The sequence below is a fragment of the Leuciscus leuciscus genome (assembly GCF_965113295.1).
Source record: "Leuciscus leuciscus genome assembly, chromosome: 23".
Taxonomy (NCBI): domain Eukaryota; kingdom Metazoa; phylum Chordata; class Actinopteri; order Cypriniformes; family Leuciscidae; genus Leuciscus; species Leuciscus leuciscus.
Window position 1 is genome coordinate 11,305,744 of NC_138747.1, and position 243,793 is coordinate 11,549,536.

Below are 243,793 nucleotides of genomic sequence, written 5' to 3' on the forward strand. Positions count from 1 at the left end.
CACTACCACAAAATGCATCATTTGCTCACCCTCATGTTGTTCCAAACAGTGGAGAACAAAAGGAGAATTGAATTATAGTAAACACCAAGACTGTCCAGCATAAAAGTGATCCTTGCACTATATTTCAGTCCTTTTGAACACATCCAATAGGTTTATGTGAGAAAAAAAACAAAATTAAGTCATTATTCACTGATAATTTGCCCACTGCCAAAGCTCTACAATAGGGCTGCTCGATATTGAAAAAATGACATTACAATATACATTGGGATTGTGTGAAAATAAAATAAAAATAATAATTATTCTAATTTGGAAAAAAAATAATCATGGGTTTATTACGTGGGTTATATAGAAAAGAGAAAACGATAAATATTTAAGTGAGATTTTTTAAATAGAAAAATGAATATTAATCATATTATACTGTAAAATAAAACTAAGTATTTAATGAAAATGAATCATTTAATTTTATAGTTCAACTGTCAAATTAAAATACTAATTTACATTTTCATTTTTAAATTATACCATCATTTTATTTTGCCAGAAAACCGCAAAATGACCTTAAACTTGTTGGCATCAGGTTTAAACACTTTACAAATTACAATTCTGGTGAAATTAGTGGTTCCAAATGCATTTTCTAAGTGTTTTAGTGTTTTTAGCCAGCTCAAAAACTTGAGTGCTTTGACAGCACAGCGGTTTTTCTTTTTTCTTTTTTTTTTCAGTTTGACCCGTTGGTTGCTATGATACAGAATGTCCGTGGAAGTGTTACTTGTATCTGATGGTTTGTTTTTATAAAAAAGGCGATAAAATGTAAGGTATTTGCTCTGGCTCTTGTTTTAAATGATTTTGTTCCGTTGTTGTGCTTGTTGTTGTTGTCGTCTGTTACCAATGTATAAGCAGGATGTGGCAGTTGGTCGGTGTGGTATTTGTCCCGCCCCTCCTCCACTGTGATTGGACTGCTGGGTAAAAAGTGACAGTGATTAAAGAAAATGTTTCAACTCTTTCGGCGCCCAGAACAAAAGCTCAGCGCCTCATCATGCTGATGGAGTTTTTAAATACACTGCGCTCCCATTGAAAACAATTGACAAAATAGAAAAAACCGCCACAGCCTTAGTGATTAAAACTCACAGCACATGCAGAGGTGTGTTCGTGTGTATGAATATATTGCCACATTTCACTCTGAAACATGCAGAGCATGTATTTATGGAATTAATTAAGCCATATTGCAATATTATTTTAAAATTTCTTCTAGCATGCTCTGAAATTTATGGAAGCTTGTTTCCGCCACTGAATAAAAATAAAACCAGTAATTACAACTTTTTATCTCACAATTCTGAGAATTTTTTTTTTCTCAGAATTGCACGGTATAAACTCGCAATTGCGTGTTATAAAGTTAGAATTGTGAGATTTAAAATAGTTTTTCCCCTCAGAATTGGACTTTATAACTCGCAATTGACCCTTTGCAGGGAGTTTGATTGACAGGTGATCTGACATAATCCTCCCATTCATTTCTTTAAAATATGACCAAATTTGTCAGAAAAAAAAAAGGTCAGAATTGCAAGATAAAAAGTCAGAATTGCGAGTTTATATCTTGCAATTCTGACTTATTTTCTCACAATTCTGACTTCAGGATAAAAAGTCGCAATTTTCTTTTAAATTGTATTATTCCTTGGTGAAAACAAGCTTCCATATAAATCTCATTTGCATTCAGAGTACAAAATATTGTGTTGACGCATCACCGTTTTTAGTTGTATAAAAATATATTTCATACAGTAAGTTTTTCTGTAGTGTTCCATGGAGGACAATAAGGTATACGGGTTTGAAACGACAAGAAGCTGAGTAAATAATGCCAGAATTCCTTTTTAAAATGGGTGTGGTGGGTATATGGGCTTTGAATAGCATGTTGTGCTTCTGGGGTGTGTCTTTGATCAATGTTTGCTTATGAAAAGCTCTTCAAATGAAGCTGCTGTTTTGCAGCTCAATTAGTCCTTGAAGCTAATCTTAGGCTAGCTTTGAGTTCTTGCCAGCTTTTTGGACTTTTTTTTATTTATTTATTTTTTTTACTTTTGGAGCATTTGTTTGGTTATAGGAGTTATGTAACTCTAGAACCTGCTCTGCGGTGATAACAGAAAGCTTATGCCAGCCAGGGCAGAAACTCAAAGGGTTTTAATCCCATGACATTACCGATTATCATTGGTTAGCAGGGTTCGCTGAGGAGAACAGCTTCTTTGTCTTGGTTGTGACATGTAAACCAAATGGCTTTGACGTGACATTGCAGGATTTTTTTTTACCCATGAAATGCAGAGTCATTAATATTAGCAGGCTTTTGTGCATCATGGGGAAATTATCTGCTTAAAGTGCCAATGTATAAGAACATTCATTATGTTGATTTATTTATAATTTAGCTTTGTATACTGTGCCGATGACAAAAGAAAGCACACAAAATAAAATGACTGGTTGTAATTAATAATTCAGTCTTCATAAATTGGGGTGATAAAACCGTGGTGGGATTTTGATAAATTTGATTCATTGGTTTGCTGCCATGCCGACAAATTAGAGTGAGATATTGCGTAAATATAAATTTAATGTCATAAGTTTAGCAATTCCAAATAGCTGATTAACTGGATGAGGGACCTTGGTGTCTCTGATTGAAATTCAATTGAAGTTTTGTTCAATCAACAGAATCCATTTTAAGCAAAATACTGAATGCATGCATTCCATTTAACTGATTAAAGAGCATGTGTTGCCTCCTGTGAATGTTAATACTCGCATTTAAGCTCGACTAGCCAAGTTTCAGAATTCAAAAAGTAAAACATGATATTCAAAGCATGCCTGGCTCGGTTATCCAGCAAACATCTGGTCTTTTAATCTCATGTAATATTGACATGGGCGCATTGGGCGGTATGATGTAATTCTCAAAAAAAAAAAAAAAAAAAAATCCATAAACTAAAAAAATATATATAACTTTGATTTGATAACTTGAATACTTACAGCAAATTTTGGATTGGTGGAACTAACTGAATCTTACCAGGTGTCCGGGATGGCACAGATGCCGTTAAACCGCTGTACCTCTTTCCTTCAATCTTCTGGTCTCTCAGAGGCAGTTGTGGTGAACATGACATCTAATTGTACTGACAGTAAGCCTCTCATACACCTTCATTAGATTTCATTAATAGTCCGGAGAAGATTATTACTCATTGCAAATGGAAATTAACCCTTGGCCATGCAGTAATGATTAGGCAGAGCGATTCTCCTGTAATCTACAATACCGCCATCCTTTTGCGACATCATATAAAGATTTCTAAATGTTCTGCATATATTACCCAAATGTCACCTGACTGGCTGCACAGCATAGAGAGACAGATGTTATTTCCTGGTTGGATGCTACCTGCTTTTCATAGGATTGTGTCCTCAGCGCTTTAGATTATCTTGTGCAGTGATATGAGGATTATACAACTCTACAGGAAGAGATGTAATCTGCTCCCTTTTAATTAATCATGGAGTCTTAAAATGGCTTAGTTTAGAAAAAACTGCTTGTTTCATTCCTTGTTTTGTTTTTTGGAAAGAAAGACTATGGCTGGATGATATAGCTAATAATATCTCACAATTGTTTAGCCATCTGATGATGGTCGTTAAATGTACTTGTGTTTTTGTTCAGTATTTGCTCTGAAATGGCTTAATATGATACATTTTCCATTCAGATGAAGCATAATTTCAACCAAATATTAAACAAATTGGTTAAAATTGTAATGTAGCAACTAAATCACAAAAATCTATTACAATTATTTAATACAAGAACTAGAACACAGTGAAAATCTAGTCAAGGCATGTTTTATGAACACTTGAACCATCAAATAAAAAGTGTGTTAAATGATTGAGCTATTCACAGTGTTGCTTAATTTTAGCACTGGCAAAACAAATATGAATATACTGTGAATATTTATTCAACCAGCCCTAAGAAGGACTAACTTAATGTTCTCATCCATGTTGGATAAGCACAGGATTTTGCTTTTAATCTCAACAGACTTTATTTATTGTAGAGTTGACGACGAATGTTCAAATGGCAGGATGCTTTTGAATTAAGGAAGCATGCCATGATTTTAGACTATTTATGTCCTATCCTCTTATTGGCTGGTTTTCCCAGTATCATTGTCCCTAATTCTTAGATTTCCTTAGTTTTCAAGGTGAAGGACATGTCATTTTGTTTTGTTTTTTCTTGGTGGGATGAATCAGAGTGGTGAAGAGTTGTAATGAATTTAGCACTCTAGCTGATTATGTAAGCACATTTGTCTTTTTCGTTTCATTATTCTTTATCTTGTAATGTAAATGTAATGTAAATCTGTGGTGAAAAATGGAATTACAGCGCACTCTAATTTAGAGCCATGGGGGCAGATTTCAGGCTGCCCTGCTTATCTTCACGTTGCCTTACGTAAACCTTGCTCCAGACCAAGATGATATCAATCCGCTTTAGCTATGTGTTTTCTGCATCAGGTCAGTAACTGTGTGGAGTAGCGTATCAAATTAATGAAAGTATACATCCTTTAGTTAACGTGCTCATGTGAATAGCCTTTATATAGTTCTGTTGTTTTATTTCTGAGAATAGGCATAACTTTCTTTTCCTCACTGGAGATCCTCTACAACTCGTAATGTTCTAAAACAACATTCCGAGGCTATAAATACTACATTAAGGCAATTAGATATGATTGTACTTAAAGCCTGTCAATCAACATTAGAGTGCCGTCCTCAGGCTGAATAACGTGAGTGAGTTACAGTGAGTTACAAAGGCCTTCCATTCAGTCAGAAGAGGATTTGAAGGTCCTTGAAACATTCATCGTTCTGCATAGCCTAATGAAGGATGGAAACCCACTGTGACTGAATTCAGTGAGTGTGTTTATGTGTATGACGAAACGCTGATAACTATCAAAATCCAGATCTTATAACCTGACAATGCAAGACAACTGTGTTCACATGAGATTTGAAATTGTCAGCCTTTTTTGAGGTTTAGATGCCAGATATACACACACTGAATATGCTTACAGTGTGTATTGGTGCAATGAACATAAATACAGGTAGGGCAATCATGTTTTGGTTAAACCATTAAAACCAGTGAGGATGTCCCGCTGGCTTGGAGTAGTGTCAGAGAGTTAAAAGACAGCACTGTGTTGCCACTGAAAATGTTTATGTTCATTGATCTTGTACATCTATTTTTATGCCTTGAAAACTTATATGTTACATTTTTGCTCCAAATTCTGCTGATTCATCACCAATATAATGTTATCCAGCTGGCTAACACAGATGAAGTTTTGCTGAAATAACAAAAAGGACTTGTGAAAGTCTTGAAAGAATCAGTAAGAATGTTCAAAACTATGAGCCAGTCTGTAATATTTTACATTGTATGCCACTGTTTTCCAGCATAAGTGGAATTATCCATTAGTTATAGGAACTAGCCACCAGGGTGGTTCCCTGAGAACTAAAGGTTCCCCTAGAGCCATTTTCCTGGTTGCATTCGCACCGCCAGTTGGAACTCTGAAGTGACGAAAGCCGCGCTTGTTGTTGTGACTTTTATTTTGACGGCGCTGAGAAAGCCATTGCATCTGTCATACAAAGAAAGTAGACCGTATATGAAAAAGTATAAGCGTTTGCCATGTGGTTGATGTCCAATCTTGCTAGCTGAGCAGAAATGCATAATCTTGTTTTGCTTGATCCCCTCAAAGTTGCGTTGGATTTTCTCCTTAGCAGGTTGAGAGGTCAATGTATCAGTTTCCATGTTCATATAGTTAGTTTGTGGAGTAAATATATAGGTTGTAATCTGTGTACATGTCTTTTTTTTTTTTTTAAATGGCGGGTGCTGGTGTTTTGCGTGCGTTAAACACGCAATTGCGTTGCCTATTGTGCTGGGTTAGACCCTTCTCTGAAGCAGGAGCTAATTTAGTTCCCCTAAAAGGAGTTCCTAGATCTAAAATCGTTCTAGTTCTTGCAGAGCAAACAAACCAAAAACTGAGTATTTTCACCATTAGTTTTAAGAACTATTAAAAGGTTCCTCCGGTGTTAAGTCCCCTATTGTTGAGTTCATTTTGTTATTGTACAACTTTAGAAGATATCTAGCTATAGCACACGTCTTATAGACTTATTTTGTGATAACTATAAAAAAAATTGTAGCACTAATTTCTGTTCATTGTAATTGCTTAGAAAAGAGTACCTATATGTTTTTCAGAATTTCTCCTGTTTTACGAAAGAAAAAGTCATATTGTTTTGGAATGACATGCGAGTGAGTAAACGATGACTGTTCATTTTTGAATGAATCTCATAAACCATAATTGGTTTGATTGTGCATGTACACAGCGTGTTTCCATCATTCCAATTCAGCACATTTCATTTTTAAGTACATTCCAGACTGTATCACGGCTTGCCTGTGATTTGTTCCCTGTCGACTGTGATCTGTTTGAAGCATGACCGAACATCAAGAACCTCTTGTAAGCTGAACATGTCTTTCTCTTTCTTTTCCTTTTGAAGACGGCACGCTTCTTTGCCCCTCGATGTCACAGATAACCCTGGCAACTTTATTGTGCCGCTGTGTCGAAGAAGTTACCCCTGTCGCAAATGGAAGTCTGCATCTCTTGGGTAAATGGAAGGGTTTAATATTCACTTGCTTAAGATGCTAATATCTCAGAGCTGCTGCATGGACTAACTGTCTTATTCTCCACACATATTTGTGGCTTGGTGTCAGGTAATGCAAATTGTCATGCTCCCATCATAGTGCTGTACGACTGATTGCTCAAAAATACGAATCCATGTTCATTTAATAGATGTGTCTGCCATGGCTGGGCCACAGTAGTGCTGTAATGCTCCTTCTTTGTGGCTTCTGTGGAAGCGGACCTCCTGTGTCTGATGGTGCACTCAGATGGAAAATGAAGAAACACAGATTCATCCCGCTGCGTAGCAGTAGGATGCCATGTCGCTGATTGTGTGACATGTCGTATGGTGCAGGGTTTTACCGCGCTAGTTTGGATGGACGGCTTAAAGTATAAAATTTGAATGACGTCTTATTTCTTTTTAAATACCACATCATTCAGTTTCTGTCCACTGTCCATGAATGACAGTTCTGACTGAACTGTACTGTGGATGTCTAATGCCAGAGTCCAAAAATGAATAATTGCCATGTTCCCTTTGTAAAATAAACAAAATATTTTTAAATATATGTAAGTATAAAAAGAGGATAATTTTAAGTAAATATAAAAATATACATATAACAGTTATTTAATTATTTATTTAACGTTTTATATAAAAATGAATTTAAATACATTTATAATAAAAATAATGCTAAATATAATTTCATGTATGGCATGAATTATTTATGGTTGAACATTTCACTTGCTATTGGCAGGTATGGTGAAATGTTTTGGACAGCTACCCTCATAATAAGATAAGAGTCTTATTTAAATGTTTTGATCAGTGTCATTTTTTTAATCCTCAGTGTTTTAAACAGTGTATAAATTATTAGATAACTTGTCTCAGTTAGTCGCAGTGTTTCCAGCAACAAAGTTTTCTGTTCTGCACAAACTTACAGGCAGTCAGAAGATACACAATGTTAAGTACTTTTAAATCGCTCCAATAACACATTGCTACATGCTAGAAAAGTTTTCCACAATATAGTTAGTGTAGAAAAGATTGTAGTCTTTGTTTTGTGCTAGCACACCAGCATAGCCAATAGCACGTCCAGAGATCTCTCATGATTATAAGTCTCCGCTAGTTTGTATGAAAATTCATGCTAGCCTGACGTCCGTGGAGGATTGTTATTCCGTGTCCTGTTAATTAGCTGTGTTGTTTAGCCTTGTTTGATGATTTTTAATTAGCTTTGGTGATGACAGGTTCTGATAAACATTAGTGATTACCACGAGAGCTTGAGACGTGGCTGTACATTAACTGCCGTTGACCACGGATCGAGATAACATGTCAGGCTTAGAGTGCAGCTACAAATAACATCGGTCATCCCGTGGGATCTTGGGCTCAAACAGTTGGGTGGAGCGTTTAGAGATCTCTCAATCCTGGTTTCATGAGATCAGACTTTGCTTGAGCCATGCAGGGAAGGCAATGATAAAAGGATGAAATGAAAGAACATTAAAGTTGTGCGAGCATGAGCTCAGGCCTGTGAATGAAAACAAAATGTTCAGACTAGTAATGGATGCACAGTAACCATTTTTGGGATGTGTGAAAGACATCACCACCAAAAACAGAAAGGCACCACCAAAATTGAATTCATTGGAAAAAATGTGTTTTTTCATTCTACATTTTTGCAGAATGATATTACGCTGCTTGTCCAGTGAAATGTCCAGTGAGTGGCTCTAAGGCCCCGTGTCCACCAAAGTGTTTTTGGCTAGCTGAAAACGGTAGGCGCTCTGCTGAAAACGCCTAGCTGTGTGTGCTTGAGAGTGTTTTGGCAGCGCAATTTTTATTTTTTTTCAGTTAAAAAGTATTTGCTCTGGCTCTTGTTGTAAATTATTTAGTTCTGTTATTATTGTACTTGACATTGTGCAAGCAGAATAAGTTAATAATAATTGAATCATGAAATTTGTGTTAATATCCTAAGGCCCTTTGTCAACCAAAGCTTTTTCACGCGGCTGGCGTGTTTTTCCAATTGTTTTCAAAGGGAGCGCCATGTTTTTAAAACGCCAGGAGCGTAACGGGGCGCTGAGCATCTTTCTCTTTTTTATCGGTCGCCGAGAGTTGAAGAATGTTCAACTTTTGGTAAAACGCAGGACATCACTGTCACTGTTTACCTAGCTGTCCAATCACAGGCGAGGAGGGGTGGGACAAAAGCACACCGACCAACCACCCGCCACATTCTGCTTGTACGTCAACAGATGACAACAACAAGCAGAATAACAGAACAAAATCATTTAATACAAGAGCCAGAGCAAATACATTGTATCGACATTTTTATATAGAAACAACACAGAAACAAACTATCTGTGAAATATGCATTTGCCAAAGCAGCCATGCCAATTTAGTTGGTTTCTACAAGTCTTTGAGCTCTTTAATCGTGACTCTTTTTCACTGGACTCGGGATTCTCATCGCAAGTGCAATGCTGTACCAAGTGAGCTATCAAGCAAGTTTACCACAGCAAAAAAAAAAAAAAAACATACAAATGGAGTTGGTTATGTGATGCAAACGTCAAAATCACTGTTAACAACCATACACTACGGTAAAAGTGTTTTGAGGTCATGCCACAGTATTGTACAAAGAACAGTGCAAAATAAGTCATTATTAATCAATAATCTGCCTCTGTAATCATAATTTGAGTGAAAAGTAATAAAAGTTGTTGCCATTGTATTGCCTTTAGTGTTCATTTCAACTGGAATCTTGGAGTTTTGCAAAAATGCACGGTTTTCAAATGAGCCTAGGTTGAAAATTGACATGGCTTTGAAGCAATAAGGAAATGGCTATTGATCAGAAACCCAAATGCAATTCCAGAGACACAAGTTAAGACTATCATACTAGCCGTTTCTTAAAACCTGACTTCAAATAGTATTGTTTTGCTGCTCTTATATACTTCATTACCAGCTAACAAGGAAATAAACATTCTGAATCAAGACTGCAATTACATTTAAAGGCCAATGTTGATTTTAGACACAATAAAAGAAGATTCTAGCCTCTGCTACGTATTAGCATGCAAATTACAGCCTCTGAACTTCAACAAGCAGGTTCTTAATTGCAAAAGCCTCATATTAGTAATCAAGGACTCCACTCCGAGACCATGAGATCGATAGTAGTGGCTGCTGTCGGAAAAAGGCTTTCAGGTGATTGTACTCTAGGCAGACATATATCTAACAGCAGCTGCTAAGTTACCTGTTGTGTCATCCCATTGTTTGGATTTGCATACCGTCTTAATACGTACTCTGCTAATACATACTTTACGTAATACATTCTATTTATGCAGTATGTGTATTGTTTGTAGTATGCAACATTTCAGTGTGTTATATAACCTTGCATGGGATGCTGTATTCCACGGTGCAATGCACTTGCAAGTTTATTGTTGTTTATGTGTGGAATAATATCAGCTGTACTTTTTTTGACCTTCTATTTGTGTGTGCGTGTGTCCGATTATTATCGTTTTTTTTAATATTTTAATGAATTATTGTTAAATTGGACTGATTGGCCAAATCAACCAAGTTAAAAAGAATATCCTTTTCTTTTTAAATGTGTATGTGTATTTGTCATTTTTTTTAATGTCTCTTTCTTTTCTCTCTTTTAATTTTTTATTATTTAATTTTTCTGAAATTGAATTGCCAAGAGAACAAATTTTAATGAACAATGAGAAGGAAAATTGGTAAATAATCAGTTTAGATTTTCAAGATAATAACTACATTCCACTCGCTGAATAAAACGTGATATCATGAGGTCATATGACAACCGTTTAGCAGTTTATTAAAAAAACATATTTAATGGAGTATACAGTAAAAACATTCCAAACATGACCATAGAGACAATAAAGAATACATTTAGCTAATACACTCTCTGTATTATACATGCCTGGTCAATCTGTCTCCCCCCTCTGGTTCTCACATACAGGGGATCTTTGCGTATCCATTAAAGGGAGTGGCTGAGTGTGGAATTCATCAGTATGCGAGCTGGGTAGAGCAGGAGGTAGTCATATACTTGAATCCACTGGCAGACATTCGTATCCAAGCTACTTTGATCTTAACTCCTCGGCTTCTACATCCATCCCTGATATATCAGCACCTTATGTTTCTGTTCACTCATCATATTTTACATATCTACTGTGTCACACGCATTTCTGAAAGAGAGTAAATTGAGCTCTTTTAGTCTGTAGTACATACTAGATACACAATCAGTGCAATTTCCTCTAGTATGTTGGTTTTCTTGTTCTTTGTAGTGACTGTACCGTGCATAATAATTGTCATCCGCTCTAAAGAGTCTGAAGAAGTAAAGTTTGGCGGTTGGAGCTCTGGAATGCGTCTTTTCTGCTCTGCAGTGGGTCTGTTGTCAACCATGACAGTGCGTATTCTGGCCCAGTCTGTGTGATTTGTCAATATAACATCTCAACTTGTCACCACAGGAGGTAGAATTTTGACAACAGTCAAACCAGCATGCTTCACTGGAAGCTGCAAATGGACTGCAAAACAGAAGAGCATGCTCCCACAAAACTTATTTTTCCACAAAACAAACCCCCTGAAAGATGAAAAACGTGCTTCGATTCCCTAACGCACTTTGTAATGCTATTAGACTATGTAAATGTGTGCTTGAAGTGTTGGATGAGTTTCATTTGAGATACAGTGGATATAATTAGTGCTGTCAAATCGATTAATCGCGATTAAATTCATCTAAGATAAAAGTTTGTTCATATAATTGTGTGTGTGTGTGTGTGTACACTCACACAAACATGCACATTCACATTTTTATATATACAGTATATAACCAGACATTTACATCTGATGCACTTTTCTTCTAATTATTTTGACCAAGAACCACTTTGACTAGAAAATACAACATTGACTGATTAGTTAGGGAATCTAATAAAAAAAATAAAAAAATAAAAAAATGTGTTTTTACAAGCTTCACTGATTATGTGCAAGGCAAGTTAAGTTTATTTATATAGCACATTTCATACACTATGGCAATTCAAAGTGCTTTACACAGAAATGAATTAAAATAATCACAAACAGCAATGAAAATTCAAACAGTTATAAAAGGAATTAAAAGAGATATAGTAGGATATACAGTACAGTTTGTTTTTTTTTGCCGTCTTTTTTACTTGATCAAAATATCAACAGAGCTAAACAAATTAAGTCAGATGAATTTGTATTAATTGGTTAACAGTGCATGTGAATTACTGTGAAAAACATATACAGCAGAAGTATACTATCCAGTGGAATGTGTTTGTATTATGCAAGTGTGCAGCAATAACACCATAAATTCTGACCTATGCCAAAACAATCTGATACTAAAAGTCAAGAGGTGTAAGACACAGACTGTTTATTTGGCCTTCAAATCCTCGAAGGATTGGATATTGGCTTAAGTGTGTGTGTGTGTGTGTGTGCGTGTGTGTGCGCTCTCACACTTGACTGATTGCTGGTCAAGGGCACGGAACAGAGCAATTGCAATAGAGCAATGCTTCATGAAAGGACAGTGAGGGAGTTCTATAGGTCACTTTAGTTTAAAGTCCAATCCTTACTATTATCTTCTTATTAGCATGCATATTACTATAGGATATTGGTTGCTTATTAGTACTTAAAAAGTGAATATTAATGCCTTATTCTGCATGACCATATTCTACATCCCTTAATCCCTAAACTTAACAACTACCTTACTAACTATTAATAAGCAGTAATTATGAGTTTGAGGCAAAAGTCATAGTTAAAAGTTAGTTAATAATGAAAATTTGACCCTAAACTAAAGTGTGACCTTATCTTTTTTTATATATATATATTTACACTGTTCAAAAGTTTGAGGTCAGTAATATATAAATATTTTGAATTTTGAGAGAAATTAATACAGCAAGGAAGTTAATACAGCAAGTAATTCAGCAAGAACACATTAAGTTGATCAATAGTGACAGTAAATATGTTTATAATGTTACAAAAGATTTCTATTCCAAATAAATGCTGTTATTTAACATTGTCTATTAAAAAAATATACAACACAATTGTTTTCAGCATTGATAAAAATGATAAAAAATAAATGTTTCTTTAGGACCAAATCTGCATATGAGGATATTAATATCCTACAGTACTCAACATTTAAAGTGGATCAAAACCTTTCATCAAAGTTATACATTAATTTTGGACAATACCCGTTCTTGTCTTAGGACAAGTTTGTTTAACTTTTATCCACTTCAAATGTTGGCTAATGTATATTATAATCGCGTGACTCCTAGCTGCTGAAAATTCAGCTTTGACATCACAGGAATAAATTACATTTTAAAATATATTCACAAAGAAACCAGTTATTTTAAATTATAAAATTTCACAATTTTACTTTTACTGTATTTTTGATCAAATAAATGCAGCCTTAGTAAAGGAATAAAAGAATCTTACCATCCCCAAAACTTTTAAATGGTAATGTGTATATAGTTTTATTGGCTCACTTTGCAGTCTCAGAGAATATGCTGTGACAGGCTGTGTGTGAAAAGAAGCAGAAGTTACCACACTCCCCATCTGTCTTTTAAAGACCTACAGTACCATGTTTCATATCACCTCTACTGTATTGGCACGAGTGCTGTTATGTGACACTGTGGCGATAGGGAGCGCTAGTTCTCCAATTGCTAGCATTGCTACTTAGCATGGACGAAGGACAAAGCTGATGATGGGAGGGGGATGTGGAGGTGGGCGGCAGAGCTAATTCATCACTATAAACGCCTGTGGAACAGAATGTGTCCAACTCTGTGCCTGTCAAAGGACCGAGTCCTACAGGCAGTTAATTAACTTTCCGTCCGCACCGAGAGGAGGTGTAAGTGACACAGGTGCCAGCCTCCAAAAGCAACAGTGAGTGTGTGCTAGTTGTAGATTGAGTGCTCTGATGTACTCCCATTAGATTAAACAAAGTCAGCTGTGTAGCTTATCTCCTCACAGCTAATGTAGTTTTGAACAAAACTGTAAAACTTTCGGCGGGGAGGAGAGGATGTGCGCTCCTCATAACTTTATTTCTCAAATGAAGTTACACGTTTGTAATTTTGTGGTGACAGGGAGACGCTATATTGCACCCTGACCTGAGAGACTACTGAGACATGAAATCCAATTTGATTTCTAAAGGAAAGTACAATTTACTCAGAACTTGCAACCAACTGGAACATGTAATTCTGACACTAGATTTGAGATGTTGGTCTCTGAAAGATTAAAAAAAGAGACCTTAAAGGGAAAGTTCAACCAAAACTAAAAAAAATTATGTAATCTTTAATGCACCCTCATGTGAAACCTGTATGATTTGTTTTTTTGTTTTTTTTTTGCTCAGTGAAGCACAGTAGGAGTTATATAGCAGATTGTCCAAGCAACTTTTTTTTGTCATTCGGACTTCTTTTACAGTATTATACTTTTATGGTGTTTTTGGTCCTTTTTGGACATTGAGAGCTAATGGTCACCAATCATTTTTATTGTACAGAGGATGGAAATCCAAACATTTTGCAAAATATTTCAGAGAAAAACGGTAGATTGTTCATATTGTGTATACAGTAATGTGAAAATAATGTTGGGGTAAGATTTTTTTATTTATTTATTTTTATTTTTTGAAAGACAGAAAACATTGTATTCAACAAGGATGCATTAAAATGATGAAAAGTGAAGTAAAGACATTTATAATTTTACAAAAGACCTTTATTTCAAATAAATACTGTTCTTTTGAACTTTCTTTTCATCAGAGAATCCTAAAAAAAACATGGTCTCCACAAAAATATTAAGGAGCACAACTGTTTTCAACATTGATAATAATAAGAAATGTTTATTGAGCACCAAATCAGCATATTAGAATTTCTGGAGGATCATGTGACACTGAAGACTGAAGAAATTTGAGCTAAAAAAAAAAAAAAAAAAAAAAAAACATTTTTAAAAAACTTACAAACTTTTAAACTGTAGTACATGTCTGCTATGTAGTAGTTAATTTAGTCAACTTCAGGCATATAGATAATTTCAAAGCTAATACACACATTAACTAAAAGCCACACAACTCCAATTTTGATTTCATCTTTAATTGGTTCTGAAATTCAACTGGTCAAGTAGATGGGCCCTGAAGGTAATGATCTTATGTGAATGTGTGAAATGTGATTCGGGTTTTATTAAACTTTTATTATTAACTAACTATGACCTTCAGTAGTCAGATCTACTAATCTAACCATCATAATTGTACTTTAATGACATATGTGATTATATGTGATTTCATATACACACTAATCTGCCTATTTCTCTTTAATTACGGCTTGAGGGTAGAGAGGCCATATATGATGGTGTGTATAAACGCATAAAGACCTATAGCTCTCACTCTCTTGGAGAAATACTTATTTTTATGTGTGTGCGTTGTAAAACTGTATATAAGCTATTTAACCAATAATGAAAAACATGTTTTACGGTTAATTCTGGTGAAATTGACACAAGGTAGCTTTTAATTATAGCATCCTTTGGGGAAATCAGCCAAAACAAAGAAAAGAAGTTGATATGAGCTTATGTGCACATTTTAGGAATGTTTATTGGAATTTATATATATATATATATATATATATATATATATATATATATATATTTATATATTCATATTCATGTGCAATACTTATAATAAAATATATCAAAAACATTGCATATTGTACTAAAGCTGATATATACAGTGTATGTGTGTGTGTATATATATATATATATATATATATATATTATTGGATTTATATATATATATATATATATATATATATATATTCATGTGCAATACTTATAATAAAATATATCAAAAACATTGCATATTGTACTAAAGCTGATATATACAGTGTATGTGTGTGTGTATATATATATATATATATATATATATATATATATATTATTGGATTTTTATATATATATATATATATATATATATATATTCATGTGCAATACTTATAATAAAATATATCAAAAACATTGCATATTGTACTAAAGCTGATATATACAGTGTATGTGTATATATATATATATATATATATATATATATAAAGTGTAAAATAATTAAATAAATTATATATATATATATATATATATATATATATATATATAGATGTATGTGTGTATATATATATATATATACATTTTTTTTTTGCACTTTATTTTACATTGTCATTGTTACATGTACTTACCAATAAATTATGCATAATTAAATGCAATTAACCCTCAACCAAATCCTAATCCTACCTTAGCTATATTAAGTAGGCTACGTTAATTATTATTACACAGTACTTAAATATATAATTAGACTGTAACAATGACACCTTAAAATAAAGTGTAACCTATTTTTTTCCCTTTCTTTTCTTTTCTTTTTTTTTTTTTTGTTTTTTTTTTTTGCTAGCCATATATGAATAAATAGCTGTTAGCGTGTGTTCAGGACTTTCTCTGAAAAAGATGGTAACTTAAACTCTTGTGGTGAACAGGAACTAGCCTCTCTCATATTACAGCAATATGTGTTAATTATTCATAGTCAGGATCAATGCCTTGACTAAATATATCACTGAAAGTCATTTTCTCTTCTTATGCAGCAATTTTCTGGCATATGATAGTAGCAAACATATTTCATAAACTATCACATCAAACACATTTTGATCAAATGCATTAGGCAAAAACGTACAAAAACTGTCACTGCATGGGCGCTACCCTCTCAAAGGGGTATTACCCTTTCAAAATCATATTTACCCCTAAAAGGTGCATATTAGTGTGTTAAACATACATTTAAGTATCTTGGTACCTTTTGAAAGGGTACTGCCTCAGTGACAGCTTTTGTACGTTTTTCTGGGAGTGCTGTGATGTGTGGTTTGATTATTTTCATCTAACGTAGGAGCCTAAAGTATTGGTAGGTCCCCCAAGTGCACAGTGAGATAAGGGAGAATAGACTCCGAGCCCCACTCAGATAGAGCATATGTTCTGCCCTGAGATACCAATCCTTTAATTGTTACTGACAGACTGCTCGCCGCAGTCACAGTGTCACCAAGCGTTTTGTGGGGGGCATTAATGAAAAACGTATAGCGTCCGTTGTCCCTGTCCAGACTCCTTCCTCCTGTGTCTCTCCCTCTCTGTGGCCAAAGATAAATCGAGGTCTTCCTGCTAGCCTGCAGGGGCTTGAACAGGTTCAGAAGCTCTGCGTAAAATAGATCGACTCACTTGCAAAGATATGGAGTTAATATTGTGCCATAATTAAACAAACAAATCCAGCATTTTGCAAACAAACTCGATCTGCTTTGCAAAGGAAAACTCGACTCGCAAACAAACACAAAGCAATGTGCAAGTACAAAGGTCAATTTGAGCTAAAATGTAGTGGAGTTACAAATATGTATTGTGTTTTACAAATATAAATAAATGAGCCTAGATAATATTTCACAAATAAATACAAACCATCCTACAAATTAGTAAATGTATATGTAATAAAGCAACATATAATAATGGCAGCTTTCAGTTTATAGATTCCCATATCCTATAGAGAGCGAATTGCTTCTAAGTGCTAATCTGTCTAGATATGTAATAAACATTTTGCAAAAGAAAACCTCAAAAAGGTTAATTTATAGAAAAATTAAGACAGAAACACGCCTGTTCACCAGTCATTTTCCTCAGCTGTTAGGCAAAGGTAAGTTTCAAAACTAAATTTATCCTAAGTTTTTTATAAGTTTTTTTAACTAAATTAATCCTCTAGCTTAGCGCCATCTACTGTTTTAGAAGAGGTAGTTGCTCAACTGCATTTGTGAGAAAATCTGCATGGACACATTTGTGAGAAAATCGAGCCGAGAGATCTCAAAAAAAGCCAAGTGTCTCACAATCATAACAGACAGATATGCATTTGTATGCACTAGATTTGTTTTTTGTTCAAAGGTTACATGCAATTTGTAGGATGGTTTGTATTTATTTGTGAAATATTATCTAGGCTCATTTATTTATATTTGTAAAATACAATACATATTTGTTACTCCACTGCATTTTCGCTCAAATTGACCTTTGTACTTGCACATTACTTTGTGTTTGTTTGCGAGTCGAGTTTTCCTTTGCAAAGCAGATCGAGTTTGTTTGCAAAATGCTGGATTTGTTTGTTTAATTATGGCACAATATTAACTCCATACCAAAGACCTCACAGATGGAGGGGCAGCAAACTCAGAAGTCTGCCATTCTGCTGGGGGAAAAAAACTTTCGGGCTGGCATCAGTTGGAACTCCCAACATGACCAAATGTTTATGCACAAGAAGTGGACAGGACAGCTTTTATTTTGTCATTTTTAAGATTTTTTTTTAAGAACATTTAAGAAATGTTTTTTGAGCACCAAATCAGCATATTTGAATGATTTCTGAGGGATCATGTGAGACTTAAGACTTGAGTAATGATGCTGAAAACTCAGCTTTGCCATCACAGAAATAAATTACTATATAATATATATTTAAATAGTAAACTATGGAAGCTTGTTTCTGCCACTGAATAAAAAATAAAAAGGTAATTGCAACTTTTTATCTCGCATTTTTGACTTTTTTTCTCAGAATTGCGCAAGTTAGGGTTAGGGTTAAGCCTGGAACACACCAAGCCGACGCAGACGAACTAGCGCTGATGAAAGCCGACTGTGTTGTCGCCTCGCGTCGGGGTAAAAAGCTGCACTTGAACACACCGAGAGAACTACAGCCGACTGTCAGCTAGAATGCGCGTTCTACGCCTGCGTGTAAATGAGACAGCTGTCTATTTCTGCAGATATATTCGTCTATATTCGTCATTCAAAAAGGGAAACCGGCGCTGCCGGCTGCAGTTACACAAACCGTAAACAAAGCAGTGCGTGCTTACCGTTTTGAATATCAATCCTGCTAAACACTGTCTTTATTCCACTCCTCTCGTGTTAATATTGAAATATTCGCCAAGGAACACTCAGATAAGATGACATATCATTAGAACAGCTTTCTATCTGTACCGTTTTGACTTTGCTCGCTATTTTGCTATTATTCTCGTGCACTGACTCGGTCACTAAGCTGAACAGCCAATCAGAGTTCCCTCTTTCACCGACGGCCCGACGCCGATTCAACATGTCGAATCGGCCGTTACAAAGCCGACGAGGACCAATTTCAGCCGACGGTGCGGAACACACTGAGAAGATTTAGTCGGCCGACGCACGGAAACTGCCCGACGGCCGACCGTCGGCTTGGTGTGTTCCAGGCTTTAGGGTTAGAATCAGAATTGTGTGATGTATAGTCGCAGTTGTTTTCTTATAAAGTCAGAATTGTGAGATATAAATTTGCAATTTATATCTCACAATTCGGAGAAAAATTGTCAGAACTGCAGAATATAAATTGGTATTGCGAGAAAAAGTCAGATTTGCGAGATAAAGTATTTTCTTTTAAAAGCATTTATCTTTTAAATAGTTTTATTCCTTGGCGGAATACCATTTCGGAATACCATTTCAGTTTCCATAGAAAAATTTAATTGTAATAATATTTCACAATATTACTGTTTTGCCGTGTTTTTGATCAAATAAATGCAGCCTTGGTGAGCATAAGAGAATACTTTAAAAAAAAACTTTTTTTAAAGTACAACCCCAAGGTAGTGTATGTATGAATGTATGATAAGATTTTTTTTCCTCACTGGAACTATGTTCTCCAATTCTTGCACATAATTCAAACTGATATTTCTTGAGGTTGGTTTTATATGATATATATATACGTATCAAGGTTTATACTCTCTGAGAAAATTGGAAATTTGTACCATGCGTCAGTTTGCCCTTATATCAAAACTCAGTGTCAAAGTTATCATACAAATGTTACCTGCAGCTAAAGTGTACTCGCCAACCTCTCCACCTGCAGACATAAACTCATCCCCAGTTTAGTCAATCAATAAAATCCACTGTAATAATTTAGTATAGTGTGCTTTTTCTTTTGTTTGATTTATTTAACAAGCTCTATTCATAGAACAGTTTTAGCTCCTGTCAGAATCCCAACTCTTAAATTAACTGTTATTAAATATTGCATTAAATACTGACTATAATAGTTGTTGTTTTTTAGGCCAGCCAATAATGCATCTGCTAGGTTTGTATTCGGTCATGGATACTTCAGATGACTGTTGTACAGAGGATAGCTTGAGCCAGGTGGTAGCTTTAAGAAAGATTTTCATTACCAAGTTTGGAAAAGTATGCTGATACTAATAGAGCTGGGAGAAGAGGGCAAATCCAGCCACCTGTTGCACAGAGACCAGCCGAATGCTTTCGGGAGATATGTGAAGACACGTGGTGCAGACATCTAGCCCTTTCTCAACATTCTAGAATGTTCTTATATTATTTTTGGACAGTTTTGAAGCCTGTTTAATTGGTCAACCAAGTGGTTATTCAACATTCAATTTTGATATTTATAGAATTGTATATGTGTCTATAACTCTAACTGAAAAGTTTGGGGTTGCAGAGAATTTTTTTAATGTTTTTTTGAAAAACAGTAATACGGTGAAAAATTATATAATATTTTTTTTTTCTATTTTAATAAATGTTAGAATGTAATTTATTCCTGGGATGCCAAAGCTAAATTTTCAGAAGCCACTGGCCCAATACTTAGAATGTTTGTAACATTCTAAATGTCTTTACTGTCTCTTTTGATGAATAATGCATCTTTGCTGATTAAAAGTATTATTATTATTTTTAAACTAACTTACCCAAAATTTAGAACGATTGTGTGTTTTGTACCTTATTTTAATGAGAGCAAATTTCTAAAATTAATTGAACATTCATTTTATATAATATTTCACTCAAAAATAATTGTGAACAGGAAATAGTTTAGTTAATCAGCCAAGTATAGGCACATAATCTCCAATGCCAACTGTCAGACAATTAATTGGCCTGGTTGATAAATAGGTCTGCCACTGCTTTACTTTTTTGTTTTGTTCTTCATTTGTTTGTTCAGTTGTTTGTTGGTTTGCTCTGTGAATAATATAATCTCAAAAAATCCATACACCCAATCCCCATCTGTGCCTCGTCATCCGGTCGGTGAGGAAAGCTCCACTCTACCCTGTCACCAACCCTGTCCATCTTGCTGATGGAATTTGAATTAACCTCAGAATTGATACAAAACATTGCCTCTTAACGAGGCTCTTGGCTTTGTTGTCTTAATTGATGCGATGTGACTTAGATAATTGCAGTGTCACATTGTTCAGAGCTGCAGAAGGCAAATTACGTGTCGTTGCAGCGAAAGCTTAAATCCCCACTCCCGGCATCCTGCTTTGAGACGGCGGTTCTGCGTGAGCCCTTCCTAATGACAAGGGTGTGTGTTATTGTGTGAAGGCCTGTTATTTTCTGACACCGGTGCAATTTAACACATCACAGCTCATGGTGGATTAAAGCAAAACAGGTCTTTGTGAGCAAATAAAGCCCACCCTGACACCAGCTGTCTACTTAATGACCTCCTCCTTCAGAAGACTGGTCCTCTTTATGCGTCGAGGGTGTTTTGTTTGCACACACTCTTCTTGGAATGACTCCTCTGGTGTGGTACTTTTGAAAATGGTCGCCTAACATCTTTCTCTCATACTCATAGGAAGAAGCATTATTCCTCATTTTCTTTTCTGCTGGTCTTTCTTTAGCACACAGGTTCTCAAACTTCAATAAATCACATCCCTCTCAGAGGAGAGCTACAGTACTTCTGAAGGACAACGGAAATTTACGAATAGTGATAGGAAGAAGAGAGTAGGAGTGGGAAAGTGACACTGGACTTGAATTCGCATTCTTGCCACGTCCTCATCACTCTGATTAGATTTAAACAAGTTAAAGTTAGGTGCAGTTCATGTTTCATACAGTTTTAGAAGCAGTCTGTCACAAACAAAACTCTTTTCTCACGAGTCTCAGATGCTGTTCGGTGAAAAGAGTAGCCTGCAACTCTTGTCTGTGTGGAGAGCAGTCTCTGATGAAATCTCTGGCAACCAACCCAAATACATTATTGTTACAGGAAACAGCCATTAAGAGTCTTAGAATAATTGTGGAAATATAAATGTTTGATTCCTAACACGCTATGTATGTAATGTTATGCTATATATGTAATCGGTCAAGTATCAATGAAGATAGTATGTAAGTAAATCTTTTTTTATTCCCTGAGAAATGTTAACATATGTTTCTTCAACTACAGACAAGCACTATCAGAGACATTTTCCTTTTTGTTTTATGTCTTTTTTTTTTTTTTTACCATTTAGATGACTTTTTATCAAGGCAAGGCAAGTTTATTTATAATGCACATTTCATGCACTATGGCAATTCAAAGTGCTTTACATAGAAAGGAATTAAAATAATCACAAAATAAAAGCAAGGAAAATTTAAAGTTATTCAAAATGCTTTACATAGAAAGGAATAAAAAGAAAAGAAAAAGAAAAGCAAGGAAAATTAAAAGTTATTCAAAATGCTTTACATAGAAAGGAATAAAAAGAAAAGAAAAAGAAAAGCAAGAAAAATTAAAACAGTTATTCAAAAAGTTTTACATAGAAAGGAATTAAAATAAGCACACTATGGCAATTCAAAGTGCTTTGCATAGAAAATAAGCACAAAATAAAAGCAAGGGAAATTAAAACCATTATAAAAGGAATTAAAAGAGATAAATGATACAGTTATAAAATTAATTAAAGTAAAATGAATTAAAGTAGTACAAAGATGATACATAGAATAAACTTCTCATCTGGCAAAACACCGGTGTATTAAACGTTATACTGTATATTTCAGTCAAATTTTACATTAACATTAAATCACTGCTACAATCTATTTTTCAAAATTAACAGTACGAGCTGAAATATGAGACTTATTGTGTGAGGACAATTGTCCAATTTGAGAAACTCTGCTTTAGTTAATTCTCACAAATTTTTTCATGCATTTTTCTTGCATCTCTCTCTCTCTCTCTCTCTCTCTCTCTCTCTCTTTCTCTCTCTCTCTCTCTCTCTCTCTCTCTCTCTCTCTCTCTCTCTCTCTCTCTCTCTCTCTCTCTCTCTCTCTCTCTCTCGACTACTTATCATATCACAGTACTTTTTCTAATGTGGCAGTTCCCATAAAGACAAGTATAAAGGCAGCTTATTTGGCAGCTGGAGTTTGAGCTGTAATTACTCAGTGTACCTTTATGATGCTCCTGTTCGCCTGCTGACCCCTCACGAGCCTGCAGAAGAATTAATTTTCGTGCCAGTGGAACCCTAGTCCCTGTTACCTCATTAAAATCTATCCTAATAGGGTACGCATGGATTTACTACAGCATTGTGCAATAGTGTCCGTCTTATATAACAAGCCAAGCCTCGCTCTCTCACTGCTCTCTTTCTTTATTTTTTATTTTTTCCTTCTTTCTGTCTCTCTCCCTCTCCCTATCCCCACGTGTCACAATGTGCCTCTGGCTCACTCTCAGCTTGATTCATTGTGATTTGCGGTTTGTAAAGACCTCATATGAGAGGGCAGCCCTGAGTTCACGGGTTTGCAGTGTTGCTTCGCTGTTTCTCTGACAGATGTGATCTTGACAGAGTAGGATCAGACAGCTCCTGTAAAACATCTCTGTTCCCATCCCCACGTTGAACACGTGCGGTCGCGTAAGTTTCCGTATGTGACCCGCGGCTGTGAGCTGGTATGTTGATATGGTGGGGCGCATGCCGCAGCTCATGTGCCTGCTGTGCCAAGCTATCACAAGCCATCCCGTCAGTCTCTCTCCATAGGCCACCACTTGTAGCGCAGCGCCCCCAGCTTGTGGCTTCTCTGCCACTGTGCTCAGCTAGTTTGTTGTTCTGGGCGTAGCTAACGTGATTACACAGTAATTAGTGCTTTAATTGCATGCCATTGAATGGAAATTGGCGAGGCTGAAGATTCTGTTTAAAGAAACACATTCTGAAATGTTCACATAGTGGAATGATTTATTACAAACTTAAGCCATGTTTGATTTGACTCGAATGGAAATGAGAATGTAAGGGATGTAATGTACAGTATGTGCCATGAGAGAGTTGTTACATGAATTTTGAATTATAATTTTATACAGACAAGGTCAGTAAGAATTGATTTCTCTGTTGTCTCATACATATAATTTATTAGACGTCTAATGGCTATACTTATATACAATGAAAAAAATTATAAACGCAACATTTTTGTTTTTGCCCCCATTTTTCATGAGCTGAACTCAAAGATTTAAGACTTTTTCTATGTACAAAAGACGGCCTATTTCTCTCAAATATTGTTCACAAATCCGTCTAAATCTGTGTTGGTGAGCACTTTTCCTTTGCCGAGATAATCCATCCACCTCACAGGTGTGGCATATCAAGATGCTGATCAGACAGCATGATTATTGCACAGGTGTGCCTTAGGCTGGCCACAATAAAAGGCCACTCTAAAATGTGCAGTTTTACTGTATTGGGGGGGATTTTAATGAGGAAAAAGAAAGAAAAAAAGAGGTTGTTGATTGTGGCCTGTGGAATGTTGGTCCACTCCTCTTCAATGGCTGTGCGAAGTTGCTGGATATTGGCAGGACCTGGAACACGCTGTCGTATACGCCGATCCAGAGCATCCTAAACATGCTCAATGGGTGACATGTCTGGTGAGTATGCTGGCCATTCAAGAACTGAGATGTTTTCAGCTTCCAGGAATTGTGTACAGATCCTTGCAAAATGGGGCCGTGCATTATCATGCTGCAACATGAGATGATTGTCGTGGATGAATGGCACAACAATGGGCCTCAGGATCTCGTCACGGTATCTCTGTGCATTCAAAATGCCATCAATAAAATGCACCTGTGTTAGTTGTCATACGCCTGCCCTTACCATAACCCCACCGCCACCATGGGCCACTCGATCCACAACGTTGTCATCAGCAAACCCACACGACGCCATACACGCTGTCTGACATCTGCCCTGTACAGTGAAAACCGGGATTCATCCGTGAAGAGAACACCTCTCCAAAGTGCCAGACGCCATCGAATGTGAGCATTTGCCCACTCAAGTCGGTTATGACGACGAACTGCAGTCAGGTCAAGACCCCGATAAGGACGATGAGCATGCAGATGAGCTTCCCTGAGACGGTTTCTGACAGTTTGTGCAGAAATTCTTTGGTTATGCAAACCAAGTGGCTGGTCTCAGATGATCTTGGAGGTGAAGATGCTGGATGTGGAGGTCCTGGGCTGGTGTGGTTACACGTGGTCTGCGGTTGTGAGGCCGGTTGGATGTACTGCCAAATTCTCTGAAACGTCTTTGGAGACGGCTTATGGTAGAGAAATGAACATTCAATTCACGGGCAACGTGACACTTTCATTACTGTGCAAAAAAAAGTGGACATTCCTGCAGTCAGCATGAATTAATGTGTTTGGGATGCTCTGGATCGGCGTATACGACAGCGTGTTCCAGGTCCTGCCAATATCCATCAACTTCGCACAGCCATTGAAGAGCCACCGCCAGTGTGTGAGTGTGTGTGTGTGTGTTTAGGTTTTGTTTGTTCAGGAGCCTTATATTCTTTTTTTATTTTTATTTTTTATCCTGCTGACTTGGATTTGTGGGTATTTTTGGCTGTAGACTTGATTAACCCTCATCTACTCACTGAAGATTGCTTAAAGGTGCTGTATGTAAGTTTTTTACTGTACTAAAGCATAAAAATACCATAATATGTTTGCAGATATTTAGGAAACATGCAGAGTGCACATACTCGTTTCTCTGAAAAACCCTTCTACAGCAAGTTATTTTACTTTGAAATGTGCGCTCCGTGTCGGAATATCTGTTTTTGTTTTGGTCTGTGCGATACCGCACGTTACCAATTTACCCAATAGTATTTCGCCACCACAGGTTGCCAGTTGGCAGAAAACACAGCATATAACAGCCATGGAAGCCAGAAAAAACGGGGAAAAACAACTCTCTCCAATATTTAGAATTTGGACTGCAGTATCCATTTCAACCGCTAGCTGTCAATCTTACATACTGCACCTTTAAGGCAGACGCTAGGGGAATCTCTCGGTGGTCACTCTGCCGACACTGGATGCTTGTTATCTCTGCATGCGTGTTAATCACAGCGAGTGTGTCTTGCTGCGAAGTGGGGCGTGAGGGAACGTAATTGACAGATTGATATTTCATTCCTCCATTGTTTAGCCACACAGCCTCCTCACTCACACACATGGACTCCCTCTTGCCTTTCAGGTGTTGATTAAAATGTTTCCAGCTCCCTCCCCTCTTCCACTGAACACAATCATGTGCATCTGTGATAAGAGCTTTAAGGTTTCATGAAAAACGAACTCTTGGAATCCAACAGCCAAAATCTAAAATTAACACTCCCCAAGTGCCAGATGCAAGTAAAAATTGGCTTTGGTTAGTGAATTTACTCAATTTGCCGGAAACTTTCTAAGGAACTACAATTAGGGATGTCCCGAGTTGATCTCAGGGATCAGTATCGTGGCCGATTAAGCTTCTTTTTTTTCTTTTTTTATTATTCGTATCTGCTATCTTAAGCCCAATTCTTCAGCTGTCATGCAGGTGTACCACCATTAAAAGGAAGTAGCTTAATGTGAGTGCATGACGCAATGAGGTTTGTTCTAGCACACCACACACACATTCGAGCTTCCGTGTTTAGCATGAGATAGAATTAGATTGTGCACTTTTGTAACAAATCACTCAAAAGTAATTTATTTTTATCTACCATCAGACTATCTGAGACGTCGTTGTCATAACACGTCGCTTGCTGCTTCGAACTTGACTGACAGACTGGATTCTGACACCGCAAGCTTTGTGCTTTCTAAATCCACTTTTTTATTTATTTTTTTGTTGCAATTATTCTGCTTATCATGCATATAAAATATATTTTAAAATGTAATTTATTCCTGTGATGACAAAGCAGAATTTTCATCAGTAATTATTCCAGTCTTCAGTGTCACATGATTCTTCAGAATTCATTCTGATATGCAGATTTGGTGCTTATAAATATTTCTTATTATCAATGTTGAAAAAAGTTGTGCTGCTTTTTGTGTAAACTATGACAAACTTTGCTAAAGTGATTGTTTTGAATGAGTATTAACTTGGACATTATTAAAAATATATTATTTTAGCTAAAGTATTTGTATTAATATTTTGTGCCTTTTACCCCATACTGGTGAGCCTTGCCACCTCATACATTTATAAGATTTTTAAGCAAACAAACCACTTTTATAATTCATTTTCACACAAAATCTGTTGCTCCGTTAATGTTCAATAAAAACATGTATATTTTTTCTGTCATCATCTACTGGGAGTAGTGAAAAAGCAGATTTTTCTTAGGGTGTGCCTTTAGCCCCGTTGTACCCTACATGTGCAGATGTCTGTGTGAGAAGTTCAGAAAGGCTTTTTGAGGCTATACGTCAAGTGATTGTGATAAGGTAATCAACACAATCAACACTTCCCTCTTACGTCCCTCCTTACAAGTTTTGAAGTAGTAATTACAGTGCGATTTGCTCAAAAGTGATTGGTTGGAAAAAAAGAGATGGATGTCTTGGGCAATTTCACATTTCTTTCCTTTTTTAAAACTAGCACAACAAAAAGTAAAGCAAAAGATTCACAGCTGGTATGTTATTGGTGTTTTAGCTGTGTGTTTTTTATTCTCATGCTGCCACAAAAAAATAGAGTTTGGCTGTGCAATCTGGTCACTTCATTAATGCCTAAAAGAGTAATACCAGCTAAATTGTACAGTCAAAATTCACAGTGAAAATTAATTATGTTCTATAGCAATTATCTTCTGCAGTGAAACCTTTAATTACAGTACAGTCCTGGTAAATACAATTATTCCTACATGACTCCAGGCTGGCTGCATATGAACGTCATTTACATATGCAACATAAACCTTTCCTATGACCATGACTGCACACAAACATTGTGTGGACTCAAACCATATTACTCAAGGCTTTATTTTGATATTTTCTTGGATCTTGTAACAACGGACAAGCAGCTTTGATGTGTTGTGTGTTCAAATTGAATCTTGTGTATCCTCAGGGCTTGCCATCGTGAATTTGGGTGTAGTCGAAGATTTTAAAAGTTTTTATTTGCTAATGTACAAAATCGTAACAAAGAAAGAGAAGTGTGAAGGATCTTGAAACTCTTTCAAATAATGTCTTCCTCTACATTCCTGGATTTGAGTGTGTGTGTGTGTGTCCAGGGTTGTGCTTTTGAAAAAAGTATTAAATAAGCTAATTTCCTTCAGGCCAAACAAACTAAACTGATCTAACGTTCACCAAAGCAGTAGGGGTGCAAAATTAAATAGGTAATATAATGAGTTATGGTAATCGCACCAACTTCACACACTGCCGAATTTAATCAGTTAGTTTGCGCAATTATTCCACCCCAGCATTATTATGTGGAGAGAATCTTTTTTCAGAGCGCTGGCTTTTCTTTGCGGTGAAACACTTTTAAATGGCGCACATTTCGATAAGGGGGATAATATCTCATCTCGTTGTCATTCTCAAACTATAATCTTGGCTAATAAGTTTCTTTAGAACTTTTCTTTTGGTTTGGAAAAATACTAAAGTTTCAGTCTGAAAGCAATATGCAGCCGAGGTTGGTTTTATCAGTTACACAGGAATATTCTGATACAGCAGGCTTTCCTCAGGCTCATTGACGGCTTGGATTGAAAATTCAGTTTTCTCTCAGGATATGTGATAAATAAGCACACAGCTGATGTGAATCAATTTTTGACAGTCCGCTACTTTGCTTTTTCTAAAGAAATTCAGGCAATGGAAGTTCTTACTGGTTATGTAACTTTAAAAAGACTCATTCCGGCCCCAGCACTTCAGCATCCTGTACTGCGAAATAGAAATCGATTTCTTTCTTTCTTTCTTTCTTTCTTTCTTTCTTTCTTTCTTTCTTTCTTTCTTTCTTTCTTTCTTTCTTTCTTTCTTTCTTTCTTTCTTTCTTTCTTTCTTTCTTTCTTTCTTTCTTTCTTTCTTTCTTTCTTTCTTTCTTTCTTTCTTTCTTTCTTTCTTTCTTTCTTTCTTTCTTTCTTTCTTTCTTTCTTTCTTATATATAATTTTTTGTGCTGTCACTAAAAATCCCTAATTGCTAATCACGATTAATCGCATCTAACATAAAAGTTTGTGGTTATGTAATAAATGTATGTTTTATATATATATATAGATATATATATACGGGTGGATTTCAGCAGTGGCGTGTAACACAGTTATATAAACTATATAAATTATATAAACACAAACTTTTATGTTAGATTAGACAGCACTAATTACTTTATAGAAATATTATTATTCATGATTATGTGTTTGTGAGTGGTGTGTTTTAATGATTTAATTATGTGAGGTAATTTATCTATCTTTACTTGGATTATAAAAAAAAACTCAGTTGCTCTTGTGTAGCCAGTAACTATACAATACATAATATTATAACAGGAAATATTACTTAGATTTTGCTGCCGTTATCAAGTTAACTTTTCAATTTGTAGTGTGTTTCAGACGATCACAAATGAGATAGTAATTCCCTGCTTTCTTCTGAATGCTCACTTAAAGTTCTCTTTCCTTTGAAGTGTGGAGGCCGCCATAGCAATGTTCACTTTCATATGTAATTCTCACATGGATGTTGATCTATGAATGTGTCCGTAAGTGCATGGAAACGGCATCCAAAACACAACCTATGCTAGTGAGCAACTGTAATGGTTGTAAATATAGTCACACCTATGTCTAAAGATTTTGATAAAATGATGTGGCAAATCTCTTTTAAGACAACTCACTTTCTCTCATTAATCATTACTATTCTGTTCTCTCTGTCTGGTCGCTTTCTCATCCTGAGTCTAAACACGTACAGCTCGCACGACTACTGACATTCACTCTAGCCCTCTCAACCTCTCTCTTTCCTTCTCTCTCCTCTCTCTGTTTTCAGTCCCCAAGGACATCTCACACATCATATTTGTAACAAAATATTGCACCGTCTATATAATTTTTTTTAGTCTCAAATAATTGCAAAAGCTGAAGTGGAGAGGCCCTGAATGAGGTGGAAAGAATGAAACCAAGAATGGAAAAAGGTACATTGTAAGGAAATTCAATACAAGGACCGCCATGGTGCGCACGTCATGAAGCAGCGCAATTCAGGCTGAAAGGGAATGAAATATAATTTTTTCCAAAACGTTTATCTCATTACTTTGGTTTGTACCTAAAAGGTCAGCGGCGAAATTCGGCAAGAGGCCGTGAATTGCAAAGGAGGTTAAAGCTGGTTCGGACCAACCTTTTCCATCAAAGGGAAGAGCAAATTGCAAGTTGTTTTAAAGACCTCCTGACAGGCAAGTGTGGAAGTATGGAGCACAGCATTCAGTGGACCAGAGATGACAGAAAGAAAGGGATGGTAGTGAGAGAGGAAGAGGAGAGGAATGACATTAACATCATAACAAGTCTGTCTGAGAAAGAGCAAGAGGGAGCGTGACAGTCAGCCAGTTAGATGTTCCTCCTTAGACCAGACCAGTTGGTACAATATGTCAAAACTACTGGTAGGCCTACTTCATATTAAATCAATACTGAATAAAATAAATAAATAAAGATACCAAGTTAATGTTGTTGTTTTAATTCATTTTAATAAATACAGCTTAATAATAAAAAAAGTAGTAATTGTAGGATGAAGTTAATGTGATATAAAAAGATATTGTAGTTGTGAGACAGTTAATGAGATATAAAGTGACATTGTGATATTTAAATTCACGATTACAGGAAATTTAAGTTGAAATTTTGAGATCACAATTGTGACTATAAATATTCGCAAATGCCAGATTTAAAGTTGCAATTTTGGGATATAATGTCACAAATAAGAGAAAAGGTCACAAAAGTGATGTATAGTAGCAATTATGAGAAATAAAGTTGCAATTATGAGAAATTGTCGCAATTGTGAGATATTTGAAATTATGAGAAATAAAGCTGCAGTTATGAGAATAGTAGCAAATGTAAGATTTAGTTGCAATTTTGAGAAATACGTAAAGTTGCAGTTATAAGAAATAGTCATTATTGTGAGATTACCTTTTTACACTGAAGCAGAAAAGGCTATCATAATTCACATTAATATCTGTAATAATTAAAGGAGTGTGTTCAATAGCATATGCATTGCTATTGAATATTGTGATGGTATATATCGTTATTGATAATCATACAATTGACTGGCATTCACTATTGAAAATTCTTATCATGACAATCCTAGTGACAAACCCCTTTCAGCAGCCTGCCGACTTAACGTTTCCTTCCGAGAGGAAGTCGAGTGTGTGCGTGCTCATGTGAAGGATGCGTCTTTGGCATATGTGTTCTATCAGCTCCCATGGACACGTTACAGCTGCTTGACTATAGTCTCGCAAACCCGAGCTGAGGGGACAGGCGGTATCCCACTACATCAGACATCTCTCACACACACACATACACATACACACAAATCACAGCCACATCTCTGTTTCCAAGGAGACACGGGTCCTGCTAGGAGGTGAGATGCTGTAGTAAATAGCGGAGACAGAGTCTTATAGAGGTGAAGTGCTACGAAAGCATCAGAGACCTGCACAGAGCTTGAGACTCACCTTCTGTCTCGCTCTAATTAAACGCAAGCGTCAGTTATAAGGCTGCCGGTTGAGCCTGGTTTTAATTGTCCTAGCTGCAGTGGAGGACGTATGGCATAATAACAAGACTTCTGTTTCTGTGGGGACATGGTGAATTGACACAACTTTTAGAGCAATTCAACTTAGGCTTCTTTGTGGGATGTTAAAATGCGTTTTTTTGGGCCAGAGCGAGTTAGCTAGCACTTGTGTTCTGACACATTGAGCTATCTGAGGATATGAGCAAATCTGGTTTGCGACATTTTCCAATCCCATTCCTCCTTATAAAATTATGTTTTTGCCAGTATGTGCCTGAATATTTCTGTTTAATTGTTTCTTGAAGGACGTCTGGTGTTTCGTTCTGCTCTATATTTCACTATGAATCAGTAGGCCTATATTACATTTAGTTGATTGCAAAGGTCTTGATTCACTAAACATTGTGAAATTGATGACTCAATTACCTGAAATATGATTATGTGGTCACGTGTCACATTTGCTATGTCTTCTGGTCTACAGTGAATACTTGCACTGACATTGCTTTGCATTTTACAATAAATCATTGATATACTACTACATTACTATTTGCTCTTCTGTGCTCCTGTTATGCTTTTTCGGATATTACTTTTCATGTAGTGAAATAAATATAGCTGTTTGTTATTCTCTTCCAAAAGAAAGAACAGATTCTGAACTGCCTGAAACGAGTCATAGTTTTGTAAGAAATTTGCATAATGGTCTATGGTCTGGGCCATCTGACCAATCAGAGCAGAGTAGGCTCTCAGAAAGGAGGGGTTTAGAGAGGCCGAATCCTTTATTGAACTGTTTCAGACACTCTGGGAAAGAAAGAGGTAATACTGCTATGTAAATTATGAGAAAATGTACGTTTTTTTTAAATCTTGGATCCATGTAAACCTAGGAGACCTCAAAAGCAAAATTTGGAATCTTCAAAAAGGGGCACTTTAATATTTCTTTATTTTTTAAATATTTTCAACAACTTGAGAAATTGAACAAGTCATTTCTAGGTAGCTAATATTTTAGTTCTTACTACAGAGCAGATTTGAGTTGTGGACTTATTGTATAATGTGTGCAAATGCGCTGATTTGGAGCAGAGTGTGCGTTGCTTCAGTCTGCAGCAGTCCTCTACTGCAAAGACACTGGCATTGTGGGAGATTTGAGCAGATTCAGGGGTCTGGAATTGTTGCCTCAGCCTAAAGGGGTTTGATTTGAAAGATTGTGTCCATCACAGACAATCATAACACTCCCAGAGAGGGACGTGCAGAATGTGCAGTGAAGAGATTCTGCCACACTTCACTCTGAACAATGAAATCTCAGAAGACTCAGTGTTTGTGTGTGGACATCCGACTGTGTGTATGTGCAGACGGAGGCACAGAGCAAATTGAAATAATTGGCCGCTTACTCTCTTTCTGGTGACCTTTGGAGCTGATTGATCGCGGTCATTTTATAATCGATATTTAAAGAATGTATGTGTCTCTATGCATAATTGTGATCTAATTTGCATTCATTCAAAATATGCCATTCTCTGCTTTTCTTCTAGCATCAGTGAGGTTTACGCAGGTGCAGTTGTGGATCGTCTGCTGATAAAACTCACCGCCATATCCTCCTCCTCTTCTCTGTGTGAGGATAATGCTGATGTTCAAGATCGAACGTCTCAGTTGAAGCGCTCGTGTTACTGCTGTCAGAGGCAGACGTTTGTTCTGTTGAAGGTCGTTTTTGCAGTGACCTGTACAATTTGACACCCAGCTTTCCTTTAACTCTGACAGTTCCCTGTCGGCACTAGTTTTCTAGTCACAGTGATTAACTGTAATGATAATGGAAGCAATTGTGCCTTTAAATTAGCGTTATTGTAATCATCATTGGGTCGTCTTGCTGTGATTGAAGCGATGTGGTACACACTGGCAGGCTTCCTTTTGACAAGGAGAATTGGCTCCAGCTTTCCCCGCTGTGTGTCTTTTTGTAGACAACATCTGAAGATCTCTTCAGAGAGCGCTCAGTCAGTGCAGAAATTGTGTTGCCTACTCATTTCATGGCCGTCACCCCAGCTGCACCCTTGCTGCTTTTTAGTCATGGACATGGAACATACACACAATTTTTATTTCTGATGTTGTTGATGATCTGGGCATGTTTATGGTTGGCTCATAAACTTTTCAGAAATCCATATGCAGAGAAACACATGGTGTGATAGATGTGTGAAAACACTGCCCCCTACTGGTCACGTTAAATCATTTGGACTCGCATCAACCAGACAGTTATCTAATGTTAAAATGCATTAGTTCATGTATAGATTTCTAAAATCTTCAGTCAGACTTGCAATATTTACATTTATACCTTTGGCCGATGCTTTTATTCAAAGCAAGTTGCATTGCATTCAGGGTATATATTTGAAAAAATATATATATATTCCATTATTAAATGGAATATTCCATTATTTATTCCATCGTCTTTATTTGGCATTTTATTTATTGTGCGTTATTATGGCTCATGTATTTCAATCTATGTTGTTTGTTTGTTTGTTTGGACTGTTGTTGGCAGCATCCATGGCTCTCTTCCAGAGGAGGGAGACAGTGTATTAGAAGAGCCAAGCAGCTTTCGAGTTCCTCATATACAGACACAATATTACTTCTCATCCGCACACTGATCCAGGAAACAGATATTTGACACGATATTGTACAGGTCTGTCTAAACCTCTGCCGTCATCCCTTTAAAATGAGCCCTGGATCACGCAAGTTATAATTCAATTCTGTCCAAGCCCCCCCGTGTCTCAGTTGTCTGTCCCCTGCAGCGACTTCAGTTCTCTTCTTCTCTCTTTATCTTCCTCTCTTTCTTTCCCTCTGCACATCTGGGGTTTAATGTGCGTTCATTATTCATACACACAGTCTGAGTGATCCTCTGAGCGGAGAGCAGAGCTGAAGACTGAGCGTGACTCTTAAGTGAGTCGGGGAGATGTGAGGCATGCAAATAGATCTCCCATATGTTTCACTCTCATTCCCTCTTTCAGATGATGAGGTGTCAGGTGTTCTCTGCCTTGTCACCGACTCATGAGCGCGTGTGTGCACGCATATATACGGTGCACACGGTCATGGAAAGCTGTTGACGTGTATATTTCAGGCTGAATTCCTCATGATTAGCGGATTTCAACTGCAAGGATTTATGTTAGTGTGAATTTGAATTGAATTGGAACTTCCCTCCCAGGAAGTTGAACTGAAATTTCCTGGATTGTCAGAAAGAAGAATTTATGCTGTGTTCATGGCATGTCATAATAATTACAGTAGTCTCGAGATGACAATACGTGACATTCTATGTGGAGCTGTTTGCGTCCTCGGACTGGGAATTACGCGTTTATATGGCAACAATATCAACACCTAAATGAATCTGCTGCGGTCAGGTGGTTCAGAAAATTCCCATTTTACTAGCTGTAATTCCATCCATCCATCCATCCATCCATCCATCCATCCATCCATCCATCCATCCATCCATCCATCCATCCATCCATCCATCCATCCATCCATCCATCCATCCATCCATCCATCCATCCATCCATCCATCCATCCATCCATCCATCCATCCATCCATCCATCCATCCATCCATCCATCAAACTGCAGTTCTGTTTTCCACTGTACCTCGATTTAATTCGGCAAATTGAATTTAAAAAGCAATCCTCACTTCAATTTTGACAGTTGGCGCACAACTGAAGTTCAAGTTCACCTCATGAAGACTTCTTTATCAGTTCTGCCTCATGAATATGTGTACCTCAGTTCTGTCTCATGAACACTCCTGCCTCCTCTGCAAATCTCTCCAATGTATCAAGCCCCTGCCTCCCCCTGGTTTTCAACCCCTCAGCAAATCAATAAATCATTCCTCGTAATAGATGTTCAGTTGTAAGTAATCTTTTCTCCCTTGGTGCTGTATTGTTAGCGAACAGCTCAAGGCTAGCAGAGATTAGCCTGCTTCAGCTCCTCAGACAAGAGCCTCAGAGAGCAGAGGCAGAATATCGCCAAAAGAGATTCTCAGCACGGCCCTTTCAGCCAAGGCTAATTTCTGATCACAAGTAGTTGACTGAGTGAATAAGTCTGGGGGCAGGCCTCTTTGAAACCGCCTTACACGCACACTCACTCACTCGCACTTTTCAGCCATCCTCTCCAGGGGAGTGAATGAGTGCTATTTCCAGGAATCGAAGTGGGATCAGAGATAGAGCTCTTGTGAGATGTTTTGCTCCCTCTGTACTTCACCTCAGGATGTATGTTTGTGTTTACCAAGTTTGCAGTAGAGATGAGTTGGGATGGTTGATTAGTCATCCAACAATGATGTTGACTAGTTAATCTGAAATGTCACCAAGGTAATGTTATTTAGATGGCTAACATACAGTAAACAATGTTTTGTTAGATAAAAAAAAAAAAGTGTGGTAGTCTTAATACAGTTGATAATGTCAATAATAATGTGTTGAAAATTTCAAGCTTATCAGAAATATTTTGCATTAATATTTCATAGATAAGTATCATTTTGTTGCATATTCTCTTTTGGAATAATATAATAAAAAATTCACATTTTTGTATTTATCGTAATGCATATAATATATTTCATGCTTATATGCTCATAATACAGAGCCCCTAAAGGGACCTTCGCAAAAATGTAAATATACAGACTTTCACGTGCTCACGAGAAACTTTCTCGTGCGCACGCGAAATATACTATGTCATGCTAATGTACTTGTATATCAAAAGTTTGAGATCGGTAAGATATTTGAATGTCTCTTATACTCACCAAGGCTGCATTTATTTAATCAAAATTCAGTCAAAACAGTAATATTGTGAAATATTCTTAACATTTTGATTTGCTTTGATTTGCTGATCAAGAAACATTTCTTATTGTTAGCAATGTTGAGAACAGTTGTCCTGCCTAATATTTTGTGGAAACTGTGATACTTTCTTTTTTATTATTATTATTTGATAAATTGAAAGTTCAAAAGAACAGCATTTATTTGAAACAAAAATCTTTTGTAACAATTTAAACATCTTGACTAGACCAACAGAACATGAAAAAAATCATTATTGCTGAGCCCTAAAATATATATATAAAAAAAACATATATATTTTAATGATAACTTTTAAAAATGCTCACATTCTGCAATTTTGCCCAGCTGTTGTTGAATGCAAGAACGTGAATGTCCCCAAACTGCTTAGATGAACCTTGAAACCAGCCTACTGTAATAATGCAAGGATGTTTTCCACAACCCACAGACTAGTTGATTTTGAATAGTTTTGCACATCCCTGGTTTGTGGCATGTTGTTTGATTTTTGCATGCATATGTATCTGTTACTATGTCAAATTATTCAGCTCACACCTATATATATGAGAGATCCAGTAGTTGGTTTGGGCTCTGAGCGGACTGCCAATGCTTGTCCTTTTCATATCTCATACAATATGCATTAAATGTGTAATGCATTCCTCTAAATGTATATATATGAAGCTTTGTGGGTGATATCGATTTGATTTGTTTTAGGTATTTGTGAATGATCATTAACATTGCATTAGCATGCAAATTTAATGCACATCATTTTGATGTATCAGTATGTCAGCATCTCTTGAAAGCTACATCAAATCTGGTGTCCACCTCCAGCTTTCCTTCCCCACTTCTGTCCATCATCTCTGTACATGCATGAACAACACCAGTCCCAAAAGTCTCGGTCTCATGCTTGCCACCAAGGCTCCATAATGAGCGTGTTTGCGTGGAGGTGTACAGCCTCATTACTGTGCTTTTTCCTATTCCTGTAAAGATCTGATCCCACAATGCAATGCTCCTTCGGGAGATTAAATCAGCATAACAAAGGCCCCGACCTTGTTATATCAGAGGTGGAGATGTTTCCAAAGCCCCTCTCTGTGTTAAGTGCTATGTCAGCTTGTGGAGGTATTAAGGTGTGTGGGAGCCGGTTAAGTCTCCTGGTGCATGTTGAGAACGTGTTTTATCTGACAGGTATTGTTATGGTAACTGGTAATGTGCTTGTGCCATGGCATTGTTGTTACCAGGTGACAGGTACATGCAGGAGGGTCCCAGCGGGACAGGAGATGTTGTCTGCTGAGACATCCCACAAAAAAGGGTAAAACTGTCAGCTCTCAATGTGCGCTCAACCTGTAATATTAGAGATGTAGATCAAAAGTAAAAAATAATAATAATAGTGATATCACATCTAGCGGTTTTGTATTACAGACGTAGACCAACAATATATATTTTTTAATTAAAATTAATTCAGGCCCAGAGATTTTATAAAAGTTAAGATGGCACCCAACAACTTTATATTAGGGACATAGACCAACAATTAAAACATTTAAATGGCGCCAACAATTTTATGTTAGGGATGTAGACCAAAATGATAAACAAACCTAATTGGGCTAACCAATATTTATATTAGAGACGTAGACCAACAATTAAAAAAATTTAATCCCAGCTTGCAGTTTCGTAAAAAACTAAATAAATCAGGCCCAGCTATTTTATATTAGAGAGCAACAATAAAAAAAAAAAAAAAATTAAAAAAAATATATATATATATATATATAAATCACAGCTAGTTATTTTAAATTAGGGACTTAGTCCAACAATTTAAAAGTTTAAATTGGCCAAAACAATTTTATATTAGAGATGTAGACCATCATTAAAAAAAATTCAATCACAACCCGTGATTTTATATTAAAGATGTAGACACACAATTTAAAAAATATTAATCACAGCCAGAGATTTTATATTAAAGATGTAGACCAACAATTAACAAAAAAATCTAATCACAGCCAGTTTTTTTTAAATTAGGAATTTAGACCAACAATTAAAAAAGTGTAAAATGTGCCCAGGGATTTTATATAAGAATTGTTGCGCATAAATATAAAAATTAAAATGGCACCGAATAATTTATATTAGGGATGTAGACCAACAATAAAAAATATATAATCGGCCAAGCAATTTTATATTAGAGCCATAGACAAACAATAAAAAAATTCAAATCATGACCAGTGATTTTATATTAGAGACACAGACCAACAATTTAAACATTTTAATTGGGCACAGCAATTTTATATAGAGATATAGACCAACAATTAAAAACTTTAAATCACTTCCAGCGATTTTAGATTAAAGACGCTGACTGATAATTAAAACATTTCTTGAATCAAGAGGTATTTCCTCCCTCCCAGCATAATTAAGTCTTCAGCTTGCCTGTACGCATAATCTTTTGTTAGTTCTTAATGAATCCGTTTGTGTCATTGGGGATGCTCCACGTTCGTTCTGATTGGTCCAGCCTCACAAACAGAATATGTTACTATAGCAACCACTGTGCCAACTAGGTCTCTGGCTCCCTGAACCATACTACAGTCCAGGATTGAAGAGATCAGACGTAAACAAAAAACAAATCAAATGCTGGATGGGTTCAGAAGTGCCTATTGCATGATTCATTTCCAGTAATAAAATGATCACCTTTTGATCCATCACATGAAAAATGAATGTGTGAATCTCTGAATCTCATAGGAAACATCACTGATGAGATGTACGTGTGTATGTGTGTGTGTGTGTGTTTGAAATGCACATTACATCACACACTCCGTGAGGTCTGCCGCCCCGCTGAGGCTATGCTTGAATGAGTCGAGCACTTCTGCGAGTGTTTGAGAGGAAAGAGGTGTGTGTGTGAGACTGAAGCTTAGTTTGCCGCGCACAACAGACTCACAGAGACACAGCGACTTCATGGCTTGTCATCGCTACCACTTGTGAGTACATGTTTGAATTGTGCATGTGAGTGTGTGTAATCGTGCCAGGGCTCATTTGAGATAAGGGGAATATTGAGCTTTGCTTTGTTTTGATGTGAAACAACAGATATTATTAACCTCAGCATTGCATTCAGTATTGTGCGATCACATGAGCGTGATGTCAAATAAATGAGGGAGAGCGTTTTTGACAGCGCACAGATCTTGTTATTCTACCCGTATCTGTGGGGTAAGACCCCGTTTTAATTTCATACATGACAACTTGACTGCTTGACGCTTCATTTAACATTTTTAAAAAGCCATCAAAACATACGAGGAGCAAATCTTGGGTCACGCATTTTGATGTCTGGCGTAGAGAGTTAATGGACTGTTTGAGGCAGGCACGTTCAGTATGTCCTGCGAGTTTGCCGCAGGCTGTGTCTCTCTAAGCCCAGGGCAGAGGGATAAGGTTGGCTCTCTACCCTGAGATATCTCTCGCACGCAGACTGAAAACAAAGTGGACAGTGTTTGCGTAGCTCTGGTGATGTCACGGCGAGACTATTTTTAGAAACGGTATAAGACAGTCTGTATTGAGCGCACCGCTGTTTGTCAAGCGGAATGAGCATGCCCTCTCTCCGGGATACAAGATGCACTCTTGTTTTGGGTTTTTTCTTTGGCACAAACATACACTTAAATGTTCTGAAGGAATAGTTTGATATTTGTAGTTTAAATTACATCATTGATAATAAGGTCATTTTAATCTGGTTAAGGAGTCAAATATTATCTGTCTGTCTGTCTGTCTTTATTGTTAATAAACGATCAATCTTTATAGTTAATAAATGATCTATTTGTTAATATTTATATTTGTTGTTAAAAAGCTCATTTGATTGATGGCTGGATGAATGAATGAATGGATGGATGGATGGATGTCTATGTCTGTCTGTCTGTTTTCATTGTTCATTGTTTCATTGTTAATATTTATCTTTATTGTTAATAAGGTAATTTCATAGATAGATGTTTGTTTGTTCAAATTGTGATTTATCAAGTGAGTAAAAAGACTGTCAACATGCCTCATTCTCTGCTGGGATGTTGCATAATGCAATGGTCCATGTCTCCATCTGCCCCTGAGCTCTGTCCGCCTGCACATCTTCCCCTGCCGCCCGCTGTGCCTCGTCCCAGGGGGGAGGGAGGGACCAAAGGGAATTGGGACAGCCTTTCGATGTCATGTGACCCTCCCTCAAGGTCACCCTGGTCACGCGTTACTCCTCTAGAGCGGACCATGACTAATCACACTTTCTCTCTCTCTATTAGACAAGTATAGATCGTGCTTCCCAAACCACAATTAGAACTAACTAGAACTTTTTTTGTGTGTGTGTGAATGTGATTTGGATGTGTTTTTAGAGCTCGGTGGCAGTAGTCGTGTCAGTGACAGTAATGGGAGGTGGCGTAGTGCCATGCCTCTCAGGAGGAAGGCTTTCACATTAGCCTGCCAGCGAGAGCCAGACTCCAGCTCTGAGGTCAGGCGAGCAGGATTCAGCGTGGCGGCACAGCATTATTCTGTCACTCAGCGCACTGATGTGCTTCTAACCTCATTTAACTCTTAGTTTAGGTGTGACACATTTTGTGATGAAGTGTCATAGGTTGTTGAGATATATGCAAATTTTGCAACCTAATTGTTGCCATGGTTATCATAATGATAAAACATCACAATTTATAGTATTAATCCCCTGCACTTCATACACACATAACTCAAATTTATGGAATTTATTAACGCAGAATTTAACTGATAAATAAACTTGGCACATATACCAGCTATTGAGACTCGAAATGTCTATTTTATGATATTTCTTATATGAATTACATTACATAATAAAAAATAAAATGTATATATATATATATATATGATAAAACAATACATTTTGATAAAATAATAAATTGTTCATCAGCAAATCTGTGGAAAAGTACCCTTGATCCTAATAAATCATTATAAATAGATTATGAAATATTTAGATTATCTAAAACATTAAATGCTTAGTTGATAGAAGCTGTCATGTATTGTATGTGCAATCTTTAATATGATAGAAAATAGTTCATTAATTAGTCATATGATTTAAACATATGTTTAAGCATATGTTTTTCACAGCCTTAATGATGCTATGTCTCAAAACATTAGTTGCTTATTGGTGTCTTTAGCGGTTTCATAAACTCATGGGATCTTGGCTTGGCAGAAAGCTCCACAAATTTTCTCAGAATTTGAAAGGCTATGCATTGTTTATGAAATATTTTGTCTAATTTAGTCATACTTTCAGGTACCAGTAAGAGTGTGGTAGCGCTGTTTAACACGTTTTACTATATTTTTAATACAGATTTTCTCTCACAATCAGTGCAGAATGTGTGAGTAGCTCATCTCCACCTATACATTGGGTTACTCAAAATGCAGTAGCTCAGATTTAATTGCAATCATCGTCATTGTTTGTCAGAGATGGAATTTGTGCCTGCACGTACTGTCATATGATCTGAATCACTGAGGCTGTATTCTTGCTTTGAAGCTCCTGTGCTTGAGCGAGTTTATTTTTATGTTATATGTGAAATTATGGCTGCGTTCTCTAGTGGCACCAGTCAGTAAATGCTGATACAGGCGAATGAATGCATGAAAGAAGAAGCACCTGTCTTTGTATGTAACCTCACGATCAATGTTATCATCTTGGACCAGTTGCTGCTCATTGAATTTAATAGATTTAATTATGAAAATTGACTCTTTGTGTTGGCAATATTCAGATCAACACAGCATAGGCATCATTGAAATGTGTTCAGGTAACCTTTAAACAGTTATTATTGGCTTTCTGTGACTTATTGATATAGAGCAAGATCTTAAATATTTGGGAGAGAAGATGAGAATTGGATTGGGAAATGACAGAGCATGAGCATGTGTGCTAACCGTCATCAGCTAGGGCTGGGTATCTTTAAAATGTTTATATCGGTTCCTGCACGATACTTTTTCCGATACCTATCTTTTAACAAGATTACATTACATATTACCTAAAAAAACCTTTGGTTTTATTCTTTCAGTTTGTTGACTTTATTTTACAGACTCAATGACTCATAATAGGGTACTGGGAGGCAGAATATATGCCTCACACTCAAGCGCACACATAAAGCTTGCCGCAAAGTACTGGCAAAAGTAGTCTAATGATATTATGAATGTGAAACAAAAGCAAGGAGACATTTTAATTGTTTATTAATAATTTAGTGTTTTCTGAGTCAGCATTGGCTGCAAAGATGAAATTGACATTACTGACTCGTCATCTCCGCAGCATAGTGACTTTTCAGCTTTCTACAGTATATATTTCTCATGTCTGTGAGTTAATTAGCCTATCAGCGTTTCACTTCATTTATGTGACGCCCTCCAGTTCTTCTTGCAGTTGAAGACGGAGCAACTTTCTGCTCTTAAGTTTATTCCGTGCACTGTCAAGCACATCAGGTTTGTCGTGTTGCCGGTCTTGGTAGCAATTATCTTGATGCTAATATTGCATTGCGCGCTGTTAGCATTGAACCTGGTGAAATGTAGCCACACCTTTCCACATCTTTTACATATATGGGGGTTGTAACGCTTACACATCTTGCTGCATGCTTATTGCCTCACTGACGTTGATGAGATTAACCCTTTAGGTATCGAAATTTGGGACCGAATGGCAAGACATTTTTTGATATTCGGTCAGAGCCTTAAAAAGTATCGAACTCGATACCCAGCCCTACCGACAGCTCTTCTCAACCTCATGTTGTTCAGTTCCTTTAAGGAGCATTAAAAACTGGAAATAGGATGTTTTCTTCAGTTGGAATCAGACAGTAGGTGCAGCACCTTGAAGTGAAAATCCCCATGACTCCTATCTCAAACAGCAGAAAGTGAGACCAATGACCGGTTCATGTTCCCCACTATGGCTCTCAAAGGCGGATGATGAAAGCCCATCGGTTCTGACAGGGCTCTGCTGGTAGGGTCATGCTATGACCCTCAAAAATAGCCTACAGGATTTTCCCCGATAAACTCTAGGCTCCGTGTCCCTCAGGATTTTTAGTGCTTATATGAAACAAGTAGGCAAGGGCACCATGTCTGCTGTAAGAGAGATGGACACTTTGTTCTAGGTCTCAAATGGCCGACTCAATAAGCAGTAGAAAGTGAACATGTTGCCGTCTTACTCTACTTTTATTTTCTTGGCACCTGAACTGCTACTACATGAGTACATTGATAGCTATCAGAAATGAAATACTCAGTCAATCTCTCTCTCTCATAATACTCGTCATAATACAATAAGCTTCAATGAAGCGTAACAACATTCCTTCATTGCTAGTTTTAAAGTGACATTTTAGAATTAGTAATGGAGGCTTCGGCTCAACTTAAACTGTCAACTTGAGATTTGAATCTGCGGCGGAAGTAGTTCTGCACAAAAGAGGGTTTTTAAAAGACTTTTTAAGACCTTTAAAGACAAAAGGTTTTTTTTGTTGTTGTTTTATATTTACTTACACCACTTGTGCCATCGAACAGTTGTATAAAAGCAATATGAGGCTGAAGGCAATCACAGCCGAGATTAGTTAAAAAATAACAGTTAAGTTATTGCTAAGTTATTGTATGTTAAATTGCTATTTATTTTGTTTTATATTAATATGTTTTATAATATGTAGGCCAGTAAACAACCATCTATCAGTGGCTTAACCGCTTAACAACAGGATGACAGCCAAGCCAAGGCATTGGCACTACCATTTTCTTCAGAAAGTATGGAAAATGTAGTTGTCCCCTGCCATTAGATTTCAGTAATGTAGTGCTTGCACAATGCCACACTTTTGAAGAGTCAGTTTTGAAAAAAAAAAAGATGTGTGCTGAATTGCTCACTTCTACCACTCACAACTCCATTGCCGTCAACAGCTTAACTGCACAACCCAGCATGCCTCTGCTGACATTTTATTCACCTTTCATCTTTATATGGAATTATTTAATTCGCTGGCAACAGACAACCACTTCAAAGCAAAGGTTGAAACCACCAAGGCTTCCCTGTTTCATCTCGGTGTGAAGAGAGTCACATCAAACCTAAAAAAATATCATCATATCATTGGTTTCCACTTGCACTGTAAGTATGTACAGCCTTTGTCTCTTTGAGTTCTTAATTTGATTGGGAAATAGAGGAAAATGGTTATCATATACAAGAAAAAATGATAATGTGATTTTTAATAAAGAGTCGTTGATGATCTGAACTTAATGAAGCTGAGACTATAACTGTTTCATTAGTGTTGAGGGCCACTACAAATATCCATCCAACAAGCCATTTTTAGTACAGATCTGGTATTACGGGCAACATAATGAGTGAAGTTGATGAGTTTTAGTGTAATCGGTCTCCATCCCAGCCAGTGAAACTGAAATTACAATTCTTTGGTCTGTGATTGAATTAATTGGCTCATAATCTAATGCGTTCGTTAAATACTTAGACCATTAGACCTTGGTTAAATGTGTTTTAAGCGATCTGGCCCGTTTCCAAGCTCAGATGCTGCTCGTCCCTCTGTGACATAGAATAAATACGCACAATGTTTTATCTCCAATATTGAATTGAATGCGCTCACCATTTAAGTGCATTAAGTTTGCATGTACTTTCCAACACGGGAAGGCAATCAGTCATTAAAATGCTAAATTCACATCACATCTGATCTGTTGGATGCCCAGATGTCCTCATTTGCATATGCAGCCATTTGTTTCTGTGTAATTTGTGTCAGTGCACTGGGTGATCTCTTCATATGTTCATAAGAGGATCACTTTTAAGACGGTGTGTTTTGCCTCTGGCAGGAGTGCATAGAACAGGAAATGCAAATGAGTGTGTGGAATATTTATGAGGGGATGGACTGCAGGGACATTGTCTCAGTCCACTAGAGGGAGCATGGAGCTACGGTCACTTTTTCATGATGCATGAATGTGTAACAGCCTGAAGGGTGTGCAGCATTAGTTAACAAAGCTCTTAGAATTCCGGAGCTACTGACAGAAACAACTGGAGATTTTCATAAGGCAGTGTGATTATCTTGAATACGGATAAAGAATGCATGAAAAAAATGTGGAATAAATGATAATTTATTTAGTTATTTTCTTATTTTTATTAAAAACATCCATCCATTGAGTATGGTATATAATATACAAATTACTTTATTAGTTTTAATTATGTATATATATATGTATGTATATGTATGTATGTATATATATATATATATATATATATATACACACATGTATATACAATTGAAATATAATAAAAAATAAATAAGAATAAAGTTGTGAATTTTTAATACATTTATATAGCCTAGTTTACATTTTTTGATTTAAATTTTTTTATTGTTTGTTTTGTGAATGCTGATATCTTGCTTTTAATATTGCAGTAATGCTTTTAACAGAACAAACTACTGGCTGTCAAAAAGAAATGAGACGATTCAAGAAGTGTCATTATGATCCACTTTAGGGCGTATGGAACTATAAATATTTGCGATTTGATGTCATCCAGAGCTGGGTGTGAGTTTCGCACCCCGCGTTTCATTGTGCTTGAGCGATTCTCACTGGAGCTGTCCACAGGCAGCTATTGTTCCAGCTTTGATAGAAGGAAAAAAAGGGGCTTTCTGAAGACTTTTGAAAGGAAGCGATCATGATAATACCAGACTAAAAATAGACAAAGATACTCTGTTTTTCTTTTTCCTTTTTTCTCACCAGAAATATGACGAGGGTCATAAATACATTTCCCGGTGCTCCATTTAGCCTTGAATGGGCCACCAGCAGGCAATAATTCCCTCAGTTGTCGCACCGTTTTTTCCTCAGCAAATTGGAAACCATTAACATACTGCTATAAAAGACAGCCTCTACATCGGTTAGTCTGATATAAAGCACTTTTTACATTCTAGACGCTGTTTTATCCTCCCTGCAGATGGATTTCTATAGGCACTGCCTTTGTTTATTTAAAAAAGGTCCAATTATAATATCAGCCATGCACATATTGGCTTCTCTCAAGCCCGCAGGCAGTTGGGTGTCATGATGCATTGCCCTAGGCTGCTGGACACCTTCTACATCAAAGTAGCATGGCAGGATATATCGAGATAAATTAGTCTATCTGCCATAGCCCAGATAGAGCTCTTCACCATGATAGCCGTCTCAAAGAGAAGTGATATTGAGGCCACGAAAATATGGCCTACCCTCATCATCTCAGCCTAGACCCCATCTGGCCCCGCGTGCCGCGACAATAACTGCAATTACACACCCACCTACCTGCTTGAGACGGCCAAGGCCTCTCGGGGGTCTTTAAGATGGCCTGCAAGCCAAAGCCCTATATTTAGCGCTTATTGGTTTCCGCCAATCAAACCGGAGGAGCACAGATAACGCCACTTCAAGCGTTTTATCGTCAAAACGTATCTCTGACAGGATCATCACCCCATTCACCAGGGGAATTAAAAGAAGACATACAGCTCTGTCGGAAAGGATGTTAACATTTTGAAGAGAAAAGCGGGAAGTAATAAAGTTAGCAGGATGAGTACAGACAAGATGGAGTCTGGGAGTGAAGATCTCTGAGTGCCAGTAACATGATCTCACATCACCATGTTTTGCAGTATTTGTCAGTGTGATGGGTTATTCTCAACAAACAAACATGTAGTTGGAAAATCTACTCTTAAAAAATACAAAAAACATGCATTTGTATAATAAATTATTTTATATAAAACCGACTAAAGTTGTATAAAACCAATTGAATAGGCTATGTTTTAGAAGAAAATACTAGTTCAGTCTTTATACTTCAAAATTTCACGTTCAATGTGTTCAGGACCGTTCACACCAAGGACGATAACTATAATCATAATTACAACTACAAATTTTTAATTATCATTCTAATTCTATAAGTCCACACCAAAACTCTGATGATAACGACACAGAGGACAGTATCAGAATGTATTTTTGAATGATAAAAACATTGACAGGCAATCAGAATCCATTTATCATTATAGTCATATTTATAGTTATGTTGCTGTGAACAGGCAGTTATAAAAGCATCAGCGACATGGATATGTTTGCATAAGCTCTGCAATTCAGAATTCCAGTCAAGTCACGTCTGTTTATAAATATATTAGGGTAGGGGTGTGAATCGTCTTTGGTCTCACGGTTCAATTCGATTACAATTATCATGTCAACGATTCGATTATCGTAATGCATCACGCATGGCTCACTGCACGGCTACATTTTTGTCAATGAATACAAGCAGTCAGATATACAAACTCCCTTTTTATTTGATCTACTCCAAGAAAGTACACTTCCTGAATGTAGTCAAACAAAACTTAAGTCTGTACACCGCAGACAACAGGAGCATTTAGAACCAATAAACACTATAAAAACTCACTTTAAGCTGTTTCAAACACCCCAAACAAACTTCAGACCTTTTTGTTCTTCCTTTTCGTTTAAAATATCAGGGGCTTTAGCTGCTAGACTAGCTATGTTTCAAAAACCAACTTGACCACCTATATCCAACATCGTTGCTCCTCCAATCGCGTGACCAGTTTAGACCAGGTAGAAACCATGTTCTAAAAACACAGCTTCCAGCTTAAGCTGTTTTTTTTTTTTTTCCTGCAGGGAAGGCAGTGTTTATTGAATTGATATAAAGGTACCTCTAGTCTAAGCTTTTGTTTTTTTCACTGGGACATTTAATAAACCTGCTCTCTATTTCACTAGAAAATCTATCTTTGAAGAGACATCAGGTCCGGCGGATAAAACATTACAATAAAGCAAACATAGTTATATAATCCGTTCTTATGTATATCAAAACAGTCCCTAAGACCGTGAAACCAAACTGTATTTACACAGCTGGTGCCTCTGTGTGAAATAATCACTGGTGTGCTTTTTCTGCATTTTACTGTACCATATCCGAGTAATGCCCCCTATCCAACAATCACAAAGAATGAACTGTATGTTTAGATTGTATTGAGGCGTACATGGCATAAAATGTGTATATAACTTCAGAATTGTACAATTGTTTTTACTGCTACCTAACAATGCATACTTTTATGTAATTTTACAGTATTTTAATTTTATTTTTTACAGTGTTATACACATTAATATTTGTCTTAATACATCTAAAAGGTATTTTAGCTATTGTTCATCAGCTACCAATATTGTAGTATATATTGAAACTATAATCAGAGCTCAAACTTGTATTTGTAATTTAACATTTTTACTACAAATTGTGAAGTGCTCACATAATGCAGTTGTATTAATTTGTTTTAAAAAAAAATAGAAATAAAAATCCAGCTTCGCCATCACAGGAATAAATTACATTTTAAAGTTGGAAACAGCTATTTTAAATTGTAATAATATTTCACAAAATTACTGTTTTTACTGCGGTATTTGGCTATTTTGCAGCCTTGGTGAGCATAAGAGACATCCAGTTTCCTGCAAGGCTGGTGATAACATCCCTTAGAAAGAAACTGCTTTTCATGCATTTTCGTGCAATCGTGCATTACATATATAGGCTTTAATTACCACAAATCTATCAGTTTGAGATTTCCCTTGCGTTCCCTTGAGTGTCATTCATGAATATGATGCCCTGTATCGTAAAACTGGCTTTCATGTGGCTGTGCCTGTGCCTAGGGGCCATTAACTGGTGTTGAGTTCTCGCAGAGCATCGGTTCATTAATAGCAGTGTGTGGCATGTGCTCCCTCGGATGCTGACCGCTGTCATTACCTCCAGAGAGCTGTGTGGCTCATTTACTGGGGACGTGGAGCACAGCTGGGTCCTGAAAAGCCAACACCTGGTGTACAAAGACTAATGGATGGCTTTAGCCCACTCTGCCCGCTCAAGACCAATTGCACCTTCCCCCATTAAAAGCTTTGTTTCCCATTTAAGAAACTGGAGTCTTCAAGTTATATTTTTAGCCTATAAGATATATATATATATAGGATGAAGATATATAGGATATATATCAGTCTAAATGCCTCGGTCCTGTGTGGAAGAAGACAACCTCAGTCTCAGCCAACCGGATGATGGATGTATCCTCGTCTGTTTAATGGGTAAGCCCCACTCTCCCTCATCCCCCCCGAGCCCCCTTACAAAACGGGCCCCTAAACTACCCACAAGACAAAAGAGCTGTTTGCTAGGACTCATTACTGAGGAAAAAGGGACATGTGTGGCCATACTTGTGTTCTCTAATGTTTATGGGTTTTAAACAAGTAAAAGGTACATAAAATGAAATGCAATTCCGAGTTAAATTGCAGAAAGGCGGAGTGTGGATGGTTTTTAAGTGAACTGACTGTCTTGGCTGTGAGTACTAGTCATAAAACATTTGGATCACCCAAGAACTAATGAATAAAAACCCTTTTGGAAATGGTTGGAAAGATATTTGGTACAATTTAACAATGTAAGGCCTTCATATTCTTAAAAAAAAATTATATATCTAAATGATTTTGCTAAATGATGCATGTTTTTACTGTTTACCATGTGACCTTTTGTGCTTTGGCAATCAAACAGTATGAGTGCTCAACTCTATAGAGCTCTGTTTGGCTGCTAGTGTCATTAAGCATTTCTCACTTAACACTTGCACAAAGAAATCCCTGATCTGTTGTACCAATCTATAGCGAGAGGACTGTGTGTTTTGTTTAAGTGCCAGGCTGTGGATGGATTTGAGAGAGTTTAGAGGGCGTGAGAGGGAGCAGAAAGATCCGGTCCGTGTGCAGGGGCTTCAGTAGTTCGCATAATGACAAGCATCCCAAACACACACACATATGAGTATGTTGATATTCTCTAGAGAAATGAGCGCCTACAGGGTTTGGTGATTACTGGTCATGCTACCTTGAAATGGATTGCTTGAATGTGCTATCATGTGTTTAAATATACCTCTTTCAGTGCATTCAATTTCCATGACATTGTGGTCACATCTCATTTGCTTTCTCTAGATATTCAGGTTCAGAGTCGGCTCATGCACAATAATGTTGCTGTATCTTTGCTAATTTCACAGCTTCCCTCTTTTCATTGTTTTTAGTCTGTGTCAGTGTAATACTGGTTGACCAATAACCTGTCTAATGTCCTTTTTAACATCAAGATATATGATTAATATGTGTGTGGTTTTTTAATACAATTTGGTAATAATCTTTTAGCTTTTTCGCAGTTCATTTAAATTTACTGTAGTGACAAATATCTTGTTAAATGTACAAATATTCCAAAAAATCTAATCAAATAGTTTAAAAACATATTGTTTAAAACTAGGCAAAGTGTAGCATGCCACATTGCTGTTACTGCTTGAAATGTTCATGAACTTTGTCATCAAGATTTTAGGATAAAATGTATGTTTATGGGAAAGATTATTGTAGGTAGTCTTTCTTTTTCACAATTTTTAATTATCTTTTTGCTTTTTTGCAGGTCACTTATAGTGTAAGAAATAAATGTCTGTAGGTACATTTGCTCCATAAATTACTCAATTTAACTCTTCAATTAATATTTGGTCACAAAACCTGCATATATGATCATTTATTTGGGAAACAAAGACGTTTCTTAATGAAGTGCATGCCACTATATTTACCACTTGAAATTTGAAGTCAGCTACATGTAAACTTGCTTTTGCATTTTATCCAATTTACCCTGAACAAAACTAAAATCAGTGGCCTCTCTGACTTTTTGGCCATGCCCACTCTCTCACTCTCAGCCAATCAGCATCGTCTTAAGGCTTCCATTTAGCATTTTATCGCCAGTGATCCCGTATCATGGCAACGGGCATCAGCATATCAGAGTGAGGTTGTAAATCAGCCAGCTTGTGTTTGGTGAGCGTCAGTCCCTGCTGATCACCATGTGCTTCTAGTGATTAGCACTCCTCAACACACACATGGCTGGCAAAGGGAGTGCACCATCAGATAAAGCATTATTAATACGGGCCGGGCAGGGGGGTGTAAGGGGCTTTGTGGTTGCGGTGAAGCACGCTGGAGCTGGACTTTGTCATCGGCACTGATAGACAATGGAAGCAGCAGTAATTCAAAAGTGAGGGAAAGCTCTCCTTTTTTTATTCTGTTTGGACTTTTTGTGCTGGATTAGAGCTAGAGGAATTACAGTTATATTTCTCACACACACCTTTGTCATCCCTGAAGCGGTGGAGAGTCGTACACATGGTGCGTGTGACTTCTTCATTGGGGGTGTGAGAGACATCACAAAGGGTGTTACTATTCATGCTGGAAGGATTTACAGCCACCGCCGAGGCCCTGTCTTACGTTGATCTACGGGATGTTTGGCATATTCACCGCCACTCAAACACCTCTGAGTCAGGTGTGATGGTGCAACCACATGCATTTCAACTCTTTTATGCAGGCTAGCAGGGATGTGATAGGCTAAATCACAGAACGCGTCGGTTTCTTGCTCAAGACAATGTTGAAGCTCAAGACATTTTGTTTGGATTACTGGCAGTTTCTTTGCTTGCAGCCTCTCAATGGCTTCTATAAAAGGTAAGAAGTCTTTGTTCTCGATTGCTTTTATAATAAAATATGACTTGAATGAAGGTATTATCAGCTTATGGTAATCTGTTGTTATTGTTCTACTAAAATTCATTTCCAATTAAAGATGCTTTTATTGTTGGAGTAGTTTAATGCATACAGTCAGCATGTATTGTTCCCATTCAGTAGAAGTTTTCAGATCGGCTCAATAAAGCCTTTATAGGCTGTTAATCAGTCAGTGAAGAGCTGTGACTGACCTCAGATCAGTGTATCTTTGTGTTATTGTGAGTTAAGGGCTTCAAAGCTGAGGTTGCAGTGAGTCAGGCTGATTTAAATCGAGCTCTATTGTGTTTCTGTGACCTGACAAGCGTTCCCATCACAGATTTGATCCTCTATTGTGGGGCATGGTACCCCCCTCAAGCCCTTGTTTTGTCCGGTGCTCTATCATTGCTTGAGGATAGTCTTCCGTCTTATGTCCAGGAGATCTGTGAGCTTTGGTTTTAAGTTGACACGAAATTTTAAGCAGTGCCCGACAATGTGACATGCTATATTTAATTTAAAACTATTTAAAACTAAATTCTTGCATTAATATACTTACTGTTTTTATGAACAAATATTAACTGAGATACTGGATGGAATATTTCTTCATTCAAAAGTTTATTCATCATTAATAATTATTTTGATATTTATTTGTATTAATTATTTTGATTTTTTTTATTATTAATTTGATTTTTTTATATATATATAAAATTTAATTTAAATATTCCTCATTAAAATGTCAACTGATTAATGGCTATATTTTTTATTTATTTAGTTAAAAGTAATTATTATTATTATATTTAATTTAGTAGCTACATTAATTTCTTCAAAGTTGTCATTATTGATACCTGCAGGCCTGACGTTTATGGGTCTCCCCTCTTCTTCCCATTCCTATGACCACCATGGTGTTGCGCTTAACCTTTGCTGACTAAGGCATCCGGGTGTCTCTGACTCAGGAAATCCCCTGTCAACTGTTCTTGCTGACCTTCTCTCCTAACCATGTCCTTCAACTGACTGCTGTAATCAGTGGAAACTGCGCAGTTCACACAACGTGGCCTTTGTGTGCTGTGCAATGTCTTCAATCAAACACAATATACAGTGTCGTTGGCGACTTTCAACCTCACATTTGAAACAAAACTGAAAAAAACAAAAGAGAAAAATCCCCCTTTATTTTTGTCCCAAGATGCCATGTGGAAGACAGGCAGCGTAGGTGTTTCAGAACAGAATTATGCAGCTGGTACTGTCAGGGAAAGAGCGGCCCAATTAAACCTCTTTAGAGCACATTAAAATGATTCATAAGCTTTGACATTTAAGTTTTTGTTGGGGAAACAATCACATTGATAATGGAATCAGACGAATATTCAGTTGTCTCATCAGAAACAGGCTTTTTACCCTATCATCGCGTTCTCTAAATGATTCCGTGGCATTTTAAACTATCATAGTTTACCACAGAGTGGGACGAACACAGCATCACTTCCATATGCAAATTAGCAGAGCAAGTCATTAATATTCCCCTCAGTTGCTGATGTGGGCGTAGACGTCCCAGACTGGAATGTTTTTTGAAGTCTGGAGTCCTTCACGCTGAATCCTTAAAAAGAGCAAGATTTGTTCTTTCCTGCTGTGGTCATTTTTGAAAACAGACTCACCTTTTATGGAGCTTTTTGCTTGTGATTGTGGTTAAGCAAAGGCATTCTCATACGTTTATTTCATTTGTGTAAATAGGAGTGAACTGTATGTTCCCATTGCTCAACTGGCGGAGAATGACTCTAGCAGAGCCAAGCTCATGGGTTTGATTCCCAGTAACCGCACATACTGATAAAATGTATAGCTTGAATGCACTGGATAGTGTTTGCCAGGGTGTGAATAACTACAGTGTTCCTGCATGTATTCATAAACATGTTCATTGCTAGTGTTTAATTTGGTAGTCTTGTGTTATGTCAAGCAGTTGACTTGAATTTTACACAAAATCTTAAAATTTTGGTCTCAAATTCAAACTGTTTCCATCCATCCATCGAATTTGGCTTTTTATTGTTATTATTATACACTATGGTGCTGTTTGGCTGATATGGACATTGTGTAAGCATTACTTTAGTCTGTCCTAGTGTTTAGGATAATGTTGATGATGGTAATGATGAATGCCTTGAAATAACATGAGGTGGTTTTGTTGCAATAACAATCTAAATGTACATTATCCTGCCTATTACATGATTACTTACAAAGTAAATATTGATTTGTCTTTTAATTATTTTAGTATGTCAGATGGAGACAACACAGAGATATGTACACTGTCATAAATAAAGCCATAGTCATAAATTGATGTTGACTTCAATTGAGGTTATTAGCCAGTATTAAACTGTCAGCTTTAATAACGATACATCAGCCCTTTACTTTATGATGGACGTAAAGCTGGGTTATGTTTGTTTGTGTGCTCTCTGTCTTGAATTGTAATGCTTTTGTCCAAATTGCATTTTGTTCAGTCTTTTGCTGCCAAGAAGCTGGCGGCTACAGAAAGCATGTCTGTGTGTGCCAGTGTGAATGTCTGCTTTTTTCTGTCTCGTATGTGTTGGACAGTAATTAGATAAAGAGAGGATGTTTTTTGGAGGATGTGGCAGTCTTCAGGGAAGTATTCTGATGTCAGTTACAGAAACAGCAAAACAACAAGGCTGCTTTAGAAAGGTGCTGCTAATTATTACTATCCTTTTGAAAAAGTGATTGTTTTCCTCAGCATGTGAAATGTCAGGCATTTTACAGTTGACATGGAAAGCGAGCAGACATGGATTTTTCATGCGCTGAATGACATTGCTTTCATAATATTTAGTTGTATATTTCCTATGGAAAAATGAACACCATGTTTTTCAACCTCCAGATTTTCGGTATTTTTTTCAAATGTGGTACAGTTTAAAAGTTATGACTTTGGTCTCAGAATTTGCCTTAAAAGTCCTTATATAATCAAAACTAACTCTAGTTCCTCCACCTATGAAACAACTTTCCTTTCCAGCTGATCAGATTTTGTTTCACCTTTCTAAAATCTAGCCGATAGTTAGCACAATATTTCAGTTTATATTGTCAATATGGAATACCAAATTACTACACCACTGTTTAAAAGTTTGGGGTCATTAAGATTTAAAAAAAATAATAAGTACTTTTATTCCACATGGATGCATTAAATTGATCAAAATTGACAGTAAAGACATTTATAAAAAGATTTCTATTTCAAATAAAAGCTATTATTTTGGAACTTTTTTTATTGAATCCTAAAAAAAATTATTGTGTTTCCACAAAAATATTCAACATTGATAATAATAAGAAATGTTTCTCAAGCACCGAATCAGCTTATTACAATGATTTCTAAAGGATTGAGTGACTAAATTACATTTTAATATATTGAAATAGAAATCAGTTACTTGAAATAATATTTCATAATATTACTGCCTTGGTGAGCAAAAGTTTATTTTAAAAAACTTCTTTCAAAAACATTATAAAATCTTAGCAACCTCAAACTTTTGAACAGCAGTATATGTACAGTATATACTTTAGTCTTCTGTTAAATGGTTGTTTTCTCATAGTTTTCCTCATACATTTTAAGTTGACCTCACAAAGTAAACTCTGTTATATAAAACAGCAGTAAAATGTTTTAATATTCTCCCTCCATGTAAATTACAGTGGACAGCCGGCAATTTAACCTGAAGGTCGTGGAAGCATTTCAGAACCAAAGAGGAAGAGAACAGAGCCAAACAAAAACAAATGTTATCGTCTGAAATCGATCTCGCTGTATATGTTTCACTCATCTGTGTTTGCAGAACTTAAAGCCAACCTAAAGTTCATTTTAAAACTTTCCTGACTTGTTTGATTTCTCTGTTTCTGCACAGTTTCTTCACTGGCTCCCGTCCCGTGTTTCTTCTTCATGACTTTTCACATGTGTGTGCCAGTGTTGGTGCGTAAGGCTTTAAGTTACAGTTTTTGAAGGTAATCCATTTCCATGGAGTGTGCCAAGCCTTTACTCCAATGACAGGCTTTGATTATGATCTCATAGCCTCCCGCAGCACTGTTCTCCAGGATAAATCTGGCCCCACTCAGCTCAACAGCTTCAGTATTTTTACATAAAAATTCCATTACGACACTCATTTAATGCTATTGAGACCAATTAACTACATCTACAAGTCATATTTGAGGGTGCAAACACTGGTCAGACCCTCCCTGGCCTCCTTAGGGAGACGTGTCACACTTGGCGCAAGTGTTGGCCGAACGGGCCTGCCTGTTCCCTTTGACACAGACCGGGATTTAACAACCTCCAAATGAAATGACTCGCACTACGAGCGGATGACAGGAGGAGTGCGTCTGCTTGAGGAGAACGAGTGCATCCGGATGTGTCTCTGATGTACAGAGATAGCATACTCCATTCCTCGGGTAGCATGGGAACCTCAGATTGCTGTTAGACAACTCTCAGAGGGGAACATTTGGGTATGGCTACATAAACAAAGCTAAAGATGCCTATGCTTTAGAAGCAGCAACAACTGCTGTAACTTGAACTGGGGGGGTGGGGGGGGTGAATTAGTGTTTTTTTTTTTTCTTCAACTCTTTGAGCACTTCAAGCGTAGCACGCTGTTTGTGGTTGAGAGAAGGGAAAGAGGAAGGAGCGGCTAGTCTGGATGATTGGAGTTGAGTTGAGTCAAGTAGCACATGAGCTCCACTGTATTTTCTTCTCCTCCTTTTTGGATCTACCCCACCTTGTTTTGAAGACCCTCATCGAGCAGCCAGGCAGGAAATGCCCTCATGTTGAATCTGATGTGGAAATACTGCATTTCAGTTCGTACCATAAGGTAGGAGATCTTTAAATCAGGTGGAGATAAGTGCATGACGTTCTTCTCCTGCAGAACACCTGTTCTGTCCATTCATATCTGACGATTTGGCTTTATCAAAGAGGGTGTTTTTGGCCAGGAGAAATCAGGTTAGGCTGTGATGTGGTCACGTTATAAGTGCAGTACAATGTAAAAAATGATTTTTCAAGTTGTAAATAAAAGGAGTATGTTTTGCAAGAAAATACTAGGCTATTTCTGTTTTTCTACTTCCAAATTTCACAGCTTATTCAAGGTGTTATTTGCTGGGGGGGTTTGTAATTGTTTGTGAAAAGTTACAATTATTTCTACTGCAAAAAAAAAAAAAACAGTTTAGTTTTGGATGTTTTCTAGTTATTTTTTGTTGTCTTTTATGTGAAGTACTTGTTCCATATGTGTTCTTGTCATTGAAATAAAGTGTTATACTGTGTTTTCTTGCTATCAGAAATGCACCAAGATGTAATGAATGCTCTCAGCACAATAGTACAGCTTGTTTACTTTAATGGCTTAGTTTGTTCTTTATATTTGATATTGTGTACTATTCTTCTGTAATTTGGAGTAGTACAGTTATATCATTAATAGCTCAACAGGACTGCGTGTTTCCACCCAACTTGGCTAAAATTAGTGACTAGAGGCTCTGAGTCAGGCCACTTCATTCACCACAGTGTAGCCAACCAGTTTTCCAGGGCTCTGTAATTTTCTCCCTAGCATTTGGTGAGCCACAGACTCAACTCTGTTTTGGAACTGAATCTTCTGAATCATGCTTTACTTTACATTTGTTTTGTAGTGGAAGTGTAAAGGCGTTTTTGCATATATTCAGATCTCCACTTTCAGACATTTCCCATTTCCTCCATATCCAGAGACATTCAGCACTCTCTCACAGTTGTCTTCTTGTTGTTGCCCTTGGTGTTCTTTCCAACATCGTCTCCTGTGGATCTAATTGGGGCGTGCATACTGGATAGATCAGGGAATAGCTTGCATGAAGATGAAAATCCTGTCATCATGCGTTTCAATGTACCAGAATGAAATGAATTAGCTATTTTGTCAGAATCTCTAGCGTACCACACAAACAAATGATTCATGAGCCAGTTCTGTTTAGTGATTCAAAAACATACAGCAGAACCAGTGTAGCCAAATTTCTAAAGCAATCGTCTCTTCTGAGATGTTTATTTTAATGAATAGTTCAAAAGCGGATGGATGGATGGATGGATGGATGGATGGATGGATGGATGGATGGATGGATGGATGGATGGATGGATGGATGGATGGATAGATAGATAGATAGATAGATAGATAGATAGATAGATAGATAGATAGATAGATAGATAGATAGATAGATAGATAGATAGATAGATAGATAGATAGAACACTCTATTGAATTGAATGAAATTGATTAAAATCAAATGTTTGTGAATCCGAATTGATTCTCACGATGCGGAATGTAAGAAAAATGTGAAGTAGAGCTGATGACAAAGGCTGAGATTTTCAGTGAATAATAACTTAATTTTGCAAATTATGACAGAATTTTCATTTTTGAGTCAACCGTTCCTTTAAATGGCATGATTTTCTATTGCACAACACCATCATTACACTTTTTCTAAACTGAGAACTCTGGAACTAGAAAGGGTCTTTGGCAGGGAAATGAACTGCTGCTGGTGTTTTAGGGGGATTTTGATTATAGTGTTCCTGTATGCTAGAGCTCCATGATCTCTGCTTTCAGACTCTCCCTGTTGGGTGTCTCATAGCAGAGTTCTCAGGTTCTCCTTAGTTTCATTTCCGGCTGTTCATTGCTGCCTGTCTGCTGTCATCTGTAGAATGAGCTCACTCTATATCTCATTTCACAATGAAAAAATGTCTCCTCATCGGCCTTCAGGGCACAAACCCAGGACAAGTGCCTTCTTCCAGGAATCTGTGTTTTTTTGTGTGTTTTTTTTATTATCTCAGATGTCTGATTCGAAAGGAATCTGTAGTTTGTTAAACCCCCTGTGGTGTTTTATCAAGGCTAAAGGAAATTGCTTTTTGGAAGTGCTTATAACTTCAAAATTTTAGGCTGTTTTTAAAATAAAGGTCTTGTGAAACTGTAGATGTCAGGCAACCTGATCCAGCAGTGTAAACTAGCACACCAGTGGAAGCACAGTCTATTATTAATTTACATTGCACGGCTTGCAGTTGAGTCTGAAGGTGCCCGTCTTGTCCTGTTCAGCTTGCTGTCATTCCTTCTCTAACACCGTGTAGTATCAGAGAGATAGTTGTCCTTTCCTTGTGTCGAGGACTTTATGAATCTCCCAGTTATGGAGTGTTTCCTATGGGTTGTCTGACTGGCTGTCTGCATCTGGGGTTTTTTCCACCGTGCGTCACCAGACATTTGCAGGTATTTTCCAAGCCTTTGGAGGGGGTTCTCAGGGCCGACCTGTTTGCTGGAGCCTGTGTTATGTAAAGGAATCTCCCAGGCTTTTCTGCTCTCTATGCTCGAGAAACCTTGAACAGACTTCAAAAAGTTGCTCAGACTTTGCTGCTTTTAGACGACACCTGAACAGATCCAACATCAACGTGAGAGATTTGAGTTCGGTATTCAGAGGAGATACTTGGATTTTTCAGAATCGTTTGACTGATCAAGTGGGCAAACAACAGCAGAAAGACAGCAGCACTTCTGTAGACAGATCTCTGAACTGTCTGTGGGTGAGTAAGCAATTCTTTCTGATTCACGGCCTCTCGGCTGGATGGGAAACTGCACCGCAATATGGGGAGAGTTTACAAGTGGAGCCCTCAAATGTTGTTGAACTACTTCAGTCATTTGCTTGTGAGTCACATATCTATCTATCGTCCGTCCGTCTGTCAGTTTGTCTCTCTGTCTGTCTCTAACTGATCAAACATATATATTTTTCTTTTTAGAGTAACATTGTTTTCTCCACCAAGTAGTGTATGATTGGCATTTCATATTTCAAGATGAGAAAATTCATTATTTAATCATTTTTCCTCATTGACAAACATGTCAACACAAGTGAAGGCACTGTTCCCATTTTCTTCTGACACAGCGCCAATATTCTTATTAGCATCTATTAATATTTCAGAGCGAGGGTTGCAGTTTACACTGAGTAATTAGGTTGCATTTGGCAATATAACCACATGACACATTCTTTGGTTTGATGGATTGCTGTTTTATTTCGAGGTGCAGTAGGACAGTCACTTTTGTTTTCTGTGAATCTCTAATGTGGTTTATTTTTCAACTGATTAAATGGTTTTCACATCAGCGTATTTTTTTAAAGGATTCGTACTTCTTGCTCTTCTAGTTATCCGATCTGAATGAGCTTGAGAGTAGGCCTACTCATTAAAATGATATCAGCTCTGCCTAAACAATACAAAGTGAATCGCCCTACTTTTCAAATGCATTTTGAAAGCAATCCATCCTGTTTTATCATACCGCCGCAAAGCTTAACCTTTCATCTCATAAAGTATTTTCCATAGGCACTGAATCTTTGAACATATGTTATACTGTAGCTATCGTTTTTAAATGACTGTCATTTTATTAGATGGTTTTAATGGACATGATGGTGTTAAGATGTTAAAAATTTAACATTTTAATGGTCTTGCTGAGACTCTAAGCTCAATTGTAGCTTTTGAGTGCCTTTTCATGATCTAACTTTTATCCAGTGGTCTGTCAGTTCAAGGCAAGACTAATGGCTGGATATTGGCCTGTTCCCTCCACCTGGGGCTCCATATTTGATGTATCTATCAGCACATTTCCCAGTGCTGTCTCTCTCTGCTGCACATATAAAATTGATGGCGGTCGTGACCTCGTTGTGAATAGGTCAGTCCATCTCCTGTTTAATGTTGCCTGACCCTTTGAGCACTATGCACACAAACGCCGCCCCTGAACTCCCCTCCAGCCACTACTTTAGATTTGAAATTAGTCATCTATAGCTCTTCTCTTTCAGAATTTTTAGTTTTAGAGCAAATCTTAGATATTCATTTGTACAATTAATGAGGCAGAGCTGCAAACATCGAAGATCTTTACTTGGTTTTTCAGTCCATGTTTGCCACGATAGCTGTTTTTCCCTTACAGACCATTTTTTATCTCACTATATCATTTTCAAGGACCACTGTCTCCCCAGCGTGTTATTAGAAAGATTGTTATTTTCACCACGGGAAACTCTCAATGACATTTCAATGGGAGTTTTTGTGCCTTATTTTCTTTTGTTTATAGCACTTCAAAAAAGCTCAATTGGAAGGACTCTTCAAAAGTTACTTTTTTTTCATAAGAGACAGCGAAAGTATTGGTGGATTTTAGCTCCATTGACAGAGCTTTGCATGCCTTTATATAACTCATATAAACATAATTTCCCTTGTAAAACAGCCAAGGGGCGGGACAACAGCCGCTAAAGAGGAAGCTTTTAGAGAGGAAAGACGAGACAAGACTTTTTCCCATTTTAAAATGGAAGAAAATATCAGGCTGAGTGACGTGGTTGGAAATATTTGCCATTTTACTCTCGACCCAAACATGAAACCTTTTCCACAGTCTTTCTGACCACAGATAAACCACAACTTCTGCTTGTGAGAATAGTTAAATGATGTCTGGAGAATGCAAATAGCAGGGTGGAAAGAATAGCCAAATACCCCAAAAAGCACACAAGTCAAGGGATAGGCCTAGCACACACAAATTTGAACGCTCTGTCATTTACACCCTTGTGCAATTATTCACTGTCTTAATGTTTGTAACATCTAGGAATTCAATTTACTGTATGTGCTAGATATGAAACCTCAGGTTGTCAGGAGGAGTGAAGTCCATTTGTTTAACTCTCTTTCTCTGTGGTCCCTCTTGTCTGAAGTATTGATTTAAGTCAGTGAGAGCTTTTTTGATGTTATTTTACTTTTGTGCAACGCTTGTTTGAAAGCCACTCTTGAAGCCAGACACATTCAGGGCACTTTTGTAGTGGGGAATCAAGAAATGGACCTAGACTATGCTGTTTGAATGATAAGATATTAGAGAGCCGGGGAGACTTCAGCTATTCTTCCTCTTCAAAGATGAATGTGCCGAGACCAAACGTGTTTGACAATTATACTGTCTCATTTCAAACAAACTGTTAAGTCTCTTTTTATGCTATTTTTGAGCACTATATTGATCTTATGCTGTAAAGCATTTCATCTCAAGCGAGTCTACTTTTTTGAGACTTTCAGTTTCATCTTGCCATTTTCACACTGGCCTGATTTATTATATTTTTGATTGATGACAAGAAAATACCTTTTTTTCATATGTCAGAGTATCCAACATCACACATATCACATTAGAAACATTAAAGTGACAGTCCGAAAAACTGAGTATTTTGATTTGATGTTTCTAAGGCTGTCAGAATCTTTATATTATTTGTTTAGTGAACTTATTGATTAATCATATCAATCATTTCTGTGTAGCAAAGTACAGACAAATACGTCTGTATGCATGGTTAGTGAATCAGACGCAGGACTAACATGAGAGAATCTCCAGATCAATTACCTCATGCCGGCAACCAATCAATTCTGCTTCATCTGAAAATTCCAGCCCGTTTAAAAGGCTCATCCTTTGTGATGAACATAATTATGCATGAGAGACTGGAAGGAGAGGATTTTAATCTACTGGAAAGAAAAAAAGGAAATCCCTTCAATGACGCTCTGCCTTAGCCGAGGAGCCTGTTCGTTTTTCTCTCAACCTCTTCAGATGCAGCGAATGAAAAAAATGACGATGAAAGGCTCCGGAACAAAGTGTTACAATCTTTGCTTTTTTGGGGGTTGAATTAAAAAATTTCATTTCGGGAGATGCTTTTCAACTGCCACTCAAAACATCTAAGATAAAGTAATATCTAGGGAACACGCAGTGAAGCGTACCTCGCATTCTTTCACCGCCTGCTTCCATCCTCAGAGCCAGAGCTGGAGGTATAAGCTGTAATTAGGAAGCTCTGTCTTTTTGCTGATGCATGCTTGTCACTCATTACCCTTCTGCTTCCAGCTGCTTCACTCAGAAGGTCTATATAAAGATCTCGCTGGAGGAGCTAGGGGGATAATTGAGCTCTTTTTGACATTTTTGTTGAGGTATCAGACTAGGGATGCACAATTATATCACTACCAGTCAATATTGGATATTTAATTGTATGCGCTGATTTATGCATTTAGACAAGTCATTAAACACAAGTTGCACAGTTAAATGTTACCTTTAGCAAATCTCAAACTGAATATCAATGTTTCATACTGTACATTTTAGGCCCTGTTTACACCTGGTATTAAGATGCGTTTTGGTCGATCGGATCACAAGTAGACGAGGAAGACACATACTCGTTTTGATATTTGTCCAATTTCAACCACTTCTGTCCTGATTTCTCCGAGGGGGAGGGTCTATGGACGGGTAAATGTATGGGTTTTTTTCAGATCTTTTGATCTAATGGACAATTTACATATGAACGCGCCCAGAGACGACGGAAAAACATACAGAGAGCAGCAGCTTTTGTTTCTGCTCCGATAGCCGCAAGTCTACGGCGAACGCTGTGAGTGCATGTTAGAAATAAGAAATGGTGAGAAAACATTGTGCTTGGTAGGTTTTTCATCTTCAAACTAAATTTGGGTCTTCAGCCAACAAGGGGTCTTCAGGCGGAGAGTAGGCGGTCTTTTGTGGTGGTTTGAACACATTTAACCACATGAGCGTTTACACTACGAAAGCAATCTGGTTGAATGCGTTTTCGACTACCTCTGGAAGTGGTAAAAAAATGGACAAGCTCAAAACGTTTTAGACCCCGTTTACACCTGTATTTAGTGATCCGATCGACCAAAACACATCTTAACACCAGGTGTAAACAGGGCCATGATGTTGTGATGCAGTTTATTTCTTTAGTTTATTTTCATTTGTTGGTTATCAGCCATAGACAAATTTTAATATTAGTTTTCTATGTTGAGATGATGTCGGTTGGGGGTGGGCAGGTGGTAGTCTTCTGCTGATTATGGTAATGAAATGGCAGCTCTTTTCCCAATAAGTGGTCCTCTGTCAATCTGTCCTCCTTTTGTCCATAATGCAAAGCAGTTTGTGCATCTGAGCTGTTTTTAATGGAACGGCAGAGGAAAGAGGGGGATGTCAGGCTCCAGGTGGGTGTGTGCTCATGCATTGTTTACTGGTCCATCCGTCCTCTGCTCGTCCATTTAACTCAGTCCATTTCCATATAGCGATATCACCTAGCCGTCTATGGCAACTTCACTAGACACAGTGAATGATAAATGGTGCGATGCTGTCACAGAGAAACGGGACATTAGAAATTCATTGCAGATTATTCATTCATGTGGAGTGATTATGGTTGATAATGGATAAGGCAGGCGTAGGGAGATATCAGAGGGTGTAAGAGTCCCAGAGGTGTTTTTTGCCAAATACTTTGCTTTCAGACACCATCAGTCATCAGTCTTTTGGCTAAACATGGGTAAGTACTTGGTAAATGCCTGAAACAGAAACTTGAGACAAAGTTGAGTGTTGAGAATAATATGAAAAGCTTTTAAATTTTGCTGTCATTGTAAAGCATTAGCAAGAAAGAAGAGAATTAGCATGCCTGGAAATTTGAACACTATGGAAAACTCATCAGGCTGATATGTTTGCTTTAAAAAGGAAAAAACTAAACAAACAAAAAAACCCCACCAGAATAGCTGCAGAAACATATAAATCTAGTTTATATGACTCATTCGCTATATTCCATAGTTTTGAAGCCCTATAATAGATCTGTGTGAATAGCACACCGAAATTTAAGTAATCATTTGAATGAGTCATAAAAGTCTATTTCTTATGTAGTATTTTTGGTCCTTTTTGGAGGATCAAATTCTTTGAACATGATGAACAATATTCCCTTATAGTCCCTTATATAGCCTAGTTAAAAATAACTTTGACAGCAGAATTTTCTTTTTTGGATGAACAACTATTCCTTTAAATGTTGCACAACGGCCTTTGTTAAATAAAAGTACACTCAGTCTGTGGGCATCATCCCCATATGGCATCAGATTGTATCCTGACATACGGACGTCACCCTTCCCCCTTTTTTTCTATGGCAAACATCCCAGCAGGATGCACAAGTCCTAGCTTCCCTTTAAATTAGTCGTGGCATGTGAACACACAGTGAAGAGGCAGTTAGCGCACTGACAGCTGTGTATGTGTGGAACACACGTCATTGCGGCCTGTAAACAGTCATTAAATCCGGTTCTCGCTGCATGGCATGGTGTAAACACACGCGCACACACACTCTCTATAGTCGCAGACATTGGATCTTCTCCGGGCTGTAGCTAAAGCTCAGGTAAAGGCTTTATTTACCAAGCTTTATTCTGTTTGTATTATAGAGCTTTATATATCTGTCTGGATTATAAAGCTCCTCATTCTGCACACAGTCACGGATCCATCCGGCTCTGAGATAATAGACCGGCCTGCTCGTGGAGGTTTTCAGGAGTGTTCTTCATGCACATAATGTAATAATTCACTGTCTTGTGCGTTTATACAGTATGTGCTTTTTTCCGACCACATTTCTCCGAGAGCATGTATAAATCAGCCGGGACCCTCAAACTGCACACCCTACCTCTCTCGCTGGAATATCATCACCATGACATCAGTCCTCAGACTTCTGTGTTTGGCCTGGCAAAGAGAACATTTCCATAATTGTTTGCTTGTTTATAGAACATACATTTCTCCAGTCTCATCAAAGCAAGTCTGTTTTCTATTTTGAAAGTAACTCAGTATCTGAAAAGTATATAATTATATGAATTATAATTGGGAGATGTGTATGTATGTAATATATCTAGAATGGGTACTTCAAGACCCCTCTCTCTCTCTCTCTCTCTCTCTCTCTCTCTGTCTGTTGTATATATATATATATATATATATATATATATATATATATACAAACAATGCATATAGTTGTTTTATTAATAATAATGTAATTGTTTAATACTGTATATATAATTTATAACCTGGTTTCATTCTGTGTTGGCATTAAAACTCTTTTTTGGACTAGCACAAATATTGTAACAAATAGTTTTTAGTTTTACAGATTTTTTTCTGAAGTTGTATTTCCCAAAAAATTTTTTTTCCTGACTATTATTATAAATGTCTGACTTCACATAGGTACATTTTACCCCAAACCTCTGTAATATAGTACTAGGAACCCTCCTTTAGTGTAAATTTTACGGTTTACGGTCCGGCGGGTGAAAAAGATAAATCTGATTACACCATAAGTAATAGCACACCTCTTCTCGACAAGCTGCACAATTTGAGGTATCATTTATGTCCGGTGAAGGATTACCTGCCAAACTTTAATACTGATGTTTAGGGTCTGTTCCTCACTGAAGAGTTGATTGTAATCAGACTAGATCATCACATCAGCTGTACTGGTTACCTTGCAGTATAAAAACATTATGGAATGTGAAGAACCATGACAGTTTGGTTGAAAAAGAATACTGGAGTTGTGGTCGTATGTGCTCGCGCTCTTTGAGCCAGTGATCAAACTGCCGTCAGAGGCTGTGCCAGTGAAGAGTTGCACTTCCATGCTGTAATGAGATCCCCTGAGTGCCCTCAGCCAATCACAGCCGAGGATTGGCTCTCCTAGCTTGTGTTAATTGGCTGCAGGGACAATGCCACTGCAACACTCCGGTTCATCTCAGAAGATCTATGACGTTCATATACATTACAGCTTCTTTTTGAAAAATATCTCTGTGCTGACTTGTGGAATAGTCTCACATGACGAGACCATCTTGTCCCCAAATCAGTCGTTTAATGTTTTATAAAATATAGTGTCCAGTGGATTTGCATGTGTTCATTAGCAATCGGCTAATGAGTAATTATTTTCAGTTTCAGAACTGTCTTAGATTCTTTAAGAGCTAAATACGGAGAATAATGATGTGATATCTTTCCCCATTGTCGTCATCATACATGTAGATTGTGCGATGGCTCCCCCTGCAGGCTGAAACGGAAGTGAACGCTGCAGTCTGGTAATAAAATGTGACAAGTCAATGATATCAATTCCCTTTCCACTGCATATTTCCAGAGAAGCTTTGCGAGCTCAATACTGCTGGAATGGATTGTTATGTCTGTTCACTTGCCTGTGTCGGCAGTCGGGTGCCAAACAGGTGCCGAGGAATACCAAAACTCTCCATCTGTGGCCACTCGGCCATCCGTGACTCACTCACTGACTCTCTCTCTCTCACACACACACACACACACACACACACACACACACACACACACACACACACACACACACACACACACACACACACACACACACACACACACACCTCCACCTGACCTCTGAGGAAGTGAGGTGAGGTCACAATCTGAGCGTTCCTTATCAAAACACAAACATGGTTACCCTCCTCCTGTTGACACTGGGGTCGTGACATCTGACAGGATAAAACACTGGATGGAGCTTACCAAGGAAAATAAATGCATTATTTTTATGCATTGACTGAACCGTGTTGTGGCACATTACTACTGTTTCTTTCTTTGCAAGTTTCATGTTTTTATCCATGGTCATCAGTAGGAAAGTTTATCCTTTAATTATTAATATTACCATGAATTGCATTGGCTCAATAATATGCATAATTATTACTGAACAAGACAATTTACAATTTTGCTCTGAATGGGGCACATTTTTACACAATTAGTTTTTTGTTTTGTTTCTAATAAAATTATAAATAAAATAAAATAATAAAAAGGTTGCAGGTATAGTCTAAATATTTGATGAGCCTTTATTTTATGAGCATTTTATATTCATATTTGCATTTTTACAACCCTTTTAGCAAAATGTGGAATTAAATTAAATTAATTAATAATACAAAAGTTTCATGTTTGATCTTATCTCATATTATCTGTTTATTTTTTGTTCATTTTCTATATTTATATTTGCATTTTTACAACCCTGTCATTAAAATAAAAATGAATAAATAAAACACGCTTGCATGTTTAGCCTAGACTGACTTAGCTAGGTCCATATGTTTGAAAAAGCCAAACTGTCTATGTGTAGCCCTATACTTTAAAGCAAGCAAGTGCAGCATTGCCTCAAGGTTTTTCATTCTTCCTGATTGCTCAACTCATCTGAGGGAGCCAGTAGCATGCAGTTTAATGTTCTTTGAGTTTTTGTGCTCAAAGAAAACACAAACCTAAGGCATATTTGTGTCATTTCTGCTAGCTGTATGGAAATAATTATTTGCGCCAGGGGGAGTCCCTCAACCCATGTGTGCAGGAAAGAAGATGCATTCATTTCTACAGATTTTCTTCAGTATAAAAGTAGTTTATGGTGTTGTTATTATTATACATTTTTGCTGTGTAATTGTGTGTGTTTTGTAATGTAGAATCATTTGGATTCAGGCAATGGATTGGATGCTGGTGATGATGTCATAATCTGTCCAGCTTTCAGCAGATTAAGGGCCTTGGTGACTAGCTTCTTTACACTCGTTACTGTTCTCTCTTTCCGTCTAAATCTTTGCCATAAACCTCACGTCAAGAACTGGCCTTTTAACATGAAATTAAAACCAACCCAACCCCATGTTCTTTCATAATTTGTGTTCCTGGTGTTATAGTCCTGTGAACTGTTCTCATTGTTAGAGCCGCACGATATTGAGGGGGGGAAATGACATTGCACTATTTTGTTTTTCTTCTATATGTATTATGATATGAAAAATACAGGAATTTCCCCCAGATGACTTTAATATTTATTTGGAAATAACGAATTGTTGTAGAGTCAAATAGCCTGTCTCTCTCAGAAATGCATCACATTATGGAAGTAAAAATGTGTTGTGAATGGCAATTCACATTGATTTTAACATGAAAATTCCCATTTGAAAGAAAAACAAGGTTACTCATAGCGCTCAGTTCTGCTGTTCTTGAGGTTGTCTTGCTCATATTATTATGATCATCCTCTATCATAGCTCAGCACACACATGAATGCCCAGGCGGTGTGTTTCTCCAGCTTCATTAGCTGATGGGTGTGTGTGGTCGGACGGGTGTTGGAGTCGATGCTTACAGCAGTCCCATGTGATCAGTTGTAAGACATAATAGGAGGAGCACAGCAATCTGTGGATTGAAGGGTCCTGTATTTTCGAGTTCCTGTACTCCCCTCCAGCTGCTCCCTATTTGTGCATGTGCATGATTTGTCCCAGGAGAATATTTTACCACATTAGGATATATTTTCTCTATTGCTCTGGCAAAATCACAAAGGCAATTGGTTATGCTGATTGATGTTGTAAATCCTAGCAGACTATATTTAGACAATCATTTGAAGAGTGGTTAACTGATGCAGGTTGTTCAGTGGCGAGTATTGATGAAGATACATAGGTCAAGGGTTATTTTTTGATGACCATTATCCCTTTGCAGGGACCCCTGCCTAAAATATAAATATTTTATGTAAAAAAATATGGTGTGACAATATTGAGTGTTATATTGTAAAGACAATATAGAACTAAATTATTGTTCTAAAATTGAAAAATTGGCTTTTATGTTGTCATTGTGCTGAAATTGTAAAAGGAAAGGGTTAGGGATATTTTCTAGAAAATATTTACTGTTTATTAAAGACAACATATCGGAGAGTAAAAAATTCTCAGAAATATTTCAACAGTTCTGTGAATACAATACAATAACATAATTGTGTGATTACTGGGCAGTCTTATAAAAATTTGAAAAAGAAATAGTAATGTTATCAAATTTGGTTAACGTAAAAAAGAAAATTACATTGTAAATGAATGTTATTTTTTATGAGTTAAAAAAATCTTACCAACTTTTAAATAGTGTGTGTGTGTGTGTATATATATATTTTATTTATTTGTATATATATTTATATATATTTATTATTATTATTATTATTATTATTATTATATATTTTTAATTTTTTTATTTTTTTTATTTTTTTTAATAGAACAACTTTTAATTTAAGTGAACTTGAAACAATCTTCACATAAACCCATAATAAATGTCTCATTTAGCTGTGCCCTTAATATATCAGGGCTCAAACACTAAGGTTTTTAGTGTTTAAACAGCTGCAGGTTTATTAGGCTGCTGTCACTTTAAGACCTGATATACTTGATGATGTGGATCTGACACAAATTCTATTTTCTCACATCTCTTTATGTTCATTTAACAGTTTTTAACTAATTTAAGACTATGTTTACAAGGATACTAAACAAAATGGGAATTTTGACATAATTTTGTGTGTTTTTGTCCGTTCAAGCGAGAAAGAGAACTTTGAAAGAGAACCGACTTAAGTGGCATTCTGTATATTGTGTCTTAATACTTAAGTCTATGACTGGATCATTATTGCTTCGGATTATTTTATGTTATGGTTATGTGCTGTGATGTGTTTCTAGCATGGTATATGTTTGGCAACAGTTCTTCTAAGCCTAATTGAAGTGTGTAGCTTTCCATTTCTTAAACAACCATGTAGGAAGACACATCATGGCCATATTCCAGGATGACAATGTCAAGATGCATCAGGCTCAAATTGTGAAAGAATGGTGGGGAGGGAGCATGAAGAATCATTTTCACACATGAATTGGCACCTCTGAGTCTAGTCCTTAAATTCATTGAAAATCTTTGGGATGTGCTGGAGTAGACTTTACAGCGCGCTTGATAGGTCTTCCTACATGGTTGTTTAAGAAATGAAAAGCTACACACTCCATCAATTAGGGTTAAAAGAACTCCTGCCAATATACTGTACACCACATATTTGCACCACTGCTGAATTTTCTATATATTATAATCATTATGTTCACATTACTTCAATGAGCTCATTGTTTCTGCCTATAATGTATTAGTGATGTTAACTAACTGTGTGATTTGTATATGTACATTTCTGAAATACATAACTTGGACACAGTCTCCTCTGATAATAGATCACTCTAAATTGTAATGTAGACACATGCATTTTCTGTAAAGCTGCTTTGAAACAATATGTATTGTGAAAAACGCGATACAAATAAATGTGAATTAAATTTAATTTAATATAACATGCTAGAAGCATATTAATCACAGCAATAGTGTGTGTGTATATATATATATATATATATATATATATATATATATATATATATATATATATATATATATATACAGTATATATATATATATATATATATATACAGTATATATATATATATATATATACAGTATATATATATATATATATATATACAGTATATATATATATATATATATATATATATATATATATATATATATATATATATATATATATATATATTAGTGGTGGGCCGTTATCGGCGTTAACGCGAGACTCTTATCGCGCGATAAAAAAAATATCGCCGTTAATCTATTCTCCAAATTGGGTTGGGAGATGGCTCTATACTACACAAACTATAATGACGCAATCTACCCGCGGCCGCGAGGTAAACCCGGCTGCAACGCATATTCGTCGTCATCTTAAGTAAACACGGCTGAAAGTGAAAGCTGGTGAAAAAGATCGGTGCAACATCCATTATTTGGACTTGGTTCGGGTTTAAGCCGTCAGACGAGCAGCAGCAAACTATATACAGGGTGTGTGGGGTAACAGTTCGGTAAGTTAACCCACGACTAATCCGTTCTACCACCTCAAATTCAAAACGAAACATGATATCACTGAATACCAGCGCACGCGTATTATTCCCATTCCAATATATCTTAGTGGTGTAGCACATAATCTCGATTTTAAGAATCGTTGTTGTGTTTCTTTTTAACTGAAAAGACATCAGTTAGACAATATTCTAATTTTAAATTTGGGGTTTCATAAGCTCCAAGCCATAATAAACATTAGACCTACTTAAGTCTCTGCAGCTATAGTGTACTTACATTTTATTTATCTGCAAAATTATGTTGTATACTTACAGTTTTGCACAATATATGTTCTCAAAACTACATACACCCTTTAAAAAAAAAAACAATTAGCAGTTGTTTAGCATGGGTCTGTGTAATCTGTTCTGAAATGGTTTTATTATAATATACTGTATATCGTTATCGCAAGAGGCTGCAATGTATATCACAATATAGATTTTAGGCCATATCGCCCATCCCTAATTGATAGCCTATAGTAGTTGATAATAACATAGGCCTACCTAATGTTGCCTACGGACGGTAACAGTACAGTAGTAACCTTTTACAGTCTATGAGTAGAACAGCTTTCTCAAGCAGTTTGTGATGCATTTTGGAAACAGGAGATGAGCCCCTGGTCTAATGCGCCCCCTGGCTTGAGAAACCCGTTCTCAAAGACTTATTTTAGCCGCGTTTCCACCGAAATTACCCGGAACAATTTGTCCCAGGAACTTTTTTTGCCCCAGACCGGTTGCTTTCTGCGTTTACACCGCGGTCTAAAGTACCGGGAAGGTAAACTGCGCGCAACTGCTCCTCCCAGTCTTCGACGGACAGTAATCAGTTTTGAGCGCCACATTTATAACAAGTATGGAGGAGATTCAAACTGTGCTGCAGTTATGTATTGGTTTACTAACGAGGTAATTAACAAAACAAAATAGACGCGCACTGATACTAAAGCGTGTTCAGAAAGCTCGTATGCGTATAAAATTAGACAACGTATGTTATCAGTTATTGTGAGATGCCTGGGACGAACGCGCAAAAATTTCCTCTTTCGCAAATACGCTTAAAAAAAAGCCTGAACACCGTCTATCAATCATAAATAGTGACAGTCTTGTAAATAGTTGTTTGTTACTAACCTCAAAGCGCTATTTCAATCCTGTTATAGTAAATTTGTAACATGGTTTGGAGTGCCTTGCAATAGATGACAATGTGTAAGTTAAACATAATGACTTAGTAATAAAAGCTGTGGCAGAAAAGAGACGAGCACTGATAAAGCGTGTTCAGTAGCTCGTAATGCTAACGTTAGATATAAAATTTGTATGTTATCAGCTATTGCGGACATTGACCGTGAGATGGCTGGGACGAACGCGCAGAAAGTTTCCTCTTCCACAAATACCCTTAATAAAGCCTGAAACTCGTCGCCAGTCCACCAGTTTTTTTTTATTAAATTCCATATTTGCAGACAGACAACTCTTACGGCATGAAGCCACGACACGAACCGCAATAGATTTTTTAAAAAGGGAGGTTAAAAATAAATAAATGCTGTGTGGAGTCATCCAACCAAAATGCAGCGTGAACACAACCAATCAGCTTGTGCAGCGCACAAGTCCCACCCCTGAAAGTTTCTGAACTTTGAAAAAGTACTACCTCATGAGCAGGGACTATCGGAGGGGGAAATATTTACCCGGAACTTCATTTAGACGCTGGTTCCTGCGGTGTAAACACATCGAGTACCAGCCCAAAGTTCCTAGTTCCTGGGGAAAGTTCCTGCGGTGGAAACGCGGCTTTTTATAGTCATTATTTGGGTAGCACACATATTCTGAATGCCTTCGGCAGAATTCAAATGAGCCATTTTAATCTAGATTAATCTAGATTAATTTCAAAATTAATCTAGATTAATCTAGATTAAAAAAATTAATCTATGCCCACCTCTAATATATATATATATATATATATATATATATATATATATATATATATATATATATATATATATATATATATATATATATATGAAGAGTTCAGATGCAAAAGCCTCTAAGTGCCATCTCAAATTTTCTTCTAGAATGATCATTTTTATAAAGCTTGTATATTTAAGTTCAGTAATTTCACTTAAATGATAATTAATAGGTAATTTGCATTGCCATTTAAGTGAAATTATTGAACTTAAATATACGAGCTTGATAAAAATTATCATTCTAGAAGAAAATTTGAGATGGCACTTAGAGGCTTTTGCATCTGAACTCTTCATATATACAGTATATATATATTCTCGTTTGATTTGTCATGACCAAGGGTGTATGGGATTGAAACGGAGACCCTCAGAGTTTGGCAGCTGTCCACCTATATCAGTTTCAGAAAGGTCACCAGTGATCACTTACTTAAGGCTACTTTGCAGCAGTCGTTTTGCTTTACCAGGAATCTTTAGGTAATTATCCGAGGACTGTTCTGGCTCCAATGGTAGCCAGGTGCCACTCGCACTTTAGTCTGAAAATTCTGTGAAGTGGGTCGTGAGGAGGGGGTCGGTACCGCCACAGATGACTGGGCCTCTGTGTGTTTGTTGTGCAAATGCCCTGCCGTTTTTAAAAGCAAAAGCCGAACATGAGCTAATCATGGACACCACCTGCCGGATTCAGCTTGCAATCCCATTAAAGCTAAATCCTTCCTATACAGTGAAAGAGAGATTGTATTGGGCTTAGATTAGCACGTACACAAAACTTGCCATCCTGGCACTCGTACGGATGCCGAGAACGCTCTGCGGTTCGGATCTCTCCGTGGTGTGAGCCAAGGTCAGCCTTGAGACGTTTGCTTTTTAGGAACGTGTACGGGAGATTGATGCCGCTTCATGCCAGCTGCCGTTTGAAGGCGCAACAGTAAGTCAGCAACACCTATTTACCATAATCCACATAAAAAGAGTAGATTGAAGTTTATCTTGGGTTAGACGGCATCAAGACAAGATACAAGCATAATAGCAGCAAAAGTTTAAGGTTGAGACGGGAGTTGAGGAGCCGTCAGATTTGAGATTTGAATTCGAGAATGGCAGATAACTCTTTTGAAGCGTCAATGCTACAGGTACCAAAAAAAGTTTAGATTGGGCTTGTAAACTGAAGATAATTATTTTTGTGGTTGTTGTTAGTATATTAGAGGAGGTCAAAAGAACACACAGGGTGAAAAATCATTGACAACATGGCAGACAAAGTATGTCCGGAAATGCACTCCTTCATGCCTACAGAATGTACTTCATTAATGGTCAAGAAGTTCTTCATCGAATTCAGTACTCACTATGAAAGTAGGAGAATGTTTGGTTGTAGTGACAGAGAATTAATATAACAATAAAATGAATTAAAATTAGGAAATATTTTGTTTTATTTTTTATCAGTCTAGTTATGCTTATGCTTTAAATATAAATATAAATATTAAAGTATTGTGTTATATTGAAAAGACAATAAACAATTAAATAATTGTTTCCTAAATTAAATAATTGGCTTTTATATTGTCATTATGTTTCACTTGTAAAAGGAAATTGTTAAAATATTTTGTAGAAAATATTTGCTTATTTTACTTTTTATATTATATTATATTTATTTTATTTTTGTTTTATTAATTTTCAATCTAGTTTGTTTTAGCTTATCTCACGTTTTTTTGTTTATTTTTGGCTGTCTCTCAGACCCTTTTTTTCGAATAGTGAAGAAAAAAACAGTGACCTTGCAGCTTGGTAAAAAAAACAAAAAAAAAAAAACACAGAGAAACAGGACACAGTCTCTTTGCATGGGGCAAGAGCACCGAGACGCCACCTTCAACAGAAAGCACAGAGGGAGAAAGACAGAGAGGACAAGGGAGGGAGAGGGATGAGTGCAGGGGGGAGGGGTTGAGAAGAGCAGAGAGAGAGTGACGTGGAGAGACAGAGAAAACGAGAAGGCGTTTAAGGGACAGGAGGCTGAGGGAAAGGAGGGGAGGCAGACGGCCCAGTGGAGTGCATCGTCACGCTAGGTGAGGAGGTCCGACGCCCACAACAATGCAGGATTTTCTTGCTCAGGGATGACTGAGTTTATCCTCCGCTCCTTAAGTTAGAGAGCAGACCTCCAGATGCTGCTGTTTGCATGTTATTTGTAGCCAGCCAGGCTGCGGATGGAGTGAGAGGTACGTGCTGCGTGTGTGTGTGTGTGTGTGTGTGTGTGTGTGTGTGTGTGTGTGCCAGAGCAGCATGCAGGTGTCTGGCATAGATGACTGCAGCAGCTGTTAAGGCATGCAGCTATTTCTCTTTCACTCCCTCTCTCTCTTTCTTTCTCTCTATTCCGTAGTCTGATGTCATTCTGACTGATGCGGACTACCTGGAGGACAACGGTTTGTTTGCTTACTAAGCCAAACTGACTATATAAAACTTTGGGATGATGAAAATCTGATGACCTCCACAGTTTGACTTTACGTTCTTGCCGTAACTTTGTGCCTTTGCTGATGGAGCACTGTGAGCGAGCATTGATCTCGGTGCTTGTTTGTTATGTCCGTCCATTAGGATAGTGACATTGAAGCAGAAACAACTGACGCAAACACATTTGACCAGATCATAAAGTAGATTGGCTTGCCTACGACCATTAAAGGAATTAAATGCAAGAGCAAATGGAAAAATTACATCCTTGCGCTAGATGTTCCTCACTGCTTCCTTTGTTTTATATTTATGTATTGCAATAGCAGAGTAATGTTCATATATATCCTGACATCAAGCTGTTTGTTCTGCTTTTACTGTGCCCCCGGTATTTTCTGGTGTTTTGGCTGCGGTGGGTATCCTTGGGAGGTGGATTTTCAGTTTGGGGCAAGATTATGCAGCATTAAGCTGCTTTGTATCAGATAATGCAGCAATAATCATTCTTTTTGGTTATGAATTCAGCGAGACTTATCTGAGCAGGTGGTGTTTTTGCACTCACATGTGTGTCAGCTAAACTATCTTTGGATCTGCTGATGTAATTAGATACTAAATGTAGTCACATACTTGAAATATGTGATCATGTGTAGAACCAGTAGTATTTTCTACATAAACTGATGCTCTGCTTTCATATTGTAGGTATGTACCATAGGCTATATCGGCACCATATCTGATGAATTCAGAGTTTTTTTTTTATATTGTATGATGTCTATTGTATTGTATATTATACTCAATGTTGGCTGGTTAATTTTACATGCTCATTTACAACCATTTTTCATGTTGTGCATTATAATGTTGTAATGCCTAAAATCACGTGTAACATTTACAATGATTTATTTTCATTTTCATTTTTAAGTTTGAATTTGTTTATTTTTTTATGCCAGCTAAATGTTTCTGGCTGATATCAGTGATAACAGGTAGTCCTATATATTAGCTTGCAATAATATATATTGGGTATATATTATATACACTATACTGTATAATAAATAGAGCTATAGATTTGCTTGAAATAATTGAGGGCACTTAAAGGGATAGTAAACCCAAATTTTTACATTTACAGAATTTCGTTCCTAACCTGACTTTCTTTCCTCTGTGGAAGACAAAAGAAAAGTCTCACACTGAATCTGAAATCAAATATTTGCCTACTATATAGTATGTTAAAAACAGTCCGCCAACAGAGTAGTTTGTCCGAATTCGTTGTATTCAAAAAACAGTAGGCGAAAAGTACCCGGATGACCTACCACTTCCATGAAGGCATGAGGGCGAGTATTAAAATATTGTGGTGAGCCATCCCTCTACTGTCTATGCTGGTTATTCCTATATTTGTGTCCACAGATCAAGCTCAAAACAGGCCAAAATAAGTTGTTTCTACTGTGGCATTGATAACAGCTGTGCATTTGTTTAGTCATCCAACCGTGCATGACTCATCAGGAATATTTCAGACCTTTTCCGAGGTTTACACAGTCATCTTCGCACACATTTACCAAAAAACAAGGATGAATCACACAGCATAATAATATGCGGTATGATACCAATGGTCCAAGTTTCTTCGGTCATTGTGCAGTTGAGCCGAACAGATCCTGACAGTCATGTGGTCTGAATGATCTCTCCGGGCACTGATGTGTTGGTGAGTTTGACATTGGGGTTTGATTCTCCCATGTGCGATCTTGCCGTTATTATGGCTGCCCTCCTCGAGGGATTCACAGGGCCAAAACAAAACAAGTCTATTTCTGTCAAACAGCTCCAGCTGTGTCAAGGGGATTGCTGGTGTGTTTGGCTGTGTGATGTGGATGTGGGAATGTTACAGCGATGGTGGCTATCAGATTGGGTGTGTGGGCGGTTTCAGGTTAGTTGACGTGGTTCTCGGAAACAGAGATCTGTTATTCTGTTATTCCCGATCATGATCACGAATCCACAGATAAAACCGTCGAAATGTGTCATCAGATATTGTTGTTAAACATCATATGGAAAGCTGGCAGTAATCCTAAAGCACTGTGGGCGGCGAATAATAACTTTTTAGAAATAGACTTATGACGACTGAAACGAACTGCTTATCATGTAAAGAATCTAAAAGCTGTATGTATTCTGCAGCTGTTATCCAATTTGTATTGTGCAAATATTATTTAAATGAATGCATTTTTTGACACCTTTTGATGGCTAACACCCCAGCTGTCTTGGTACTTTAAATAACTGGCTGAAATATATAAATAAAATAACTTTGAAAATTGAGGTCAAGCAAATTAAAATTCAGCTCTGTCCTCTGTCAGCGGATGATATAGCAAGCCAGTTCTTTCCTTTTAGTTCAAAATAAATATTAAAATATTTGATTATGATTGCATTTCATGGGGCCCGAGGAACGTTTGCTCCACCAGAATTTGTCCTGTCTTTTAAAATGCTGCAGGACTTGTCTTTATATTAGTATTCAGAACGTAAGTTCGAAATCATTGGCCATGACATATTGCAAAGCCGGGCTGATGCAGTAAGAAGCAGTGGTATTCTCATCCAAATCTGCTGTGTCATGTTGGGAGGCTCCAACCTCTGTTGGGAGGACAGATCGTAGGGAATGAGACATGATGTTATATTTACCACGAATGATCAAGAACTGGATTTGATCATTTGATGTAACGCATTACAAGTAACGTGAGTTACGTAATCAGATTACCTTTTCATGTAACGAGTAGAGCAATGCTTTTAAATTTACAACAAAATATCTGAGTTACTTTTTCAAATAAGTAACACATGTTACTTAGTTTTCCCATGTATTGACTGACACCTCTCCGGTCCCCAAAAGTGTTAAGTACTCTATTTAGCATCAAGTTAAATTGGATTGCGAGTGGTTAGTGAATGGCACTGAAATTCAATGCAACAAAAGTAATGCAGCTGTTTAGTTAATTTGCCTGAGTGTGTTTCTGTTCTGTGGTATGATCTATTTCTGCTTTAGTGCTTATTGAAGTCACCCGTCTGGTCAGCTCTGGTGTAGTGATTCACTCTCCATATCCACACAAAACTTTCCATGACAAACTGTAGATAATCCCTGTTGGAAAATTGTTTATTTGGTTTATATAACAATTCGAGCAGCGCTGTTATACATTTCACCCTTCTATTTTAGTACAAATATGCAAAGCTAGATAGTTATCTTTATAATCTGAACAACAGCACACTGTTTGGATGCTGCAGTATTCACTGTTGTAGTCTGCTCCAAGTCAACAAACCCTTTAAACATTCGCTTTGTTATTTAGCGAAGTCCCATGTTTATAGACGATGTCAAGTTCGTTTGTAATTTGTTGCGGTGGGTTCATTTTATCTGCAGCAGGCTCTGTGATAATTGCCACTTGGCTCCCCTTAGCTGAGTCTGCCTGTTCCTCCAGGAAATAAAAAAAGTTCCCAGGAATCCAGAGGAGAAGAATGCAGTGCCCGTGTTTGTCGTAACAACAAGGTGTAGGATGATGAAGGGTTGTTTGGGTTTGAGGTTTGCAGGACTTGCTAATCACCACCTGGCCATCTTTCAGCAGGAGCATAAGTAAAGGCATATGGAGGTAGTGTGCATGTTTGCCTCTTTCTTTACAAGGCAGCAACATTTCACTGGAACTGCATTTTTGGCCGAGTCTTTGAAAACAGGAGAATGGGATGAAGTGACCTTTGGAAGTGACCTCACTTCCTCTCTGAGCTGCAATAATAAAGAGCTCGTTTCCCTAGACAGAACACAAATCATTGAAAGATACTAAATCACTTCCAGGATAACCAAAAATGCCACCACTAGTGTGAGGGTGTACTTCGATTAAAACGAACTGGTGTGATCGCTCTGTTACTGCGGTTCATCTGAATAAGTGTGAACGCTGCCATCCAAACCCTGAACAAGCAGAGACCCAGATTTTCAGGGCCAACAATGTATGCTTCCAAATGAACCCTGGTGCGGTTCGGCTGAAATATGAACGCAACATGGACCAAAGACGTCAAAACTGGATGAAGTGTCACAAAATGCGACCCTAAAAAGGACAGAATGCTCAAGCATGCCTGGTTCTTCTGATCATAAGATCTACGGTACCCATTACAGTTCAATACAGGTGTGGGAACGCTTTCTCCTTGCAGAAGATCTTAGTTTGTATGCAACAGTGGAGTTCCTGGTGCCTGTTTTGTCTCCTTTACACATTTTATAAGCTGTTTGTGTGTTCTCAGCTGGTAAAAATTCCACAATATGTACACACACTTACAATGAGCACATTTAGCCCAACACACAGCATTGTTTCGGATGTTCGCTTAATTCCATCATAAAATATAGTCCTAGGTCATGAAAGCTGTTTTTTGTTTTGTATCTTTAGGGTCAATGTTAAAAATGACCGTGTGAACGCTAAGCGAACCAGGACTGAATGTATCATTTTCTTTTTTGGTCCGGATCAAAAGAACCAAGAGAACCGAACTAACTAAGTGAACACACCCTAAACTACACACATCAGCTTTATTTTCTACTTGCATATGAAAGACAATGAGTCATTAAATCTGTGCCACGCTCTGAAAGATTTCAAAAGTGGGTTTTAGAGGAATGGCCTCTGTGTGACCGATGGAAACACATCACTGTTTAAGTGCACAAAACCGAAAGCTGCTTTATGGGATGAGGCGTAGACGGAGTTGCAGTGTTAGCACTGCAGATGTTTGCCTGTAGGGTGTGTGTGTGCGTGTGTGTGTGCATGTGCATGTGCCAGCATGTGCTGCCTTACATGTGGAGTTAAAGAAACAGTTTCTAGGTAGCTGAAGGGAAGGGAGGGACAGACTGAAGCATTGCTGCGGTTTGCTGGTTACGTCAGCTCTGACAGGCTGTATTATCCCAGCAACGCATCACCTTATCGTAAGATCCTCTGACACGCTATTCTGAGGAAATTCCACATAAACAATTACTTGCCACATAAAAAGGTTAGAGAGTGTGTGCGTATATATGGTTTTTATTTCTTGCTGTTAAAGGGGTCCTATTATGCCCTTTTACGAAGTTTTGTTTTTTGGGGTGTACTAGAAAATGTTTTCATGCTTGATTGTTAAAAAACACATTATTTTAAACATATTTTACATTATTACAGATCCTCTATCCCCAGTCTGGTTGAACGCATCGTTTTCGATGAAGCCTGCTTGAAATGTGCTGTGATTGGTTAGCTGGCCCAGTGTGTTGTGATTGGCAGCATTTAGCGTGTGTTCTGGAAATGTCCTGCCCCTTCATAACCGCAAGTTCTACTCAGATGTTCAATATTAACGATGGCGTCAATATCAAACCATTTCGAGCCCGATTCAGACCCTGACAATGTTAACGAACAAGAGGATCGTGCTGAACGGATTTCAAGCACGGACTTAGCAAACACGGATTTCACAGGATGTTTCAGAGTGGATATTCAGACCAGCCATTTGTTGTAGTCCTTAAAAAGAGATTTCTGTAAAAGAAAATATGTCCCTTTGCATTGAACTGTAAGCGTCTTTGCAGATGTTGTTTATCCTATTAGCCTACGCACTAACTAAAGTTAAAAAAGTTAAATCATAATCAAGGACCCCTTCAAATTTAATTTTTTAATTAAGCTTTCTGCGGACCCTCCAGCACCACATTTATAGAAAAGCAATATTTAATAAGATGGAACTCTTCAAATATTGTGCTCACGCAATGTTTATACTCCCGTTCTTTCCGTTGCTCTTTCTTTAGCTGTCACGACAAATCATGCAATTAATACCTTAAGGGCTCCCATTCATTGACGTCTCATTCATTGGAATCACACAGTTAGTTTTTTCAACCTTGCTCAAGCCTGACAAGAAATGGTCCGATTATCATCAGAAGGGTGTCACGCCCAGTCATGTATATATAGACTTCCGTGGCTTAAGTTTGGTAACATGCTGTCAACATGAGGGGAATGTTTTGGAGAAAGCAAAAGTCAGCGCAGCCTTGCTTCAGTCAAGCTTGTAAAGAAAGTTAAAAGATTTCTGGGATGGTCAGGATTTGACCCTGAGGCCTAAGAAAGGTTTACACATCCGCTTTCACAGTGGTTTTACCAGGTTATGTTTGTTTTGAGCAGAAGTGGCCAAAGTTCAACTGCAGTCACTTCTCCAAAAAATTCTTAGACTATTAAAAACAATCCATATATATATATATATTTAAATTGCATTATTCACCCTCCACTTATTAATGGCCCTTGAAAAATAAGTGCTGCCAGCCCAGTATGATTAGCATGTACATAACACAGTGTCCAGATGATGAACTGTTTGAATTTACGCTGAGTGTGAAACCGCTGCGTGAAGTGACACGATGAACCAATCAGAATCTGATCTTATTAGGAGAGAGATTCTGGGCCAATGAGATTGCACATTGGGTAGGACTACTGGGTAAAAAGTGGTTAGAACAAAAGCTCTGATTGAAAGATGGAATAGCTTGTTGTTTTAACAATTCAAGCCTGGTTGTTTGGCATGCACAAACAGTTTTAAAGGGTGTTTTTGATTAGATTTGAAAGTCCACACAACATAAGTATTTCATTTTGCTATAAAACTTCAAATGATTGCTAATAAAAGCAAAGAGGCATTAATAAGTAGGCCCACTCAGATTCTGTGCCCACAGATGCTCATTTATTGAATATTTTTGGGTAAGTTGATTACGTAATTCAGCCAAGCATGTAGTACTCTGTTTTGTTTATCACGTTTTACCATGTTTAAATCAGAGCTACACAGATTTCTTTAGTGCAGAAGGTCCACAGATTACATGCCTTTTTACTTAGCTAACTTAGCTGATGTTGAATTTAGAGTAAAGTTGAGGTATGCAGAATAAATAGAAATCTAATGTAGGTCATATTCACAGAACATATGGTTTTTATAGATGCTACATTTTATTTTTTATTGATGATTTTATAGAGAACTGGTTCTAGATCACTATAAGCAGTGAGAAGCAGAGTTGTGTTGCGTATATGTATCGGTATGCATGGACTGCTCTACACGTCTTCTGAATGCCCCTTGTAAAGGTTACTGTCGACAGCTCCCAGATGTGCTACACTATTTGTGTAACTGCAAATGTTGCCTGAGACCACCTCAGCAGGTAACTCAAGTAAGCTAGTTTGGAATTTATAGAAAAATATGCGTTTTATTGGAGTTTGTTACCCATTTTCAGCGCATGTTGGTGTGCTTGAATTTTACAGGGATCGGTTTATGTCAAGCTATTATCTTTTATAAGAACGTACTCAACTGGCACTAAAAGTGAAGCATTTTGCCAGGGGTACCAGAACATACAGGTCAATGCTCTCATCTACTGAATTTGTTTGTTTGTTTGTTTGTTAAATTTCGGCATAAAGTTATAATCTGTTCAAATCATGTATTCTGATGTTTGCCACCAGAAATATGTATATGCATCATAATGTGATATTCAATCATTCCTTGAATTTATGCTTGCATTGAAATGCAATGTTTCACATCGATTTTCAGTAACACTTTTATTTTTTCATGCAACTGTGGAAGGGCAGCATGTAATTGAATTTCATTGGTATTCATGAACTAAATGGCTGACACAAATTGTGTTGTTTTGTTGTGCCCTGACCTTGAAATTGCAAATTTCGTCAATCAGCAAGAGAAGCTGAATAAGACCACCTGGTCATCTCCGGTCTAGGGTATGTTTTTGATTGGAAATTGTTTAGATAGATATGAAGATATGGTTGTTTATCCAGTTATTACTTGCCACAGTACAAGATGATGATACAATTAGGCATAGAAACATTCCACCATTTAAAATATTCATTTTAAATATGGCTCTTACAAACATTAATGATGCTAACTACAGGTTTTTGTTTTTTTCACTACAGTTTGTTCTACTACAATTAAAGTTGATATTGTGGCTTTATGGTCAGACACTTTGGGCCCTATCTTACACCCGGCGCAATGCAGTGCCAAGCGCGACGCAAGTGTTTTTTGCTAGTTTCAGTCCGACGCAGTTATAATTTTCACGTCCTGCGCCACGTTGTTTAAATAGCAAATGCATTTGCGCCCATTTGTGCGCCCGTGGGCGTGCATGTCTGAAAACAAGGTGTGTTCTGTTGGCACGTTGCTATTTTGAGGCAACAGAAATAGACTGCGCTATTGACCAACTGAAACCTGGTCTAAAGTCAATGGCACAATATTACTTTTTTTGTTATTTAAAGACCACGTTAGTAATGTGCGCCTATAGGTGGGTCCACAACGCTCGTACTCTCTGCTTATTAAACACACAGGGACGCACAGCAGCACACAAACATGCCACATATTTAAAATAAAAGGATTACAATGTAAAAGATTGTGTACATAAAGATATGGTGGAATCCGGCTTCTCCCGTAGATGGTCTGCTTGCGCACTTTTACCTCGCGCATGAGCAGTTCCGTTTGCGCTCTGAAAACACGCTCAGTCTTTCCACCATCAAATTCCGTCACGTAAATAGCGAATCTGCCATGGCGCGAGCTCAACTGGCATTTAAAGGGAATGGGAGATGAGACTCTGATTGGTTTAACACACGTAAATCCCAAAACACACCCATTATTCGCATTACGTTTTCATCAACAGTTTATTGTAGCTATGTGGGCGCTCACTTTTTTTCTGTAATTTGGGGAAAATTTCATGTTATAAAAGATGAAGTGCTTCGCACAGGCTATTTAAGACAAATGCTAGACTAGGACACTCTTCTCCGCTCCTCAAATACATAAAACATTAGCCTAGCTGTTATATATGTAGTGTTTCTTGAGTAAAGAACAACCCGTTCAAACAACCCGTTCTTTATTTACCCTTGCACTGCAAACAAGCAGAGACGTCCAAACTGTGTGCGGCACTTTATTCACGATTGAGGCTGGGTGGTTTGTATGAGTTTTGTACGAGTTAGATGATCCAATGGATTTCTGAGATTTAGTCAAAAGCTCTTTTAATAAATATGGAGATATGAGGTTTTTGTAAGACAGCAAGGAGATTATTTACTGTAATACTGTAAGTGGCTTATTTACTGTCACCATAATTACAATGCTATTTTGATCAAAACTGTGGTTACCATAATAAAATATTGTAAGAGTGCTGCTGAATGACATGGAGGAACAGTTCTGAATGTGAGGTCTGTGATCCTTTATAAAACACAATTTTTAAGAGATAAAATGGTATCAAAGTTTTCCTGAGCGCTCAAATTGAAAACACTCCAGCCCTTCTCACGTTTCATACCGCATTCTTACGCACTGAGAGAAAATGACTTTGACATGCGCCTTGAAGTTCTCACAAAGGTCCTTGTGTGAAACTTCGCACATGTGCGAGTGAAATCGATCGTTTGATCTGCTGCACGTTATGAGCCCTGGGATCGCTCTAGAATAGATGACCATATACATTTATCACGCACTGACGCAGGACATTATTGTTAAGAAATATTCAGTGTCATCTCCTTTGTATGAACACAGAGGAATGAAAACGATTCATCTCTTTTTTGTATTAGAAATTCACAGAGGATTTTACAAAGGCTCAGATGGCCCACCTGTATAAGATTTATTCATATCCAAGTGTCTGTTTTAGAAATTGATTTTCTTTTTGCAGGTAAAAAAAATAGTCTTTTTCATTTTTCATAATTCCTCATAATAGTGTTTAGTAAAGCTAGATAAATTAGATTTTATTTTAATATTTTCTCTTTTCAAGTTTAATTTCAAGGTAAATTTTTACTTTTTTTTATGTCTATATAATTTTTATTAAGTTATAGTGATAAAGTAATTAAACTTTTTTTTATGGTTTTAGTTAATGAAAATAACCCTGATTAGAGTGCATTTGCAAACATAAGCTTTAGATAAGTTGCATTATGATGAGAAAATATGATTATTTGTCATAGGTCTCCAGCATGGTTTCACATTCACTTTTGACAATTCAGAGACAGCAAACATCTACAGTGTGTCACAGGCACCACTCCCTTCCTTTAAATCTCACCCCGCACGCACACACACACACACAGCACTTCCCCATAACCACTGCCTGCGCTTTCCTGAGCAGAGCTGGAACACACACACACACGTTAGGACGGGCGCAGAGACATACCTGGTGCCAGTGCTAACACTGTGACTGGAGCAGACGGTAGCGTTGGGAGGAGCTGGTGTGTGTAGCTTTCATATTGAAGGAGGAGAAGCAGTGCCCACATGTTTGGTGAACTCCAGTAAAGGAACTACAAGCGAGGGAGAGGAGATTTGGGTCGTGGTTTGACGGCTGGGTAGGTTAAGCACCTTTAATATTGTTAGATTTTTGTGTGTTTGGCTGTGTGTGTTTTGCTTCTGTTGTTCTTTCAGCTAATTATGCATTAGCAATGACATATCGCACGTTTAGAAAACTGCAAATAGCCTTCACTTATTTTTGCTGCATAATTAGAGATGAAGATTTGGAACAGAGACTTCACAGTGTGTGAAATGGTGATGTTTTGCAGTCCTTGAGTTTCTAAAACGACCTTGAACCCTGAGTAGAGAGAGGCTGAGATCTGAATGTGTCAGTTACCCCTTGCACCACCAACACATCTTTCACTGTGATGAGATGAGACTCGCCTGGTCACTACCCATCAATCAACGTCCCTAAAGAGACAAACACACACCGAAAAACCTTTCTGTCCTTGCTTTAGGAATGAGGGAGATCACACCAAGTACTTTCAGGGCTAATATTTCTGATTTCAGTACCAATACCTGGATTCAATTTCATGATGGAAAAATGAATAACTACAGACATTGAACGTTAGCCATTCTTACCAGGGCTTGACATTAACACCTGCCAAATGCAGGTGGATTTCAGCAGTGCCGTGTAACGCAGCCAAACTTTTGTACGGTAGTGTATGATGAATTATGTACATAAATATCAGAATGTTTTCCATTCATTAACAACATTTATAGAACATAATCAATCGTTGAACTTATATAGTTTAAAGTTGACCATCAAAAGAAAAATAACCACAGCAAAAAATAACCTATTAAACAAAAAGAAATTTCGCACTTGGTTGGATGCTTGGTTATTTGGTTATTTAATGAAATACTTCAATTCTACACTGCTTTCTCTATTTGAATACTGTATGTCCTGTGATTGAACTAATGATATATTTCTTTCAACAATTATTATTTTTTCTTTTAAACCATATATGTGACCCTGGACGACAAAACCAGTCACATGGGTCAATTTTTTTAAATTGAGATGTATATATCACCTGAAAGCTAAATAAATAAACTTTCCATTGATGTATGGTTTGTTATGATAGGACAATATTTGGCCGAGATACAACTATTTGAAAATCTGGAATCTGAGGGTGCAAAAAAATTAAAACATTGAGGCATTCACTCACACATATTTACGGTAGGAAATGTACAAAATATCCTAATGGAACATGATCTTTACTTAATATCCTAATGATTTTTGGCATAAAAGAAAAATTATTTTGACCCAATGTCTTGTTGGCTATTACCACAAATATACCTGTGCTACTTATGACTGGTTTTGTGATCCAGGGTCACATATTTTCCATGCTGAATAAATAGTAAAATTATAAATATTAAGAAAAACATTCAACCTCATTTTGATTCACCATCAATACCGATATATTTGATCTCTGATATTTTGATCTTTCTTACTTGTGCAAGCCTGGCTGTGTCTGTTGCTCAGTTTTCACTGTCTACTTCCTTTATGGACTCAAAAGTTGGCAGTATGAGGGTCATGTATCAGACAGCTGAATGAAGTCTCAGCCTGCCGCAGTCCGCCCACTGTAAGAAGCCTGTCAGCCTTGGGGTGATCTGAAGCCCCGTGTTTGAGACTTTGACAGCTGCCCGGCAGATCTCCGGCTCTAGATGGCGCTACTCTGTCTCTGCAGCACAGAAGGGAGGCAGGGAGCAGACAGGGAGGATAACAAGGCACGTCCTTCAAACTCTGTTTATTTAGACTCAACCTCAGTGGTCATTTCGTCTGGGGCCTGATAATGTCTGAGCATGTCGAAACTGCCCAGCCTGTTTGTTTGTCTTTGTGCTTGAGCAACAGAAAGGCTTTGTGTCGTTTTTCACACATGCCTCAAGACACATACCACTTCAAGCTAAATTCAAAGCCTTGTCCTCCAAACTTCTTATAATAGGTTAAAACGACATACTAAAAGCAATGCTGTTTTTTTTATTTATTTATAAGATATACATTTGTAACAGATTTAAACCTGTAACTTGTGAGTCTTTTTGTTTGATTCATTAGAAGAATCATCTCATAAGAGTATTTTATTCTTGAGTCAAACTACTAGGCTACATTGTTGAAATGTAGGTTTTAACATGGAGACAGCGAAGAAAATGCAATTGTTAACGATAACTGATTGTTAATTGTTAACTGATTGTTAACGATAACTTATAAACCATTAAAAACAGACCTTCTGTGACGTACGAGGTATTAACTTGAAAAAGGTGAAAAACTACAATACCCATGATTCTGCAGAGAATTCTCAGCCAATCAGAGAATCGTGACAAGCAAATCACACTCTTTAGCATCTACTTACAAATTTGTAGAGATATGCATATTTTGCAATTAACATAAAAAAATATATATATATCAACATTTTTTAAATCAATAGTTTTATATGTTTTATAGTTTATTACATTTCTCACAATACTTCATGGAATTATACAGTTCTCTCACTCGTTAAATCTGTCTTGTACCTTTGTCTTTTTGTCAGATTTTCAAACACTTTTTTGGCTTCGAATCAACTTTCGTAACTTTTTCGCAACTTGTCTAAGCTTGTTTGTCAACAGTCAATTGGCTAACATCTGTGTAGCAGACTCTGAAAGAGCTTAAAATACACAAATAGAGTCTGTGGTGTGTTACAGGCCTAACATCATCACATGCCACATTTGTTGTATTATCGCTACTGGATGGCATAGAGAGGTAAATGGGACTGTGCAATTTCGTCCAGTGAAGCAGCTTTCAAGCGTGGTGACGAAGTGGAAGAGCAAAGCCCGTAAAAAGCACCTGACCACAACTGACCCTGCAAAATCGAACTGTGGGGAAGCTATTTGGTCTTTTAGTCAGGATGCAGAAGTGGTTGTTTTGCATTGGATGGAGGGAATGCAACTGTGCAACACTTAATCCATCTCAAAAGCCCATGATGGGAACCGTGATGGAGGGTCACACGTGGACAGGATCCCTCAGATTAGAGATTAGACCTGTAAGAGAAGCCAAAAGCATGTTTAAGCTCCACTACGGCGTATGGGGGGAGGGGACTGCAAATATAGTTCAGCATCCCCCGATCAAACACACATTCAGATGTCCTTATATGGATAGTGCTATTCAAATTTGTCTGCAAACTTTACAAACAGGAAACGGTTATCTGTCAATCAGGACGGACTTGAAACTTGCTACATTTAAGTTGTAGATTAATATTGGGTCAGTTTACATACTGTTTACAGACAGATGTGGGAGAACGAACAGTATTTGCTAATAAACAGCTAGCTATGCAGTTAACTGGAGTTTTACTAGTCCACCGCTGCTACTCAGACTGGAAGATCACTTGTTTTTCTATTTGATCAGGTTTAAGAAGGGTGCAAGGAGCACTTAACTCAAAGAGGCTTAAATTACAGCTGGACCTAAAGGCAAACATGCTGCTATAATGTGTGTGTCTGTGTCTCAGTGCTCAGGCGGCTGCCGGGTGGATGACCAATGCCATATAATTATGTGTACATGAAGTGAGGGTGAGTTGTGTATTACAAAACTCATGTTAAGTGCCTTGGGATGGTCATTAAAATCATTCCGTACTATTTGGTAATTGTTGTTATTGTTTTGTAGCTGTATGGATTACAGAGTGGTTGTTACCTGTAAACACTAGTCTGTAGATTTCAGATTTCACATCAAAAAAGGGTTTAAAGGTAAAAAAGGAGGGGAAAAAAGTCACAATTTACCCACATGACATCCCAAACCTATGTGACTTTATTTTTTCTGTGGAAAACAAAAGGAGTAATGTTGAAGAGTTTCTTAGTTGCTAATTTTAATGTTATGAAAATGAATGGCTGTCGCATGAATGGCTGTCAAGCATCAAAATGACAAATAAAAGTACTATAAAAGTCTTTTTGCAAAAGAATTGCATATATGTAAGTTGTAATGTGGCTTCAAAAGACATATATTCCCACTCACTTTCATTATATAAAATATTATATTATATTATATTATTATTTAAAAAAAAGTCGTATGGGTTTGGAATGAAATGGGGGTGATTAAATAAATACAAAAGTACTATATCCCTTTTAGAAGGATCAGAGAATAACTATTGAGAAGGAAAGAAATGAATTCATTATCCATAGTGTAGATAACATGTAATTTCACACCAAAATCCATTGCAGAATAACACTGGGGATTTGTGTCACTGCAGACATATCTCAACAATGAGGTTTTTCCAGACAGACATAACTGAAATCATAGATTAAGCCATGCCCTGACCTCTGCCAGAAATTTAATTCACACTTTTACTGTAGATTCACAAGGTTTGCTTCTTAGGAATCAGCGGTGAGCTAACAGGAAAAATCAGCTCTTTTCAAATATACGTCTTTTCCACATTCATCTGAATTTGTTCCTTGGATTAAAGATGAGAATGAAGTCAGACCTGGAATAACACATTGGCTCTGTCCTCTGTCTTTCGAGTTCACAGGAAACTCAGCTGTCTGTCAGCCCAGACTGCAGGCCGAAAATAGCAATGAAAGAATAAACGACAGCTGGTAATGAAAAGGCATGAAAAAAACGAGTGGTGCATTGAGACTTCATAACAAATATATAGAATAAATAATAAAATAAAATAAAACGATTAATTATAACAAGTTTATTTATACCTGTGTTGCATCATAGCGCCAGTAGGTGGTGGTTAGTGTCTTTAAATGAGTCATTGAATCATTACCATTAAACCGATTCCTTCAATACTGTACGCATGAGTGAGTCATTGAATTATTCCTTCAACTGATTCGTTATAAACGATGATTCATCAACTTCTGTTGAGTGTTTTGCAGTGGTTCTGCTATGTCTTTATTTGGAACTATTTTCATTGGCTTAGCAAAAACAAACAAAGACACTGACTATATTGCGTCTAAAATGTAATTTACTCTGTATTAACTTTGTGTTTATTGAACTGTATTGCACAATCGTGCCGCCTCTTTGTTACTCCAATAACTTCTCATGAAACATCCCAAGCTGTCGTTACTAGTTCTAACGTGGCGTTTTTAAATTACTAACTGAGACGTTGACACGTTTGAACGCCAGATCCTGAATCCGTGGCGAGAGAAAGTAGATCCATACACAAAGGGATAATATTTGTTTTTTTCTTACATGTTTACATACTGCATATAGCCTACTATCATCCAAAAGTTCGGGGGTCTGTAAGATCTTTTAATATTTTTGAAAGAGGACGCATTAAACTTGTAAAATTAATTGGTAATATTGTGAAATATTACATTTATACATTTTTATCTATTTCTATAATCCATTTGTATTGTACAGAAATCATTCTGATATGCTGATTTGGTGCTCAGGAAACGTTTTTATTTATTATTATTGAAGTTGAAAACCGTTGCTGCTTAATATTTGTGGCCCTTGTTTTAGTTTAAAGATTATGTTTTTCTTCAATTTTGTTTGTATTGTCATTGTTTTATTTTCTTTAGCAGCTTGCGTCTTCATTATTATTAATAGCCTATTGTCGTTTAGACCACAAGTGCGATTTCATATGTACTGCAGCTGCAAATAGCTGAATATTCCTCAAATATAGTAGAAATAGATGTTTTGGTCATTGTGGTGTTTTAGCTGCAGTTCCGTGCAATAGAGTAACAGATAAGTAGACCTAGAAGCAAATGAATAAATTTGTCACGCTGTTTTCCTTGAAGCTTCACTCTGACAAGCAGGAAAGATTTTATTGCTCTCCAAGCCTTTTAGCATTAAAAGATTTGAGGACCTCAGTAATGAACTCTGTCAGGTGGCTCTAAAAGTCACAGTGACCTCTCGCTTCGTATAAGCTACAGAATAGTATAATGGGCTTTTGCCTGACTGACTTCAACTGCATTAATTTGTACATACAAAGTAGTAATTTATTATTTTAGTGATGTTTCGGTATTTCTGCATGTCTGTCTCATTTGGAGACTGTATTTTAGGAGTGAGTCATGCGCTATTGAACACATGACTCCTCTGACTCATTAGATGTCCTGTCCTCACAGATGCTTTTATTTATTCCATGTTTGCAGAGACATTACCAAACTGGTCCATGTGATCCGAAAGGACATCAGTAAAGATCAGTATTTCTGATTCCTGCTGTGATTTTCCCCCCATTGCTGCTTTGCACTTCAGAGCTGAAGATCTTTGACAAAGAGCACATGTACAACTTGAGGCTACCAAAGAAGAACAGATGTTGATTCTGCTGTCTGGACCTCTTTGGTCAAATTTCAACCTGTTTTAGTCTTCCTTCAGGGAGTCTTAGTTCAGGAAGAGAGCAAGGAACAGGAAATAAGAGGGGCTCTCACTAGGGAACAGCTTTGAGCTTTTACTCTAATTAGAGAACATCACTTCTCAACCGTTAGACACCAAACTCCAAGACGTCACCACCTGGAAGCTATTCGTGTTGGCTTTTTCGACGAGACTCCTTAAACCACGCAAGTCCACATTGAGAGGTTATTTTCTCGGACCCCACGGACAGTCCAAACTGCACACTTTGCACACTTGGGCGAGTGATAGCATCTGGGCTTTGCCTGAGCGACGCCCATTGTTTAGGTAATGATGTCAGAAAGGAAATGCGTAAGCCAGGCCGCCCTCCTTATGTAAGTAGACGGGAGGAGGCAAAAGAGGGAAAAGATTATAGAGATGTTTTTCAAACTGTTAGCTATAAATACGGCTGCGCGTGTGTGTTTTTAGACCTCTTTTACTAGACAGCAGAGCCTTGTCTGTGAAAAAGGCGTCAGCTGGACAACGTTTTGACATTTTGGTGTACTTTAGAAAGTTTTTAGGTGTTTGTTCCTCAATTTGAGTTCACCCCCCAAAAAATGAAAGTTAATTTACTCATCTTCATGTCGTTCCAAACCTGTGTGACTTTCTTCTGTGGAACACAAAAGCAGATATTTTGAAAAGTGTCTCAATGTTGTCCAATGTTGTTTTGGACACCATTGGCTTTCATTATATGGACAAAAACTGTTATTTTATGTTCCACAGAAGAAAAGAAAGTCATACAAGTTTGAAACGCCATGAGGGAGAGCCTCATTTATTTTATTTATTTTTTTATCTATCACTCTAATGCATCAGAAATCCACACAGCTGCTCAGAAATGATACGGTTCGGTTGTAAGTTTGAGAAGGATTCATCATGGGTGTGCAAACTGGCCGTTGACGGAGCAGCTTTTTGGCTGCACTTCTCCAGTCCAGTCTGAAGTGTGTATGCAACACGTTATGAGCTCATATTACTGCAGCCGTTGAAACCTGAGAACGAGCGGAACTTCCTCCATCCAATCCATCCAGTTTTAGTCCATCCTGCGATCGTGCTATTTATAGACTCACATCCTTTTGTCATTCCAGAGGGGCTTCCCAATCCCTTCATGGCTTTCCAGCCGGAGTTCTTTTGGCTCTGTTGTTCCAGACTCGGCGGGCCGGCCCGTTCCCTCCTCTTTGGGTCGGGCTGGTCGTTTATATTCCCGCCATCACGTAATTAGTTTTCCGGACTGTGGAATTCCCTCCCCTTCCCTGCACACCCCTCAGAGCACCCCTTCCACAAAGTCAGAGGAAAAAAGGAGAGAAGGAAAGAGCACGCGCAACGGAGAGGGTGAGGATTTAGAGGTCTTTAGTCGGACTGAGAGCGTGCCTCTTTTTCCTATGAGACGGATTTGCCTGGCGAGGAGATGGGCAGCCACAGGCCAAAGGGATGTTGATGTTTGTAGGGATCAGAAATCGACATGTGGTGTTTGCACTGCGCTTCAGACAGAAGCCAGTCTCTGCTGGAACTGGGGAGCTGGTAAGATTTCAGTGTGTGTGTGTGCGTGTGTTTCAGAACACATATAGAAGTACATATGAGAAATGTGTTTTAAGTCTGTCTCTACTGTGTTTGTTTGCATTGGGACGGGGTGTATCATTGGATCAGGGTGTGTTTTTAAGTAGATCACAGATGTTTTATGTGACATTCAGGTCAGTGGTTCTTTGTTTCTTTTACCTGCTTTGAATTATGGGGGATCTTCCTCTATTGCGCAAACCTCTCCATTGTTGCTCTCAGCGCACTTCTGCTTCTAGTTGTGTGGTTGAGTGATGTTTTAGTTGATCTGATCTTGCACCGGATAGACACATTTATATGTTATGTCATTAGCCCAAAAATTGCTTTAATGTCATTGTTATGTCATTTCTTTTCATGATGACCTCTATCCATCACTGGTTGAAAATGCTGATTGTGTTAGTCAAAAAGTTACAAGAAGAAGATCTTTTTGAGGTCTCTACTTCAGCCATTGATTCTGTATGTTTTTTTGCTAATGAATGAAGTATTTGTGTCAGTTGTTTGGCTTTATACTTGCCTCAGTCATGGAAAGGTGGCAGTAGCTAAAAAAATCTTATTAATAACAACAAATCGAGATATGTGTATTTATATTACTAGATCAGCCCCATTGAAATTTATGTAAGACCAGAATAAGCTTAGTGATATTAGTAAAGCAAGCTTTATTTGAACAATAAGTGCTTTATGCAAGATGCCGGAGCATTTCCCAGTCATCAACAGGGCTGCATTCATGCGACGTGCCACGCTTGTGAATGGAGCCTGATTGGTCCTCTAATGCTCTCAAACTTGGATTTAGTGTGGGTTTGTGTGTAACCTGAGTTAACAGCACAACATAATGTTTTTTGCAAGCCTGGAAAAAATATTACGCAAAAAGAGTTTAGTTTATAAAAGCATTTATTGTTTTTAACTGTCTAATCTTCAACATATAGCATAGAGGAAATACTAAAGTCAGGTGTAAGGGTGGCAATAAAAACCTTCAGAGCTTGAAGATTCAGAACATGAAAAAGACTCCAAAAGCAGCAGCCAAGAGTTCAAATGACACGTAGTTTAGGTAAGTGAAATGTAAATGAGCTTGTTATTTTTCCTTGTTAGACTCAGCATCTGTACTTCAGCTTCACAGCAAATTAGATGAAGTACAAAGTTAAAGTTACATAAACTCAGCAGAAATGGCTGTCAAAAAATTGCCTTATTGCGGACCCTTATGATTGTTGGAGGGTTTGAATGTAAAAAAAAATGCATTTAATTTAAGATGATTGAAATCAGTAGTGATTAGTTCCTATTTGTATCGGCATGTTGTAAGTCAATAGTTTCTTGGCTTTGAGTTTCAAACTAGTAATATAGCACTAATATAGAGGTCTTCTTTTGATAGACTCATTTAGGTGAACTCTAAAGGGGAAAGCAAGAGACGGTGCGTTTCATCTTCTGTCAGATCTTAACACCTCACCATCTTGTTAGCACTTGCGTTCTCTTACCCTTGTCAGAACCTCCCACATCTCTCTGAGCTGGACGTGACTGGAGCCCAAACTAGTCCAATAGAGGCGCCTCCTCTTGCTGCCTAATGAGACCCTCTGGAGAATAAAGAACTTCGCCAGCTGTCTTGAGTTATAGATTTGAGTATGACAGAGAGCCTCAGTTGTCTCCACACTTCACTTGGTTTGCTAAAATCAGCCATCTATAGTGTGTAAACTACATTTGAGTGTAATAAAATAACATAGTTTTGTATGTATAACATAGTTTTTTGGATAGTTTAGCCAAAAATGAAAGTTTTAAGATAATTTACTCACCCTCATGTTGTTTAAAGCTGATTTCTTTAATGCATTATGTTAGTTGAACTATCCATTTAAAGTTGGCTAAATTCTGAAATGCTCATTGTTGCCCCTAGTGGTCTGTTTGTTTCATTACAATAATGGGAAGTTACATTTTGATAGACTTAAGCTAATCTGTGTTTGTTTTAACAATGAACCTATTTCTAATTAGTGTTTTGAACTGCAGCGTATAGATTTAAGAGCGCAGCCCTCGGCTCAATTAAATCAGGCTTTTTTTTTCTCATTAAATTCAATTTGCTGCTGTGTTCACTGTCTTATAAAATAACATGAGGCAGAAAATTTAAATGAGAGCTAGATTGTCAGTCATTCAGCTTCATCCCTCCTTGTAGTTTAAACTTAGTGACTCGACCTTGAACATTTAGGCCATTGTATGTTTTTTTTTTTTTTTGCTTGCTCTAAGATGAATTAATGTCCTCCATTTCAGAAAGTTGTTCATTTTGCCCCACACCATCACTGTGATGATCTCAAAACACTTCCAAGTATTTATTTTCTGATCTTTTTCATTGAATCTATTCTCAGACCTGTCATCTGGCATCCTCAAAGGATTTTATATCGCTTGTGTTTACAATAATTGCAACTTTTTCAGACACCGTCATCTATCACAGTTTAGGGGGAGTCAGACTTTGAAAATACCCTGGTTCTCCTCAGAGAGATGAGAAGGCAACCAAACAAAATGAAAATTGTATTTGCTGCCACCCTTCAAGGGACCCGCTGAGAGCTCTTTCAGGAGACGTCAGGCGGCAGACACTGAAAGTCGTTCGAGCCGGGTGGCCTCAGTGCAAAGATGTGGGGAAATTAGCTGCCAAATTCATCATCTGAATTACCTTGCAGTGTGTTTTCATATAATGTACAATCATGTGTAACAAAATGTCTTCATCTTCCTTTATTTCCAAACACTGTGGGCAGGGCGGTAGTATTTAAGTGTGCATGTAGGAATACATGAAACAAGGCCATTGTATTAACCTTTATATCTATATATAACCTCTGACTTTACCCATCTTACCCCCTCATTAGCTGTGTCCTTCAGAGCGGCAGGTGGGCTTTATGTGTGTTCACTGACTCTGGGTGATGTCTGGAGGTCATGTCATTGGCTCTCAGAGACACCCCAATGTGCTCTGCATGATAATACAGGCAGTACTAGGGTTGAGAATTGAGAACCTTGTGCTACTAAATCTACAGCATTGAAAAGACAACACTATCGAGGTTGTCTTATTCTTGAAATTAATGACTGGTTGATATGGTTCTTTTCATTCAATCGGAAACATATAGTGTGTTCTAATTCATGAACATGCAGTTCTTTTCAGTGAATCAAACACATACAGCGTTAAACTGACTGTGAGACTTAAATAAGTGTTTATTTGATGTGTATCTATGCACATTGTGATTTTTTTTTATAGTTTTTTTAGGCCAATTATTGGATTGGATTTATGCCACCTCAAAAAGGACATTAAAATGTGTTGTAAATATATATCTTTTTTTATTTATACAGTGTTATTTTAGTGTTATTTACATATTATCATGATATTTTGAATTTTCTTTTTTTTGTAATTGTATTATTTGCTTTTGTCACTTTTATTTTTTGCTTTTGTCATTATTATTATTATTTGTTCTTGTTTTTTAAATACTTCTTTTTTTTTAGCTTTAATTTATATTTATTTCAGTTTTAGTTTTATAAATATTAGTATGTCAACCCGAAGTATTTCATTTCAGTTAGTGTCCAAGGGAACATTTCTAATGTTTTTATATTTTATTTCCACTTATTTCAATTAACGGAAACCATTTTTCATATTTTTAGTTTTAATTAACAATAACAACAACAAAAAAATCTCAGAACTTGACAATGAAATTGTACTTCTTTTTCCCCAAATATTTATTATTTTCTGTTAAGGATCTAAAACCAGTAAATATATTACTGTGGCATGCTTTGTGCCGTATGGAGCGTATAAAGGAGACATTCATTTAGCCTTATTGTTGTCCCTATGCACTGTAATCGATTCTACAGCCATGACCTGTGACTCTGAGGAAACATGTTTATGTCTGGTTTTTGTGGCGACCTCCCCTTTGACTCTGTAGTTCAGAGCATTTTTTAGAGAAGCAGCAGGTGAATACAGACGTGTCAAAAGGTGTGAGAACAGTCTATCTCTTCGACCTGACATCTCTCGGGCATATCCTCTGTATGTCATTTGACGATCACAGCACTAGCTCCAGGGGTTGTATAAGGGGTCTCATCGGCTCAATAGAGCTTGCCGCCTGAGGATATTACTTGTTGAAGTCAAACTACACCAAGCTCTCGTATTGTCTTATCCAAGATTGGAAACGCCTACAAACAGTACAAATGCTCCGACTTCTATATACCCACACCTTGGTCGCTTTCACCTATACAAGATGAACAAATTCAATCAATCTGACTTTGTCAGTGTTCTCATCTCTGTAATACTGAGTGCTCTACTGCACACTAATTCATTTAATTAAAAGAAGAGCACTTAATCTAGAAAGTTAATCTACTGGCACTTAGCTGATGCAAGAAAGTGTGTTGATGAGAAGCAGTATTCGTGCAAAACAAACATGTACTGAAATAATTCAGATTTAGCTTTGAGATCTTTACCTCAAAGTATATACAGTAGTGACAGCTGATCAAGTAGGATGTCTTCTTGGAACAATATTTCTATTAAATAGAAATAAGCAAATAAGCAACTAGTTAATAGTGAGAATTGGGCACTAAACTAAAGTGTTACCCTGTATATAGCTGATATCTATCAATATATTATGTATTCCTATATTCCTATTATCTGTCATCTCTTTCACTGGTATAACTGATATTTCTAATCAAATAACCCTTGTTATACTTTGACCTTTCCAAGCAATCACATTAGAGGTGGCGTGAAGTGTCTGGTTGAAGTGTGTGATTGTTTACGAATGTGTCACAGTTCTCCTTTTACTCATTGCCTTGAGCAATACAAGATATTTGCCACAGAAGGTATTCCTCTGCTAAGGTTTTGACAGGTAGGAGTTATGCTGTTGATTCTCTGCTCTGCTTCCCGGAGTGTGTTGTTTGGTGTGTAAGCATGATGTATGTGAACGCTGACACTATACTGCTTGAATGTTTTATCTTAGTATGCAGTACTAGAGAAATGTAGGCGCTAAAACACATGCTATATAGGCTGTATGTTATAATAGTTTGAAACTCACAGATTACCACAAAGTACCAAGGTAAATACCAACCTAATCAATTAAAGGAAGTTTCCTGAACGTCCAATATAAGTTTTTTTTGCTGGAAGTGTTTGTAATCATTGCTCTTTACTTATCTTGACGGAGGTGCATCATACCACAACGTGTTGCTATAAACATAGTCGTTTGCTTTTATACCTCCCCACTAGTTATAAAGTTCAGCTTGTGACCTCACGTGTAAGCTTGTGGGAGTGGATAATGGGATTTACAATGAACTTTGATTTGTGTCTGGAAAATCATGGTTGCATGTGTTGCGTCTACTGTATAAAGTGGTTAGTGCTGGCCTGTAGAATTTTGTCTGAATCTTCATATTTCTTCATAGTTATGAATCTGAATGTGCTGTCTGTATTGAATGTTATGCCATAAAAAAAGACCATGAAATAATGACAAGAAACATCTTTACATTTCCTGCAACAGAACAGTACAAGTCGGTTCTTTTTAGTAAATCAAAAACATACCACGCATCCAGTGTAGTCTGATTCTCGAACAACTGACTCATTGAATCATAATGAGAAATGAATCAAAATCCGAATATCTGCTGGTATGCCTCATTCATTCGACAGTATGAACTGTTTATGCTCCTTTTTTGTTTATTCTAACCCACAATACTTACGATTTTTTTTTTTTTTTTACAGTGTGGAAGGTGAGGCTCCGGGCGGTGAGGCGGGCCCCTCTCTAGAGAACAGCGGGGGTTACTTACGAGGGCCGGTGAGCCGCAGTGCCATCATCAGTGGCGAGCACTTCGACGGCCCACCACTGTACGCTCACGAGGTACGGCAGCGCCCCCGGCGACCCAAACTCCAGCATTCCCAGTCGATCCTACGCAAGCAAGCAGAGGAGGAGGCCATCAAACGCTCCCGATCACTGTCTGAGAGCTATGAGCTCTCCACCGACCTCCAAGACAAACAGGTAGAGTTCTTCAGGATCTTTAACTGGAAGGCTACCAAGAAACCATAAATTCTCCACCAACTATTTGTATTCACATTGTGATGAGCCGTTATGGTGCAGAGGGAGTGTGATTGAGGTTCAGTGGCTTCATATTATACTTGATGTACTTCCCCTCAAAGGACTGTGTAAATAAATCTACTTTATTGTAGTTGGTTGAACATAAATTCCTTGCTTGTGCTGACTGCATGTCTTTCATATGAAGTAATTTAATACACCCAAAGGCTGATATGAGATCAATGAGAGCTTTTTTGGATTTGGGAGATGAGAATCATAACTCAATGCATGCTGGGAGAGTGATTCTTATTCAGAGTGGTACTATCCAGAGGCGTGCTGCCCACCGTCTCTGTGTGAGGTCCCACAGAGCTGAGAAATTTGATTAGTTCTGCCCATTCTTCAGGCTAAAAAGGTCTTGGGCTGGCTTTAGCATGCAAGTAGGTTATAACTGATTGCTTAGGTACCATGCTAAAGGCGTTCTTCAGTCCTCAATGCCTTTATAAGGGGATGAAATGGTGAGTTTTATCCATCCTACCTTGCAAAATACCCATGCTTTATTAGTTAATACCATGTGTGGCTTTTGTTTGTCTTTTATTTATGTTGCTTACCATTTTGGGCTTGAGGTTTGGTCAAGTCATGTTGTGTCATGGGAGGGAGGACAAAATGCTATTTAAGTCCCATCAACAACAAAATTCTGTAAAACTAAAGAAGGAGGGACATTTGTGCATGTGAGTTTGCTACCATCACTAAAAGTGGTGCATAATCTTTGTGTGTTTCCACAGGTGGAGATGCTGGAGCGCAAGTATGGAGGGCGTTTTATAACCCGACATGCTGCACGCACGATCCAGACTGCCTTCCGCCAATATCAGATGAATAAGAACTTTGAGCGCCTCAGGAGTTCTATGTCGGAGAACCGCATGTCCAGACGCATAGTTTTATCCAATATGAGAATGCAGTTTTCGTTTGAAGGACCTGAAAAAGTCCATAGTTCCTATTTTGAGGGGAAGCAGGTGTCTCTTACCGACGATGGTTCTAAACTAGGAGCCTTGGTGCAATCGGAGCGTGGGGAAATGGTCCCCGCCAACATAAAGTCGCCTGTGGTCCAGAGCGATTTCACGGATGCCATTACTGAGCTGGAGGACGTTTTCTCTCGACAAGTGAAGTCTTTGGCAGAGTCGATAGATGATGCTCTGAACTGTCGCAGCCTACATGGAGACGAGGGACAGCCAGAGTCAACCAGAGGTCATCCAGACATTGAGAAAGAGGTTACCTACCAGGTCAAGCCTTCCCACAGCAGTGACCACCGTAAGCGAGATGAGATGACAGCATCCTACAGTGATGTGACACTTTATATAGATGAGGAAGATCTGTCCCCTCCTCTTCCTTTAACACAATCAGTTGAAAGACCTTCTAGCACAGAGTCAGATCTTCGTCTACGTTCTTTGAACTCCTCGCAGGACTACTGGTCTCTAGCTCATAAAGATGAAAAGGGTGACACGGACACTAGCTGCCGCAGTACCCCGTCTCTGGAGTGTCAAGAGCAGAGATTGAGAATAGACCACCTACCCCTGCTAACTATCGAACCTCCCAGCGATAGCTCAGTTGAGCTGAGTGACCGCTCTGACCGAAGCTCCCTCAAAAGACAGAACGCTTATGATCGGGGCATCGCCAGCCAGCAGGGCAGCCCAAAACACATCCCCTCTCACGCGCTCCCACCACGGGGACCTGCTAGAGATGACGAGGCTCCTCGGCATCGGCCGCGGCAGCTGGAAAGCCACCTGGCAATCAATGGCACCGGCAACCGGCAGAGCAAATCAGAGTCCGACTTCTCAGACGGCGATAATGACAGCATCAACAGCACTTCCAATTCCAACGATACCATCAACTGCAGTTCAGAGTCCTCATCCAGGGATAGTCTTCGAGAGCAGACTCTCAGCAAGCAGACGTATCATAAGGAAACACGCAACAGTTGGGACTCCCCAGCGTTCAGCAATGATATCATTCGCAAGAGGCACTACCGCATTGGCCTGAACCTTTTCAACAAGTAGGTGAAGTATGAATGCATGCTTTTGGTAGTAGAAAGCTAGTTGGGAAAAGATTATATTGGTGGAGTGCAGAGACGACAGTTTCCTCTCTTTGTGTAAAACATCCAAATCCATTTATGGATTAACATTTACATTTAAAGGTAGGGTAGGCAATTTCGGATAGGCTAGCAATAGCAAGCTAGATGGCATGGCGTGAACGCAGCATAAGCTCATTGTTTTGGTTCAGGAGGAACTGTAACAAACTGCTGTTTGTTTGCGGCACTCGGTTGACTGTCTGTCTACAACTGTGCATAGCATTACGGAGCGCACTGATGACGTGTGATGTCTGTGCGAGCAGGGTGCGCAGAGGTATGGAAATACATGTTGACAGGCAGGTAGGATAACATTTTTTGGTTCTGAGACGTCCACAGAAGTCATTTGTACTGTACCTGTTTTAATATTTAGACCACTTCTATTATTGATTGCTTTCAGGATGTGAAAAGTTTCAACCATATAACAAAAAGTGTTTAAAAAAATGTCTACCCTATCTTTAAGAGAATTACCCAACATTTTATTGTATCATATTTTTTGTCACTCACTTTCACCTTTGCTTCTTTGTTATAATATTTCTGACACAGCTAAAAGTTTGTTAGCACATTACGTTATGTGAATTGTTGCTGACATTCAATTCTGTTATACTTTACACGTTTTGTAAACCTTAAAGGTTACAAATATGCATTTGACAAATGTCTTTATCCAAAGCGACTAACATTTAAGTGATCACACCTATGTCTTTTGACCGCCATGCTCTACTGTTTTAGCTACAGGACCTCACCTCACTACAGGCAAAAATGATGCACCCCATTCCCACACCGCTTACATACTTTGGTTTGGAGTGTCATGTTTCAGTTGTATTGAGTAATGATTTTTCATTAGCACCAATCGGAGCTGTGTTAATAGCTGTGTTTTTTAAATTATCATCTAAACCAAGCACACAATGCACAGTAGTCATGTGTTTTCCAGACATTCATTATAATTTTGGCGCTTTTATTTATTCAGTACGTGTCTGTGTGCATGCATGTGGTGCTGTCTGTTTGATTGCCACTCAGTGCTCTAAATTTGATTAGTGATCAAGCAATTAGAACCATGATGAGAGCATTGCTGATCAAGGAAAGCACACTGTCCTCATAACCACAGTTTACCATCTTACTCTGTGTACTTCAGACAAACGGATGTAATTATTTTTTTAAGCTTCTTACAAAAGTGTAGGGGTTGATCATTTATTTTGCAATCATGAGGTATTTCAAATCAGATTTCATTTTTTATTGAACAGATTAAGGTGCTTGATTGAAACTGCTGGGCTGTGCATGTTTATATGCCTGTGTGTGTGTGTGTGTGTGTGTGTGTGTGTGTGTGTGTGTGTGTGTGTGTGTGTGTGTGTGTGTGTGTGTGTGTGTGTGTGTGTGTGTGTGTTGTCATTTAAAGCTTTGCTTTAAAGGGGCCTCTAATCTTAGATGATTGTGGATTTGCCTGTCTTTGCACTGGGCCGTTACTTTCCTTTTAATCTTGTGTGGTAATGGTTCAGTCACAAGAACGTACTTGATCTGAGAGCTGCTTAGTCACACATTGGGACCAGTAAATGCACTGTTCAAACTCTTGATCTTCTTTTATTGTCTCTAGGAAACCTGAAAAAGGCATCCAATACCTGATTGAGCGAGGATTTGTCCCAGACACACCTGTGGGAGTTGCTCATTTCCTGTTACAGAGAAAAGGGCTAAGTCGACAGATGATTGGCGAGTTCCTGGGCAACAGGCAGAAACAGTTCAACAGAGATGTTCTTGAGTATGTTCAGAAAATTTTACTGGGTTAATTGGGTGTATTGTATTAAAAAAAACAATCATCCAAATTGAGATATACTACAAAACCAAGTTATTTCAAATATAATATGCAGCCATGTCCACTCGCATAACACATTTTGTTTTGTTTTGTACATGTTATTTACAATTTGTTGTCTCTGCACATTATTTCAGCTAAAATATTAATAATTTACAGTCAGCCTGTTTTTTCATCTCTGTTTAATTTATTCAATCTGTGCTCCAAGTAAACCATATTTGACCTAAATGCACAAAAAATAAAACACAAATTCTCCAAAGAAAGAAAAACACAAAGAAAACAAAGACAAAATTCTCTTTGTAATTTTGCTTTTCACTATCCTTCACTATCCTTGCTACATAAGAATGAACTAGTTAAAGCCAATATTACTGGAGCCTGTATGAATTTGTGTTCCCTCCTGGGACAAACTGACCACAATGTGTAAGCCTTCCAAGCTCTTGTGGCTTTGAGCGCATGGAGTATCAAAGGTGGAAAACATCATAGTCCATTGTCTCATAAACTGGTTCTTTACAATTGTATATTACCCACAACCATTAAGCGTCCTCTTTTTTAAAATGAGTGAATTTAGGATCAAAGGTGGAAAACATCACATTCTATTGTCTTTGAAACTGGTTCAAAACCACAACCATTTGCTGTTATTGTTAGTGTCACCGTGAAATTAGGGAGCATATGACAAACGATTATTCCAGCCAGACCTTTGTTGGGATTAAAATGTGAGAGAGGATGATATATGGACTCTTTCTCTGCTTTATACTTTATATATTGACTGAGGTGTCTGGGTTCGTACTTTTCAGACACCATGTGTCTGTAAGGAACAGTCAAGATAATGGGGACAGATAAAGCCATGCAGTCTGTGTTCAGCTCCGTCTGACAGCACTTTTTTTTTAAAGGCACTTCCTTAAAATCAGTAAATCTTGACATACCAGATTAAATGCACTATGAGTATCCCTGGAGCAAAATGTCCCTCAGTTTGCTTTGTATGCCCCACGGTTGTGATTTAGAGACTGATAGAACTTGCTTTTATCTGAAAGACTAAATTTTACTAAAAGCAATGACCACTCTCAGTTTAAAATATCTTCATGTGTGCCGTGATAAAATGCATGGAATAGAATGTCATTTTGTCTAGAAGATTTCCAAACCATTATTGAATACACCATCACAAATATACTGTAGTGCAGGAAAGAATGCGGCAGTTCTTTAAATACTCTGTTCATTATCTTTTTCCCAGCTGTGTGGTAGATGAGATGGATTTCTCTGGAATGGAGCTGGATGAAGCCTTGAGAAAATTCCAGGCGCATATCCGGGTGCAGGGAGAGGCACAGAAGGTCGAGCGACTCATTGAAGCCTTCAGGTGAAGAACAAAACTACAATATTGCTTCAGAAGATTTGGAATATAGCTCATGAGTCATATGAACTACTTTTATGATACTTTAATGTGGTTTGTTCAACATTTTTTGAGCTTGACAACCTCAGCGTTAATGTTAATGTTCATTTTATTGAAAAGAGTGGACAGGATATTCACCTAAAATGTGCCTTTTGTGCTCCACATTGACATGTCATATGGGTTTGGACTGATATTTGGTTGAATAAATAATAAGATAATTAAAATGTTTGTGTGAACTGTCCCCTTAAGAGAAGCTTGGTGATTACACAATGAAAATGTTTTTATCCAGTAAGTCTCTAGGATAGTTTGTTTTCTTGGCATTCATTAGATTGCACCAACTCAAAAGCATAATACACTCCCCCAGCCCTCAGAGAACATTGTTCGATCGGATCTCAAGGACTGTCTGTCATTTGAGCACTCCAGCGGTTGCCTATTCACCACCCTCAGACCTTCAAAAAATATTGTTATAGCTAAACCCTTTCAGCCAGACATATTCTTTCCGAATGAACTGTTTAAAGTCCATTCAAGAGTTATCCAAGAGAACATAGCTCTTTACCACGGTGGCAGTTTTACCATTCCCTTGTCATGCTAGTGCATCCAGAACCAATTACTCACCAGAGCAACTATTGATTCTGTGGAAGTGGCGTCTCATATTAATGTTTCACTTTGTTCATTTGCTGTTGTTTTTCATTTCCATTCAGTCAGCGCTACTGCATCTGCAACCCGGGGGTGGTGCGTCAGTTTAGGAACCCAGATACCATCTTCATCCTGGCGTTTGCCATTATACTCCTCAACACGGACATGTACAGCCCAAACGTGAAGCCGGAGAGGAAGATGAAACTGGAGGACTTTGTAAAGAACCTTCGCGGTGAGATTCACATTACACTGCAAACAGAATCTATTTCATCCATATATTCCCCTTTAAAGTCATTTAGAGGTTTTTGTTATATTAAAAAAGAGAATACTTAAATGTGCTCCAATTAAGCTTAATAGATGTGCTCTAAACTGATTAATGGCCTCATTGGGATAGCAACGACATCTTTCTGGTCACAACCTTGCATAATAATTGGAGCAAAGCAAACAGATATTCACCTTTAACCTAGATATGTTAATATATTCACAATGTGCATCAAATGTGCTTAACCTACTTTTCGAATTCTTTCCTAAAATTTCCGTAAATCTTTTACGTGCCCTAATTATCCATGGGCTTTTGTTTGCGCTTCCTGTGCGTAGGGGTGGACGATGGCGAGGACATCCCTCGAGAGATGTTGGTGGGCATCTATGAGCGAATCCGGAAACGAGAGCTTAAGACTAACGAAGACCACGTGTCCCAGGTGCAGAAGGTGGAGAAACTTATTGTTGGCAAGAAGCCGGTGAGTGTCATGGTCACTTTTGTCTTCCACACTTCTATCCAAAGTAACTTGCAGTGCCTTCATTGCAGGAGCAGTCCATCTCTATCCATCATGTTGTGAACTTACATTGACCTCGGTTCTAGAAATTACGCTGTATCGATTCCACTCATGGTCTACTGGCGTGAAATGATCCAAGGCCTTTGGTCAAACATGTTCCTTTCCCCACCTATTGTGTGTTTGTATGCTATCGCCACTCTATGCAGTGTAGATCTATAGGTTTTATCATTCTGTCAGTCACCTCTGTTTTATCCTCAAGAGACACATGACACTGAGACTCTGAGAAGGTTCTTTATCTACAAGATGTTCTTCTTTATGACAGATCTAATATCTCAAGACCTTCACGGTATCTGACTGTGGTGTCTGTGCATGCATGTAAGTCATGTGGCAAGGGTTGCGTGGTGCTCTGCAGTGATAAATGGGATTTGCTTTTCCACAGAGGCCTTCAGAGTTATCTAAAGATGAAATCTTCTGACAGTTCACCTGCTCTGAACTCAACCACCTTTTCATGCAGTACAGCCAGTTACAACCAGAGAAATTATTCAGAGGAGGAAACATGTTCAATGTGATGCATAATGAAAATGATAGACAAGTTGTTGTTGTTTTTTTTTTGTTGTTTTTTGCTGAATGATTAATAATAAAATAAATGTTTTAATTAAATGTATTTTTTATCAATATATTGCGTTATATTATTATTTTCAGGATTCTTTGATTAATATAAAGTTGAAAAGAACAGCATTTATTTGAAATAGAAATCTTATAAAAGTCTTTACTGTCACTTTTGATCAATTTAATGTGTCCCTGTCTTTGTTGATTTAAAATAAAAGCAGGTAGATTGTTAGACCACTAGAGTTCACTCAAGTCTGTTAGCTTGATAGATGTACATCTGGAGAGTGGTATCTTAAGAAAAGTGTTCAGGTAGTTTTGTTCTTTAATCCACAGAAGATAAGTACAATATACATCATCCCTCCAACAGAGTTGGTCTCTCCCAAGGATAAAGCAACTGAAGCCGTTGCATCGTCATGCCTGTCACACAGTTGAATTTGGAGGCACTGTGGGTTTTCAGAGCTGAAATAATTAACATTTAAGCTGTAATGGAAATGGCACACATGACTTAGTTGCCAGGAAAGCTTTCTCCCTGGTGTATCTTCCACACATCTTTAGAGAAGACATAATAGAGATCTCCTGTGGAGCTCAGATAGAAGGCTGCTGTGCCTGAGACCCCTGCCTGAAGACATGTAATTAGGTTTCTCAAAATGGGCCGAGTCTTCCTGTCACAGTTTCGAGAAGCAGCAGTTTGGCTCCACATTAACCTCCCTTCTCACCCCATTCATACAGTACAGCTCACATCTGACAGGTAGACGGAGGGGGGTCTTAATAACGAGAGAGAGAGACCACTCTCTGACCTTCAAGCCTCCCCTCAGTCTTCTCTCTATGATTCTTACTCATCCGTCTCAATTTTTTCCTCTTTTCAGATTGGGTCTCTGCACCATGGCCTTGGATGTGTAAGTATAATGTTCACTTTTTTTTATTCTATCAATGCCATTCAACAATTTAAATCTGATAACTATAGTTAGAAAAAATGTGTTTAAAAAATGATTTTTTTTTTGTTTTTGCACTCCCTCTGGTCAGTTTTTGAAGTATAAAGTAGTAGGTTGGAGGTTTGAAATAAATAAATATTATTTAATAAAATAAATGGTTTAATAAAATAAAAATATATTATGAAATTAAACCAAATAATTCTTATATCTATTTTTATGTTACTAACTGGATGATTTACTCTATATACTGTATACTATCTGCTATTTTTTTATAAAATAATAAATGAAACAATAAGGATTATTCCACATTTCCAACTAGTATCCTACATTGTGGTCAGTTTTTCAAGTATAATATTGTAGGTTGGAGGGTTGAAATAAATAAATATTATTTAAAAAATTTATTATTAAAGAAAATCAATTATTAGACCTATTTTATGTAACTGCATACTAGTATATAGTGTATACTGTATACTATCTACGATTTCTTAAAAATATTTTCCACATTTTAAAATAATATGCTACATTGTTGTCAAATGATCTTGTTTTGACCTAATTTAAATGTTTTTGTATAATTTGACAGTCTGGTCAAATAACAAATCAGGAAAAACACGTTAAAAATGTTGTAACTGGTAATGGCAGGTCAAGTCGAGTGCATTGCATTTTGGGATACAGTATTCTATGCCGTAAGCTCTATACTATACTGCTTGAAAATGTGCATACTCTGCAGAGTACAGTGTATAAATACATACTATATACTGCAGCAATACTTGATATTAATTATATTCTGAACATGTCTAGGATCTCATTTATGGACCAGGTTCGGGCTAATCGATATTTGTTCTCCACATACAGGTGCTGTCCCTACCACATCGCAGGCTGGTATGTTACTGCAGGCTGTTCGAAGTGCCGGACCCTAATAAACCTCAGAAGTTGGGTCTCCACCAGAGAGAGATCTTCCTGTTCAATGACCTTTTGGTGGTAAGAAAGCACACACATCATAGCCCATGACACATAACAACAGGGAAAAATGAGACCGAACAGTCTTACTGTACATCATGGCGTCTTTTGTTATGTTGTTATGTTCTTGTTGTTATGATGGTGTAATGGTCAGCGAGACATTTTTAGCCCAATTCTAGGTTAGTAAGTGTACATCATGACAGTCAGAAAGTGTTACTCAGCTTTTCCGGAGGCTCAAAGAGAAGAGAAGATAATTAGGAACAGATGGAGTCCTAATGTGACTGCTTTTGATTCAGGTCACTAAGATTTTCCAGAAGAAGAAGAATTCTGTGACGTACAGCTTCAGGCAGTCCTTCTCTCTTTACGGGATGCAGGTGCTTCTGTTTGAAAACCAGTGTAAGTACCCATAGCGAAGGGTCAAAGCCCTTTTGACCCCATATTACCCTTTTCTGGACTATGTTTAACCTTATTCAAACAGTTTGATTGCACGCTTTCACTTTCGTGCTGGCGTGTCATGTAAAAACCAGGCTTTTCACTGCACAGGAAAACACGAAACAGGTGTTAAAGGTCATGAAATGCTTTTGCTTTTGATCGAAAACAAATTAATTCTCAAAGTATTGTGTATTAGGATGTATTACCAAGATTAACATCTCTGTCATATGCGATTGTGAAATGTGAGAATATCGATTAGCGTGTCCCTCTGAAAAGGGCACGTCTGAGTGCTGTCATGATCCGCCAGTCTGTAAATATTCCCCTCCCGCTGCTGCTTTTCAGATTACCCCAATGGAGTGCGTCTCACTTCAGCTCTTCCAGGCGCAGACATTAAAGTTCTCATTAACTTCAACGCCCCCAACCCGCAAGACCGCAAGAAGTTCACAGATGACCTGCGGGAGTCCATCGCAGAGGTGCAGGAGATGGAGAAGTACAGAATAGAGTGTAAGCGGCTCTCGTTCCCTTTCATTATGTTGGAAAGAGTGACCAGGATGGTCCACAAAAGAAAGTAAAATGGGCCTTAAACAATGTGGTGCTTTTTCAAATAACTTGAACTACAAACCCTGTCTAATGTTCAGTGCGTTGAAGTAAAATGACATGTGAAATAACATGATGTTGATGTTTTTTTTCATAGCTGAACTGGAGAAGCAAAAAGGTGTGGTCCGTCCCAGCATTTCCCAGAGCTCAGGACTAAAGAAAGACACAGGAAATGGCAATCTGAGTCGCACCAGTCTGGATGACAGCTACGCCATAGGTGAAGGCCTCAAGAGAAGTGCCCTCAGCAGCTCCTTGCGTGACCTTTCAGATGCAGGTGAGTGTACAGACCCACGTGACATGATGTGCTTCTGGCTTTATCTGTCACAACCTCTGATTAGTTTGTGCAGTCTTGTCCAAACAATACTTCGCCTCTTGCCAAAGTAGAGCGCTGAATGCTTGCTTCTAAATTGGTGTTTGTCCACAACCATTAGTGTAGCCTCAACTATTTATTAATTAGAGCTGGGTGATATATCAAATATTCACAGGATTTTATTGCCAATTTAAAATTAATAATTTGATTTGTTTAATGTGTTCTTATTGGACCACTAGTTATTCTGTCATTTTGATTAGTTTCATGGTCCTTGTCTAGAGAAAATCTGTATTGGGAAAGCATGCTTTGATTATTTTATATAGATTTTTGTGTTGTTATTGTTAACTGAAACCAAAATGATTGAAAATTGTTTTCGGCAATTGAAATCAAATATAAATATTAGATGAAAAACATAACCCTACTGTATATCACCCAGCCCTGTTATGAATGTCCTTCGCCATGGCTAACGAAGCTAGAAGCATCCTGACAAATATTATCTTCCACATTCGTTTTTCCCACTCTATAATTGAACCTTCACACAATTTGCGAGCTGTGATATCTTCTCACTCTATTTAGCAGATGCTTTTGAGCCCTAAACATGGCAGTCACTACACAGGAAAAAAATGGAAAGTGTGAAGTGTGACCTCACATGCCTTCTCTGTTAGAACAATCAGTTCACAGCGTAGTCACACTCCGTAAGTGTGAATTGAACTCGACCAAGCTGGTCGTTGAGTCTGACGACAGGAGACACTACACGTGAGAACCTGAGAGATATCTGGAAAAGCTATGAATATCCCACTCCAGCAATCCTGTACAGCACTGAAAACGTGCGCAGTATCTTGTATAATAATGGATTAAGAAGAATCTAAGTGTGTAGAAGTTGATAGCTCTGCTAACATTGTCATTCAGTCATTCAATACTTATTTCAGGTTGACGATTGTTTCATACTGCTAGTCTGAGCTGCCACATTTGTATTTGACCATACATCAAAAACGATAATGATTTTTTTTGTACTGTTTTTGCTTTTCTTTTTTTTGTTCAGTTGCTTCTGTGATCTAGTGTAGGGATTATGGCTGCACGATATTGGAAAAAAATTGACATTGACAGAACGAGTGGGGTGATTTTGTTGGAGATTGCAAAAAAAAATAATTAAAAAAGCTGGAAAATGTTTTGTTTAACTCCTGAAGACACATTTTTTTGGGGGGGGGGGGGGGGGGTACATTTTTTTTATCTTTTTTTTTTTTTTTTTACTTGGGTTTACTTGGTTTAAAAAATATATATCTTTAAGTTTGCAGGGCACATTCCCACATTTGACCAATTCAGTATAAAATAATAATTATTGTGATTATTATTAAATCATATATTAAACAAAATAAGAAATATATTGTAATACTTTTATTTATATCTTAATTTTTTCATTTTCAAACATTAAACCATCAAGCTTTTATTCCATTCAATTGAATTCAGTTCAGTTTGATTGTGGGCAGCTCGTGGTCCGGTGAAGCTCTGTATCATGTGGATGAGCAGTGCCGCTCTGGAGCCGGTAGCACGTATATTTACTTAATTACATTGCATATCAATTTTAATTTGGTATATCGTGCAGCTCTAATAGGAATCTTCAGTTTGCTTGTAGTAATCAAAACCCAGTTTGCTTAAGACACTTGTAGATGTAGCTGTACTATGCTTCTTGATGTTAGGACCAGTATACCCTCATCCTTTGGCCCTTTAAAAGCTCCTGACCCACCTGGCTCTACCCTCCCTCCCTCCCTTTTCAGACTACGGCTGCTTGCTTCATGTCTCAATAGCGCCCCTGTAGGCAGGCAGGATATATACGCTTCTACATGCGCCTCTATATATCTGACTGTTCGAGCGTGCTCTAATCTATCATATTGCATGTCTCGCTCAGGCAAGCGGGGGCGCCGCAGCAGTGCAGGATCTCTAGACAGCAATATGGAAGTAAGTACCGTGATATAGGATGCAAGAACCTACAACAGGCCGCTATTCTGTGTGACAATGTTGCATTTTGAAACTGCAACTTTGCTTTGTTTATTTATTTATTTCTCTGGTCTGTTCCATCTTTTTCTTTTTGGTTGCTTCTTTGCTCAGTAGTTTCAACTATCTGTATGTGTGTGGTGTTGTTTTTGGACTAAGTAGGCCACCCTGCATGCATGAGCTGCCTGTTCCTGTGGAGCTTATGTGGAATGACGGGCAATTCTGCCCCCGTGGCTCACATCACATATCATAACATCTCCACAGTCCAACTTAGTCAGCATGACTCAACTAATGCAAACATCCCATGTCACGTACAGTGGGCTGCGTTGTCTTTTTCCTTTGTAAAATGTTTCATTTGATTCCTGATGGCATGTTTCACTTGGCAGCTGCAAGTGAACAATAGTGTTCTGTTAGAGTACTTCAAAAAGTGCAAGTCTTCATTTCCTCACCGACCTCCAACCACTTGACCTCTTCCTCTCCAGCCCTAAAGCACCTTTTACCTCTTGGAATGCCTCGAAATCGTTTCCCATCTGTGTGCAGATAAGCATAATAAACACGAGGGAGAATAGCAAAGGAATCGATGCTATAACAGAATGGATTTGGATTGCCATCCATTTAGTCTGTAGGTTATCACATGTGCCTGTTTGATTGACAGCCTATCCTAGAATGCAGGAAAGCCCATATGCTCGCTTTAACATCATAAATGCTGACTAACTCAATCTTGCCTGTTCCAGCTTTTGCATGTAATGCATGGCTTTCAGCGATCTGCTTCAGTCTTTTATAAATGCATTAACTGCTGATGGATGATCATGATGCATTGCTTGAGTGCTGGGTCCTTGTTTGACATAAAAGGAATGATTTTTAGAGTACTTTTATGTGATACTATTTTGGGGATTAACCTTCTGGTTTGTATTACAGTACTGTTCAAAATGTTTGGGGTCAGTACAATTATTTATTTATTTTTAAGAATTTGAAAGAAACTTGAATGATACATTGAAAGTGACAGTAAAGACATATAATGTCACAATAGATTCCTATTTCAAATAAATGCTGGTCCTTCAAACTTTTAATTCATCAGAGAGTTTATTTTTGGTCAAATAAATGCAGCCTCAGTGCGCATAAAAGACTATGAAACATATTTAAAACATCTTACAGACCCCAAACTTTTGAACGGTAATGTATTTCAGTTCTATGACTTAAAATATATGAAATATTGAATTACTAGGGATGGGAATCATAAAGAATTGAATTGAATTGTACTTATTTTGATTCTGAATCTCCTTATTGATTGCATTATTTTATTGAAACATTGATTGAAACTATTTTTTTAGTATATTAAGTATATTTGGTCCCTTTTTTCCAACAAATTACTAAACAAAAACTTTTTTGTTACATAAAATGCTTTTTATTAATTATTGCAATTTATTATGTCAAAGCTCTGAATGTGTCTAACTACACATTGCTTTATAATCAACTTAGTCACTAACTCCACTGATTTTAGTGTCACAGTAACAGTTTATGGTTCTTCTTGATTTGGACATTACAAAAGTAATGACTTCAGTTCAAGAATCAAATCAATTTATTCAGTGAGCGAGCCATTAGACTGATTAAAACCAATAACTCATGGGTCCAGAACTCATTTGTGAGTCCTTTTAATGATTTAATAAAATAAACTGGCTTACAAGAGTAATTTTTTAATGAACTGGACTATGCTGGTCCAAAGATATGGACATTCAAGCACCATTAACATGAAAATCATTGGTGGTGTTTTTTTTATTTTTGTTTGTTTGTTTGTTTGTTTGTTTGTTTTAAATAGAAAACTGGATTGGTTCCCAACCCTAATAATTACACATTTATATCAACCTAACATTTAAAAATTCAGAATGCAGAATGTGAAATATATAATAAATGGAACTGTTGGCTCATTGAGCATGCTGTACACATCTCGTTTTTAACTTCTCCATTCTTCTCTCTCCCTCGTGCTCCCGCAGGGGTCCATCATTAGCAGCCCCCACATACGGCGCCGAGCCACTTCCAGCCGCGACTGCCCCTCCCGCCAGCAGTCCATCCCCAACTCCTCCTCTCTCCTAGGCTCCATATTCGGCACCAAGCGGGGCAAGTCGCCCTCTCTGGCTGCCCAATCCTCCCACCCCTCCCACCCAACACTCATCTCTCACACCCCGCACCCTACCAACCTGCACCACACGGCCCGCGATGTCGTCACCGTCACTGAGACCCAAGCCCAGATGCACCCCCACCACGCTCAGTTTTGCCACATGCAGAACCCCCCTCCGTACCACCACCACCATCACTACCACCCCCCAGCGCACATTCAACACCCGCCCCACCAGTTCCACCCCGCGCCCGGCCCCTCTTCCTCTCACAGCCACTCGCACGGCCCCCACGGCCACGGGACGCACCGAGACCTGTCGCACCCCGCCCACTCCCAGCATGCACCTCACCACCACAGCCAGCCTCCGGCTCCTCCTCCAGCGGCCAGCAGCACCAAGCCCAAACACAGCGGCATCAGCACTGTGGTTTGAGCCCCTCCGCAAACTCTTTCCTCTTGGGAATGGGACCGTTTTTGGCGGGCTTGTCCGTTGGGCCTCTGTTTAGATTGTAACCTGCGACGGATTGTTGCTGCCTACCAGGACATGAACAAAAAGGGCACCTTGACTCACGTTTAAATCATCCAGCGCCCGTTTCCTCTGGGAAAGGGAGCCACAATGTGTAGCACCGGCCTTCTGGGGCGGCTAGAACTCAAATCATCAGTTCTTACCTGTCATTGCTCAAGCTGTAGAGCCCCAGACAAAGCTGCTGCTGCTGCTTCTTTTAGGCTCCATTTTAGAGACTCTCAACCTTCTCGACTCTGGCGGTGAAGCAAAAGCATGCGCAAAAGACCGTGGCAACTGTTTTCTTGTACTTAATTACCTAAATGCATTAACAAATAGCCTGCTTATTAGTTTGCAGAAACTATGTTTTTGCTAGAACAACGGTTTAAGATAACAGTCTGTCTAAGTCAGTCAAAACGAGTGGTGTTCCAGTATTTAATGTAGCTGTAGACCACACATTTCTGTGATATAGTTAGGGGACTATAACGTGCCAATTATTAAAAAGCAGTGACTGAGTTAATCAGAAAAAAAAAACGAAAAAAGATTTGCTTTGTGTATGTCGTACATATAGTATTTTGTAAAATAATAATAATAATAATAATATTAGCAGCTATTGTTATTATTGGTATAGAACAGCCTCAGATAAAATCTCAGTATTCTCTGTGTACTCACGACGTAGGGGTTACTAATTTTCACTGATACTGAACTCAGTAGGTGGCCAATTGAACAACGTGGAAATCATTGGTTGCCTTGGAGTTGGATGATTCTCCCGGAATCTCCGGCTTGTGTTCGCACCACCTCCTTTGGGATCTACGTAGCGCAAACCAATCACAGGGACTTTGGGAAGGGGGAGGGCGGAACAAGGGAGCTCACTGATGGATCCTCCACGGCCTCGACTCATCGGTCCCGGCCACTGCTGCAACATGCTTTTATTTTTTTAACTATTTTTTTAGAGATGAATAAAACAATATGAAACAAATGTACATTTGAAGATGTTTATGGCAAAGCCGGTGCAATGAAAAGGCTATTTTGACGTCTAACATTAGGGGTAGTGTTTGTGTCGGAGGAAAGCAGGCTGATCGAATTCTCTCCCCATATTTTAAAAGCTTAGTTTGTGCAGAGATGTTGATTTTTCTCAGCAGGCTGAGCGTGTGCCCTCTTCTGTGTGGAAATGAAGTAGATTTGATACATATTCTTCTGTCCTCCTGTGAGAATGCCTTTCACTTGCTCAGAAACACAGCTAATGTAATGTAATCTAATGTAATGTAAACTGCATTTAATATGTAGCAGTGGGTCGGATGGATGTGTTCTCACTCGATACGGATTTGGACATGTTTTTTCACACATATCCCCTTTCTTGGTTCAATTTTTTGACTTGTTTTGTACTGTAAGTAGATAAATGGTGTTGGAGCTGTGATTCGATGTATTCGTTTTGCGTTTCGACGCTCTTTTAACTCAAGCACAGAGCTTCTGAACAGCACTTGTCTTTGTAAATAATCACTTAATGTACAGAAACCACGGCTGAAATGAGCTTATACGAGACCGGTGTCAGCAGTTGCGACATTTGCTGTGCGTTGTTTCTCTTTTTTCAGATTTTTTGGTTTGTTTTTTTAAACTAATCATGTGCAATATATATGTTTCGGTTTTGTAAATTCCGAATTTCAACCAGTTGTTTGGTTTGTTTGTTTCTGTTATATCATATTTCTAACATCATATACGTCTGACCCCATATTGTTTCTCGCCCACACCGACAACTTGTTCTCCCTGGTCTCTGTTTTACCTGCAACCTACAGTCAGGAATGTCAGCTAAAGTACTCTTGCATGTATATTGTACAAAAAATATTCTCTAGATATTGCATATTTCCAGAGATATTATCAGTGTTACAGTTGACCGTTGTTAAATGAGTGATGATGATGATGATGATGATGAACATATTAAAATCTGTAGACTTCTCTTCATTCAAAACCTCTTTATCCTGTTTCGCACCAGAATAGAATCAATTAGGCATCAGTTTATTGTTTATCTGGGCTTAAAAATTAAACACTGATCGTCAAATAGTTCATAAAGGAAAATATTAGCCGGTAGCCTAATCGTAATGAAGTGCCGTAAGGGCACGTCCGTATAGTAATAGAAGCTTACGGATAATAGAGCATAAATCCGTGTCTATGTCATTATCAGACTTCATAACACCTGGCTTGTTCCCAGGATGCACCGAGGCCAGTAGTTTGTACAGTAGAGCATTAATCAGACTAGGACAGTCCATCTCTGTACGAATGCGATCACCCGAAGCCATTTCTGACTAAACCACCGACCATAAATTCAGAGAGCTGTCAAGAAAGAGTCTTTTTGTATGTTTTTTTTCTTTTCTTTTTTTCACCTTTGTGTTGAATGTTTTTTTTATGGATTTCAGTGCAGTGTATTTGTAAATGTATTGTGGTGCTTCAGCTTTGTACTGTATAGTACTGGACGGTCAAGTCAAAACGTCACGAAGCTTTGCATGCAGCTGATGCCTAGCACCTCTGGTTGAAATGTGAGCTTATTTAAAAAATGAAGAAATGTGCTTTCTTTTTATTATGTTCTTTCTCATCTTTTGTTTGTTCGATTGGTTGGTTTTATTGTTTGTTTCTGTTTTGTTTGTGATGTTGGCTTGCTGTTACATTTTATTCTGTGCCACTGCATCTCGGCATGTGTATCATTTGTTTACTCCCTAAAAAGATCATTACACTTCTGATTTTTTTTTTTTTTTCTATAAAAAGCCTGTTGCTGTATATATCACAAACCAATGTGAGAAATTTGAGAGAAAAAAAGCATATCATATAGAAATCTATTATGGATGATAAAGGGAAAGTATAAGTGTTGGGGGTTTGTTTGAAGTGTACATAGTCTGTATTATACTTTTTTGTTTTTCGCTCAGCCATCGCATTGACGGTGTAGTCCTTTTCCACCTTAAAGAGACTCATATTAACATGACACTGCTTCTGCTACCAAATGTACTTATTTGAATTTGTCATAGGATCTTCTTTAATAAGCCGACTGTTACATGACTCTCACCGCCTTTCATGTGCGTCCACTCAAACATGCATTTCTTTTTTACTACCAAATGAGGAGAGGAGAACTATGGTTTTAATATGCATTCTGTTTTTAAGTAGATGACAAGACCCTATTGATGTTTAACTATAACTGTGACCATGTTGAGAACATGAAATAAAACAATATACCATAAACCTGTATTGTTCTGCATTAAAGCACAGATTATGTTGATGTAAATCATTTTGAATGCATGTCCTTAGCATTTTCTGTGGATCTCAAAATGAATAAACTCTTGTAGTTAGATATAAAGCATTAGAAATAGCCTTCAAAACTCTCCAAAGCCTTGCTGAATTCAACATAAAAGTATGTTTGAGTCAGCAAGGTCATTGCGTAACTGGTTTTATGAAAGGTTTGGTGGTTCTCAGAATCCTTGCAACAGTCTTTCTCATTCTAATTTTTTGTCTTCTCAGTACTCTCTTTATAAATGCTTTTATGAGCTTGAGTTTCTTAATATCTTTGTTTGTGAACGACAAACTCATGATAAGTACTGGAATTGGAATATCAAAAAAATCCATTATACGCAGCTGAATTAGACCTATTAAGAGCCAAGACATCATGCTTTGAAAATATATAAAAAAGTATACAAATCTTTTTTTAGATGAATAATTTTATCCAGCAAGGACACACTGATTTAGATCAAGACATTTATGATATTACAAAGGATTTCTATTTCAAATAAATGCTGTTCTTTTGATCTTTCTATGCATCAAAGAATCCTGAAAAAAAAAAGTGTATTATGGTTTCCACAAAAAATATTAAGTAGCACAACTGTTTTCAACATTGATCATAATAAATGTTTCTTGAGCACCAAATCAGCATATTAGAATGTTTTCTGAAGGATCATGTGACACTGAAGACTGGAGTAATGATGCTGAAAATTCAGCTTTGCCATCACAGGAATATATCACATTTTAAATCTATTAAAATAGAGTTATTTGAAACTGTAATAATATTTCACAGTTTTACTGTTTTTACTGCATTTTTTATAAAATAAATGCAGTCTTGGTGAGCATAAGAGGTTTCAAAAATATATATATATTTACATTTTAAATCAACCCCAGACTTTTGAATGCAAGTAGGCTATATTTGTAATAAAGATAAGGCTGAAAGCTTCAAGATTCATGTTTTCATGGAGAAACTGCACACGCTTTGTGAATGTCTGGATAAACCGTTTCTTATGCATGTGTGACGCTGTGACCTACAGACAGCTGGTGAGAAAGGGAACTGTGCCCTTCTTGTCTGTCTGTCTGGCTTGCTGTAGGCTATAAATAGAGCAGCTTTGAGGGTTAAATCCTCATTGTCAACACCAACAACACTGGGTCGCTGCCCAGAAAAGGACTGCAATGAAAGAGAACCACTGAACAACTAATTACTGTTTGTTTGTTTATTAATAATATTTGAACGCATGAAATTAACAAATCTGAGCAACAATCTTGATGAATTCAGTGACTAGTGGGAATTCACGATAAATTTTCACTCAGCATTGAAATGAATAACAATAATGTGTATTGCAGCTAAACACTGACATCTGCAGGGCATAAAAAGAACTGCACTCTAATAGACTCGTGTCGTCATCAATGTGAGACGAAAATGGGTGAAAGGTGTTTCAGACAGTCGTAGGGTGATCAGGGTGAGTGTTCACGTTAAAGATGGGCCTGAATAAACTTACTCTTTTGACAAGTACTGTCAAGCTTGGGAGAAATTTGTTCGCTGCACGAGTCGCGAGAAATGGAGATTGTCTGCATCGGTTTCAGTCGCGGCGATCCATTAGATCCAGTGCGAGGAGTTTGGCATATGCTAAAGATATGTTCCTGGGCAAAGTAAACAAGGTGATGTAAACAAAATGCAGAATAATTTGTTTTTACATAACTGACATACCTATTTAAATGTTGAGCACTTGAGCAGGGGGAAAGCGCTGTGTGTGTATATATATATATATATATATATATATATATATATATATATATATATATATATATATATATATAATGAATATATTAATCATTATCATAATATTTAAATAAATAAAAAAATCCATCTTGGTTAAATATTCTGGATAAGACTGTGATTTTACATAAAAATAATGCATTGCCTACGTCTTTCAGGCTGAAGTCTTTCCCTACCCAGAAATCAGCAATGAAGAATTAGAGGAGATGAACCAACTTGTTCAGCCTGTGGAGAAGTTTTTCAGTGAAGATGGTGGGTACAAAGTAAGCATGTATTATTGTGCTTTTGTCTGTTTATTGTGAGCTTTCTGTACATATATTGTGTTGTATTATATTATACTACTAACGTACTTTAATACTTACTTAACATACTTGTTGTCCACTTGTTTAAAATGGCTTCTCATCTAAAACAGCATTTGATTAACAAATAAAGTATAACAAGGTATCTTTAGTTAAAGCTGCAGTCCGTAACTTTTTTTTTTTATAAAAAATTTACCAAATGTAATTGTATGTAATAAACGAGTAGTCTACATCAGTGTTAATTTCGTTGCCGAAAAATTTTCGTCATTATTTTCGTCAACGACATTTTTTCACAGACGAAAACGAGACGATAACTAAATAAAAACTAGTTTTGAATGACAAAAACTATGACGAAAATCTATTGACATTTTCCTCAACGAATAAAAACTAGACGAAAATGTTAGATAGTGACGATTTGGGAAGCGATCCAGTCAGAACTGATGTCCTGCGTTTGTGGTAGATGCGCACATTTGTACTGTAACTGATCTACCCAGCCGCACACACGGGTTGGCATGCGCTGCATGTCTTCATAAAACGTTAAAACATGTAAACGTCTGGGAGAATGAGTAGAGCAGACATGAAGATCTGAATAAGAAGAAAAAAAAGAGCTCTATTCGGTACGGTTTTCTGTGCGCACACACCCGACCCGAAGCGTGCAGCCATAGACACCTAGCCTATACAGCGCGCGAGTACAGAATTGAGCTCTCTTTCGTGTCTGAATGGACAAATACACACAAATATTATGTCTAAATGTCCGTTTTGGAGAGTATTCACGTAAATTATGTCGGTTATGTCTTAAACAGTTGTGAGTGTATCTATGTGCATCAGTGCATTGGATCCGCATGTCATTGGACATGATACGATGTCTTAAAGTGACAGTGGGTAATAAACCTAATGCGGTCTGTGTCCTTAATATTGATCAAGCAACAAAAGAGAAAGAGAAAAGCATTCACTGCTCGTTAATAGCTTTAATAAGGATTAATTATATTTAATTCATACAAATAAATATGTCTGCTTGAAAGAATAGAGAATGATGTATGCAAGTAGTTATAAAGAATGCATATATCATTCATTGAAAAAAAGACTGTCTTCTACTTTAGGAAAAGTGGTTTTATTTAATTTTAATATATTTTTTAAGTTACAGTAGTTAAATCTGTATCTGTATTGCACGTTCAAACTTTAAAATCATATTAGCAGGTTAATATATGTTTTCTCCGGGAGTATATGGGTTTGGAAATTTTAGAGAAATTGAAACCCATTATATTTTAGTCGACTAAATCTACTGTAGATTTAGTCGACTAAAATCTTACTGTATTTCGTCGACTAAAACTAAAACAATTCAGATGACTAAAATATGACTAAAACTAAATGGCATTTTAGTCAAAAGACTATGACTAAAACTAAATCAAAATTTGCTGTCAAAATTAACACTGGTCTACATCATGAAACAATTTTCCAAATCGTGTTTTATTTTATTTTTTGTCTTTTCCTGAATCACTTCGGTACACCTATAATAAGTGTTTATATTCGGACTATTTTTAGATTGATTAATACTTTTGTGCTTTAGTGTAAGCAAGTAAATCTTCCATTTGTACAATGGAAATTTAAAATCTTCTTTAAGATTTTTAGATTTTACATTTAAAAAGTTTTAATACCTGATCTCAGCTTTTGCAGTTTCATGGATTTATTCAAATGACTGAGAAATGTCCTTTTTTCTGTACTTGTGCAAATATCACCTCTAGTTGATTCTAAGAAGATCGACCTTGAGGCCGTAATTCCTCCTGAGACTTTAAATGGGCTGAAGGAACTGGGGCTGTTTGGGATCCAGATACCTGAAGAATATGGTGAGACTGACCTCTGACCTCATACGAGAGACTTTCTAATATACCGTCAGAGTTTCATCTGCTTGTTTGCATGTTTCCTCAGGTGGTCTGGGCCTCTCAAACACCATGTATGCCAGGTTAGGAGAGATCATTTCTTTAGATGCGGCTATTGCAGTCACACTTGCAGCACATCAAGCCATTGGCCTGAAGGTAAGCGAATGACTTTCGGTGTTGCATTGTGGGTCCTATTATTAACTACTATGTTGTTTGATATTTCAAAGACAATTTACATAACGTAGCCATTGCATTTTAGGGAATTTTGATTGCTGGAAATGACGCTCAGAAAGCAAAATACCTTCCCAAACTAGCAACAGGAGAGCATGTTGCAGCTTTCTGCCTCACTGAACCTGGAAGGTACCGTATTTCACCTAAGATTTAGAACCAATCCTTTTTCAGATCTGCTATGATTATCATTTTAAATGAAATGTACTCTCGTGTGTTAGCGGCAGTGATGCCGCATCTATACAGACACGGGCCACGCTGACAGAAGATGGGAAGCACTTCGTGCTCAATGGCACAAAGGTGACCGCTTCAGTTAGATCATTCTGTCTAGCTTAGTGAAATCTCTTCACTGGTTGTATTTCGATTAAATCTTGTTGTTTGATCTTAAGTTTTGGATTTCCAATGGAGGATGGGCAGACATCATGACTGTGTTTGCCAGGACAGAAGTTGTTGACAAAGATGGTCAAAAGAAAGATAAGATCACAGCTTTCATTGTAGAGAGGGCGTTCGGTGGCATCACCAGTGGCAAACCTGAGGACAAGCTAGGCATCAGAGGATCAAACAGTGAGTTTGAAAGATATATATATATATATATATATATATTCAATTTTGGTAACACTTTACAATAAGGCTCATTAGTTAACATTAGTTAATTTATTAACTAACATGAACTAACAATGAGCAATACATTTGTTACAGTATTTATTAATCTTTGTTAATATTAGTTAATAAAAATACAGCTGTTCATGTTAGTTCACAGTGCATTAACTAATGTTAACAAATACAACTTTTTATTTTAATAATATATTACTTATAAACTAAGATTTATAAAGGCTGAAGAAGTATTGTTCTCTCTTAGTTCACTCTTCATGTTAAATAAGGTAATTAAAGGTATAGCGGAGGATTTTTTACTTCCGGGTGGATCACCTATACTATTGGTCCTCCTAATTGTCAATCATTCTGGTGAATCAATCAAACTTATTCAAAAAGTGGAGAGGGTGGGTCTTATCTAAAATTCGGAAAGATCCTCCACTATACCTTTAACTAATGAACATTGTAAAGTGTTACCCAATATTTTTATTGATCTAAATGAAGTTAAAAGGGTGTTTGTGCCCTTTTTTGGCGCGCACATTCATTGAATATTTGTACTTTCCACAGCTTGTGAGGTCTTATTTGAAGACACCAAGGTGCCAATCGAGAATGTAATTGGTGAAGTCGGTGGAGGTTTTAAGGTGATCCAAGCACACAACCAGTGCATTTTAATAACACTATGATAACATGATGTTGCATTGACACGTGACGTGTGCATCGTCTTTAGGTCGCTATGAACATCCTGAATAATGGGCGCTTCAGCATGGGCAGTGCGGGTGCAGGGATGATCAAGAAGCTGATTGGTGAGAACATGATCCATTGAAAATTCACAACACATTTAAATTTAAATCTCTAAAAATACATCCTTTTCATGCCACGTGATTCCAGAGTTGACATCAGAATATGCAGGCACGAGAAAACAATTCAACAGGAGCCTTTCTGAGTTTGGAATGGTTCAGGTACATTTTTAGTCATATTGAATTATTCTGTTGGTGTTATTTGTTCACTTTATTAACATTTTGTTTTACTTGGACACAGGATAAGTTTGCTACCATGGCTCTAAATGCGTTTGTGATGGAGAGCATGGCTTACCTCACTGCTGGAATGATGGACCGACCTGGAGTCCCAGACTGTTCTCTGGAGGCCGCTATGGTCAAGGTGAAGTCACTCGAAATCATAAACGTTTATAACTGAAAAACCTCACACTTGACTGGAGCTGCTCCTGATATCATCAAATGAGCCTCAGCTGTGTTTTTACAGGTCTTTAGCTCTGAGGGCAGCTGGATCTGTGTGAGTGAAGCCCTGCAGGTTTTAGGAGGCCTGGGCTTCACCAAGAACTACCCCTACGAGCGCTACCTCAGGGACTGCCGCATCCTCCAGATATTTGAGGTACAGAAGAGCATGATAACAACTGTAATATGTGTGTTATACTGACATGAAAGGGAAGCACAGCTGTAAAATAAAAGTAGCAAAATTACTTTATGTACATTACAGAGGTTTGGGGTCTGTACAATTGTTTTAATGTTTTTGAAAGTAGTCTCTTCTGCTCACCAAGACTACATTTATTTGATCAAAAATACAGTAAAAACAGTAATATTGTGAAATATTATTACAATTTAAAATAACTGTTTTCTATTTGAATACATTTTAAAATGTAATTTATTCTTGTGATGGCGAAGCTGAATTTACTTCAGTCTTCAGTGTCACATGATCTTTCAGAAATCATTCTGATTTGCTGATTTGGTGCTCTAGAAATATTTCTTGGTGGGATTTTTTTTATGATTATTTGATGAATAGAAAGTTCAAAAGAACAGCATTTATTTAAAATAGAAATCTTTTGTAACATCAATGTAATTAATGTAATTTGATTAATTTAACACACCCTTGCTGAGCTATCTTACTGACCCCACATTTTTTTATGGAAGTGTACACTTTATTTAACATGAAATAGTGGCAAAAAATAGACTAAAAGCAATTATTTTGTTATTTTACCTTTAATATTAAACCTTAATAGTTGGGGTCAATTAAACTTGAGGCTTGTTATTATTATGTTACGGTTATTATTTTGTGATTATTTGAAATTAATTAGATTTATTTATTTGTGTTTTATTGTCTTATTAATTTGATTACTTTTTTAAATGAATGGCAACTTTAATTTGTGTAGTAATAGTAAAACAAAAATCAGTTTTTGACCACCAGAGGGCATGTTGACAAACGTAAGGTTCCAGCACGAACGTGCAAAAACAATTAAATGAGAAATGCATTATATAATACGGTTTCTTTTTTTTTTTGCTCCCTGTTTTTAGGGTACTAATGAGATTTTGAGGATGTACATTGCACTTACAGGAATGCAGTATGCCGGAAAAATATTAACAGGAAAAATAAAGTATGTAAGAAATATATACATTTATAAATGTGTCATTCTTTATGATTAATTCATATTTAAAGGGTTAGTTCACACAAAAATAACAATTCTGTCATCATTTACTCACACTCATGTCGTTCCAAACCTGCAAGACTTTCGTTCATCTTCAGAACACAATTAAAGATATTTTCGATGAAATCTGAGCCAGCTCTGTACATTCCATAGACAACTACACAACTGACACTGACGCTTCAAAAAGTTCATAAATAGATCGTAAAACTTATCCATATGAATTTAACTGTTTAGTCGAAATTTTCTGAAGAGACTCGATCGCTTTATAATATGTGATGAACAGATTAATTTTAGGGTTTTATTCATATATAAACATTGATCAGTGAACGTAAACCGAACCTGCTTGATGCGTGAGAATGAACCTTATTGGTTCTTGCTGAATCTTAAACGTGATGTGTAACACGAGAATGAACCTCATTGGCTCTCTAGCAAGCATGATTGTGCTTCCCTTTATCATAACTGACTTTTGCATTGATCAATGTTTAAATGTGAATAAAAGCCTAAATTAAATCTGTTCATCATATAATCGAGTCTCTTCAGAAAATGTTGGGCTAAATTCATATGGATTAGTTTTACGGTCTCTTTATGAACTTTTTGAAGCATCAAAGTGGTAGTTGCGTAGCTGTCAACGGAGGGACAGAAAACTCTCAGATTTCATTAAAATCATCTTCATTTGTGTTCTGAAGATGAACGAAAGTCTTACGGGTTTGAAATGAGGGAGAGTAATTAATGACAGAGTTTTCATTTTTGGGTGAACTATACCTTTAAGAGTAAGACAGCTGCATTCTTTAACATGTGCAATTGTCTTCTTACAGAGAGATGAAGAAGGGGAATGTGGGGGTGGTGTTTCAGATTCTGGGAAAGAAATTGAAGGACTCAGTGGGGAGGACGGTGGACTTTGGACTGACCGGCAAAGATGGCGTTGTGCACCCCAGTCTGACGGTACAGAACCAATGCTGCTTGTACTTGTGCTCTATTTGACTGTAATCAGCAATAATCATGACACCAGTGGTCATAAAATGAATGTACGGACTACGTCATTATAGTAATAACATTGATGTCTTGTAAATGTCCTGTCACCCTCACATCTGATCTCGTCTAGTTCTCCTGCAATTGACATGTCATCAGGCGCAATCCTTTCTTCTGATCTCTCCTTTAAACCCGTGTGGTCGAGTAATTGAGCCCAGCTTGTTTTTAGCAAAGTGATGATGTCATCATTCTCCCACAGGAGAGCGCCAAAATGTTTGAGCAGAACGCTGCACTCTTCGGCTCTACTGTGGAAAGCTTACTGTACCGATATGGAAAGGTAATAGATCAAATTGATGTAAATACTTACATTATTTTGAAACTTTGCAGCTGGTTTGATTTTAGAAAATGAAATGATTATTATTTATTGTATAATTGTTTTTACAGATTTTTACTTCAGCGTTTACCATTTGTATTTATTTTGATCAGACATTGGATGATGGATATTGTCACGCCGAAGCAAAACTCTTTCTTTCTGTATAAAAACTGCTATATTTATAGTAAGCCAAGCCTCACAGTCACCGGTCCCATCAATCTCACATTTTCCCCACCATCAGTTTTTAATCGGAGTTTGTCCACATTCCTCAGATGCTGCCAGAAAATGAAAAATTACCATTCGTTTAACGTACAGCCATGTTATTTCTTTCGGTTGCTATCGTAACGCACAAGGTAATTAGCGTGGGCCGTTAGCGCTGCTGGGACCTGGTTTCTGGTCCCTTCTTTCCTGCTAGGCTGAGGTAATGTTCATGTGTGACACAGCTGGCCTCACTCTCTCTTTTCTGAATGAACGTCTGTGTGGCCGTGCTGTTCAGACACAAGAGTGCAGCCTGGAAGTGCTTCAGATTTCCACGCACTTTTTTTCTGTTGGAGCGCGCAACATTTCATCTTCATTCATTCTCATTTGCAGGAAATATTTAAAGGAATAAATCCCCCTACCGCAGTGTTTTTGCCTACATGCTGTGTGAAATACGAACTGTATAAAGGCAGGCACAGGATGTGCTTGTCTCTTTATGGGCATTACCATAAGGACGGCCTTGATTTGTCCTACTTTAAATTACCTAGATCAACTGAAACATCTTGAAATATGATATTCAGACAGGGTTTAATTCTAGATACAGACAGATGTGAGCTTTGATGATTTTATATGATACAGGTTGGACGTTTGTCAGTATACTTATTATTTTCAAAATTATTACAATTGTAAAGTCATTTTTGTAAATACATACATATATATATCTCTACAAAGCCAAAATCAAAAAGCCCTTTCAAAAAGGTTTTTAAAATCATAAGAAACTGATTTAGTAAAGTTTGTCTGGTAGTGTACACTACCGTTCAAAAGTTTAGGGTCAGTAAAATGTTATTTATTTATTTTTAAAGAAATTAATACTTTAATTCAGCAAGGATGCATTACATTTTCAAATGTAATGCATTCTCTTCATTAAAGAATCTTCAAACTATCACAGCTTTTCCACTAAAATATTAAGCACAACTGTTTTCAACATTGATGATAATAAGAAATGTTTCTTGAGCACCAAATCTGCATATTAGAATGATTTCTGAAGGTTCATGTGATGCTAAAGACTGGAGAACTGGCTACTGACAATTTAAAATCATAGTAATAAATGGCATTTAAACAAACAAATTTTTTTTTTTTTTTTTGCATAGCATTTTAATTTTAAGACCTTTAACCAAAAAAAACAAAAAAAAAAACCTCTAATATCACAGATTAAACCGTTGAAACATGGTCTGTTTCAGACAATCGTTGAGGAGCAGCTTGTGCTGAAGAAAGTTGCAGATGTATTAATTAACCTCTACGCCATGACAGCCGTCCTGTCCCGCACCAGTCGCTCCATCAGCATCGGCCTGCGCAATCATGACCATGAGGTAACACTCTTAAACCTTCCTCACTGAGGTCACAAGGTCAGCCAAAGTGAAGGAGCACATAACCTAGACCTGTACACTGATTTACAGTATTGAGACTTGTCTGGAGACATCAACCTTTTGAGATCAGTCAAAGCATTTAAATGAAGGATGCAGTGGTGAATGAGTACTAGATTAGGGCAGAAAAAAAGAAATGCTTCATTAACTGAAATGAGAGAGGATTTGACTTGAAAGGATCATTTTATTTGTTTGTGGATGTTGCAATGTGAAACATGCATTTCTTCTCAGAAGTCCCGGGAGGCATTTCAATAAGCTAAATTGTAATTTATAGCAGCACAGCGGTTTTGATTTTGCATGAGAGAAACAATTGATGGAAACAATTTAATGACTTTTTTTGATTTATGCTGATTGCTTGCAATTTGCTTTATCAAACTTTATGGGATGTTATACATGCTTTTAAACATACACTGCCGTTCAAAAATGTGGGATCGTTAAGATTTTTTTAATGTATTTGAAAGAAGTCTCCTATGCTCACCAAGGCTGCATTTATTTGATTAAAATCAAATACTGTAATATTGTGAAATATTATAGCAATTTAAAATACCAGTTTTATATTTGAATGTAATGGCAAAGCTGAATTTTCTGTGTCATTTTTCTGTTGATTCTCCTTTTGTTAAATTTATTGTAAGGTCACAGAGTTTTGCCAACAAAAAGTCATTATCAAGGAAATTTGCTTGCACGTTAATTTTAAAATCGTTAATGTAAACGACCTTGTTAAATCTCCACTGGCTTTCAGGTGCTGCTCACCAACACTTTCTGCAAGGATGCTCATTTCAAGAACAACTTCTTGTTGACTCAGCTTCAAAAAAGTGAGTAAAACGCACAACTATAATTGATACCAGCCCTCCTCGTTTTATTGCATAGCAAGACAAAGCGCTTGCACATGTTGTAGAATTTCCTCCACAACCTTACAAACCATAAGTCAGTCACTAACACTTGCATGCGCTCTTCATGCTGTTCCAATTACCATCCGCCTAATAACTCCAGTCAATGCGATGCATTAGATCAGAGCGTTCAGATTTAGTGAATGATTGGGGTGTGTGTTCTCTACAGATTCCCCGGAGAACAACGATGCCAACATAAAGAAGATCGCCCAGGAGGTCTTAGCTAAGAGGGCGTATGTCTGCTCACATCCCCTGGACAGGACCTTCTGACATGGCTCTCGTTGTCCGACAGGCTTCCCGCAACCCTGTGTCTCAGTTTAACCCAAAAGAAGTGCAGTAATGATTGAGCCTCACTTTATAATGTTTTAGTTCTTTTTATGTCGGTTTTCTATGACATAGTGCCACCTAAGTGCTTCTTAATATTGGTTGAAGGACATAAAATCAAAATCATGTTGAAGCAATACCTTTAATGCACATGTAAGGTGATGTTTTTGTTGGTTCTCATCTCTATAATGTTTCTGCTGTGTTTGAAGTGGGCACTTTTCATTGGCGTCTGTGGGCCTTCAGCAGGTTTCTGGAAGGAGTGTATGCTTTGCTCTTCATCCGTGAACGGTAAAGCAATTCGCTTGTGCAGGATTGAATGTGGCCTCCAGTAATCTCTGTTAAAATATCTAAATGTTAATGTCAGAGCAGTTTCGTTATGAGGTTAAGGTATAACATTTGTTGATTGTTTAATTTTTTTTCTCATTTATGCGCTTCAGAGTTTATATTAGTACTCTGAACGGTTCACGTTCCTTTCCAAGTTGTGGTATATTAATTTAAACCAGTACAAACGAAAGCACAAGGATTATTTCTAACCAGAAGTGGAATTTGCTGTACTGGGATGAGTATCTTGGAATTGCGTTTTTGTCCCAGCTCAGGCTGTGGTTCTGAAAGGGTCCCGGAGCAAATGGAACATTGGCCTCCTTCTCTGCTGAGCCGATCGTTTCAGAAGGCTGTACCACAGAAATAACGGGAATGGGCTGAAGGAAAAAAAACAGGGATTAGATCTCGAATACCAAGCTTAAACTGTTTTAAAGCATACTGAAGTATGTTTGTTGAGAGTTTGTCAAGAAAATATGTACATCAGTATCCATCCATAATAACTTATCTAACAATAAAACTTACATCATTTGAAAAATGATATTTGACTGTCATTCATATTTTTATTTTCTGCAGTAATTTCAATTTGGAAAATCAAAAAAAATTACTTTTAAAGCCATTCCTGGCTTTTTCAGAGAATATTTCATGGGCTTGTCCCTCAGTATGTCTTGTAGCTTATCCAGGCCTGCTCTCTTCATGTGACATTTGAACTCGGGAAGTCTTCCGCTTCCTGTTGAGCTCTCGCCAAGCAACATCTTCCTCTGCCACCTGTTGCACTGGGCATATGCAGCCTGGAGCTGGTCCTCATGGAGAGCCTCTCCTACGCGAAATACAAGGTAAAACAAGTCCCTTTAGGATCAAATGATCAAGGATGCTGACGGTTATAACTGTTCATTACATGGCTTTCTGGAATACTCAATTCTGATTGGTCAGTCTCTCTCTGATAGTGATGGGTGCTTTTGAAACACTGCTTCATGAAACTTCTAAACATTTATGAATCTTTGTTTCGAATTAGTGGTTCGGAGCTTGTTTCAAATTTGCCAAGTCACGTGATTTTAGCAAACAAAGCTGTTACATCATACTGTTTCAAAACTTCTAAAGATTCGTCGCTAGAAACCGATGATTTGGTTTTGCCATGAACGAGCGTCTAATGTTTAACTGATCTCGGGTCAGTTTTATAATATAGGTTCATTTTTAATTAATTTCATGAATTTGAATACTTTTTAAATTCATTGCATTAACTGATTTGGTGCTGCCAGCCCATGGTGTTTTGAGTGTTTTGAAACAGTGAATCATTTTGTGAAGCAATTGGTTCAATTGATTCAAAGTTTTGAAAAGTTACGTTTCTCCCATTACTAGTTTCTGCATTCAGCGGTCAGATATTTTCTAATATGCACCATCTTCCATGGCAACACTGTTTCAGTCCAACTTTTCATGTTTCATTCAAACGCATCTGGCGCCATCTTGCATCTCAATTATCGATTGAAGTGAAAATGTGTTTAAAAATGTGAGACGCAGCTGGGCAGTAGAATAAAAAAGTTCTTGAAATTTTAAGGTGTGCTATTTTAAAGGTGCACTGTGTAATTTTAGCGGCATCTAGTGGTGAGGTTGCGAATTGCAACCAACAGAAGTTACGGTGGCCGACAGGAAAAGATGTCGTCTGAGAGAGCAGAGAGTAGCCAGCAAAGCAATGAGGTTTCTTTACAAAGATAAATTAAGAAATTAGGTTTACTTATTCAGTAAAAACGTGATTTATTCAGTAAGACGTATTCAGTTCATCATGTAAGGTCTTTATACACCACTGAAAACATAGTTATGTTATGATATTACCTTTCTGTCAACTGATCCTCCTAAATATTAAACAATGCACCTTAAAGGTAGATTTTTAAAAAGTTTAACTTCTTGAGCACCACATTTTTCGGAAAAGAACAAATTTATGAAAAAATCATTCTGTGTGAATGGCCACTAATTTATTATTCTTTAGTGGAAGCTTTAAGATACCGGTACAATTATAAAAAATAAAATTGTTTCCATGCAAATCAATATTTCATGTCCATGCATTTACTGATTTGGTGAGTAGCTGTTTAATAAGAATAATCAAACATGAAATAGCATGATTTGTTCATGTTAAGAAAATGTTACCAGTCCAATGGATGCTCAAGGGGAGCTCTGGTCCAAACTGTGATGGTGGCTTGGAGTAAATGTCAAAATCCTGATATCTCTTGATCCATGGCAGCCTGGCTCTGGAAAGCGTTGGCTTCAGTTTATTCCCATGGAGAATGTTTTCTCTCCAAGACTGTGAACCAATTGGCATAACAAATTAATGCTTTTAATTTGGGAAGCACACACATAACACATGCAGTTGCTTAAATGGGAGAAACTGCTAATGATAACATCAATCTGTCATCTGTAAAGTTCACATTTTTGGGTGCTATGCTCATGTTCAGCAGGGAACAATAAGTTACAGACTGTGAAAGGCAGATAAATCAATTTCAGGCAAGCACATGCTTCTAGATAATGCTCTGTGTCCCATGAGTCAATCAGCTTTAGCCCTGTCACTATACTTGTAACTAAATACTGTTTTAAGCTCTGGGGATCTGTAAAGAGGTGGGCAAGGTAGGTAAACATCAGTAAAACTCTATCTTGTTGCTTAAGCTCTAAGGAATGCCTATAAAGTTGACATTGCACTGAGAGAGAAACATGACCCAGTGGGGTCTAACGGTCGGTGGTATGGCATGACATCAACAGCACCATTCTCAGCTCCTCTATCCGAGCATCGTCTGGATGCTTCGGGTGCTGGTTAGATTCAAAACTGCTCCTAAAACCTGGGTAAGAGAAGCGAATGCAAGTGGAGTCCTAGAAAGAGGATAAATAGCCACATTTTACTTACAGTTTTGCATTGCTAAATAAAGGCTTAGAGGTTGTTTTTTATGTATTTCATGGAAATTGGTGCCAACCTTTGAAAGTTCTCTGTAGAGTAGTTCTCCACTCTGAGTTGTAGAGTTCATTGTTTGAACATTGTGGCAATGGATGATCTGATCGTCAGTTACATTATGCAAAAGAACATTAGGCTTTGACTTTTGCAAGTTGCTACTCGCCCTATGGACCTCTTCGATATTTGCCTGAAATAAAAACTGCCTTTAATCAATTGCTAACTCAACTTTTTTGTTGAACATACAGTATCAGTAATTCATTACCTGAATGAAGTCTTTCACATTATTGCCCTCATTCTGTTTCCATTGTAAATATTCTGTGTTGAAGTTGTCTAGAGGTATTTGAGTTCTCATTCTAATGTTACGATGATCAGGTAAATCCTGAGATTCCTGGGACTCTGTCGCCATCCATAGCTCTCTCCTCCTGAGATCCGATCCGAGATCCGATCCAAACTCCTTGCTTAAACTGAGAACCATGTCGGCCGATGGGAACAGGTTGAGGCGCACTGCTTCTTGAAGCTTTTTTGCTTGGCGGATGTGGCTTATACTGAAAGATTATTTGCAAACATTTAAACTTTCTTGAACAATTTCTCTGTATTTCACAACATTTGTTCATTTAGGTTTAGCAAATTTTGCAAATGCTTTTTGGTGAAGAATACTGCATCCAAGTACACACTACTTGTCACCATGTTGAAATTGTAATCACACCAAAATACTCTACTAATGTAAACTCTGTTCTTCTTTGTATAGATAGACCATTTCAAGGACTTAAACAATAACAAACATGCGAGTTGAAATGCTACTGCGCATGTCTGTCCCTGAAACATTTCCGGTGTTGCCATTTTTAAACCACAGATCTGGGAAAAAGCTTGTACTTTTTAAGTCTAGCGAAAAGGCAACGGTTAAAGTATTTCCAAAACTGAAAATAAACGATGATTGAAATCATCTGACTCTTTAAATAAGACTTTGATGCGTAAACTTTTTACCTGAATAGTCTGACGGCTCATTATCTGATTGCGTGTTGCGACTGCTTGCGTGTACACGAGAGATGCGATAAAAGCATATCGCAGTCTGGATGCTTACAGTTGATTTCTTCGCGGAAAGGTTGGGAACATTTAGGCTATTTGTATAATGTGGATGACATCTGTCTTGTGTTTGGTGCAGATGAAGCAAGTCAAACAGCGTCAAAAACGTACTTATCATGGTTTGTCCGGGGAGGTTACGAGTGGACATTTCACTTTCATTGCTGGGTCCGTCTGTATATCTATGCAAATATTCATATTTATTTGTATATCATTTCAGAGCAGCTTTAGATACATGCTTGTATAGAGCTCGGGCGTAGATGTTATGGAATGGTGTGTTGTGGGTAACGGCGGCCATTTTAGAGGCAACACAAAAGCCGGTTTGGAATAAGGTAATAGCGTAGCCGGCCGGTCTCCACCGGCAACGAGAAAGAAAGAGAAAGAGTTATGGACCGTGACAAAAAAAGTTAAAGGTTAGTTTCGGGCCAGAGGGAGGACCCAACTACTGAGCAACAAGAACCTAATTTTAATTTTGATATTTTAAATAGCAGGATTAAATAAATTATCGCAATCACACTGTACATCAAGCGCATCCTGCCATTGTTTTGAATGCGCTCGACAACTAACCGGAAATGTCCAAGGAACAAAGACGTCACTTAAACCGGCAAAAGGCCGTTGAAATGGTCTATAACCTACTGAGAAAACCAAGAAAAAAAGGACCACGCTGGAACCTGTACGGCAAAGATGATGTGTGTGGGTGTAATTGCAATTATACCGTTTCATGGCTTCAAGGCAGGCATGAGGAACCGTATTCCTGATAAACACCAGAGGCTCCATCATAATGGTCTCAAGCGGCCTCAGAAGGCAAATCGGACTCAGACCCACGTCAAGCATGTCATACAGTCGCTTTGAGAAACTAAATTCTGAGTTATACAGCACAGTCACCTGTTCCTCCTCATCTCCATCCAACCTGGAAAAGATCAGATCGGTCTGTATGATCTTCAGGAATTTTTGCTTTGCTGCATATTGGTAAATGTTGTGCACATTGGAGCATTTTAAATGATGACTTTCTTACTTTATAGGCACTGTAGTCCACAGTCTTTTGACTGCTTGATCCTTCAATCCTTCCAGAACAAGAAGGTGTAGAGCCGTATCCATCATATGAAATCCAGTGAGAACATTTAGCCTTTTGTTCTCTTTTTCTTTGGCACTTATCTTATGACCAGATAGGACCCTTTGAATAGTTTCCTCTGGATAATGATTTAGTTGGAAGGCATCTGTATTAATTTGTAGAATTTCGGATGTCAGTTTGGCTAAGATGCGAGTATTGTTATACTTAAAGACATAAATGATGCGACCAAAAGGACTATCTTCTTCATTATTGCCATCTCTAGGATGGAGGGGGTAAGCTATCTGCACCTGGACCTTTAGTTGGGCGTCAGCTTCGAGATAATGACCCACTGGCATTGCGATATCTGAGGAAATCTCAAAAGAACTTCTCGGTTCATTTTTCTCAGAAGCAGAACAACTAATGGGCAATGTCAGCTTCAAATATCTGCATCCTCTGAGAAGATCTGAAAGATCTAGTTTTGCTATTCCATATGGATCATGGTGTTCAGTATCTGCCTTTAAGGCATTATGTGTAGTCCATAGATCTACACTTGCAAGTTTAGCATCATTGGGGTCAGTCCCAAATACTGCGGGTGTGCTGGAGGGTTTTTCATTTTTTCTATCCCGATCATGGACTTCGATCTCCATTGGTGGACCTCTAAGAAACTCAAACAGCTTTCCAGGGCTTAGACCGGTAAAAATCACATTCACATCCTTAAAGTAGATGTTAGCATTGTGATCATGGCCTTTGGTTCTGTAAATAGGCTTGTTGTGGAACTTGTATTGGCAGTAGACAGGAAGGCATTTTTCCTATTGAAAGATGAATTTGATTATTCCTGTGTTTATTGTAATATACTATTAATGTTGTTGAGTAATGAAACTAATCATTTCTGACATAGCATACCTTAAGTACATGGAAAGGAATGGGAGACGATGGCAGAGAAGCAGATAAAACTGTGATAACTAGTGGATTGAGTTCAGCCTTTAGCTGATCTGATATAAGTGGCTGATCCAGAGTGATATTCCAGAATCCCTCTTTCACCTCTCCGGAACAGAATCCCAGGCAGTCAATGAGCATCATACTCCCTAACATGAAGACACAGTACATGCCAGCCAATGTTTAAAACATATATTACATATAGGTCTGGTTTCACAGACAGGGCTTAGAATAAGCCAGGATTAGGCCTTAGATCAATCAGGACATTTAAGTAGCTTCTATAAACGTGCTTTTACTGGTTTCAGTTAAAACACCTCAAAGATGCAGTTTAGTCTGGGACTAGACTAAAGCTTTGTCTGTGAAACTGGTGGAATGACTACCATGTTTGGGGTCCGTAAGTTTTTGACTTACTCTTATGCTCACCAAAGCTGCATTTATTTGATTAAAAATACAGTAAAAGCAGCAATATTGTGAAATAATATTACAATTTACATAAATATATCCTAAAATGTCATTTACAGTATTTCTGTGATGGCAAAGATGAATTTTCAGCATCATTTCTCCAGTCTTCAGTGTCATATGATCCTGAAATCATTCTAATATGCTAATTTGGTGCTCTTTTACTAATAATGGTGTTTAAAAACAGTTGTGCTGTTTGATATTTTTTGTGGAAACTGTGATGCATTTTATTTAGGATATCTTTGATTTATCGAAGCATTTATTTTAAATAGAATTTGAACTTTTTTGTAATATTAACATTAAGTGTAGTTAATGTTTTGATTAATTTAATGCATCCTTGCTGAATACAAGTATTGATTTCTTTCAACAACAAAAAAAGTCTTACTGACATTAAACCTTCAAACAGTAGTGTATGTTATAGTTTAACTGTGGGAATGTCCTCCACTCCCATATTCTACATAGCTGTAATTCTTATAAAGTGCATATGAGAATTCTTTCTTTAATGGATAATAGTTTGGCGAAATAATAACAGTACTGAAGGATAGCCTCCATCCTGTAAAAGCCAACCCTGCAATGAAACGAGCTACATGTGATTTGTCTGGCTCGGCTTTATGGTAGCAAGGCTAAAATATTTCCCAAGTGAAGGCTTTCATCAGGAGCTCCTGCTGGGGGTCTGGATGAGACACATCAAAAGCTAAAGAACTAGTCGGTCGGCTTTGGCTGGTGCCATTCCACAGCCAATTAGAGGCTAAGTATCACGAACCCTGCAGGGAAGCCCCCTTACACGATCCACCCCACAGCGCTCAGGCATAAGGGAAACAGCCCCTAAATGGCTGGCTGCCTAGCTAAAGTCATGTTCATGATATATTGTATAAACATAACATTCACTTACAGGAAACCTGTGTATGAGAGCCATATGAGTGGGAGAATACAACCGCTTTTGGCTACTCGATCCTAAAACTACCATAAGGACTTTAATGCAAGTATCTTCCTCTGTGTCTAATGGTAATGCTATTCACCTTATTCTGCTCCAAACAATGCGTGCCACCATGACGACGACTCCGCTTGTCTACTTTCAGTTCGCAGCGATAGGCCTACTACCTGTACTAGCAACGAGAGAATGAGTTCAGGCTCCACATGCTGTTGTTGGTTGTTTTAACAATTCAAAGAAGATTTTTAGAAACCGAGTACTTCGAGCATAAGATAAGAAGAAGAGAATGCCCATGTCCGGTTCAGTATCAGCTACATTCAATGCCAGAGAGTAGAAATTTAGAGTGGTTTGCTGCACTAAATCTGAAGCATTCACCGAAAAAGGTATCTGTCTATTTGCACCATTTTGTTGACAAACACCCCACAGGTGACCATCCCATTCCGGAATTATACCTTGGATATAACAGACCAGAGGTGAAGAAGAGACGTACATTTGTTTGTGTCAAAGCGACAGGTAAGCCACTTTTAATGTTGAATTGTGTAGCTGGTTAGCGATAGCACCACTTCACAGCTAACCTAGTTAGCTAGTTAGCTACCTCCATTTTTTTTACATTTTTATGAGCTCCACCGGCCTGCTACAAAAATATTCGTGTTATATCTGTGGGCAGTCTAACCTACATTTTTATGAACAATATGCCCATTATGTTGCTGGATGGAGTAAATGTGTTAAAAACATGGCCATTAATGGTTTATGCATTTGTCTACTGAATGTTACTGTAGGTTTAGTGCTATGAACTTCACTGAGGGCTATCGTAGAGCTAGCTGCTATCGTTATGTGGGCCAGGTAGTTGTTAGTCTGAGCGAAGAAGAGCTTTCATCACCATTTATCATAAGCTTTCACTGTAATATTGTCAGTGTGAGAAACATGGACAGAAACTGTAGAGTGTAAAGTGACTGACCAGGAGGATGAGGGTATACCTGAGGTGCCACAACCATCACACAGCACTCTTTCCACCCAGTGGGAAGATCCATCGCTTTGGGACCACAACTATGGTGAACAGAAGGGTGTTGACGAGGCGGACAAAGATGCCTACAACACAAACTGAAGATTTCAGCTACTCCATGCTTCAGAATGATGCCGATTCGTTCCTCTACACTGGAGTCTCATTGGAAACCTTCAACTCTCTTGTTTCCACCTTAGATGGATTTGCTGAAAGGGCTTTTGTTTTGTCAGTGCGTGATCAGACACTGATGACACAGATCAAATTTAAATTAAATCGTGTGCTGGGTGACCTTGGTAGGCAGTTTCATGTGACTCAGAGTGTTGCCAGTAAGGTTATCTCATTCTGGATTGATAAAATGGAGGAGGTCTTGTGCCCTCTTATTATCTGGCTCCCAAAAGAAACCATTAAGGCCACTATGTCAACTGCATTCAAGAAGAGTTTTCCCAACACCACCTGTGTCATTGACTGCAGTGAAAGTTTGTTACAGAAGGTGAAAAATCTTGACTCTAGAGGGGAGTCCTACAGCCATTACTACTCGCACAACACAATCAAATACCTTGTTGCTGTTGCCCCATGTGGCTTAATCATGTTTATCTCAACGGGACATGGAGGACGTGCCAGTGACAAATATATCACTATGAACTCTATCAGGACTATTTAAAGCCTGGAGATGAAGTCATGGCAGATCATGGGTTCTTGATTCGTGATTTACTGTTTGAAAAAGGGGTCAAATTGGTTCTGCCTGCTTTCACTAGAGGGGGTGCTCAGCTAACTGAGGAACAAGTCACAGCAACTCGCAGGATTGCAAATGTACGGATTCATGTTGAGAGGGCAATCAGGCGACTTAAAGTATACAAGTATACCCTCACCAACTTAAGGGGTGATCTCATCCGTGAGTGATAAGTGACAACGGTGATATTCTGATGTAGTAGTTCCATCTGCGTGCACACACACACACACACACACACCCTTTACACATCTACATAAATTGCTCCTGTATATTTCATATTGACACTCGCTGCCTTTTGTAATTTTTTACTGTTTATATTTACTCTTTGTATTAAATTTGTTGTTATTCTTTGTGTACAATAGATTTGAACAGATTTGCATACAATTTTACATGAACAACATTCTGTATTTGTAAATATTCACTTATGTACAAAAATACTTATGCTCATAATTTTTAAATGTAAGCAATTGATTTGAAAAAGGAGTTTTCACACTGTTAACCGCAGCAGCACTTAACAGTTGTTTTGAGATTTGAATAAAATGTTTCTGAGGGATATTTTCTATGAATTCATTATGCTCATGTATCTGTTCTGCAGTTTCAGTCCCTGACCAACAAATTCATCCACAAGCTAGGGCAACATTGTTGAGAAATAAAATCTCTTCAGATGTCCTACCCTCTCCAGAACATAGGGCTCATCAAATGGTACAGTGAACATAACTGTGTCATTTGGGCTCCAGATAAACAATTTGGCCATCTTCAGACCGGCACAAAACATGCCTAATTGTACCTGCATGTAATATCCTCGGCTACCTGTTTTCTGAAGTTGTGGTACTCCATCTATAGCTTGATATCACTGCAGTTATGGTCAAGTTGATCCAAGAGGGTAGAATGGAGTTTACTTGGGATGGGACATTTTATTTCGAGTAGGACAGATGAGTCAATTACCCCATCTGGGCTGGCTGACAACCATGGCTCTGTGACACTAACGATGCCCCTATGTGGAATATTCATGCCTTGCTCTCGAAGTGCATTACCAGCAACCACCTCATTCTCCACCATAATTTGTGGCATAGTTGCCACAGATACTCTGCCATAAACTTATCAGGATTGGTGGATGCTCCTTTTTAGCTGAACTTGCAGTTATTCTCAATTTTCTTGCATTGTGCCACAAATCGTAAGAACTCTGCTCCCTTGTTTCAGATTCTAAAGTAGAAGCCTGTGCACTGCTCACTTGAACATACAACTCATAGAAACGTTTACATGTCTCACATGTGAGATCAGAACCGGCATGGGTTTGATAGGGTCTTAAAAATCTTGCATCTACTGCAGTATTTGCAAGGCTACAGGGTTGCACTACTGGTTTTACATTGTAACACTTGCCCAATAGACTGTTGGCTTTGTTGAGTCTTTGTCTACATTATTTATAAATTCTGCATGTGACATATATTGTAGGGTGTTTGGAAGTGGCTGAGCACCTGACACCCTAATGCTAAATTCATCCTCTGCCCTGTTTTGGCTCAAGGTTCCTGACTGTCCCTGCATTCCACCTGCACTGCTCATCTGTACATGCAAGCCCTGTCTTCCTGCAGTAACTGCATTCTCCAAATGTAATAAGCACATTCACCTAATACGTTACCAGAGTCACATCTATGTTTCAGATTGTGTCATCCCCACATTGCTAAACTAAATCGAAAAAAACATTAATCAAAAGTGATCTGATCACGTTATTTTTATTAAATCACAGATAAAAACAAAAAAAATGTTTTTTCTTCATACCTTCCAAAGGACAGCTGCTGCATGACTGCACAATCTCCCTAATCCAGCAATACATGAACATCCGACAGTCTCTATCACCCCCGACTGCTGCAGCATAACCCAAGCAATAAGCTTAGGCTGGTTAGCATGACTCCTGTCTACCTCTGCTTTCAAAAAGACATAGTCTCCGTGCTTCAGTAAAGAAATGCGCCTGACTTTATTTCTATAGAAGCAATTGAAGGCCTGGGTGCTTTTGTAATTGTGCATCTCCTCACGATCTACACCCTCCGAAAAGATAAAATAATTAATGATGTCAATATGGCTTACTCCTGGCCATAGCTTCATGTCATCCACCCAACCTGTCAATTCTGAGGGATGTGGCACTCTGATATGGTCGCCTTCACGATCTTTTAAGATTTCATCGGCGGTGTGTAGCCACCGACTACTGCCCATCTTGACCGAACAATTATCTACTACTTTAATAACTTTAAAAACTACCACCGTAGCCTTTACGCTAGTGCTAGCATGCTATGTAAACAAACACTTCAACCGGAAGTAGAAAACCGTTTAGTCAGTTGAACCCGCTATGAATCATTGGAAATAGAACGGGCAAAGAATAAGGTGAATACAAGAACATGAATCTTTACATGTTCATCAAACATTCATGAACTACACTCTTCTGAGGTTGCTAGGAAGAACCTACCTGCAAGAAGAGGAGCGAAACTGAGTTCCAGTGTGGCGGCTGCCTTTTCCCGGTTCGCCTCCATGAGTTCTGCAGACTCCTGGGTGGGTTTCTGGAAGAGTCTCTTCTTAGTGGGTGCTATTTGGCACTTTTCTTTTGTTAAGCCACTTTTAATAGGAACTAAAAAGAAAGACAGAAGTAAAGTGACCAATGATGTGCTATTTCAAGAGCCATAATGATAATATTGTGATGAGGCAATTTGTACACTCTTAAAAAATGCTAAACCCAACTTTAAACCCAACCATTGGATAAATTTTTTTTAAATAAAACTTTGGGTTGGTCCGTATTTGACACAAACATGGGTTGATACAACTCAGCATTTGTTTAGAGTGTATATATATAGATGTATCAAGCTATTTAATGTACACTACCTTTTAAAAGTTTAGTCAGTACGGTTTTTAAAAGAAATTGATACTTTTATTCAGCGAGGATGCATTAAATTGATAGTAAAGTCTTTTATGTTACAAAAAGATTCATATCTTTTGAACTTTCTATTCAACAAAGAATCCTGAAAAATCACAGGAATAATAATAAAATATATTCAAACAGAAAACAGTTATTTTAAATTATAATATTTCACAATACTCCGTTTACTGTATTTGTGATCAATTAAATGCAGCTTTCGTGTGCATAAGAGATTTGATAAAAAAAAATAAAAAAATTATCTTACCGAACCCTGTAACTACTTTTTATCCTTATAACGTTACTTTGGCATTAATATGACTATACGCAATCAAACCTATATGCATATTGTTGTAAAACATAATAATCATTGATCATAGTAAGTCTTTTATTAGCATTCAGTATAAATATTAGCATTATTATGGAAGTAGAATAATGTCAAATGTTTTTGAAATAAAAAGCCTGTTGAATTGCACTACTTGAAAAAAAATAGGCATTGCATTAACCATGCTTGCATTTTAATGCATTGTATTTTTAGTGCTTACATTTTTATGGGCTGAAATTCAACATGGTTGAATATTTAAGCTGTGAATATTTCAATTAAAAACATTTCAAACACCTTTTCATTATTAAAAATTCCATAATCCATATTCACCTTTCATATTTCACTTCCAAAATATTCAAACTGTTTAAAAATACAACCTATAATATTCAACAGGCAATTTTCGGTCCATTTTATTTCGCTTTGCAAATTCGCTTCCACAAATTCAGTGGTTCAAATTCGACAGTAAATTCAACATTGACGTCCAGGAACTGCAGGAAAAGCAGTAGATTGCCGAGCATACTCTCCATCTGCTGTTAGTCGACCTCACCATCAGATGGTGCAAAAGCGCTTTTTGCTGACGAAGACATTCATTCATAAAATGAAAATGATTATCCGTGTCAGTATATGCGGAAAAGATGATAAACACACAAAAGCTGTGTTTATGTTTCATTCAATAACTTCATTGTTACTTTCCCTGTGTATTCTACATGTCATCAGCTTTCTCTACCATGAACAGGATTATAATCGGTTTCCCTCAATACCTCATACTCAAGGATTTCCCTTCCGTTGATACAGTGATGTGAAAGACCAATCTTGCACCTTATTAGGGAAGTAGGCTGTAGGCTATTATATAGGCTACAGGCAAGAAGATGGACTCAGAATATGAACTTAACGCGCAAAGTTTCATGCTGAGCGTTTCGTGATATACTGGCATAAAATCAACACATACATACATTATATAGCCTATATATATATATATATATATATATATATATATATATATATATATATATATAGTATGCATACGTGTATTGCATTAGCTTAAACTGTCACAGCACTTGCATATTGTCCTCCTATTGTTAGTTTAACTGTAAATCGCTTTGGATAAAAGCTTCTGCTAAATGACTAAATGTAAAAATTGGCTTGACATTGGACATTCGCACATTTAGGGACCGTCTCTAAAGTTGCATACAACATTGGCATACACGTTTCTAACTTCAATAGCAAACTTAAATTTATTTGAATAAATATCAAAAATCCAAAGGGTGCGCATTATGCCTGACACTAAATGAACACTTTACAGTTGGTTTTATGACTGTAAGTCGTTCTATTCAAATGCTATCGGAGTTAGAAACGTGTATACCAAAGTCGTACACACTTTAGAGACGGTCCCTAAATGTGCGAATGTCCAACATCAAGCCATCTGTATGCCAATCTATCACTGGGAAACGCTCAGCATTAAGCTTTGCGCGTTATTCTGAGTCCATCTGCTTGCCTGCGAGTTTGGTCTTTTGCATCACTGTAGTCCATTAAGCTACGTTAAGCGTTGTATATGTCCAGCAGGGGAATCCTTAAGTATTGAGGGAAACCCTAATAGCCTGCATGCAGCACATCGCCACAATATAAAGTTAAGGCAACTAAACAACCAAGAGAAATATATGTCAACCTCAAAAATGTAACATTGGATCTGTATATCCGCATCGGGGAATAACATTATAATCTCGTTCACGGTAGAGAAAGATGCATGTAGGCTACACAGGTAAAGTAACCGTGAAGACGCTGAATTTAACATAAAACAGCCGTCATAATAATCACAAATACACTTACATTGCTGTAAATGAGTTTTATGAATGAATGACTTGTTCTAACTGTTGCTGGTCTTCAACACGCGCTTTTGCACCATCTGATGGTGAGGTAGACTAACAGCAGATGGAGAGTATGCTCGGCAATCTACTGCTTTTCCTGCAGTTCCTGGACGTCAATGTTGAATTTACTGTCGAATTTGAACCACTGAATTTGTGGAAGCGAATTTGCAAAGCGAAATAAAATGGACCGAAAATTGCCTGTTGAATATTATTGGTTGTATTTTTAAACAGTTTGAATATTTTGGAAGTGAAATATGAAAGGTGAATATGGATTATTGAATTTTTAATAATGAAAAGGTGTTTGAAATGTTTTTAATTGAAATATTCACAGCTTAAATATTCAACCATGTTGAATTTCAGCCCATAAAAATGTAAGCACTAAAAATACAATGCATTAAAATGCAAGCATGGTTAATGCAATGCCTATTTTTTTTCAAGTAGTGCAATTCAACAGGCTTTTTAATTCAAAAACATTTGACATTATTCTACTTCCATACATTATTATCATACCTGTGGCAGAGCGTAGCTCCAAACGCTTCCTATAGTCAGCTGATACTGGAGCTTTGCTGTTTTTCATAGATGTCCTTGATCTCCGGTTTTCCTTCTCATAAATAGCTCTCATCATAAAAACCATCTTCCTGATGCCATCTTTGAAGACATTTGATGTTGCAACTGAATATTTTTTCCAAGAATGATCACTAGAAATGATGCATGTTCTATTGTGCTTTGTGATTTGTGCACAAGTATAATGTATGAGGATGTAACTATGAATTTCACACATGAGATTCATAGTCATGTTTCTGCCTACTGTGATGTAAATTAATGTCTTTAAATCAGTTAAAATGGCCCCCTTCTGAAGTAACTGGGTAAGACAAATATTATTTTATTTATTCATCTATCACATTTCACTTCGTAAAGTAATTATGCTCTGCAGTGTCTTAAACTGTAGAATAGATCTTGCTGTATAATAGAGGTGTTCAGACCAGTGATAGTTACAACAAAGGAAAACCTAATTGGAAGCACAATCAATAAAACAGTGGTAGATCGTACCCATTTGATCTGAATCCTCTCCAGAACTCTCCTGTGGAAGTCCGAAGGCTTTGGGTCTGTCATTCATGGCTTTGAAGGATATCTTGTCTTTGCTGTCCCACACTCTAACTGTGACCTTATGGGAGGCCATTTTAATTAGGAGCTCTCTGGTCACATTGACTTTCAGATTCTGAGACCAACTCAACCACACCTGGTTTCCTTCTCGCCATGGCTTCAGCACCTTGTCGGAACACATAGCAAATGATTTCATGATCATCTGAAGATTTATTCTATTTTACAAAGACAAAAATAGAATTGCACTGCCGTTCAAAAGTTTGGGGTCAGATCATTTTATTTAGTTAATTCTTGTAAATTGAAATTTGTAATGTTGCAAAATATTTCTATTTAAAAAAATGCTGTTCTTTTCAACTTTATATTTATCAAAGAATCCTAAAAAAATGTACCACGGTTTTCACAAGAATATTAAGCAGCATGACTTTTTTCAACATTGATAATAATAAGAAATGTTTCTTGAGCAGCAAATCAGCATATTAGAATGATTTCTGAAGGATCTCAACTTTGCCATCACATAATTTTTTACTGTATTTTTTGATCAAATAAATGCAGTCTTGGTGAGCATAACTCAAAAACATTTAAAAAAAACTGCAAACTTTTGAATGTTAGAAAAAAAATCATGATTTGTTATCACAACTTTTTTCTTTAGTCAAATCAACTTAGATAATTAGTTATATTTATTAAACCAATCTCCTTTTATATTTGATATAGGCCTAATGAAATTTTAAATTTCAATGAACACAAAATTTTAAGGCAACCAGGTAACTTGCTTTTTTAAGTTAAACCAACAATATTTTGTCGGGGTGTTGTGATAAAGAATTAAAACACACATGCAAAGATCATTCTCAAATGTGCAAATTATTATTTCTAGGTAAACAAAAAGTGTTCACCCTAAACAGCGAGGTGCACAATAGAAATCCAAGAGGGCAATTAACTGAAACTCTAGCCCAGCTTTCTTTGGGTCAGTGATGCACAAACTTGTGCATAATGTATTAACAGAGATTAACAACAACAACTGTTTGCTTATCAAGTCAAAGTAGTACTAGTTAGTATTATTCTACATATAAATAATTGAGCATTTACAAGCGCCTGCTTATTAACCCCTAATTAATTCCAATAGTTTACCTTAGTCTCATTGGCCATGTAGAGTTTAGCAGCTGAACCAAACATCACTAGATCCGCTCTGATTGGTTCAGGTTCATCAGGCAGCATGTTGTACTCAATGCAATAATAGCCCTCAGCTCTGGGGGCCTCCACATTGGATGGCTTTTTCTTTGTCCCTTTTTTTGTTTTCTCAGAATTTGTAAAATACTCCTCATGTTCAACTTGATTAAAAAAAAAAAAAAAAAAAACAGAATAATATTATTATTCACGTAAAGACTATTTAGGCATGACCATGTCAATTTATTTCATAGTGTCAGGAAAAATGATTTCATCATCATCACATAAAAACAATGGCATCGCCATACCTTTAAAAATTGCTAATGCAATGCTGACTGTACAGGTGACAACATAGCTGGAGTCTGTTGTGAATGATGTTATGGTTTGTTCATCCACAGAACTGGATTCTGGCATCTTCATATATGGATCTTCACTTTCGTCAGCATCAGGTCCACTGTCTGTGAGGAGTTCGGCGTTTAAAGACAAATCTTCATTTCTCTTCATGTCAGGTGATGCTGAGTCCCTGCATTCCATTGTGTTCTAGAAATATCGGTCTTGGATTAGAAGATATTAAAACCATCACAACAAATATGGTAGCCTACTATTGTAGTGTACAGTAATGGTTTCAGATGGCAATACCACAGTAGCTACATGATAAAAAATCATCTGTGTCTTATTGTATCATTTCTAATTTAAACATTATATAATTAGCAAGCACTATTATATTACAAAGTTCAACTAAACTTACTGTACCATAACTGACCACTCACCGCTACTTTTATGTTTTAATTGAGCGCATAAGCATTAGAGAACTTTGAAACGTTGGCTTTTGTGAAGGAATGCTTTGCGTCGCCGTGACAACCGGAGTCGCGAGAACATAATAAAGCGCGCTCGCTGGTAAATAGGAAATGACAAGCGACTCATGGAACATAACTACAGTCAACAGCAGTTACACAGTGGCCAATCGACATTCGACTCCACCGGCACTTCAAAGCTTTTACTTACTAGAGGCTGAAAGGAAATATTGGTTCTGCTATAGGCAGCCTCCATATAAATAAAACAATTCCTTTGCAGCCATAGAAAACTTTAGGAAAAGTAACTCTGTGTATTATAAGGGCATATTCGAGTAGCAGCTAAGGCAAATTCCAACGTTCTCACCACTGGCTAATTAATACGTTAGCATACTTTGCAATACGGTGAAAAATACATTAAACTTAACCGGACAATACATTTCAATGTAACAGTAATTTTGCTGTTCAGCTGTAGAATAGGCTACAGATTTTTTTTGTAAATAAAATAATAACTAACTGCACGATTCTAATTTATATTTAACCAAACAGGCCTAAATACAGTATAAAAAATAAAAATAAAAAATAAAAGAGTTATGAAGATATGTTCATTAGGATATTTATATTTTGTTATTTAGTTCGTTTATTGCATCATTTAATTTTATGTAGGCCTATTGGCCTCTTTTGTGTATAATTTATGTATTTGCATTATTCATGAAAACTTCAATTTTGATTAACTTTGATATATCCTGCGCTGTATTAAGCGAACCTGTATGCATACTATAATGAAATATTATTTCAGTTGATATTTTAAGTTTAAACGTAGATTTTAATTGTTAAACCAAACATTAGTCCTATATCGGTTGATTTATATGAAAGCCTATATGAAATATCCTGTATACATTGACACTTGAAATGCCTTTATGTTGTTTAATTTCTTTTCAAAAGTTTTTTTCCCTCTGCAGTTAAGATTTTGGGGGCAGTGCTCCCTTCACAGCAACGCCCCCACGCGCACAGCGCGAGAGTTTCTACTACAAGAGTGGGGCGGTCTGGTGTTCAGATGACATGAACTTGGTATGCTGTTTGTGTGCTTAGAGGATCTGTTGAATCCATTAATCCATTTAGGCTCTATAAATGGAATTTTTGTGAGGGGAAAAAGGATGGAAAAGTCGGACGCATGCGATCCATACAGCCGACCCGCGCGCAGGACACAATGGATAGTGAGCACTCTGGCGTATCATTACGGACTAGACCGTGGAGTGGAAAACGAAATTATAGTCCTCGCAACCGGGTTGGATCAATACCTCCAAGAGATATTTCATCACCTAGACTGTCAGGGAGATGGGAAAATACCAGCCGAGGATTTTAACATTCTTTGCGATATTTTAGGACTCAATAAAGAGTGTGATCTAGAGGAATGCGCGGGGATATTGGATAATCTACCCAAAGAGTTCAGCTTCAGGCAGTTTCACGCAAAACTCTGCGGTTATTTCAGTACCAAAGCTGGGTGTCAGTATGAGAATGGGAGGTTGTTGGTTGGCAAGGAGAGCGAGCATATAGAGACGCAGATCAGACTCCGGAGCCCTTTGAGGCGGCGCGAGAAGCTGCTGTCGTTGGGTACCAGCAATAAGCGAGAAAGCGGAGAGCCTTCTTCGCCCACTGTGGATAGACACACATCAGGTTGTAGGCAGCTGGGATCCTGCACCAGGGAGTGTTACGAGGAAATCGTGGCCCTTGAGGAGGCTGAGGACAGGATAGCCAAACTTGAGGAGGAAAATGCGAGTCTCAGGGAGTTGGTGGAGGACATGCGCGCGGCTCTTCAAAGCAGTGATGCTCGATCACTGGCCCTACAGGTACAGTCATTGTGATCAAGTTCATACTAGCCTAATATACAAATTAAGCAACAATATTTTCTGCATAACGTCTGCTTGATTATTAGATCGAGTTTGTGAGCGAATTATAAAAGAACTTAGTGGTTTTGGGGTTCTTCTTCTTCGCAAACCCAAGTCTTTTAAAAATAATTTTACATATACTGGTGATATGTTAATCTGTAGCTAGCCTGATTAAGTTATAAATAAGATAGTCCTCTACTCTGTTACAACCAATGCCTGCTATGAGTGGCAATGTCTATACCAGGGGTGGGCAACTCAAGATCTACTTTCCTACAGAGGTTAGCCCCAACCTTAATCAAACACACCTGAGCAAGGTCTTCAGGATTACTAGAAAGTTATAGGCAGGTGAGTTTGATCTTGAGAGGATCTCAAAGGCCAAAGTTGCCCAGCCCTGGTCTGAATAGCCCTTATATAGCCCCGTCCCTTTTTCATTGTGTTCCGGTTTGTATTTCCGCAGCATGAAGGTAAGATCTTACGGATTTATGAATGAACCGCTCATTTTAAAACCTTTCCAGTCTACTGGCATTTTCTATGACATCCGCTTCAAACATTATAATGCTCATGATGGCTTTCATTAAGTCTAAATAAGTAAATACTCTTCGACAGCAACGCAAGAGAAATATACAGGGCTACTGCAAACACGATAGTTCAAATGTAACAGATGTAGGCCAGTAAGAGCTGTGTGTGTAAACCTCACTCCCCTGGCCTTGACCCGATCCGAGCGGGAATTTGAACCGGAGTCTGGGAGGCAGGCACGCTAACAGTCGCTAGCGCGCCTGGAGACCTGGTTCGAATCCCGATCGGAGCGGGTCAAGTAAGACCAGTTTCACAAAGATGGCTGCTTGCTTGTTTCTCTGGCGCATAAGGTCTATACTATCACATTCTACTGACATATTTCTGTCACAGGTGGGTCTGTGGAAAAGCCACTCGAAACATAAACCAGAGGGTGGCTGTTTCATCGCCCACCAAAGGCGAACAGCCCAGAAGCCCAACATTTCTGGGAACCTGAAGGACATCCAGAGTTTCCTTAGAGAAGTGGAACTCATCCGGAACTCCAGGGATGGGCAAATCGAGGAGGCCATGTTCTTCAACCGTAAGCTGGAGCAAGAACTGCGAGTATCACGCGAGACCGTGTTGATTCTGGAGGATTGTAACAGGACTCTAAAGAAGGAGCAGGTGGAGATGAGGAAGAGGGTGGAGGAAGCCAGACAAGCTGTGCTGAGTGGCCTCAAGAAAGTGAAGGAGCTGGAGACCAAAGCCAGTCATGTGCCTGTTCTGCAGAGGCACGTTGAGCAGCTAGAGATGGAGCTTCTGTACTACAGGTTAGTGTAATTCTTACGTGAAGTGCCAGATGGAACAAAAACAAGTGAAATGCATCACACATTAGGGCTTTTCACTTTGCACTTAACCCCAAGTTATCGCCGTTTTAAACCTCACTTTTAACCACTTTTGCACCGTTAACCCTGCATTGCAGTGCCAAACTTGCAAAGTGTGAGTCAATGAGGTGTTAGAATGTTACGACTAGATACTTAGCAACGGACAACTAATAGTGTCTCCAGTATATAATATGAGGATGCCCAATTTTAGAGCATTTGTGTAAACATATTAGGTGCATACAGCATTCGTCCAATCAGTGACACTGACACAAAAAATATGCAAATAAGGACATTAACCCAGCATTTAGGAATGTACAGTGTGAAATGTCAGTTTATGGATATGCAGGATTAATTGTTAACCCCGTGTAAATTTTGAGTTGTGTGAAATGTGAATCAAGATAACCCAGGATTCCGTTTACCCGGTGTTTAGAATGACCCAGGGTTAACTATTTCATGTGTGAAAAGCCCTTTTATTTACTGAACTACTGTTTCATGCAGTTTTGACAGCGTTTATGCAGCAGGCCTAACTAGGTATCATATACCCACAGACGTTTGTCACGGTGAGGTAATCTGTTTTTACATTGGGATAGCTTACTTCAGCAATCATGAAGCATAAAGAAGACATTATCTTCACTAACCACAATTTGGCATCTGTTTCTGGGGATTTCACTGATGTAAATGTATAAGACTCTGTCAAAACATGACAATTTAGCAACGATCCTAACAAGTAAGGATGTTTACTTTAGCTGTTCAACAGTTTGAAATGTATTACAGAAATCGCAGAGCTCATCCTATATACATTAAATATTACTCTGTTTTATGCTGCTGCTACTGCTATTTTGTGATAAAGTTCTTTTGGGAATGACAGTTTGCATTTTGTTTCAGGATTTTAATGAGATTACTCTGCTAGAAGCATTATTGTCATCTGAACCAGACTGAATGCAGTAAACAGTTTCATTACATAATGTAGATTCAAATAATCTGACTCAAAGTGAACTGAGATTCCTCTGGGTTAAAATGGCTCCCGCCAGAACTTGCTGGCCCTGATTGTGCAGACGTGTGCCAACATGCATGTTATTTAGGTTGGCTTGATGTGGTTCTGCTTCTCGGGTGCAGACCCTGTTTTGTTTGGGTTCATTTAGTTGTCAATGTGTGTGGCAAATGGGCTCCCATATTGGTTAGCTGAAATTATGCACAGCTTCTGCTGGAAGCCACTCATTTCGTAGTTTGGGTTTTATACTTAGGCTGTCATTGAACTTTCCTAGCTCGCAACCATTTAATTTACGCTTAGAAGAAGTTCAGCTTAACGTCATCAGTGTTTACATATTTCTTGCATGCTAATTTTGGGACAGCATTCCTGGCAATCCTGATAAAAGTGGATTTACTGAAAGTCTGGAGTTAGAAGTGTTTTCAGTTATCAATTCAGTGGTAAGATGTGGGTTTTACTGACAGAATCACATTGACTTTTTTAATAAACATTCACTTTTATACCTCCAGACTGCACTAATCTATGTGAAGTCTGTGGTGAACTTTACCAGGAAGCCTTTCTATGGCCTCTCCATTGATGCCCTTAAGCCAAATAATTCATTCCAGATCACAATGGAGCTGACACATTTGGGGAGAGTTCCATTCAGCCCGGCAAGGCCTGACCTAAACAGATTGAAAGTTCCCATCTATCTTCAAACAGTTTTCCCCGCTCTACAGAATAATGGAAGAACACTCCCTGTCTATATCCTAGCAACAATTCCTACCAACCTCACTAAGTTTAGAGATCTTGGCATGCTACTTACAAATGTTTAAAAGTAAGTTCCTGTTTGTTTTTATGTTAAATACCAAATACTGCTGATTCTATATGTTATTCAGAAGCGTTTCTTTCTTTGTAGACTTTATTAGTTTGGGTGTAAATAATTCCTTGGGCTGTACCGCTGTTTTAATATTCAGCCATAACCAGTAACAGACCTCACATCCCAAAGCCATGTTTACAGTCTGCACACTGCAATGAATGCAGTTATTCAAAGTCATTTTGCCAGATATAGTGCCTTTTGGTGCACCACCAGTTAATGTCTGGAGTTAGAAAAATCTTTTTAATAGAAATGAAAACTTTTTATTAATCAAGACTGTGCAAAATGATCAAAACTGATCGAATAAATGCTGTTCTTTTAAACTTTCTATTCATCAAAAAATCTTTGAAAAAATTTGCACGATTTCCACAAAAATATGCAGCTCAACTGTTTTAAACATTTATAATAATAGGACATATTTCTTGAGCACTAAATCAGCATGTTAGAATGATTTCTGAAGGATCATGTGACACTGAAGACTGGAGTAATGATGCTGAAAATTCAGCTTTGCCATCAAAGGAATACATTACATTTTAAAATATATTGAAATAGAAAACAGTTATTTTTAATTATTAATAATATTTCACAATATTACTGTTTTTTACTGTATTTTTGATCTAATAAATGCAGCCTTGGAGAGCATAAGACTCTTCTTTCAAAAACGTTTTTATTTTGATTAAAATGACCGACCCAGAATTTCTGAATTGTAGAAATTTGTTTAAATTAATTAATGAATTCATCATAAGGGTGCCAAAAGACTATTAACAAACTAGCATAGATTATTACCTGGTCCTTTTAAAAAGTTGGAAGTGAAAGTTATTGTAGCAGTCATAAGTCTCGTGTTTCAGCAGCTCATTTCTGGGGGGGGGGGGGGGGGGGGGGGGGGGTGGAGGGGACGTAGACACGTGCAGAGCGCTCTGGCTGGTATGTGGCAGATCAGAGCAGGGTTTTTTTTACTTTGAGGCCAGAAAGCCCCATGGGCAAGTGCTGAAAGCTGAAAAGTCTCTAGAGTGCTTCCAATGGGCACACAGCTCTCTGAAAACAAAAACGCTGGAGAATAGCTTTTGATGCAGCTGCCAGTGGGCGAAGAGGATACCGGTCATGCTCCGCGGGTCATGGACTGACCCATTCACACTGAGAGCAATGCCTTTTATCTGGAGGGAGAGGTGTGTCTGTTGGCTATTTTTCATGTCCTTTTTGTTCAGACCTTAATGCCGTTCTTGTAATAATCACACATATTAATAGCTCACTTCAGTTCCCCCACCTGCCGCTTTAACCTCCCCATCTGGCACGACAATAATCAGCGATATTAGACTCTTTATTCACATGAAAGGGATGTCTATTAAACTAATTTTCTCTTTCCTCGGAGTAGTAGTGGTCTTGGAAATGTTGCATTTCTAGAGACACTATTTAATATCAAATTTCTTTCTTTAAGATGTGTGATTACACAACCTTGGACCCGAACAAAGCATCTGATTTATTGTACAGTTTCCTCCAGATTCCGCACACAACAATAATGTGGTATCATGATATTATTCTTTTTTTTTTTTTTTACATTTTGTTTTAACGTAAAATTTCTTATTATTATCAGGGTTGAAAACAGTTGTTGCTGCTTAATATGTTTTTATTGGAAAACATTATTTTTGATGATTAGAAAGTTTAAAAGAACAGCATTTATTTGAAATAGAATTTTTTTATTTGTAGCATTATAATGTCCTTGTTGTCTTTTTTTGACCAATTGAATGTGTCCTTGCTGAATAAAAGTATTAATTTCTTTTAAATTTTGTATTAATTTTGTACTGCCCCCAAACGTTTGAACGGTTGTACAACTGAAAGTGATACATGGCCCCTGGAGATTTACTTTTTTATGAGCCATTTCCGGTCATATTCGACACTTTGGAGTCATCCAGAATGAGAGAAAGTCCAAGTGTAGATCTCACAGATATTGCGTAAGGTTTCCTGTAGCCCTCTTGGCCCTAATAAAGAAAGAGGAAGAGGTTTAGATAGAGGCCAGGTCTCATGGGGGAGGTGGTGGGAACAGACCTGATCTGTTCAGTTCATTACCATGAAAAAACACACCATCCGTGTGTGCGTCCTGCCCGGAGGCGTTTTCTCCCCCTCAGAATCCAAGATGGACCGAAACCCTCAGCCTAGACCCCAAGAGAACCGCAGCGAGGCAGACCTTAGGACAAAAGAGACAGACGGTGCGAGAAGAACAAAAAGAGCAGAGGGGGGACAAGAGCCGCCATCTGGAGGAAGAGGCAAACACTCGGCTGTTTGTTCAGTGGGGGTGAATTTCCACCATCTTACTCTATTTATCGCTCCGCTTTCAGACGTGCTTTATTTCCCTCTATTCATACCAGGTGAAAAGCATTGCATTTATCATCAGGTCTGTGCTGTTTTTTAAGCTCTGCTGACATCACGGAGACTGACATGTTAAATGTAAGGCCGACTAACCGCTCAAAAATAATCAGTTATTATTCAGAGAACTATTATTTCAGCTGTGGTGCGGCCGACTCGTGTAAAATGTGTCCGGGGTAACCTGTTGTACCTCAACACATAATAACAGGGCTGGACAGATGGAATGAACAGTCCTTTGAAAATTCCCTGTATTATGACTGAAGAAGGTAAAGAAATGTCAACAAAATGAGGCCTCATAAAAATGTTGTCTTTAGGAGGTCTTTATATGGCAGGGTTTTTTTGGTCCAGTATTTTCTAAGCACTTTGAGAATGAAAAACTCCCAAGACCTTGACTTTTTTTTTCCATTTTCAAACCCAGCTACGAACATTTCCCTTTCTCCTCCCACCCTCGGCCAGCTGATACTCTTGCTCTGCAGACCTCAGCACTAATAAACTGCCCACCTTGCTATGTTGGGGGAGAAATGTCCTCGAAAATGTACACTTTTTCTCCTCCTGCTTCTTTGTGAACAGTGCTGGGAAATAACTGAATATATGTGATCTGGATTATATAATCAGATTCCAAAAATTAACTTCTAATTAGATTGTCTTACTGTAATTAGATTACATTACATTTTAAAATACTCCTAATAAGGCTACAGTTACTTTCTGTGGGATTACATATAACTCACACATTGGCAGTAAATTATTCATAATTTATTCATTCTCCTTAATTCTTCTTTTAAATTTTCCTTTTTAAATAAGGCCATTGCTTATATACATTCGCAAAGTCTTCTAGATTTGTGGAATTGCACACACACTCGTCAAGTGGATATAATTACACTGAAAATTGAGAGGACACACAGCATTTGACAACTGGATTTACAAAAATCAGCAAGTTCTTTGTCTTTGGGAGGCTTTTGTCTTTCAAACACATTGAAATGCACAAATTCACATCATTTTGTATTTGCATGTGATGCAGGGATTCCTGTCAGCCAAACCTTATTGATCATGTATTTACTTGTATTACCCCCTGAATACAATTTTCTTTTCATTTTTATATTAATATGATACAAGATTATATATGCAAATCAATGTGATAAAGAAGTTAGGTCAAAAATACCCTAATCAAAAGGTAGTCTGATTATATTACCTAAAATGTGTTATGTAGATTACAATACGAACTACAACTTTTATCATGAAATTTGCCATCAGTAATGGACAACAATCGCAAGGAATCAACCAGCACTGTTTGCGAACACTTTAACTTTTCTGAAATGCAATCGTTTAAGTCCATTCGAATTTTTCTCCAATGTGTCCGTTTCATGTTTATGACTTGTTAAGACGCGTAAACACTTCGCGAACCTCCTTCAAAGCTGTGTTTACTGGGACTGCCCTCGTAATAACAAAGTTTCCTGACTCAATTAATTATCGTCTGGTTCCGTTTGGAATCTCCAGACGGTTCCAGACAGCACCCCCAGCAGGATCAGGTGATTTCCAAGATTAACGGCGTCTGTGGATCCACACATGTTCCATGTCTGCCAGTTTGACTCAGCCTCTGTAGTCTTACTTAACCAGGTATCGTGTTACCATGAGCCTATACTCTTAATTGTGGACATCTGTTTCATAGTTTTAAGATAAATCGATTGCTTTATCAAGGACCTCGCAACATCCGAGCAGACCTAATCTAGTTTATGTGGTTGTTTACCATATCGATCGTCTCATCCTTCAAAATGTGCTCCGAGTCTTCATTCCATTGAAATACTTCTCAAGTAAAATGGGTCCAAGAGGGGGTCTGTAAGTTCAGATCCTGCCGTAATAAACACAGGAAGTGCACGTCTAAACCACAAACAGCTGGGCTCGCCCCATGTTAGTACATCACTCCGGTCCAGTGTAAATATAGTCTCAAGATAGAAACCTATTGTTAGGTTGACCACCAAAATAGAGAACTGTTCAAGACAAGAGATGAGACGGGCAGCCAAAAGTGATAGACAGACTAATGAGAGACAGACTTTGCCACAGTTCTGTCTTGCATCTGTTTTGGTTTTGTAACTTGCCCTAAATGTTCTTATAAAAAAATAAAAAAGAAGAAGAGTAAGAAAGCTTGCTAGAACTCAATGCTGAAAGTATGATGAGTAAATGGTGTCTTTTTCCTCTTTAAACACGTACAGGTAGTATTTTAGCCTGTGTGTCTCAAAGAAGAAAGGTTTGTTGTTCACTATGTGACTTGTAAAGTTCTCTGCAGACTCTTATCAGTGCCTCAGGCAGCTCATATAAGTGATTCAGATAGGCAGATGCTAGTACAGCCAGTGCAGACTGTTCAGGAAATGTCCAATCCACCTCCACTTCTCCACTGAAAGAAAATCAAGACGCTCTTTAGTTTCCAAAACCTTCTGCTTTGAGTTTAAATTCATGCATCACAAAGAAACGTAAAACTTGATAGAATATCAGCCCATCCTCTCACAAATGCAGATTCATTCCTGTGTCTTCTGTCAGTGTTCACTAAATAACACGTTTGCTTTGTGTAAGATGAATGTTTGGAAGACAGCGGAGATGGAATCAAACAGAATGGAATTAACGACTGGGAGAGCTAAAGGATGCCAGATGGAGGTTCTGTCAAATTTGGGCTTTGTGTTTGTCTTATCCAGACACATGCTCTGAGCCTCTGTTCTCTCTTTCTGTGAGCGCTATGAAATAAAACCAGTATGTTTCAGCATTTCGGAATCTAGTGTGCATGATATGCTATACTGCATATTACATTTCTCTTATTTTGTCAGAGCTGTAGCCTAGAGGTTGGCGCACACACTCACGTTGTAGTTGATGCTCATCATTTTGATCACTCATCAACATGTTGAGCTGCGCTGTGAGTTTGATTCTGGCTTCCTAGGAACTTGTGTAATTAAATTTATAGCTTGACTTTACACTTTTAATTTAAAAGTTAATTTATCCCTTACAAAAAAGCACTTTGGAGCTACCATAGTACAGTATAAAATTGTAAGATGGTACTTTAATATACACTACAGTTTGAAAGTTTGGGGTCAGTAAGATTTTTTAAGATTATGTTTCAAATCTGACAAAAATACAGTAAAGTCAGTAATATTGTGAAATATTATTAGTCACATAATCCTTCAGAAATGTGCAGGGCTCCATACTAATATGCTGATTTGGTGCTCCATAAATCTTTTTTGCTGCTTAATGTTTTTGTGGAAACCATGAAACATTTATTGAATAAAAGTATTAGTAATAATATAAGTATAAACATATTATCTTAGAACATATTGATGAAAGAAAAAAACTGAAAATGTCCAATTATTTAGTGATGCCTCTGCAGTTGTTTCTGTTAAGAAGAAAGTACTTTTCTCCACCCTTGAATTTTCATTTTGATTGCATTTTCATAACCGCTTATGCAACCGTTCTGTTCTACTTTGTTTCTGACTTGTTTCACAGTCTGTGTTTGAAGGGGCCAAGATGGCTGGATCTAATATTGAGACTCTTCCAAGAGTCTGGAGTGGATTCAGGTGTCTAGAGAGCTCCTTTAACTGCTCCCAATGTGTGCTCTCACATCCATTTCTACAGACGGTGGGTTACTGAGTTTTTTCAGTAGCTCATCTTCATTTGTTATTCTCATAAAGAGTTGGACAGAAAGCAGATCCTGTCAGCAGTATTAGTCATATACACAATTCTAATCACTTCTACAAGACTATAACATTGAGCAGATGTGGCATACAATAATGTCCTGGCTTTTCAGAGGCACAGTTATCTTTTTTGGCACTTCAAAAACTATAGTTAAAATAAAAATAATTTATTTTTTATTTTTCCAGGACAATATTCAAAATAAAACTACATATATTTATTTTGAATATTCCCTGTAGTTCATGTGGGTTTTTTTTGTGTGTGTTTTTTTTAAATAACAATCATGTACATGTACAAATGTATGTTCAAAAATATGGGGTCAGTAATATTTTTTTATTTTTTTGAAATAACTTATGCTCAGCTTGATCAAAAATACAGTAAAAAGAGGTTTTGAAATTACAGTAATATTGTGATATAATTTTTACTGTTTTCTATTGTAATATATTTTAAAATGTGATATATTCCTGTGATGGCAAAGCTGAATTTTCAGCATCATTCTCCAGTCTTCAGTGTCACATGATCCTTCAGAAACCATTATAATATGCTGATTTGGTGCTCAAGAAACATTTTTGTATTATTATTAATATCAGTGTCGAAAACAGTTATTCTGCTTAATTTTCTCTTATTAATAAGACTCTTATTAATAGAAAGTTCAAAAGAACAGCTCAATTGAAACAATGTAAAAGTATTTAATGTCACTTTTGATCAATTTAATGCATCCCTGCTGGAGAAAAAAAAAGTTACGTTTTTTTAATGGTAGGGTAAATCTGTTTATAATGAATTTAGTCCCACAAAATGTACAGGTTTTAAAAATACAAAATGTGTAACCTGTTCTTGGAAAGTGCCTTTTATTTAATTATGTAACACATTATTCCAACACAAACTTCAACATCCTTGTCAGTTAAACTCCATAGTTACACTGTGCATGTGCAATCTCTTAATCGTCGTGCCTAGACCATAATACCATACTTATGTCAATGGGTTCCTATAGCAACCCTGACAGGCCTGTTTAGGGTCTCCCTGGTACTCTCCTTCAGCAGCTGTAGGTCATCAGAGAGCCCTGAAACCCACCTTTAACCGACCCACCCCCCTTTACAAACACCCTTCACCCCCTCATCTGACAATGTGGATTCCAAATATTGACCCTAAACTGTGCGAAAGCATAGTGTACCGAGGGATGATTCTGTGGGCTCATACGGGCTATATTTATGGCCGCTCTGCACTGAAGGGTTCCTCATGGCAGCAGGATATATGCATGAGTGCACCCGGCTTGAAATTCTTTTCCCCTTTTTCACTCTCTGGGATTCATGCTGGAGCAAATGGATTTCTACAGCCTTTTAGTTTTTTTTTTTTTTCTCTTCTGCAGGCAAGACATTGTCATCTGGAAACATTTATTCTTTGATTCATGAAAGCCCCATATTGCATTTCTTCTGTCGCAAAGCTCAGAAAAACGGTTGTGTTGAAATGACTGAAACATAATCGATTGCTTTCACTTATAGCTGTCTGACAAAAGTAAAAATGCTCAAAATATGTTTATTTGAAAGTCTTCTGATATGCATTGTTGAAAATTCTGTCAGATGTACTGTATGTTAAACATTCATCATAATGCATACTGTTTTATGTTAGGGTCTAGTTATATATAGTTTTCATAATCCTTCTTTTCACTTTGATGGATGTAATGTCACCATGCCTGGCTACAATTACCCACAACTCCCTTCACTGCTCACAACTCCTCTTAAGAGCCAGTGAAAGTGATACAAATTACATTGATCAATTTTACTTGGTTTCTTTGTTGTATAGAAAGATGTGGAAATTATGTTTAGTGGTATATATCATGAATCTTTTGTACATTAAAATAATGCATATTTAAATCAACAAACAAATACTAGGCTAACTGCTGCAATTTAAGTACAAGCCTGAGCCGTTTGTTTGCTAGTATTACTGTACATTGCTTACTGTACAACCTATCAACCCTTTATGATTTGATCTCTACTCTGACCTGTTATGGTTATTTATTCTCCACAGATCTGAAGTGTCTAAAACATCCGTTGCATTCATCAGTAAAGCGGACAGACGGTATAATGGGGCCAGTCGGCCTGCGCCACGCTGTTGTCTAGACACAGAGCAGGATCGACGCTCACCGACGGGACGTGCAGAGACTGTGCCTGACACCAGTAAGTCAAATATTGACATTACTTAACCCTTTTTGAGGCTCTGTTGATGTGCAACTTGTAAATAGTTGATACTTCTATTTTCCATTATATTAGTTATTATGCACTATTATAAAGTGCATTATTGGCTCTTTTCTATAAGGCTCTTTTTGACATTGATAATAATAAGAAATGTTTCCTTAGCACAAAATCAGCATATTAGAATGATTTCTGAAGGATCATGTGTCACTGAAGACTGGAGTAATGATACTGACAATTCAGCTTTGCCATCACAGGAATAGATTACATTTTCAAATATATTACAATAAAAGACAGTCGTAATGAATTGTAATAATATTTCACAATATTATTGTTTTTACTGTATTTTCGATCAAATAAATGCAGCCTTGGTGAGCAGAAGAGACTTCTTTCAAAAACATTAAAGAATCTTACCAACCCCAAACTTTTGAACGGTAGTGTATATACCTTCATATGGTAACATCTAAATTAACTAGTTTTATTCAAGTAAAAATGTATTATTAGATTACACCAACAAAATAAAATAAAAATCTTGACACCTTGCTTCAAGTGTAATGAGATATTTCATGCATGTTTATGCTCCTATGTTTATATAGTGGATGAGCAGCTTTTCCGTTCAGTGGAGGGTCAGGCGGCGTCTGATGAAGAGGAAGAGAGATGGACCGGAGAGCAGCAGAAACAAGTAGACGAGGTGAAGCGAATCCTCACCAGACTGTCCTGCTGTGGAGACAGGTACACCCTTCCCTACTATATCACTCGATGGGTTCACAAGTGTCCTTGTACTGCTGTTTACAACTGTTTGATTCACTCAAATGAGATCCAAATAAATGGCTCACAGACTAGTATGTACCATCCTATTTGTTTAGGTTCTTCAATTGTTTTGTGTGCTCTCAGGTGCGATGAGAAAGCAGTGAAGAAGCTGTTGTCTCATTTCGGCGACTCGCGCTCAGAGGAGAGTCAGACGGCCGTGCTAGAGCTGCTGGAGAGGGTCACGCGACTCAACAAACAACTAGAACTGAAGGAGAGTCAGGCCAGGAGGGTGGAGATGGACACAGACCAGGTATGACCGTGCCGCATTCAAATTATGATTTTTTTTTTCTTCAGCTTTTGAGATAACTTGATATATCTAAACCTTTAAGTCATTTCAAACCTGTAGGACTTCATTTGTCACCTTTATTTTTTGCCAAAGCATAATTTTTCTTTGCTTCAGCTATGATAACGAGATGGGAGTTTGTGCTTTTTGGGGGCGGAGCAATGAAGGGAGGGGTGTGTTTGTTTGGGTTGAATTCAAATATCAACAGCGTTTCTCAGAAATTGCCTACTGCACCTTTAATTAAAATGCTCATTCAGCTCAAAAAGAACATAGAGGTGAATTGACGTAACTAAATATTTGGATTCTTTTGCCATTATGAGTCTTACCACAGAAACTAATAATATGTGAGTCGGATGACACGAACATCTGAAGTGCAGAATAACATTGAACTCCAAATAAACACATTTGAACCCAGCAGTTAAAATACGTATCAGAGAATTTAAATACTTAAAGGGATACTTCACTTTTTTTGGAAATAGGCTCATTTTACATCTCCACCAGAGTTAAACAGTTGAGTTTTACCGTTTTCGAATCCATTGAGCCGATCTCCGGGTCTGGCGGTACCACTTTTAGCATAGCTTAGCATAGATCATTGAATCGGACAAGACCATTAGCATCTCTCTCAAAAAAATGACCAAAGAGTTTCGATATTTTTCCTATTTAAAACTTGACTCTTCTGTAGTTACATCGTGTACTAAGACCGACGGAAAATGAAAAGTTGCGATTTTCTAGACTGATATGGCTAGGAACTATACTCTCATTCCTGCGTAATAATCAAGAAACTTTGCTGCCGTACCATGAGTTCAGCAGGCGTAATGATATGACGCAGCGCCTGAAAATAGTTGACCCTATAGTCTACCGAACTGGGGAATCTTTTCAGGCGCTGCGTCATATCATTACGCCTGCTCATTACGCTAAGCTATGCTAAAAGTCAAGTCAAGTCAAGTCAAGTTTATTTGTATAGCGCTTTTCACAATACAGATTGTATCAAAGCAGCTTCACAGTATTCAATTTAAATAATACAACAAAGTTTGTTTCAAGAGGAATTTATTGATTGATAAAATTAAATTAAATATCCCCAAAATATCCCCAACTGAGCAAGCCAAAGGCAACAGTGGCAAGGAACCGAAAAACTCCATCAAGTGACCTAATGGTGTCCTAAAACTCCATCAGGTGACCTAATGGAGAAAAAAAACCTTGGGAGAACCCAGGCTCAGTCGGGGGCCAGTTCTCCTCTGGCATTTATGAGCTAGAGGCCGGATTGTAGTTTGAACTGTGGGATTATATGAATGCCTGGCTGAAGAGATGCGACTTTAATCTAGTTTTAAACTGGGAGAGCGAGTCTGAGCAACGAACAGTATCAGGAAGACTATTCCAGAGTTTTGGAGCCAAATGTGAAAATGCTCTCCCTCCTTTGGTGGTTCTGAATATCCTAGGTATGACCAAAAGCCTTGAATTTAGTGATCTTAAAGAGCGCGATGGATTATAGGGCGATAGAAGATCCGTTAAATAGACTGGAGCTAAGCCGTTTAGGGCTTTATAAGTCAGTAGCAATACCTTGTAATTAATACGGAACTTTATAGGTAACCAATGCAGTGATGATAAAATCGGTGTTATATGATCATATTTTCTTGATCTCGTAAGAACTCTAGCGGCGGCATTTTGGACTAACTGTAGCTTGTTTATTGAGGATGCAGGACAACCAGCTAATAAGGCAAGTGGTACCGCCAGACCCGGAGATCGGCTGAATGGATTCGAAAACGGTAAAACTCAACTGTTTAACTCTGGGGGAGTTGTAAAATGAGCCTTTTTCCAAAAAAAGTGGAGTATCCCTTTAATAAGACATTTTCATTCGCAGGAGCACAAGTTAAACCAAATAAGCTTTGACTGCTGGTCTTCTAAACGGCTTACGTCACCCAACCAGGACTTTCTGTTCTGTTTTACTTTTACATTCATGGTTACTTTCGGGTGCAGGAGTGTAAAATTAGATTACAAGGCACTTGCCCACCAAGCAGTTGTTATGAGAAGGACGGGCTTCAAAGAAAAGCCTCAACTCTCACACTCCCACCCAAGCAACCAGCCGCGTGTGTGTCAATGTGAGCAGCCAATCGCTGTCCCTTCCTGAGATGACCACATGAATAAACCTCCAGGCCCTACACAATTACATGTACACTGAGCTGTTAGACAGACGTCGGCTGCGATGCACCAGACGTGAACTATGTTGCTAGTGTTTTTAAAAAAGGCCCCACACATATTCATGGAAAAATATCCTGGCACATTCCAGGCTTAACCAGTTTGGGGCGAGCATTAACGCGAACGCAGGCAGGCAGATGTGGATTTTTGACATATGGTCAGACAGGCCAAAAACAAGCATATCTGAACTATTTCTGTCTGAGAAATTATGTGCCTCGGCTGAATTATGGGCTATCGGCACATCTGGCAAAGATTCTCCTACCTGAAATTCATTGTGTGTTGGAGCGTTAGTGTTTAAATATGCGCAAGGTCAATGGTAAGTGTCGTGTGTCTGCAGATGCGGGACGCCCTGGTTCAGGAGCTACAACAGAAGGCTGAGGAGACGGAGCTGCTCCACCTGGAGCTGCAGATGCTGGAGACGGAGCGGGTGCGTTTGTCTCTGGTGGAGGAGAAACTGATGGATGTGCTACAGCTTCTGCAGCAGCTGCGAGAGCTGGTCAGTCAAATGGAATCTCTAGGGAGTGAATCTGGAGGGATTTCAGAGTCAGACTCATCAGCCCAGCGTTGCACACACAATAGATGGGTGTTAATCCAGCAGTGATTCTAAAATAATATTTAGGATGTCAGCAACACTGACATATGATTGTCATGCTTGTACATTTTTGTTCTCATATAAGTAGAGTATTTTGTGCAATTAATATTTTCAGTTTCTGTGATGGCAGGCTGGTTGAATGCACATGATTTAATTATTAATGCTGACATATGAAATAAGATTAAAGGGATACTCCACTTTAAAATTATAATTCTGTTATCATTTACTCACCTGTTTCAAACCTGTATGAATTTCTTTCTTCTGCTGAACACAAAGGAAGATATTTAGAAGAATGTCAGTAACCAGACAGTTTCTGGTACCATTGACTTCCATAGTAGGAAAAAAATATACTATGAAAGTCAATGGTACCAGAAACTGTCTAGTTACTGACATTCTTCTAAATATCTTCCTTTCTGTTCAGCAGAAGAAAGAAATTCATACAGGTTTGAAACAGGTGAGTAAATGATGATAGAATTTTCATTTTAAAGTGGAGTATCCCTTTAATTAATAAGTATTTTGTAATTTTATAAATGTATTACCAGTAAATTAAATAATTGTTATTGGTGTTTGCTGGTGTGGCATTTAAACAAACCCCTAAAAAATATGTATATAAATATTAAAATTATAAATATTAAAATTTTCACCTGTAATATTCCCATTTTTTTCAATAATCATTATATTATTATGAAACATTGAATTATGTGTGATTGAGTATTTTGCCATTTAATTACCTTTTTGAATACATTTATTATGATGTAAAAAAAATTGTTTTTATTGTAGAATGTCTCGAGAAGATCTTTAGGAAAGATTTTACTCAGCACATTGGAGTCTTGCAGTGATCCTCAGCATGGTAAGAGACACAATAACTTTTAACTTGCCAGCTTTGCTCTTATAAAACCTTTACTGTTTACCAGGCCTGGTATGCAATAAAAAAAATGTGGCAGGAGCATTAAGATATACAGTGTGCTACAAACGTCTGACCACTTTAAAAAAAAATTTAGACAGAAATAAGTTTTGGGATTTTAAAAAATGTAAAACAAAAAAAGTTGTAAAATGAATAAAATATGTAAGATTCTACACTTTTTGTAGGTCACAAATTAAACTTGTGACATTGATTATTCTTGATGTTAACTAAAACTTAAACTAAAACCATACAAATAATATATGTATATATATATGTGTGCGTGTTAGAATATATATACTTATTTATAGCATATTAGCCGCACACAGATCTAAAGCTTAGCTTCTCTATAACTGATTTGCAGGGAAAGCACATATCTTGGAGGTGCTCAACGCTCTCTGTCATGAACTGGCTGCGTGTGAGATCCTCTCTAATGGCGAGACGATACAGAGAGCAGAGAGTCACCAGTCTCTCACCAACTCTCTGCTCATCTCCTTCTAGACATGACTGCCACCTGATGGTCACAGGGTGCTACAGACTCTTCCGAAAGGACTTTTAACTGGCCATGTTGGAAAATGGGAGCAGAATTAGCTATGTATTTTTCTTCATGTGTTTATATTTCTGTGTATAGTTGTGTAAAACATTTAGCTTCTTATCATTTATAATGAAACATGATGTGACACATTTTGAAACATTTTAAGCTACTTTTCCTAGATTTTCCTTTTGCAATTTCATATATTCTTGGTCAGTATTATCTTAAAATACATGCACATTATACAATGGTGTTCATTACAGCTTCATGTATAATGTGGTAACACAGGTAAAGGAACACCTAGTTAAAAACCACTCAGGTATAGGCTATGTAATGCTCATAATAATGAATTTCTTTCTTCTGCTGAACACAATACAAGATATTATGATAATTATGGGTAACCAGAAAGTTGATGGACCCCACTGACTTCCATAGTATGGGGAAAAAAATACTATGGAAGTCAATGGGGTGCATCAACTGTTTGGTTATTGACATTTTTCAAAATATCTTCTATTATGTTCAGCAGAATAATGAAATTCATACAGGTTTGGAACAACTTGAGGGTGAATAAATGATGACAGAATTTTCATTTTTGGGTGAGCTATCCCTGGACTGAACATTTGCATTATTCATTGTTTCAAAATACAGAAACTTTAGCACTTCTGAGCAGTTTTGTTGCTCTTTAAGGATGATTTTTATCCATGATTTGCATGAAACAAAATATATAGCTTACTGTATGTTTCATAATTGCCAGTGTCTCTGCCTCTCTCCCATCGTACAAATATGGGATGCTTTTTTGTTAAGCTACAGTGAAGATTAACACTTGGTTTGTCAAATGTGTACTGAAGGAAATATCCAGTTTTTTTCTAGATAAACTTCATGAGTTTCACATAAGGTACTGGACAATATATCATCAGTGCTTATATGTACAAGAAATTAAAAACATAGCACATCATAATCATTTCGTACAATGATTTATACACGCACTTGTTTTTCAAACAATTCAAACATACATATACATATTTCAGTTTTTTTTTTTTTTGGTTTCAAAACATCTAAAAAGTCTCCGTTTTTTAGCTTTAAATAAAGCTGAAATAATTAACAAATCTATAGCATAAATCAATAAAAAAAAGTTTGAAAAAAACATGCAATGTAGGGCATCACGATCCCTTCATCTGAGATTTAACAGAAGGCATACAGCTTGTATGGTGACAGGAGGAAAAAAAGTATAAAGGAGAGTATAATTATGTGCTATATTTGTTGAACTTCTAATAAGTTGTCCTCTTAGATGTTTTAATTGTGCAAAAAAAGCATTTCATTCGCATCTATTAAAGATTATGTGAGGCTGACTGCAGAATACTGTATGCCAAAAGATGTTCTTCTGGCTCACACGTGTACAGTACAGATCAATGTGGCTTTTGACTACCGTTACCATCAGACGATACCTTTATTCTACAATGAGTGAATGATGAGTTATTTTTACACAGGAGCCCAGAAATAAAGGCTTCAGAAACCCTCTGATCATTCAAATAATTATAATTACACCTTTGGAGCCATTGGTCTCCTAACAGTTTTGTTTTGAGAACTACAGAATGGGTCTGACAGGAAATTTGATGAGAATTACGCTGCATTTTGATTAATCACTTGGTTTAAATAAGCACTTAATTCTGAAGTAAGATTTTACAACCTTACACCAACACCACTAAGGTCTGGTAACTACTACGAACAATTACTATGAGCAAACAAAAAGAAAATTAATCCTAAGACAAATAATAATAAAAAAAACACACTCTCATCTATTTACAGCAACATGTGTTACTAATTATTTGACATAATGGCCTAAAAGTAATAAAACTCAAGGGGAAAAAAGCTACTAGGGCCAAATACAAAGTATAAACAGTGTAATACCTATGCTGAGCTAATAAAGGAAAACAAACAAGTCTGAAATTGGGTCAGAATAGTGTTTACAGTAACGTTGTGGTTTGCACTGTAGTGTCACATAGACAAGAATCAACGGTTTTATTTCGTTTCATACCAGCAAGGGAGGAGCAGTGATGATGGAGAGAGAGAGAGAACGGGTACATTTAGATGAGCCTGCTTCCTGTTGACGTCTGTCCTTCCCTCTGCTATCCCTCCCTCAAAGGTCGAGACCTGCTTAGCAACCAAAGGTCTCCTGGGAGGCGTAAACCATGTAGAGGAAGCCATCTTCATCTCGCTCTCGTTCGTAGATCTCAGAAATAGAGGTGGACACACTGACCATGCTGTGCTGATTGACAAGAAGGAAAAAGGCCTGGGTGGGGTTGAGCTGCAGTCTACGCCTGTAAAAGAGAGTCGTTTTAATAACTGATTATAATGACAAAAACATGCACATTCAAGTCTGGGTTTGGTACAAGTTCTGCTCAATCCACAGCATTTGTGGCATACTATTGATTACCTCAAAAATAAAATTAATAAAAACATATAATACAAATGATAGTGAATTGGGCCAATATGTAAACATTAAAATACTCACTGTTTCAATAGTATAACCACAAGGTGTAAGCAATATGCATGAAACCATGATTTTAGTATAAAAATAATAACACTTTGTGTAAAGTTATATACTATTTTGTCATTTCAGTGAACACACATAAAAAAAAACTAAAACTTATGATTTTAACAGCTTTTTACATCTCAAATGATACACAAGTTTAAAAAAAATACTAAATTTGATTGAGTTGAAAGGTTTGATCAATATTGAGTTGAATATTTTAAATTGCCACAAAATTCTGTTCATTGAGCTTAAAGTCACCATGAAATCAAAATGTACAATTCTTAGTTTTTTCCATGGAATATTGAGGCATTAATTAAATAATTCACAGCAATCGATCCAATCAGTCCCTCAAAGGAAAAAATCAAGTCCCGCCCTTCTTTTTTTTTCTTGTTCGAAAAGCCGTTTCACTCGGAGCTACGTCACAATAGGAAAGAAAATACTATCGTAACTTCCGTTTCATGTCGACTTTTACTTTTTGAACCCGAAATATTTATAGAATTCATATCCGTATATTTTTTTTTCATTTTGTTAGTAGCCACATAAAATGTGATGCAAGTGCAGCAGAAATTTCACACTTATAACTTAATCATTATTTCAAGTCTGAACTATAAATAAATCAGTCATGATTCATAGCCAAGGATTATGAAGTATGATAGGCAGCATGGATCTGACAAAATGTTCTTAGTCTGATCATCTGACTGAGCCCGTGTTAAAATACCTGGAAGGCAACACTGAGCTGCAAGCTTATCTTTAGAGGAAGTTTAGCTCACTAGGGTCTTGTTTTTAAAAAAAGAATACAACACAATGGATTTAGGAAAATAATTGTGGATGTTGTGCAATGACTGAAAAACAGTTTATAAGTTTAACTGTTTATAAGTGTTCGTAGAAGTCCCCTGTGGATGACGAGCACGGCAGACACTCAAAATTGGCACACCATTGCATTCTCCTCCCCCACCCTGCTTCAAAACCCCACCAGGCGAGTAAACAAACCAGATGAGGCTGAAACACACGGGACTCATGGCTCAAAGTGACAAAAATACTCTCTGTGTATGTGATACCAAATGACAGTCAGGCAAGAATGTACACTCAACAACCCGGTTTAAAAAAAAATCAACAAGTAATCCTGGATTCTGGATGTTATGTTTACCTGATTATCTTTACCAGCTCACTCATGTTAACATGGTCAGGGACAAGGAACTTGGTCTTGTCCAAGACAGGAAGTTGTTTTTCCCCCTTATATCTCTCAATGATCACCTGTAAGGAAAAATATTAACAAGAAAATTGATATAGTGTTTTGACATAGTCTACTCTTGAAATAAGAATCTAGAGCAGTGGTTCTAAACCTTTTTTTACTCCAAGGACCCAATTGTTCACAACAATTTTCTTTAAATTAAAATACAAAATATATTGATTTAGAGTTGTTTTAGTTTAGTTTATAATATTGTCTTATATTAAATTATTTTAAGTCATCTTGAGGCCCTCGTAGAAGTTGAAAACCATTAGTGTAGAGTAATAAATCTTGGCATCTTAAAATAAATCTCACATTGACATGCAAAAGTGATATCTTGAAAGCAATAAGGCTCTTCTTCACTCAGTCCTAATTCATTTATGACACATTCAAAAGACGAAAGAGTTTCTCACCGGAATTTTATTCGGATGCTGCTCTCGTATCTGCTGCACTTCCTTGCAACGATCAGCTGAAAATCAAAAAGAATAAAACAAAGATTTGGCATGCTCATTTAGACTGTAAGCATATATTACCACACTTAAAAGCCTAATTGCAACACATAAAGACTGATGTGTTGTTACTAAGGGTGTAACAATACCCTCATGTCACGATTTGATACATATCTTGATACTGAACTCACAATACGATATTTATTGCAATAGTCCAAGACATATGATAAAAGGTTAATAAAAAATGTAGTTGATTAAAAAGCTAGATTTGATATTACATTGTGGGTGTAAATTAACTTGATGCTGGTAACCCAATGGACAGGATAATGGTGACACCAGAATAAAATTCCTGTTCCTCCATTGACAACCACTTTGACACTTCAAAAAGTTGTGTAGCTGTCATCGGAGGGACAGAAAGTTCTCAGATTTCATCAAAAAGATCTTCATTTGTGTTCTGAAGATGAACGAAATTGTTACGGGGTTGCAATGACATGAGGGTGAGTGATTAATGGCAGAATTTTCATTTTCGGGTGAACTAACGTTATCCCTTTAACTGATCCCATGTCAGGGTCATTCATGTCAATTACATAATCCCAAAAGCTGGACAAATATGAGAGCGTTTGCAGAACACATTGACCCTGACACTTACAGATGTGTTTAAAACAGCAGATCTATGTTGTTTGTTATGTTTAGGAAGATTATGCAAGGGTTTTATGCTCCTCCCTCCCCACTCCCTGTCCTCGGTCTGGACTATGAGAAAAAGCTCAAATTACAGCATCATTTATTTCACCAACACGAGTACTGTCCATCCATTTCTTTAATGCTGTTATTAAACACAATTTATATTCATAAATAGACTACTTGTCTATATCACCTGTTAGACAATAGTTAACATTACGTTACTAGCATCAGTTTAAAAAAATTATAATTGTATCATACATGTTAATTTTAAAGTTTTATCTTCCTAAAAGCTAGATGGTAGATTAAATGTGGAAAGAAATATATGATCTTTAACAAATCAGCTAAATCAACTGTGGATTAAAGCTGTTGTTTTTTAACGTTAAACAGAAGGCCTTCGAGTCAGGCTAACGTTAACGTTACCTCACTGGATAGCAACTGACCTCAGTCGGTTTGGTTCAAAACCGTCGTTTAAACTTATATTAATCTCTAAATGTCTCTAAAATCGTTTCATAAGCATTTAAAGCTTTATAGAAAAAATCGTAAACACTGTGTCACAAAGCTGCTAGCAGGCCAGGGACGAAAACAAACCTGATAAACAAACACGCATGTGCTGACACAGCACGAATAAAACTCATCTTACCAAAGCTCCGTCTCTGTTTGAAGGGTCTGTCAGATGGCATAACTGGACTTGAATGTGGTAAAAAAAATTAGCTATTATATGTTGAAGTCTCGATCGACTTCGCTTCTTTTCGAGCTCCTGATTCACTGTAAGCAAAACAGCTCGAGACAATGTACTAGAGTTCGTGATGTCATAGCAGGATTTAAAGGGACAGGACGCAGTTAAAGTAATAGACCTACAATAACAATATAGTTACAACGTTTCTTTGCTAATCTTGTAAATTTACATTCTAACACTATTGTATTTTAGTAACCTCTTATAATCTATGTAATTTTTTTTCAGATCAGTAGTTCACGTACAATCAAATCTGTCTATAAATCTAAACATTATGTTTTAAATTATGGCAAACAGCAGAGCACTCTTTCCATTTCATATGAAAATACAATGCCAAAGAATAAATAAAAGGAAAAGCAGTGTTGTTTTATTGTCCTTTTTAGCATACACACACAAGTAAAGTATGTCATAGTGTCAAGTTGATGCGTATAGATGATGAAGCTGGAGTACTTGCAAAAGAGAGAATATGAGAGAACAATAAATTACAGAAAATAGGCAAATAATTGGAATGATAAGCAAGATCAGTACAAACCTATTATTTATAATAAGATGGATGCATCTTCCTTTAATGTAACTGTGTTACTATATAAACTTCACTTTACTGGAACATATGAAATGAAACACTTTTGGCCGATATTTATAGAAAAAAAAAAATACTATGGCAATACAACTATGAAGAATTCAGGACTACTCTGTAGGATTTTGAATGACGATCAGGAAATAGTCCTTGTCTGTAAAGAGAACAGAAAAAAAAATTTACATTACTAATGTACTCATTTTCATCAGTCTATGTCAGATAAATACCAGACACATATTTGGCTTTAAGCAGACAGGCAGCAAAAATACAATATTATGACATATTCAACCCTCATATGTTTAGCTTTTATTTACAAAATGATCTCCCCTTAGCATTTTTAGAAATGCAAATTAAAAGAGGATTCCATAATTTTTCCTTTAACACAGAGATTCCATACTTTGTTTTCCTCTACTTGATCTGGAAAAAACATGTGATAAATGTAAATGAATTTGTTTAAGGCATGTTTCATGAAGGCAGAATGGGACTGTTGATATAGTATAGGTAAATGAATTAATTAACCACAATTCTTGTTGTGATTCTCCAGTAAAACAAAAGCCACTGAAGGGGAAAAAAAGAAAGATGATTTCAGTTTACATTAACTGTTTACTGCATTAACACTCACTTAACATTTATTTTTAAAATTTTAATCAAGTTAGATTGTTTTAATATAATAATAATAATAATAATAATAATGGTCCCATTTTTTATATGAGGTGTCTTTAACTACTATGTACTAACAGTAAAATTAATCATTTAATACAATGAACTTAGTGTACATGCATGTTTTTTCCATTGGACTTATATATTTTTTAAAAACCCTGCATTTAATTATAGCTGTGATTCATTTCTGTAATTACATCTATAATTACACTGTTCAACCTTTCCTTACACCTTAACCCACCCTTAAACCTACCCACATACCACAAAACCTCTCCCTAACCTCAATAGCAGCGAAAGTCTTTTGCAATACAATGAACACAATAAGTACATTCTACTTATTTTTAGATGTAAGAAACTAGTAGTTAAGGACACCTAATATAAAGTATGACCATAATAATTATTATATTAATAATAGTATATCAATTTAAATAATCTGAAGTCATCCTCTGGCCCATTTGGAGGTTTGCTGAAGCCCCCTGTTTGAGAACCATTGCACTAACCTAAATAACTAACTAGCATTACATAAGTGCACTTTTCTTTACCTGGGGCAATCATGACCTCATTCTTCTTTGATCGAATTCTAAGAAAGGTAAGATCATTCTGAGGGTCGATGTCCCTCACTATTCCCCGAGCTTTCATGAGCAACTGGTGGATATTACCAGCATACTGGACTGTGCTTGCGTTGTCAAGGGTGCTTTTAATGGGGATGCCTATTAAAAGAGAGCACATACTGGGAAAACTGCAGATACAACAACAAAGATCTCTTTGTCTGATCAGTTCCATGCTGAAGCACATGACAACCAAACTAAAATATGTAACTGTTAATAACAGCTGCAACATTTCTCATGTGCCATGTACCTTCTGCATTAACAATGATGATTCCTTGAACTCCTTTCTGATTCTGGAGCCTTTTCATCGTCTCATCCACCTCAGCCTGCAACATAAACGCTTTATGGATTAAAACAGCCTAATTAACGGCAAAACCAGCTTTATGTCATAGCTTAATATATAGTATTCTTCGGAACTGTCGCACTGTGAAATCCCAAAATGAGTCTCTTGGGGGGGGAAAACGTATTTTTGCCATTTTATTTACTCAAGCAGTAATACAGGCCATCTCGTAAATGACAACGCCCTGCATTCAATGTTAGCCCACAAAAACCTTAACCGAGACAATAACAAGCTAGCAAACATGTACTTTCAATTATAGTAACATTTGATCTAGTATAAATGGTAAAATGTACTTGCCATTGTGAAGGTAAGTCGGTGTTTTCGTTGCTATGATTGATGGTGCAAACTCCGGAACTAGAAACATGTAACGTTAGGCTAGTATGTGAACGGTCGGATATGCGTTACTGCCATCCGCTGGACTGGAGGAAAGCCGGTCACTAACTAAGAGTTCTTGGATCTTTTATATTTGAACAAACAGAGATGGGCATACATACATGGAAATGTATTTAAAATACAAATACAAAATACTGTGTGAAAAAAATTATTTAAATACAAATACAAAATACTAAAATAAAAAAATGTAATACAGTATTTTGTATTTTGAAAATACACAAAATACATGTGAAATTGGCCATCCAGTGCAGGGATAGCTCACAGTGAAAGAAGAAACTACATAGGCCTACTGACTTTTCATTCCTAACCTCATCTCTGCCCTTTCTTTCTTTCTTTCTTTCTTTCTTTCTTTCTTTCTTTCTTTCTTTCTTTCTTTCTTTCTTTCTTTCTTTCTTTCTTTCTTTCTTTCTTTCTTTCTTTCTGGCAATTACAAATAAACTTATGCAAAATAGCAGCCATTTATATTATTTCTGGTTACAATGTAGTCTATTACTTGTGGTGAACACTATTAAAAACTTCATACTGTATGTAAAACTGTGGGAACATTTTCTGCTATCTATAGCAAAGAATATGGATGGGCGATATGACCAAAATCTCAATTTTACTTCACAGTAACAATATCATGGTTTCACAATTCTCAATATCAGTTTTGATTCCACAGCATAAACTGAACATAATCAAACTTTTTTGAGTGTTTTGTTTGTTTGTTTTTTTGCAGGTAGTCCAATGCTTTTAAGTAATTTTATGTTTATTTTATGTAAAGTTTATTTGTTTCTATAAGTTTATTAAAATTAAAAAGTGTATCTAAAATTTAAAATTTGAATTAATTTAGATTCATTTGACACTATTTACCCCTTTTTTATTTTTTTTATGTACAATAAAACTAAAAGCTGAAGATTTTTGTGGTGTATCATTCATCAGTGCTTCTTTTTCCACTCCAATGTTCCAATAATTCCTGCCCACTAAAAGCTGCATGGATAAATTTGCTTGCCCCACAAATAGGCCTATCTATGTAAACAATTTAGAAAAAGTTCCATCAATTCAAACTTTATATCATCGCTATGATATGTAGTGTCATATCACCCAGCCCTAACATGCAGTAATGCTTTAAACACATTTGACAAGCTGATAAAAATGCAACAACCGGTCAAGACTGATTGGCTTACGCTATTTTCCCACTTGTCTGTGCTCTTTCATTCTTTCATGTTAACTGAAGTGAATAATGCACTAATTTAACTTTAATCAACAAGTAGAATTGATCATGACATTCTCACCTTATAAAAAAAAAAATAAAAAAAAAATCGCTGATCCAATGCTGAGCTAGTGAATGTCTGAACTAGTTGATGCACAAAATCAGTACCCTGATAAAGAGGTTGACTGGCAAAAAGTATTTTATGTATTTTGAAAATACAAAAATACTCATCTTAAATGTATTTAAATACAAATTACATTTGATTTTTTTCCAAAGGCTTTAAAATACAATATACAATAGTATTTTTATTTCAAATACGTATTTTAAATACACGTATCTGAAATACTGCCCATCCCTGATTATACATATAGCCTACTTTGAGGTTAACATGAATATGCATACATTGAATGTGCATTCTTTCTTTCTTTTTTTTCTTTTTTTTTTTTTTGCTATGAGAATCTTTTCCACTATAATGTAGGCTAACTAGAAAACAAACAAACAAAAAAATGTGGCAGTCTCTTCATCTGATTTTCTAGGAAGTTATTCAGTCTTTAATGGTGTGAAGTAGATATGTTTGCTATTTTATATTAAAAGGGACTAACCTCTAGTTTCCATAAGTGGGTAAAAAACAAAACAAAAATAAAACAGTGAAGGCTAAATAAAAGTAAACTTTTTTAACTACCGTAGCCTACTAAAACTTATATTGCCCAAAGTTACATGACAGATGGAATAGGCTTTAAAAAGCAGTTCAATGACAGACTTGTTCGACTTGAAAGTTTACTGAACCCTGTGGTGCAATTTAATGTCTAGACATGCTTAAAAAAAAAAAGTAATAGAATTCTGCAAGTTAGGCTATAGCCTATTACTTACTGATGAGAAAAAAGGAAATGTTTAATTGGACTGATTTGAAAATGAGGTTGCTTATATCCTAACCACTGTAAAGATGGTACAGGTACGGTCTGATGAGTGTGAGAGACATGAACAGGCATACTGTGGACTTATGAGGTCATTTACTTCCTTTCCAAACTTTGCCTCAGGGTTTCCACTTAATAACTGCTGCTAGGTCAGCTCTACTCTTAGCCTACACATGGAAACTTTGACTCGTTCCATATGTGCAGCTACATGCATGACGGAGGGGGTGCATGGTGCCTCACATTTGGGTCAAATTTAAAGCAAATATCATAGAACGACCATGTGATGGGGTAACAAAATAACAAAACACAAAGTTGGCAGTATTTTCAAATGACCTGATTATACAATTAACTGTGGTTTTCCATCATTGCATATTTCTCTATTGAAAATGTTTTTATTCAAAAAGCATTATTTATTTTATAAAGGTATTTGTAAAGGTAAAAATGCACTTGAACAATCGATTTAAGGGGGCAAATATTGTCCATTACTGAAAAAGGTGTGACTGAAGAGCATGGGTACGCAGAAGGATGTTAAAAACCTCATGGGGTAAATGCACAATACACATACCAAGGGCATAGGCCTAATATACAGAGGCCACTTACAAAGTTATGTTAAAGATAAAAAAGAGGGATTCAAACAAATGGCAAATCAATAACAATGTAGAATTTACAGACTGTGAGCTGAAGAGTAATATTCAGATAAAAAAATGTGTTTTTGAAGGAGAGAAGTGTGGATGTTTGACGGATATCCTGAGGAAGAGCATTCCACAACCTCAGAGCCACTACGCTAAAAGACTCCAATGGTTACCAGACTATTGAAACCGACCGATACAGCCCCACCTAAGATATTTTTCACCAGCCGCCACTGGTACTAAGTATTAAAACTGAATTAGGTAATCCATTTTTTTTTCAAAGTGGTTTGCCAAACCTCATTGTGCAGAGTGTGCAACCATAAAAAAAAGGAAGTATATAACTATACACTTCAAATGCTTCATGTAGTTGCAGACATGCTAATTATAGCCCAAGTTTGAAGAGCCTTTGTATGTGCATGCATTGCACATAGAAACAATCCATAGCGTATGTCCAATATCAAATGTAAACCCAAATGTAAACGTGAAAAAGCTAATGTAAATATCATGCATACTGTTAGAGCAGCTTCAGGTGAGGTCTCAAATGTTATTTATAGCCAGTAAGGAATCCACTTTTTTATTAGTCTTGAATTTGACATGAAACAGCTCAGATCGCATGTAATCAATGAAACCATGTTGACTCAGTGTTGATGCGTCAACGCTAATTACATTGAATTAATGTTACAAAGTGATGTTGCTTTAGTATCACTCTTCCACCCTCAGTTAATGGTGAAGCAATGTTGAGATTTCAACCAAAAATCAACGGTTATAGTATTGATTCAACATTACAAAGTGATATTTTATCAATATCACTTTTGCATCCTCAGTTAATGTTGAAAATATGTTGAACAAAAAAATCAATGTTAATGCTATTGAATCAACATTACACTATGATTGATTCTACATCACTGATGCTGAATCAATATTGAAATTAACTAAAGTAATCAGTGGTAATATTGTTGAATCAATGTTACACTATGATGTTGAATCTACATCACTGCTGTTGAATCAACACTGAAATTAACAAAAATAATAAATTATAATATACTGTAGTTGAATCAACTTTACACTATGATGTTGAATCTATTTCACTGCTGTTGAATTAACACTGAAATTAACTAAAATAATCTTTGGTAATATGGTTTGATCAATGTTGATTCTAAATACATTTTGTTGAGACACTGAACATACAACTGAAAAGGAACGTCAAACAATGTTGCCATCTGATGTACCATAATGTTGAAACAACATTAATATTTCAACTACACTTCAATGGTGCGTCAACAAATTCCTGACCATTTCAAAATTTGGCGAAAACCTGACACATTTCCAGCAGTTGAATCAATTTATTTTATTCAATCAATCAATGACAAAAATATATTAAAAGATCATTCTTTAAAAAATAAAGGGGGAGAAATGGGACAAAAGCATTTCAACCTTTAAAAATGAAATTGGCTTCAGAAGTCTGATTCAGGTGGTCCAACAGGTTCAGGTTTGTAAAAAATATGTCTGCCTCTTTTCCTTTGGGTTCTCTGAAATCTGAAAAAGAAAGCATGATGTTGCTCAAGAACAATTCAAGTCTTGTTCTTTAAAACAAGTCTCATCAAGTCCCTTTAAAACTACGATTATAGTATCGTTAAATTCTGTTTATTTCATTTATTTAACAGAAGAAAGCACTATGGCAGGGGTGTCCGATTTTATCTCTAGCCCTAATTAAACACACCGGCAGCTAATCAAGGTCATTAGGATCAATGAAAACTTCCAGGCAGTTGTGTTGGAGCTAAACTCTTCATGAAGAGGAACAAACACCTCTGAGCTATAGCCATTAACTATATCTCAGTTCGGTTTTTTCAATGAAAATTTATTTAAAGGGATAGTTCAGCCTGAAATGAAAATGCTGTCATCATTTACTCACCCTCAAGTTGTTCCAAACCTGTATGAGTTTCTTTCTTTTGTTGAACACAAAATAAGATATTTTAAAGAATGTTGGTAACCAGAAAGTTGACGGTGGCCATTGATTTCCATAGTAGGAAATAAATACCATGGAAGCCATTGACGGCTACCATTTACTGTCTGGTTACCAACATTCTTCACTCTATCTTCTTTATCTACTTTTGTGTGCAGCAGAAGAAATAAATTCATACAGGTTTGGAACAACTTGAGGGTGAATAAATGACTTCAACAAACAAAACTTCTAGGATACACCTATGGCTGCGTTCCAGTCCAAAATTGTCATGCCCTTCACTTGCTAACTTCCCTCCGTCTTGTTCACTCGGATGTACGTCATTGCTTACGTTGCACGAGTGCCCACTACTGGCGGAAACTGTAATGGGCTGAATTGGAACGTCCTAAGCCCTTGATCACTTGGAATCAGCTATGGAGTTGATGTATTATTATATTTTTTTTTCCCTTTAAGAATTTGTTTAATGCAGCAATCCAAATGTAGATAGGTGTGTTTGGGTTGTTTATATATAATTAATATATCATAGAGTTGTTTGTTGTGGTGGTGATTAGACGAGATCTGTGGTGACGTCTCAATCGTACTGCATTCTGGGACATATAGGTGTCTGAAGTGTACATATGAAGTAGACTCGCTCCCTCAGTCAAAATCGAGGGAGCGAGGATCTGTCCATATAAACTTCCCTCATCCACTTCACAAAGTGGAACACACTTCAAAATGGCGGCGGGGATTCCCCGAGAAGAAGTGGTTAGGGAAGTTTGCATGTGCGTGTCTAAAAGTGGACTGGAGCAGCCTATGTTTTCACTCTAATGAGGAAGCATTAGACTACTGAGAAGTGTACATGAAAAACCAAAATGAGTGTTTACCAATCAGTGGGCAATTTCAAACTACAATAAATGTTTTTCAACCATTTTTCAACAGACTTCCTAAAATCATGAAGGCCCACCCCTAAACTAAGCCCTCAGTGGATTAGAGCAAATCGGGTAAAGTGGTTGAAAATGCCCATTGTTGTTTGAAAACGCCCCACTGATTGAGAAACACCCACTAGTGTTCTGCAGAGATACATGCCTGAATGATCTTGTGCTCATCAACTACAAATCACTGTTAGTGTCACTGTCTTCACCCATGTATTCTGTTGGCTTTCATCAAAATGTCAATGCTGATCCAACACACTTTAAACACTGAAATGTCAATCTCAACCAAAATGATGGTTTGGATCAAAATTCAACATTGTATCAATGTCACCATGCTATCTGGGAGAGACTAATTAGCGACGCTTTCACACTGTAAAATGTAGATATCTGGGAGCAGAACCATGTTCCCTCAGGAGAAAAACACCTTTTAAAAGCAAGCTTTGTGTACAGTTTTAATAACTCCTACACATTCAGCGTCGAGCACCTCCTGGTCCTCCTCATTATCTCCTTGTCTTGTAATAAATACTTTTACTTCACATTCAGAGACACTGAACTCTCAGATTCCCTCTTAAATAATGTTAAGAGCTTGATACGAGTTTTCTTCAGACATACATTGCCTGACTTTTACCAAACAAAGGCCAAACTGCAACTCTATTAATATGACAAAGCCAACATGAACATTTTCAAACTGTGTATAAATCCACGTCTCTTATTCATGTGTAACTGGACACCAGCTATTGCCCAATAGGGGTTGTCTCATCTTGTCCATGACTACTGACAGGGTGAGGAAATATGATCCAGTGACTATAACGCAGCAAAGTATAGTTCAAACCCTTTAAAAACAACAACACACTTTTTCCTCTTTTCTTCTTTCCAGGATATTAAAACAAACGTATTGGCTCCAGAGGTGGACTAAGTACACAACTTCCTTACTTGAGTGAAAGTACAGATACTACTGGTCAAATATTACTCCGTTACAAGTAAAAGTTGTAAAGACCGATTTTTACTTAAGTAGAAGTACGGAAATACTTGTTTTTAAAAGTATCAAAAGTAAAAAGTAAATGTCAATGCATTGTTTTATTATTGTTGCATTCTTGAATGTTGTACTTACAGTACTTCATGCCTCTGAATCTATGCCTGCCTACCCTCATATCAATATCACATTTATTTCTAGAACACATTTCCAGTAGTGGGATTGAATGTGAGATTGAATAAGTGCACTCAATAACGTAAACAATGGTTTCAGACACCCAAATGGCTGTTCCCTCAAATAGTGCCCTATTTAAAGTTTTTTGGCCTTTAGTATGAATATGTTAGCCTTACTGTTATCTATAAGCTAGTGTGCTCCAAAACAATGACAAAATTTGCATTTAGAAGACCAAACCCAACGCTGAAAATGAAAATCAAGTTGATGTCAGAATCCAACGCCAGATTGACATTAACCTCCAACGTTGGACAGACGTTGTATTGTGGTTGAAAATTAAAATCGGGTTGACATCAGAAACCAACATCAGTCGGATTCTGACGTCAACCCGACTTTCATTTCCAACCAAAATCCAACGTCTGTCCGATGTTGGATGTTGATGTCAATCAGACGTCGGGTTCTGACGTCAATCCGTCAGTGGAGTAAAAAGTATGATATTTATCTTTCAAATGTAGTGAAGTTAAAGTAAAAAGTTTCCAGAAAAATATCTGTACTTTACTTGAGTATTAAGTACAGTACTCAAGTAAATGTACTTTGTTACTGTCCACCTCTGCTTGGCTCAAAAAGTCTCAGATAAAACAATAATAAATAAGTGAATGAATAAATGAGCACATTTTAATTTGTAAAATCCTATACCATTTAATTTAACAGCTGTTTATCATGGTTTACACAGCTTACACAGCTGTATCCATTCAGATGTTTTGCTTTCCCGGTTGTATGTGGACATCTCATACTAGCTGTTGGTCAGTCCACAGCTGCTTATCATACTGTCCTTCAATTGCAGGTCCATGGCCAAACAGCTTTTGCCATCCCTAGAAATCATTAACAAAGCTTAAAGAAAACAGCAGAAACAAGCCCTTCATCAGCAACTCGGTGTTGTCTGTTACTGTTTGTTAAGTTTAAATAGCTGTGCAAACACTATCTAACTATGTAAAACTATGATTCAACTCTATGGAGCCTTTTCACATCTCTTACAGTTTTCAGAGAGGAAATCATAGTTGGGTAAACTTCTGTAGTGGTGAACGGTAGACGAAAGCTATAATATAATTTTTGTATTTTAATTTGCTCCAATAGCAAAAGAGTAGAGTTCCCACAACTTTGCAAAAGAAGGAAAAAATATAGAGAGATTTGATTACGTTGGTCAGAGGAGAGAAAGATGTAAAATTTGCAGTCACTCCCTCAGCTGTTGCATTAGAAACATCCTTGCAGCAGCGTTGATTCATTTTTTGTCATGACAAAATATAGAACGTGTAATACTGGTGTAACTGACATTACTGAAGACAATGACATGATGCTAAACTAACTAAGTACGTACAAAACCGTGGCTAGAGTTGAATCACAGATGCAAGGGACCATTTCACAGACCGTGATGATGCGTTTCCACAGTTATCAACATCGCAAATCTTGATAAAAAACGTACAAGTAGAACACAATATCAGTTGTTCCCAATTTGGACACTATATCTGTCTATCTTTCTATCTACTGTATCCATTCAGATTTCCATTTTTCTATTAAGCAACTTTACCTTAATTTATATAGATATGAAGTCACACTGCAAAAAATTTGGAGTAGGATTTACTTGAAAAAAGCTAGGAAACTTTTTTCACTCAGAAAATGCTAGTAAATTTACAAAGATTTGCCAAGTAAAAACCTAAACATATTTATCAGTAGCTTTAATTAGAAATCTTTAAGTTAAATTTACTTGGAATATGGAATTAAGTAAACTTTGCTTAACCTAGTTAAGTGAAAGTAACAAAGAAAATAAGTCATTTTAACTTGGCTAGTAAAAGGTTGATTATTATCGATTTAGTTGAAATTTCCTTTGCATTACATTTCATTCAAATAATAATATTGATTTATACCAGTCATTTATAGTATGTGTTTTACTTAGATTATCTAAGTAATTTAAACTACATCATGTCAGATGTTAAGCCTCATGTGAATGCAAAGACCTCAATACTTGGTAGACAATACACAATGACGGTAACATTTGATGGATCGTTTTTGTGTTTGAATGTGTCATTTTGAGCAGAAAATGTACTCGAAATGTCACAAAATGGCAAGTTACTAATCCTGACAACAAAAGCAATGATAAAACAGTGTAAATACAGCTGGAAACCAGTGAAAAATGAACCTCATTAATTATTCAAGGTCCAGTGCATGATGGGAACCCCAGTATCAGAAAAGTTGAGTATTTTTTACTTAATTTTATTGAGTTGATATTTACGCTTTCATTTCTACTCGCTTGAATTAAGTACTGATATGGAATTTATTTAGTTTTTTTAATTCTTGCCTGAACTAACTTTTTCATGTAAATTACATTGTTGTTTTTTCAGTAGTATTTACTTCACCAAAAAAAATTTTTTACAGTGCATTTGCCTTCCTGTAGCTCAAAACAGTAAAGCATGGCGCTAGCATGGAAAGCAAGAATTGATCAAATGTATACTTTGAATGCTATGCAAGTCGCTTTGTCTGCCAAATGTGTAAATGTAAAAGTCATTTACCTTAATTTCGAGTTAAATAAAGAAATGATGTGGCAAATTAACTTTTCAGCAACAAAAATGATGTTCTTGAACGTCTATATAAACAAGATAAGCAAGATCAGAATGACATTAAATACCAACAAAAAATCGGTCACATTTCAACAGAAATGCTGTTTGTTTGCCAAATGTCCAAATTTCAGTCTGTGTTCTGAGTGTTTACATTGAATTCATGCCAAAGTTGGACAGAAGTCTGTTAAACAACTAGATGTGACGTACTTAATAGTTCCAAATGAACAGAAAATAACAATATATTTACATGCTCACATATTTGTATGGACACAAACATGCTAGTTTTATTTCAAACCACATTGTGAATTACGCCGTGCCAAGACATCAACATCATCAGACGGTGCAGTTTCCGCCATGTCAGGACCTCTCATTTCAAAACGCCACGGCTGTTCAGAAAAACCATCCGCTTTTACTGTATATTCAGCTTTAAATGAAATCAAACAGACATTTAAAGTTTATAGGCTTTAAAAACATTATCTTCTTTTCCTGTGGTTTGAGGTATGTGCAAAAGATTTACAAGAAAAGATCGAATTGGGTTTAATGAAACCACATGCAAACATACTCTACCAACTTTCTTTAGTTGTTGTTTATATATATGAATACGGGCATTTTAAATGACTTCTTTATCTGATGGGCACAAAAACTGTTGCTTTTACTCTTATCTCTTACTCATATGGGTCTGTCCTGTAGTCTACTGCAAAATTTAGTCACTGCTGTCTCAGAGATTGAGAAAATGGATCACTTCCATTCTTATCACTGTTTAAACCTTTCCATTTGTGCAATAAAGTGCTTCTTTCCTCTTGCCCTCAGTAGGAATGACATTTACCTTCTCTCTCTCAGATCTTTTATTTTAAATCATTGTGACACAAACAATGGCTATTAATGTCAATTATTGTCAAGATAATTCATTTTGAGTAAACACTGCACTGCACCCTCAGTGGCCTGTCAGGAACAGCAGCATTGACTAAGCAATAGACAGCTATGAGAGAACCACACAAACCAGACACAGGATGGATGCCAAATGTGCAGATAAGCACTATTTTTATGTTTCTCTCATATTTGATTTACATCTCAACATTTCCCGTAGCTCCCTTTGCACAAGCCCTGCCCACATCACAATGTGGATCAATGTGTGGAGGAAATGTACTGTATATCTTGAGCATAACAATAGAAATAAATATAAGGCTTCACACATTGTTTTGCGGATTGCATTGGCTAGGTTTAAATGGATATTATATTAAAAAGCTACATTCAATTTGCACACGTATCTGGCTTTTATTAATCCCATGAATACGAGGGCTTCATACTGACACCTATTGGTGTGGAGGCCTTTTGTTCACTAGCTGTTACCACTTCAAAGCACCAGTTCTGTTTCACAGGAGTTTTTATGTGTCCTTCATTTATTCATATTATTATTATTAGATTTACATCATTTATCTTTCATTGATTGTTATTAATTTATGTCATTAATCTTTTTATTTTTATTTTATATTATTATTTATTTATTATAAGTTTAAATCCTCTCATTGTGTGGTTTAAAGGGATGTTTGTTTTAGGAGATAAGAGGAATGTCCAAATTTCAAGGTTTTTAACGTCACAGGACGATGTTGTGACGCAGTAATTTTCCATTGTTTTTCCCTTGGTATAATAACACTTGTTGGAATTGTACTGGCCAGACGAAGTCTGAGCATTGAGACACACGCAACTAAGATTATGCAATAAACCTTTTTTTTATTATCATCACTTCGTCTCCTGCTTCTGCTCTTTTCTTTGGCTTTTTCAGTCAAACTCTCAGACAAGACTGTCTGTTGACAGATTACGCTGGTTTGCACACCAGACAAAATGGATATCTTTTGACAAGATCCGGCGTCTGGGGCTGGATTTGATATTTCTGGCGTGGGGATTCCATCCAATAGATCCCAACAAATTTTCATGTGTTCAGGGCCAATGTTGGGTGTAATGCATGACTAAGTAGCCTAATTAATTACTGTAATTTCATTACTTTTTCCTTGAAAGGTAAAGTAAAGGATTACACTTAATTTTTCTGTCATTTACTTCTGATGTTATTGCATTATAGAATAATTCTATATAAAATAGTGGATATAACATCAAACTTAAATGGCTTATGTGTTTAACGTAACCGTCTCCTTTTCAAAAATACTTTGGTCAGTTTAAGAATAAGTTATGCAATTTTTATATTATTTATTTGAAATAATTAAAAGATTCATGTGTATCCTTGTATTGATTAACCGGTCATGGTTGATATGAGAATTAGAAAGTAATTAGTAATAAGAAATGCAATAGAGAGTAATTCGTATAGTAATGTAATTGAAGATGTAATTAGTAGCTAGTAATTAATTAGCTACAAATTTGGGTCATCAGGGCTGTGACACAGGGTTGTTATAAAAAACGTCATGGGGTAATGGTTATTCACACCCTGTTATTAATAGCAGTAGAATCTCAATCTATTGCGTAAAACAGCTGGCCATGTGATCTCAACATGGCAGCAACCAGGGGAGACCAGCAGGGGCCCATTCTTTGCATGTGGATTACTCAGTTATCTGGATTTTTCTCTTGATGATTTGATCCAGGATTGTTAGGTTCTTCGAACATCTCGGAGTTGCTGTTACAGCAACAGGTCCTTAAACTCAAACCTGCTCATAGCAGGCCTATTTGTTGTAAACAGGAATAGATTGCATTTTTTTAAGCGGAGGTGATACTTAAAGTCTGCCCCAGCCACTGGTACTTTCTTACAAGAGTAGCTTACTGAACCAGGAACAATAATAATTAAAAATAATAATAATTAAAATAAAAAAATAATTAGAAAATACTATGATAATGTTGTGTAGTCTATCATAATATAGACACAGCCAATTTTTGCAGAAACCGTACCCTTAAAGGGATAGTTTAGTTCGCCCAAAAATGAAGATGTTGTCATCATATAGCCTACTCACCCTTATGTTGTTCCAAACCTGTATGAGTTTCTTTCTTTTGTTGAACACACAAAAAAATAAATTAAAAAATAAAATTAATAATTTTTAAAGAATACAGTTGACGGTAGCCATTGACTTCCATAGGAAAAAAAATACTATGGAAGTCAGTGGGTGCCGTCAACTGTCTGGTTACTTTGAGTTCGACAAAAGAAAAAAACTCATACAGGTTTGGAACAACCTGAGGGTAAGTATAGGCTAATGACAAAATTTACATTTTTGGGTGAACTATCCCATTTAGAAACTTTACTTAATGCTGTCCATTTAGAAACTTTACTTAATGCTGTCACCTTCACGTGACAAATCTGCTTCACAGGTAAAATTAAAAGAATAGCTAATTACAACATTTAAATAAAATGTAAAGTCTGTACAAATACTAGAAATCGTGAAATAATGGAAATAATTAGGAATCATTTAACAAAGAGTAGCCTATACACATTTCATGTAGAATACTTGGCTGCTTGCTTACTTAAGGTCCAATCGATACATTGCTGATCATGGTTTCGAGTATCGATACAGTATCTGTCCTTTCCAGTGAACACAAAACGTACAGTGATCTCAAACAATGTCATTTAAATATTGTAATCAAATCCCACAAATTTGCTTGAAGAACCAGATTAGCCAGAGATCAGTTATCATGATTAGAAGATCTGGCATCTGTCAGATCATGATCTCAGATGTCCTATGCACAAAGAATGGACCCCTGATATAGACATCAAACAGCTTTAACATCTCATGTAAACTCTATCCCCTATCCCCCATAACCCTAAGTAACTTTATCCCTAAACACAGAAAACTTTAAAAAATAATAATAATTTAGTATGATTTATAAGATGTTTTTCCACAAAAAATGTCCCCACAAGGTCAAAAATTACTGGTACTACTATCTTTGTAGGGACATTTGCTCCCCACAACGGAGGGTTTACCAGGACCACACACACACATGTACGTACACACACACACACACACACAGCAGACAGGACGTAGAGCTTGACATCATTTCTCCTCAGTCCATGCAAGAAGTAGTTCTGCGAATTAGTTTCCCGCATTCGAGCTGAGAACAAGGTGGTAAGTAGCCTAAACTTATCCCGCTTTCTAGACGACATCATGTGACATTATACTAAAACCTGTTTAAACTTTATCAAGCCCGATTTGAATATAGGCTACGTGATAGATTATAATGAGAGAAAGCGGTCTCAGAGTTAACGGAGTTAAGCTGAACTGCCATCTCAAAACGTGTTCTTTTTTTCTCGATCTACTTCTTTTTTAACCCACACGTTTAGCCAATGCAATGCTAATCAATCCCATTTTACTACTAAACAACAGGGTACAGTTACAAGATTTATTTCGTGTTGAACACGATTGCACGAGTTTCCACCTCGAAGATTAAACTTGAGCTGAACTTAAAGTGGAAACAGTTCGAACGGTTTGACTCTTTGATAACTTATCCATGTTTGTTAAACTTAAACTGTTACTTTACTATCCTAAATTGTCCGTAAGACTTACGGATAGCTACTTATAACGTTTTCGTTTGGATGTAGCTAAACCATGGCTCAAAAGAACGTAAGCTTTCCTACCTTCGTTTTTTGGCATGTAATCGGCGTTCAAGCGTTTGACTACCCGAGGCATTTGATGCCCAAAATGCTGTCTAAGGCGAGTGACTAAGCTATATAGATTATATGGTTTTATTTTTGACCAGTTATTAATTACTTATTACTCTAGTGTGGAATACCTTTCAGTTAGTGTGTAAATTAATATTGTCAGATTGGTTTGTTTCGTACTACGTGACGTTTAGAGTTAGGCGACTACGAGACCCAATTCATCCCACACATTTTTGCCAACACATATGGTCGAAATGCGGATAATTTTATTGAGTAAAAAAACTATACATTACTGTAAGAATTCAGTGATTATGTTACAAACATGTTGGTGACCGTTTATTTTAGAGTTCTTAACTGTGACATTAAATGATATAGTGCAACATAAAACATTCCAATGGACATAATAGATAAAAAAAAAATTATAATTACAACTGTGATGGTTCATGCTGGGAATTCTGGGAATGTCCATTTCCATTGAACTTAAATTAGATAACATTATTCAAATGAAATAATATCACTTTTTTTCAAAATTATCAAAAATGTAAATCAATACATCAATCCATCTTCTAAAAGACAATTATGAGTGTTTATATTTTAAACCTGTCAGGATGGTTTTTGCTGGAATTTGCATACATACGTACGTCACTAACCCGTGCGTGTCTCGTCATATTCCTAAATTTTATAAACTTTGCTCCGGCTATTTTGATGCGTGTATGGTGTGTGAGTGAGTCACAATGAGCGAGAAAGGTTGACATGGAGCATGCTAAATATCGAACCTCCGGGGAATCACCCGTTTAAAAAAAAAAACTATGAAGAGAGTTTGCTGGCAAAAAGAGAACAATGATGGAGCTCGTAATAAAACTGGAATCAACATTGGCTTGGCTTTTCAGAGATTGCAAGAACTGAAGGATTTGTAATGTTGTGAAAGCATCGCGAAGATGGCGCTTTTATTACTCAACAGGCGAGTAAGGTTTTTATTGAACAGATAAATTGCCATATCTTGCTCTCTAATGGAGTCCATTGTTAAGCATTATCTATTGTGAAGGGTCATTTCATTATGGTTGTTTTATCTGTGCTGGATTTTATTTTTAAGGAAGAACCGTTTCTATTAATGGGCATAGTTAAAGTATCGTCTTCAGAGAGTGCTTCAGATCCTTTCCATCTAAACTGGTTATATCTCTCTTAAAGGAGAACTCTGTAACTCTAGCGAACTCTAGTCACTTCTTCGCTGATTTTCCCTTTTGTTGTCGCATGTTTTCCCCACGAGCTCCCCCTACAGCTGTGGGGGGGCGTATATTTCACAACACGGTCGTAAAAAACTCACTTGCGGCGGCCTCCTCCCCCTCTCTACCGCTGCTCATGTGCGTTTGTTTTGATCGGAGCAAGCCAACTGTATCGCGTGGAGCTATGTCTACCGAGGTGAGTAATCTGGTAATACATCATACATGCGTGTGTGTTTATGTCGAATTGCCGTAAAGCAATTTGTGTTTCGCGCTCGTTCTCGTTCTAGTTCTCGCTTCTCACGAGACTTCCAATTTCACTTTGCCGGGACGGCAGTGCGCAAGTTGCAAGGTTGGTTTTCCGCCTGGGAACGCTGGGGGGAGCGGGGAAAGTCACCAATATCACCAGAACAGGTTGTTTAACCATCCAAATGATTTCTAGACAGTTTTATTAAGTTAAAAAAGTTACCAAGTTCTCCTTTAAAAGGATAGTTCACCCAAAAATGAAAAAATCTGTCATCGTTTACCACTCAGACCTGTATGAGGTTCTTTCTTCTGTTGAACACAAAAGAAGATATTTTGAAGAATGTTGGTAACCAGACAGTTAATTATAGCTTTTGACTTCCATAGTTGTTGTTTTTTACTATGCAAGTCAATGGCTACGGTCAACTGTCTGGTTACCAACATTTTTAATTGTGTTCTTTTGTCCACCTTCTTTTGTGTTCAACAGAAGAAAGAAACTGATACATATTTGGAATAACTTGAGGGTGAGTAAAGGATGACAGAACCAATTTTCTTGGGTGAACTATCCCTTTAAGCCGAGTAATTAATGTTTTATGAGCAATAGGGAACACGTGTACCTTTAACCATAACTTAATTTTACAATATTTTATGTGAAAGTGTACATATTGGCCTAAGGTATGATAATTCATACTTTTTACTTCTAAAAACAATATTTTTTACTAAAATTACATATGTTGTCAATTATAATAGTAATTTAACTATATACAATAAGGTAAGGATAAGAGTACAGTTAAACATGTAACATGTTTTGCTAGTAGCATTTTTACATTGTTTTCTAGTCAAATGTACATATTTTACAGTGTAGCTGTTCCTGTTTCTTAAGCTTAGTTTTAGATGTAACCCATGTGAGTTTAAGGGGAAAGGAAATGAGAGGGCCCCCTTGTTTTGCATTTTTAAAGATATTCTAGCTATCAGAGAGGCCGATAAGTAGGCTATGCTTGGAGTGATATAGTGGGGGTGGGACTTGTTTTTTTGTTTTTTTATCTTCAAGTTTAGGAAACCACACTACACACATTTTCACAAAAGTGAGGCAGAAATCAGTTAATGTAAAACCCCCCAAAAAACCTTCTCGTAGCAGCCGACTCCACACCTCACTTGAAACTCTCACTGTAGTGTTAACATGGCCTGACTCTTTAACATGCCCTGAGCAAAACAAGCCTCTTACGCCTCTGCAAGTTAAAAAGCTCTGGCTGGCATCCAAGGCAAGTCTATTAGAGCAGGGTTTTTCTCAGCACCTCAGCAGTTTTGATCGCTGTTTCGCTGTTTCATTTTTGCATGAATTTGTTTCTGGTGTTCGTCAGTGAATAGGAAACAAAAATGGAAAATCTCAAACACTGTTTATGTTTGGTAACACAGAAGAATATGTTTATTTAAACAGTTTGGGTAAATCAAAGTGGCTGTAATAATTGCTTCCAGTGTTGACAGTTTTTTTTTTTAATGTTGGCTGTAACCAACGTTGACACAATAGTGACACATGCGCCACAATATTCAGATGCAAAACACGATCAGATGACTGGCATCTGTTCCTGTGCAGATATACATAGTGGCTCCAACCACTTTATTTATCTTATCTTTTTTTTAAATTATTATTATTTAAATTATTATTATATTATTATATATTTAATGTATTATTTTTAAGTTATTATTATATATTTTTAATTATTATTATACATTTTATTATACATTATATATTTTATTCATAAACCATGGCAGAAAGTTTTCATATTTTTGCATTAAAAAAAGATAGAATTGCTAATTACAACATTTAAATAAAATGTAAAGTCTGTACAAATACTAGAAATCGTGAAATAATGGAAATAATTAGGAATCATTTAACAAAGAGTAGCCTATACATTTCATGTAGAATACTTATAACTTTTGTGTCGCTTTGGACACATATATGTATGTATAATTTAAATAGCTTTTCTAAGGCTCTGTTTTGCTCATATTATATTATATTATGGATTGCTATGAATTTTGCATTAAAAGCAGCTTGTGTTGGGGTAAAGACCGTTAATTAAAACTCATAAAACTGTTCTCAAAACTCATAAGACTCATTAACAAAGACCGCAATGCATTGTCAGCATTTATTAACTAACATTTGCTTGCTCTATGGTTCTCTTCCAAACCTTACCTCAAGGCTCACACAGAAAGTTTGGACAGGAGTCCTGTGAAAAGGGGGTCCCTTTTGCTGAGTAAAGGGCACATTTCAATGAGCAATCAAATCTGAATAGTTTGGCAGACATTGAGGAGCCTCTTGTTTCAGTAATGTGAGAATCCCACTGGCTCTGGTGTTAAACATATTGGTATGCAAATGAATTAGTGCAGACAGGGTGTTTCCCTTGATGCAGCAGAATAACTGTCCTAATAAATAAAAAAACACAGGAGCTTTTCATAGTTGTATTTTATCTGTTCTTTGACCATGCAAAGCCAGATTAGGCAGCAGTGTTGAGCCATGGTAACTTCATGAGAAACCTTGTTATCTTAATAAAAAAAATTAAAAACACACACACACATCACACAACACAGGCTGCCCATGTACCAGGCCCAGAGCAAATATTACTTTGGCTTAATACATTTATGTCATTCTTACAGCTGTTGTAATTTTGTAGTCTTGATTAGTGTTCTGAATGAACCGCTTGTTTCTCAGCTTAAGCGAATGAGAACGTTCTGGATTTATCAGCCCTGGATTGGCTACTTAAAGTTCCCTTGCGTTGCTTTTGAGATTAGTTCACTTTGAGTAATGAACGGTGGGGGAGACTCACTTTGCTGACTAGGTAGATTTGGCTGCGCTGGCCAGAGATGTAATTCTGTTTGGTCTGTAGTGAGACAGCTGTCTGGCAGGGAGAGACGGTTCTTCTGAATCAGCTGAACGTCAGCTGATCTCACATCCCCCACTCCATTACCAGCTTCTCCCTGCTCCGCCGGACACGGATCCCTAACAGATGAGGAAAGTCCTGGACTTCCTGTTTCTCCTATTGGATCAAATGTCAGCTTTGCTCTGCGGTCACACTGGCTGTCGTTCCTGGGATAGCTTTGTTTTTTTTTTTGTTTTTTTTAAAGTAAAGCGACTGTTCCAAGGATGTTTGTTAAGGACTTCAAGTAGGCTATTTAAGTACCATGCATCAAGTCAAGAGCTCTAGACTGGGAATTGTGGGAGTAGCTGTGTTTGACACTCATCAATCTAAAGATGGATTTGCTGCATTGATGTGATTGGTCCAACGCAGTCAGCGGTGCTTTATTTATGTAGATGTTCAGCGTGGATGTGGTGGGGAGTGCATTTTTGCAGTCTCGGGAGGCAACAGTTGTGACCTTTCTTCAACTTCCTTGTTGTATTTTGGAGTGCTCTCCACTGTGTTTTAAATAGACAGACAACGTTCCTTCCTTTCTTCCTTTTAGGTCAGTTCAACATGATTGAACATAACATGATTTTGAAAAAGAAAAAAAATGATTCTTTCTTTTTAGCACTGCCTCAAAGAATGAGTTTTCTCAGTGGAGTTTTGGGATAGATTACACAATAACTCATTGTTTACTCACCCTCAACACAAAACACAAAACAGGAACACAAAAGAAGAAATTAAATGCAATATTACATGCAATTACAATAAATGTGTACTGTAGCTTCAAAATGATCCAGTTCATATGTTCATAGGTCGTATGTCTTCTTTGCTATATTTTAAGTCTTCTGGAGGTTTTATGTGAGGAAGTGACTAAACTTTAAGTTGTTATTCACTGAAAATCTTGCAAAACTCCTTTTGGCATGTTTAATTTATTAACAAAATCTGATTTGTGAAGGAATCATTCTGAGTAAATCTGCCAATTCACTGAATTGCATTCATGAATCAGATCATGACATAATGGAAAAATAACTCAAAATGTTGATGTTCTTGTGTGTTTTTCAGGAGCTTTGGCAGCAGTGGGTGTTCGCAGTGGAATGAAACATGAGCAGAGGCGCCTACAGCTGTACAGACAGGAAGTGAAGCTGCCTCATCTCCGACTCATTTCCTTCACTGTACTGATTATTAAGATTTTGACTCCTTTTAGTGTGTTTCACCATGAGGCCTTGTGCTTTGGTTTTAAAAACTCATGACAGGATGGACAGATAGAACAAGGCCATAATGGACAATCCTGGATGGCAGATCCTGTCATTTTCCACCTCAGCGGCCTTTTTTTTGTGTAAAGCAACTTATCCTACACCATAAAAGCCACAATACATTTGGCAGGAACAAGCCAAGCCAGAAGTGAATGCATGTTACAGCGGTGGTTCCTTTAAATCTTTTCCTCTGGAAAATCCACCCCAGTTTTTCTTAGCCATGATGTTGAGAAGAAAACTGTACTTAGGTGCTTTGCTAGGTGCTATTTTGTTTTTAATGATAGCTGCTCACACCATTCAGAAGGCTGGGATTGTGCCCATCACAGTTTTGCCCTCTCACCACAATGCCAGGACACCAACAATGAACCAGACACAGTTACACCCTATCACCGAGCCAAGACGAGGTCATTACTGTTGCTGTACATCTTGTATAGCAGACACGGGTGTATCAAAGTGGTTTGACCAACATTATGATCATAAACAGAAACCTTACCTCACCGGCAGACAGGATGACATAGATCTGCCCTCTCTGAAGTGGTGGCTGGTAAGAAGCAGATTCTTTTGATTCAGATGGTTTAAATAGGCCATATTATGCTCTTTTATAAAGTCTTGATTTTGTCTACTACAAAAGCAATTTATTTTAAAAACACATTATTTTTCACATATTTTACATTATTGCAGCACCTCTCTTTCCAGTCTGTCAGTAACAGCGTTTCCCATACAATGGCGTAACTCGCTGCTTAACTACCATAGAACGATGCATCGTTGAAGAAATCAACTAGCTAGTCACGACTGTTTCCTGAAACCAATGTCGCAAATTTGTCATTCAACCATGTTGGTTAATGATGTCACGCAGGTAGAGTAATAACTTATTTAAATTAATCCTTTTGAGATCGAATTACTGCCAGATTTTTTGCTATAAATTACAGACATGGTATCTGAGGACTAATTCAAATTTTTTCAGTTATTTTGCTTTATTTCAAGATTCAATCATAGTCTCTTTCTTTCGTGCTAGAAAACATTCGCACATGCGCACTCTTCAAAAATGGTGCTTTAAATCTCTTGACAAGCTAAAAGACGTGAATGAAATTTGTATATATTCTAAATGAAAGATATGATTGTACTGAATGCCAGCTAGCTTGTTTTGCTCAAGATAAGGATTTAAGTCCACATGTCAAGCAAACAAGAAAGTGTGCTTCTAACCACAGGTCGAGATCTGTTTTAACCACACAACTTTGCGATGCTGTTTGTGAATGTTTGTTGGAACTATGGTTTCAGGAAACAGACTCGTTGAACTGTGCTGATAACGACAGAACTTGCGACTGGTTAGCTAACAATGCTTTTGTGAAACTCACCTTTGTTTAGTTCTGGGCTGTGTTCAGCCCCGACAAAAATTTGCTAAACGTTTTTTAAACGAAAACGGTGGTGCGTTGAACACCCTGTTCTGATGACGCAAGAGTTGCAACTATGGCAGCTGAGAAGGCCATTCTTTGTGTTCTTTTTGAAGAATTTTCAGAGCCTGATGAAATCGGTATATATACGTGTTTAATACTGAAAATGTATTATGCTCATGTTACGCTCAATGTTACAGTCGCTGCCCTTGCCTTCCAGAATAAAAGAGAACATCCCAATCGAGTGAAGGGATTTGTAAAACATTTGGTTCCTAATTATTGTGATCCAACATTTGCCTCGCATTTCAGGATGAAAAGACAAACATGTCTTCTAATATCTTCAATTGTTGCGTATACCGAGCTGCACACATTTGTAAACGACTTTACTTGGACTCTTTGTGCGAGCTGTCTCTTTAATACCGCGTGGTTTATATACATGTTGCTGCTGATTGGGCTGACATTTTTGACACACCCACCAAACAAGAGTAAATGTATCAAACCCCGTTGCACACTGTTTCCAGGAAACTTGTCATTCAACCTGGAAACCGTAGCAAAACATTGTGCACAGGTTTGAGCTTGAACGTGCCTGTGGTCTCTAAAGTCCCTCAATGTGCTCTGATGTGAAATGTCACGCCCCTTACCATAACCGCAAGTTTCAGGTACTTCAGAAACACTGCTTCCTGATATAGAGAATACGGATTTGTTGCACTTGGCATGTTTGGTTTGATTAAAACAAGCCCTGGTGCGATTACTCTGTTAGTGCAGTTAATTTGAAGTGTAAATGCTACAATCCGAACCCTGGTGTGCACCAAACAAGCGGACAGAGACCGCTGAAAAGATTGTTCTCGGTCCGCTTCCAAATCAACTCTGGTTCTTTTTGAATGAAATATGAACGCAACTAAAAACGGGACACGATGTCACAAGATACGACCCTAAAAAAGAACAGAATGCTCAAGTTTTCGGCAAAAAACTCAACTCTCAATATGTAGATTTAGCTCAACAGGATCTGTTTTCCAATTTCTGCAACGAATGGGACAGTTAATGTTGTATTTGTTCCTTGATTCATTTGCTAGTCTCTAGACAGCCATTGGCCATTCTAAGCTAGAGACAGAATAGCTCTTGGGATTCTCAGGCATGCCTCTGAAGTCATAGCTGTAGATATCATTTTCATTTCCCTTTTCTGGCACACGGACACGTCAGGGAAAGACAACAGCTGGTGTGTTCATTCCAGACCATCTCAAGTTCACTTACTACCATCATATCTGTTCGCCAAACATCATTAAAGTGATGGCTGTGGATCCCAGAGTCATTATCTGGTTTCCTTAAACAAAAAAGTAATTTTCCCTTGGGAACAAGGGCACAAATAGGCCCTTCGGCCCAGCCATGTGTTTCAGTAAGTTTTAATTTAGCCTAATTAAAGGCTTTCAGACCTTTGCAGGCAATGGCACTAAGAGTGCACTCAGATAAGCCTGAAATTGGTTTGCCTGAAGTGTCTTGAGTTTCCATGGCACATAGAAACGTTCGCAGCATTTTAAATAATGCATTAAGAAAATATACAATAACACCAAAGACCATTGCTGGGATAGTCGTCATTTCTTTTAACATTAAAGATGTAGAGATTAGTAGTGAAAAATAAATATTATTTAAATTTTGAGGTTCAGCTCTATAATTTTTATTAATGATATTGCTTTGCAGTCTTTGCAGTCATCTGATGGAACGATCGAGGATGTCACCCAGAAGATGTTTAAGATAATTTCCCCTCCACCTAAAGACAAAATTCCACGGCAAAACCAGTGCCGGAAATGTGCAGTTGTTGGAAACTCAGGCAATCTGTCGAAGTCCAAAAACGGAGCCTTGATAGATTCCCATTCAACTGTTATTAGGTGTGTTTTCTGCTCTTTATGTGTTAAGTCTAAATACAGTAGTCAACATCTGAAGTGGATCAAAAAAGTTCATCAAAGCTGTCCTAAGAAAAGAACGGGTATTGTTAAAAATTCATGTATAACTTTGATGAAAGGTTTTGATCCACTTCAAATGTTGACTAATGTAGTTCACCCGAAAATTCAAATTAATCAATACAACACAAAAAAGAATTTGAATTTTGAAAACATTGGTTTTGTCCATACTATGATAGTTAATGGGGCCCAATTTTTTTTTTACTTCCTTAATGTTCATTGTAAAGACAAAACAACATTGAGAAAATTTTCAAAAGATTTTCGTTAAAAATCCTTTCACATTTCAACCACATTAAGGAATTAAAATATGAATGCTGGTTCATGTTGACTTTAAAAGTGTCTAAGAGAGAAACCTGAAAAAACTATTTTAAAAATGGATTTTTATTTTAAGTAGCCAATAAGTGCATGTTTTTTTTGTTTTTTTTTTTACTAATGCATTTCCACTGAAACGTTCTACAGAATGAATAAGGCCGTAACTGTGGGTTATGAAGAGGATGTTGGTAACCGAACCACCCACCACTTTCTGTATCCAGAGAGTGCGATCGATCTGAGACCTGGTGTCCATCTCGTCCTTCTTCCTTTCAAATTGAAAGACATGCAGTGGTTGTCCAGCGCCCTTTCCACAGGAGAGATCAAAATGTACCTCAAAATATTTCTGAAAATTGTGCAACATGTTTTTAATTTAACTAAAAACATTTTATTACTCTAAAAATGACTAAAATGTTTGAATATCCTAAACAGGACGTACATGAGAGTGAAAAATCGTGTAGAAGCTGACAAAGACAAGGTGAGTGTAAATCATGCTAAAGCTTGTAAATCCATAAACACATTAATCTGTTAAGCCTAACTTTACTGTCTGTGTGTGCCGACCAGGTGATGGTTGTAAATCCAGCCTTCTTTAAGTACATACATGACAAATGGACAGAGCGTCATGGAAGGTATCCGTCCACTGGGATAGTAGCCATTATATTTGCTTTGCATCTTTGTGACGAGGTTTGTATTTCTATTTACAGCCAATAAAATCATTTCTGCGTCCCTAGATGATTTCAATCATGATGTTCAATCTCAACAGGTGTCAGTGTTTGGATATGGGGCAGACAAGCAAGGAAACTGGCACCACTATTGGGAGAACAACAGATACGCAGGTGCCTTTCGAAAGACTGGCGTCCACAATGCGGATTTCGAGACTGAGATCATTCATAGGCTCAACGCAGAGAGCAAAATCAAACTGTACAGATGAGCCTGTAATTATGGCCTTTATTGACTCAGTAGTGCTCAGTGCCATGTAAATGCCAGGCCAGGACTTGCACTGCAGCCGTATGGAAGCCAAAGAGACGCAGATCTGTGATCCACCCTACCATTAATTGACCACTGTGAACTGCACTGAACCAAACCCACAGACATCAAGCTGTAGTCCTAAGACCGAATGAACAACTCCTGTTCTCTAACAGCATTTTACTCTCTACGTGCCTGAAGAAAAAGACGGATGTTGCCTTCCTCCCCAGTCTGGCATTGAAACCTTGAAGAAGATGAACAGTAAGCAAATTGGCTTGATCTAAGCCCCCTTATATACTTCTTTCTTATTCAAGCTGACTAGCCTCACACAGTGTCTGCACTGCAAATGTGCAATTTGTGACAAAACTAGATGGGTTTCGCGTGTAATCGACAAAGCTGTCTGAACTGCAAGAAAGTTGTTGATCATCAGCTCCATTCACTTGCAGATGTTATAAAAAGCCATTTATCAGGGCATTAAAGCCTTAGTCAACAAGTCAACATGAAGCAGCATTTGCAACCCACTTTTCCTAACAAAATATCCAATGACGAAAAAAAGGGTGGGTTTGATTTGAACCATTGGTAATTGATTGGATCGTGAAAAGTGGGTGTTAAAGGGGTCCTATTGTGCCCTTTTACTAAGTGTTGATTTTATTTTGGGGGTGTACTGGAATATATTTTCATGCTTGATTGTTCAAAAAACGCATTCTTTTTCACATATTTTACATTATTACAGCTCCTCTCTCCCCAGTCTGGTTGAATGCGTTTTTTTCGATGAAGCCCCTCCTTCTGAAATACAAAATGCGCTGTGATTGGTTAGCTGGCCTTGTGTGTTGTGATTGGCAGCGCTTGGCGTGTGTTCGGGAAATGTCCCGCCCCTTCATAACCGCAAACTCGACTAAAATTTAGATATTAACGATGGCGTCAGTTTCAAACCATTTCGAGCCCGATTCAGACCCTGACAATGTTAACAATCAAGAGGATTGTGCAAAACAGATTTCAAGCACGGACTTAGCAAACACGGATTTCACAGGATATTTCAGAGTAGTATGTTTTTTGTGTCATTTTCTTATAGATATGATGTAATCCACCATTTAATCATATTTGTCGGAAATCTATGGTAATACAAACAGTAATCGATCACAAAATCATGGATAATTTTCCTAAGGGGCGGTGAACAGTATTACAAAAGCAAGAGCTTACAAAAGCTAAAGTAAACACTACATCAATACTGTAATGTTAAATAGCAGGCTAGCGGAGGCAAAAATGTCCCTTCCTTTACATCATAGCTATCATAGCACTTATAATTGGAACTGTTAATAGAAAACACAACTACAAATAATATGACATACTTACAAGTTGTGATCAATAAACAACAGATTGTCCCGACAAAATGGGAATGGCTACGTCTTTCAGGAGAAGCTTTTGTGCATATAGCCTGCATTGCACTCTCTTCTGGAAGCTGTTTTACGTAAAAAACGAGAAATAAATTTTAACCTCTCTAAGTTTGTTTGCCTAAGGCAAACTTTTTCTGGGGTGTAAAAAACAGCGACAACAACTCTTCCTCTTCTCTAAAGCAGCCCAACGTGGCCTCACCCTCTTTGTTGCGTGTCCCCGGGGACAGGGTTTATGTACATTTTAGGGTTTGTGAATTCACCAACCCAGGAAGAAGCTCGTTGTAGTCCCTACCAGCCATTTGCTGTAGTCCTTAAAAAGCAATTTCTGTAAAAGAAAATATCTCCCTTTGCATTGAACTTTGAGCATCGTAACTTTGCAGATGTTGTTTATGCTTAAACAGCAACATTACACACTAACTAAAGTTAAAAAACTGAAATCATAATCAAGGACCCCTTTAAATATCAGATTGGACCATATGACAGGAGGTTTGGTTGGGCAGTTTACTTGTGTCAACTGAAAATAAATTAGGTGGAGCAAGTTGTTCAATTTTGATGAAAAATTATGGAATTTTTTTATTTTATTTGTTTCTTTTTCTTTGAAGTGATGCACATTGATAAACTGTGCAAAATAAGAACATTATTAAAATAGTATTAAGGGATATTTCACTTGCAACACAAAAGAAGATATTTTGGAGAACGTTGGGATTCAAAAAACATTAGACCCCATTAAAAAAAACACTTTCTCAAAATACTTTTTTTGTATTCCGCTGTAGGGTTGTCAAATAGACCAAAGTCGGTACTAAAAAAAAGTTGACAGTACCAACATTTCTGCTGTACCGGTAGTACCGAGTATGGGGTATTTTCGGTACCCGCTGATAGACACTGCTTTTAAACACTCTTGTTCATGTTTTTTCGAGTGCCCTGAGCATCAAAGGTTTCAAAGAAAGGCATCAAAGAAAAAAAAATTTAAGTACTTAATTTAACAGTTTTTGCTCTGGTACCGAAATTGATACAAAGAACCACGAAATTTTACTTGTATTGGTACTGACTACTAAAATTTTGATTCTGTGACAACCCTATTCTGCAGAACAAAAAGGCTTACTGGTTGGGATCGACATGAGGGCGAGTAAATGATGACAAAATCAAGAAAAATTCATTCTTGGGGGAACTAAAGTACATAAGATTTGATTAAATTTCATGTTGACTTTAAACTTTAACCTGCAGTGCATTAAAGCATTTTAGATTGCAAGTTTGTGGATTAAAAGGTTTCAAAAGATTGAATAAGCAATAAACACATTTTTAAAAATCAGAAATGATAGCGTATTAAGACGTTGACAAATGTTATTTTAGATTTCACATCAGACAATTACAGAGATGCACTGACATTGTTCAAGTCACCACACATTTCCTGCATTGGTATTTGAAGGACTCTTCTAACCTTAAAGTTCTCTTCTAATTTAACCATACTGCCAATGAAATCACCTAATTATACCCAAAACACATGCTGGAAGATGTATATCACACAGAGCTGTGAAAGTATTCTAGATTGTAGTTGAGAGTGTGGAGTTTCCTATGGTTATGTGTTTAATAGCATTATATACCTTTAGACCAAAGCCGTCCCTAAAGTGATGCATCTGGTCGCAGTGGCCTTAAAATGACCCGTTGGCACTCATACAACAGCCTGCCTTGTGATTTACAGTTCTGGATAAAGCAAATGCTGTACTTTCATACATGTTTGATTCATTATCTCTTATTCCTGAAATACAATTGATCTCTGTATTTTTGTAGTTGAAATTACTGGTCGTAGATGTTCTGTGGGTTTTTTTTTCCCTTTTCTAGTTTGCATAATTGTGAACTTTAAGGACTGTGACAAGGTTGAAACTTGAGCTGTAATTTCGTAAGTTCGTTGCCAAGTATTACCACACGTGTGTTTGTTCTGTGGTTTTATGTTCTTGAATGTATTTTGGCTTTGCATTGCTTCATGTCAGTCAGTGGCTATCAAAGTTTACAGAGTTTTCATGGAAAGCAGAGTCACAGATAATCTGAAAATACACAAACACTCAAATCAGGACATTGAAGATTTAAGAGTTTGGACAAAGTTCAGTTTTATTCTAATTAGAAACAAACCAAAACCAAAGCATAAACAATAAAAAATATTTGAATTAAAAAGTCACAGTTTAGGGCATCCAGCACAGTATTAAAAAAATATTTGATAATTTTGCATAAATAAAAATACAGAAAAACATACAAGCCTTTTTTTTTTTTTTTTTTTATGAGATACACAATACATAAATATCTCACAACACCATAGTTTTCCATTCAGGTTCTTTAACAAATAAAAAGCAAATGCTGAAACCACATTTTCAACTTGTACTGTAATACATGACTGTGTATGTACAAGATCCTATGATCCAAGTAGTGAAATAGTTCAATTAAAATGTAATATCCCTGCTGGAATAATTATCGAGGAGGAGTCTGAGATATTGAGCAGTACAGTCAAGAAAAGCTGTGGCCAAATTACTTTTTATCGTTTTGTTTACAGCTCATATATTCAAACAACATGTGACTGCAGATGTAATATTCCCTGGGTGTGACATCATTTGAAAAAATGTCTTCTGCCACAAGTAGTTATCTACTCTAAAGCACTTTAAGAAGTTAGTACATGTTCAAAGACTGTCCAGCTGAATGTGATGGTTTGATCCCATTGTAATGGCCAAATTGTGTGGTGTGTGCACATCTTTGTAAGCTTCTGTGTTCATGATGTTTTGTGTGAACCTGTGATTAATCTGTGGTCTGTTTTCAATAAACCACTTACTTAACCATTTTTTCAGTTATTATTTTATCTGAAGGTACAGAAACAATGGTATTTCACCCAAAATCAAAAGAAAATTCCTTTTGGAATAAAGACATTTTAGGACCATTAAGGTTTTATTAAAACAATTTTTTTTATTCTGGGATATATATATATATAGAAATATTTTTTTAAAGCACTTTTTATACCAAAAACATTTACTTCATTCATTTTATTGAAACTAGTAGTATTTTTGTGCCATTTATGTAACAAAATACTGTACAGTATTTAATAAAGAGAATAATGAATGATAACTATGATAATTCAAAATTATAATCGATTTAAAAATAACTGAGAATTTGGGGCAAAGTGTGCTAAATTATTGAGAAAATGTCACAATACAAATATCCTTGGTATATAGAAAACCTTTTTTCTTTTAAATGTAGGTGAAATATGACCTGAATGTGTTTTTGTGCTATACACCCAAGCACACGGTTTTCATCATTCATTCATTTGTTCATACTTTTCTTTTCTAAAATAATTATGTTGTTATCAAGTAACCCAGTCACAGAGAATTTTGTCTCCATTGTTCTTTTTTGTCTCCATTTCTTAGCAACAATCTCGACATTACACTTTCTGTGGCCTGACATAAATGATTACTCACATTCGAGTTCAGTTCAATGTAACAAATGACATGCGGTTCATGCTGTGTGTGCCTTTGGAGCAGTTTTAGGATGGTACATTTTACTCAACGAGCGTTCGGTTAGGATGGATCATGGGGCATGATTCTCATGTCTGAGGGACCTGAACAACCACAAACTATGAGAATTTTTGTCCACAGCACAACTCGTTCCACATATCCCATCTCTCCTGGCGCTGTGAGTGCTGCTTTGTCATGCTGATTCTTCATTACCGATGGTTCTGTGGGTAGACTTCAAGCCCCTCATTTCCCAGGGTGCTTTGGCAGTAAAGTCAACCGTGCTATGATTTCAGATCCTGGCCGGCTTCATTCGGTGAGCATAGAGACAAATGATGCTGGAAATAAGCCCGTTCTGTCTGGCTGTCCCTCGATGTAGCCATGCTGAAAGGAAGACATTACTGGCTCTGGTTAGAGTCATCAAAAGGAAGGATGAGGAATTCAATTAAATGAAAGGGCGGCGCATGACAACATGTAATGAAGAAATAATGTCATAAACAAGGGCTGCGCTTCCTGACAGAATGAAAATGAAAAAGCAATGCTGGGAACACAGAAGATGCGGGATGTTTTAAAAAAAAAATACAATTCACGATTCATTTCACTTTCAAAGCTCTTTCCTGCATGCAAAGAGTCTCTCTATGAATCTATAAGAAATGTATTCTTTTGATGGGCCATCCAGAGGCTATTTTTCCTGTCGAAGCATCTGCAGGATATTAGACAAGCCCGCTGGAGACATGGGCAGCTCTCTGACTCAGAATAAAACATGGACCCTGAGAGCTCTGCTCTGATAAGTTCCATCTGCTCCCATGAGATTGTGGGATAGATCTCCACACACAGCATGACTGTAAAAGGCTAACAAGAACCCTGCCTCTTCCTCGTCAAAACCATATTTAACCGTAACAAGGCTTTTGAGCCATTTATCACAGCGATACTTCAAAGGGCCGAAAACAACTGAGAATTAAGTAGAAAACTCAAAAACGGAATGTAAAACAAGAAAGCACAATAGAGCTGTTCATCCAGAAAGAATTTTTATGTCAAAGATTCCCTCAGGATTCTGCCATGGGTTTTTAAATAACGGTTTTGGATTTTCTGTGGTTACCTGAAGATACTTACATGTTTGTTCTACAACATATTACACATAGTCATTCAAGCATTCATTTTAAAAACCCTATGTTAAACTAAAAATTTTATGTTTTTTGGTAATTGAAATAAAGCTGAAGTAACATACAATATAAATACTGGATAAACTTAAAAAATGTGAACTAGTGAATGAAACGAAAATAACTGGAGAAAAATAAAGCTATATAAAAATATAAAAAAAAATTTATTACAAAAGAACATAAAAAAAAGGAGATATAAAAGCTAATTCAAAATATGAATAACTACTATAATAGTATATAAATAATATTAAAATAACAGTGTAGCGATATATAAGCAACATACCTTTAAAAAGCACACAACGGTTTCAAAATACACATTTGAGATATGACTGTGTAATTTATGTTGTTGAGCTAAACAGGAAAGTTTCTTATAATAATTTTACCCACAGAGCTTTTTTCTCATAATTATACTAAAAAAATATCAGACATTCCCAAGGGAACCCATGGCAAATTAGCCTTGCGGATTTGACATTATGACTTAACAGTTCTATTATTAAACAGTTCTCTGGAATGCTTGAATCTGATTGGTCAATTGCACTATTCTGCAAATATTTTCGTATAATGACCACTAAACTTTAAAATTGACCGCAGTCCCAGGAAATGAATTTCCTACATAGCTGTGCAAGTGTTGTGTCTTTCACACTCTTTCAAATTGACCTCAAATCAATTGTTCTTATACTCACCCACCAATCAGCATCGTCCTCTCCAAGTACCACCAGAACGTCACCCTCATTGAAGGTGAGCTCATCGTGATGATCTGCCACACAGTCATACATGGCCTTCACACGCCTCAGCTTCGACTTCATCTAAACACAAGTACAAAACAAAAAAACTGCTTCATTGGCTTTTTACTAATATTGCTTTCCTTTTAAACTGTCAATTTGTTGAAGTGAAAACCTCAAGTATGAGAAACATGTCAAGCAACGCCTGTGTCTTTCCAACAGCCAAAAACACATGCAATAAAATACCATTCCTCTAGACCCTGCAGAAAAAAACAGCAACATGGAAACAGGCTGGTTTAAGCCGGTTTGATGCTCGGAAGGCCAGCAGAGCACAGACATGTAAAACAGCTGGTGAAGCTAGTTTTCTAAAGAAATGAATACTTTTATGTATTATTTAACACAAAGATGCGTTAAATTGATAAAACGTGATAAATACATAAAGACATTCACAATGTTACAAAAGTTTCTATTTCAAATAAATGCTGTTCTTTTCAACTTTCTATTCATCAAAGAATCCTGAAAATGTATCATGGTTTCCAATATATGTATATTAAAAGCAATTTAACTGTTTTTAACAATGTTTTAGCTCATTTTTACCATACATTATTACATTGTTAAAATGTTTAGGACGTTGCTAGCATGAATTGGCATGTTTTTGCACATTGCTAGCATGAATTAGCACATTGCTAACATGTTTTAACACATTGTTAGCATTAATTAGCATGTTTTTGCACATTGCTAGCATGAATTAACAAATTGTTAGCATGATTTAGCATGTTGCAAGCATTATTTGGCACATTGCCAGCTAGACTGGAGTAATGATATTGAAAATTCAGCTTTACCATCACAGGGATGAATTACATTTTAAAATAGAAACCAACTATTTTAAACTGTAATAATATTTACTGTGTTTTTGATCAAATAAATGCTGCTTGGTGAGCTTAAGAGACTTCTTTCAAAAACATTTAAAATCCGACCCAAATTACATGGTCAAATGAGACTTTTTCTTGAGGGAAAAGACCTGTAAGAAATAAGATTTTCCTCTGAAGACATTTCTCCAGTTTCTCACCAAAGTTTTTCTGGGCAGTGGGTGAGGAGCAGTGTGGCAGGAGGAAGAGGAGCTTCCGTTAGTCTCCAGGCTAAATGAGCGGGGGGAGGTGGGAGACAGGCCCGGGGTGTGATGTCCAGCACTGCTGATGGGTTGTGGGGTTTGGTACAGAAAGTGAGACGAGCTGCTTTCCCCATCTGCTCGAAAGCCTGCTGAGAGAGAGATTACAGCCACGACACATTGTAACAAAAAACATGGGGCGAGATAAGCAAAACAACTTAAATGAGAACAACATAATAGAGAGATAACCGGACAGTTAAAGCATTACCTCGTTCTGGTAGCTCAGATAAGGAGTTGAGAGTGGATGTCGTGTATTTGGGAGAACCTGAGCTGAAACAAAAAGTCTTACGATCAGTAAATTGTTCAAAAGTGACAGTATTTATTTTTTTTTTTTTTAGTTTTCCAAAAGATTTCTGTGCTTTTGATCATTCCATTCCAAAGAATCGTGAAAAAAATGTATCATGGTCTCATTTTTAAGCAGCACAACCGTTAATAACAATTAAATTGATGATAATAATAAATCAAATTACAGCAAATAGCCAAGAGAGGTCAGCATTTGTGGCTCCAAAAAGCACTTACACACACTTCTGGAAAGGTGAGTCTGGACCACCGAAGCTTATCGGACATGAAGGTACTCCATAATCTGGAAATAGAAAGTTACGACAGAAAGAAAACATTCATGTAAATCGATGAGCTTAAATATTTAAACAAATATTTTGTTAACACTTTAGGTGGACAAAGTACACAACTTCCTTACTTGAGTGAAAGTACAGATACTACTGGTCAAATATTACTTTACGTTACAAGTAAAAGTTGTAAAGACTGTTTTTTACTTAAGTAAAAGTACAGAAATACTCGTTTTTAAAAGTACTTGAGTATCAAAAGTAAAAAGTAAATGTCAATGCATTGTTTTATTATTGTTGCATTGTTGTATGTAATACTTACAGGACCTTATGCCTCTGAATCTATGCCTGCCCTCATATCAAGATCACATTTATTTCTAGAACACAGTTCCAGTAGTGGGATTGAATGTGAGATTGAATAAGTGCACTCAATAATGTACACAATGGTTTCGGACACCCAAATGGCTGTTCCCTCAAATAGTGCCCTATTTAAAGTTTTTTGGCTTTTAGTATGAATATGTTAGCCTTACTGTTATCTATAAGCTAGTGTGCTCCAAAACAATGACAAAATTCGCATTTAGAAGACCAAACCCAACGCTGAAAATGAAAATCAGGTTGATGTCAGAATCCAACGTCAGATTGACGTTAATCTCCAACGTTGCAGACGTTGGAGAAAATGAAAGTTGGGTTGACGTCAGAACACGACTGATGTTGGTTTCTGACGTAATTTTCATTTTCAACCCAACGTCGGGTTCTACTCAAGGACTTTGACAGAATTGTAGTGGAGTAAAAAGTAGGATATTTGTCTTTCAAATGTAGGGAAGTTAAAGTAAAAAGTTTCCAGAAACAATTATACTCGAGTAAAGTACAGATACTCAAAAAGTGTACTTAAGTACAGTACTCAAGTAAATGTACTTTGTTACTGTCAACCTCTGCACTTTACAATAAGGTAATAAAACTGTAATAAAAGTATATTCATTAGAAATTTCCTTGACTTTTCCATGATTTTAAAGAATGTTATTAATTTCTATGACTTTTTCAGGCCTGGGAATCATGATTTTAAATTCCCAGATATTTCCATGTTTTCCATGGCAACGGGAATATGCATCTTTCCGGGTTTGGCACATACCTGTAGGTCCCTGCCGTGTAGAGTGGGGGCTGGGGGGCACCTGAGGGGCGGGCTCAGAGTAGGTGCGCTTGTGTCGGATGATAAGAGGGGGAGGAGGGGTTCGTTTCTTACTGCTGATTACTTCATGGGACGTCCAGCCATCAGGTGAGCTCATGGGAGGGGGAGGAGGGGGGACGTTTGGAGCTGGAAAGGACATGAGGAGAGTAAACAAGACTCAAGACTGAAGAGAAGAGAAGAGAAGAGAAGAGAAGAGAAGAGAAGAGAAGAGAAGAGAAGAGAAGAGAAGAGAAGAGAAGAGAAGAGAAGAGAAGAGAAGAGAAGAGAAGAGAAGAGAAGAGAAGAGAAGAGAAGAGAAGAGAAGAGAAGAGAAGAGAAGAGAAGAGAAGAGAAGAGAAGAGTTTTCTCACCTCTGACCCGGGGTGGGAGTGGCGGTGCGGGTGATGAAGGTGGTGGGGGAGGGGGACTGTCAAGGCTGCGCGTCTGAGAGTTGGGACTGGCATACAGGTCCCTTCGGTTATCCCCTCGGGCCATTGCTAGCCTCCGACCCACGTTGAACAACCCCCCTCCGCCACTGTGAGAGGCAGAGTTACTGTGATACAAGCTGAACGGCCGTCCTAAGCGCTCCTTCTTCACTGGGCCCATCTACAAATATGGGCCTTCACTGTTACACATCAGACCATGAATTGCACGCTACACAAATACAATCGGTGCATCCGAAATCGCATACTTCTAAGTAGGTACTACATTTGAATTTACTTCGGTATTGTTAAAAAAGTGCATTCTACATAGTATGAATATGGGTAATATGAGTGAAATTCGGACGTACATATCTGTAAGTTGCATTGCTTCACTGCCATTCATAAATCCTCTCCCGTAGCCTCATGGGATAGTAAAGTGTCCACTGAATACACACTTCAGAATCTCACCGGAAGTAGGTAATCCGGGTATTTTCGCCTACTGTTTTCAAATACTATGTATTCGGACAAACTACTCTGTTGGCGTAATGTTTTTCGCATACTATATAGTATGGAAGTATTCAATTTCGGATGCAGTGAAGGTCTCATGTATTATGTTCTATTAGTATAAATGCGAGTTTGTTCTGTAAGTTATGGGTGGTGTAGTCTTCTTATGTTGTCACCTTGTCATCTAGGTCGTCATCACTCTCGTAAAGGTCATCCTGCCGGAGTCTCCACTCATATTCCACGTGCACGTGCATGTTAAACTGGTTGTTCTGTGACTGGTGGATCTGAACATGACACATCATTAATTTAACATGTAGATCAATCCCTTTTTGACAATTGGATTTCCATGATTTTTCTAGTTTTTGAGATCATTGGGTGAGGATTTTTAAAGATTCAATTTGTAGAGATTGCTGATGCATTTGGATGTCAAGTAACAATCCTTGAAATTAATCAGTTTAACAAAGTTTTACAAATGTCTCTATGCAAAAATATGAGTTGAGATTCAAATGCAGAAAGGCAACTCTGTGTCCCTTAAAGGGATACTCCACCGATTTTTCATATTAAACTATGTTATTCCCTTAACTAAGATGAGTTGATGCATACCTCTCTCGTCTCAGTGCGTGCGCTCAACCGCTCTGTCTTGCGGCGAAACTTTGTTAGCACTTAGCTTAGTCCAGTTCATTCAATATGGGCCAAGCAGAGAAGCTACCAAACACCTCCACGTTTTCCCTATTTAAATACAGTTACTCGCGTAGTGTAACTCGACCTAGGACGGTGACACAAAACAAAACGTTGCGCTTTTCTAAGCGTGTAAAATGGATAACTATATTGTATGGCGGAATACCATAGCAAGTGCTTGTAAGCACTTCGACTTGGCGTAGTAATATCTTCACTCGTGAAAAATCCTCACACTGGCCCCCGCTCCCTCTAGTGAAGATATTACTGCGCCAAGTCGAAGTGCTTACAAGCACTTGCTATGGTATTCCGCCATACAATATAGTTCCATTTTACACGCTTAGAAAAGCGCAACGTTTTGTTTTGTGTCACCATCCTAGGTCGAGTTACACTACGCGAGTAACTGTATTTAAATAGGGAAAACGTGGAGGTGTTTGGTAGCTTCTCTGCTTGGCCCATATTGAATGAACTGGGCTAAGCTAAGTGCTAACAAAGTTTCGCCGCAAGACAGAGCGGTTGAGCGCACGCACTGAGACGAGAGAGGTATGTATCAACTCGTCTTAGTTTAGGGAATAACATAGTTTAATATGAAAAAACGGTGGAGTATCCCTTTAAGAAACCATTATTAGCTGGTAACACTTGCAGATCAGTGAATCACACAGGATGTTACACTCAACATACTGATCATGGTGGGTTGCTTGCAAGTCTAACTCTACACAAGCACTCACAAAGAGCAATATCTAGCCAATTAAATATTTTAGAGCAGAGTATAAACTACATACATTTATATATTTAAATTGTATTTATTAAGGTCACATTAAATTCATCAAAAATGACCGTAAGGATTTCGATTTTAAATAAATGCTGTTTTGAAACTTTCTTTTCATCAACAAATCCTGAAGGCATACCTGTTTTTAACATTGATAATAATAAAAATGTTTCTTGAGAACCAAATATAAGATATTCAAATATAAGAATAATTTCTGAAGGATCATAAGGCACTGAAGACTGGAGTGATGGCGGCAGAAAATCCATCTTTGCCATCACAGTTGTAAATTACGTTTTAAAATATATTAAAATGCAAAACAGTTATTTATTAAATAGTAATACTAGTTAACAATATTACTATTATACTGTATTTATGACCAAATAAATGCAGCCTTGAAAGTCTTCTTTCAAAAAAATAATTAAGAAAAACTTACCAACACCAAACTTTTGAATGGTAATGTATGGTTTAAAAATAAATTATTCTAGCTATATTCCGCTTTAAATTGTTTTATTTGATTATTATTTTATAACATATTTTTTATCAAATGTATAAAGTAAATACACTTTTTTTTATCACTTTCTAAATGATATTAAAGGTGTGCTAGGGACCCTGCTTAAAGAAAAGACCATGACTATGATGTAGCTGAAGTGTACAGCAAACATTTTGTACAATAAAAGTGAAATAAACAGGTTACACCCATATGATTATCCTAATAATAAAGACTTGCTTTAACAGCATTTTGACTCACCAGCTCCTCACACAGTGTGTGCTTCAGTCTGCGAGCCACGTCCAGTCCTGTCTCTCCATTATCGTTCTCTATCACAGAACAGCAATTATCATCAGCTCAATGATCATCCTGATCTATAATCAACTCCTGACAAATGAGCCAACAGCCAATCCAGCCTTCAAAAGAACACGCTGAGCCTCCTTGCTTTAACAATGACTGATAAGATGCTGATAAAACCCTATACAGCATCAATTAATATTAAAGTGTGTCAAATTTTCAATGTTAAAATACGGTCTTCTATCACAGCAGAAACAACTAAAAGGAAGACGATGGATGAATGGATGTTAAATGTTAAACAATAAATGTTGAACAGAAACACATTTTCAATCATGAAATAACTCAAAGCAAAAATGTCTTGCTGGTTTTAGGGTTTGAAGGTCTCACTCACTGATATGTGTGTTGGCCTTGGCTCTGAGCAGAAGTTTAAGGCACTCAGTTTTGTTGTGCTGGCAGCAGTAATGCAAAGCAGTGTTTCCCTTCACTGTCTGAGCGTCCAGATTATTACTGAAACACATGACAAGGAAAGGCACTTGATGAATCCATATCTGCACGCACGTACATGCAGATAACCAACAAGTTTAGTTTTTTACTGACCTATTGTGGAACAGGAAGTCAGCCACATGAAGAGATGTTCTGTCAGCCAATAGAACGGCTAAGTGTAGTGCAGTTTCCCCCTTTTCCTGTCGTAACATTTTGCTATTAAAAAGGGAAGATCTAACATATACAAAGGTAAAATATGCATGTACTTAGGCAGAAAATGAGAAGGCGAGACGTGTTTGCTGACCTGTAGGTGGCATGGCAGTGGCTGGCTGAGTTCTGTTCTCTCAGCGTACAGCTGTAACAGGCTGAAGACGTCTCGACTGCGAACAGCATCCAGCAGATATTTGCGTTTTGTTTCCGGTGAGCTGCTGCTACGCTGTGCAAACTGCCATTCCATATACTTTGAGAGTATGAAGTCTTTACGTACGGCCCTGTCAATAACACTCAATATTTTAGTACATCTTTTATTGGCTATCAGAATGGCAGTGATATTCAACAGATGTCCGACACCAATAAATTGTGCAGTGAAATTTAAAAAATGAGCATCTCTGCGATGCCTACAAGCTCATTGCAAGTCACAGATGGTAAGAGACAGCATAACTGGAGCTCTCATTAGTGCAACTCTCCTCTCTTTTCATGGTACAATGTTGGACAGATGTAGGTTGAAACACTACAGAGAAAAAAAAAATTACTATTCACACCATTAGAAAAAAAACCCAGCCTGAGTCCTGAGACAGGCAACAGCTGTCAGAGCTCTTAAAGGGGCCACTCTTTCAATGCACTTTTTGTGTGTGTCTGAAGTCAACTCAGTTATGCAAGGATTCTTTGCTGGTATTTAGTTATACATGACCATTTACACCTTCTTTCTGACCCTTAAAATTGCACCGTTTTTTTTTTTTTTTTTGCTACTGTACCTTTAAGACTTAGACCTACAATTACCATTCAAAGGTTTGCGCTCAGTAAGATTTTTTTCTTGAAATATATTAATACTTGTATTCCGCTTGTATGTATTGCTCAAAAGTGACAGTAAAATATTTACAGTGTTACAAACTATTTATATTTCAAATAAATTATGTTATTTTGAACTTTCTATTCATAAAAGAATCATTTTGAATCCAAATAAAAACATTTTTAACCAAATTCATGGTCTCCACAAAAATATTAAGCAGCACAACTGTTTAAAATTCTGCAGAAAATTCAGGTTTGCCATCAGAGGAACAAATTACATTTAAAAAAATATTCAAAAAGAAAACCGTAATCTTAAATTGTAATAATATTTCACAACATTAACTTATTAAGTAACAATCCCCCCGACAAAGTCAAATAATGAAACAGGTGTTGAGATTTAAACATGGAAAGTCTAGAAAGGAAAAGCTGTGTCGGGTGGCAGAATGAGAATCTGGAACAGACAAACAATGGAGTGAACTAAGCATTTCCTGTGACATATAACATCCCTAAAGTAGTTCCTGGAAATATGCATGTTATTTCAGGGCTCTGTGCAATAATCTAATAATAGCACTGTTCATTTAGTCCAGCTGGTCTAGAATAGTGTACACAACCATACTTTCCTCCCATTGATCGTGACAGCAGGGTAAATCAATCCGTTCAGTTTGAAGGTTAAAGTAATTTGGATGTTCTTGAGCTTTCAAATTACTTTCAAGAATGATCAATTTAAAAGAAATTTTAAAAGATCTGCACCATCTGCAGACAGGTTAATTGGAAAAATTGAGGGGGAATTGAGTGGTGCGCATGTTATGGGAAATACTAAAGACATTGGGTGCTATGGGGACACAGAGACTCCAAGTGTCAAAACCATTTGGCTGGCGTTTGAAGAGTAATTACAGAGCTGCTCATCACTCACATGTCACTCTCTGCTGACGGCTTCACAGAGGGACTGGGAAGATTGGCTTCCACAATTTCATTAAAACCTGAATTCCCCACGTTTCTCGCCAACTAATGAGCAAAAGAGAGAGAAAGAGCCATAAATATGCGGGTAGTGGTTAAGAACGTGAGAAATCACTAATATTTTCATACTCTTAACTTTGTCAAACTCTCTTTATACATGAATGCAATAAAGATAACAACCAGCTGCATTAAACAAAGCATGAATTGATTTTACTCATTTGTTCACTGTGAATTCTTACCAGCAATTCTGAAGTGCCTAGTTTGTCCAGAGAAAGTGACTGAATACGTGAATAATGTACACCCATTTCCCGATGGATCCCTGAGCACTCGATGCACGTCAGGATTCCCAGGTTTATAGAGATCCAAGTCGGATCTGAAAGCAAAGAGTGTAAAGAAAACACATTATCAGCTGCTACTAAATTTTAACCTTAAACTGAAATAAAAATACATTAAAGCCAAATATAAATACAAATAATAATAAACAAATACAAAGCACAAAATAAAATGACTAATATGAAAATGAAACTAATTACAAATTTTTTTTTTTTTAAATACTATAATAGTCAATAACACTAAAATAACACTGGCCCAGTGTGAACCTGCTACAATATTCAATGATATTCACACTTGTACTTTTTGCAATGGAGATAGAAGGTGCAGCCAAAGAAAATCTGAACTCAGCACTTTTTATAGGAAACATGTCTATAAATCCTGCAGGCTGTCCTCTCATGTACACTCACTGGGTTTTAATTTAATTAAACATGATTTATGGGCATTTAAAGAAACAGCATGAACAGAGGACCAGCATAGTCTCCAAAAGTATCCAGCTGCAGAACCACAGCCACAGCCACAGAACCGGAAGTGAGGGGCGGGGCTTACACATTTCTTTAGTTAAATATAAGTGTCACAAACTGCTCTGAGACACGAAGGTTGAGGATCCAAATGCAGTACTTATTGAACAGGGTAATCCAAAGACATAATCCAAAGTACAGGCAAGGTCAAACACAGGCAGGCAGTCCATACAAACAAACAAACACAATAAGGCAGGGAACACGGACAAAAGAGTAATCCACGGAACAGGCAAGAAATCCAAAAACCAAGAGACATGAAACCATAGGAGAATGCTCGGAATTGCAGTGTAACACTAAACAAGACTTCTCCGATAATGAAACCAGGTTTAATTGGGGTGAGCTAAACAAGATAATGAGACACAGGTGAATGTGATAATGGATCAAGAGCCCGGACAGTGAGTTATGGGAAATGTAGTTTGTGAGGGAATGACAGGCCAAATGGAACCCTAAGCACTCGCGGTCTTCCTCTGAGTCCGCACTTTCGTGACGTAATGCCGCTTTGACTGTCGGGAAGAAGTCTGCTGTGGAGCCCGCATCAGTGCAAAAGTGCGCATCAAGGGCGCAAATCGACCACATGGGGGGCGCTCGCGAGCAGCCTTCTGAGATCTAAAAATGACGAATGGGACACACTGCGGTCTCACGGACTTAACGGACACGCGCACGCGGCAGCCATACGCTGATTTCACGCAGCCGCCATTTTGAAATCGAAAGTGAGGCTCCGGTGGGAAGAACCCCGGAAGTAAAGATAAACAACAATGCCTTGGATTACCAACCTGAAGCTGCTGCCGCGATTTACACTATTGGATGTTAATATTCAATATAGGATATGTATATAGTTCATTCCTGCTTCTGTTTTTACATTCTGAATTATATATAAAAAAAATATTTTATTTATAAATTAATTTCAATGTATATAGTCTAAAGTATGAAAGAAATGTATGTACATTTTTAGAATTGACACAACATCATTAAACACAACAATACGCCATCGCATTCACGACTCTCCTGTGATTAAAGGCGACACTTCCGGTTTTCTTCCCACCGGAGCCTCGCTTTCGATTTCAAAATAACGGCTGCGTGAAATCAGCGTATTGTAAGTCCACAAGACCGAAAGTGCACATGAAGTGTGCCATTTGGGACAGGTCCACAATAGTCTGATGTGGGGTGCCCTCTGGTGGCTCTCAAGGGCACTCCAGCTGGTAACCATTACAATAAGCTGATATCACATGGATTTGGATCGGATCTATGTCTGCAATCTTATTATTCTTTTTTTAACATATTTTACATATGGATTTAACATATGGATTTTTTAATTACCATGTTAATGGATAATACAAACAATTTTTTGTTCATGCGGCATGAGCTAACCTAATTTGCATAAACTGAGAACAAATACTTTTAACCGTATCATTTTGAAAATGTTTTAATAAATGTATAACCATATAGTAAAATGTCTCCCTAATTGACTGTATTATATGATCATATTATTTTTCTATATGTAGCCTATGTTCATGTTGTGAACTTGTGACAAATAGTAGCCTACTTAAAGACAGAGGAATGGGCATTTAATATCAAATATAGGTATTCATGTATTTAATCATTTCAAATTCTTGAGCAAGTGAAACACGCATTTAAGCCAATGAGACATTTGACAACAGAAGCATGATGGAGAATAAGATGAGATGTGTGTGATATTTATGTCATGATGTGGTGAACGAATATTATTAAGTGTTTATATGCTAAAAATCTGTTCACGTCTTTCCCATTTTATCAATAAAAGCTTTTTTTTGCATTTGTCAATAATTATTAATTAATAACGTAAACGTATTCATTTCGTTTTCAGGGATGAAAAGGCCGAAATGCCTTGATACGGGCTTAAGAGTCAATCTTTTTTGTGTTTTAAGATGATTATTTGTTGTTTGCATGTTGTTATTATTATTATGAGCCGTTTAAATACTTTTTAAACCTAGAAATATTTTTTTAAATATCCTATTTGTTTTCATACAGAAACACACGTTTCACTTGTTCAAGGCTTTGTATTAAATAATTATTTTTATTTGACATTAAATACGTCACATACTCATATTATTTGTAACAACATGAACATAAAGGAATACGATCAAATATACAGTCAAATGGGGAGCACTTTACAACATGTTACACATTTAATAATATAATTTTAAAACAGTAAAAAAAAGTTGCAGTTGTAGTATCGTTGAAGTAACTAAACTACAGTGTTTGTATCCATTAACATTTAATCCTCTCATACTCTGTGTCATTAAGTATTATTTATTACAACATGAACGTGAAGGAAATAATAATATCACATATGTATACAGTCAAATGGGAAACACTTTACAACATGTTACACATTTATTTCTTTTTTTTAAATAAAAACGTATAGTTGCAGCCCTCTATGGTTGCAGCCTATAACCTTGAAGTATAAACTACTGTGTTTGTATCCATTCAGTGTCATTAAGCATGATCAATAGGCTATCTTTTAAAATTTTGCTCAATTTAGGCTACATCATGAAATCTTATTCATATTATATGAACAGAAGTGACTGTAGGTATTGTTGTTAAATATTGTAGACATAGATCCGATCAAAATTCATGTGAAAACAGCTTATATTCAACACAAGAAAATTACTTGTAAAAGAGTAGCACACTGATTAAGCCCCGCCCCTCACTTCCGGCTCTGTGGCTACGGTTATGAAACTGTGGTTCTAGGGTTCCCATTTCCAAAGCCGCTGTTATCTTAAACTGCTTAGTTTCAATTTCGAACCCCGTTTTTGTCCAATAGCGCTGTTAAAATAGATATAAAAGACTCTATCATATAAACAATGTCTGTGAGAATTGCTCGAGTCAAGACACTTTGACATCAGTGCACTCCTAAGAGTTGACAAAACTCACATTTAACAGGAAAAAACAGGAATCATAGAGGACACCAGTTTTATTCTTGCCTATTTCTTGGGGGTAATCTCCCTGAAAGCACAAGTACATCTCTGAGACGTCTATTTGATGTCTGCATTTACATCTGCAAGATGTTTGCTCATCTGCAATACGTCTCCAGGACGTTTCCTGTTAGATGTCATATAGACATTTAGAAGATGTCTTTAAGATGTTTAAGATTTAGAATGTATGTAAAACTGCTTTTTCTAAGACGTTTATCAGATGTTTTTACACATCAGATTAACAGATCTTTAGCAGACATCTTACAGATGTACCTGTGCTGTGTATGAAGATATTTAATTTTCAATAAAATGTATAACCATATACATTCACCGCGAGATAGTCCGTTCTAGAATTTTGGTCAAATATATGCTATGTTCGTTGTGTATAAAATATACAATGTGCTTTAAATGGTTATTCACTACTTTAACAACAAGACCAGTCGATGTAGGCCTAGCTGTTGTGGAAAAAACTAATAAAGAAAACCAATCATAGCAGGCAGAAATCGTTCTCCCCTCCACCATGTTCAAAGTTATGGCATGCCCAACTCAGAAGCCCGGGTATCAAAATGATCTCCAAGTTTCCCATTATTAAATACGACTTGAGAGGGGCGTTCATGCCCAATTTCTGACAAGGAAACTCGTATTTACGATAATTCAGAAAGCACGAGAAGGCAGCATACCTCCACTGACGTAACTGTAGTGAGATAGTGGTTGTCCTCCTGGACACTAAATGATAGCATATTCATGTACCATGATATTTTCGGTTCAGAAAACATCATAGCACATGTCCAGAAACATTTGTGCTACTGTAAAGACTTTATATGTGTACCTGTGGCCCCGCAGTCGCAGCAAACGTTGTTTCCAGGAATGCGGCGAATGTCCTCAGTGATAGATCGCGTCAGATCCTCCACGCTGTTCTCCCCACTTGTCCTCCTCTCATCCAGAGCCACATTTAGAGCCTCCTGCTTACTGTTTGTCAGCACTGATATCCACCTGATATTTTTAGGAAGGTGCAATAACAAATACAACCATTAGAGGGCGACAAGAAACTTCAGATCAAATTTCCAGGTGGCACCGTGCATAGAAAAGTAATTTGCGACTAATGCCGATCCAGCTCTCTGAGAGGTCCGTTCATTTGCAATTAATGAGAAAATGCCCTTGATTACAGCTCAGGGAATTTTGTAAACAGTGCACAGGCTTTGCGTAGGCTACTTCTAGTCAGTGAATATCCTCTCTAGGATTCATTTCTGAAAAGCTGCGGTATAATGCGACTATCAATAATCTTTTCTCTTGCTCCTCTTCAACTCTGACATTTAGCTGAAGATGGAAGCCTGGGCTGTGATCTGACATGAGAAGCATTTCAATCATCATACATGCAGCCACATCTGAGGAAGAAATATTACATATTTCTCTTTCTCTCCAAGAAAGGAGGCTCTGTTCCTCTGTCAAGATGGAAAGGTCAAATCGGAAGAGGTGTGTGTGCTGAAAATTATACAGGCTCTTTCCTATCTGACGGCCTCTACACATTCTCATCTGACAGTCACATGAGTGGACTGAGACTCGGGCAGATCAGTGTCTGGAAGAATAAAGGCATTTCTCTTTAATGAGACCATGAAATCAGAATCAGTTTTTTGTGGCTTTTAGTTCATGTCTGTGAGCTTTAAGGTCATCAGTGACAAAATTCACTTTTAGCAGATATACACTAATGTTCAAGAGTTTGGGGTTGGTAAGATTTTTTGTTATTTTTGAAAGAAGTTTCTTATGCTCACAGGAATATTTTGAAATGGTATTATAATTTTCTATAACTGTTTCATATATGAATATATTTCAAAACGTAGTTTATTCCTGTGTTATCAAAGCGGCATTTTCAGCATCATTACTCCAGTCTACAGAGTCACATGATCCTTCAGAAATTATTCTAATATGCTGATTTGATGCTCAAGAAACATTTCATTTTACAAAAAACATTGATTTATTATGCATTTATTCTGGTTTAAGTCCAATCAGATGCTTTCAAGAATGAGAATGTCATGGCCCTTAATAACACCTGCAACCAATTAGCAAGTATAAAAAAAATCGTTCACAATTATGACGTAAACTAAAGCCTGTTGAGAATTGAAATAAAAAGCCCTTTGATATGTCCTGCTCAAACTTCCTATTTCAATATGAAATACGTTAATACATCATTTTTAAATATCTCTGTATTAATTTAAGATACATTTTGTGCATAGTTATAAAAAAAATATATGAATAATAGTTTGCATTGCTTTTTATTGTTTGGATTTATGTGCAATTATGTCAAAATTACTCATTGAGGTACATAAATGCTTGAGTAGGTTGTTTAAGGTTGAAACAAACCAAATTTAAACAGTTTGCGTTTCAAGTATTTATTGCTGTGAATAAAAAAAAGAAATACTTACGCCACACAATCAGACTCATCATCAGCCAGAAAATGGTAAGTGCGATTATCTATAAAAAAAATATAAAAAACACACAAACACACTCATTAATCCTTGTAAATTCACAATTCATCCTCAGCTGGCACCAGCTAACATGTAATCAGCAAACAATCAGGAGAGATTAAACAGGTTTGAGGTCCTTTGTTAAAATACAAGTGGCAGGAATGAACAAACAATTGTGCTCAAGTACAAATAGTGAATTTAAATAGTGCCCTGTTTTCAGAACAACCTGCATTTGTTTCAAGGACTCTAGTATTGTATCGCAAAATATTTCATGATTGTTACATAACATAATAATGACACTAGAGACCTGAGGCCAGAATAATGCATGGACGCATGCAGATACAATTATGCAGTTCACTTCACTAAAAACAGCCTGAGGCTGGTTCGCTTCAGCTTGGTGTGAAGATCCTGAAATCTACCTTTGATATTTTTTTCTCAATTATATATCACATGGGAGAGTGTGTGATGGACCGAACGCTTGGTTGGGGAATGCATGAGAGAGTGCGTGGTTAACTCACGTGAGATGAGGTCAAAGCATTTCTTGTCTTCCAGACTTGGTTTGACTTGGCAGGTGAGGAGGTTCAGTTTAGCTGGTGATTTATTAGGCTGCAATGAAGGGATAGCACATCACTAAAGCCTGTCTACTGCAATTTTGTGTACATCTCAATTGTATTGTGTGCATATCAGCATTGGTTTCGGCCATTGAGAATGCAACTAAACATTATGAAAGTATCAAATATAAAATAATAATATAAATATAAATAAATATGTATCATTATATAAATACATATAAGTAAAAGTAATAAATGAATAAATATACACTACTATTCAAAAATATGTGGTCAGTAGGATTTTTGTTTAAAATAAATTAATAATTTCATTTAGCAAGGATGTATTAAATTGATCGAAAGTGACAATAAAAACATTTATAATGTTACAACAAATATATTTCAAATAAATGCTGTTCTTTTGAACTTTCTGTTCCTCAAAGAATGATGAAAAATGTATCAAATGTATCACAAATGTTTCTTAAGCACTAAATCAGCATATTAGAATGATTTCTGATTTTCTGAAGACTGGAGTAATGATGCTGAAAATACAGCTTTGTCATCACAGGAATAAATTATATATAAAATATAGAAATAGTTGGATAATTAATAAATAATTAATTGTAATAATATTTCACTATATTACAGTTTTTACTGTATTTTTGATTAAATAAATGTAGCCTTGGTGAGCATAAAATACTTTTTTCAAAAACCTTAAAAATCTTCCAACTTATATCCCAAAACATTTTGTAGTGTAAATATAATTTAAAAACAAAATATTCACTAAATAAATGACTAAATACATTTAAAAAATATATATATTATAGAGTCCAATGCGTCATATTTGGGATCCAAAAAATAAATAAAAATTAAACAATAATAAAAAAAACACATCCACACAGTATGATATTTTCAGGTGTAAAATGCCATATTAAGGTGCATTTTTTTATATCATGTACGTTTTTCATAACAACTATTTCAGAAGTGGTCTGCACAGGTCTTATGATGGCCAATAAAGGTTGGTTTAAAGCACTTAATTAATTAAACAATAACAATAATTACAGTGACAACTGTATATAGTCTATTAAAGGTATAGCGGAGGATCTTTCCAAATTTTAGATAAGACCCGCCCTCTCCACTTTTTGAAAAGTTTGATTGATTCACCAGAATGATTGACAATTAGGAGGACCAATAGTTTAGACTACCCACCAGGAAGTAAAACATCCTCCGCTATACCTTTAACTATTAATTAACTATAAACTATTTGTAAATCAAAATTTGCTTATATTTACAAAATATAATTATGTTGGTCAGTGAAAACATTGGAAATCTTTTCTTTGTAGTTTTGTCAGTTAAAAAAAGGTTAAAGAGAATTAACAAATCACAGATTGTGAATTTTATTGCATTTTACAAAATGTCCCAACTTTTCTGGAAAGTTGTACTTTATTACTGTATATTATAAAGTGCTCATTATATGTTTGGGTGGGGTTTTGTCTTGTCTTTCAGTTCTGTGTCCCAGTTTCATGTATTTCAGTTAGTTTACTGGTTACTCATGGTTTTATTAGTGTTTGCAACTGTCATTGATTATGTGATTAGTTTAGTCTATGTATTTAAGCCTGTCTTTCTTTCATTTCATTGTCCGTTCTCGTTACAGCTCTTTGTTCTACTAAAACGTTGTGCTTTCTCCTTGCAACCACACGTGACATTTTTAATGTATCCACATTTTTTCACAGAGACCAGCAGAAGGAAAAAAACTGTTTGCTGCTGTATTTGCAGAGAGTGATGCGAGTACTCACGGTTCCATGAGCGATGGTAAGATAGCAGTTCTGCACAGAACATTTCCTCTTCTGCCACATCTTCCTCAACCTATCAGAGAAATGAGATTACGGCACAGCATCCACATCACATTTTCCTCAATCATCACAAAGCTATACAGTGAATGCAGTGACAGATCTGTGTGTAACTCCCGGGACAGCGTGTCCTACCACACATGAATAATTTGAAATGAAGGGCTAACAGAGCACTTCCAAAAGCATTTATCAGGGAAATCTAAATGAAAGTGTGGATTATACGTCATGCTTGAAGAATGCATGATCCGGGAACAGAAATTCAATAATATCATGACCGTTTGCTACAACATGAATTCATTTACCCATCACTTCTCTTGTAGAGGTAGCCTGATTTCTCTGTGCCATATTGCTTGTTGCCTTGAAGCTGATGCATGCTGTACACGGTCTGTCTGCTAAGAGAATCCTGAACAACAGAAGCATAAACTGGAAAGTCATGGTTTGTTTATACGTGGCCCCCAAAAAGCTTTTTTGATTTCCATTGCCTCTATGCATGGGCTTTTGCACACAGCAGCTTAAAGGGATAGTTCCTGTATTATTTATTTTAATCTATTTATTTTTGTGAGAACAAAATAGAAGACGTTTAGCAGAATGTTCTCACTTCTCTTTTTCATTTAATGAAAGTCAATGGGAACAGGGGCTTTCAACAAAAAAATTTACAAAAAAACACCATAAAAGTACCATAAGATTAGTCCACATGACATTTCCGATTTGCTAGGTCACAGTTTAATTCTATGGAAAAGAACAGTGAGAACATTCGGCGAAATACTAACACTGAGGGGAAGTACTGGCTCACACTTATGAAGAAGGGGTAATACATGCAGGACATGCACAATAGATGAATATCACTCATGCCGTAGGTACAAATTTTATAATAAAAAAGGAATATTCTGTGTTAAATGATGTCAACAGAAAATAATGAAATGATGTCAACAGGAAATAGATTCAAATATCCAAAATTCTGTAATTTTTTTTTAGAATGTATAAATGATTATAACAATAATATAATTACAATGGACATCTATTGGGCAAGAGTACAAAGATTGTAGTGTTGAAGTCGACAGCATACTGTTGAGAGCTTAACTTGTGTTTAACCTGGAATATATCCAAAATATCAACAGCTTTCAGAAACAAAAACATGAAAATTGGATTTTTGCAGCAAGTTTGACAGCAAATTGTTATATTCCTCATGAGAATGTCACACTATATTGCACATGCTAATTTTTTCAACTAAAGTGGGAAACATGAGGTGACAGTTCACATGCATGTGTTTATGAGTAATTACGGCAGCTCGATAACATCACATGATAATTTAAAAAAACATCTCAACTTACTCTCCTGGACTGCTGTTTTGTCAGTGAAGCATTTAGAAAAAACGATTTTGTTAATAGCTGCTCTTCACAGTCATTCCAAGCACTTAAAAAATTGTTGTGGAAGATGATTGACAGTAACAAATATATTGACCCCCCTCTCCCATTATCCCATTAAACACCTGAGTAAGACTAACAAATCTCCATAAGACCCTATCTATTTATTACCCTGACAAATAATGTATACCGCCATGCACTGCAACATAACATGCTATTGATTTTTGTGAATCAATAGTGGTGGGTGACCTCTGAAACAGGAAAAACAGAACACGGCAGTGGATTAAACATACCGCAGTCCTAAGCAATACAAAACTGAACACAGACCACAGTGTATGTACTCTGCTCACTGCAGAAATACTATACGTGAAAAGTGGCCTGGCTAGTTGTCACACTTATATATATATTTAATATATATATAATATATATATTTCTCAGTGTAGGTTTATCTTTGAAAATCAGCTTACTGAGAAATAGCCATTGTGCCAATCTGCCCCGGTATCTCCATGCATATAAGCCTTCAATTAAACAATGTGAGATCATATCCAGAGGAAGTGTTAGAAAATCCTAAACTGAACAGCAAGGAGTATAAGAGGTGAAAATCAGCATGAGAAATTTGTGCAAGTGCTGAAGCGGGAAAAATGTGTGTGCAAACGGAGCGGGAATGAAGTGTAAATAGAGTGTCAATCTTTACCTCTTTGAATTCGGGTTGTAGAGCAGGTCTGAGCTGATCTCTGAGAGAACAGAGCTGTCTCTTCTCCTCATCCTGCTTATGTTTGATCTGTATAAACACACACACACACACACACACACACACACACACACACACACACACACACACACACACACACACACACACACACACACACACACACACACACACACACACACACACACACACACACACACACACACACACACACACACACACACACACACACACACTCTTAAATTCCTCCAAACACATCCTACACTTCCTCTCCTCCTTGTACATTCCTCCAGCCGTGTTTTTCTAAGCATGATTACTTAAGCTTTAGGTGAGACAATTGCCCTTTCATTAAGTTGTCTGTCACTCACAACATAACTGCAGCTGAAAGAAGCCGTCTGATTTACCCTCCACAAATTTGCCCTTAAATGGGATTTACTGTTACCAACTGCTTACAGTGCTGATTTCTTCCCTGATTGTGTCAGCATGAGGTAGATCGGCGGAGGCTGGTAACCTTGATGCGCCGCGATCCAAGCAAACAAAAGCCACACTGTTGTGGTTCTTCAAGGTCTAGAGTGAAATCTAGGATGTTAGCTGCCAAGGCAACATTTCTCATTTTCGCTTAGTTTCCATTTTTCATCTAATATTTAAATGTGATTTCAGCTTTATTTCACAAACCTACAATATGTAATATACATACAATAGTTTTAGTTAACAGTAATAACCCTGGTTGCTAGATATTTTAGAGAAAATGTGTATGCTTGTTACCAGGTCAAGCAACAAAATCTGCAGGCTAACCAGCTAAACCAGTTAAACAGCAGTTTGGCCAGACTAGGAGTCCAGATAGACTAGCTTAATCTACATCAGGATAGTTTAAGATGGGTTTTTCAGCAGGATGCAGTTTATTATCTTTTGTTTAAATCTCTAACACCACTAATACTTAGTGTTGGGTATGTCACTCAAGTAATTACATCTTCAATAGTGTAATTATATTACTGTACTAATTTCTCTATTACATTACTTATTACAGTCACCCTATGTCAACCTCGACCAGTTGAACAATACAAGGATAGACATGAAACTGCTCTTTTCATTCTTTCAAATAAATAATATAAAATTGCATAAATTATTCTTGAACTGACCAAATTATTTAAAGGGAGAGGGTTACATTAAATAAATGTTTATGTTAAATCCACTATTGTTTAAGATATAATTATTTTATAGTCTATAATGCAATTACATCAGAAGTAACTGTAATTAAATGAAGGAAAAAATAAAAGTAATCCCTTGCTTTACTTTTTCAAGGGAAAAGTAATTAAATTACATTAATTACTTAGTAATGCATTACATCCCAACACTGCTAACACTTCAATGTGAGTCACTTGGTCATATCAGTGTGGTCATACACGTATTGAGATGATCGACTTAACTATTTTTAGCCAACAAACTATTGATCTGGGCTGACTAAAGCACAAGGAGATGAAGGAACATTGTTAGCTTGGGGGATGATGAGATACCATAAAGATGCAGAACAACTGTCCTAAAGTCATTCGCTGCTCAGCATGAGCAATCTACTCTCTGAGATTGAGATATATTTGGCTGAGAATGAACAAAGGATGCAAAGGATCCTCAGCACTTTTCAATTTAAAAATAATGACCTTGCTTATGGGATGGTATATGAAGAAATATTAACACACTAGGGGACTGTAGGACAGCATGGACTGAGCGATCAGGGCCAATATCATGCTCATCCTGAGCTTCATTGCTGCAAATTAAGTTGTGCTCTGAATACAGATTAGCCCGCTCTGCCACATGAACACACACACTCAGGGCTGATCCTGTTTGTCTGAATGGATTTTGAGTATACAGGGCCTAAACTATCAAATCGCTTGACAGATGATGTACAGGTGATCCGTCTGAATTATTTCACGTCAGTTTGGTTTTCAACGCCTTTCAATGCATTCTGACCTTTCCACAAGTGAGCCATTAATCCCTAAAGGGTGAATAGTTTTAATTTAAAGGTCAGTTTAATATAATGATGCTATAAAAAGTAGAGCTGACAAGTGCTACAAATATTTGGACAATTCTTTACTATTTCACATTAAAGTGTTAATCATGTTACAGTACAATATGGGATGGAATGTGGTGGGTAATTAATAATCATAATAATTATGTAATTTAAATTATAATATTTGTAATATTCAGAATTAGTAATAGTAATTGTAAGGGTTATGTTTGCTTTCATTGTGTTTTAGTTCAGTTTTCCCAGTTCTTGCTTTGCCTGTGTTCTCATTCATTGTTAGTTGCCTTGGTTTCTAACTGAGATACAGACTTGTTTCCTTTTAGTTCATTAGCTTGTATATATATATATGAAGAGTTCAGATGCAAAAGCCTCTAAGTGCCATCTGAAATTTTCTTCTAGAATGATCATTTTTATCAAGCTCATATATTTAAGTTCAGTAATTTCACTTAAATGACAAGTAATAGGTCATCTTCATTGCCATTTAAGTGAAATTACTGAACTTAAATATACGAGCTTGATAAAAATTATCATTCTAGAAGAAAATTCCAGGTGGCACTTAGAGGCTTTTGCATCAGTACATACAGTATATTGCCCTTTTATTTATTTATTTATTTATTTATTTATTTATTTATTTATTTATTATTTTTGGATTATAAATAGTAATGATAATTAGTAATAATTTAATAATAATAAAAAGAACGACTATAACAACAACAATTATCATTTATATGCCAACATATTATTATTAGTAGTAGTGGTAGTAGAATTAGTATCTCTTTCCCCTTCAAACAGCATTACAAAGTAGTTTGGTTAAACCTGTCGCCGTCTGTTTGAGGTTTGAGTATTTTGTATAGGAAGCCTTAGGCAGCACAAAAGCATGAATGAAAGCATAGAAAAAAACACTTTAGAGGGCCGTTCACCCTGATTTCTTCCACTTTCGTAAGTGTGTTTGCGGCTTTTTGTCATTGTAAGGTGGGATTTGAGCCACAGCATGTCATCTGCCCCATACATTAAGAACATTTGTGTGCAAGCAGCAAGCAGCAAGCATGGGCGGAATCACTCACAGCGCTCAGCTGTCCCGTAAAGACCTCAATGTACTGCTTCAGCTTTTCCGTTGCAGTTAGACACTCCTGAAAGAAACTGAGAGGAGAAAGCAATTTTAATCACAGATCCCGTAACAAAACAGCGTCAATTGTCAAGGCTGCATCCCTTCCCCTCTCGCTATTCTTTCATTGGTTTCTCATCCTCTCAAATTCTAGTCACACTTAAAACAGCGTGACAGACTCGAGCGTGGAGGGATGTGACTATAAAGCATGCATTGAACACTGATGGTGTTGGTGCCAAGCAGGCACAGGTGCACTGCCTGGCCCAGAGATTTCTCCTAACACGGATGACTTTGTTCATTTTGCCATGGTCTGGTTCCTTTCATTGGACGACTCTGTTGTGGGGGACTGATTATATTGCTTTACGAGGACTTTTCATCTGAAGGATTATTATATATCTATAGAAATGCATAATAAACTTCCAAAACATAAAAAAAAAAAAAAAAAAAAATCACAGTTTTATCACAGACTTACTTGCACTGAGAGTGGTAGTGTTTGATGAGGTTCTGTAGCAGGTCTACTCCTTTCTTGGTCTTAATTTCATTAACTTTGATGAGGTACTGTTTAAGAGGAAAACAGATGAGAATAGAAAAAAGAAAACAGTTATTTCAGATAGTAATAATATTTCACAATAGTACTATTTTACTGTATTTTTTTATTTTTTATTATTTTGAGCAAATAAATGCAGCCTTGGTGAGATTTAGAGACATTTTTCATAAAATTTGAAAATACCACAAAATGTTAGTAGTGTAGGTAGGTTGTGTGTAGATATACATACAGTCAGAGACTGTTTAGAGCAGTGGTTCTCAACCAGGGGCCCGGGGGCCCACTAGGGGGCCTCAAGATGACTTAAAATGATTTAAAATAAGACAAAACAAGCATTAAAAAAAAGCTAAATATATAATATTTCTGTAACTGTCTTGTTCTGTTTTGGTTTCATTTTCATTCTGTCCCCTGTGCTGCTTTTTCTGGGTTCTGTTTGTTTGAGTTTCGGTTTAGTTTCTATGATTTCCGATTGGATTAAGTTCACCTGTTGTTCATTTAGTTACCTTGTTATCACTGTGCATTTATACCCTTATAGTTTCCTTTGGTCATTGTTCCGTGTCGTCTCAGTATTGTGTGGTTAAGTTATTCTTTTCTCCTGTGTGTTTCCTCATAAAGATTATGATTAAAAGACTGTGTATTTTGTACTCCTCGTCTTTATGTTCTCATTACAGACAAATAGCATGACAGATTCTTATTATTTGGTCAATTTTAAAATGAATATACATACTTCTAATTAGGCCAAGCTCTAAAATGTTTTATTGGGTTGAAATTGTGAGTGAAAGGGCACTGAAGTAAAACAGGTTGATATCTACTGGTTTAGAGACTTTCAACTGGGGTTAAAAACATTATTATATGGACAAAAACTCAACCATTTTAATTCATAATGGAGAGTTTAGCCTTTATTTACTATTTATTTTTGAGAACAATGTCCCACTTTATAATATCACACTTAATAATTTTTTCCACACAGTTTACTGGTATCATCATATTCGCCCATGCTGGGCATCAAAAAGTTAGAAAACCCCTGGTTTAAAGTAATAGTAACCTAGGAAATGTTTTTGCCATTCAAATTTACCGACAATAACACAGATGAGCTGATCTCAGCATTAATCTAACAGCATCGGTCATGTTCCTCTATCGCAGCTTACACAAACACGAGCGGATCTTACTTCACACATCTGTAGCTGGAACATCCTGCGCTCTTTCTCCATCTCTTCTGCAATCTCTCCTCCGCTCACCTCTGTGCGCACCATACCGTACTGCTTCGCCAGTTCCCTCTTCTCTTTCTCGATCTTAGTGCTGAAGGGGACAGAAAGCATATGACAGTGTGGTCATGACTTTTGTATTGCATATACATAACAGAAAACTGATGGTATGTGTCTGATTTGTGGTTACAGTAAATTAGAAACACAATACAAAAGTATTGTAAGAGAAGTGAAGCGAGACACTTACGAGAATTACAATTAAATGAAGAACAGAGATTAGAAGGAGCAAAATAACAATACAGGAAGTGCTGAAAGGATCTCTGGTAACTATTAAGGATCAGGAAGTTAGATTAGAAGGTCATGGGTTTTCGATATTGCTATGTGAAACCTATAACTTACAGTTTTTAACTTAAAAGTATTTTTTTGTGCTTACTAATAGATTACAATTACAACTAATTGTGATGAATCTCTTTTTTATACATTTGTGTAGATGGAAATATTCACACTTTTACAAAAAAAAGCGAATTTCATAGTATTAATGTTTTTGCTACATGATATCCATTATAATATGTGCAAAAAGGACTATATTTCTGATTTGGTGTCCATTTGGGAAATATACTGGTTTAAACAACCATGTCTTGTAATAAAGGTGTGAAGAAATATGTGAAAAAGAGAACAAGTGAAAGTGACTGTGATCCTGCAGTGAATATGTAACACATGAGGCACAGAAAATATATCCTACACAGTTTCTAAAATTGGTTGTTGTTTGAAACACACACACATACATATACACACAGAGAGAGAGAGAGAGAGAGAGAGAGAGAGAGAGAGAGAGAGAGAGAGAGAGACTGTCGTGACAGAGACCAGAGATAAAATGATTTCTTTTTGTCTTATTTTGAAGCTTTTGCAATATCTCAACTAATGAATCAAAATAATCCAACACTCAGTGGGTGTCAAAAAACACAGGCACAAATGGCCTAATTTAAAAACAGTGTTATAAAAAGCACTCACAATTTATTTTCATAATCTCTCCATGCTTTGTCAAAGGGCTTTTTCAGGTCCTGACAAGATAAAAAGAAGGAGTTAGAACAGAGTCAGACTTACATCATCTTACAGTAAAAGACGAGAATTGAGACAGAATTAAGAGAAGTCATCATCTGTCTTATTACCATCTGCTCACATTAAACACTGTGCTTATGGTAATGATCTATGTAATGGATTTCTGCTTGTAGAGGCAGAGAACACGTCTTGTTGCCTTCTGGGATATAATATCCAGTGCATCTCATTTGCATCATATACTGTACACTGGAACACTAACAGAGCAACAAAAGTAAGTTACATGGTACTATATTTTTTGGACTTGGTACAATTGTCATTTCCTCTTTTTGGGGTACCATGGTATCAGAATATAGTAATCATTCACAATAATGGTATAAAACATGTCCTGGCAAAGGTAATATTTATACAAATATTTTAAATTTGATTTATTCAAATATGCTGATCTTATAACATTTGTAAAAGCCATTTACCAAATTTTTTTTTTTTTTTAAACCTATGAAGTTTATACTTTTATAGAAAGTGAGAAAGGTGAGAAACAATATTTTATTTATTTTACATTTAATAAAATTTTTATAAAAAACATTTTTTAACCTTTTTGCATTGCAAATTATATTATCAGCCTAACTATTTGAGTACTTGCCTATAAAGGAAGTTAAAATACTAAAATCACAATCTATACATTTACAAACCAATCACAAGACAGTAATGTATTGAATTGAAGAGTTCAACTTACACCTTTGACCTCTTTCAGATCCCCTTTTACCAGCGAGTCCAGGAAGAAGTTAATGTTGTGCAACATGCTCTTCAACTGATAAAACGGAAATATTAAAACGGAAATTGTGAGCTGGCAAAATCCATTTATTGCCAGTGTATGTCAGCGTATGCTTGCTTACTTGCAAACAAGCACATTAAAACATGTTTTACTAAAATCTATTTAATAGGAGCACGTCTGGAAAGGATAAGGAACTGTGGACAGGGAGGTGAGAAAACCTTTGGAGGGAAGCTAAGCTGTTTGCAGATAAGGCCTATCTTGTAAGACCAAACTGTGACTAATATTAAAAAGACTCTTTGGGATTATGCAGAAGCCTAACAGAAAACCTTCCCTGAAGTTCCATGTGTCTCACCAAGTTCTTCATTGGCATCAGCAGTTCTTTGGAGAATTCTGCAAACTTATTAAAGGCAGAGGCCACTTCCTGTTCTCCATTGTTGCGGAAATTCACAGCCAACTTCTCCATGGAATTGATGTATGACTCCAAATGTGATATGTGGTCTGGAGAAAGAACAGCAGCAGAACTTCAGCACAAATCAGGAAAATATAACCAAGAAAACAGAAAATTTGACTAAAAGCATATGACACAAAAAAACTAAAAAAAACAGATAGAGGTGTTGATGGGTTTGGGTCTCATATGGGCATTTGGCTTCCACTTCATTCATATTCATACGTAGGAGGAAATGCTTTGCATGCCCAATCAGTCTCTCTAATGAACTATCAAAGAAACAAAAATGAATGCATGCTGCTTACAGTCTGATGTGCATGAAATAAAAACAAGTATGGCTTAGTGAATACTTGCATTTGTGACAAAACGATGCAAGCAGCTAACCAAATCACCTGACTAAACGAGAAATGACACCCTTTCAGGTACTTTCTCACACATTTAAACACAAATAAACCCAACAGATTCAATATTATTTTATGTTACCTTGACCAGAGAAATGCTTTGCTTTGGCTGCTTTCTTCATTTTCTGCAAGATTGTGCGGTCAGAGTCCAAGGCCTTTTGAAAGAAAAAAGAAGGGTCTCATCTGAGTTAGGAATTCCCATTCGGCAGATACCAGTTGTTTTTTTAAACTGGATTAGTGAATAAGTGTAGTTTGCCAGAACAGGAATAAATTACATTTTAAAATATATATCAAAATGTCATATATATCCCCCCCAAAAAAAGTTAGGTATCAAAATATCTTTCATAATATTACTGTTTTTACTGTATTTTTGATCAAAGAAATGTAGCCTTGGTGAGCATAAGAGACTTCTTTCAAAAACATTAAAAGATCTTACAGACCCCAAACTTTTGACCGGTATTGTATCTTAAATGCACTGTAAGCCAGTTTGGATAAAAGCATCTGCCAAATGCATAAATGTAAATGTATTGTAATTCCAGACCATATATCCATATAACATCACTTCAGTTTGTTTAAAATATTGTTGAAATTCACACAAACACAAAGAAGCACGCATAAAGGCACGCACATATTGTTTAGCACAAATTTAGCACAACTTGAAATGGCTCCTTACAGAAACACATTTCCAGTTTCAAAAACAGCAATTATATGCAATCATGAAATGATTATGAAATCATGAAAGGCTGAGAGAGTTTGTCCTCTGAAACTGAACAGCTGAAATTACACCTGCTACACCTTGCTACTTTTCTATACTAAAATCTAATCTACTGAATTAAGCAACAATCTGGTTACTATAAAGCAGCAAATGGAGCGTGATGTCTGATTGTTGTGTCACTAAAAGCAAGAGCACACATGGAAAGATTAATGAACAGCTTCATAGTCGCTTGCCATCTGAAAGCATGATACAATAGCCGCGTTTCCACTGTCGGGCCAGGGCCGGGCCAGGGCTTTAAACGGGCCGTGCCGGGCTGATAGCCTCGGGCTAATAGCACCGGGCCTGCGTTTCCACGGTCGGGCCAGAAGCTCCACAGCGCTTCACTAAATCACTAAAACACGCCCGTAACACGCCTCTCTGGAACAACGTCACACTAACCCATTCACCAACAAATGGTGTGTGGTTCAAAATAGTGTGACTGTTGTGTGCTGGGGTGAAATTGTCAAAAATTTGGCACGTTTAAAAATTTATTTTTACCTACCACAACAGTGTTTGGCTCATGATGTACAATAAGAAAACATGGGATTCATTATGGGACCTTATAAACAAGATTCCAGATAGTATTCAAACATGCCTGCAGTCTTACAGTCTATGAAAGTCTAGTTTCTACACAGATTTAATGGGAAACCGTATATCCTGTCCCAATTATCCCTCCCTTCACTCAGGGTAAACAGTTTGTTCCTCAGGGTGTATGAAGCCCTGAAGAGGGTTGCAACACTTCCCTAGCTCATATCCTGAACAGCTCCCATCTTTTTAACCACAGGTGATTTAGCATAATCACATTTTCACAAAGAGAGTCTTATTGAATAAAAAAGTCTTATTGAATAAAAAAAGGGTTGGGTTTAAGACTTGAGGGAGTCCCCAAAGAGCTTTTGACAAAGCAGATTCATTTGTTTGCTCCAGTTCAGAAAAAAGAAGAGAGATCAGCTGCCATGTTCTGTACGTGCCACTAATGGTCAAACAGAGAAGTCTATTATCCACAACAGCACTGCAAAATGTAAATCAACTCAAAACAGTGTTTTTACTAATACAACCACATCGTTTACCCATTATTTAATACATGGAAGAACTGCATTGCGCATGAACTCCAGCCCTGCGGAATACACTTCAGGACTTTTTCTCAGATTTTTGCCCCGATTTACAGACTGGAAGAGTCGACATTAAGGCAGGAATACACTACTTGACCTTTCAAACTTGAACTCACACAGAAACATCAATAAAACAATAAAAGAGATTGAAGTCAATTAAGGGCCATTCACACAGAATGCGTTTTTTTGTTTTGTGCAGTAAAAGTCACCATGAAATCAAAAGCGGCGATTCTTTTCTTTTTTTCTAAAGAAAATTGCAGTATTGAGTGCAAATGAGTGATTCATGCGCGTCCAGGTTTTTTTTTTTTTTTTTTTTTTTTTTTTTTTACCCATATATTCTTTAATCAAAAAACTCCCCCTCCAGTTTTATTGTAAAGACATATTTTCTCTTCTCTAATGACTTGTTTACTGGGCGAGAAAACCTGTCACTCACATGAGATCTCAGCAATACCAAACCACATCCAATTCATTCCAGATGGACAAAATCAAGTCCCGCCCTACATTTTTTCTTGTTCAAGAAGCCGTTTCACATGGATATACATATCACAATAAAAAAGAAAAGACTATTGCAACTTCTGTGCCATGCTGACTTCAGAAATATGAGACGCAGGGCAGTGGAATGGAAAAAAGAAACAGGTTTTTTTGAACTTCTTTTAACTTGAGCAAGACCGCAATGGTCAAATATGTGTAGCACATATAAAAGCAGCATGGGGAAAAATCGGAAAAATCCAAAATCATGTTGGATTTTGTGAACAGTGGAACCGTCACACGTTTATACAGTGGTGAGTCAAATGAGTAAGTAATCTGTTGAGCGAATGGACAGATTGAGTAACAACTGTTTTTAAATATGGAAATCGATTCCAAAAATGTACTGCATTCATAACATTCATGTCATGTTTATTTTACTGAATGTTAAGTGCACAAGAGGAATTTCATAACATGATTAAACTCAGTAACATGACTACGCAGAAAACTGAGTTTTAACTAGATTCTTTGTTCTCCTTAGCCTTGATGAAATCAACTTCCTTCAAAAAAAAAATCCCAGTTTCTATGGAGACTTCTTCCTGTTTCAAAGCCGGGGACCTCTGTCTCTAACACTCGTGTCTTATCTTGCTGTTTTTATTCTCTAAGGAAACAGGCCTGTCAAATGCCAGCATAAAGGATTATAATCCATTAATATTCATTGGTGTCACACATGATAGTGTGAAGAGGAAAATGTAATTCACTGTTATTAGTTCAGAGAGCCCGTAATGAACTCCTCATACAGCACAATTGAGAAACATGTTGGGCGTGATGTAAAATCATCTGACACTGAGCAAGAGTCAACTGTCATACAACCAACACTTAAAGGGGTAGCTGATCCCAAAATGAAAATGCTGGCACTATTTACTCACTCTCAAACTTCTATGACCCTTTTTCCTCTGTGCGACACAAAAGGAGAAATTGATTAGAATTTCCAAGCTGCTCTTTTCCGAGAGAATGCTGACCACGGAGGCCAACATAAATTTAGTTTGTTTCGCACACAAAACTATGGCTTCAGAAGACTTGTAATATAGTGTAAAAGTCGTATGGATTACTTTTATGATGCTTTATGTTGTTATTTTGGTCTTTGAAAGGTGCTAGTCAGTCACCATCAACTTCTTTCATTATATTTCCCTTTGTGTTCCACTGAAGAAAGTCATAGGTTTGGAATAATGTGAAGGTGAATACATACTGACTAAATATATATTTTTTGGCAAACTATCCCTTTAAATTAAGCAACCAGGAACCGAACACATTCAGAGCAGCTAGTTTTGCATCAAGGATGTTTGGCTTTCTTATTTTTAGCAATTCCAGTTAGCTCTGTTATGTGTACACTGGGCCAATAACAATTCAACCGTGTGGTATTTTACCTGGAACGGCATTCCATGCTGAAATTCACATTCCCCTGACTAGGCAGAGTGTGAATTCTGTACTCAGCATGACTAACCTCACAGATCTTTTGTTCTATATTGCAGCAATGGTGCCTGGCTTTTTGGATTGGCTTTTGTGTGCATTTAGTGCTGGTGAAATTCCCCACAGCACACATAGTAAGGATAGAACAAAGTAGGACCAGTGATAAACAGCCATAAATACTCATGGTAAACAGGGGCAGTGACTGGCTTACGAAGGTTGTGACCACAAATGTAGTTGTTGTTCAGTTTACATTTAAATTTTTACACAAAAAGAACCGCCATCTGATTATGCCTATTATACCATTGTGCTTGGGAGGGAAGCATTGAACTCTTTTAGTGTGTTTCCTTAAACTGCAGAAACTCTGTTTAAACTTTGTTGTGAATGTTTTTCACACCAATATGAAATAATATCCTATAATTGGGATATCCCAACTGGATCCTATAATATTATAATATGGCATATAATATTCAGCATGCAATTCAGTGGACAATCAGTTTAATGAATGGATGGATAAATATAAAATTTAGGGTTCACACAAAAATGTGAAAAAATGCTTAAAAATATATCTTAATATAGCATAATATATAATATTATACTTTTATGGCATATGCCATGTAATATAATACAGCATATAACATTTAGAATTTCATATTAGTTAAAATGATACTTTATCATATTCATTTTTTTTAATTTTTTTTTATTGTAGCCTACTTTTATTTACTGAAATATAATATAGAAAATACAATTTTGAATTTAATTATTTGTTGATTCTGCTCCGGTTTTCACCCAAATATGAAATAATATCTTAATAGTGGATAATACTGTCTATTATTATAATATAATATGTCATATAACATTTTTAATTATAGCTATAGTTCTAATCCTAGTTATTGTACAAACTGCCAGTAAACAACAGTGCTGCTTCTCATATTTTAAATAAAATCTTATTTCTTTTAAGGTAATTTTCCCAAGCTTGTTTCTATTCCCATGGGAGAGAAAAAAGTCTATATTTACTGAAATAATTCAAGAAATCAAATGTTTATTTAAGTCTAATTTTAAGAACTTCAAATGTTAATCATTCACAACAGAACCGACAAAATGGTTCTTGTACTGACACATAAAAGCTCCATGCTTCATGTAACGAATCCACCATAAGACATGCAGTAATAATGTTTTGAGGTCTGAGGCATTTTATAATTGAGGAGCACGACCAGATGTTTATCTCCCTCTTTTGTGCTAAATGAAGCACAGCGCACACGGACACACACAGTTCACTTTCTTCACCACTGGTGGATTTTAGCTCCTTAACCAAGATGGCCAGAAGTTAAAATAAATCTATACCACAATAATACCACGTAACCATGGTAGAGTTCACTACCTTACAGTCATGAAATGTTAATTATGAGTAAGATTGGGTAAAGAGTAACTAGAAACTACCTGGTCATTTTTCCACTGGCATCTGGGGTAGTAGCCCATTAGTTTATACAAAACAAAATGTAGTCCAGATCTACTATGACCGCTTATTTAGACCTGTGTGTCTCATATAAAGTTGTGAAGCAAGCTATTTATATTGTGTCCAAAGTGCTCTAAAGACTAGTTTGAGGTAAACACACACACACATGCACAGAAATAGCATCAAACCCACTCAGATGAAGCTCAGCAACATGAGGGATCCAGAGCAGGTTTATCATGAAGTCAGCAGATGTATGATATAAAATAACATGCTGATACCACTTCCTTTGCAAGTGCAAGATGTTGCCAAGGGGCTTTTTGACATACTGAAATAAACTTTTTAATGGATGTTCAAAACCTATAAGACTCTTCTAGGGAACTCAAAACAAGATATTTTGAGAAGTCTTGGTTACCATTGACTTCCACTGTATGAAACAAAAGCCCACCGAGATACTTCTCACAATAATAACGATTTGGGTGAGTAAATGATGACTGTTCATTTTTGGATGAAATGCCCCTTTAAGTCCAAAATAAAATTGGATCAAGGTTTGTGAAATTCCTAGGTAAGTGCGTCAAATTGACTTTCAAAGCACTAAGTGCTGCAGTAATTCACAATAGTGCATTTAACTGGATCCCTGGGGAAACAATGCCGCAGGGTAATTACTTTTACCTATTGAATTCATTTTATTTTATTTTAAAGGCGCTCTCAGTAGTAGTATTTTTCTAAAAGATTAAATTAATTAATTTCAATTCATTTTAAATATTCTACTAATTTCTTTAGGCCTATGTGTAAAACGTTTTAATGAGGAAAGCATGAATGAGTGTACCTTTGTTCATTCTTAACAAATATTTCAGGAATGAGGATAATAGTTATATCAGGTGTCTCCACTCTGAATGAATGGGTAACCCTGCTTTACTTTAAACAGAAAAAACAAGGCATGGCACAACAGGCTGCTCCTGTTGGTGTGGCAGATTATCCAAGTACTCCAATTATCTTTCTTTATTCCTCTCCGGTGCATCTGCTAATCCCAAATCGCCCCCCAAATTTTAATTAACTTTCAGCAACATACAATGGGAAAACAGGAACAACATGTTGTGTTGAAGAGAGATAGCTGAGGTGTGTATTGGATCATCATCAGAAATGTCCAGGGAAATCACTACTGTTCCTGCTTTGTCATTAAGTCACATGACCCAAACACAGACTCTATTATAGCATGGAGTTCCTATTATCTCCCTTGAGGTCAGTGCAGATTAAGGCATCTGTGTTGTCTAATATCTGGTTGGTGATTAATCAAACTTCTCACGAGTTCAAACATAAAAAGGCAAGTGAGATTCCACTTTAAATGACCTGCACAGGTCTGACTAATACTGTACCGAGAGATTATCAATAGGGTTGAAAACATTCGCTATTTAAAGGGATATTTAACCCATAAAATTTAAATGTCCAAATATTTTCTTGTCCATATAATTAATGTCAATGGGGTCCAATGTTATTTTGAGCTCCATCGACTTATAATATGCAGAAAATCATTCTTCAATATATCTTCTTTTGTGTTCCACCGAAGAAATAGTCATACAAGTTTGGAACAACATAAGGGTGAGTAAGTGATTTTTCATTTTTGGTTTAATTAGGCTGATCCCTTTAAGTCATTTATTTCATAGATTTGCCCTTCTGTGCTTCTATTGTTGTTTTGAAGGGCTTGTCCAAGCAGCAGGATTTGCTTCAGCGCCTGTAAATCTGCACTAAGGCAGATTAAACTGAGGTGTCCTGGTCTGAGATCAGTCTTGAGGTTTCTGATATCTCAAGGCTGAGGGTTTTGGATAGCGGAGGCTGACTCTAGACAAGTTCTGAAGAAAGACAACTACTCGGCCTCTCTTATAACCCTTTTGTCCTGAACCCCCCTGAGGCTGTGCGTGTGCAAAGCTCACTATATAAGGTTCATATCCTGTCACAATCAAGCATGTAATGTGATGCACTGTTCAATTTGTATGGCTGTGCATTGCACAGACCAGGTCATCACCATGGTTACTTCACATTCCACTATGCAGTCATCATTCAAGCAGTCATCATTCAATTGTTACCACCCTGACCCTGCTGTATATATGCTTCAAATAGGCACAACTTGGGTTCAAATTTAACACCAGCCAAGAGCCAATGTACATAAAAACTGGCTTTGGTTTAGAAATAAAAGTGTTACCCATATTTTTTAGGAACATGATGACCTGTACTGTGTCAAAAATATGCAGTAGCTAAATAATCACATTCTTGCCGGGACAAATAAATATATGAAAAAAATTAAAATATGATAAATAATGTTTTCATAATACAAATCTTTTTCTAAATGAAATTACAATATATCAAATCTAAAGTAATAAATGTAAATAAAATTATAGATTGTTTGAACAACAAACTGTCATGAAAATTGTTTTGACACATATTTAATTATTTACAGCTCATTGTATACATTTCATTTTTAATATACATACTGTTTATATTGGTGCTGCAAATCGATTAATCTCATAACAAAAGTTTTTGTTTCTATAACATATGTGTTTGTATATATATAGCCTGTGTGTGTGTGTGTGTGTGTGTGTGTGTGTGTGTGTGTGTGTGTGTGTGTGTGTGTGTGTGTGTGTGTGTGTGTGTGTGTGTGTGTGTGTGTGTGTGTGTGTGTGTGTGTGTGTGAACATCATATATATATATTTGTATGGGTGTGTGAGTATATATATACTTACACACACACACACAAATATATAAACACAAGCTTTTATGTTTAGATGTGGTTCCGGTTTGACAGGTTATATATATATATATATATATATATATATATATATATATATATATATATATATATATATATATATATATATATATAGCCTATATATATATAGCCTATATATATATATATATATATATATAATAGATTTTGTAATGACAAAACGACACCTCTGTGCTGCATTTTATAGTAGGCTAAGTAAATGCACCTTTTTGTACCTGTGGCAAACAGCAGTCAAAAAACTTCTCACTACCATGATTTCTGTAACATGCACAACATGACATTCACTAACAGGACAAGATCCTGGATCAATATCCTTTGTTGGTCCTGGAGCAACATCTCTATCAAGCAATCCTCCCACCCCTAACCCAAAAATCAGAAGGCAATGATTGGTGGAGCGTTGTTTCACGACAACAACAATGGATGCGGATCCAGAAACATGACGGTCATATTCATGCTGGTTCCTTAGCTCCAGAAGATTCATGAATCCTAAGCCGGCTTTTGTTTATGCAGCTCAATAAACAGTGGATGAAAGGCACGTGCTCGTGATAATACAGCAGAAGCTCACTATTGACGCACGAGCAGTGATATGAGATAAAAAGCGCGAGATAGCGGCAAAATACGAAATAAAGAGTAAAATCTATTATTACAAAAAAAGGAAAGATTGTAAAACTTCGGTGCCATTTAATTTACAATAACGAAGAGGAAATGGATGTTAACGCGTAATGAAATGTGAGATCCTTCCTCTTTCAGTTGCACGATATGATACAGAAACCACAGAAAAGGAGCGTATTAATTAATTTTAACAAATTTAAAAGCAACCTGATTAGATGACTACAATAATTTTCTACGCTTTAACAGACTATTTAGCTTGAAATCACATGGTTTGGGGTTTTGGAAATAGGCTACGCTCAGCCCAATCGATTCAACAAGACAAAGAGCATCTGTATCTGCTGTAGTAATGTTTGAAGCAGTGTTCGTAGGGGAAAATATGAAAGACAACACGTTCATTGGCTTAAGCATTTCTGCAATGCAAAACGGCACTGTAAAACAGGATAAAGAGCATATTGCCTTCATAAAAAAAAAAATACATTGAGACCTGCTTCTGATATTGGACAGTACAGAACACATTCATTTCATTCATCATGCTGTAGCCTACAACTGTCAAAGACAAAATAAGAAGCTATTACAAAAGACGGCAGCACACAAAGGCACTATCTCATACCTCCTCGATCAGGTTGGCGGAATTTCGGCAACTTGTCATTTTGGTGTAGAAGGAAGAGGTGGTGGGAGAGCTGTAGTCCTCCAAAGTCTCCACGATAAACTCATCCACTGATATGAACTCAGACATTTTGGAGGAAAAATAGGAAAATGCTAATTCTAAAAGAAATGTTCACAGTAAGCCCATTAAAAAGGATGATATTGTTGGTGAGGAAGTAACTAGAAAGATGTCAAGCTGTTTGAAAAGTTCGCACAGCGGTGAAGTAAAGTGCAGCAGTGTTGTGTTTGGCTATAGCGGCGAACGCGCATAAAGAGGAAACAGGAGGGTTTAGTGTCAGTCTAGTGTTGACTGTTCGATAGTACGCATGCGCAGTTGGCCGACGGACCCCACAAATCATATCAGGCTGGGATGGTTAATAATGGTGAAACAATTATAAGCATCTACTGTGGTCAATATGTTAGAAGGCCATAGATAAAAACAATTGCACTGTAATAATAAAACCAAAATAAACCTGTTATACATTCTTGAAAGCTATTCGCATTTATGAATGACCTTACCACCAGATATTTTATCTAAAATATTTATTATTACTTATCTATTTATAATCTCATCTAGTCTCTTAGTTTAATTGCTATGCAATAACTGTTTATTAATTTATTTATTTAATGAATTAATACATTAAAGCTGCAGTCCGTAGCTTTTTTGGGTTAAAAATTATCCCAAATAATTTTTTGAGCAAGTACATAACCAGCCAGTGTTCAAAACTATCTGCTTGCCGTAGCTCGATTCAAAATGGAAAGCTTGTAATATTGTTTTTAATTCCAGTGGTACTGGTGGATTTACGCGGGAAATTCGAGCATGTTTTTGCATCATTACGTCGCAACTGTCCACATAAAGAAGGTGTCTCGGCTAGTAGGCTATATTGCATGTGAGGATGTCGGTGGTGGAGTGACAACTGGAGATTCATTCGCTGTAAAACGCGAAAGACTTCGGAGAAAAAAAAGAGACTGCAACCGGGCCCATGCGAAAACAAGGACAAATATCGGAAAGGCATTAAATGTAGTCACGCAATGCTGATGTTGTTAACATTAACAATTTGAGAACAAAGTATAATTTGCAGATCGTTTGATTTAATCGGTGTGATTTACTGCAATGCTTTTTCCCCCTTAGTTGGTCAGAACAAAAGTGGATGTTACTTACTTGTTCAGACGACATTTTCCGGTGAAAATTCTTATGTTGGTCATACTTCCAAAAAGTAGAATCTGTGATTGCGAATGACAGTATCCACATCACCAGCGCGGTGATTGACAGCCGTACATTCTCCTCAAAACATTGGATTCATCCGTACTGTGCCATGCTGAGGCACAACGCACGTAAAGTTGATAATTCCGCGAATAACTGCAATTGCAGATTTCGAACAGAGATGGCGACAAAGAGGAAAAACTGCGGACTGCAGCTTTAATCAACAATTTATAATAATTTATAATAAAATAATATGAACATGTAGGATTATTTTATTGTCCAGGAAATAATTGTGTAGAGATTCAGTTGAGCCCCTGAGACATTCACCCAAGCAAATAAAAAATAAATAAACGCGCTTTATCAGAGACAAATGACTTCAACTATATCAAATAGTGGTGAAGATTTTAATTCATCCCAGTCAAATCTTTCAAATCTGTTCATCCACTGATTCGTTCGGTGACTCTTTCTGCAGGTTACAGTACGTTTAGCCAGTAAGTGGCGGCAAGTGTCTTTTTGTGTATTGAGTGAATCACTGAATCTTTTAACTGATTCGTTGCGAACTTTTGAGTTGAAAAGTCCACTAATCGCCTGGGACACTCAGAAGCGTTTTCCCAAAAAACATCAAAGACAACATATATGTGGCAAGCAGGACGGGGCAGAGGGCCGTGAGAGAATGGCGCGAGGCCGTTGGCGTGATTGCTAACGAGCGTCATCTGGGTGCCACAAGGGCTTCTCCTGCGTGAGCTATACGGAAGCATCAAAAGGAGGAACAACGACAGTGAAGGACGAGAGAAGTCCAGGCCTGGTCCTCTCTCGTCCTTCCCTGTTGTCGCTCCTCCTTTTAGATACAAGGCCAGTGCGGCATGCAGGTGACGCTCATTATGAAATACTACAGACTGAACACATAATACGCATGTGCATGACATTATCGTTTTCAGAGATTCAGGTTTTTGTTGTGTACATGGAGTCCATTTTCAAAATCTTGTGAAACCCGTTTTCAAAAGTTTGCATTTTCAGGCACCCAAAACGCCGTCGTCGTGTAAATGAATGGCCAAAACACGTAGAAAGTTGTACTTTTTAGTTGAAAACGGTGTCGTGTAAAAAGCCCCTAAGTTCCTCCCTGTGCACCCTCAGTTGTCGGTAGATGTTTGCGTGTAGTGTGTTTACGTTTGTTTCACGCAGTTTAATGTAATGTTTTTAAGTCAGTTTAATGTAATTTAAGTTGAAATGACTTAAACATCCAAGTTGATTGTACTTAAAAATTCAAGGCAGCAACTTTTTTTTTTACAGTGCTAAATTCTATTTGCTATTTGTCCTCGACTTGCATGCCAGACTGACATTCAGTTCAGTGGTCAGCAAATCCTCCTCCATTAAAAGTGTTTATTCATTTTGTTCAACAGATGAGGACCCGGTTCAACCAATTGGAGCTTGTGTCGTTCAGATTCAAAACACCATTGACTCATTTGGTGAAGGGTGTAGCATATTCATGCAGTAGCTCCCAGCCTCCCACCAATAAATTCAATAAATAAATGATTACAATAATAAAAAATCGAAAACTGCATGGAATAGGAACGATTCATTCACTTAAATGGTTAAAGGGATACTTCACCGATTGGCATTAAGCTTTGTATCAGAAGAAACCCGGTAGTATTTTTGAGTAACTGTGCTTCCCTCTCTCAGATGACGCAAACATCGTCATTTTGCATCATCGGAGGCTTTTTTGGCCAGAGGCTGGAGACTACAGCCAGTAGTAGGAGCTAGTTCCGCATGTTTTCAACCCGCCCATAGGGGGTGGGATCTCACGATAAAACGTCATCTTTTCATTTTCGAGTCAACTAGTAGCCTAGTTGTATCAATTCTTCCGATACTGCCCTCTGTAAACGGTAGGCGTGGCTTGGGAGTGGCCTCGTAGGGCAGCGAAGCAAGTGCATTCTGGGAGTTGTTGTCTTTCATCCACATGAGCCAAAAATACATTTTCTGGCTTTTCTCAGTCTAGACGGCACCGACTTCTAAAATAATTTCACATTTCTACTACATAAATGACCCAATTTAAATACACATTCATCTTTCCAGGGGTGAAATATCCCTTTAATTAAAAATTCAAGCACTGATTCAATTACGAACCAAACACCAATATC

The 243,793-nt window shown here is 37.1% G+C and overlaps 8 protein-coding genes and 2 long non-coding RNA genes across 19 annotated transcripts in view; 6 read left to right on the forward strand and 4 right to left on the reverse strand.

Moving 5' to 3' along the window:
- iqsec1b (IQ motif and Sec7 domain ArfGEF 1b) overlaps positions 1-117,577 on the forward strand; it is a 169,710-nt gene extending 52,133 nt beyond the window's left edge. Inside the window, exons 3-16 of one of the 6 annotated variants that reach the window (XM_082155000.1) lie at positions 6,508-6,615; positions 98,895-99,168; positions 99,984-101,245; positions 102,906-103,067; positions 104,347-104,469; positions 105,204-105,370; positions 105,736-105,875; positions 107,387-107,416; positions 108,305-108,430; positions 108,706-108,805; positions 109,184-109,345; positions 109,536-109,712; positions 111,655-111,704; positions 113,732-117,577. In XM_082155000.1, the coding sequence (XP_082011126.1) occupies positions 6,508-6,615; positions 98,895-99,168; positions 99,984-101,245; positions 102,906-103,067; positions 104,347-104,469; positions 105,204-105,370; positions 105,736-105,875; positions 107,387-107,416; positions 108,305-108,430; positions 108,706-108,805; positions 109,184-109,345; positions 109,536-109,712; positions 111,655-111,704; positions 113,732-114,283 (3,433 nt within the window). In that variant the 3' untranslated portion in view covers positions 114,284-117,577. Of the gene's footprint in view, positions 1-6,507; positions 6,616-37,988; positions 38,936-55,571; positions 56,237-90,779; positions 93,179-98,894; positions 99,169-99,983; positions 101,246-102,905; positions 103,068-104,346; positions 104,470-105,203; positions 105,371-105,735; positions 105,876-107,386; positions 107,417-108,304; positions 108,431-108,705; positions 108,806-109,183; positions 109,346-109,535; positions 109,713-111,654; positions 111,705-113,731 lie in introns of those variants that run through there. The other 5 variants (XM_082155004.1, XM_082155003.1, XM_082155002.1 and 2 more) reach the window with 5 other exon arrangements.
- LOC309487401 lies at positions 15,820-19,230 on the forward strand. The gene is made up of 3 exons (XR_014201838.1): positions 15,820-16,957; positions 17,365-18,197; positions 18,849-19,230. It is a non-coding gene; the product is annotated as an uncharacterized lncRNA (long non-coding RNA).
- Positions 117,578-119,014: 1,437 nt separating the features above from the next.
- Positions 119,015-129,856, forward strand: acad9 (acyl-CoA dehydrogenase family, member 9). The gene is made up of 18 exons (XM_082155023.1): positions 119,015-119,272; positions 119,549-119,642; positions 121,432-121,533; positions 121,616-121,722; positions 121,826-121,926; positions 122,016-122,094; positions 122,184-122,358; positions 122,953-123,026; positions 123,113-123,188; positions 123,274-123,344; positions 123,424-123,543; positions 123,646-123,774; positions 124,692-124,771; positions 125,638-125,764; positions 126,051-126,128; positions 127,604-127,732; positions 128,526-128,598; positions 128,843-129,856. The coding sequence occupies exons 1-18, from the start codon at positions 119,093-119,095 to the stop codon at positions 128,941-128,943; spliced, it is 1,896 nt and encodes a 631-aa protein (XP_082011149.1). The 5' UTR covers positions 119,015-119,092; the 3' UTR covers positions 128,944-129,856.
- A 30-nt stretch (positions 129,857-129,886) lies between these two features.
- On the reverse strand, positions 129,887-157,387 carry cfap92 (cilia and flagella associated protein 92 (putative)). Of its 3 annotated transcripts, XM_082155010.1 has the most exons (16): positions 155,797-157,387; positions 153,756-153,873; positions 153,553-153,667; positions 146,103-146,334; positions 145,759-145,958; positions 144,580-144,799; positions 144,040-144,177; positions 140,899-141,057; positions 135,285-135,466; positions 134,346-135,190; positions 134,046-134,240; positions 132,513-132,795; positions 132,273-132,437; positions 132,067-132,171; positions 131,458-131,611; positions 129,887-130,135 (listed from the first exon to the last, which is right to left on the reverse strand). In XM_082155010.1, exons 3-16 carry the CDS (start codon positions 153,565-153,567, stop codon positions 129,897-129,899), a joined length of 3,132 nt encoding a protein of 1,043 aa, XP_082011136.1. In that variant the 5' UTR covers positions 153,568-153,667; positions 153,756-153,873; positions 155,797-157,387; the 3' UTR covers positions 129,887-129,896. The 3 variants fall into 3 exon arrangements, with proteins under 3 accessions (XP_082011136.1, XP_082011137.1, XP_082011138.1); XM_082155011.1 differs by lacking the exons at positions 153,553-153,667; positions 153,756-153,873; positions 155,797-157,387 and adding an exon at positions 146,548-146,643; XM_082155012.1 differs by lacking the exons at positions 153,553-153,667; positions 153,756-153,873; positions 155,797-157,387 and adding an exon at positions 146,543-146,643.
- efcc1 (EF-hand and coiled-coil domain containing 1) lies at positions 147,728-166,975 on the forward strand. Its single transcript, XM_082155032.1, has 8 exons — positions 147,728-148,435; positions 149,381-149,796; positions 159,747-159,895; positions 160,507-160,642; positions 160,805-160,970; positions 163,534-163,692; positions 164,569-164,638; positions 165,054-166,975. The coding sequence occupies exons 1-8, from the start codon at positions 147,743-147,745 to the stop codon at positions 165,188-165,190; spliced, it is 1,926 nt and encodes a 641-aa protein (XP_082011158.1). The 5' UTR covers positions 147,728-147,742; the 3' UTR covers positions 165,191-166,975.
- Positions 166,179-170,914, reverse strand: map1lc3a (microtubule-associated protein 1 light chain 3 alpha). Its single transcript, XM_082155045.1, has 4 exons — positions 170,753-170,914; positions 169,396-169,451; positions 168,902-169,008; positions 166,179-167,539 (listed from the first exon to the last, which is right to left on the reverse strand). The coding sequence occupies exons 1-4, from the start codon at positions 170,790-170,792 to the stop codon at positions 167,377-167,379; spliced, it is 366 nt and encodes a 121-aa protein (XP_082011171.1). The 5' UTR covers positions 170,793-170,914; the 3' UTR covers positions 166,179-167,376.
- A 276-nt stretch (positions 170,915-171,190) lies between these two features.
- On the reverse strand, positions 171,191-173,446 carry dynlrb1 (dynein, light chain, roadblock-type 1; the record flags this gene model as incomplete). 2 transcript variants are annotated; one of them, XM_082155047.1, is made up of 4 exons in its annotated part: positions 171,191-171,576; positions 172,625-172,792; positions 172,941-173,016; positions 173,328-173,446. In XM_082155047.1, the coding sequence occupies 4 exons, from the start codon at positions 173,328-173,330 to the stop codon at positions 171,533-171,535; spliced, it is 291 nt and encodes a 96-aa protein (XP_082011173.1). In that variant the 3' UTR covers positions 171,191-171,532. The 2 variants fall into 2 exon arrangements, with proteins under 2 accessions (XP_082011173.1, XP_082011172.1); XM_082155046.1 differs by lacking the exon at positions 173,328-173,446 and having other exon boundaries at positions 172,941-173,025.
- A 13,295-nt stretch (positions 173,447-186,741) lies between these two features.
- Positions 186,742-201,280, forward strand: st3gal8 (ST3 beta-galactoside alpha-2,3-sialyltransferase 8). Its single transcript, XM_082155041.1, has 7 exons — positions 186,742-186,843; positions 192,802-193,536; positions 196,079-196,266; positions 196,798-196,977; positions 197,080-197,125; positions 197,212-197,331; positions 197,411-201,280. Exons 2-7 carry the CDS (start codon positions 193,213-193,215, stop codon positions 197,576-197,578), a joined length of 1,026 nt encoding a protein of 341 aa, XP_082011167.1. The 5' UTR covers positions 186,742-186,843; positions 192,802-193,212; the 3' UTR covers positions 197,579-201,280.
- unm_sa1614 (un-named sa1614) lies at positions 201,232-240,734 on the reverse strand. 2 transcript variants are annotated; one of them, XM_082155018.1, is made up of 28 exons: positions 240,417-240,734; positions 231,247-231,319; positions 230,671-230,816; positions 230,280-230,354; positions 229,499-229,548; positions 228,452-228,581; positions 227,211-227,296; positions 226,698-226,773; positions 223,599-223,685; positions 221,843-221,943; positions 221,487-221,556; positions 219,661-219,748; positions 219,101-219,149; positions 217,510-217,673; positions 213,115-213,248; positions 212,832-212,923; positions 211,215-211,401; positions 211,025-211,110; positions 210,819-210,934; positions 210,392-210,459; positions 208,376-208,483; positions 207,645-207,879; positions 207,238-207,420; positions 206,065-206,128; positions 205,754-205,815; positions 205,447-205,634; positions 204,339-204,461; positions 201,232-202,879 (listed from the first exon to the last, which is right to left on the reverse strand). In XM_082155018.1, the coding sequence occupies exons 1-28, from the start codon at positions 240,540-240,542 to the stop codon at positions 202,805-202,807; spliced, it is 3,042 nt and encodes a 1,013-aa protein (XP_082011144.1). In that variant the 5' UTR covers positions 240,543-240,734; the 3' UTR covers positions 201,232-202,804. The 2 variants fall into 2 exon arrangements, with proteins under 2 accessions (XP_082011144.1, XP_082011143.1); XM_082155017.1 differs by having other exon boundaries at positions 205,447-205,637.
- LOC309487400 lies at positions 208,490-210,071 on the forward strand. The gene is made up of 2 exons (XR_014201837.1): positions 208,490-208,723; positions 209,479-210,071. It is a non-coding gene; the product is annotated as an uncharacterized lncRNA (long non-coding RNA).
- Positions 240,735-243,793: the final 3,059 nt, after the last annotated feature.

Coding starts and splice junctions, on each gene's coding strand:
- st3gal8 (XM_082155041.1), top strand. CDS start 193,213: ATGATGTTGAGAAGAAAACTGTACTTAGGTGCTTTGCTAGGTGCTATT. Junction 196,978..197,079: donor TCCACAGGAGAGATCAAAAT/GTACCTCAAAAT, acceptor TATCCTAAACAG/GACGTACATGAGAGTGAAAA. Junction 197,332..197,410: donor CTTTGCATCTTTGTGACGAG/GTTTGTATTTCT, acceptor CAATCTCAACAG/GTGTCAGTGTTTGGATATGG.
- cfap92 (XM_082155010.1), bottom strand. Junction 145,959..146,102: donor TGCATTAGCAATTTTTAAAG/GTATGGCGATGC, acceptor TTTTTAATCAAG/TTGAACATGAGGAGTATTTT. Junction 135,467..140,898: donor TTTCGCTCCTCTTCTTGCAG/GTAGGTTCTTCC, acceptor TCTTCATGTTAG/GGAGTATGATGCTCATTGAC.
- efcc1 (XM_082155032.1), top strand. CDS start 147,743: ATGGAAAAGTCGGACGCATGCGATCCATACAGCCGACCCGCGCGCAGG. Junction 149,797..159,746: donor ATGGAGCTTCTGTACTACAG/GTTAGTGTAATT, acceptor TATTCTCCACAG/ATCTGAAGTGTCTAAAACAT. Junction 163,693..164,568: donor TGCAGCAGCTGCGAGAGCTG/GTCAGTCAAATG, acceptor TTTTTATTGTAG/AATGTCTCGAGAAGATCTTT.
- acad9 (XM_082155023.1), top strand. CDS start 119,093: ATGGGCCTGAATAAACTTACTCTTTTGACAAGTACTGTCAAGCTTGGG. Junction 125,765..126,050: donor TTGTGCACCCCAGTCTGACG/GTACAGAACCAA, acceptor ATTCTCCCACAG/GAGAGCGCCAAAATGTTTGA. Junction 128,599..128,842: donor GTTGACTCAGCTTCAAAAAA/GTGAGTAAAACG, acceptor TGTTCTCTACAG/ATTCCCCGGAGAACAACGAT.
- map1lc3a (XM_082155045.1), bottom strand. CDS start 170,792: ATGCCATCTGACAGACCCTTCAAACAGAGACGGAGCTTTG. Junction 169,452..170,752: donor CAAACAGAGACGGAGCTTTG/GTAAGATGAGTT, acceptor TTTGATTTTCAG/CTGATCGTTGCAAGGAAGTG. Junction 167,540..168,901: donor GAGCTGGTAAAGATAATCAG/GTAAACATAACA, acceptor TCTCTTTTACAG/GCGTAGACTGCAGCTCAACC.
- unm_sa1614 (XM_082155017.1), bottom strand. CDS start 240,542: ATGTCTGAGTTCATATCAGTGGATGAGTTTATCGTGGAGACTTTGGAG. Junction 207,421..207,644: donor ACTCCCACCCCGGGTCAGAG/GTGAGAAAACTC, acceptor TGTCCTTTCCAG/CTCCAAACGTCCCCCCTCCT. Junction 205,638..205,753: donor ATCTGAGCTACCAGAACGAG/GTAATGCTTTAA, acceptor TCTCTCTCTCAG/CAGGCTTTCGAGCAGATGGG.